The sequence below is a fragment of the Drosophila gunungcola genome (assembly GCF_025200985.1).
Source record: "Drosophila gunungcola strain Sukarami chromosome 3L unlocalized genomic scaffold, Dgunungcola_SK_2 000005F, whole genome shotgun sequence".
Classification (NCBI taxonomy): Eukaryota; Metazoa; Arthropoda; class Insecta; order Diptera; family Drosophilidae; genus Drosophila; species Drosophila gunungcola.
Window position 1 is genome coordinate 5,304,614 of NW_026453180.1, and position 263,415 is coordinate 5,568,028.

General features: G+C 43.0%; 44 protein-coding genes across 108 annotated transcripts; 19 read left to right on the forward strand and 25 right to left on the reverse strand.

The window, feature by feature from the left end:
- Window positions 1-3,419: 3,419 nt before the first annotated feature.
- LOC128259559 (3-phosphoinositide-dependent protein kinase 1) lies at window positions 3,420-21,715 on the forward strand. 4 transcript variants are annotated; one of them, XM_052992028.1, is made up of 6 exons: window positions 3,420-4,008; window positions 10,167-10,596; window positions 10,823-11,236; window positions 18,036-19,151; window positions 19,219-19,493; window positions 19,761-21,715. In XM_052992028.1, exons 1-6 carry the CDS (start codon window positions 3,943-3,945, stop codon window positions 20,073-20,075), a joined length of 2,616 nt encoding a protein of 871 aa, XP_052847988.1. In that variant the 5' UTR covers window positions 3,420-3,942; the 3' UTR covers window positions 20,076-21,715. The 4 variants fall into 4 exon arrangements, with proteins under 4 accessions (XP_052847988.1, XP_052847989.1, XP_052847990.1 ...); XM_052992029.1 differs by lacking the exon at window positions 3,420-4,008 and adding an exon at window positions 6,019-6,780; XM_052992030.1 differs by lacking the exon at window positions 3,420-4,008 and adding an exon at window positions 7,062-7,082.
- A 1,478-nt stretch (window positions 21,716-23,193) lies between these two features.
- Window positions 23,194-52,928, forward strand: LOC128259170 (DC-STAMP domain-containing protein 2). Of its 6 annotated transcripts, none has more exons than XM_052991381.1 (11): window positions 23,194-23,500; window positions 23,573-23,883; window positions 23,940-24,200; window positions 24,261-24,474; window positions 24,538-24,691; window positions 24,749-25,226; window positions 25,275-25,458; window positions 25,510-25,647; window positions 25,703-25,910; window positions 41,788-41,945; window positions 42,004-42,474. In XM_052991381.1, the coding sequence occupies exons 1-9, from the start codon at window positions 23,304-23,306 to the stop codon at window positions 25,806-25,808; spliced, it is 2,043 nt and encodes a 680-aa protein (XP_052847341.1). In that variant the 5' UTR covers window positions 23,194-23,303; the 3' UTR covers window positions 25,809-25,910; window positions 41,788-41,945; window positions 42,004-42,474. The 6 variants fall into 6 exon arrangements, with proteins under 6 accessions (XP_052847341.1, XP_052847340.1, XP_052847339.1 ...); XM_052991380.1 differs by having other exon boundaries at window positions 42,022-42,474; XM_052991379.1 differs by lacking the exons at window positions 41,788-41,945; window positions 42,004-42,474 and adding an exon at window positions 52,790-52,928.
- Window positions 28,284-31,526, reverse strand: LOC128259169 (dynein axonemal intermediate chain 4). Its single transcript, XM_052991376.1, has 6 exons — window positions 31,314-31,526; window positions 31,090-31,242; window positions 30,810-31,031; window positions 28,881-30,316; window positions 28,621-28,833; window positions 28,284-28,556 (listed from the first exon to the last, which is right to left on the reverse strand). The coding sequence occupies exons 1-6, from the start codon at window positions 31,368-31,370 to the stop codon at window positions 28,346-28,348; spliced, it is 2,292 nt and encodes a 763-aa protein (XP_052847336.1). The 5' UTR covers window positions 31,371-31,526; the 3' UTR covers window positions 28,284-28,345.
- LOC128259167 (breast cancer anti-estrogen resistance protein 1) lies at window positions 31,942-61,841 on the forward strand. 4 transcript variants are annotated; one of them, XM_052991372.1, is made up of 4 exons: window positions 31,942-32,371; window positions 52,790-52,933; window positions 55,207-55,500; window positions 59,307-61,841. In XM_052991372.1, the coding sequence occupies exons 1-4, from the start codon at window positions 32,150-32,152 to the stop codon at window positions 61,137-61,139; spliced, it is 2,493 nt and encodes an 830-aa protein (XP_052847332.1). In that variant the 5' UTR covers window positions 31,942-32,149; the 3' UTR covers window positions 61,140-61,841. The 4 variants fall into 4 exon arrangements, with proteins under 4 accessions (XP_052847332.1, XP_052847333.1, XP_052847334.1 ...); XM_052991373.1 differs by lacking the exon at window positions 31,942-32,371 and adding an exon at window positions 43,969-44,559; XM_052991374.1 differs by lacking the exon at window positions 31,942-32,371 and adding an exon at window positions 44,584-44,824.
- Window positions 61,842-61,911: 70 nt separating this feature from the next.
- Window positions 61,912-67,088, forward strand: LOC128259182 (uncharacterized). Its single transcript, XM_052991403.1, has 4 exons — window positions 61,912-62,753; window positions 62,815-64,173; window positions 64,233-64,399; window positions 66,954-67,088. The coding sequence occupies exons 1-2, from the start codon at window positions 62,050-62,052 to the stop codon at window positions 62,957-62,959; spliced, it is 849 nt and encodes a 282-aa protein (XP_052847363.1). The 5' UTR covers window positions 61,912-62,049; the 3' UTR covers window positions 62,960-64,173; window positions 64,233-64,399; window positions 66,954-67,088.
- On the reverse strand, window positions 64,606-66,150 carry LOC128259177 (formylglycine-generating enzyme). Its single transcript, XM_052991398.1, has one exon. The coding sequence runs from the start codon at window positions 66,083-66,085 to the stop codon at window positions 65,072-65,074; it is 1,014 nt and encodes a 337-aa protein (XP_052847358.1). The 5' UTR covers window positions 66,086-66,150; the 3' UTR covers window positions 64,606-65,071.
- LOC128259176 (arrestin domain-containing protein 4) lies at window positions 67,021-69,107 on the reverse strand. Of its 4 annotated transcripts, XM_052991397.1 has the most exons (4): window positions 68,868-68,979; window positions 67,866-68,362; window positions 67,626-67,808; window positions 67,021-67,565 (listed from the first exon to the last, which is right to left on the reverse strand). In XM_052991397.1, the coding sequence occupies exons 2-4, from the start codon at window positions 68,319-68,321 to the stop codon at window positions 67,176-67,178; spliced, it is 1,029 nt and encodes a 342-aa protein (XP_052847357.1). In that variant the 5' UTR covers window positions 68,322-68,362; window positions 68,868-68,979; the 3' UTR covers window positions 67,021-67,175. The 4 variants fall into 4 exon arrangements, with proteins under 4 accessions (XP_052847357.1, XP_052847354.1, XP_052847355.1 ...); XM_052991394.1 differs by having other exon boundaries at window positions 67,626-68,362; window positions 68,968-69,107; XM_052991395.1 differs by having other exon boundaries at window positions 67,626-68,362; window positions 68,978-69,101.
- Window positions 69,074-73,477, forward strand: LOC128259172 (ras association domain-containing protein 10). 5 transcript variants are annotated; one of them, XM_052991386.1, is made up of 6 exons: window positions 69,074-69,613; window positions 71,372-71,741; window positions 71,796-72,088; window positions 72,147-72,340; window positions 72,398-73,090; window positions 73,339-73,477. In XM_052991386.1, exons 2-5 carry the CDS (start codon window positions 71,373-71,375, stop codon window positions 73,078-73,080), a joined length of 1,539 nt encoding a protein of 512 aa, XP_052847346.1. In that variant the 5' UTR covers window positions 69,074-69,613; window position 71,372; the 3' UTR covers window positions 73,081-73,090; window positions 73,339-73,477. The 5 variants fall into 5 exon arrangements, with proteins under 5 accessions (XP_052847346.1, XP_052847345.1, XP_052847347.1 ...); XM_052991385.1 differs by lacking the exon at window positions 73,339-73,477 and having other exon boundaries at window positions 72,398-73,217; XM_052991387.1 differs by lacking the exons at window positions 69,074-69,613; window positions 73,339-73,477 and adding an exon at window positions 70,443-70,636 and having other exon boundaries at window positions 72,398-73,217.
- On the reverse strand, window positions 73,188-73,942 carry LOC128259183 (dual specificity protein phosphatase 19). The gene has a single exon (XM_052991405.1). It carries the CDS (start codon window positions 73,940-73,942, stop codon window positions 73,325-73,327), a length of 618 nt encoding a protein of 205 aa, XP_052847365.1. The 3' UTR covers window positions 73,188-73,324.
- A 9-nt stretch (window positions 73,943-73,951) lies between these two features.
- Window positions 73,952-75,130, reverse strand: LOC128259180 (tRNA pseudouridine synthase-like 1). The gene is made up of 4 exons (XM_052991401.1): window positions 75,003-75,130; window positions 74,813-74,941; window positions 74,442-74,756; window positions 73,952-74,384 (listed from the first exon to the last, which is right to left on the reverse strand). The coding sequence occupies exons 1-4, from the start codon at window positions 75,047-75,049 to the stop codon at window positions 73,952-73,954; spliced, it is 924 nt and encodes a 307-aa protein (XP_052847361.1). The 5' UTR covers window positions 75,050-75,130.
- On the forward strand, window positions 75,119-76,863 carry LOC128259178 (mitochondrial carrier homolog 2). Of its 2 annotated transcripts, XM_052991400.1 has the most exons (5): window positions 75,119-75,218; window positions 75,306-75,615; window positions 75,672-75,840; window positions 75,909-76,406; window positions 76,467-76,863. In XM_052991400.1, the coding sequence occupies exons 2-5, from the start codon at window positions 75,405-75,407 to the stop codon at window positions 76,537-76,539; spliced, it is 951 nt and encodes a 316-aa protein (XP_052847360.1). In that variant the 5' UTR covers window positions 75,119-75,218; window positions 75,306-75,404; the 3' UTR covers window positions 76,540-76,863. The 2 variants fall into 2 exon arrangements, with proteins under 2 accessions (XP_052847360.1, XP_052847359.1); XM_052991399.1 differs by lacking the exon at window positions 75,119-75,218 and having other exon boundaries at window positions 75,224-75,615.
- A 137-nt stretch (window positions 76,864-77,000) lies between these two features.
- Window positions 77,001-90,519, reverse strand: LOC128259165 (PHD finger protein rhinoceros). Its single transcript, XM_052991367.1, has 7 exons — window positions 89,330-90,519; window positions 88,722-89,272; window positions 88,458-88,652; window positions 88,172-88,388; window positions 87,932-88,121; window positions 87,255-87,871; window positions 77,001-87,193 (listed from the first exon to the last, which is right to left on the reverse strand). The coding sequence occupies exons 2-7, from the start codon at window positions 89,168-89,170 to the stop codon at window positions 79,055-79,057; spliced, it is 9,807 nt and encodes a 3,268-aa protein (XP_052847327.1). The 5' UTR covers window positions 89,171-89,272; window positions 89,330-90,519; the 3' UTR covers window positions 77,001-79,054.
- Window positions 89,570-99,690, reverse strand: LOC128259316 (uncharacterized). The gene is given in 7 exon segments (XM_052991623.1): window positions 89,570-89,655; window positions 90,991-91,144; window positions 91,199-91,419; window positions 91,422-91,519; window positions 98,883-98,952; window positions 99,328-99,379; window positions 99,676-99,690. Coding segments are annotated over 6 exon segments (525 nt in total). The 3' UTR covers window positions 89,570-89,655; window positions 90,991-91,075.
- On the forward strand, window positions 91,873-93,962 carry LOC128259175 (BTB/POZ domain-containing protein 10). Of its 2 annotated transcripts, none has more exons than XM_052991393.1 (4): window positions 91,873-92,826; window positions 92,954-93,148; window positions 93,246-93,563; window positions 93,621-93,962. In XM_052991393.1, exons 1-4 carry the CDS (start codon window positions 92,241-92,243, stop codon window positions 93,833-93,835), a joined length of 1,314 nt encoding a protein of 437 aa, XP_052847353.1. In that variant the 5' UTR covers window positions 91,873-92,240; the 3' UTR covers window positions 93,836-93,962. The 2 variants fall into 2 exon arrangements, with proteins under 2 accessions (XP_052847353.1, XP_052847352.1); XM_052991392.1 differs by having other exon boundaries at window positions 91,879-92,826; window positions 92,951-93,148.
- LOC128259171 (glycerol kinase) lies at window positions 93,895-97,673 on the reverse strand. Its single transcript, XM_052991384.1, has 3 exons — window positions 97,186-97,673; window positions 94,311-95,441; window positions 93,895-94,255 (listed from the first exon to the last, which is right to left on the reverse strand). Exons 1-3 carry the CDS (start codon window positions 97,453-97,455, stop codon window positions 94,040-94,042), a joined length of 1,617 nt encoding a protein of 538 aa, XP_052847344.1. The 5' UTR covers window positions 97,456-97,673; the 3' UTR covers window positions 93,895-94,039.
- LOC128259174 (nitrilase and fragile histidine triad fusion protein NitFhit) lies at window positions 95,502-97,153 on the forward strand. Its single transcript, XM_052991390.1, has one exon. It carries the CDS (start codon window positions 95,686-95,688, stop codon window positions 97,072-97,074), a length of 1,389 nt encoding a protein of 462 aa, XP_052847350.1. The 5' UTR covers window positions 95,502-95,685; the 3' UTR covers window positions 97,075-97,153.
- Window positions 97,824-98,952, forward strand: LOC128259181 (uncharacterized protein C3orf38 homolog). Its single transcript, XM_052991402.1, has 2 exons — window positions 97,824-97,985; window positions 98,054-98,952. The coding sequence occupies exons 1-2, from the start codon at window positions 97,859-97,861 to the stop codon at window positions 98,803-98,805; spliced, it is 879 nt and encodes a 292-aa protein (XP_052847362.1). The 5' UTR covers window positions 97,824-97,858; the 3' UTR covers window positions 98,806-98,952.
- Window positions 99,407-103,058, reverse strand: LOC128259166 (serine/threonine-protein kinase PRP4 homolog). 3 transcript variants are annotated; one of them, XM_052991370.1, is made up of 8 exons: window positions 102,896-103,058; window positions 102,421-102,819; window positions 101,414-102,365; window positions 101,087-101,350; window positions 100,780-101,012; window positions 100,617-100,725; window positions 100,017-100,553; window positions 99,407-99,954 (listed from the first exon to the last, which is right to left on the reverse strand). In XM_052991370.1, the coding sequence occupies exons 1-8, from the start codon at window positions 102,913-102,915 to the stop codon at window positions 99,751-99,753; spliced, it is 2,718 nt and encodes a 905-aa protein (XP_052847330.1). In that variant the 5' UTR covers window positions 102,916-103,058; the 3' UTR covers window positions 99,407-99,750. The 3 variants fall into 3 exon arrangements, with proteins under 3 accessions (XP_052847330.1, XP_052847329.1, XP_052847331.1); XM_052991369.1 differs by having other exon boundaries at window positions 101,414-102,380; XM_052991371.1 differs by having other exon boundaries at window positions 99,792-99,948; window positions 100,013-100,553; window positions 101,414-102,380.
- A 754-nt stretch (window positions 103,059-103,812) lies between these two features.
- Window positions 103,813-105,072, reverse strand: LOC128259526 (THO complex protein 7). Its single transcript, XM_052991944.1, has 3 exons — window positions 104,936-105,072; window positions 104,754-104,877; window positions 103,813-104,693 (listed from the first exon to the last, which is right to left on the reverse strand). The coding sequence occupies exons 1-3, from the start codon at window positions 104,943-104,945 to the stop codon at window positions 103,997-103,999; spliced, it is 831 nt and encodes a 276-aa protein (XP_052847904.1). The 5' UTR covers window positions 104,946-105,072; the 3' UTR covers window positions 103,813-103,996.
- On the forward strand, window positions 104,889-108,985 carry LOC128259518 (DIS3-like exonuclease 2). 2 transcript variants are annotated; one of them, XM_052991930.1, is made up of 5 exons: window positions 104,889-105,028; window positions 105,113-106,366; window positions 106,426-107,848; window positions 107,905-108,024; window positions 108,083-108,985. In XM_052991930.1, the coding sequence occupies exons 2-5, from the start codon at window positions 105,184-105,186 to the stop codon at window positions 108,678-108,680; spliced, it is 3,324 nt and encodes a 1,107-aa protein (XP_052847890.1). In that variant the 5' UTR covers window positions 104,889-105,028; window positions 105,113-105,183; the 3' UTR covers window positions 108,681-108,985. The 2 variants fall into 2 exon arrangements, with proteins under 2 accessions (XP_052847890.1, XP_052847889.1); XM_052991929.1 differs by lacking the exon at window positions 104,889-105,028 and having other exon boundaries at window positions 105,039-106,366.
- A 1,267-nt stretch (window positions 108,986-110,252) lies between these two features.
- Window positions 110,253-110,954, forward strand: LOC128259536 (uncharacterized). The gene is made up of 3 exons (XM_052991966.1): window positions 110,253-110,410; window positions 110,464-110,748; window positions 110,815-110,954. Exons 1-3 carry the CDS (start codon window positions 110,389-110,391, stop codon window positions 110,844-110,846), a joined length of 339 nt encoding a protein of 112 aa, XP_052847926.1. The 5' UTR covers window positions 110,253-110,388; the 3' UTR covers window positions 110,847-110,954.
- A 21-nt stretch (window positions 110,955-110,975) lies between these two features.
- LOC128259537 (uncharacterized) lies at window positions 110,976-111,570 on the forward strand. The gene is made up of 2 exons (XM_052991967.1): window positions 110,976-111,117; window positions 111,185-111,570. Exons 1-2 carry the CDS (start codon window positions 111,102-111,104, stop codon window positions 111,490-111,492), a joined length of 324 nt encoding a protein of 107 aa, XP_052847927.1. The 5' UTR covers window positions 110,976-111,101; the 3' UTR covers window positions 111,493-111,570.
- Window positions 111,510-116,066, reverse strand: LOC128259520 (transient receptor potential channel pyrexia). Of its 2 annotated transcripts, XM_052991931.1 has the most exons (8): window positions 115,380-116,066; window positions 114,891-115,137; window positions 114,563-114,830; window positions 114,191-114,480; window positions 113,864-114,132; window positions 113,424-113,499; window positions 112,628-113,359; window positions 111,510-112,557 (listed from the first exon to the last, which is right to left on the reverse strand). In XM_052991931.1, exons 1-8 carry the CDS (start codon window positions 115,404-115,406, stop codon window positions 111,572-111,574), a joined length of 2,895 nt encoding a protein of 964 aa, XP_052847891.1. In that variant the 5' UTR covers window positions 115,407-116,066; the 3' UTR covers window positions 111,510-111,571. The 2 variants fall into 2 exon arrangements, with proteins under 2 accessions (XP_052847891.1, XP_052847892.1); XM_052991932.1 differs by lacking the exons at window positions 113,864-114,132; window positions 114,191-114,480; window positions 114,563-114,830; window positions 114,891-115,137; window positions 115,380-116,066 and adding an exon at window positions 113,648-113,835.
- Window positions 116,067-117,588: 1,522 nt separating this feature from the next.
- LOC128259533 (uncharacterized) lies at window positions 117,589-124,376 on the forward strand. 5 transcript variants are annotated; one of them, XR_008268057.1, is made up of 3 exons: window positions 117,589-117,608; window positions 118,588-118,770; window positions 119,289-124,376. XR_008268057.1 is itself a non-coding variant. In XM_052991960.1 (3 exons), the coding sequence occupies exon 1, from the start codon at window positions 117,915-117,917 to the stop codon at window positions 118,389-118,391; it is 477 nt and encodes a 158-aa protein (XP_052847920.1). In that variant the 5' UTR covers window positions 117,852-117,914; the 3' UTR covers window positions 118,392-118,770; window positions 119,289-122,912; window positions 122,967-124,376. The 5 variants fall into 5 exon arrangements, 3 of the variants coding, with proteins under 3 accessions (XP_052847920.1, XP_052847919.1, XP_052847918.1); XR_008268056.1 differs by lacking the exon at window positions 117,589-117,608 and adding an exon at window positions 117,687-117,845; XM_052991960.1 differs by lacking the exon at window positions 117,589-117,608 and having other exon boundaries at window positions 117,852-118,770; window positions 119,289-122,912; window positions 122,967-124,376.
- Window positions 124,377-125,048: 672 nt separating this feature from the next.
- On the reverse strand, window positions 125,049-125,847 carry LOC128259529 (uncharacterized). The gene is made up of 2 exons (XM_052991950.1): window positions 125,704-125,847; window positions 125,049-125,640 (listed from the first exon to the last, which is right to left on the reverse strand). The coding sequence occupies exons 1-2, from the start codon at window positions 125,753-125,755 to the stop codon at window positions 125,114-125,116; spliced, it is 579 nt and encodes a 192-aa protein (XP_052847910.1). The 5' UTR covers window positions 125,756-125,847; the 3' UTR covers window positions 125,049-125,113.
- Window positions 125,848-125,873: 26 nt separating this feature from the next.
- Window positions 125,874-126,844, reverse strand: LOC128259535 (uncharacterized). 4 transcript variants are annotated; one of them, XM_052991964.1, is made up of 3 exons: window positions 126,199-126,844; window positions 126,081-126,140; window positions 125,874-126,011 (listed from the first exon to the last, which is right to left on the reverse strand). In XM_052991964.1, exons 1-2 carry the CDS (start codon window positions 126,539-126,541, stop codon window positions 126,082-126,084), a joined length of 402 nt encoding a protein of 133 aa, XP_052847924.1. In that variant the 5' UTR covers window positions 126,542-126,844; the 3' UTR covers window positions 125,874-126,011; window position 126,081. The 4 variants fall into 4 exon arrangements, with proteins under 4 accessions (XP_052847924.1, XP_052847922.1, XP_052847923.1 ...); XM_052991962.1 differs by having other exon boundaries at window positions 125,874-126,015; XM_052991963.1 differs by having other exon boundaries at window positions 126,073-126,140.
- Window positions 126,845-126,860: 16 nt separating this feature from the next.
- Window positions 126,861-127,730, reverse strand: LOC128259318 (uncharacterized). Its single transcript, XM_052991625.1, is given in 5 exon segments — window positions 126,861-127,089; window positions 127,092-127,115; window positions 127,187-127,441; window positions 127,500-127,639; window positions 127,702-127,730. Coding segments are annotated over 5 exon segments (555 nt in total). The 3' UTR covers window positions 126,861-126,982.
- Window positions 127,731-131,639: 3,909 nt separating this feature from the next.
- Window positions 131,640-149,725, reverse strand: LOC128259515 (phosphatidylinositol 4-kinase beta). 3 transcript variants are annotated; one of them, XM_052991919.1, is made up of 12 exons: window positions 148,911-149,725; window positions 140,556-141,887; window positions 137,518-137,629; window positions 136,863-137,130; window positions 136,612-136,800; window positions 133,974-136,511; window positions 133,788-133,906; window positions 133,594-133,731; window positions 133,257-133,531; window positions 133,114-133,202; window positions 132,890-133,054; window positions 131,640-132,828 (listed from the first exon to the last, which is right to left on the reverse strand). In XM_052991919.1, the coding sequence occupies exons 2-12, from the start codon at window positions 141,590-141,592 to the stop codon at window positions 132,641-132,643; spliced, it is 5,118 nt and encodes a 1,705-aa protein (XP_052847879.1). In that variant the 5' UTR covers window positions 141,593-141,887; window positions 148,911-149,725; the 3' UTR covers window positions 131,640-132,640. The 3 variants fall into 3 exon arrangements, with proteins under 3 accessions (XP_052847879.1, XP_052847881.1, XP_052847880.1); XM_052991921.1 differs by lacking the exons at window positions 140,556-141,887; window positions 148,911-149,725 and adding an exon at window positions 137,750-138,003; XM_052991920.1 differs by lacking the exons at window positions 140,556-141,887; window positions 148,911-149,725 and adding an exon at window positions 137,739-138,003.
- On the forward strand, window positions 144,882-148,903 carry LOC128259528 (uncharacterized). Of its 2 annotated transcripts, XM_052991949.1 has the most exons (3): window positions 144,882-146,795; window positions 146,850-146,995; window positions 147,139-148,903. In XM_052991949.1, exons 1-2 carry the CDS (start codon window positions 146,286-146,288, stop codon window positions 146,985-146,987), a joined length of 648 nt encoding a protein of 215 aa, XP_052847909.1. In that variant the 5' UTR covers window positions 144,882-146,285; the 3' UTR covers window positions 146,988-146,995; window positions 147,139-148,903. The 2 variants fall into 2 exon arrangements, with proteins under 2 accessions (XP_052847909.1, XP_052847908.1); XM_052991948.1 differs by having other exon boundaries at window positions 144,884-146,795; window positions 146,850-148,903.
- Window positions 149,726-152,055: 2,330 nt separating the features above from the next.
- LOC128259522 (ATP-dependent RNA helicase DDX54) lies at window positions 152,056-156,204 on the reverse strand. Of its 3 annotated transcripts, none has more exons than XM_052991935.1 (6): window positions 156,049-156,203; window positions 155,445-155,994; window positions 154,635-155,389; window positions 154,298-154,573; window positions 153,321-154,234; window positions 152,056-152,235 (listed from the first exon to the last, which is right to left on the reverse strand). In XM_052991935.1, the coding sequence occupies exons 1-5, from the start codon at window positions 156,049-156,051 to the stop codon at window positions 153,335-153,337; spliced, it is 2,484 nt and encodes an 827-aa protein (XP_052847895.1). In that variant the 5' UTR covers window positions 156,052-156,203; the 3' UTR covers window positions 152,056-152,235; window positions 153,321-153,334. The 3 variants fall into 3 exon arrangements, with proteins under 3 accessions (XP_052847895.1, XP_052847896.1, XP_052847897.1); XM_052991936.1 differs by having other exon boundaries at window positions 152,056-152,229; window positions 153,317-154,234; XM_052991937.1 differs by lacking the exon at window positions 152,056-152,235 and having other exon boundaries at window positions 154,092-154,234; window positions 154,300-154,573; window positions 156,049-156,204.
- A 279-nt stretch (window positions 156,205-156,483) lies between these two features.
- On the reverse strand, window positions 156,484-159,427 carry LOC128259523 (GA-binding protein subunit beta-1). 3 transcript variants are annotated; one of them, XM_052991938.1, is made up of 10 exons: window positions 159,360-159,427; window positions 159,139-159,291; window positions 158,721-159,074; window positions 158,442-158,654; window positions 158,280-158,300; window positions 158,009-158,126; window positions 157,623-157,951; window positions 157,469-157,563; window positions 157,343-157,412; window positions 156,484-157,223 (listed from the first exon to the last, which is right to left on the reverse strand). In XM_052991938.1, the coding sequence occupies exons 2-10, from the start codon at window positions 159,238-159,240 to the stop codon at window positions 156,759-156,761; spliced, it is 1,767 nt and encodes a 588-aa protein (XP_052847898.1). In that variant the 5' UTR covers window positions 159,241-159,291; window positions 159,360-159,427; the 3' UTR covers window positions 156,484-156,758. The 3 variants fall into 3 exon arrangements, with proteins under 3 accessions (XP_052847898.1, XP_052847899.1, XP_052847900.1); XM_052991939.1 differs by having other exon boundaries at window positions 159,346-159,365; XM_052991940.1 differs by lacking the exons at window positions 158,280-158,300; window positions 159,360-159,427 and having other exon boundaries at window positions 159,139-159,339.
- Window positions 159,428-160,762: 1,335 nt separating this feature from the next.
- On the reverse strand, window positions 160,763-182,704 carry LOC128259517 (uncharacterized). 7 transcript variants are annotated; one of them, XM_052991922.1, is made up of 11 exons: window positions 182,516-182,704; window positions 180,993-181,937; window positions 180,601-180,615; window positions 180,195-180,536; window positions 179,833-179,949; window positions 167,061-167,118; window positions 163,277-164,039; window positions 162,671-163,190; window positions 162,444-162,606; window positions 162,279-162,385; window positions 160,763-162,222 (listed from the first exon to the last, which is right to left on the reverse strand). In XM_052991922.1, exons 1-11 carry the CDS (start codon window positions 182,560-182,562, stop codon window positions 161,076-161,078), a joined length of 4,224 nt encoding a protein of 1,407 aa, XP_052847882.1. In that variant the 5' UTR covers window positions 182,563-182,704; the 3' UTR covers window positions 160,763-161,075. The 7 variants fall into 7 exon arrangements, with proteins under 7 accessions (XP_052847882.1, XP_052847883.1, XP_052847884.1 ...); XM_052991923.1 differs by lacking the exon at window positions 180,601-180,615; XM_052991924.1 differs by lacking the exon at window positions 182,516-182,704 and having other exon boundaries at window positions 180,195-180,884; window positions 180,993-181,060.
- Window positions 182,675-196,382, reverse strand: LOC128259513 (uncharacterized). 2 transcript variants are annotated; one of them, XM_052991914.1, is made up of 7 exons: window positions 195,642-196,382; window positions 194,686-194,852; window positions 191,989-194,626; window positions 191,306-191,928; window positions 190,067-190,461; window positions 183,328-185,186; window positions 182,675-183,036 (listed from the first exon to the last, which is right to left on the reverse strand). In XM_052991914.1, the coding sequence occupies exons 2-7, from the start codon at window positions 194,815-194,817 to the stop codon at window positions 182,675-182,677; spliced, it is 6,009 nt and encodes a 2,002-aa protein (XP_052847874.1). In that variant the 5' UTR covers window positions 194,818-194,852; window positions 195,642-196,382. The 2 variants fall into 2 exon arrangements, with proteins under 2 accessions (XP_052847874.1, XP_052847873.1); XM_052991913.1 differs by having other exon boundaries at window positions 191,306-191,931; window positions 195,642-196,381.
- A 1,302-nt stretch (window positions 196,383-197,684) lies between these two features.
- Window positions 197,685-200,080, reverse strand: LOC128259525 (mitochondrial import inner membrane translocase subunit TIM50-B). Its single transcript, XM_052991942.1, is given in 6 exon segments — window positions 197,685-198,826; window positions 198,829-199,178; window positions 199,180-199,214; window positions 199,216-199,343; window positions 199,346-199,567; window positions 199,570-200,080. Coding segments are annotated over 6 exon segments (1,209 nt in total). The 5' UTR covers window positions 199,979-200,080; the 3' UTR covers window positions 197,685-198,761.
- A 253-nt stretch (window positions 200,081-200,333) lies between these two features.
- On the reverse strand, window positions 200,334-204,199 carry LOC128259527 (uncharacterized). Of its 2 annotated transcripts, none has more exons than XM_052991945.1 (5): window positions 204,030-204,199; window positions 201,475-201,940; window positions 201,266-201,412; window positions 200,738-200,932; window positions 200,334-200,680 (listed from the first exon to the last, which is right to left on the reverse strand). In XM_052991945.1, exons 2-5 carry the CDS (start codon window positions 201,923-201,925, stop codon window positions 200,652-200,654), a joined length of 822 nt encoding a protein of 273 aa, XP_052847905.1. In that variant the 5' UTR covers window positions 201,926-201,940; window positions 204,030-204,199; the 3' UTR covers window positions 200,334-200,651. The 2 variants fall into 2 exon arrangements, with proteins under 2 accessions (XP_052847905.1, XP_052847906.1); XM_052991946.1 differs by lacking the exon at window positions 204,030-204,199 and adding an exon at window positions 203,851-203,874.
- Window positions 202,357-203,893, forward strand: LOC128259320 (peptidyl-prolyl cis-trans isomerase NIMA-interacting 1). The gene is made up of 3 exons (XM_052991627.1): window positions 202,357-202,400; window positions 202,488-203,173; window positions 203,853-203,893. The coding sequence occupies exons 1-3, from the start codon at window positions 202,357-202,359 to the stop codon at window positions 203,891-203,893; spliced, it is 771 nt and encodes a 256-aa protein (XP_052847587.1).
- A 2,669-nt stretch (window positions 204,200-206,868) lies between the features above and the next one.
- Window positions 206,869-208,241, reverse strand: LOC128259530 (pleiotrophin-A). Of its 3 annotated transcripts, none has more exons than XM_052991951.1 (5): window positions 208,107-208,241; window positions 207,607-207,849; window positions 207,382-207,519; window positions 207,107-207,286; window positions 206,869-206,974 (listed from the first exon to the last, which is right to left on the reverse strand). In XM_052991951.1, the coding sequence occupies exons 2-5, from the start codon at window positions 207,821-207,823 to the stop codon at window positions 206,952-206,954; spliced, it is 558 nt and encodes a 185-aa protein (XP_052847911.1). In that variant the 5' UTR covers window positions 207,824-207,849; window positions 208,107-208,241; the 3' UTR covers window positions 206,869-206,951. The 3 variants fall into 3 exon arrangements, with proteins under 3 accessions (XP_052847911.1, XP_052847913.1, XP_052847914.1); XM_052991953.1 differs by having other exon boundaries at window positions 207,607-207,842; window positions 208,103-208,221; XM_052991954.1 differs by having other exon boundaries at window positions 208,001-208,150.
- A 1,420-nt stretch (window positions 208,242-209,661) lies between these two features.
- On the forward strand, window positions 209,662-210,399 carry LOC128259538 (uncharacterized). Its single transcript, XM_052991968.1, has 2 exons — window positions 209,662-210,159; window positions 210,216-210,399. The coding sequence occupies exons 1-2, from the start codon at window positions 209,913-209,915 to the stop codon at window positions 210,260-210,262; spliced, it is 294 nt and encodes a 97-aa protein (XP_052847928.1). The 5' UTR covers window positions 209,662-209,912; the 3' UTR covers window positions 210,263-210,399.
- LOC128259531 (39S ribosomal protein L17, mitochondrial) lies at window positions 210,253-211,235 on the reverse strand. The gene is made up of 2 exons (XM_052991955.1): window positions 210,834-211,235; window positions 210,253-210,772 (listed from the first exon to the last, which is right to left on the reverse strand). The coding sequence occupies exons 1-2, from the start codon at window positions 211,029-211,031 to the stop codon at window positions 210,440-210,442; spliced, it is 531 nt and encodes a 176-aa protein (XP_052847915.1). The 5' UTR covers window positions 211,032-211,235; the 3' UTR covers window positions 210,253-210,439.
- A 155-nt stretch (window positions 211,236-211,390) lies between these two features.
- Window positions 211,391-216,814, forward strand: LOC128259521 (staphylococcal nuclease domain-containing protein 1). Its single transcript, XM_052991933.1, has 4 exons — window positions 211,391-211,658; window positions 212,913-213,753; window positions 214,071-215,506; window positions 215,907-216,814. The coding sequence occupies exons 1-4, from the start codon at window positions 211,566-211,568 to the stop codon at window positions 216,315-216,317; spliced, it is 2,781 nt and encodes a 926-aa protein (XP_052847893.1). The 5' UTR covers window positions 211,391-211,565; the 3' UTR covers window positions 216,318-216,814.
- On the reverse strand, window positions 216,725-217,770 carry LOC128259532 (augmin complex subunit wac). 2 transcript variants are annotated; one of them, XM_052991956.1, is made up of 4 exons: window positions 217,594-217,770; window positions 217,429-217,549; window positions 217,058-217,370; window positions 216,725-217,003 (listed from the first exon to the last, which is right to left on the reverse strand). In XM_052991956.1, the coding sequence occupies exons 2-4, from the start codon at window positions 217,430-217,432 to the stop codon at window positions 216,829-216,831; spliced, it is 492 nt and encodes a 163-aa protein (XP_052847916.1). In that variant the 5' UTR covers window positions 217,433-217,549; window positions 217,594-217,770; the 3' UTR covers window positions 216,725-216,828. The 2 variants fall into 2 exon arrangements, with proteins under 2 accessions (XP_052847916.1, XP_052847917.1); XM_052991957.1 differs by having other exon boundaries at window positions 217,731-217,751.
- A 91-nt stretch (window positions 217,771-217,861) lies between these two features.
- Window positions 217,862-225,323, forward strand: LOC128259514 (disco-interacting protein 2). 4 transcript variants are annotated; one of them, XM_052991915.1, is made up of 16 exons: window positions 217,862-218,237; window positions 218,563-218,634; window positions 218,697-219,092; window positions 219,142-219,521; window positions 219,637-219,727; window positions 219,919-220,471; window positions 220,527-220,867; window positions 220,925-222,247; window positions 222,558-222,718; window positions 222,782-222,863; window positions 222,912-223,016; window positions 223,072-223,441; window positions 223,502-224,162; window positions 224,218-224,666; window positions 224,724-224,872; window positions 224,932-225,323. In XM_052991915.1, the coding sequence occupies exons 1-16, from the start codon at window positions 218,165-218,167 to the stop codon at window positions 225,033-225,035; spliced, it is 5,310 nt and encodes a 1,769-aa protein (XP_052847875.1). In that variant the 5' UTR covers window positions 217,862-218,164; the 3' UTR covers window positions 225,036-225,323. The 4 variants fall into 4 exon arrangements, with proteins under 4 accessions (XP_052847875.1, XP_052847877.1, XP_052847876.1 ...); XM_052991917.1 differs by having other exon boundaries at window positions 222,609-222,718; XM_052991916.1 differs by having other exon boundaries at window positions 219,145-219,521.
- LOC128259524 (probable G-protein coupled receptor Mth-like 14) lies at window positions 225,164-228,258 on the reverse strand. The gene is given in 9 exon segments (XM_052991941.1): window positions 225,164-225,967; window positions 226,028-226,149; window positions 226,206-226,282; window positions 226,344-226,767; window positions 226,831-226,988; window positions 226,991-227,019; window positions 227,074-227,487; window positions 227,559-227,697; window positions 228,157-228,258. Coding segments are annotated over 8 exon segments (1,602 nt in total). The 5' UTR covers window positions 227,675-227,697; window positions 228,157-228,258; the 3' UTR covers window positions 225,164-225,705.
- A 440-nt stretch (window positions 228,259-228,698) lies between these two features.
- On the forward strand, window positions 228,699-245,207 carry LOC128259563 (nucleosome-remodeling factor subunit NURF301). Of its 13 annotated transcripts, none has more exons than XM_052992037.1 (14): window positions 228,699-228,832; window positions 229,377-229,766; window positions 230,909-234,832; window positions 234,916-235,299; window positions 235,360-235,692; window positions 235,754-237,181; window positions 237,245-237,375; window positions 239,971-240,163; window positions 240,209-240,574; window positions 240,630-241,152; window positions 242,818-242,928; window positions 242,987-243,350; window positions 244,208-244,292; window positions 244,349-245,206. In XM_052992037.1, the coding sequence occupies exons 2-14, from the start codon at window positions 229,478-229,480 to the stop codon at window positions 244,528-244,530; spliced, it is 8,313 nt and encodes a 2,770-aa protein (XP_052847997.1). In that variant the 5' UTR covers window positions 228,699-228,832; window positions 229,377-229,477; the 3' UTR covers window positions 244,531-245,206. The 13 variants fall into 13 exon arrangements, with proteins under 13 accessions (XP_052847997.1, XP_052848000.1, XP_052847995.1 ...); XM_052992040.1 differs by having other exon boundaries at window positions 228,787-228,923; window positions 244,208-244,273; window positions 244,349-245,207; XM_052992035.1 differs by having other exon boundaries at window positions 228,787-228,923.
- Window positions 245,208-263,415: the final 18,208 nt, after the last annotated feature.

A 263,415-nucleotide genomic window follows, 5' to 3' on the forward strand; every position in this document is an offset into this window, starting at 1 on the left:
ATTCAAAGGGGAATCGAACAGAACTTTGTTAATTTATCATGTCATGCGAATATGTTCGTGGGAACGTGGGAAGACCTAAACAAATATTATTGATATCCATGTTTGCTTTGAGCTAACCTTAAAAGCTAATTTGCAGCTTATAAAAATGTATAATATTATGTATAATATTAGAACTAAGATAATGAATGCAATAATGCTTCCTGTAGAATGACAAATAACGTACAAATATATTATTATTCTTTTTGAATTTTTAAGAAGCTGACATTTTTTATTGAATTTTAAAGATTTTTACAGAATAAGTAGTTTCAGATGAAAAGTTAAAATGATTTTGTTTATTTCATGACAAGTCATGACCTTTAGGATACCCCTTCCCCCTAAAAACCATTCAAATTCCATTAAAAAGCCCCAAAGCAACTATAAATATTCAGAGGTCAAATGATGCCTTCCAGCGAAACTTTAAGTTGAACTTAACAAGGCAATCTAAGCCAAAATTTAAATCGATTAGCCTTACTAAAAACTCTAAGCTTGCACTTGTCCTAGCATTTGTAAATTCTGTCCCATAACTGAACTGAAACATTTCCCCCACCAATTATGTTGATTAAAACGAAATATTTCTATGCCCAAACCAGCTATCACGAACCCGTAGCCCCTCACCACTATTTGTTAATAAATTAAACAAATTGAGGACGGATCGTCGGGTCCATTGATGTGTAACTCTGGGATATCGACGAGTCAGCGTCGTTTTATTAATGGGCAAACTTAGTGACAACTAAATGAGTGCTCCGAGGTGTTTCGAACCGGTTCGGGGCGGGGGTTTCGAGTTTCGAAGCAGGGGGAAACCCAGCAATTAAACGAGACCAGCCCGAAACAGGTGAACAAAGCGCTTGCGACCCACCGAAAACCCAAGACTTAAAACTTAGCCCCAAGATCGATCTCTCTATATAGGGGAAATCAAAACGAGGGGCTTGGGTATGTATTTCTACGCTAATGATTCGGATTGTGAGATCAACTCTGGAATGCCTCAAAACTAACACTAAAACCGAAACGGATACCCAAAACAAAAATCAAACACAAACCAAACTTGCGTGTTCGATTTCTGCTGGAGTTTTGAGAAATTATTTTTTTATGCTAAGTATTTTTGAGCAGCAACGCAAATAATGTGTATGCAAATGGAGATTTTAAAAATATTTTCGGGCCCCCTCCACTCGTTTTTTAGGCGACATTGTGTCTCGCCGAACTTTGCTTGCTGCCCATTAAAAATGCTAATTTCCGAAACATTTTTTAGCTAAAAGCAAGAACCGAAAAACAAATACAACTGCGGTGTGTTTGCTCATTAACAAATGAATTAGCCAGAAAATGTTAAAAGCAGAAGCAAAAACAAAATGATATTAAGCTATACGACAAATCACTGCAAAAAGTACGAAAAATCTAATTGAATTGAATTACTTATTATTATGATCAGTGAGTTAAGTTCTCTAATTGGAGTGTGCCAAAGTAATCAAGTAAGTAACTAAGAATTTCGGTAATACCTTCAAACAACATAAAACATAAGAAAAGAATTTTATCTAAGCCAATTAAGTGAAAAATATCCCAATTTAATGTCTATCGATACCTTCCCAGAGAACAGTAATAACAATTAAATAAAATAATTAATTGAGCTAAAAAAATTGAAAAAAATTAATATAAATAAATAAAAATATGAAAAGAATTCAACAAAAACCTCCACAAGCTTTTCCAACGAATTTGGTAGGTAAACACAATCTAAAAAACTTGTTTCTTCTGAAAGTAACGTAAATATACATTTACATTTAAAGGTACCATTGTAAAAAACTATTAATCTATGTATGTACATATGTATGTATGTATGTACTTTAAAGAAATAAACGCCCAAAATTCGTCAAAATAACCAAAACTAGGACAAAATATAAAATTTATTATGCGATAAACACCTGTAAGGTGCAAAATAACAACCGAAACTTAGCAATTGAAAAATTTTATCTCTAAAACTAAAAAAAACAATAACAGAAAACCAAACGTCAGAGGGAAAAAACTTGATGACGAAAGAGCGTCAACGGCGACGTCGACGTCGGCAGAACAGCGGCAGCGGCAGAGCAGCGACTGCAGTTTGCGCTTCCCCTTAATTGTGTTTTGTTTTCGCTGCATCTCGCTCTAACAGTCGTCTTGGGTTTCGTAGTAAAAACGTAAAAATGAGAACGGGAAAAGAAACAAGTGAATTTTCACTCTAGCATACACAACACACACAGCAAAAAAGGCGCGCGAACGATGGGAATTCGTGGAACGGGCGATCTCAATGAGTTGTGGAATGCATGTGGAAGGCATTTGCTTTTGTGTGGAACTTAAGAGCGCGGATCAACGGACGATCCAACCGTTTTTTAATTCCAGCAAAATTGGAGTGCCAGAAAGAGAGCCAAGATGCAACCACAAAACCGTTAAAGTTTTAACTGGAATTCTGGGGGCGTGGCACTGACTCACAATTGTTTTTATTTTGGAAAGATTTCGATAAAGACACCAAAAAATAAATAAAAGGAAAACAAAAACGAAAAAAAAGGCATCCGCTGCAGCAAAAAAGGAATTAAAAGAAGGAAAACAAGTGCGTCACTTGCTCATAAATAAATAAATAATTGATGGGCGGCGCATTCGAAATGTAAAGAGAAAACGCAAATCGTTTGCCAATTCGCGGCAATAACGGAACTGTGACTTGCAAATAGCAAATTCACTGAAGTGAATTCGAAGTAAATAACGGGTTTTCAAAGACAGAATTTTAAAATAATTCACGAAGTTACAAGGTGTATTTCATTTACATATGTACATATGTATTCTATATTTCAATTAAAATACTAAAAATATCGGAAAACAGCCAATAAAATGTATAAAATGTAACACCTATTGCTACATACATACATATATGTATGTATTTTCTTTACATTTGGAATTTACATTTTAGAATTCACTGTTTTGATAGAAATGCTTATATTTTTCCCTTTTTTTAGTCTTAAGTAACAATAATATTCAGGGTGTCAACCTAATATTTGAATCGGCTCAAGAAATATACATAGCCTTTTTTCACTTCCAGTTTTGACTAGTTTCGATTAGTACTTTTAAGATCCTAACTAAAGTTACATTTCGCGTATGGCAATTGATTAATCATTTAATCTGCTTAGCCTAACACTTTTTAAAACATAAATCATTAAAACTATATATAAAAAATACTTGCCAACACACTCATGTACTTGCATTGTCCTTCCTTATTTCATCTCTTTTTCATCCTCTAAAACTGCAACTCGCTCTCTTTTCCCAGAGCTCCCTCTCGTTTCAGTGCATGTTCCGTTGCTGGCGTTCCGCACTTTTAGCGCGCTGTCTGGCTGGCCCGTTCGTTCATTTTTTCATTTCATTCCATTTGAGTCGTCGAGACATCGTTCTCTTTGTCAGTTCATTCGATTTTCAGTCGTCGTCGAATTTGGTTTACTGTGCGCACGAACTGGAGTGACAATAGTACTTCGCGGCGATCCTATACAGGAGTGATATAAATTAACAGAAGGGATCATTTCCAAAATTTGATTCCGACCAGTTGTATTTTAAATCGGGAAAAAACAGAATAAGCCCAACAACAGGCCGAGTAGAAAGACAACTGGCTGAGTATTCCTTCAAGCGCGCCAAAAAGAAAAGCGAGTTCGTGTGCTTACGAGTTACATTTAAAACAATTTTACAATTGTCGCCGAGCGCGGAAAACAAGTGAAGAAGTAAATAATAAACTGAAGCGGGAGCAAAAACAAGACAGCTCAAATAAAATAATTAGTGTAAAAACCAGTGAAAAGAAACTGAAACTATGAGTGAGGAGAGCGGCTGACAAAAGCAATCTGTTTACCGTTGTCTTCAGCTCCTTCTTCCTCCCCGAAAACGGAGGAGACCGCGAAAAATACCATGAAATGTAAAAGCTGGTCCAACAAACTCAACGACTACGTTGTGCGCAAACTAAAGTCCATCAAGGTAAATATTCCATCAAGTAATTAAAAAAAACAATGAATAACAAGAGCCTAATTTTTGGGAAAAATATATAACAAATACACAGAACCGAACTTTTTGACTTAAAACGTGTTAAATAATACAATGTTTAAAATAAATAAAAATTGAGAAATATTAATATAAACAAAATACATTTTTGATCTAGTTTCAAGATAACTTTTAATCATAAAAAAAAATATTAAAAATATATTACGCATGAAAAAAAAAATAACGTGTTTAACTAGTTAAATTTTGTATGTAGACAAACTAAAATTTGTTAATTTTTTATGGATTTTCTCAACTTATTTCTGGGATAAAAAAAATGTATTTAACTTAAAAAAAAAACTGTCATCCAGAAAAAAAAGAATTAAAAAACTTGAATCTTCTACCCCATATAAAAGTCAGAATTTTAAACTTGTAACGTGTAAATTAAATAACTACTAAAATAATTTTTTTACAGCACCTAATTAAAATTCGCAAAACAAAGCAATTTAACATGTTCCATATATCAACTAAACGGAAAAAATGGGTTTTCTTATATTTTTTGTCAAACTAAAAGGAAGTGTTAATATCTGCTGCCCTGTCCGTCTACCATATCTGTAGCAAGTAAATATACATCATTTGTGAAGATCCCGTTGAATTATATTAGATTTTAAAAGTTTCCATTGGCTTGCAAAATCAAAGATCAAAGTCGAAAAGTCCCCACTAAAATAAGATAATACAATGGTTGCCTATAGAAAAACCACTTGTATTAAGTAATGCATGTATAAGTTATATGTCAATATTAATAGGTAGTGGATGAGTATAATTAATTGGCTGGTACCCTAATAAATCCTTGGCTACAAATAAAATATATATCAAACTTTTTAGACAAACGGGAGTTAAATAAATTAATTTAACAAATGCTGTTCATTGCCTTAAACTCCATTTGCCATTTAAAAAAAACGAATCGAAAAAAATACATAAAAAATGTTTTCATGCTGGTGGCAGAGGGTATTTTTCTTGCATTCAGCTGGTTTCTAGACAATAACTTATCTTCCTTTACACTTTTAATTTCTTTTTATTAGCAGCAGGGGTAACAAATTATTTATTTATTTAATTTTCTCTTACAATTGGCCAAATCTGATGATTTTATTCTGCTCTCCTCTCCACCTTTCTTCCGCTTTATCACAACATTTCTTTTTGACCACTTGCCGTTTTGCCGTTTCCTTTTTGCAAAAAAATCGAGAAGTAGAGGAAAGAAACCAAAACGCAGACACCTTTCACTTGCATGTCTGTTGCTTGATTTGTTGTTATAATTATTATTATTGTTGTTACACACTCATTCGCTGCTCACATACATATTTTATAATATTTATTTACATTTGAAGTTGCCGTCGCTCTCTTTGTTTACTACGTCTCCCCCTCTCTCATCTGCCTCTTCGCTTTGTACGCATTTTGTTTTGTTGCCTTTCATTTCCACTTCCTTGTTTTCCGCGTGTGTGTATTCCTTTTCCCCTCCCCCTTTGCGTTGTTTATTTTTACACCTCTCTCTTTCTCGCGAAAATTCCTCAAATTCTTTTTTGTCCACATTTTCCAGCGGGAAAAACGAGTTTTTCCAGCAGCGCCGCATTCTTGGCCCTCCCTCTCCCCATCTCTTTCGCTCTCTATCGCTGTCTCTGCTTCTTGCTTGTTTACAGTTAGGAATGCGGTCGCCCCTGCTCTCTTACACAGAAAGAGAGCGGGAGTTCGCGCTCTTTGCTTTTACAAATTTGGATGGGAACACGTTTTCGCCTTCTTTATTTTTATAAAAAGTCGCTGGCAAACAATTACAGTGCAACAATTACTCTCTCAAAAGTGGCGCGCAACTTGTTCGCCTTGTAAAAAATTGCGACCCCATTTAACTGGGCTAGAAAGAGAGAGCGCGATAGAGCACCGGGAGAGCGCAGTCGCTCTCTCGTGTGGCGCTCGGCTCCACTGCGTCCACGAGAGAGCGAGGAGCGTCGCAGACCGCGAGACTGCGGAATGGAAGTCACTTTCTTATTGGATTTCAAACCGGACGCTTCGTGCACGCGGCGCTCCACTCACGCACACGCACACACCCACACCGCGCTGGCATTGATATACATATATATATATGTGTGTGGTGCGATTAAATAATACTCCACAAAAGGCCAAACAAATTACATAAAATCGGAATCAAAATAAGTGTCCTCCGTGTTGTGTTCAAAATATATAACCAATTGTTTTCATTAGTCAAATTAAAATAGTAAAACGTATAAAAGCGTAAAAGTTCCTATAAAAAACAGCGTCTCCGTTTCTTGAAAATTTTCCTACTGCGTCGGAATTATTCTCTTGGTTGTTGTTGTTATTGTTGTTGTTTCTGGCGAATTCCTGTAGAATTCTTGTGTTTTTTGTTTCAACAAACATATACTAGTGAGATTATTCATTTCTGCAAATAAAAAACAAAAACGAGAGTGAAAAATAAAAACGAGCAAATAAATAAAATTTGAAACCCCACACTCATATACACAAAGCAACGCGCAGAGCCGAAAAAATACGCGCGCTTTATAGAGTGTGTGTGTACGCTGGTTCTTCTTCTTCCTGCGTGTGCCCATTGGAATTTGTACCCCAAATCGCAATTACAACAGACACAAACAGAGAGCGGCCGTATTTGCCATCCTGTTCTCTCTCACCCGCCTAGTATACGCAGCCAGGAGAGTGGAAGAGAGAAAGAGAGAGATGATTTTGTAATCGTCGATGCCCCAACGCTTAAACGTAAGTGTGTGTGTCAGCGAGAGTCAAGCATTTGCATTCTTGTTTTGCTCTTTTTTGTACTCTCCGCATTTTCATTCATAAGCGCATTTTTACTATAGCTGAGTTGTGTTTTAGTATATACCTGACAATAATTCTATGAAATAATACTAAAAATGCCGTAAATACACATTTGGATAGACACTTTGAATTAACAAACAGCAGGCCTTGCTTTAAAAAAAAGTCTACCAAAACCACAAACTCTAAATTTTCTGTTCGAAATTTTCATAACAAAGCCATACATTTTTAAAATGGACCTTATGCAGGTATTGTGCAGGTATTTAGCGATCTAATAAAACCTATCCCACTTGAAAAAACCGCCTAAATTACGAAAATACATGCCTCGTGGGTTTCTTTAAAAAAAGGAAACATTTTCGTCTGATTTGAGACAACAAAAGGCGTTGGCGAAAAATATAAAGTCAAGAAGGACGGGCATAAAAAAACTGAAAATTTTCCGCGAATTGTTTATTACTTTTTGTGTAAAAAAATCTGCTGATGCCAGCGAGGCAATAATGCCCCACCCACTTAGTAGCTAGGACTTGCCCTATCTGGTTTTATCAGGAACTTGGTTGTTAAGTGCTGTTGAACCTTAGTTGTGAAGATTATAGTTCCGAATAGGAACAATTTAAATTTGCTAAGGCGATCGAGAACTAAACCAATGCAAATTTTTAAATAAGTAAACAGAATCTTATTATTTAGTAGGTAACTAGATTTGTTCAATAGTTTTAAATAGATTTTAAGGGAATCGTTTGCGCTGCAACAAGCAAACAAGCCAAAACACTAATGATAGTTTTTTTTTGTGTCTAAACTGAGTGTGTGTGGCCTCTATCAGCAATTTTCCATTTTAATGTTGTGCCAAAATTAAAAACATTGTGTATATTTAGCGTGTACGGTTTTGGTTTTCCTTTCGCAATAAACTTTGGCCACATACCTTGAGATAGACACGAATCCCTCGGTGCTTCCCCCTCCCTTCTGGCTATTTCTAATCAAACGTCCCCTCTTGTGGTGCATGTTTGCTTTCAATTGGCTGCATTCTGTAGACGAAAATCTTATTTATAAATATAAATTGAACACAGGGACAGCGGCGTGCGAAAGGGGGATCGGTTCAGTTTGGCCTGAGGTGGCAGCAAAACATCCAACGGCGTTGGCCTGGCAATAAAATAGATTAATTTAAATGTCATTTTTGTCTAGACGCCGCAGACAACGCCGACAACGAGACGTCGGGCGGTTTTGCTCTAAGTTTAAAGATCGGTTACATATATCCCCATTCCATCCCCCACATGATGCATATATAGGATCGGACTCGGACCTGTGTCATATGGTTGTTGGTTCTTCGGTTTTTTCTGATTTTCTGGCCCCAGCACACGCCCACTCTGTCGAAACTTTCTAGACTCTTTAAAATTTTTCCACGGCGTCTTTATGGATCTTCTTGATATCGCCACTATTATAACCTTCCTCTCGATGCAAATAAGTTTTCGGCTCCGCGTTTAAGAAGAAATCTGGTTTAACTCATGTAATGGACAACAATACAATTCGGAATTTTGGGTATTTCCTGTTTTGTTTTGGCCTCTTAAGCTTTTTTTTATAGCTTTTTGTGCCATTCACCAATTGGTTGACCAGTTTTAGCCGCTGACGCAGATCGTCGGCTTAATTAGCCTCGCAGTCGCCAAAAAGTTTTTTAAAAAAGTAGGTTGGCAACATTTTTTTAAATAATTTTTTTTGTGCGTTGGAGCGGCAGAGTTCAAATACCGAACAATTTCTATGTTTATTTTGTTTACATTGACTCGTGGGTGTATCATGGAGGACTGTTGAGGTCATGTCTTAACATAGAGAGGGAGCGACCGTATCTTTCGAGGACCGATATTTCTCTGACTACCATTTGGGTTGCGACTTCAGAGTGCTGCGTGTCTAAAAAGTAAACCAACCGCATTCCAATCTGAGTGACGCACATCGGACCCCGACCATAACTATTTTCATTGAGAGTTTGTTGTTATGCCGTAGATAGTACACCTGTTTTAGGAACGGGCCCTTGGGGGCGTTTCCCAGACGATCATTGTGGATCGAAGCTTATTGTCTCTTATTTTGTTGCCTTGATTCCCAGGTCAGGTCTTAAATACCCGAATAACTAAATACCTAAAGTCTGGCCTGGTTGCATTCGTATCTTAATGTTTGGCTCTAAAATTAGTCACCAGCTTTCATTGACGCATTTGCTCACCTTGTTTTTATTGCTTTTTGATTTTTATTCAAATTTCATCAGTTTTGTTAGTTGGTTTTATGGTGTGTCTGTTGCATAATTAATAATCTGGGTTGAAGCATATTTCGTTTGTTATCTGAGCTAGGCGTTTGACGTTTGTAGTAGTAGTTGTAGTATAGTTGGACACTATATATTCATGTGCTAAGCACTTCACACTTTGGGCTGCGGTCTGTAGTAGCTGAGGGCTTCCCCCCGTGGCTTTAATTCCTTGAGAAATCACGCCACAGAAATTGGATTCGCTTAATGAAAAACTGGTCAACAAAGAAACACGTACGGACGAACGAGCGAGCGAACGAACGAAAACAAAGACAAAGTCCAACAGCATAAACTTCTAATAGAAATGTAAACAGGTGGCAATGAACTTTATTATATTTTTATGCTCCAAGTCCTTGAACCCGCCAAAATCACACAAAGTAAAGCGTAGAGCGAAGAGCAAAAACAACACGGCAATGAACTTGACGTCAATGGCGGACCATTGGGCAGACAGTTAATGTTGTTGCTGGTTGTCGGTCGGTTGTGCTTGCTTTTGCTGCTGCCTTTTGTGGACCTGTTCTTGAGTTCCGCTTTTAAGCCCCGTCTTACGCTTCTTCTTCTTCTGTTTGTTCGGAGGCTTTGCGGCTGCGCAGCAGAAACTTTATTTATTGCGTGTTCAATTCCTCTTTCAATATAAGCCTCTGATTATTAGTGAAAAGGAAGTGAGTTATGGGGGTTAAGATATGGTATTTGTTTTTATAAATATATCAATAGTGGGAACTCGTGGTCAATGTCAAAGACAAGAAACTATTTTTTTACAGGCGTCAGCCGTCATCGCTGACTAATTCAGCTATCTGGCAAGTGGATATAACAGATCAGCAACGCATTAACATTCAGAAATCAAATCTGGAATAAATTATTTATACTAAATTGCAAGCATGTGCGCATAATACTCTTAAACTGGAATTATTAAGGCACCAAATTAACAATTATAATGAACAAATTGGGCCATCATTATCTAATTTATGTGATTTGGCCAGAAATGATATTCAATTAAATCATCATATTCCAAAATCTTTTGACTACATTCTAATCATAAATATTCCCGTCTATGTCTTCGCAGATTAACGGCACACAGCAACAGCTCCAATCGCCAAGTAGCGGCGCCAGCGGAATTGCAGCGGCCGCAGTCGTCTCGGTAGCAGCCGCCTCGAGCAGCAGCAGCACAACAGATTGCAGCGACCACTGCAGCAGTAACAGCGTCGAGCAGCAGCAGCAGTTCAACATTGCTGCCACCACAGCAACATCGGCGACAGCGGCAACAATGCCGGCTATGGCCAAGGAGAAAGCCTCAGCACCTGTGTCCTTGGGAGAGCCGAATTTCGGGGATCTCAACCTGAAGGAACTGGCCGTGGTCGTCGGAGCCATGGCGACATCAGCGGCGGCAACGAGACTGCACCAGCAACAGCAACACACGTGCGGCTGTGGAGCGGCAGTCACTGAGAACAACAACAACAGTCGCTACGGCAGCAGCAACAAGTATCTGACAAATGGTATGTTATAAAAACGTATAGTTCTGCATTGCCATCATTTACGATCATTAGCTATGAATTTCGGGTTTCTGCTTTTACACCTTTGGAAAATGTATTATTTATGCACTGATTCTGTAGGACATTACCAACGTATCATGCCCGTGGGCAACATGTTGCTGCTGCGACACTAACGCCAATTCTCTCTCTCTCTCTCTCTCTCTCTCTCTCTCTGGTTTCCCTCTCGTAGGTCACACTTCGCCTTTGGCGGCAGCGGTTGCCAGCAACAGTTCGTCGGTGGCCATAACGCCGCAGTGCAGCAAGTTGTGCTGTCTGCAGCAGTATCAGAACGGCTTGTCCGACCTGAGGCAGCAGAACAGTTCTCTACAGTTGTTGGGCATGTTGCAGCAGCAGCAGCAGGCGCAACAGCAACAGCAGCTAAAACAGCAACAACAGCAACAACAACAACAGCAGCAACAACAGCAGCAACAACAGCAGCAACAGCAGCAGCAACAACAACAACAGCAACAACAACAACAGCAACAGCCGCAACAGGCGCCGAGAAGGTCGCCAAACGACTTCATTTTTGGTCGGTACATTGGCGAGGGAAGTTTCAGCATAGTATATCTGGCGGTGGATATTCACTCGCGCCGCGAGTATGCAAGTAAGTATTATGAAGTTTGGTAGTTAGAACTATACGTTAGTCTTTTGTCAGTATACTTTGTACATATATTTTATATCTTATAAGCAACCTGGCGATATGCCGCAAAACTTTAAAACTGAAGACCGCCCACAGCATTTGAACGGCATTCGTTTGGCCTCTGCTTGGCGCCAGCGCGAGAATGCGGTCGCCACGTAGACGCCGCGACAGTGTTGCTGCTCTGCCCGTCACCTGCTCGGCTTGCCAACAATCGCCGTCTACATACGATTATGTGCGAAACCGTCTTCTAACAGGGGTATTCCTGTGGGTGTGTCGAATACTGGTTGGACTGAATGTCAGCATACTTCAGCTTGGTGGTTCCTTCTAGTTTAGTTTATTTCTTTCTCTAGTTCAAGAGCTTCTTATAATCCAAAAACTACTGACATTCTCGTCGAGTGTCCTGCATAGCCACAGTCAAGCTTAACAACGGCTTGTGCTCGCTGGCAGGCGACAAGTTTGTCGACGATCATGTAATATGCCCGGGACGAAAACAACAAGAAATCTGGTGGGACGCTCACGTGACCCTTTTGTTATTGGTAATTTCATCAGTCTGCCAAAAAACCGGCACAGAAAACGCCAACGCAAACGGCGAGTACTGGGCGAGCACAGTTTGGCGTCGTTATCAGTCTGATAACGCAAATGTCGCGCCGTCTTTTGTTTTATTTCGCTTTTGTTTAGCTTGTTTATCGATTGAAGCCGAAAGCTGACGTTAGTTGGCGAATAGTCTCGGTGCTCTCACTTTTGATCAGCTGTTATGCCGTTTCCCGTTTTATATTGCAATTTCAATAAACGGCAAATAAGCCAGTCCGAAAGGCAGCTGTTAGCTGTTGTTGCTCACTAGATTTCTAGTCGCATTGTTTTTAGAGGTTATAAACATATATGTTTACATATATTTATACAAACGACACGACGCTTGTGTGTATTTATGCCGACTTATTTTTCTACCTTGTTGTTTATTTGTGCTAAGCCAATTTGCTTTAAGATTTTCAGTTGTTCCAGTGCTTTTCAGTGGGCGTGAGCGAAGGGGGGAGGTGGCAATGATTTTGCCACAGCAGCAGCAAATCAATATTCGAGCAAGAAGAGGGCGGCACGTGTCGCATAAATGCAAACGCCAGCAGAAACACGCACAGCCAAGCAAAGAGAGGGCGTGTGCAGGGAAATAATGGCGCGTGGCTATCAGACTGCATTTGCTTTCAGGGGCGGATCCAAGGGGATATTAAGAAGAGTTGTTGGGGAAAGTGATTAGGGAATAGTACAAATAAATTTATTCCTTGTGTTGATATTAAGTTTACTAAAGTTATTTATTTACTTATTTTAAGGCTGATGAAGAGCTATTCCATTTAGTTCCGCCCCTGCTTTAAGTATAGACTCCACTGTACGCGATAAGTTATTGTTGTTCTGCCCGCTTTAATTGCATTTAAAACGAAAGGCAATAATAACAAAGTCAAGTTGTTTAAAAATAGGAAGCGCACACACACAAGTTTTTCCCCCACGCGTGAAATTAATAAACAAATTTAGTTGCACTTTTGACATTGAATCCAATGTTGTTGCTGCACTAAATACAAGCAAATATTGACAAACAATTTACAATTGAGAGTCGAGGCTGCTAGTTGGAAGGTTAACGTTTGTTTTTTGTCTTACATATTTTATTTTATTTTCTTTTTTTTTTTTGTTGCCCGTTGAATGGGTTTCATAGCCAGCAACAATTGTCTGCCAGCCACATATGTATGTACGCACACACTGACAAACCCACCTCCCAAATTCACGATGAACCCAGCAGTTTTCGTTTTCATGCGTCCTGTCTTTCTCCCACTTACGCACTTTGTCCGCCTCTTTGTTGTTGTTTTTCATGTTCGATGACGACAGCGGCGTCTATTCGACGCCTTACGAAGCACAACATACGAAATTCGGTTTAGGCTTTTCACATTGCGCAGCTATTTCATCATCTATGGCAACAACAAATGCGTAACCATTTTTTGGGGGTATCTTTATTTTCAACTTACCTGGATTTCCGTAATAGAAGATTTTTCTTGGCGACACGTGCTCTTACAAATAATAATCATTTGCGCAGACGTCACCGTCTTAAGAAAGGGGAAAGATCAACAGCTGTTACTTTCCCGGAATTTCTTAAATATAGAGTCTCCTAAAGTGAGATGGACGGATATACAGTTATAGTTGGTAGTAAGACTAGACTTCTTAAAATGAAGTCATGTTGCAAAACTACATAAGAGGCGGGGATTGTTGAGTACTCGGAAAATGTTCAAAAATCTAATTAACTTTAATAACTATTCAACATTCTCTACAGAACAACTGCTATTCTAAAATTTAGCAATTGAAGTCATGTTGCAAAACTACATAATTTCAATTGCTAAATTTTAGAATAGCAGTTGTTCTGTAGAGAATGTTGAATAGGGATTAAAGTTAATTAAATTTTTGAACATTTTCCGAGTACTCAACAATCCCCGCCTCTTTTTTTTGGGCCTCTGAACCCGCAGTCTCGAACTCGTTTGGCCTTCTTATCGGGTCTGCCGCTCCGTTTCAGTTTCCGATCCAGTTCTCCATCCGTCCAGACTCTTTCTTGGGGGTTGCTGTCTGATATTTTCTTTGCATTCACCTTTGCCTAAGCCCCTTGGCCCTCAAGCTTCATGTCTTCTTGTGCGTCTATACACTTTTTCCGTCGTGTTATTTTTAATTACACATTTATTTTTGGACAGCAGCTGCTGCTGCGCAGTCGCAGCTGGCTGAGGCTGAGGGTATTCAACTGAAATAGCCGCTCCTTGGGAGAGGGGTTTTTTTCTCAGCTCCGTAATATGATATTGGGCCGGGGAATTGGGTCATTCAACCCATAATGACTTCTGCCGCCGGAATCCTTTTTCCCCAGGCTTATTCATAATTCAGTTGTGTTTTCACCTTGCTTTCCGTCTTTTCTTTTTTTTTATGGATGCAACAGCTGTTGTGGTGGGTAGGTGGTTTGGGTGGCTCTTGCACGTGCCAAGGGCATTTGGCCGTCTCTTGGGCCCCCTGACGCTTTATGACCGAAACTAAATAGCGCCAGGAAGTCGCGCTCAAAAAGCAGGAAAAATAAGATGTGCGAGTGAGTCCTCGCAATGTTTTTTGTTGCCTTCCTACTCCTCTATTTTTATTGCACACGCAAACACACGCATCGTAGTTGTCTCTGTTTAACAGTTGTATTCAAAATCCTTTGCGTGCAGTCAATATGTCGTCAAATCCACCCAACAATATATAGAGTTATACCGCAGCTCCAAAAGGGCAATAAACTTTTCTAGCCAAGCGAGAGGAGCAACAACCAACAATAATAAAAATAAAAAGGGGCACAAACACACATAAAAAGCCAACTCCAAAGCAGGATTACAGTCAAGGCAGCTAAATTATAACTAACAGGGAAGTTAAATTCATCCGATCAAAGTTGTTCAAGAATACTCCATTTGAATTGTTTTATTAAAATGAATAAAGTGATCAGTTTTAATTAGTGTTAGTTTTCGAATAATTCAAAATGCCGTACGATAAGCTTTTATGTGCCAGCGGCCACTGTATTCAGAAAACCCTTGCAGGCTCTTTTCTCCCGTTCTCACTCTCGTTTACTGCCTTTTGCTTTTGTTTACCTGGGTGGATTTTTTACTGAATGTCCCCCTGGTCACATTTCGGTCTACCTATTTTGCGTCTCTATTTTGGCTTTCATTTTTTTATGTTTGGTTCCCCACTTCTTTGTGTTTGAACCAAATTCAAATGAGATTTGGCGAAGCGTCCGCCAGTTACGTCATTGGTTTCCCTAATGGGGGCCAATTAATGATATTGAAACTGAAGTAGATCTGCGGTAACGTCGTCTATCAGAAATTTTGTGTCAGATTTATGTCGACAATCGAAGGAACAGAACAACAAAGTTACCGCCAGGCCAATTTGCAATTTTATGGTAAGCGGGGGCTACATTTTGTCGCGTCTGGTTCGCCAAATTTGGGCTGATCTCACCTGGTGGTCGTACAACTCGTTGTTTCTCCATGTTTCCACCCTCATCCGATCTCCGCTCTGTTACCTAGTCTTTGGGGAAAGTACTTCCCCTGCAAGATCTCGGTAGATACTCAAGCTCTCTTTCGGCTTTGGTTCAAACACCTCTTGTGTTCCATTTCCATTTGTTCACCACCCGACGGCCTTGCGACTTGCACATAGAAAAAAATTGAGACTAGTTTGAAGTAAAACACTCCTTAAATGTCTAGATCAAAGCGATTTTTGTCAGAAAACGAGTAAAAAATCATATCTCTAAGATCAATTGATCTTCTCTCGGAAAAATGTGGCTTTTCGAAAAACAATACGTTTTTTAGATTTATCCATACGTATAGTAAATTCCCAAGTGTAGGCTAAGAGACTCTTTCCTAAAAATTCTCTCTTAACTGCATCATGTTTTCTGTCTCATTTTGGTCGTTGTCCTCTAGCAGCAGAAGTAACAACAACATGCAATTACAATGAGGTTGTAGCTTCTTTATTTGGGTTTATTTTTAGAATCTGTAAGTTTGTCCTGCTTTAGCGCAGCACTGCTTTATCGACTTTGTCAAAATGACTGGCTGGTAGCTGGTGTTGTTTTTATGGCATTATCGCTCTGTCTCGCTTTTCCATTCTAAAACCCGTTGGATTGCATTCCTTGCAGCAACACAAGATTCATTTTCCAGCTCTCTTGTTTTTGTTTTCTGCACTTTGTGCTTTGATTAGTCTTTGATAAGCATTTCGCCGCCGCTCGATTTGTTTTTTTTTTTTTCTGTTATGCCAAAAAAGGACCGTACATTTTTTATTGTTACGAAATGACGAAAACAAGCCAAAGAAAGAGGACGACACGTCTTCTTAAATATCGCTATTTTAGCGGGAAAAAAAGCAGAGGTGACAACACTGAAAACAAAGCGAGCTTCGGGCAAATATTTATGCTTAGACGGCGAATTTGCGCCGTTTTTTTTTTATTTTAATTTTTTTTTAATACTTTTTCATGGCTCTGCAGCTGGTTGCTGGCTGTTTATTTATATGTGTTTACTTTCGGTGCTGTTGTTTTTGTTCTTGTAGCACATGCTGCAAGGCAGTGAAAAAAAGAGAAAAACGGCAGCAAGTTCAAGGCTATGCTTATCAGCGGGCCATTAAACCTAACCAAAATCGAAAAAAAAACACAAAATATCAGAGTGAATAAATAATGTGACTTTTTCAATTAAAGCGATGAAAAATACCAAAAGCGGCCAAATAGAGCTATTCATGCAATCGGATCGCATCTAGCGATGATCCCACTCATACACACACAGCAATTTGCGCAACAATTTTTTGAAGGTCAATCTTATTTTTACGCACTTTTTGGCTTTTCTATCGAATGGGAAATTTAAAACGCATAAAAAACATTTCGCTTTTTCTTTTTTGATTCCTTGAATTTTTTGTTGTTGCTGCCGCCGGGCTTTGTTAATCTCTTAATTGCTGTATTTTGCTTTTCCTCTTTGTGTTTATTTTGTTGCCACTCAACCGACGACTTATCGCCCTCGACGTTTTTTAGACTAGATTCCAATTTTATTTTTTATTTTATTTGATTTTTCTCTGTTCTGTTTCCCCACTTCTCCCATGAATAGTTGGCAGAACGTTTTGTTTTGATCTTAATAGAGGGACCCGCGCAAAAAAATGCAAAATTATCTTGAAATTTATTTTTGTCTATAGATTTGTGATAGTATGAAATGTGGGCAGATATGGTTGAGGCTAATTTATTATTTTTAGCCTTGTTGAAAAGATTTGTGATTTTCCGTTGATTGTCAATCAAAATGCGGGATTGGCGATTGGAAACCAAATTACGGCAAGCAGAAACAAAAGGGGAAACTACTGATAAGCGGTCATAACTCCTCACATAATCACCGTTAACCCCGCAAGTGAAGGAAAGGGATACAAGGAAGCCGGGCTCAAGTTTAAAACGCCGTTTCGCATGGTTCACCATGCTCCTCTTCCTCTCTCCGCGGGTTCCAGTTCAACAACCAGTTTAGAATTTATTTAGCTTTGTGCACTCTATCTCGCTCCAAGCTTTGATTTTCTGACCAGCGAAAAAGGGACGGAAGAAACAAGTTTTCTCTAAGCGCGCTCGCTTTCGTTTATGTCTCGCTGTTAATTTAGCAATTTGAGCTGAATTCTGAATTCCTCCTTCTTTTCGCTATCTTCCTTGCCCTTCCCGCTCTGCCTATTTCCCTTCTTTCTCCCGCTGCATTAATTTTAATAAATCACTCAAATAAAGGCGTGCGACAGGGATAGCACTAAGAGCTCTGTTTTTGACCAGACCACAAAATCGTCTCAAGCAAAGTACAATTGGCTCACCAAATTCGAATTGTGGGAGGAAGTCTCCTGGCCTTTGACAATTTGGTCGCCTGTGCCAAAAACTTTTTCCATGTGTGAGCTGTTTTATTATTCTCACGCGTACATTCTGTGTGCTTATACATATGTCGCATTTTTAATTAGAATTATTTAATGCTCACTTGCATTGGTGTTTGTCTTTGTGATTGTTGTTGTCAAGAGCAGTTCCCGCAAGTAAAAAGTGGTTTGGCATTCAAGTCGGGCTTATGGTTATCGATAGTTTGCTCCACTGAACCAAGTTTAGGTAGGTTTAATTTCAAATTAGAATAAATCGAATATCTTCTGAAAACCTACATGTCTTCTACTTGTCTATAAATTATTCTGCCATATATAATAAGCAGAAATCGCTCTCTTGTCTAACCCATCTACTCTTCTATTCTTCTCCTTCCAGTAAAAGTATGCGAAAAACGGCTTATCCTGCGTGAAGGGAAGCAGGACTACATCAAGCGGGAACGCGAGGTGATGCACCAGATGACCAACGTTCCCGGCTTCGTAAACCTGTCGTGCACTTTCCAGGACCAGCGCTCCCTCTACTTTGTGATGACGTACGCTCGCAATGGCGACCTGCTGCCGTACATCAACCGCGTGGGCAGCTTCGACGTGGCCTGCACGCGCCACTACGCAGCCGAACTGCTGCTGGCCTGCGAGCATATGCACCGCCGCAACGTGGTGCACCGTGACCTCAAGCCGGAGAACATCCTACTCGACGAGGACATGCACACTCTGATAGCCGACTTCGGTTCCGCGAAGGTAATGACGCCCCACGAACGGGAGCTGGCCACGGAGCACTGCTCAGAGCAGCGGCGCAGCCACTCGGACGACGACGACGAGGACAGCGATCGGCTGGACAACGAGGACGATGAGTACTATGACCGGGACTCGGAGGAACTGGACGATGGCGAGAGCTTCGAGGAGCATCAGCAGGAGGAGATGGATTCGCCGCGTCACCGCCAGAGGCGGTACAACCGTCGCCGTAAGAACAGCTTCGTGGGCACCGCCCAGTATGTATCACCGGAGGTTCTTCAGAACGGACCTATAACCCCGGCGGCTGACCTGTGGGCGTTGGGCTGTATCGTTTACCAGATGATCTCCGGCCTTCCGCCGTTCCGCGGCAGCAACGACTATGTCATCTTTAAGGAAATCCTTGACTGCGCCGTGGATTTCCCGCAGGGCTTTGACAAGGATGCGGAGGATCTGGTACGCAAGCTCCTTCAGATTGACCCGCGCGACCGTCTGGGTGCTCAGGACGAGTTCGGCTACTATGAGAGCATCCGGGCGCACCCCTTCTTTGCCGGCATCGACTGGCAGACGCTGCGCCAGCAGACCCCGCCCCCCATCTACCCGTACCTACCGGGCGTGAGCCAGGACGAGGACTTCCGTTCGAGTTACAGCGTGCCCGGGGACTTGGAGCCAGGCCTCGATGAGCGGCAAATATCGCGACTTCTCAGCGCGGAACTGGGCGTGGGCAGCAGTGTGGCCATGCCCGCCAAGCGATCGACCGCAAAGAGTAAGTGATCCCGTACCCTGTACTCCAAACTAAGTCATTGACTAACCAATTCCTCGTCTCTCTCCAGACTCCTTTGACCTGAGTGATGCCGAGAAGCTACAGCGCCTCGAGCAGCAGAAGACTGACAAGTGGCACGTGTTCGCCGACGGCGAGGTGATCCTTAAGAAGGGATTTGTGAACAAGCGCAAAGGTCTATTCGCCCGCAAGCGAATGCTTCTGCTGACCACCGGACCGCGGCTAATCTATATCGACCCCGTGCAGATGATCAAGAAGGGCGAGATTCCATGGAGCCCAGAGCTTCGTGCCGAGTACAAGAATTTCAAGATCTTCTTTGTTCACACGGTAAGTGTTTGCCAAGGGTTTTTGGATTAGGGAGGTACGGAATACCATAAGTTTGTTGAAACGATGACATCACAGCTAGTAGCTCTGTCTCTAGTCGCCAACCAAAGCAAGACAAAATCAAAAATCATTTGAGCGCCAGTTTATGGCCCCGGCACGTGTTGGCGATGAAAACAAATTAAATGCGGCATTGAAAACTGCACACGCAACGCAGATAATGATTATGGCGAAAAGCTTAACTAATTTCCCTTCTCTTTTGCTCCATTGCAGCCAAATCGCACCTACTACCTGGACGATCCCGAGGGCTACGCCATCCACTGGTCGGAGGCCATTGAGAATATGCGCAAGCTGTCCTACGGCGACTCCTCCTCCTCCACGTCCGCATCTGCAGCGTCATGCTCGAGCGGCAGCAGCAATAGCTTGGCTGTCACCTCTAATTCCTCCGCAGCCTCCTCCAGTAGTTCACCCACGGCGCGACGCAGTTCGCCCGTGAACTCTCCCCAGCCATCTACGGCGTCCGACACCAGGACATTGGGCAGCAGCAGTACAGGGACGTCCCCTAGAAAGAAGACGGCGTCCAAGTGAACGGAAACCAAGTTGTAGCAATGTGAAATTAAATTATAATTTAGTAGAAAATTCAGTGCAAAAAAGCGATGGTGGCGATGGAGAAGCGCGAGGGTATAGAAGTAAGCATGGCAGTAGGCATAGGTGATAAAGAGGAACTAATGATCGTGTCTCTAGTGCTAATTAGGACCCAATTTCTGTTTTTCGTTTTATATTGTGCTTAGGGTGGAGAATAGTACTTTAATATAAACTAATCTAAAGTTAAATACATCGGTAACGGCTAAGTAAATTCAAATTGAAACTTAAATTAAATATTTATATACAACACATGAATACACATATATTCGTATTTACCGAGTAGTTAGTCACAATTTAAATAAATTATCGAACTTAGGTAAGATCGAGATGCAGATCAGATCGATGGGGGTGAGAAGCCGTATTTAATTTTTGAATAACTAGAAAAATGTGTGAAAACTGTATATATGGAGAAGTGGGATTTGTATTTCTGTGTTATGGTGGCAAAACAAATATCGCGTAGATGTTATGTAAATTTTGTAAACAAATGTAACTATGTAATGAACTATATAAGCTATATCTGCGCACGGCAAAAGGAGCCTAAGGCCGGAGGTAAGGTGCCCGAGAACCATCAATGCAACATCTACGAGCATCGATGTTTTTCCAGCTCCACCGCCCAGCTTTCTAGTTAATGCTAATCTAAAGAACTACGCTAATTGTCATTACTTATCATTGTCATTATGCTTTTCGTTTACCTATTTGCCCTATGAAGAAATGTATAAGACTTGAGCTACTCTAATTGCAACCCTAATGAAAGAACGAATTTCAAATTTAATTTAATTTTTATTTAGTAAGAGCCGCCACTAGAAACTCATACCCCGGCTGGCTTTCCAATACGGCCGGTGGTTAACAGACCCAAGTTCGCAAGAAATCGCGGTCATTTGTCGATACCCGTTTCCAATTGAGTGTGTAAAACAAGTCTTATACAGTGTAATGTGTAATAGATTTAAGACAGACTGGAGAAAAGTTTCTAAAACTCGCGCGTATTAGTTAAATTTTGTAATCGTCTAAGTTGCGCCCACTACTACTACTAGACCACGCCCATCCCCTCCCATCCCTAGACTTAAGATATCGAGAATAAGAGACGAGCAGAGGTGTAGAGTAAGGACCGAAGTTGAAAGAAAGCAAAAAATACATTTTGTACATACATATCGCCTTTGGGCGTGGTAGCGATTAGCAGCCACGGCAGCCGATATAAATATAAACCTAATTTAATTTGTTTGTAACTCCTAAGTAAATTATTTTTGCTAACATTAAGTAAAATAAATCTAACGCTAAATGCAAACACACACACTTACATAAGTATACAATTAATTAAATTAACCGAAAATTACGATTTATTGCGAGATGTCATAGAAAGAAAAACCACTAATAGTGAGAAAATTGTAAAATAAATATTTAAAGAAATTATATAATATCTATTAATGAATACCAGACACAAAAACGGCAAGAAGCGAAACATGTTAAAACAAAAAAATTATAATATGCGTAAAATTATAATGCGTAAAAAAAATCAAATCGAGCAGAAAGAACGTATCATTAAAGAAAAAATTAAAAAATACAAAAACATTTCAAAAACCACAAAATTTAAAGAAATTTGTTTTCATTTCGGTTTGTTTGGTTACACGAATTGGCAATATCGAACCAATTAAATATTTGGTGAGCGAATCCCATTCCTATTCCCCCAACTTTTCAAACAAGCAAGAGAACTTACGAATAGGTTTCGACAAGTAAAAAACTAACCATAGAAAATACAAGAAGAAACACCAGATGTTCATTACCCCTTCTTTTGTGCTGCAGTACCTAAGAAAAAGAGGAGAGAGCTTCGTGGGCAAAGGCTAAAAACTCCAAATTTTTGTTTGAAATTTGAATTAATTACAAATTATGTGCGTTTCAAATCAAGGGGTATGTGAGGGTATTCCCAAAATTACAGTATTCTATTAGTACCAGAAATTAAATAAACAATTTTTCATTTCTCTTTAAGCTATTTTATCCAAAAAAGTAAGAAAAATAGCGAATGGATTTAACGAAGATCTATGAAATAGAAAAAGTGCCTAGTTATTCAATAGACGTTTAGATGATTATTAAAATCACAAACATAAATGTCATTAAATGTATTTATTTCTCTCGGGCCAATTGTAAACGATTTATTTTGAGTAATTGGTAAATTGTTTTAAGTGCACTTTTGACTGTTAAATACTTGTTATTGTTTTCGATCCTGAATTTTTAAATTTTCTAGTGCAGCATAATAATATATATTAAACACAGTTTATGTAATAAGCAGTATACAATTACCGACAGTAATATATATCGTGTACTACATAAATATTTACATAAATTTACATTAAACTCCAATTGTATATTGAATCAATATTATTGATAAAGTCGACAGTTGAGGCGGATCGACCGTTTTATCAATTCTAGGGGTGTTAGACTGAGTTATATAAGAGAAAGAGCCTTATCGAGAACTCTTAAACGTAAACGTAATTCAATTACCTTGCAAGTATCAGATACACTATCCAAAAGTAATATTTCTGATGGAGTGGTAATAGAATTGATTGTATGGGTCCTTAAAAAAGAATTGAATAGTGGATCTAGACTGCAACGTTGTATTTTTATTGGAAACACTTTACTTCATCCACAATAAAATCAATCCGAAGCTTGATAAACTAAAGATCCATTTGCTCAGTTCATGTGACGAAACTGCATTAAATACATCTAACAAAAAGGGCACTGTTTGTTAATTCAAAAAAGAAGGAGGAGGAGGAAGAGGAGTGTTGTTTAAAATAAAAGTATCGAAAAAGCGAAAGCGAAAAAAAGAAGGAATTTATCTAGTTTTGAATTTATTTTTGGCGGGATAGCTTAAGCGGTCTGCCATTCAAGAGGGCCAGAAAAATTGTAACGAACTCGAAAAGGGCGTCAAGTTTTCAAATTACCAAAATTTTTAAACATTACTCTTGAAAACCCGAGGAAACGGCAAGACTTAAATGTTGTATGGTGGGAAAAGTCTATTTTTTATTTGTACAATATTCGAGAACGAGTATAATCTTTATTGCTGTGACCAAGGGTGGTCACACTTATCGTCTATCGAATGCCCGATAGGCGGGGTCGAATACCGCTTCGCTTTTGATATCTATAAGCACGCAAATAAATAAAAATTAAATACTTATAAAAATGGAAGCAACAAGACCAAGTGCCTTGTGGACTTTCAAGCTGATGGCGCCGTATGTGCTTCTTGGCTACCTGACTGGCCTCGTGGTGACACTCGCATGGAACTTTTGGCAACTGGGACACTTCAGCATGGGCATTAACCTGACCTTCGCGATTCCTTTGGTGACGGTCCTGATGCTTCTCTACAGCCGACCAGTAAGGTGGGTAACTGTAACTCATGGGGATGAGAGCCCAGAGTTTGGCTAACCACGCTTTCCTAACTGCTTCCTCAGATGCATCCTGGCGATAGCCGTTCCCTCGCTGTGCAGCTCCCGGGGCAGGGCATTCCTCATAAGCCTCGCGCTCGTCCTGGCCGCCGTGGGCCCCACGGCCAACATCCTAGCCAACCTGAAGGTAATGCTTCGCAGTCTCGCCTGCGGTCAGGAGCTGTTGCGCCAGGCGCTCGGCCAGATGTTGGATGTGATCCTGGAGCCGGTGAATGCCATCCAGTTGGCCGTGGACCTGTTGCTCCAGGAAGTGCGCCGGGTGCTCAAGCAGGCCATGGTGGTGCTACTTCGCATCCAAGAGCATCTGATCGCTATAAGTGAGTAGTTGACCTCAAAAGCTGCGTCCACTACGTTTTCCTCGCACTCCTTACAGTTGACACCCTCAAGAACTGCGCCGCTTGGCTGAAATCTGTCGTTGATCTGTGCAACACGGAAATGGGCACTCCGTGGGAGCGCTGCAAATACACAGCGCACCACGCTATGGTCAGCTGCCAGGCCAAGATGGGCGTCTTTAAGGCGCTCTGCCATGCCACCAAACTATTCCTGGCCCTGTGCTATCCTGCAAAAATCCTCGATGTGTTTTGCAGCGGTTACTGGGACCACAGCTGGGCACTTCTGGACAAGATCTTAGAGCGTAAGTATTCCACGAAGAACAATCGATTTCGATGGTAAATTGTATTTTAATATCTCTCAGGCTACCGTGAATTTGTAATGCACATAGAGCAAATGTTTGATGCCAATATCACCTTCCAGCACGAGTTTTTTTTCGATACAAACTCCTCCAAGAGTTTGGCGGACGTGGGCGAGGAGATAATCCAAGACATCAACCAGCGACTCTCACCGTTTATCTTCCTGCAAAGCTTCGTGGACATTCTCTGCTGGGTCATGGTGGTTACCGTTATTTTTAAGTAGGCAAGAACTGCAACAGGTTACCAATTTAGTTTGGGTGATGTTTTGAATGTCTCCTTCAGAGCCGTCATTTTCTACCTGCGCTACATGTACAGCCGGCAATTTCAGAATGTGTTCCTGACTCAGACGCTACGTGATATCGACAGACGGCACGAAAAACACGGATTCCCTATTTTGCTGCCGCTGCAACGGCTTGAGAAGGCGAAATACATGAAGGTTAGGTTCAAATTTGGAGGCTTTATCACTTCCAATTGCTATGTTTTGTAATTGCAGCTCACCAGTCTACGTCTGACATTTTTCGAGCTCGTGACTATTGTTGAAAATGTCTGCTTTATGATAACCACCTGCCTGCAGCTGTTTGCTATCTGCTTTCTTGACTACGGGCTCTTCTGGTTGTTGGCCACAATGTCCTTTTACGGCCACAAAGAGGCCGGACTGGAGGTGCCCGCCTACATCGATCTGGAGATCAAGGGCGGGGGATTTGTGGCCGACATCATGCGGGGAATCGCGAATGCCTTTCGACCCCTCACCCAGAAAAGCGTCCTGGACACGAATCCTTGCCTACCGCTGCCCGTGAAGCCCGACTATGCGAAGTTTGTGCTGATATTGTTGCTCTGCCTGCTCGCCTGGCTGTTGGTGCTGGCCGAGCCGTATGTGTTGCGCACTCGCCATCTTATAATGGCCTACTTTTACCCGGAGAGAGCCAAGCAAAGAGCCATGTTCCTATACGACAAGATCTTAGATGATAGATGTAAGAAAAAACATTGCTTTTAGTATGGTTCTAATATATATTACACAGCAAGCATCTTTAAGTTTATCCGTCGCAAGAAGCGGAATGAGTTCAATCATAAGCGGAATGTGGAGCACCTTTTATGTTTCAACTGGCTAAGCAGGGGCTTTGCATGCCTCATCAGCTGGAGCTGCTGCTGCTCCTCCTATCAAAATATTGAGAGATGCACCATATGCGGCACATCCCTGACATCGTGAGTAGCTCAACCCGTTCTGCAGACTTTACTCGGACATGCCCTTTCCAGCTCGACTCGTAACCCCTGCAACACTCCAGGCTGCAAGGGCGTCTACTGCGATGAATGCTTCGAAAAGTCTTACAAAAAGTGCTGCTTGTGCAGCGGACCGATAGAATATGGCGATTTCTCTGACGTTTCTGAAGTGGAGTGAGTACATTTTAGGTGAAACCCCACTATGCTGATCCCTGTGTTTTCTGTGCAGCGACTCTTCGGACTACTCCGAAAAGGAGTCATTTGGAAAGAAGCGGTACAGGGAGATCTGCGGCGGACGGGGTCAGCCAAGGAAGAAGATCGATATAAAACCTTAGAGAGTTTCCGCTCTTTGTTACACTTCCAGCCTTAAAGAAGAAAAGCAACATAATGAAGAATACTTGTCATTTGATTGAATCAATGAAAATATATTGCTTAAGGTGAGTTTCGTGGCTGTGCTTGGCCAAATTATTGCAGTAAACATACATTAATTAGCACGTACACTGTTTTAAACAATGTAAGACGTATTTATGGTCAATTTTAAATGCAAACCCCGTCTGCTCGCCCTAAGGCAAACAAGTCCCTACTTGGGCATATGAATCGCAACGATTTCTATGATTCGCAGCCACAGTATTGTCGCAGTCATTATTGCTGATTTGATAGTTTGGCTTTGTCATGGCCTCAGTGGAGTGGCGGCTTCTATAGGCTCGTTTGTCTCCTTGTCAGCGCTGTGTCCGCTCGACAATAACACTTTGTTTTCAATTTGTGCAGCCCTCGTGCCCCTCGCGCAATACTCGCCCTTGCGAGTCCTGCTCTTGGGACTTCGATGCTTGGCGGGCATGTGGGCTGCAATTAAATGATCATTAAAAGCGACAGCAACGGCGCGCCGCAGATTTTTTCCAGCAATTAATGCTGTTGGCCGGACCAAGGATCGCTTCACTGATGATGACATCCAACAGTGCTTTAGTCTGCCCCTTCTCTGATTTCTGTTTTGTTTTCCTTTGGATCGGGTTTGTTTGGGCCCCGTTCTCCAGGAATGTGCTGTGTAATTTACGGGCACCGAATGCGGTGGTCTCTTTTTATTTATGATCCTCAAATTTTGACATTTATTATACCCTTGCAGAGGGTATTATAATTTCAGTCAGAAGTTTGCAACGCAGTGAAGGAGACATCTCCGACCCTATAAAGTATATATATTCTTGATCAGCATCACTAGGCGAGTCGATCTAGCCATGTCCGTCTGTCCGTCTGTCCGTCCGTTTCTACGCAAACTAGTCTCTCAGTTTTAAAGCTATCTGCATGAAACTTTCCCAAAAGTTGTCTTTCTATTGCAGGTAGTATATAAGTCGGAACGAGCCGTATCGGACGACTATAGCATATAGCTCCCATAGGAACAATCGAAAAAATAAATAAAAAAAATTATAACTTTGCTGATTTTTAATTTTTTTTTTAGTTCTTCGACATATAGTAATGGTTGAATATTTCAGAATTTCGATTTAAATTTCATCGAAATCGAACGACTATATCATATAGCTCCCATAGGAACAATCGCAAAACAAATACAAAAAAAATATAACTTTGCTGTTTTTAAATTATTCTCTTAGTTCTTCGACATATAGTAATGGTTAACTATTTCAGAATTTTTATTTATATTTTTTTTTTAGTTCTTCGACATATAGTAATGGATAAATATTTCAGAATTACTGTTTAAATTTCATCAAAATCGGACGACTATATCATATAGCTCCCATAGGAACAATAAAAATATATAAAATAACTATCTAATAATTGAGCTGCAAATCATCACAGCTTCAAGTTTTTAAACACATACGCAAGTAAATTATAATTTTAATTTTTTTAAAAATATTTAATTCTTGCAATAGCTGCAAGGGTATATGAACTTCGGCTTGCCGAAGTTTGCTTTCTTTCTTGTTTTATTTGTTTTTTGTTTAGTTGTCCGTTCAGACTTCGGCTCGGGCTGAAATTGTAACACGCCGTAGATCTTGGGGCATTTATGGTCTGTTCTTTGATGTTGTCCCCTCTTCTGCCCGCTTCTTTTGTTCAATTTTCTTTTTTTTATTGCTGTTTAATACATTTCCCCTTTCTCTCATCTGCGGCTTCCATTTGCATTGCTAATGTGTGCACAAGTGTTTATTTGTTATTTAACACCCGCTGACCTCCGATCGCCGCAAGCTAGGCCCTCCCTTTTAACCCCTATACACTCTGACCACCATCGTTGACACTCAAACCACACACACTCGAACGTAAACGAAAGAAGAATGGAGTTGATCTCGCCTAAGCTGAACAACTATTTGATATGATTGTTCTGTTCGTCCAGGTAAGGTCCGTAACATTGGATGGTATCGGGTTACCTTGTCATCTCGGGGGTAGTCTTTTCTGACATTCGATCGCTCCCGCGAAACTGATGAGCCGACATAACAATCCGTTATGTCTTGCTTCGGGATCGCTGAAGCTGGCACATTTCGTTGGTCTGTTTGTGAGTGGTCTGGCTTCTGTGTCGATGAACCCTCGTGTTTTGAAGCGAAGCTGGGGATATCATTTTTACAAGCTAAGGCCAGGGGTGCTCACATATGTAAGTTTTTGTAATCGCACACTATAAAGACTTATCGGTAAGCTTGCTGGTCAAACAGCGCTATGCCCTAAGAATGGTAGGTTTCTTCTTTGTGATGCTAATAAGATCAAAACAAGCCAACAAAAATTGCTTTAATTTTTTTCGTCGCTAATCCAAATTAAATTTGACTGCCTTTTCTTTGACTCTACACTGGCATTCGGGCATGTTTTGTTTAACTGTCTTGGTAAATGCACTGTCATTCTTTATTATGGTCTTTATTCACAACAAACCAAATCTTAAAGTCTAGAAAACAGCTTTCTTGTCAGGATAGCCGAAGAAGCCAATGCTTTTGAGCTCCATTAAAAGCTCGTAGTCGTTGCCAATGGCCTTGAATATGGCCTTCTCCAACTCATCATATTGGAAGTGGGGCGAAAAGGGCATGTCGTTGAGGGCGTGGAAGAGTGTGTTGCCGCGCTCGTTGCCAATAACCAGGGTGCGACCGCAGTGGGAGAATCTAGAAGCAACAAATTGATATCATAGATCCCGGAACATATTTTGGACCCAAGACTTTTACTCACCGGGCTACAGTGTTGAAAGAGGAGTCCATCTTGTGTTTGGACATGGGTCGTAGCAAGTTACGACGGAAGTCCCAGATGTTGGCGGTCTCCCGGTTGACTGAGACTATGATCGTGGAGTGGGTGGGACTCCACTTGGCCCAGTGCACCGGCGTCATCTCGTCCTGCAGCTCTAGTAATGGTCGTGTGATGCCATCGATCCAGATGCGCACGAACCTGGTTAATCTCGTTAATAAGGAACTTCTTGGGCCTCTAGCACTCACCAGTCGTTGCCGCAAGTGAGGAACAGTTTGGGGGACCAGGGCGAGAACTCCATCACCGTGACTCCCCCGTCATGGCAGCGCAGGACCTCCAGATACTGGTGCTGGTAGTTGATCGAGCACTTGTGGATGCATCCCTCGTCGGTGAGCACGTAGTAGATGTCCTTGTGCAGAGGGTGGGTGGTGAGGCTCAATCCTTGCGGGTGCCGGTTGGACTCGCAGGGGATCCGCGACGAGGGGTGCACGAAGATGCCCTCGGGATGACCTTCGACCCGCTCCAGAGTCATCTGGTTGAAGCCCAGCAGGAAGGGACTCTTGATGATACGGAAGCGAGTGACGGAGCCGTCCTGCGAGAGGCTTAGAAACGGGTCGATTTCCGCCTCCTCGCCGTCGTCTGTTACCTGCTTGATCCAGCGGATGGCCACCACCGGCGAGGATCCGGGCGAGGTGCTCCTCTGCGACACAGCGATGGGCACGTCCTGCAGACTGCTCACGTCCCGCACCTCAACGCTACCGTCGTACAGCCCGATGGCCAACAGGCTGGGCAGGAAGGGCGAGAAGCTTATTGCCGTCACCGGTCCATCGTAGTAATAGGCGCGTTCCGGCTCGCCCGGGTTCTTGATGCTCCACAGGAAAACGCTGCCCGATGTGGGCACATGCTGCGAGGAGAAGGAGTATAACCCGTAGGCCACGGCCAGGATGTCGCCGTTGCTGCGGCAGATGTCTATGTCGCTGACTGCCTTGCGCTCATTATTGCTGGGCTCTGGCACCAGACGGAAGAGCAGGTTCATAGAGTAGACATACTCGGCCTCTGCGTTCAACCGCTCAACTTGGTCGAAGTTCCGGAAGCGCCGCAATCCCGCCTCATTCGTGTTGCTCGAGAGCGTGCGGCCCATGTACATGATGGCGTTACGGAACTCAGGGTTCCGAAACAACCGCTCGATCTGGGACGTGGACTTGTCCTTCTCGGCCATGTCCTCTTCGTCCTCAAAGCTCTCTGCCTCCTCCGTCTGCGCTAGAGCCGAAGCCAGATCCTTAACCGATGCCATCGTGGCGAACTCCTTGCTGATGTTGTTCAGCGTGTCATACATTTCGAAGTTGGACACGTACGAACTGACTGTGGCCTTGGTTAACAGGATGGTATTTACCGCCCTCGTGGTGAACAGCAGTGTCTCCGTCTGGGCATCGTTGTCGGATCGACGCCTAATCTTGCCCTTGCCCACCGTGAGGTATTCGTAGTTGCGGTTGTCCCGTTCCGTTTCGTCGCCCTCTGGCGTTCCCTTGGCCACCGTGGACTGCGCCTGACTGTGCAGCTCGAAGAAGTCCGACTTGCGCAACGTGATCTTCACAAAGGACCTGGTGTACGGCTTGGGTTCGTACGCCTGTTCGTGGGTCTCAACGGTGCTGTACGGGTCCCAGTTAATGGTTTCGTACATGATCTTCGGGAAACATAAGGGGTCAAGGTAGTGTTAGGTTGCTCATAAATGATTGAGCCAAAAAAGAGTGGTCCACTTAAGAGTTTGAACTGAGCTTGCTTTGTTGTCATGAAAATGTACAAACCTCAATGTTTGTGTTTAATAATTTACTAAACTCCACATTTTCAGATCGCAAAATATTTGCTGAATACGTATTCTGAGACTAATTAAAAAAGAACCCAAATTGTCCTATAGAAAATTACGCCACCTGTTGCTTTTTTATGTTTTTATATAAATGTTTTTTATAACTCTTTGTTTAAGCTGTTCATAATCTCAAATAAAACCTCATTCTATATTATTGATAATCTTTGATAAGTAATAAGCAAACATTTAGTCAGCAATTGACCAGCAACTGACCAGTTGAACAAAAATTAATTGATCAACTTAACAATAGAAAAAAGTGAGCAACTGATTTTAAGCTAGTTTTGCACCACAAGGAAGATTAAATTTAACTTACCCCGCTCATCAGGTCATCTATTGACTGCTTGTTGCCACCTATTCCGGCCCGCACGCTGGACCGCGTACGGGACCTGGTTGTGCTCTTGGTCAGCATCGTCGTAAAGTTCGTCATTTGGTGCAGGACGTTAAGGTTGTACTTCATGAACTGCTCCACGTAGGTTTCGTTTGGTATCGGCTTGGGCGTCATGTCCACCTCCTCGTCATCGACTTTCTCCAGGACCTAAATTTCAGCAACTTTAGCAGACGACTTTTTAAATTGTATTAATTATTGGAATCACCTTGATCTGGGAGCGAAACTGCAGATCAGCTAGAGTCTCGACATTGTAATAGTGCATAGTATCCTTCTTCTTAGCCTTTTGCTCCTCGCCCAACGCCTGGGTGACCTGCACGGACTTTTTTTTTGCATCGCCATCCAAGGTGCTCGACTGGTGCTAATCATCGCATGAAAAGGATCTTGGATGTAAGAAGTTCTGTTTGTCCCTGTTCTCCAGCAATTACTTACTTTATAGATACTCCCATAATCTTGACTAATGGCTGTATTTCTCGCTGACACTGACATTGCTTACACTTTGGCGTTTCAATCCTCCAGATTTTGGTAAAATGTTTGTGATTCGTCTAGTTTGGGGGGACAAGTTTCTTTAATACATATGTTTGAAATGTCCTTCAATTTGTTCAAACAAACACAAGTTTCATGGCTGCCTCTATTAAACATTTTCGCAAAAAAGGTTATACCTCTTTCCTTTTAAAATATTTTAGTCCTATTTTTTTTATTATTAAGTAACTTATAATTAGCAGCTGCCTTCAATTTGGGGAAACATATTTCTGCGTCATTCACAGCAGCCATTCTAATCAATCCCAAAAGTAAATGGGAAGCCTTCATACTTTTTAATTAAAAATCTGGGCAGCTCTTCCGCTTTCTACAAGGAGCATTCTCCGGCTCTCTGTTTCCGTATCCGCTCTCTGCAGAGCTTCTCCTGCGCTTGCTCGTTAGATAAAGGCGAGATAAAGTTTGCACTTGGGCAGAAGCACCCGCACAGACCAAACCAAACCAAAGTAAACCACCCCCTGGACGCGAAGGACGACCGGCTCCCTTTTGAAGGTTGCAAGTGCGAATCAGTTACTGTTGAACTTGCCAGCCGTGCAAACTTGGCTCGAACTCGCGTATGTTTCCGTGGTTCCGTTCGGGATGTACTTGGATATTTAGAGCTTCAACTTCGCTTTCCTAAGTGTACGCCGCCGCTGGTTCAGATGCGTGTTTTTCTGGTCTGCTCCAGACATGAGATAAATTGCAACAGCAATTCAACTAAAACGTAACTGCAGCCACAATTAGAGCCATCAATGGAGTGCCAAAGTGAAATCCGAGTACCAGAAAACTCAATTAGGAATGTTGCAATAGCCCAGACACTGCCCAAACCGCAAACGCCTTCGGTCTTGGCCAAGTCAAAACAACCACAACAGCAGTCGCCGCAGTACGTCATAAATTCAGTGGCAATGCATGCCAAGGCGACCACGGCTAACTTCATCACGGGCGGCACACTGCACCGGGTGAAAAGTGCGCAGGTACGTGCAAAGGTATGTCCATTGGATATACCAACATATCCCAGCCAAGTCAGGCGAACTAAAGTGAAGTGAACGTGACGCTAATTGGAAGGTTAACCCAGCCGACAGAAATGGATATGGATATGCGAATGAATAACGTGTGCGCCTTCCTTGTTGACTGCCTACGAGGTGGGCTCGAAGGGTTGGGGAGGAGATGGGTGATTTCCAACTCGAAGTATCATGGATGTTGAAATTAGATGAATTTATGTTTCTGGGGTGTTTATGAGTTAAAATTAAGTTTATCCGGTTTTCAACAAGAAGTTGAACACTCGTTTTCCGATAGCATATCACTTGCCACTTTTTTACTTGCACTGACAATTTTATTTCTGGTTCGGCCGTTTCTATCAAGAAGTGAATATGACATACTTTTTATGTTTCATTTTATCTAAACAATTTATCATCAAAAGCTCTTTCGTTTGATATAAGTGCAATGTGAGATACACCTTTTCCCTTATTACCAACTTTGAGAACTACGAGAATAAGATGAGTGTTTTTCTTATGATGCGGGACTCGATTGATTTAGAATATTGTCATACAATTAAGAAAGATTATCTCAATCTAAACATCTATCCAACTATTATCAGCCCAATTTCTCGAACGGCCCTCTCCCGATGCGAAGTGGACATTGCGTGGTCCAATAAGAGTGCCAAAACAAAGTACGCAGCCGAGACACAGATGGGGATACATACAGATTGTGGATACGCAGGGTGCGTAACGTAAACGAACGCTGTTTTTACTGTTTTTACCGGCTAACCGAGCCAGGCCGGCTCTTTGGGCTCCAGGTGCAGGTCCATCTCAATGGAGGGTATCCATACCGAGACGAGGCCGCATGCGTGCAGAGAGAAGCGCGCTATGCGGCCATGTTATGTAAACACCGTCGGGCAGGAGGAAGCTGTAGCTGGAGCTGGAGCTGGGTGAACCTCTAGTCGTGACGAAACAAAAGTCAGGGATCTGGCTACGACTGCTGACTGCCTGATTCCCGTTGAGAGCGAGGGGCGTTCGGTGATGGTGGCTTCTGTGCGAGTCACGTCATTCATCAGATGCTCATTGGTGCGAAACAAATTTGCATGGGGTGGCAGTGGGAGTTCGAGTGGGGGTGCTACGGTGGGTGGTCCAGCGGTTCAAAGGATGGTGCCAAGATGTGGCCAACTATCTGAAGCTCCAGACATTATAATGTATTGGCTACTTGAGGAGGCGGCACTTGACTAGTTTCACAAACTGAATCTTTCCAATTGAATTCGCTGGGAGTCTTCATCTTGACTTTTCCTCACTTCACATTTCCCGCATCCCTTGTTTGCTTTCGATTTTGTTTTTTATCCCCCACAGTTTTGCGATTCGATTTTTCAATGGCAACGTAAAAAATTCTATCGTCCTTGCCCGCAATTGAGGCTCACCGGGGTGGTTGCGCCACCCACCCAACTAAGCCCCCTTGCCTCCCAAATCACCCACGTTCGCTTACTGAGAGTGGATGAGTTTCGCCCCAGAGCCGTTGCTTGTCAGCGCTTTTTGCTGAATTTATCTGAGAGCCAGATTGCGAGGAATCTCTTGCTTTTCCAGTGCCAGTCTGTTGTCCTTCTTGGCTATTTGTTTTGCTCTAAAGCATCTCGAGGGGTTAATCAACCTTTCCTGTCCTCCGAAGCTATAAAAGATGTGCGCAATTCAGGTTTGTTGTCCTGGGGTGGCACAGGCCAAAGAAGTTGTTAGAATTCTAAAGTTATATAGCTTTGACTTAAGAACTGATTAATTCTATTCTGCTTTCGTTTCTTGCGTTGTACTCTAATATTATAAATAAAAATTTAAAATATAATCGTTAATCAACTTCTAAAAAAAATATTTTCTTATAATATTTTACGCCCAGCTCAATTCCTTTTTAGCCTAAGATGTTTTCTCTTGTTTTTATCTATATTGGAGTGTCCAGAATTAAAATTTTTGTTGCTTCAACCATTTTTGAGGACTGTGTACCATATATTTTGTGAGTGGCGCTTTAGTGATTTATGAATTTATTCAAAGGCAATTGGCGAGCCAAAGTGCTTTCAACTGGCGGAGCGAAGCGGTCATTGAGCCTCGGAACCACTTCATCCGCGGCTGAAAATTGAAATGCACAGAGTCAGATTTTTAGCTTGCAGTTTGCAGTAGTTCACAGTTACTGGTGGCAGTCGATGGCGCCAACATATTTTGCTGTCGCATTCAAATTATGAGCTCTGACTGCGACTCTGACATTGGCTATGAAAATTTTGCATAAATCGTTGACTCTGCCAGCAGCGGTTAAAAACAGCAGAAAAAGACCAAATAAAAGGCCAGTACCCAGTGCCGACGGAGAATAAACAACGAATAAAGAAAGTGGGAAGCCGGGAAAAGCGTGTGGAGAAAAGTTAAGAATGTATGTGTACGTGCTGGAAATTCCTTAATTCGTTGTTACCCGAGGAACAGTAGAATTATTTTTGTGTTTACCTGTGGCGGCTTTCTTCTAGCTGGCCAAACAAATTTTCCTGTCACGTGACGGCAGCTGAAATATCTTCGAGATACAGCCGAAAATAACACACAGTTTCAATCGGGGGACATTCAAGAACTTGAGTTAACATGCCAACATGCAACAAACGGCGCACAACATTTGATTACATAATTGTTTGGCTCAAAATGCAGTTGATGGAAAATCCAGGAAAGAAGTGGGAATATCATGGGAACTTTAGGGGCGTCAGAGATCGTTTAACTCAGCTGCCATAAATATTTTTCCAGCTCCCAGTGGCCATGCTAATCAGCGCTGTCAACCGCTAAGAAACACACATATAAAGATACTTCTGCAACTTTTGGGATGCACATGGCAAAACTATGAGATTCTCGGCATCTCGGAAAAAATATGTCACGCATTCTCGTTGCCCGTTTTTCCACTCCTCTGAACTTAAATTAATTTATGCAGTTTGGGGCCAGATTTTCCTGTGCAGATTACAGCGTTGCGGCATTTAATAAATTGATCTTAAATTATGGAAAAGCAGAGCAGCTGAGATTTATAGGGGACTGGAGGCTGGAGGTGGAAGAATTGTGTATCACTGGCTAGGCCGCCGTAAATGCATATTTAGTTAATAGCGATCAGCCCATTGTGACTCACACTGAAAGGCATCATCGTTTTGTGATTATCATCGATCTATGAATACTTTCTGATCAGGGCATTTCACATCCGAAACTCTGCCTCCATTGCTGACCCATTAAACCAAATATGTCAGATGGCGTCGTTAACGTTCGCATTGAAGATCGTTTGGGGTATTCCGACGGAATACGTGGGGTCGCCCACGTTTTGGCCCCCTTTCCATTTCCATTTGGTCTCTCTTCAGGTTGGGTATCTGCATTTATTTCGGTCCACGCTTTGACCTTATAAATCAGAGAGGTAGGGGCCGCTGCAGATAGATGGTCGACACGGAGAACACACCAAATTTGTTGAATCCATAAACTTTTCAAAAATCCTAACATAAATTTTTGATTTACGCAAGCCTGGGGGAAAGATTTGTTGATTTATCTGACTAATTTCAACAGCCATCAAGTAATTTGGATGTTGAACAAATTGGAATTGGCAGCTATATAGTTCCGTATATAAAACATGGACCGCTGAGACTTTCCGAATGTTCGCGTGTATTGGGAAAGGAGAAACATTTTTATGGACCAATTATAAAGTGATGTGAGCTGTAAATTCGAGATAAAATTAACATGGTCTCAGATAGATTCGATGGGGTTGTACGGGCTTGTAACTCAATTTATATTTAATGGATTCTTACATATACCATTAAATCGAAAAGTATGTAGTTTTCTTTATTATAAATGAATGGATCGGTATTAGGGAGCTGTAGATATAGATGCAATCCGCTTTCTTGTTTTTTCCACCCGTTGAAAAACATTTCAAGTTGAAAAAAATTCAAGCTAAAGAATTATATATTTCAGAGGATTCTACATCTAAGCCGCTTTTATGGAAACCCCAAATTTACTCTGAAAAAAGTTGTTAAACCTTTTAAGTTGAGCAAACCCACTGTTAGCTTTTGCGCAAAAATTTCCTAGGCAAACAACAACTGAAAGATGTACGTCGTATCTCTTTGAAATTCTTAAGAATGATCTCTACAAATTTGCATAGCGATTTGCGTCTCTCCCTGTCCGGCTGATGATATATTTGCACAAGTGAATTTTTGCGAATGAGGGTTAGTGGATAGCGAGGGGTTTGTTCCATTTCTTGTGTAATCTTAGAATGTACTGACAACATTTATGGATTTACTAGTCTTGGAAATAGAAATAGAATGCTTCACTGTTGTTGTCAGGCAACAAATGCGTGAATTGGAGTGCAAGTATCCAGTGTTGATATAACCCAAAGCGAATCTAATCTTATCGAGGGAGCGCTTAGACGTATTTTCATACGTGTACTGCGTTTGCCTCCCTTGGATGTTTGCAAAATAAAATGTCAACATGCTGAGAACACGTGATAAGATAAGGCCTCCAAGGTATTCCGCCTACGGCCTTTGTTTTTGCCTGTTTTCAATGGAATTATTCGCACTAAATTGAGCAATCTGCTATATATAGATCGGTGGGTCTTTTCCAAATGCGAGTTATAAATAAACTTTTGTTTACCAAGTGTCTAGATAGTGCTGAAATTCGAAATGAATTTCCCCAAAAAAAACCCAATAGGAAATCCATCATAGTTGGAGCTCGCTAATGGATGATGATGGTAATAACATGTGATGATGGCCCGATGATTGATTTATTTACACGCCAATGATGCTGCCACTTTGTCGGCCATGCATGACATGAGTTCTGTTTCTGTTGCCGACACCTCAGCCATTTGCTTACGAAACCAAGCATTGGCAACCAGCGGCCTTAGTGGGTCTATTTGATCCGATTTCAACCTGACTGATAAAGCGGACAGTGTTGGGCTTTCACGCCGGCATACCTCGTTACTCACTCCAGAACTTCCGCCCTCCAGTTTGACGTCAATGCCTTGACATTGTACTTCCAATTTGATTCCCAAAACGAAGGGGCTACATTTCAAAACCCGATTCGTATATGTTAGGTAAGGTATTGGAGCAGTACGGGCATTACCAATGCAAATCATTGTCAAAGGTGGTTGATCGTCAGAATGGTTTGCAACACCACCTTATTTATTGTACTCAAACCGAGGGTATGCCAAAAATACAACATAAAGGTAAATTTAAGGATTTTGTTCAAAGTTTTAGGTAAAACAAAAGTAACTAAAATAACCAAATAAATTATATTAAGTTAACTCTTTTTGTTCGATTTTTGTTCAGCTTAATAAAAGCAGTTTAATTATAAATAAACTCTTGATAATAGTTATTTTTATGTTTCCCTTTTTCCTTAATTCCAACATTCAAAGACCTACTTCCTCAACTTGGCTGACTCATGGATCAAACATTCTGTCCGTTTATTGCTTTTATTTCCACTAATGACATGGAGAAATTTCCTGTCTTTTTGTTTAACAACAGCAATCAACGCCTCGTAGTCATGAAAATTAAGCAGAGTGCATCGAATGGAAACCTGAGAGGAAAATCTATTTAGCTCTCCTCTTCGGTTTGTTGTTCTTGAGCCTGGGCAATGAAGTATCTGTCTGCCTAAGCATTCCGAGAAACACTTCACTTGGTGCCAAGTATCCCGAATGGAATCCGCAGTAAACACTTTCACAGGCCTGGTCATAAAATCTGCGTTGTTTATTTCGCAAAGTGAATTGGAATTGGGTTAGCCTTTAGTGCAGCCTCAGCGGAAAGTACAAACGCGGAGGAAGTCAGCATAAGGTTGCAATATGTGTGCGCTTCATTCACTGGACTCTGGTCATCAATGGATGTTTATAAGTTTTATGGGTATGGTGTGTTCAAAGGCGACAAAGGCAGAGCCAGACGGCGCGTATTTGATTACAGGCCGAGGTCGGTTCTTGCGGTAATTGGATTGCCCGTTCTGGAAACATGCTCTGCAGGAGGTCCCAGTCCTGCACTCTGCGATCCAAGAACCTCTCAAAAACCAAATATTTCCCGGCTACTGTTACGCGATCTCAATCCGAAGACGACTTCATTATATCAGCACTATCGGGTGTCGTCGTTTAACAGTTGCCTCCCATCGAAAGTTGATTTTCGTGTTTCACCGTTCACCCACCAATCGGAATTCTTGGGAAAGTGTTGCAAGCTCTGCTGTAAACATGGTTTTTTGGGGCAAGCACTTCAAGTGACAACCACATAAGCAATAAACGCAATCCAGCAGCAGACATAAAGATACATCAAACCACTTCCCCTTTTCACATTCTCACTCTTGCTTTACATAATTTTTGGCGCGCAATTGCAATCGAAGCTGTCTTTCATCTCATGGGTGCCAGTACCAGATGTTGGGCAATTAATGTGGTTCCTTTCGTGTTTTCTTTGGGTAAAGGGGACCCATGCTAAGCTTACAGTGAATGAGAGTTCCATTTGCCTTTCGACCTTGGCTTGTTCTTGATCTTGCATATGGCGAAATAATTTCAGCAAGGTTTGTTATTTATTAAGAAAAGAAAAACGAATATTTTTGTGTGCCTTAATGTATTATCAAAATACTCTTTAAGATGTTTTATTCGACAATTTATACTACTTATGCAATAGTTTATCGATCTTGTTAATCCACGACAAACTTTATGGATAAGTGGGTTAGTTTTATAAGATTCGCATCAGGTTTTCTTATCAAAACTACTTTTGTCATCCAGCTGTTCTTGCAAAGCACTTTAAATGCCAGAGTTAACTGTTGAATTTAACCCTTTTTCTATAGGACTTTTCGGAAATAGATCTGGAGAACCTCCTCCACAGCGTCAGGAGGAGTCTCGAGAAGGCCATAACTTATGCTGCCCATATACGATATGAGTTCCATTTGTTTACTGCTTTGTATCTCAATTTTCAATGTGCTCGTAATAAATGGCTGCAAGATCTCGTTCTGCCTCCATGTGGGTGTAACTTGCAACCGGCAGCCGTCGGGATGCAGTATGCTGCTCATGAATTATGCAAACACTGGTAAATCGCAGGCCCAGGAAAACAACACACTCATCTCTGACAGTTTCCCTGGCCATTCCGCCCAGGCAAAACACACAAATTGTGATCGCTGGGTGGCACAGATCGCGTCAAGAATCCAGACTCCGATACGGACGGTTCCGGATCGCAGATTAAGACGCCGCAAGTCGCGGCAAATTGTCAAACGCGCCGCCAGCTGCCAGCGATTTACTTAGGCCTCTTGTCCTGAGATCCCCCGTCTGCTTGTCCAGTCCCAGCTCCTTCGTATCATATTTATTTTGCATGCCTGATTTTTAGGCATTCACACAATGTGTGAAATTGCCAAAAGTTTTCAAAGTTTTTTGAAGTTTGTCAGCAAAAAATATGAGGATGTGGTCTGTGTGGTCATACTCGTAAATTGTTTCTTGAAATTCCCAGTGCAATAACCTCTATTAGTCACCCCAAATTGAATATTTGCAAATGCTAGCTTTAAATCTTTTAATCTTATAAGCTTACAGAACTGAAAAGTAGCACACCCTATTGGCAGGGTGAAGTTGTTTTGTGCTTTTGGCTCTCTGGAAACAAATGGGCATTAACAATGTGGGATAATTAACCCACTAATGGAGTGTTGGCGCAGATTCGGAGGAGTGGCAGCGAAAAGTGTTTCAGATGAGGAAAGGGTCAAAGACCTTTGATAAAACCGAAATTTGTATTAGAGCACCAGAAGCCAAGAAAATATAGTTTTGGGTAGACTCAAAAACTATTTCGCGGCACTCAAAATTGCCTTTATCCTTAGGAATACATGCATGTCTGCAAACTCTGCTTTTGCCCCCCATCAGCTGTCACTGACCTGACCAACCCCAAAAACGGAGATCGTTGACGTAGTGCATCGGGGAGTTGTAAAATTTGAGTTTCATTAAGATGCACATCTTAATTGCGCCCGCAGCTGATCCTATCCGACGATGCAGCCAATGAAGACGATCCTGTTTTTCACTTTCCACAAACTGGGCACGTTCACTTGCCCATCTACCGATGGCTCTATTGTTTCACGAGGAGTGGCTGAGTGTCCCCTGATAATTGATGAATTTATGACCTAACTTGGAGTGCCACAAGTTGCCCAATAACTTTTACCGACTGCTCTTCTTATCGCGTGCCTCAGCTGCTGGTGCTTGTTTTTCTAATTGGATGTCGCAGAGGCTAATCTGACCCCCTGGCTAATGGGTGAGTTAAGGCGGCAAATTCCGGGAACCGCTTTCAATGCGTTTTTCGGATTGCTCCGACGAGCTCCATTTCTGCCCAAACTCTTTTGTTTCCGCTGCCGACACTTGCCTCCTCATTTCTGATTTCTTCTACGATTTCTGATTCCGCTGCCCCGGCTCTGGCTTCGATTTGGATCCAATCGCAGCTTCGAGTGAACCCGCAGCTTCTGCATTGTTTTCCGAAAGTGGCACGTTCTGGCCATTTATGGCGCACGCATGGCCAACGCCACCGAACTCGAGCTGATTGCCCAGCGGGTCTGCATTGTGACCAATTGTGGTTGGGGACCGGGCTCAGTTTCGGAATGGAGATGTTGTGCATGAAATTTTAACAGTGCTCTATGGCAACCTACCCCACATTTGTTTCTGGATTGGGTTTTCCCGGTCATGATATTTACTGGAGTGTTTGTCTTTTTTTAATCGGTAAAGATCCCTTCTCGGATGAAGATTCATCTGCATTCATTGCGAATTTACTAAAACAATTTGTTATGGCTATTTACTAATTTATTGCACCAACTTAAAATAAAAATCGTAAGACCTTTATTACATTTTGTAGTATAAAGGCGTTTTCTATTATATAGCTTCGAATATTGATTTGCCCACAAACTCCATAAGTAAAGGACGGCTCGTGAGCACTCCCAGCTGACTGAGTTGGCACATCTGGCAAGTTAATGTCCCGTATAGAGTGACAAATCTATTTATTTCTCCTTGGACATCCTAGAAACAGGCTTATAAACATCTGTAAGCCCAAGGGAGAGTTTCCCTTTCGGGTATCAGGGGGTGGCTCTATACAAATATGCAATAAAAAAACGTTGCTTTTGTCGTTGGTAATACAAATGGCTCAATTAGCAGTCCACAAATATTTTCCATAGACTTCCTAAATCGTTGATTGCAATATGTGGAAACAGATGAGGGGTGGGGGAATGTTGAGTCAGGTGCCATAATTCCCAAAAAAAATTCCCATTTTCCCGTCCATGGCAACCGCAAAAAAATACTGAACAGAAAAACAAAATCATTTAGATAAAAGAAATGACGCCTACAATTTCTACAATTTACGCAAGAGCGATAGCGGAATACATACAAATACGCGTGTTTATAAATTCGGTCTGATTTACATACATTATTTATTCAGCTTCTAAATTGCAAATGGAAACATTAAACGAGGTGTTATGAATGAATGGCAGCTTGGATATGGGCAGAACTGGAGGGCTAAGCTGTCATATGACACCGACATATTTCATTTGCATATTTACGATGGACCCCCGAAATTGTTACAAAGAATGCCAAAAGGTGGGTGAATGCTAAACAGAAAAGAGCTTTAAGGTGAGCAAAAAATTTAAATTAAAAGCTTTAAGTTTCGTTTCAGTTTTATCAAGGTTTTCCGATACAGACACAAGGATACAGATGAAGGTTCAAACCCTTTTGTCCTCAAACGAGCCAATTAGTGGGCGTACTTGTCTTGCATATTTTTCTAACCCTGAGCACACAAATGTCCAAAATTGCCGACTAATTCACTGGAATGCGGGTGGGTTCCTAACTCATCTTATTTCATCTCGGATATTTTGTGTAGTGAAAAAACCGGTTGGTTGAAAAATGAATGCCAAGCGTGCCAGCAACAATCCAGCCAAAATGGGATGTCGTTCTCCATAACTCACGCAGGATAACGATAATGAGTTTGGGCCAGGAAAATGCACATGCGATAGGGATGGTCAGAATTAGGGAAAGAGATGAGAGACAATACCATGGAAATTTCCATGTAAATTTGATTGACAAACTTTCTGGGATATGAAATCGGAGAAGCCCACGCTTTGAAGTGAAAGAATTGAGTGTTGTTCGAAACTTTTTACGACCCAACCATTTTAGATAAGAACACAAATCGATGGAAAGTCACTATTAAGTCGCCTCTAAAGTGCTGGAAGTCGAATCAAATCGAGCAAATTAAATTAAATCAATCCCCCCAACAACGAAAGTGACAATAAAACTCAACGAGTGTCGGAGTTTTTGTTTTTTTTTGTCAAGGGGTCGGTGCGGTTCTCCAATTTTCGTGTTGCCTTGGTCTGTCTCGACTCCATCTCCGCTCTGGACGTGGCTGAAGTGGGCGTGGCACTTGGCATGCAAATCATGTCAAATGTCACACTCAGCTCAGCTTAACTCGGTTCAGAATTGCAGCTGCACTGACATCGGGGTCTCCTCGTTGTGGTTATTTTTAAAGTTCGTATCTCCATCTGGAGTGGGTAACAACTTCCCTTTTCTGCGGAACGGGTTGCCTGACCTTCAGCATTGACTTGTTGAGGAGGTGTATGTTTGGGTTCCTGCCCTTTTTTCGGGCCCAGAAATGCTCACGCCTCCGAGGTGTACACAATGTGTTTGAACAGCTGTCGCATTGGATCGTCGAAGGTAGCTACTGTGTTCAAGTGCCTCATCGGGAGGGTAACTTGAGCTTGTCCAACATCTTCTGGCTAATTGAGCTTTCGGGGTAAACATTCTGCTTAATGGAGAACGTCTGCACTTGATATGCATCGAATATTATCGAATTGGGTTGGATTGACTGTCTCGTATAACGAAACGGTTGTCATAGGCAAATAGCAAGGTAAAAAGATATTATAGAGGCAGTCAACTTGAGTACAAGAGAACTTATATATGAACCAGATATATGGTTATTGGACCCATAGGGGATGAGTCTTTCTGCGTTCTCAAAATAAGCTTATTATAAACTAAATATCGACAGTCAATATAAGATAATGTACACTTTGGACAATACATAAAAAACAAATTGCAATAACTGGCCATGTGCAGAAGAAGAACCATTCTTTTAGCCATTTTATTGTTTTCATGTAGCAAACTTTAGTGTTCTGCGTAGGGGTTAGTTGCCATAAAATTGTATGCAAAAATCATTTAGCAGGAGCATTTTAAACCCTTTTGTAAAATTACATAAAGTCATTGCCTTAAATGATAAAGCAAAGAATAGTCAAACTACAAAGATATAAGAGCTGCAGAGAGCCGAAAAATATAGTTCGTATCAAAAAATCTGTTGTTTCTGCCAAGCGACATTTTCCGTTTCAGATAAACAGTGTTTATAGAGCTGCCGAGAAACATTGCTCATAACATTTACGACATTCAAAATGTATCTGCGAAGAGCACCGCAACTGGTTCGTATCAACAAATCTTATGTTTCTACCAAGCGAAATTTTCGGTTTCAGAAAGAGCACTCTTTACAGAGCTGCCGAGAAACCTACGATACTGCTCGTTTTGTTAGCTAACATTGCTCATAGCATTTACGACATTCAAAATGTAGCGTCGAAGAGCACCGCAACTCAGAGCTCGTCGTCGATTCAATCCATAGAGTTGCTTGCTGCGTTGCGGACCTCGTTCGAGAGCTAAACGCTTCGAGACACAAGAAACGAGAATCGATTCGTGACAACTGAAAAGGCAACCGATTTTGCTACGTTTGTGGTTTGGCAGCGTCTTTTGTGTTTCGGCTTCGGTTTTTTTCGGCTGCCCGCGGCTTAACTTGAAATTAAAGCTGATTCGGCGATTTCAGATACAAGATACATATGCAGATGCGAGTGCTAAGCTGCAGATAGACAACAGTGAAGTGAGATACAAGTGGCTAGATAGGTCGCGAACCCACGTCGAGATACTTTATTTATATTGTCCTGGATTAAATATATCTAAAAACATCTCGATTGTGGCCGTCATCATGTCGTGCTAGGGTGCGACTGATCCAGCTCAAATCAACTCAACCCAGATCCCAGATCGCAGATCAAAGATCAAATCGACAAAGATGCTGGACAAGGCAACGAGCTCCTCCGTGTCGGTGTCCACCTCCTGCTGCAGTTCGAATGCCACCAATGCGGACCTGGACTACGATGTGCCGGTCTCGCGCCGCATACTCATCAAATCGGTTAGTAGACCCTCGCGATAAGCCCAATCATAAACTGCCGCACTTCATGGGGCGCGGATTAAGCCATTCTGGCTCTGGCGAAGCTATCTTCGCGGCTCATCTGCCAGTGTTGTGACAGTCGGGCTGCCGGGAAACTGTAGCGGATTTCTCTACTTGTATCTTTGGCAGCTGTCAGGGGGAAAAGTTTCCGCGATTTTCGCCATTCGCATTCGTATTCGTTATCACCTCGCAGCGACACCGTTTGATGTGCCAGTTTACGGCCCAGGTGAGATATCGCAATGTCGTGATAAGTCAGTCGATGATGCCTGCCTTTGCATATAAACTCTAAATTGTTTGGTTGAAAACAACATGAGCTCACCGTGATAAACAATCTACAAGTGATTCCCTCCAAGTAAGGAGTAAGGAGCCCCTGATTAGATTGGAATCAAGTGTGATAAGATTGAGCCATTCGAACTTAACTAGAAAAATAATTAAAAGCGGGCGGATTAACTCAGGATGCAGATTAAGTAAAAATAAACTAACATTTATTGTAATATAGTAAGTAAGGCCATTTTTTTATACCCAAGTGACCAACTTAGTTTTCTGTGCATTTGCTGGACTGGTCACAAATATTTTATAATTAAAATATATATGAGATTAAATGTCCACTTTAGTTGGTATAGGCGTACTTAAAATATTCCGATGGATTAAAGTGGCAAGTTATTTCACTGGTTTCTTGCTCTTAGCCGCGACAACTGGGAGCGAATGCTAAGCAATAGATTTATACTGCCATATATTTTCATCAGAGACCCGGGAGTCACTCAATCAACATCAGCTGGCTGCCTTTTGAATTAAAAACCGTTGACGCCACACGCGGACATTAATTCTCATCAATTTCTTGTGGCACTCAAAAATGAAGTGTCGAAGCTGAAATATGTTCTGTCTAGACGGGGAACTGTGGGGCGCCCACTTAATCAGCAAGCAAGGAGCGATAGATATATGCAGGAAAGATGTCCCTTAGGGAGTCTGCGGTTATCCTCGGAGATAACCCCTGAGACAGACCTCCCCTGACACAATCTTAATTAATAATGAGGCCTGCGTTTGGGGCAGCTACTTTGGTTTTCAGTCTTTTATCTGGCTTTCTTTTAGTTACCCTGACCATTTAGGGTCTTCGGTTTCGGTGTGACGCTCAATTAAGACTGATTAGATTTGGTAGTGGAATTGTTTCGGCAATATCCGACCTCAACCCTGGACTTGTCCTTATCGTATTGCCTTTCCTTCGGTCGCACTCCCAATGCCCGATAAGGAGTCACCACCCAGGCACTCCAATTCAATTTCCCGCGCTACGTGCGCGGTCTTCGCCCATGAGGATTTGTCTTGACTTCCTTATTCTGCTAGAAATCAAGGCTCTGTTCGCAACTATTAATGACTGATTTCATTTGCCACGGACGCAGACCATTGGGGCTTTCCTGCCCCCTTAATTAGTCTCCCCTTAATTGCGGCCTTTCAGTCAAGCGCACGTCCTGGTTGCGAAGGAGTCTGGGGTCTGCAGGAACCACTATTAATTTCCATCAGTCAGCGACATGCTAATAAACCACCCCTTTACCCCCTCTGCTTTCCTATCATAGAGATGAGGACGTGGCACGCTTGCGACTCACTTGAAGCTAGGGATAATATTAGGATCCATGGAATTGCATTTTAAGGGACTTTGCCTATCTCTATTAGTTCCACCGTATGTTCACGCGCTCATCTCTTGCGCAGACATCTGAGGCAAGGCCAAAGAACGCAGGAAACCCATCTTCGAATGTTTTCCGCTGTTTGAGTTTTGAAATCTAAGCTGGGAGCAGAACCGGCTGGGCGTTGGGGCACTAGATGCTAGATGACTCCTCCAGACCTCAAGAGCCAGTCTAGCCGGGCGTCAATTACTTTTCGCATTTGTGCGCATTTGGAGCACATTTATTTTAATCTCACCTGAGCCTCTTTCGCTGCGTGTCTGTGATGGATGCAGCTGGTCCAGCGCCCCGCGGCAACCCTTCAATTACGTGATACTTTGTGTCAGCGAACAAGTATCCTCCGACTCCTGGAGCCCGAGATCTCGACTGTACAGTGCCCGTGATCATGTCAGAGACACGACTCTTGTAATTAGCCGATGTTGTTTATTTAATTTTCAGCTTAATAACGACAACAGCACCAGAATATTGAGTGCTATGAGGTGGAAAGGGGAGTGCATTTGCATTCTCACTTACGTCCCTCCGCCAGACTCACACTGCAGTCGTAAGCAAGCTAATTTATTTCATCGCTCAGGTTGTGCAAACATTCTCGAATTCAAATTTGTCCAACAGGTGGTTGTAAAGGCTGCATTTGTTGCTTTCTGGGCGGGCAGTTGTGAGTTGATGAATGTGGTAAGGTTAAGGTCCACAAGGGGCAAGTGGAGTTGACTGATTGGAAATGGTTCGAGGAATGTTACCAAATAAGTACCTCTCTCAATTTCGTATCACTCAAGACAATGCATTTTCCGCCATATCATATCGCCTCTAAAAACACACTCAGCGAAGAAGAAAAACTTTCGCTTTTGTTGTTTTATCTTTTTTGCGTTTAACACACGAGTTGAGTAGCGTTCAGTTCAGTTCGGTTAAGGCAGGCATTTACTCATTCATTATCTAACAGTCATGTGCTACCAAGCGAGCATTGGCCATTATTTCTGCCAAGCAAACATGTCGGCCCACTGGATTATAGGCCATCAGCATTATGGACTCGAAAGTGTCGATAATGGGCAAGCACTCGCAGAATAGTTGGCAGGTGGACCGGCTTCCTCCACAAAACGTGCCGGGTCCAAAGACAAGATAAGGGGTCTGTTGTAAGGGGACAGGTAAGCTGTCGCTCCCATGTAAGCCGTGTAAACATGAGGGGCGAGTGCAGGAGCTGGGATTTGCAGGCATCCCCTGCCATTTTGTTTACTTACAAGATTCACAGAAGACCACTGCACATTGTCTGTGCTTCTGCCTGTTACGTGCACAAGTTCAGATGACATTTATGAATTACAAATTTGACACGTCACGTTCTGGGTTCTCCAAAAGAGAAGGTTTGACTAATTGCCCTCGGGCTGGAGTCCTTCACAAGTCGAGGAACTCGCCCTGGCGACATTGAGCTTGGAATGATTTTCTGAGCAGTGTTTACAGGGCATAAACAATTGCAAATTGGCCTCAGCGGCGACTGATAATTTGCACTATATGGCCTAGTACTTCCCCTGGCCTTCCAAACACCGGAAATTACGAAGCAGGGGAAGAAGGGTCTTGGTCTCATCTCCAGATAAGGACTGCAAACTGGTTGTAACGGAGCAATAAAAGCTACATGCAACCCGTAAGTGGGCTAGGCCATCAGCGGTGCAGCGATTCGAGCACTGACGATCGCTCACATCAGCCACTTAATGGGCCCATTTACACCAAAACGGAGTTGGGCTACTGGAGTTGTCCGGTGGCCAAGAGTTCTGAAGTTCTAGAAGAGAAGTTAATAGTATACACAATTACTGTCAACCATTGTAACAGGATCTACTTATCTATGGGTTACAAAACTGTTGACTGGTTTTATTTCGAGTTGTTTTTCCCACTCAGCTTATCACTTACCACTATTTGGAAAACCTCATTTGATAACGAATCTCTTACCATCCTAGGCCTTGTCATCTCACTTTCGATCGATAGTTTTCGTGGGCCACATCCGCTGTAGAAGGCGTAAAAGGGGCCCAGACCGTAATCCATCATAAGTCGGCTACCGAAAGATAAAAGACCGAAAAGTCAACTCTTGAAGCCGAGGGGATCCTCTCCAGCAAACTGGTTAGAAGAAAAGAAGAGTTTAACAAAGGCCGCCAGCCATTGGAGGTAATTCCACGGGCATGAGTCACGTCCGGGGTATTCCTCCGACCTAATCTCAATGTCAGTCAATGGAGCTTAATGACTTCAACGTGGGGAGCGGGGGGTGTTCGTAAAATAAATCTTGTAAGATACTCGAGAAGCTACCCAAATTAAACCGAATGAATGAACGAGTGAATGGACTCGTTTGCCTTTTAAAACTGTGTTTTACAAATTGTAAGTGTTTTCTTATTTTTTGCATATTTTTTCGGGTCTTCTTTGTTTAATGGTTAGTTTTCAATATTTTAAATGGCTTGCATTGCCGCGGGTACATTTTCTTTGCCTGTTAATGCTTTGCCTTATGATAATTTGTATTATTTAATTTTTTGTGCATGTTTTGATTTTATCAAATGATTGATCTTTTTGTTTATTTGCTTTTAAAGTTTTTATAGCTGAGTTCTGGTCGTCGATGGTTTTGTTTGTGCTATTTTTCGAGTGTTTCATTATAAACACATTCTGAGCCAGTAAAACAAATGTATGAGAAACTACAACAGCAAAAAGCTACAGACACGCTTGAAAATTGATTTTTGTTTGTTTGCTCGGCTGATTCATTTGCCACAATTGAATTTTAAACTGCTTGGGTTTTCTCCCTTTCCTTGGGGAAGTAAATTTGCAACGTTTTTGCGTATTTCACTTGAAATTGCTGCGAAGGTCGACAATACTTTTGTGTAGACTTCGCTTTATTTGTTCTTTAATATTTAAAGTCAACCGTTCGCATCTCGTTTTCAGTTATTTTCCTTTGTTATTTGGTTTCTTTTTATTTTTTTTGGCTTTAATTTTTCGTTCAGAAGTTACTTAAGCTAATTGAATTGGCACATGTATGTTTGCTTTGACGCTTGCTTTGTGAGTCACTTTCATCGAATTGGCCATGTCTTGCAATTTAATTCCGTGGTTAATGTGGTTATTTTTTTTTTAGAATTACAAAACCCAAGTGTGTACTTTATTGTGCTTTCGTAAATCTTGTATTTGCTGAATTGAATTAGCCCTTACGTTATATTATATTTTTCTACCCGCCATTAAAGTCTGAGAGCGATTTGCCCGAGCTGTGGAGGCTATGCAAATTGAATGAAATACACTTGGAATGCGAACTGCAATTGACTTTTCAATCTATTGTAAATGGGCGGAGCTAGTGCCACCAATTGCTCTGTCATTAACTTGCTCCCGGCTCACTGGGTCCATCCTAGGCGAATCGCTGACCTGGAGTGACGTGTGGCTGGAGTCGACTCTCTGTCGTGCACTTGTCATTCCAAGTCACCGTCAATGGCACTCCGACATCGACCCAGTCTCCATTCGGAACGTGTTTCCCTGCCCAAGTTGGCTCGTCTCGAAGTTTTATTGTCACACCGCATTTTATACGGATTTTTTTTCTTTACTTTGCGTAATATTTTTTTTTTGTTTTTTGCACACAACTTGTTGACGAAATGTGTCGAAAAGGCCGCCGCGAGAGCAGTAAACATTTTGTTTATTTTCGCAAACGGAAACCAGTTCAACTCGACATACGGCGTTTTATTACAGTATAACCAAAATATTTTATATTCCTATATTTCTCAGGAAACCATATTCCAGTAAAAGTCCAATGTTCGTACTTCAATGCTTGGAAAGTGACGCATTGGGGGACTACAAAATAGGTCAGGTAAAAATGCAAATGTGGGGGTCCAAATATCGCACAGACAGCGGAATAAACCCCATGAAAAATTTGTCACGTCAAAAGATATATGTGTCTATATGTTTGCTTTTTAAAGATATAAAAATCCCCAACCTGGCAAAGCTTTCACCTTCAACAAATTCAGGGTTGTCCTTAGGACCCCCTCCCTTTCCCATTCTCATTCCAATTTCATCGCATTCTGTTAATTAAAATTGACAAAAATATTATCTGTCACGCGAGCCAGCGCTTGACTTTAGACTATTGCCACTTTATCAGCTTTTTGGGGGCTGGGTTATCAGTTGAATACCGAAAACAAGCTCGCTTTTCTATTGAAAATATTGCCAAGCCATTTCCATTGATTGGCGATTTTTTTCGTCTATATATGCTATAGTGTATATAGTACTGCACAGTCACATTGCCCGCTAGTGCGGTTAATCGTCTCTTCAGAATGTGGAATAAAAACAAATTGTCATCTCCTTTGTAAAGCGGGCTAAGTTTTGTAGATTTTTGAGTGCTCTTTCAGCTGTTTGTTGGCGGCTTCTTCGCTTTTTAATCTCAGCTGCCTGAGCCATAAAGAAATTTGCAGATGTCGGCTGGGTTTGAGTAATTGAGTGGTCTCGAACATGGAGCGGAGCTACTTCTGGAAGACATAAATAACGAAACTTAAGTTTGTTTTGCCAAAAATGTTTCTTACTCTCCGAGGCTGGGAATTAGGTCTGAGATGTTGCTTATGGCAATGGTCCGTCATATGCAAACATTAAAAACAATAAATGGTCGGGCAAGTCTTCCACTTCTGCGGCCCGAAATGAAGGCAGAAACGTTGCCCAGAGGCTTTGATTACTTTTATTAAAATCACTCGAACATGTAAACCTTTTTCGGTGATTTACGGCAGAGATTGAGTGGCGGTGATTCAGCTAGGAGGTGGGAACTCTTTTAGTTTCGTTGCCGGATTTCGGGCAGAGAATGCCCTAAACAAACCAATTAAAGTCGTTCGGGCAAACAGACAGACAACTGTAAAAACGACCCCTTTTTGTGGCCCACAAGTCATACAACAAGAATTGGTTTTTATTTGCTGGCAGGCGGAACTTCAATCTTCCAATTCTCAACTTTAAATATTTGCCTCTTCAATTAGCGCTGTGTCAAAAGGGGAGATGGCAGCGAAGAAAGCAGCGACTCTGGAGCTATGGAGCTATGGATCTGTAGAGCTGACAAGCCTCAACCCAGCAAACATTGGAGCTGGTTTTCGTTTTGTTTGGGCAACATATCGCGGTCCAGTGTCACTGCGACGGCACTGAACTTCAAGTGCGCTCATTTTCCTTTTGACATTTGAACGCTTCCATCGCGCTTTCGAAACTGAAAAGTAGAATAGCGGCCGTCGCCTGGTGAAACGGGTTTTGAAACTACCTAACTACGTGTACATGAGTAGTGCCCGTACATACAGACATATCAGACCTGAGCAGCGGGTTGAAAGTTCAGCAGCGATTGAACGCTCGATATTGTAATCGCTGGCTCCCTCGCCCTCTTTCACTGCTACACCTGAAACAGTTCAGATTGTTTAAGTGCACAAAAATAATCTTTAAACAAAAAATTGAATATTTGAGACCAAACTTAGGAAAATCTTGGTAAAAAATTAAATTTGATTACGAATGTCAAATATCCAATACCATTGGATGACAAAACATCAATAAGCTTCAAAACTTTTTCAATTAAAATCAAAAATATATTAAAATGAAAAATTCAATAGATTTTGAAAAAAACAGGAATATCTTTTTTGTGCATGGCTAGGGGAGCAGTCACGGCTTCTTTGTTATCGTTGCTTTTTTTTGCACAGTTTAACTCGTTAGTTTTTAATTTTTTGTACGCTGTGGTGGCGAAATTAAAAGCACCACGCTTAACCCGCAACGAACACAGATAGACACTCACACTTGGACAATTACACATTCATTGAGCGAAAAGTTTGCCTTAAAAGCTACGGTCGTGTTCAGCGAATTAGAAGCAAATGCCGAATGGAAGAAGTGCTATTTAGAGCACAAAAATCAAGAAATTCAATAAGATTGCAGAATGTTAGTCCTAATTTTTCTAAATAAGCTTAAGATTTCTCCTCAATAGCTCAAACTCCTCCATCTCATGTGCTTGGTTCTAAAAAACTAACCCCGACTGTTGATCTGCCTGCTCTCTAACAAAAAAAGAAACCCGAAATCGGATAAAAGAGAACTTACCCAAAATGACCTGAAATTCCAGCAAAACTAATGAAGCGAGCGCGGCATGAGCTAAAACAAAAGAAACAAATCGCATTGTTCCTAACTTCCTTTTTTCGAGTTCTCTGCACTTTTTGGCATTCTTTTTAAATGTGGAAGCTGTAAAAGACTTGCAAATTTGCTACCATAAGAAACATGAAGATCCAGCTGAAAACAGGGATCAGTAAAAGCGATTCTTATGAATGATGAAAGCAAGAGTCAAAGCTTGGTTTGCGGAAAGGAAAGGGTCAGTGGCTGCTGGTCAAGCCCCGAATCATCTTTGAAATTCCATTGAAATTGTTTGCCCTGCGGCTTCTTAGAAGCGCAAAAAGGGCAGACCTGAAATGAAAAAAACAATATAAAACCGCCTTATTTTGATAACACGCAGAACATAAAACAAAAGAATTCTGCTAGTATGAATACCCTTTTTTCAATTATTTCGTTTTTCTCTGATTTATTTGCAGAAACTGTACGCCAAGGCCATTTATGACAACTATGCAGACACGCCGGACGAGCTTGCCTTCAAGAAGGGCGACATCCTCACCGTCATTGAACAGGATACGGAGGGCATCCAGGGATGGTGGCTCTGCTCCCTGCGCAACCGACAGGTGAGTTGGGTCCTCTGATTGGCGGATCGACAAAAGAAAAGTAAAAACTCAAATCAAGGCACAACCCTGCACTGAGCGGCATAGTTGGATAAAGTATACAGAAAGTAATCTGGATATCACATTATAATGTTTTTGCGATGAAAAAAGTAATTAGTAGTTGGAAAGGAATTCAGGCTTTTTTTCAGATGCTTACCAATGATTGAAATTCTTATGAATATGATTTACCAACCTGATCGTAATATAAAAATCCTATTCCATTAAATTTTTTTCTAAGAGCAAAGTTTTATAAAGGATCTTAAAGAAAAAATCCTATTTTCGCCGTGTATACGGACCCATCTTACCTTATTGGGAAACGTCTTCCATTTGGTTGGTTTTTTGTTTCTCGTTCTTTTGCCTGCATTTCTTGTTTAGGTTCCTAGTTTCTCCCTCTGATTGCGTCTGGGGTCCGTCTGCATTCGTAATTAGGCAGTCGTAGCATTTGCCTACGTTTTCCCATTTCATTGCGTCGCGGAGGCTAGAAAAAACTAATTTACATTTTTAATTTAATTTTTCGAAATGCTTGTTTCGGCACGTGGCCCAATTGAAGGCGCTGCATGCGGGAAAAAATGAAATATGTTTTGGCACTTTAAGTGTGTGCAATTACAATCTTCTTCAAGATTATAGCCTTAATGCGAAAGGGGCATGAGCATTACCAGACGATTACAAAAGTGCATACAACATTATCTGGCCTTTTGGTCGGGGGTTGAGTTGAGCATGGTTAAAGAGGTCGAAGCTGTTTGCTCCATACAAACTGAAGTCGAAGTGAAACTTTGAATCAGCTGAGATACCACATTATAATCTCCGCTGATTCAAAATATCAAGTATTCAACGAATTTATGTTAGTCATGTATCCAGTGTGAAGATAATGATGAGATTTAGTACCTGGAAATAGATCGGATAATACAAACAATTGTAAAAATGAAGATTGGATTTACCGCTAAAAACGTGTTCGAAAATTTACCAGAAAGTGGTTGAATCTTGGGAAAACTCTATCATTACCTTATGCGCTCACAAACTTTCTAATCTAAATCTCATTTATCAATCGCACCTCTACAAGACTTTGGCCTCAATTTTGATTTTGCTAATTATCTTGGCGCGATCACTCGCCGCAGGCAGCCTTGAACTCTCCCCTCGGGGAGTGATTGACCTCCCCCCCCCCCATTCAGCACCCGCACTCCCCCCCAAGAAAGCCTAGCCTGAGATTAAACAACTTTTCAAAACTGAGCCAAATTTCAAATTTCTGCACGTCGTCTGGCAGCAATTTTTAATTAACAACTCAATTGACGCCGCAAAAACAAAATCAACCTCGATGGTGGGGCGGTCGCTGATGATGATGGTGTCAAAACATACATCAAAGTGGAAATCAAAAGTGCCAGGCGATATGGATACCACCTAAACGACATGGCGATACAAACGGTCTATGTCGGGCAATTGTCGCTAATTAAAAAGTAGCCCCAGCTTTTTAATGGAAACAATTAACCCAAATACGGTCAATTGAGTGCCGACAAGAGCAACAACGTGTGTCATAAATATTAACAGCAACATAAATAACGGTGACAAAAAAACGAAATCAACTTTCGGCATACATTTTAAGCTGAAACACATGTTGACAAGATTTTCTGTCGACTTTGATGTGGCATATATTTTTGAAGAATCGCACGAATCTTTGTCAAAACTTGCATTGAGAATGCCAGTCGGTCGAAAACGTCAAGAAATGTGTCTTTTAATTGCAAAAGTAACATAACATAATTTTTTTTGCACGCTTGTGAGATATATTTTTCATGTGTTTTCATTAATAATTCATATAACGCTGAGTTGATTAAAAGCCAATCAAAATCAATTGAGATCAATGAGCCGTTTAGTCATTTATATAGAAAAATGTATAGTAAAATTTAAATTAGTTATATGGCAAGAAACCATTTTGTTTGTGAGCTAATAATACAAAATTGTATAAAAATATCGAGTGATAACAAAAATATAAAAATGTTAGTGATCCTTTCTTATAAGATACCACATATCTTCAACGACGAATAATAAGGATTCATTAAACCATCCCCTTGTCCGGTATTTTTTACAATTAGTATCAGGTTCTATTTTGTTTTTATTTAGGGCTACTTTTTAAGAAAACAAAATTTAAACACACTTACTTATAAATTTCTTCTAGTCCACTAAATAATATTGCATTTAAAATCTACTTACCAACTAAATATCTCGTAACTCTATATACATTTCAGGGTCTTTGCCCGGGCAACCGGTTGCGCGTTTTGAACTCGTACGACTCGGGATGCTTCTCGCCATCGCCGGCCAGTTCCCCGATTCCGTCGCTGGCGGCCAGTACCGCCACACTGAACAGCTCCATCTGCTCGGCGGAGATCTACGAAAATGGTTCCATCGTCAGTGCTTTCTCGTCCTCCAACTCAAACTCCAACTCGAACTCGGGCGTTGTGACCAGTGGCCCGGGAGCGGGAACGGAGTCATCGTCGGCCTGCCGCGGCACGAGAAGATCTTGGCACGTCTCGCCAAACAAGGTAAGCTGCTCGCTCTCGTTCTTGTTCTCGTCCTCGTCCTCGTCCCGGATGACTTGTCAATTTCTTAATTTTCCGCTCCGACTGCCTCTGCAAGTAAGGTGGCGCAGTGAGCAGGGAGCAGGGATTCGGGAGGAAGTGCATTTTAATTGATTACGTTTCTTGGCCAATTTTACATCCTCTTGCGGCTACTGAATTATGATATTTGTCGGGAAAGTGAAAGAAAGTATTTTCTCGGCTCCTGCGGTTCGATTTGGTTCGTTCCGTCGCTGCATCATTACGCTCCATCATCAGGGGTCCATCGCTCATCCATGCGAAGCCTTTTCCACGTCAACTGCGTGTCGTAATTGTGCAATTAATAAGAGTTGCGAGAGCCGATCCTCGGTTCATGGGGATAGCCATAGTCATAGTCTCTTGGGTCTGCAGCTGTCCAACTGGTTTCCCCTTTGCATACGGCTCGTAATTTGCCAATTTGTCAGCTGGACATGCGTTTTATTTGCATTTCTTTCACTTTGATGCGATTTGATTTGCAAATTAAAGGAAACGAACAATTTGGCATCGGAAGAGCACGACTGCAAGATCAATAGAAAAAGATTGTAGAGATGGTCTAAGATTCAAAGAGGAAGTGATTGTTTATCAAACTAAGATTTAGGACTTAGGTTGGTCATCAAACAGTTCAAATAAGTTGACCGGCGTGGCCATTAGCATCTCGAGAGCCGCTGACCTTTGGCAAACCAATCAGACGCCCACATCCATGGATGATGGGACGTTGTCATGATGATGGTAGTGACTTTCGCTTTCCCAGGCAGCTCGTTCGCTGACTGACTGACTCGCAGGCAAATCAAATAAAATGAAACCCAAATTACAGAGTCGTAAACATTTCCTCGCATTATCGGCAGCTATCAATCTTAACTGGAGGCAAGTGAAACCATAAATTCAAATTTGGACTGAAGTAGAGCCAGCAATTTGACCGCCCCACTGCAAATTGTGTGGGGAGAGTTTGGAGAAACCTTTTGGCCATGAAAGCTCAACACTAAATGCTGTCTTTGTTCGGGTTCGATTTTATTGATTTGGAAAAAGGCTGCCACTTGAGTGTGTCAAAGCCATGTGGGGAATGCCTTCGAACATACACTTGACCCATCATCCGGCGGCATCGAGTGGAAGAGGTTCCCTATTTTCGGTGTGGAGCATCGTTGACCCAGTTTAGTGGGCTTCCTGGGAATGGTGTTGATGGCTAGCCAGGAATTCAAATACATTCTAACATCAGTATATGAGGGTAAACATGAGGATTTCGTATAGTGAGGAAATTTAACTTAAAGGTAATTTCGAACCATTACCTCAGCAGTGGCATTCCTCCAGCTAATTGAGAACGGAAATGTCTCGCGGCTGAAGTTGCCCAATCGTTGGGCACTGGTGGCCAGATACAAGTACGTCGGGCATCCCACATGGATATGGTTTATAGACGGCGAGGAAACTCGCCTCCACCGTTAGACGGCAGCCACAGCCAGATTGTGTGACAATTTCGAGTTCCTCGAGCCCACATACAGACAGCTTCGCAGCTCCATCCACTCCTTCCATCTCCGTCACGCACCAGCCATAAAGCCAAACCAAGCCAAGTCAGGTGGCCAAATGCAACTGGCCTGGCCAATGGCCAATAAAGATTTATGGCCAGATCCAAAACGAGCCAGAAAGAGACTTTGTGTTTGAGCCAAACATGTCATTTTTATTTTACTGCCCAAAAATGGTTATAAATGCAACCAACCAGGCACAATAACTCTTTTTTATTTCGGATTCTGCAGAGATTTGTGCGTGACTAAAGTCGGGAAGACTGTGGGATTCCTCCTTTTGCTCCGGCATGCGGATTCGCTGCGAAAGCGGTGAAAACATCTCCACCGGCTGGGCTCCACACAAGGTCATCGCATATAAGTCATATGCGACTTTTCTTTGCAATGGAGTTTTCCGTAGCAGATCCCTTCGGAGAATGATGCCGCGGCTGCCTAATTACCATTTTTCATACAAATGTTGATTTTTTGTTTCGGTTCGGACGTGAGAAAATGCTGAAATTTTGATCAGCCCACGAACCCAAACATGGTCCTTTCTTTCATTTACACTGATCGCATGATCAGCTCAGAACGTGTTGAAGGAACATTAAAATGCAAGAAACGAGTTGCAAAACTCGAAAGATTCTTATCTTGTGCTTGCTACTGTTTCGGGTTTGGAATTTAAACGAGAACATAAAACATGGCTTTTTACCGTGTAAGATTTTTACACTTTCAGAATCTGGAATTACTCATAGCTTGTGGAGGGAATTCCAACTGCCGGCCATCAAAAGGCAATTATAATTGGGCAAACTGAACGAGAGAAGGAAAGCAGAATGCCTGGCGGCCGGACTTTAATGGTCTGTCTTCCTTTGGCTGGCCCAACCCATGAAATGCTCCAAATAAGTCATAAAAATTCAAATCTCTGATATGCCTTGGAAAAGCTGTTCATTTGGGTCACTTAAACCAAAAAAACAAAGAGGAAATTTTCAGCGGGAAACGTTCCGCGAAATGGCCAGGAGAAGAGAGGTCGCCGGAAACCAAACCCATAAAGACAATGGATAGCCCCTGCTGGGCCTTGTTCCATTTAAGGATTCCACAACCGATTGCTGTTCTTGGAGTTGACTTACTTTCAGGTGGTCTAGTTGCTCTCGAGACTTTCTGAGGGCACTTCAAATGCGACTTGCCGACTCGGCTCAGCTGCCCCGATTCCCTGATTAGATAATGGCGGGTCCAGAATTCCTCCCCGCAGCTCTCGGGTCACATCCTCATCGTCATCGTCATCCTCATCTGCAGCTGCAGCTGTTTGCTTTTATTTTGGCATTTACGGAGCATTTTGTTGACTCGTGTTACGCGTCAATTGGCACTTCAGGGGGCTAAACAAAGGCCAACCACCGAACTGGGATATTGGGGTGAATTCCTTCTAACGCGAGAGTCCAATTCAGGTAGAAGTTCGTCGCCATGGAACGATCCTCTTCCACAGAAACTTTCTGGCGTAACGGCTTACCTAATTAGGAATCGATTCATTTTGAGGGGCGTGGCTCTGATGCGGTGCGTGCCTGGCCCTCAAAAATTTGATGAATTTGGCATATGCCATCGCAGTAATATTTTATTGGTCTATGCCAACATATGGCCTTAAATTGCATTATTTTAAATGTTGCATGCTAAGGGAAAGCAAAGAACGTTGGGTAATAGTAATTATCTGTTTTTTACTAATAACCATATCAATATGGTGCCAAAACCATTTGAAACTAACTTCAAAGACATTTTTTTAGATATCCTTCTATTTGTTGCTGTTAAGGGACTCACGGTCCTTTACCTTGACACTGAACCGCCTTGAACGGTCCCCGTATTTCCTAGACGACGATTGCGCAGGCGTGAAAAAACTTCCCAACTTCCCAATTTTCCCTACTTTTCCTCAACCGTTTTTAACGCTCATTGGGCTGCACTCGCAGTCTAGTTTTTCCCTCCCGACGGTGAAGTTTTTGCCAGCCGGAATTTTCCGTTTTACAACCCATTTTTGATACTACTGCATTGTTGCAAGATGTGATAAGAAGGAGAAAAGGTGGATAGGGACGACGAAGGTAAACAGCCACGCCCAGATCGATTCATTGGGCTAGGGTTCCTGAGGGTTTTTTTAAAAATTAGCGGGCCAGACGAAAAGGGCAAGGAAAATCGATAAGTGGGGTGGGAGTTGTAGTTGTGTTTGGATTACTGCACCACCCAAACATCGTGAAGTCCAATTTTAAGACTCCGCTTCTCCCGCCGCAGGTAATCACGCCGCAGAGACACGGTGATGTCTACATCTTCAACTGCTCGCCAGGATCAGCGACTGGACCTGGGGCGAACACGCCGCAACAGCAGATCTACAGCAACCAAAGCATCTACCAAAACCTAGCCATGATGTCCGGTTCCCAGCAGAACGGAAACGGAAACGGCAGTTCGGAGTTCGAGACCTACGACATCCCCAAACCCGCCACACCCGTGCCGCTGAACTACGAGAGCCCCAGAAGCGGTCCGCCAAGGACGCCCACCTCCAGTTCCAATCTGGGCGCCCGCTTCGAGTCGCTAAAGAGCGTGGCCGCCTCCATCGAGGAGGAGTCCTACGATGTGCCACGACCACTGATCTCCGGCGGCAGCCTGCTCCAGCAGCAGATGAACCAGATAATGACGCCGAGCAGCTCCGCCTCCTCGCTGCTGACCAGCGACAGCCTGTCTCTGAGCTTCTCCAGCTCGAACCGCTCCTCGCTGGCCAACATGCCCGACTACGACATCCCGCGCCGCAACCCGCTGCCTGTGCGCCGCCAGCAGAGTGGGCTTGCCTACGACTTCCCGCTGCCACCGCTGCAGGAACAGGAGCAGCGCACTCTGCCCACTCCCGCCTCTGGCCCAGCCAATCCCACTCCCAAAGAACTGCCACTCGAGCTGAGCTCTGCGCTGGAAACGTTGGCCAAGCTGCAGCTACAGACAACCGCCTCCATCAGCCGGCTATTAAGCTTCGTGGTGCCCAACTGGCGCACCCGCGCCCAGCTGGAGCCGGCCATCATGGAGCTGAAGCTGGCCGCCCTGCGCCTGCGAACAGCCCTGCACGACCTGGCCGAGTTCGGAGAAGGAGCCTTGGGCAACGCCACGCGGTCTGAGGACCGCAACCTGGCCCTCAAGCTGCGCCCCTTGGTTCGGGCTCTGCGGGATGCGAACAAGCTGATCCACGACTCCTCCGAATCCCTCGACGCCCAGGGCGACTGGTCCGTGGACCAACTGGCTCGGAGCGACGACAAGCACGGCTGCCGTCCGCCGGACGCACTGGACCAGCTGATGGCCTGTGCCCAGACGCTCACTGAGGACGTGCGCTGCACCACCAGCTTCATCCAAGGCAACGCCTCGCTGCTGTTCAAGCGCCAACTGAGATTGGAGGAGAACCAGAATGGAGGAGCTGTCGAGGGGAGTCGGGGCAGCGCCGAGTGGCTGGAGGACTATGACTACGTGGCCTTTGAGTCGAAGGATGCGGCTGCCAGGAAGAACCAGGCGCTGCGTGAGGCTATTCCCGTCGGTCTGAAGACGCAGTTCGACACGGTTATCCGCACGGCTGAGAGCACGGCCATGGGTGGCGCTTCCGCCGGATCGGTGCCCACCACGCCCACGGCTCCCACCACGCCCTGCAAGTCCCCGGAGATGACCGACAAGGACAAGAAACTGGTGCGCTACTACGCCCAGCAGATCTCCACCCACATGGGCAACCTGATGCAGGCCATCGACTCCTTTTTGGAGACGGTGGAGAAGAATCAGCCGCCCAAGTTCTTTATTGCCTATGGCAAGTTCGTGGTGGTAAGCGCCCACAACCTGGTGACCATTGGCGACAACGTCCACCGCAACATCTCGAAGGAGGCGCTGCGCGAGAAGATCCTGCGCTGCACCAACGCCCTCTCCGACGCCCTGAAGACCTGCGTCTCCAAGTCGAAAAAGGCGGCGGCGCACTTTCCCAGCGGCAGTGCCGTCCAGGAGATGGTCAACTCGGTGGTCCACATCAGCAGCCTGGCCCGGGAACTCAAGGCGGTCATGCTGCAGGCGGTCCACCTGTCGGCGGCGGCGGGAGTTGGCGCTTGAAGAGGTTTTCTTACCGATCTGGATCCGCCCGATCTGTCCCATGTCCAGTATTAGCTGAGAGGCGTGCAGCCAAGTCTTCCAGCTTCGTCCGCGCTTTGGCAGATGTACGACATACATATATCTGAAATTGGCATATCCCCAGCAGGCAGCGCTTATATTTTGCATTGTGATATTTTTGAGCAAAACATCTGAAAATGCACAGCAACACAGCAAAAATCATCAGATCGTCAGATCGCCAGATCGCCCGATCCCCGACGAAACCAGAGTCAGTCGCCTAGTCTAAGTTTCGATTCTGTAAATAACATGCTCATCCTATCGCCACACTATTGTAAACTAGCATATTTCCTTACTACCCGCCATGCGCACAAGCAATGTTGTATCAGTAAAGCATTTCAGCGTAGTTTTGTATACCATATAGGATTAGTTGTACCACTTAACCATATGCTTAGAGTTAGGCACGCATAAATAGTACTTGCATAGTCAGAATCTGAAAGATTTACACTCAACATTTAGCATTGCGTCGCGGCAACAATAGTCAGCATTATAAGAAAATACACACATACACATAAATCATAAACTACCAAGTAAACTGTATGCAACAATATGAACATTATAGCCACGAGACCAGACCGAGCGTAAACTATTCACGTGGAATAAAATTACAATAAACATAAACGTTTCGGCGTTTACATATTTAATTGATCAATTTAGTTTTTCTTTAACGAGCCCAAATAGGCATTTGTGTCGTGAAATAACTGAAGCCACTGATCGTGACACGTTTCAAAATACCGCCACCGCATCTATTGTTTGACGTGAATCGATAGTATCGATAGCGCATCAAGCTCTCCTTTAGAAACAAGTGCCGTTTCTAAACGCGCTCAAAGTTTCAACAATTTTTGGTTTTTTTGCAATGGATTTTGTATGTTGCCGCTGCGGGGCGGCTCCAAATAGTGTTCCTTATTGCGTTGGTGCTTCCGACTACGAGTTCCATTGCTTTTGTTGCTCCAAATCTCCGCCTAAACGCTGCATCAAGTGCAATATCCTAGGAGATTTGCACAATCTGACCGATCTCAACAAGAAGCACAAGAAATGCTTCAATGGTGCTCCGCACGTCTTCGTTTTCTCTCAGCCATGGCCGCCGTTTCCAACCAAAGCGGATTCGGATGAGGATGCGGTCGACCCAACGCCACCTGCATCGCTACACTCCGAGCTGGTGATCTCCAGCCCCAGGACTCTGTGCGAGCAGGAATCGGGAGAGCTACTTGAGCTGGTGGACGTTGCGCCAGAGACGATCGAAAGGAATGACAATGAGGACCAGGATAAGGAAGTCGACGGGAATGCCGATACCGATACAAAGCCTTTTATCGCTGAGCGCTGGGTGACTACTAAGGAGATCACCACTTGGCGGCAATGTCCCCGTTGCCAAAGACTACGCAAAACATCTGCCGGCTGGGTGAAGCACGCCCAGAAGTGCGCGCAAAACCCCAGATATGATAAGCCCAAATTCTTTATCTACGTACACACAAAGGGCTGGTGCAATGAATTGATTCAGGACTTCCTGTGGGAGAGGCACAGCAATCCGACCAACGGATCCTGTCACATCTGCCGAGCGTTGTACGTAGAAAATGGACCACGTTCACTTTTGCTTTAGTCTGATTGCACTCTTTTTTTTTAGCCGGCTTCAGGAAAAACCCTTGCCCTTTATGCCGCCTTCGCCTCCCAGGCCAAATGAGTTGGAGCTTGCTAGGGAAAGGCGCCGCACCTACAGAAGGAGTATGAAGAAGCGCCAGGAGCAGGAGCTCCTTTCGAAAAGGGTTTAAAGCTTTTATTTCAGTAAGTAAAAGTGCGCAGGAGCCTTGACCCGTACCTGTTGGATACAGGAACAGGGATTTGTTATGATTTTTATGAATTATTTTTAAACATAGCGCCTTAAATAAGCAGAAATACCTATGAATACTTAAGAACTGTCATATGCCACCCAAAATTTAAACCAGATGATGGATATAACATATTATTATTTAAATTATAACGAGGTTAAAAAATATTATATATGAAAAAATTGAAAAAAATAGTTTATTATTAATAACATTACATTAGGGTGCTTATCCCACTTAACGTTCTACGAAAATAAAAGACGTAACGTTTTATTTAAGTAAATAACAAGGAGTCTGGATAAACCATTTTATCTTGAAGCCAAAATGTAATTTTTGTATTTGATGAAAAAAAAAACTTAAACCCAACACTCGAACAAAATAATGGATGCAACTATTAATTTAAATTATTTAGAACGAAGCTGTAATAAAGTATGCAAACATTTTTCCATATTTGTTACTTTTCACTCAACGTTCAAAGAAATTAATGGACACAACTTTTTTTATTTTTTATAAATAACACAGAATATGTATAAAGTAGTTAAGCTCTTAGCCGAACACACTTATTGTTTATGTATTTTGAGTAAAACTATTATAAATAAAGTAAAGTAACGTAACAAAACACGAGTTGTAAACAGTTGAACAACTGAACTCAAGCTGCTTATCGTTACACATTTAATAACATCGTCAGTTATTTGGTATCGATAGCTATCGATACTCCAACCTGTCCTTACAACAAAGCGTGGATCGTTCATAACGGATTTATTCACTCTTCTCAGTCGTCAAGTTTAAAGCTAGTTTTGATTGCCACGGATAGGGCGTGGGTGCTTAACCAAACAGCTTTCCCTATTGCGTCACAGAAGTCGCTTACTGGTTCTACTGCTCTTGCTGCAACAAGCCGCCGCCGCAGCACGGAAAATTCTGGACCCCGGTGCGTCCTACCTTTTGATATCAAGTCACAGGACCCAGAATGTGATCTTCCTGGACATGAGGAGGTCCATACCGAGCAGGTGTATTGGGTGACCGCTCGAGAGATCCGGTTGTGGACGTTTTGCTTGCGTTGCAAGAAATCGCACATCACAAGTCTCGCCCAGGACCCCTCGCACAGAGACCCAAGCTCTGCATCTATACCACCACGAAGGGGCTGGTCAGGGCTCCGCATCGTACGTAGATAGCTAGAGATTCTCTGTATATTTCAAGACCATCGATGGTTCTCTTTTAGGCGGCGTGAGGGAAATTCCTTGCCCTTCCCGTACCGCCCCCCAGGGCCCATTGAGGCACAGCTTGCTAGATCGAGGCTGACGGCCTGTCAAAAGCGGAAGTAGAATATCCAGGAAGCGTATGAGCCAGCACAGTGCAGTAAGAGGATCGTACTTCGCAATGTGAAAGGTAATATTGTAACATCCTTTTGTTGTATAACTTTGGTCATGATATCCTATGTATGCGACTATTTCACATCTAGCGATGTGAAATATTACAAACTTTATTCTGGACCAAATTTGGGAAATATAGGAAATAGGGCTATTAGAAGTGTTTTTTTTGTATTTCTTTAATATTTGTCTACTTTATAATAAATAAAATTTATTGTATGTAAAACATTTGTAGTAACCTTACCGATTCGAAACATTACCAACTGCCTTATATTTATTGTGTACCAATTACAGCGCAAAAATATTAGAGCACCGATCGATTTTAGTATCTCGACTCCTTTGTTTTTATTAGGCAATAAGGCAGAAGTAATTTTTATTTGTGTTTGTGATATTAAATTTGTCTTCTATACAATGATAAAAATTAGGTATATGAGTGATTCTTTGTGAAACGTATCACATTTTCCTTCATGGTCTCAAAATTTCAAATTTTTATTATGTTGCTACCTCATCTTTGTAAGGTTTTTAAAATAAGCTTTGAGATTAGAATATTTAAAATATTCGTTGTTTCACAACGAAATACACCTTTAACATAAAAAAGAGTATATTATAACTTCCAATGTCCTTGTTGCTCAATACAATACATATGTACATCATACATAACGGGACCTCCATCGCTTTCTGCAATGAAAACTCAAGCGTTCTTGGCGCACCGAAAGCCCAGGTTGCCGGCCGAGCTGTCCTCGGTGTTCTGGGAGCGAGCCGCGCACCTGTACCGGTAACAGTAAGACTTGTGGCACAAGTACGAACCACCCTTCTTCACCCGATTCGGGTTCTGGCTGACGTCGTTCGCGTCCCACAGATCCGCCGTCCACTCCCAGACGTTGCCCACCATGTTGTGCAGGTCGTAGACGTTCTGCCGGAAGGCATCCACCGGACAGGTGTACTCGTAGCCGTCGTCGGCCAGGTTGCCGTCGGGGAAGTCGCCCTGCCAGATGTTCAGCCAGTGCTCGTCCCTGGGCATCAGTTTGTTGCCCCACGGGAACAGTTTGCGCTCCTTGCCGCCGCGACAGGACGCCTCCCACTCTGCCTCGCTTGGCAATCGCTTACCAGCCCAGGAACAGTACTCCACGGCGTCGCGCCAGGAGACGTGCACCACGGGGTGTCGTCCCAGGTTGTCCAGATTACTGTCCGCCCCATTAGGATGGCGCCAGCTCACCCCGGCCACCTTGTACCACCAAACGGCACTCGCGACGCGGTAGTCCTCCAAATCCTTCTGCTCCAAGGAACTCAGCAGGGTCTTGAACAGGAAACTGTCACCAAAGCGCTCCGCTTCCGTGGTGTAGTTGGTGGACAGCACAAACTCCGCAAAGGCGTCGTTAGACACTTCGTACTTGTCCAGAAAGAAGTCGTGCAGCTTCACCTGTCGCTCCGGAGCCTCCCGATCGGCCGAAAAGTGCGGCTCGTCGGTGCCCACAGAGACGGTGCCTCCGGGAATGAGGGACATGTCCTTGATTTCCGCTTCCGCCTCCAGCTCGCCATAGTAATCCCGATAGTGGCTGTTGGCGCCCCGCTTCCGTTGCAGGCACACTTTGTCCGGCAGTGGAGGCTTATCGGCTGTCGTCTTCCGGTCCAGATTCTGGCACCCACAGTCGCCGGAGGCGGAATTGCACAATATTACCCAGATAAACAATGCAATTATTTTCATTTCGCTAGTGTGCCCGATTCCTCCGTCAGCGTAAATGTCTTCTTTCTTTGCTTACGTGTTTATGAAGGGTATTCCACTAATTCCAAAGATGGTTGACCTGTTGACTTTGTTTACGTTTTGACGAACCACAGCTGTTCAGATCAGTTGATATCAGAAGGTGGAACGTGGATGTGCTCTGTTGAAACCGGAGTTTCACATGTGTTAAAAATTCTTACAGTTTCCAACGGTGTGGAAAGAAGGCATAAAAAAAGCAATGTCAATAAATTTTAGATTAAAGGCATCTTATGTACCAAATGTACCAAACAAAGGTACCTATTTGATATCGTTTTCCGATTTTCATATACGTTTAGAAAAAACAAAGTTATATTTTTTCTAATTATTATTACCTGCAATTAAGAAAAGCCTTAAAGCTGAGAGACTAGCTTCTAAAAGACAGACATGGCTAGATTACCACTTTCTCAAAGCGTGACCATATTGGAAATTGATCTTTGTGTTGTTTTAGCCAAAGTACTTACAGTTTTTGGACGAAGCCAGTACTTTTGGATTCAAAATTAGTTTAAAGTTTTACAAAACTGTAAACTTATTAATTGGTTTTATATTTTCCTATAAATTTTGTTTTAATTGTTTGGCAATCTACCAAATAATCATCCAAGACAATAAGTCAAAAGATAGAAAGGGATTAAGCAACTTATAAAATTTGTAATCATTAACCATCGATTGGAAATTTTATTACGAGTTAACGACACACACGACATTCAATTTGGACGACAAATTAAGACTTTTGCATGGAAAATATGTGTCAAGTTTTTCAAAATTATTAGTTTTCCAATGCATTTATGTTGTTAATATATTTTTTTAAAATTTTTAGCAAACTGTCATTTATCGTCAAAGCTGAAATTTATAGACCATATTTCATCATTGTGAAACTACCAGAAAAGATTATGGACATTGTTTAATCTTCAAGTTATTTTCAGAAACAAGTAAGTCACACAGTTGCACAAGGTAAACACGTACGTACGAGTTAAATAATATTAAATTAGTGTATGGCTGAAATCGTTGTTAACAAAACTATGACCCCAGAGACCAGAGGCTATGCCTCGCTGGGCTTCTCGTGCAGCCAGGGGCGGAAAATTGGCAGCGTGGACGGATAGTGGGTGTGGGTGTCCGGCTTGAGCACCGACTCCGGCCAGGTGTTGGCGTTCGCCGCATCCCCGGAGTGCCGGAACGGGTACGTGGCCAGCACAATTGGCAGCTGCAGCTTGATCTCCTTCTCCATGGACTTGGGCTCAATGACGAAGAACACGTCGTATGAGATTTTGATAAGGTGGCAGCCGTGCAGGTTGGTCGGCGGCAGGGGCGGCACATAGAGCTCGTTATGCCACTCGTCCTTGCCCCCCGGACGGACCTTGCCGCGCACCAGGACGGCCAGCTCCCGCTTCTCCGTCTGAACAACCTTGCCACGCGCCAAATACTCGATGGTCTGGAAAAAATAGGATCAAGATCTGATTTGGATCGATGGCCGAAGGTCAGGGGAACCCACCTCAGTCAGCGACGCCTTGGTCCGCTTGATGGACACATTGCTGTAGTTGGAGATGAAGGCGGTTACCAGAATATTCTCGCCGGGCACATAGCCACCGCGGTCCAGGGACACCCTGCATTTGATTTGGCCTCCACCCACGCATACGACGCCCAGCTTGTGCTCCACTTCGCAGGTGAAAGGTTGCTGGAAGATCCAAAAGGTAAAGATTCTCACCGGGGAGAGCTTCGAACAATTACTCACTGCCAAAATGGGCTTTTCCAGGTTCAGGTCGATGGGGTTCATCACGATGAAGACCTGGTGGTTCTTGTGGATAATGCCGTTGTTCTCGCGCAGTGCAGCCTTGCAGTAGAACTGGATCCAGCCGTAGCGTCCCAGGAATGTGGAGGGTAGGCCCAGCGGCAAGCCGAGCTTGAAGGGAAAGCTGTGTATTCCCGGCGAGAGTATGGCCGGACCGCCCTGGTCCACGTCCCCCAGGAGCCGCATGCGGAAGTCGATGTAGTTCTCCTTGTCGTACGTCCGCTCCTGCCGCCGCCCGTTGCGCACCACGCCCTCGCCGACCACATGGAAGTGGAGTCCCAGAGCCGGAGTCTCGTCCTGCAGCTCGATGAGCACCCTGCCGGAGAGGAACTGTCCCGGGAAGTACAGCAGGGAGGTGTTGTCGAAGATGATCAGGAATTTAAGCAGCTTGCGCGGCATCTTGGCTCCGTTTGGCGGCAGCGTTCATCGGCTCCGTGTTTCTGGGAAAGAGCCAACGAAAGTTGTCATTTTCGAGTTTGCAATTATTTGGCACCGTCGCGCATGCGTCAATTCGGTTCGGTTTGGCTCGGTAATGACAACCTATCCGTCATACTTGGCTACGTCCGACTGCCCTCACATACAACCGCCAATGGTTTGCATATTTATGTGGGTAGCATCTAGGCGGGCAAAGGAAGCAAAACCAGTTTGGCATGGCCCCAGAGATGGCTGCGTGCACGGAACATCTGCAGCAAGGCAGCGCGTGGAGCATCTCGCCGTGTCACGCCCCCAACTCTGGAGGCCAATAGTCAAGTATGTACATCTTGGCCAAACCCGTAAGTTGCAACCGCCATAATAGGCTAGCCAGTTCGGTGCATTTGGTTGACAATGTTGCGGATTGGGTATTGTGGAACCGAAACCGAAATCGAAGAGGAAATTGACGTAATTTTCTCGTGGAAAGCGGACGCCAACCAGTTCAATGCCATTGTGTGGACCACATCCACGTACGTATTCCCAGTGTATATATTTGGGTTAGTTCAACTACAGTTCAATTGTTTTCTCTAGATCATTGTGGGCGCACTTGAAAAAGTGATCGCTGGTCGAATACCTGTACGCACACAAAGGTGTTTTTTGGCCAGATTGAAACACCAATTGGCTCTAAGCGCGAGTAAACTTGGCTCGATCTCAACCGGGCTCGCTGACGTTTGTTAAGCAACTGAACTGATCGTCGTCATCGTCATGCATCGGTTTGCGTCCAAGAAGAGAAGGCAGCTGAACAACTTGTTTTGAGCGCGTTTCGGAGAGCGACCCACTGGAGAGAGATCCAGCTGGTGCCGAGGCTAGATGTCGTAATACCCAATCAGTAGCCTCGCCGCTTTTGTTTTTATCGTGCTTTGTATTCACGTACTGCATGGCTAAGTTTGCCTTTCATGCGGCCTCACAGGATAAACTTAATGCTGATGATTCAACCGGACCGGGCTAACCGACAACAAAAGACCAAACCCAAAACAATGGAAACCTGATACGGGGAACCCTTAGAACATATCGCCCTTCTCAATGTTGCCACACATGGACTGCCGAATCACCCACCAACTTGGCTAAGCAAATCAAATTGAATGGATTACAAGAGCAGTTCGCTAATCAAATTTTAAAATGTTCGCAGAGTCGCCACTCCAAAGCCAAGTCACACCTAGATATGCCCGACTTATAGATCCGTAAGATAGGCAACCTGGCACCCAGCCTGTACTCCACAGGTATGTATTCGCAGACCCCGAAACGTGTGCAGACATAAATGCATTAAGTGGCACACATTTATGCATTATGCATGCAATTCATACCGGTTTAGTGTTGTCTTAAGGTATAAAAATCAAAGAACCTCAACTGTAACTCATGAAAATGAAAGGCCAAAAGCCAAGCAAACTATCAAAAGAAAACAGAAACCGCACTGACTGCGAAAACAGAATCGGTGAATGGCATGGCAGCCAGAGCCAGGCTATACCTATATACCCTGAAACGCCAGGCGTAATCCCCAGTTGGTAGTTTAATCTGTTGGAAACATACTGATCTTAGCTTCAAACGATTTTAATTGGTATAAACATACTATCTTAGCGCGGAAAATCTTATCAGAAAATATGTAGGAAGAATAGATCTCAACGGTTAAAATTTGTATATACCATACAGTATATACACATTATCTTTGCTTTAACAATTGAACCGGTAGAAAAAGAGCGGGCAACTAATCAGAAGATATTTATAAAGAGTAGGTCCCAATGATTTATATTGGTATAAACAAAACCATTTGTGCCAAAGACCATGCTGATTATCTGACTAAACAAATAATTCCTCTGGTTGATTTGCCAAGTTTCTTTTTGGTTTCTCCCAACTACATTAGTGACACTTAGTGGTAATGGCTGATGTTTTCCATTTCTATTTTTTCTCGGCTTAATTGCTGAGAATTGTTGACTTATAATGACCCAAGCGTTCACCACAAAGACAGATGGAAACGAGGCTTAAAAGATTTCCCGTTTGCGGTCTGGGCCGTACAGAGTATCTGAAAATTAGTTTACTCCGAGTGGAGACGTCTATACTTGTTTGGTCCGAAATGATAATCGACCAGTTGGGCTCAGAGTTTCGGGTAGCCAACAATTAAGTGTGCTGGAGTCGGAGTCGAAGTCAGTGTGGTTTCGTAGCTGCTCCGTGCACAACCGGACCGATCTCCAAATCTCGGCTTCGTTTATCGCTTTGTTAAAGGCCCGGCTTTGTAGTAATTATAGTAAGTAAGTAAGCCTCCCTCCGTCTTTCATAATAGTAGCGAAAGCTAGGCCTGGCGGCAAAGAATATCTCGGCGTAGCATCAACTGCTGAGGGGAGTGGCCGGTCCCAGCCATAAACTTACCCACGGTACCGTAAGGCTCGAAGAGAAAAACAACATGTTTTTCTTCAGAGTATCGTTGGTTGAGAGCTGGTGCTTCTTGTCCACTGTTTTCGGCTCTCTTGGCTTCTTTCGCTTCCATTTGCCCTCTCTTAGCCGAATGGAGTTTCTTTAAAGCCCGACTTGGCCGCGCAGAGCATCAGTTTTAGCGATGAGGCCGAGCGCGCTGGTAAGACAATTGAAAGACAGCGGAAAGTTGACACTGTCTTTAGTCGGGCAGGTGTAACGCGAGAAAGTTGAATCTGTAACAGGCCTCGTAACACAGTCCCCATGAGTCATCCTCGGTGTTTGCGAGTGGCTTGTTCTAGTTTGTCCGCGATCATATCGATGCCGTGAACACATGTCATGTTGCCTCAGATTTGCATAATTGGCTAATTGCCGATCTTGACACGTTGTTAACGGACAGGCGCACCAGATTCTGGAGAAGAACTGTTAGCCGTTTGTCTACTCCGCTTACAAACGCTTAAGCTGCATAAATTACACCGAATGTTTTGTTTGTCTTATACAATACCTGGATTTGCATACCCCTGTATTCGAGTGGACGGCGTTAGCTAACCCCTTTTCGTGTGCTCTTTCCACAGAATGCTAGCAGACACAATGACCAGTGAGCCAGCGCTTAGTTGCTATGAGCCCCAGAGCTTGCAAACGCCAGGAGACGACGTGGACTCGCTCTCCTCGCTGTCGGATAACCTGTCGATTTGGATCGACGGCGAGGAGCACTGGATATCCGGCGTGGACGCCAGCACCACCTGCGCAGATCTTATCTGCGCGTTAATCAGCTATCAAACAGTCCAGACAGACAAACAGATGTTTCGGCAGGAAGGGCTCGCACTGCGCACGCAGCAGGAGTTCGCCATTGTACAGAAACAGCAGCACTACGAGGAGTATTTGGACGGCAATGCCAGGCTCTTTGATGTTATCACCAGCCGTCACGCTTTGCCCAGGGAGGAAGTAATTGAACCGCCTACCCCAAGCTAAACTTTTCTCACCCTTTTTATTTGATAGTGCCAGCTCCAGCTTCGCCATTTGGCCTCTTCGGCTCGCAAGCACACCCCAACAACGGACGCGGACAGTGGAATGGGCAGTCCAGTGGACAGTTCGCGGAGCATGCGCTTTCGGCGGAGGGGAAAGCACAAGGTACTGCCCTCCGCCAAAACCACTGACAACAGCCACACCAAGCAGCCAAAGAGAAGCCGGAAACTGCAGCAGAGGAACTACCACATGACTCCGAACGAGAGTCTGCTGAACATTATCCTGGCCCAGGACGAGACCATACTCCAGCAGATGTCAATGTTGCAGTAAGTTATGCGGCAGTCTTTCTGTCAATTCCTGACTCTCATCAACAACTTTCAACAGCGAGAAAGATCGCCAGATTCTAAAAATCGAGGTGGAAAAGCACCGAGTGCGGGAACGAGAGCTGGGTAAAAACTATCTGCTCGAGACGTACCTGAAGGACTTGGATGAGCCCCAGGAAAACAGTCCAGACCCAGAAGAATTTGAAGATGGGATAGTGAGGTTACACGAGGATGGTAATGATGGAATTAGGACAGGTAAAACTAAATCAAAGCTGATGAAAACAGCCTTTCTCAACCAAATCAAACTCGCAGATAAGGACTGCAAAACGTCAAACGACGGTGACACCGTCAAGGACGAAACCCGACTGTATTGGATGGAGAAGATCCACACGGTAAACAAACAACTGCAGCGAGAGGAGGAGCTGCTGCTCAGCCTGCACGTTAAGGTGCGCAGACACCAGGTGAAGCGGGCGTACCAGACAAAGAGCGAGGTGCTACTGCAAATTGATAGACTCGACACTGAGTTGGCGGCTCAGGTGGAGGATATTCACCGAGTGGAACGGAAACTTTTCACGGCCAATGAGCAGCTAAAAGCCAAGTTGGGAGTACTTGAGTGTTTGGGTCGCGAATTCGAGACAACGGTAACTGGGAGCGGCAGAGGAGCGGCTACTGCCGTTGACTGCGAAGAAACTGCAGGAGGGGATCCGTGCCAACCTCCCAAGCACCAAGCAGATGAACTCTGTGACTCTGGGCCGCCAATACTTGGGCGTTTTAGAGACCAACACAACCGCCGCGTGACGCAACAAGGATTGACGGAAAGTAACTTGAAGGCTCGGCAAATGTCCAACAAGGGATTATCGAAGCAAATGTTCATAGTGAGCGGCTCAGCAAATCCTGCTACCGCAACCAGTGTACCTAAAGATGAATTCGGTCTCAAAAAGGCATTCGCGGTCGTTTCGGAAATGGACCTCCAACACTTAGGCACCCTGGTTTAAATTGAGCGAGGTGAGATTCTAGAACGGAGGACCTGCGGTTTATTTCATTCAAGTATCTCGTTTATCGTATTTAGAACATCCGTACCAAATTTGTGTCAACTAACCAAATATAAATTTGATTCATTGTTTAAGTTTAACACTCGTCTGTTTCGTGGTTAGAAGTGTGTATTGTACAACAAATAAGGCTTAGTAAGCTAACAAAAAAGTTGGACTCCAAACTACAATGCTTATTGCTTAACTCCACTTATGTTTTACCAGACCGCTTCAACTGCTGCATGAAACCCGCATTGGGCTGAATGCACGGCCTCCAGGACTTGACCAGATTGTACGCATCCTCGTAGCACATGTCCCGCCGCTGCATCAAATAGCCGATAACCACGGAGGCGGATCTCGAGACACCCGCGTTGCAGTGGACGAGAACGCAGCCCTGCGACCTGCGCGCCTCATCGATGAACTCAAGAGACACGGGTAGGACGTAGTGCATCAGGTCGGTTTCTGGCAGGTCCAGGCAAGGTAGGTACTTACATTGGACTCGAGTAGGCCACTCCACAAGGGGCGTCGGTATGCCGACGCTTAGAATGTGCGTTAGCTTGTACTTTAGTATGTTTTCGGGAGTCACTGCATCCTGAGAGCCCAGGTACAGGAACTCGCTCAGTATGCAGGCGGGTACAGTATCGGGCTTGGTGTCCACGACAAATCCGTACTGGCGCGCCTCCAGCTGCTGTGGACTCGAGGCTGTGCCGTCTTCGCTGCCGGAAGATCTCCTCCGCTCTATGTAGCGGGCACCGGTGGAAGTGGTAACGACAGTGGCGGTGGGTCGCAGGTTGGCCAGCCGCTTTTGCAGCTCGTACAGCAGTATCATGTCGCGGCCCTAGTTGTCCGCTCCTCGGTAGTGAACACGGCACAAGTAGAGCCCGCAGGCCGGCGCCAGGAGCACCCGGTGATTCCACGAGTTCTTTGAGGGAATGGTGAGCATCTGGTAGATGCACCTCTCGTCAATGCGGTCGCTGCCCAAGGCAATCAAAGCGCCCACAATGCGCCGCACTTGCTTGTACAGAAACGACTTGGCCTTGATCTCGATGTCCCAATAGTCGTAGGTTTCCGTGGCCAGAGTGGCGTTCGCGGCCAGGGCAAGAGGCTTACCCGGATGTATATTGATCTCTTCGATTTTGCGCACCGTGAACATGGGGTGATCTCGACTAGGTCCTTTCTGGCGGCTGACGCTCATGAAAGTGCGGAAGTCGTGGATGCCGATGAACATTCGCGCCGCAGCTCGAACTCGATCAATGTCAAAAATGGGGGATCTGTGGAGAATTAACTGGTCATCTACTTAGTCTGAACTGCCTGCGATGGTTCCTTACTGCAGGAAATAACACCGATCGATTTCCTCCACGGGCATAAACGCCTCGAACGCCTTGTTCCGGAGATTGTCGTCCCCCGAGGACGGATTCTTGGTCACGGCAAAGCGGTACAGGTAGGTGCGGCCTATGGCGTGGTAGCGGCAGTGGAAGGATTCTGACACTACCTGGCTGCTGAGCACTCGGATGGGAAGCCGCTGTTTGTCGAGCGTGCGGTTAAGCACCCCCGTCAGCGTGGTGGTGTCGTAAGGCAGTCCATTGGGGCGCTCTAGGTCCACATGCACGGTCGAGTGAAGTGCATGAACACCAGCGTCTGTTCTGAAAGGGAGTGGAGACTGCAGGCCGACTAGGCAGCTTTCTATTGAATCACCTACCGACTGGATAGCACGGTCTGTATCTCGTTCGTGGGATGAAAAGTCCGCAAGGCCAACTCAAGGCACCCTTGAATTGAGTTCGTGTCCAGGTGAGACTGCTCCGATTTATTGACCGTCTTCTGGATACCACTGTGGAGTGAGTAGAGCTTTGTTTATCCAATGCCTGGCGCTATTTTTCACCCATACTTACCGAAAAGTCGTGCCGATGTACGAAATGTTCAACAAATACCTGTGCATGTTATGCGGCACGCCTCCACAGAGCTAGAACTGACCAAAGACAGCTGATTGGGGTGGCGATATATCGATACATAGTTTTTACGGATTTGAACTAGAAAATATCGATATCTCGGCTGCGAGGCATTCAACAAGAACAGCGCGCGGCCACACTGCTGTCAGAAAGAATTTTGTAATAAATAATTTTAAAAATCGCCCAATAGCTCCGAAAACAAGTGCAAGGCGGCAGCCGGTCTAATACGTCTTTCGTCTTCCACAGCGGTCCATCCAAATTCCAAGCTGCAGAGTTCGCCCGTCGGCATCAGCAGTCACCAGTCAGCAGCACCAGCAACACCCACCCACCCACCACGTAACTAGAATGGCCGGATTTCCCGAGTACGCCCGCGGCGAGGAGACGGAGGTCAACGGCTGGATCCGCTTCGGCATGCGGCTGGGCGTCAGTGCTGCCCTACACCCGTTTGAGTACTCGAAGACGCTCATCCAGCTGGGCTACGAGCCGATCGCCGCAATGCCCGGCAAATCGCTTCTGGGCAAGCCGATCATGAAGCTGCCGAACATCTTCCAGTACGGTGGGTACAAAGTTCCGGTCGGCGGGCAGGGCTGATAAGTTTTCTCGCACCTGCAGCTGGACATATTAGGCGGGTCGACGGCTTCTACGGCTGCTACCGCGGACTGGCCCCTAAGCTGGTGGGCTCCCTGGTAGCCATGCTGGTGAGCGAGCGGGTGGCCGACAAACTGGGACTGGAGCAGCCGGAGGAGATCAAGGACGACTCGCAGCTGAGCGAGGAGGAAATGCAAGTCTTTTTATTAGATTCCACTTGCCCCTTGACAGCCGTGCGACTGCTGCTCTGATTTCTTGCAGGTACGTCCAGTTCAAGTCGAGTCTAAAGCGTGACATCGTGCTGACGGTGAGCGGGATCGTGGCATCGCACCCCTTTCACGTGATCTCGCTGCGTATGATGGCGCAGTTCGTGGGCCGCGAGACGTTGTACACCTCCATCGTGGGTTCAGTCGGCGAGATCTGGAAGACTGAAGGCATTGCCGGCTTCTTTGCCGGCCTGGTGCCAAAGCTGCTTTGCGATGTGGCCTGCCTCGTGCTGTCCAGCTCCACCGTTTACATCCTCAACAAATACGTAATCAAGGACAAGTTGGGTAGACAGTACAACGCCGGCTTTACACAGTTTGCCGTATCGAGCCTTCTCTATCCACTGCAAGTGGTCTCCACTTGCTCGGCGGTTAGTGGCTCCCGCCTAATGGCAGCCCAGCCACCGATTATGCCGGCCTACAAGAACTGGGTGGACTGCTGGAACGATTTGCAGATTCGCGGCGAGCTCAAGCGCGGTAGCTCCCTTTTTTGGAGGTTAGGGTTCGCTCGAACTCGAGAATTCATTAAGTAACCACGTCTCACACGTCTTTCCAGGTCCCAAGCCATCAGCTCTCCGGTTATAGCCACCTCCTTTGCGCCCCTGCCCAAGCTGGCGCGTTACCAGTAGGCGCCGAGCCTAGACGACCACTTCACATGGCTAGGCTGTGCTTGCCCTGCATTTCAATGGAGCCGCGCCGACGACGACGACCAACTCCAACCCAATACAACTGCATTTGTTTTCTGTCTCCACAAACACAGCCACAATTTCGTTAATACAAGTTTACTTCCACGCGTTAAAGTGTCTGAACTCCCATCCCATTTCAGTATCTTTCTGCATCCCATTAGCACTGAATTCTCCTGCAAAGAAAAAATAGGGCGAAGGCATCCTGCGCAGTCTTGTTACTGTTTACTGCAAAATTTGATAAACTTAATAAAATATTTTTTCTTTCAAGAGTAATTGTAAGTTTCGCATTGGCCAAAAAACTTAAGGCATCGCATAATATCTGAAGTAACCTGCAAAAATATCTTTAAAATATTCGTTTATTCGTTAAAACAGGAAAAAAGAGTTGCTTTTTCAGACTACTGAACCCCTAAGCTAACCCTACCACTTTTCTGAGAGTTTTTCGTGTTTATTTAAATTATATCCGTTGCATACTTTTGGGCAGCTCCATCGGCTTCGAAATTTTGTGTTGCCTGCATTTGGGAGGCAGCTGCTTTCTGCATTTGCGCAGGCGTAGCCTACTGAAATTTCTGTTCGCCTGGTGTACCAAATCGAGAAATATCGCAATTCAACCGACGGAATGGGTCACAGCTCGACTTAAAACATATCGAAATTTATCAAAAAGCCAGACTTAAGCGCTTCATAACTAAAAATTCTCTGATTTTTGACACCAGGCGAACAGACATTTTAGTAGGTTGCTACTGGCTTTTAACTATGTTCTTGAATGAAGCGCTCCCATTGGTCCACCAATAGGAAGCAAGCTTTCTGGAAGACAGCCGTTATTTTGCAGTTAAACCCAAATTAGAGATGGGCAAACTGCTTGTTTCTTTGTTCGTGTCACGAATTTGGCACGAAAACCTCTTTTATTTGCTTGTGAGGAAATAAATGGTCCTGCAGCTCTTAAAAATTATGTTTTAAATAAGGCTTTTTTGCTTTTATTAAATTTTTGCTAAAAACTAGAATTAAAATTAATAATCATAATCATTAATTAATAATTAGAGTTAACGTAATGGTATTAATTAAAAACATTTTCGCGCACAATTATTTACAATTACAGAAAAATCTTTAACTTTTAAATTTTTGCTGTTTCTTTACACATTTATTTTAGTTATTCTCTAAGTTGCCTTTTCGCGGGTTTTTATTTTGGAATAAATGTTTGTTGCGTGTGTTCCTTTAATGCGTTTTGATAATTTTTTCATCCTCCTTAGTGGAGATTCGCCCGATGCAAAAAAAGTTAAAGGAAAAGTAATTTGTTGAACTATTGGCGACGAAAGAGCATCGGAAAATCTAAATGGACCGTGGCTCCTTTTATCGTTCCGCAATCGGAATCTGGAATGCAATCCCACCGAGCAACTGGCTCCGGGATTGAGGGTCTGGTGCTCGAGGTCCGTGGGCTTAGACTGTTTAAGATAGTTTTTTTGGGGCGTGTTTGTGTTCGTGACTTGGCTCGAGGCTGCAGGCACCTTTGCTTATAGAAAACCAGTGTACGTTTGCCTATGTTACTATTGCTTTAACACTTTATAAAACGCAAAACAAAAAAAAAAACCTACGTCATCTGCAGTTTTTCGATACGTTGCACTCTTATACGCTAAAATACAAACATTTCCCTTTCGAAAATGGTAGGGTAATATGTTGTTAATTTCTTGTTCATCTCTCTAGGTATAGGTTTTGGGAAGAGGGAGCTTTATATATGCACTTAGATTGCGGTCAGGGACAACCGACTTTGATTTTCGCTAAGAACTACAATTAATGACTATAGCTACAATTGTTGAAATTGTTGTTACTTTTTGCACGCATTTAACAGTTTTTGCTAATATTTTACGATAATTATTACGATTCTATTAAATAATTACTAATAAATAGGGTTTAGAATATATGCTTGGTTTTATCAATCATTTTTAGTGAGTTGGAGGCGTGGAAGGATTTATGGGTGAATGTGAATGGAGGCATTCATAAACCTAAACCGAGAGCATTTTTGGATTTTCGTTAGGCTAGACGACTATCTGTGTCTGCGTTCTTTTATCTTTTATAACTTTAATACAGTATTTTACAAAACCTTAAATGTACATTCTGCTTCACTAAAAATTTACAGTTTATATTTTCTGTTTCTCGCATAATGTGCTATATGCATATTAATCAAATATATATATTATATGTATAGGGATAATATCTTGTTTACGCTGATGCGATTCCAACAAACCAGTTAGAGACAGATAAAAGAATGGGAAAGGATTTTATAAACTAACTGTACAATTTAAAGTTCGATTGGGGGGGGGCTCATGTTTACAATAAAAGCTAACACTCAGAAATGGGCTAGGGCAAGGAATCAAATCACAAAGGAAGGGGGAAATCGACAAATTAAAATGAAGGAAGGGGCGGGAAAGGATACCCGTACATGCGGCACTCTCGCGCTCTACGATTATCATCTAACCTCACAGTCTTTTTTCAATGGAAGTAAACTGCCCCCTCCGCTGGCGGGTCCTCCTCCACTGCCGTTGTTGTTGTTGTTCGAGTTGCTATTGCAAGAGTTGCTGGAAGCCGATCCTGTGCCACTTGCCGAGGGCAGTGAGTTGTTGCTGTTCTCGTAGTTTCCGACGTTGACACACAGAGGGGTGGTAGCGCCTACAAGGGACGCAGGCACGCCCATGGCGCCCACGCCGCTCTCGGGGAGAGATGTGGAGTCGTGAACGTCGGCACTCTTGCTGGAGTCTATGACCAGGCAAGGCGGCGAGGGGGTGCCCGTGTCCTTGCCAAGCAGAGCGGGCGATGCGTTGGCATTCTGGGAGTGCGGGGTGAAGCTGTTGAGCAACAAGCTCTGCGGAGAAGCCTCTCCTCGGGGCGTCATCAGCGGCAGCTCCGTTACCGGGGAGGTGTTCTCCGGTATTGGCTCGTCCTTCTTGTCCGCCTTCGTACCTATTATGTAGCCGCCGCCTGAAGAGTTTCTTGCTATTTTGAAGCGCAGGGGTGCCGGTGCAAGTGTCTCCACTGCCGGTGGTTGTTCCACGCATCCGCTCATCGTGGTGGTCTCCGTTTTTCGTTTTCCAAAACGGAGGATCAGCTTTGGCTTGTCTCCTGGCGATGCGCTGGCCGTGTTCTCAATCAACGTAGTGGTCATGGTCGTTGTACTGCTGCTCTGGATTAGCTGCTGCTGCTTCTGGCGCTTCTTCTCCTTCTTGTCCTTCTTGGGCTTGGAAGACTTAGGTCGCTTGCTGGGAGGCTGAGGCATTATGAGGGACTCTTCTTCCTTGACAAGGCCCTCCCGCTTATTGTTGTCCTCTCCCTTGTCAAAGTCCTGCATAACCTTTTTGCGGTAGATCATCGAGTCCCTCTTGATCTCCTCCAGCGTGGGTGTGCTGTAGTTGCTTGTTAAACGTTTCTTAGGAGGGCAAGCCCTTCGGGTCATCTCATAGCTGTAGCTCTGGCCCTCGCCCGCATTTAAAACACCCGAAGGAGTCTCATTCGCTGCCAATCCCCTGATTTTAATCTTCAGCTTGGGTGCTTGGTGGTCGTCCTCGCTGCTTTCAAGGGTTTTGCTCCGTCCTCGCCGCTTACCTGCACTGCTGGCAGCTCCCGTCTTGCCATTGTTGTCGTTGTTACTGCCAGAGCTGCAAGCGCTGCGCCGTCTCCCGTCGCCGGATGATGTTCCCGCACCCGTTCCAGAAGCGCTGGAGAACAGCTGCTCCTCCACCAGGGACAAGTTCGAATCGAGAGCTCGCAGCTCCCTACTGCTAGAGTTCTTCTTGAACCGTTTCGACCCATTGCCGGCCGACAATTCATCTTCCTCCTCCGCCGACTTTCGCAGCAGGTTATCCAGCGGCAAGTTGTCGGAAGCGGCGGGCAGACCGCACGAGCTGTCGTCGTTGTGGTTATCCTTCTGAACCACATAGAGACTGAGCAGTTCCTTCTTTCGCATGCGGCGCGAGTTCCCGCTTACGGCAGATGACGCACTCACAACCGTTGAGGTAGACACCGTGGTTTGCACTACATTAGAGGCCTGCACTAGGGTACTGGACAAAGTCAGACTGTTGCTGTTCGTCATGACGTTATAGTGATCCGGGTAGGCCAGCGGGCTCTTAATCTTGAGTTTCAGCTGACTTCGGGCATCGGAGATCGAGGTCTTGGTGTGCAGTATTGTGCTGTCCGAGTCGATTGAGACCTCCTCAGACGTGGCCTCCAAAGAAGCCTCTACCAGCGTGCCTTCCACCAGGTGAGTTGCAGCGCCAGCGGCAATCGCACTGGGTGCCATTTGGTTTGCTTCAGTGGAGTGCAGTAGGAGGTTTGCTGCAGGTGGCGGGTTGGGCGCAGCTAGGACTGCAACTGGTGCCGTCGGCGCTGAGGGTTGTTTGCTGGGAGAGGATCCAGTACCAGTAGCTCGAAGAGCCGACTGAAACTGGCGTTCGTCCTCTTCATTGAATTCGCTGAGAGTTTGATCTGCGGTTCCCGAGTCGAAGGCACCGAGCAGATTATTTTGGTAAGCCTCTTGGGAGGCTGTACTGTGGGGCGCTTCGAATCCAAGATTATAGGTTCTCATGTCCACAGGTCCCGGCAATACTGGGTGCAGAAGGGGATTGGTGGTTGCTGCGGTAGTTGGCGTAGTAGATGGCTTGTTCTGCCCCCGTGGCGTTCGCAGCTCAAAGCTTCTACGCCGGTCCCTCAGCGATTGCAGATTCTCCACACCTGGTCCTGCCATGTCGTCGAACTCGTTGTTGAACTCAAAGGGCGTTCCGACCAAATTGTTAACTATATGGGTGTTGCTGCCATAGTCTGTCATTGGCGGCGGCAGGACCATTGCCATTCCACTCGCAGCTCCGGCACCGCGTCCTCTGCCCCTTCCACGTCCTCTTCCTCTGCCCTGTGCCCCAGAGCCGCCGCTTCCTCGCGGAGCTCTTTGGCGTGGCTTGCCCTGCAACGTGTGTGTCTGCAGGTCGTATTTGGTTGGCGGCAAAGCCACTATGGGAACTGGTGCAGGAGGAGTTGGGGGTTGCCGGGGAGATTTACCTGGCGATTTTCCTTGCGGCAGTTGAGGTGATTTGTGCGACTGCTTTTTGGATGAACTGGCACTACTGACGCCGCTCCTTTTGCTCGGCGACTCCTTGGCTGTAACTGGAACCGGGGGCGTCGGTGGCATCATCGAGGCCACGCCTGCTTCAGCACAGCTGCTTAGCAGCTGACTCGGATAAGTCGGCATCTTTCCATCCACCGGTGATGTCAGGGCGAATTGATGATTCGTGGCTGAGGTGGTCTGAACGCGAACTGGTGGAATCGCATCCTGCTGTACAGGAAGCATGCCCAGGCCGGCTGTGGAATAAGGTGTCCCGGAGTATTGCGTGCCCTGAGGCGGCGGAGCTAGTGTCGCTGGCTGTACAGAACCGACACCTACACTAACTCCAACGCCGCCAACTGTGCCGTTGCCATACAAGCTAGGTGACGCTTCCGTCGGCGTTGTCTGTGGGTGCATCATGGCCGCAAGCTGTGGATAGATCCCTCCATTGTACTGACTATTTGGAGTCCTCTGCTGTTGCTGCTGGTGCGTTGGCGTTGTCTGTTGATGCTGCGACGCAGTTGTGTTGTTAAACATTGGCATGGGATCAATACCGTTCATTGAAGCATGGTTAAAGGGCGCCGCAGCATTTGCAGCGCTGCTAGGTCCTCCATTTCCACTTGCATAGTTGTTAAAGTAGTTTTTACAGCTTTCATGCTGGGCGAGTGTACGTGCCGCCGATGCTGCTGCCGCCGCTGCGGCGGCAAGTGGCGGAGGAGGATCATTGGATTCCGACACTGAACTGGGCGAGCTACTCCTTCTCTCCGCAATAAGGTCGTTTTCGTTCCACTGAATCCTTCCGAACGGTGACTGCATGCGAGTGTTATCGTCGTAGTCGCTGATCTTGTTGTTGCCTGCCGCGCCGGATTGCGCGGGAACGGCAGCTGCTCCGCGAAAGCTTCCGAGAGTGTTCTTCACCGCCGCCGCTGCTAGGTCCACAAAGTCGGGAGTGGCTCCAGGTGCTCCAGCACCAGCTCCGCCATTGCTGGGTAGCGGACAAGCTCCTTTTTGGTGGGGTGACTTTTCGAGGAAGAGGCTCAACGTTGGCGTTTGCTGAGAGTTCGAAAAGTTTACTTGGAAGCCACTGCCGGGTCCAAGATTGCTCATTGTTGCATTTGTGGGTGTGGCATTTGGAGTGCTGGTAAGGCTGTTTGCATAGCTTTCACTATTTGCTGTCATGGGTGAATCCTTAATGGTCAATGAGGCCACAGAGTTTGGACCAGATGAGTTGCCATAAATACAAGTTTGTGGTTGCTGTTGTTGTTGCTGTTGCTGCTGTTCTTTCTGGGCGTGAATAATATCCTCAGGGTCCGCTGCATTATGGAAGGGAAATACCGAGGGAATGGCTGGAGTTGGAGGCAATAGATCGACCGCCTCCTTAGAACAACAGTCATCTTGTGGCTTGCGCTTGGTTTTGCGTAGCTTTTCTAATAGATTTCTGGTTGCTTGAATACTATCCTCTTCACTGATTTGCTTTCCCCTCTCCATGCTGGATCCCAGTAGGGTCATCTGCCCTGGATTGGGTGGATTTAGCACGCTCGCTAAGCTCGACGCGAAGTTGTTTGCGAATTTACTGTCCTCCATCTCGAGAATGGTGTCAACAATGGGCTCCGTCAAAACTGGCGGCAATTGCTCGACAGGAAGTTGATCGGTTAGTGGCTGATGCGAAGGGAGCAGCTGCTGCTGTATAGTAGTTGGAACTGCCTCTGACGTAGGGGACTGCATAACAAGCGGAGCTGGCAACGATTGCTCCTGCAGCAGTATCTGCTGCTGGTCTGGGCCAGAGTTTGCAGAGTTCGAGTCGAGTTCAATAATTTCCGGCGGATCAGGGGGAATCACCGTGACTGCTGGAGAGGATGTGGACGCCGAGTATTTACTTGCATTCGCAAGCAGCTCATTCTTACGCTCCTCCTCCAGTTCCCTGGCCATTTCCATCTCGTTAAGGAGGTGTTGAGTGTGATGCGTGTGCTCCTCGTCTGGCTCGTGGCTGCGTCTTCTCCTTCTCCGCCTGGACCGCCAGCGCATGCGCCGTCGTTCGCTGAGATCACTTCCGGCGTCGGACAACTCGTCATTGGAGGTAGGAGTAGGAGTGGGCGAAGCAGGGAGCGGTGCAGCCGGTGGTCGCTCATCATCGATAATGTCCGCTAGTTTACTGGCACTAGCAGACAGTTGCGTACGCGTTGGAGCGGTGGTCAGCTCTTCATCAATATCCATTGGCAGTTCACCAGCTTCTGCCGCAGTCTCAGGCTCCTGTTCTCGAGCTTCCAAGTTGGTCTGGTGAACAGGCGCCTCTTCGGGTTCCCGTTGACCTTTCTCTGTGGGTATGGCGGAAGTGGGTTGCGTCGGCGACATTGATGGTGGAGTCGCTGGTGCAGAAGGGTTCATCTGCTGCTGTTTTTTGTTCAGTAGTTTGTCCAGCGAACTAGTTGCCTTGCCACTGGCTGCTTTCCTTTGGTTAATTTCGTGCTCCAGATTGGCTACCTTCTTGGGCGAGTCATCCGCTCGGGATTTGCGCCGGGAGGTTGTCTTTTCTGGAGAAGATTTGACTGTGGGCGAAGGAGGCCGCGATTTGGAGCCACGGGTCGCCCGTTTGGTGGCCTGTTCTAAGTGGACTTGCTTTGCGCTTTCTTCCAAAGACCCCTGACCACGAAGCAACTGTGCCTTGGGAATACTTAAGACATCCTCCTGAGCGGTTGCTACTGGCTTCTGCAATGCTCTCTTTGGCGATTTTGTGGCAGAATTCTGACGAGACCGAGTAGCTGGAGGTTGCGTTGTTGGTGCAACCGTAACGGCTGAGGCTGCAGGCTTGTCCACAGACTTGCGAGGTGAACGCTTTGGCACAATGGAGGACAACTCAGGGACTGACGCAGGGGCCTGAGCAGGCTCTCTGTTTAACGTCTTCCCCGAATCGCTGGCCTGGGACTCGCTGTCGGAGTCGCTGGCGCCACTGCTCGAACTGCTTCCAGAGCTGCTGGAAGAGCTAGAGCTGTCGCTGTCGCCGGAACTGGAACTAGAAAGATTGGGTGCTGCAACGCGACGCTTGACGGGAGTGGTCGTCTTTATAGGGGTCACTGCCGCATCTTCTTTCGATCTTCTTCTACTACTCAAGGCTTCCTTTGGTGTACTTGGTGCCTCCTTAAGTGAGGTCCGTCGGGTCGGTTTTACTGGCGTGGTGATAATTGACGTAGATGCTCCCGTACCAGGTCCCGTCGCTGTCGTCACTGGTTCCTTCTCCGCAGTGTCGTTGCCAGTTAGGAAAGGTTCCGAAGCGGGTTTGCAACTCTTCAACTGTTCTGCTGCCTTCTTAGCCGCTTGCCTTTGGGGAACCAAGGATACGGCAAAGTTTGACTTGGTTGAGGCAGGGGCAGCAGGGGCAGGTGGGGGTTTGGTTGGAGACTGCGTGGGAGCCGGAGTTTTTTCTTTTTCCGACGTGGGCAGAAGTGGACGGGGGTCCTTCGCCACCTTTGGTGGTCTTCCACGTTTCCCACGTTCCACGGGTGCGTTTTCGGATGCCTTTCCACCCGCTTTTTGTGGTTGTTCTTTTTGTCGGACTTTTTCGAGACTGGATTTATCCGTTTCTGGCGCTGCTCGGGAGCCCGAGTCCTTGAGCTTGTTCTTGGCACTCGTTGAGTTCATTGAGTTAGTTTCCGGCTCTCGGACTTTGTCAGAGGCTTCTGGCTGCAGCGTTGTGGCGAGATTCGTGGACCGCATGTTCTCGGACGCCTTCTTGGCTGCCTGACGCTGTGGCACCACCAGAAGGTCCGCCGGATATGGCAACTTGACATTCGAATTCGTTTTAGACTTTGTGCTGTTGCTGTTAATGGTACTGGTACTATTACCTCCTTCCTTCGCGTTATTTCCTTCCCTGGTCGACTTAGCCTTGCTAGCCGATGGCGCAGCTTGAGTAGTGGGGGCCGTTGTGGCGGCTGTTCCAGGCACAAACTCTTTCATAGCCGCCTTCGTCCGAATCGTTTGCTGGTTCTGTGAATCACTTACGTTGCTTTCCACAGTTGCCTGCTCCTCTGGGTCTTTTTCCTGGGTCGAAGAACTGCTTTCCGAGTCGGAATATATGTGCTGAGCCATCTTTCGACTCGTGGTCGAGTTGCCAGTCGGTACCAATCCAGACGTCGTTGTGGTGTCACGCTGGCGTTCGCGCCTCAGAGGCAGCAATTCTTCACTTTCGTCGCTCGACAGGCTCTCCTCGGCATCTCTGTCCATTTGGGCAAGGCCTCGTGTTGTCGTGGACAGTTTCCTTCTCGCTGATGCACCAGCACCTGCGTTTGTGATTGGTTTTGACTTAGTTGGCTGGTTCTTGTTAGGTACCGGTTTGCTGTGGACTGTTCCACGTCTCGTCCCGCGCTCCGGGTCTTGCTCACTTTTACGACGCTCGACTTCGTCTTCGGTGGAGCTGCTCCCGGACCTGGAATCCGGAGACGCCGCAGACGCACCCGTAGCTGCCTCACTTTGGCGACGCTGGCGCTGTTTCTGCCGCTGTTCAACGGTGCGGGCGTAGCTCTGCTTCTTAAGGTGGCTTCTTCCTGAAGAAGACTTTCGGTTGGAGACTCCGCTGGCTGCGCTGGAGCTTCCGCTCTCACTACCCGATTCACTTCCAGATGAACTATCGGAACTACTGCTACCATTCGCCGAGCTGGAATTACCCGATGATGAACTGCCGCTTGACGAATGGGAGGACGCGCTACTCCGGATATTTGGGTGCGATTGATTTCTGTTGTGGGCCGACGTCGCCGCCGCCGCGCTGCTCTTTGAGGCACGCCTCCCTGTAGGAGGCTTCCCGGGCGGAGACCCCCGTATCTTCGCGAAGGTCGGTCCCACTTTACTCGATGACGTTGCTGGCTTTTCAGGCGAAGACGTGCGGGAGCTAAGGGCGCCGTTGCTGAGCTTTTTGTTGGGCGACGCTTTTGCCGGCTGCTTGCGCTTGTTTGGAGACTGAGAGGCACGGCCACGTCCCTGTTTACCACTCTGTATCTTACCCATCAGCTGTTCAAGGATGTACTTCAAATCCTGGTACTGTGCCGGCACAGTTTGTCCTACAGCCGAGCTGTAGAAGCGGTCATACAACGTGGGTCCATCATTGGCGTAGATGACTGCGTCCAGATCCATTACAGGCCGTTGCTTTTCGTCCTGTTTCGGCTGCTGTTTCTCAAGGCGCATCTCGTCGAGCACTCCAAGCTGCTTGTAGAAGACCTGCTCGCGTAGCTTAAAGAGAGAGCGCGAAAGCTTCTCCCTTCGACTGACCATATAGCAAAGATTACGAACTCGCTCCAAGTCCTGTCGCAAGTGAACCACCAGCTTATGGTTTTCCATGTCCTGCTGCTCCTGTTTCCGAGCTATCATCTCCACATCTTCGGACTTGGGCGGGATTAGCTCGCGGTTGTGTCGAGACTTTCGCTTAAGCTTCCAATAGTTGTATATGGCAACAATAGCATCGTCGTCGACATCAAAGAGATGGCAACTAATGTCATTAACGTTCACGTGCATATCGAACTCAGCCTCCACCTCCTGAAAGTAAAACGGAAATGTTAGCACCGAAGGCATGCAAGCTCAACTTAAAAACACAAACCTGAAGACGCTGAGCCCTTGCTTGGTTACGCTCCTCGGAGGTCAGCTCAGTTTTTCGGTGATTTTTCCGCCGGCGCCAATCCTCTCCAGTTGTCCCGTACGCGTTACTGACATCGTCTGCTGCCCCACCTGCCCCGCACCCGTACCTGTTCGCTTTGTGCATGGCACTTGCAACTGAGGCACTGCCTCCGCCATGGTTACCAGCACTCTCCTTCTTACCCTTGCTCATGCTGTGTTTCTGACAATAAGAGCGCAGCTTTACGCCGTCCTCAGCATTTCCCTCTTCAATGATTGCACGCATTTCCAAGCCGTGCTGGAACGCGCAGGTCACATGGTAGGCGGTTTTGCATGGCTTCACTGAGCACTGGATGCAGCTGCCAACGCGCTTGCGGCAGAGGACACAGATCAGGGACCAGCGTGACTGAGGAATGCTTGAGATTTTCGTAATGGGTTCCATGCGGTCCACACACCCAATGCTGACCTCCGGTATCCACAGGGCACAGGAGACGTGTGCCCAATGCTTGCCCGACTTGTTGGACTTCATGGCGCCACCCTTGTTAGGACAGAGCACGCAGTCCGGCTTGATTCCCATCGAGCAAGTGCGACATAGCCATTGGCCTGAAAGTGGAGTCCAAATAAGCAAACCCTAAAATTATCTTCACTCCAGACGCCGCTTACCTGATGGAATCGCTGTAATGCCGTAACAAGCCTGATGTACGCAGATATTGCAATTATCACAGAATACCATTTCGTTGGCCTCCTCTGAGTCGGGCGACCGGCAAACATCGCAGATGACATTCTCATCGAATTCGATACCCAAGCCTTCCTCCTGTTTAAGTATGACTTGAATCTGTTCCCAGCAACGAACCTAAAACAACGGTCAGTACATTGGTCCAAAAAGAGTCTCAGCAAACTCACCTCCAGTTCCTCAATAACGCGCTCGAACTGCGTCGCATTGATGGGAAAAGCACCGCACTGGGCACGATCTCCGTTGTAAAGGCGCAGCCAGGCCTCGTCAATGGGATCTATGTCATAGGCACAAGTGTTCTCCGCCAAGGCAACAACATTCGTCAGGTAATGTAGATCCGGCGAGTAGTGCTCGTCTTTGGTTATGCGCAGATAGCGATTTTTCGGACTGTAATAGAGAGGCGGAAGACAGAGTTCAGGGTCAGTTAGAATGGGAATTAAGTAGGTGTGAACTCACAGCTTAAAGTCGTGTGCTGGGGACACAACAGGATCGGGCAGAACGTAAACACATGGCTCCGGAAGGGAGTCCGGGTTAACGGGCACTTGCACGCCCTTTTCCCATTCCTGCTTCCATTGGTCCGTTACTATTAAATACTCGTAGTTGGCCAGCGGCTCAGAGTCTGGCAATTTCATTGCGCTAATGAGATCCTTGCTGCAATTGGGTGGCAAATTGAATACTGTTGAATCTGGTTGGTGGTTGGTCCACTAGTTCTCTCCTTACCGGTAAAGTTCAGCTGGGGCTTCCGTTGAGCTGCGATTGTAGATGCTCGACATCTTAATGTCCGCCACAGAGCGCGCCTGCCAGGAACTGCTCGAACTCGCCCCTTGCGACTTGCACTTGCTTGCCGACTTGGCCAGCTTCGTTGACTTGGATTTGCTAGTGCTGCCGGCGCCTGCCGCAACTCTTCCTTCACCACCTCCCGCCTCAAGCTCCGGCTCCCCCTGTTGTTCATGCTTGCTGTTGCTCAGAGGTAAAACTGGAACCCGCTCTGACCCCGCAACTGCAGCCCCCGCTCCAGATTCCACTCCAGTCGTAGTCGCCCCATTGGGCGGCCTGCCTTTGCGCCGCTTGGTGGGTGGCGGTTCAACATCCTTGCGCTGCTGCTGCAGCGGCGGCGGATGGTGCGACTGGTGGTGGTGCTGATTACCGCGCTTACCTCTTTGTGACATTTTTCATTGGTGTTGGTTGGATTTTTGTGTGTTTTTGTTTCGATTGGTACCTTGTCCCTGGTGTCTTGTGCTTGTTAGAGAACGGGTTCTTTGCTGCAAGACCTGAAAGGACATCAGTAAGCGTCAGTGTCCCTACAGAGGGAAAACGATGCTACTCACTACATGCTTAAGGCCAAAGTTGGCGACACCACACCGGCTGCGGCTGCTGCTGCGCTCTCCTGGCTGTGGTGCGGTCGTGGTTCTTGGTGGTCCACCCTTGTTGACCCGTGGACATGGACGCCGCTGCTGCCCCAGCACGGATATCCAATAGCGACGCCACTTTGCAGTTCTGTGCTCTGCACTTCTCTCGGGGCGAGTTAGTCCACTGCCACCTTCCGCTTGCTTCCTTTTGTTATTGTTCGTTGTTTTGCACACACTTTTGTTTTTGCAGGCTTTTGGTTGGCGCTTGGTTCACTGTTTTGGCTTTTCGACGAGCATCTACCGGTCTGGTGGGCAGAGATAGATGTTAGTTGGTCACTTACTGGCAGCAGGAGCATTTCAAATTAGTTTCCACATTTTTTGTTCATTCCGAAAATACACAAAATATATAGAAAAACGCTCGGGCTGCCAGCCAATCGCTGACTGCTGCAACACCCCACTGGCGCCGTCTCGCTTGCACGCAGCACGCTCGGTTAAGGGCGCGCTTACCCCGCGCGTGAGTGCGAGCGGGAGAGCAAGCAGGTGGCGCGTGTTACATCCGCGAGCTTCTACTCGCCCGCCAGCCATCCCCCCTCGCCAGTCCTCCAATGCTCAGGAGCAATCATAGTTTTTTTTGCACTTTTTTCCACTTTTATTGTAACAAATAATTTGTTATTGCGAACCGCACACCTAGGTGTGTAATCTGTGCGCTTTTCCCACTGCCTAACCCACTACGCCCACCTGGGGCGCCACTTTCGCACGACAAACTCTTGGGGGTGTTGGGATTTTGTTATATATTTTACATTTGGGTTTTTTGCCGCCGCAGACACACGCCAGGCACTTGTTACTGGCCGAAGACCACACGCACTCGTCGGATTTCGCGCAGCGTCCGATTCAAACTCACGTTTTGCTCAGTCACTTTTGCATTCGCAGTAATTACAACTCTCTTGATTATTTATTTTATTTTTGAGCAAAAATTATTTTTCTCAGATCGCCATGATGAACGGTTGCAAATTTAAGCTATCGAATGCCAGTAGTCGGTGGTGGCAATCGATACATATAGCTTGGGCATATACTATCGAATGCAAGTAATCAGTGGTTTGGACCGATTTTATCGATAGTTGAGTATAATTTTTGATAAAATTTGAATTTTAAGAAGACATTTGAATATTTAAGCACCGTTTCAACTAATTTCGAAAGCAACTTGAACGATTCAAAATTTGCACTTGAAATTTATTGTTGTTTATTAAAACTTCTTTCGGATTCAAGAAATCCATTTTTTTTGTTCTTATTAAACTTGTGGCACAAATGGCGGTTGCGGGATTTTCTTATTAAATTCTATAACATCTCTATAATCTTGTCCCAAATATTTGAGTTGATCCGAGTGATAGTTTTGGAGATAAAGCTTTAATTGTCATTGCTTTTTTTTCTCGAAACTGTGTTTTTAATGTCGGTTGTCAAGATGTCTCGCGAACTAGTCATCTGGTCTTAATAAATTTTTTAACAGGTCTTCAAAATATAAGGTCTTGAACGACCGATTTTTTTTTTTAATTACAATTTAAATAGATAATAAAAAATAACCATTTTTTGTAAAAATGTCTGTCCGAAATACAGTTTTAACTCTTTTTTCCTTCGTCCAATACCTAGTTTATGGATTTCTAATGATCATGCAAAAAGTTCTGCTTTCTGCGCAGAGACCTTTTATCCAAGGGATTGCGCGCATAAGAATTATGGCGGTCCCCCTTTATTCCTTGCTATTTCTGCTTCTAGATCCTGCTCACTGATGTGTTTTAAGAGCTGTGGATTAAATGGAGGTCATTAGAAAGCCTTTATAAGGGTGAATAAACCTACAGCCTGGGCCACACCCGCCAGAAGAAGCCCCTGTCGGTAGACATCGCCATTTGAGGGCACCTTATCGTAGTTCCAGTAGGTAAACTCTTCGCAAACTCCCGTGAGACGCAGCTGTCTGTCGGACGATTCGTTGATGGTCTTCTCTGTTTCCTGGATAACTAGTCCACGATATCCTTCTGGCACTTTGAGCTTATCCCCCGTCAAAGGATATCCGCGCAAATTCGGTTAAGGTAGTCGCAAATTCGGTTAAGGTAGTCCTCCACATTTGGCTCGCCATCGCCGTCTATTTTGGCTGGCAGACAGTGCAGATTCATGGACTTGCTTTTTAAATCCAGAGTAATCGACATTGTTAATATTAGATATAGCAATAAAACAAAAGGAAAGTAAAAACGCCGCCAAAATGTGTTTTTTAGTGATGGACAACGTTTAAAACAATTCTGGTGGTTCGAGACACAGCTAAAATTCAATCAATTCCGCACACTGGCAGAAAACATCGATAGTGGCTTTAATCAAGACGTATCGATAACGTTTTTTTGTTCAAGAAACATTTATTAATATGTTTTGAGTATAAGTATTGTTTTTAATTTTTATAATAAAAGTTGATTAAAAGGTTTTTAAGGAATGAAAAAGTTTATGACGTTTGCGATTTGCAATATATTTTTAATTCTTAAGTTATTAAATCAAGTGAATTATTGTTGAAGGAAAAATAAATTTGGTAGTATCATATAAAACATCGATTTTTATTTCTCACCTAGACATTCTGCCACCACTAATAAATATGGCGTTCAAAGTTGTAGTTACATTTTTAAGGAATTCATCGTAAAACAATAGTGCTTGCGGCCACGACAGTTAAATTCGCGCATATGAGTGCGAGTAAATACTGGAGCAGCGACTAAATAAAATTAATTAAACGCCTAGTGGTAATTCATTTAATGCTATTTGTGAAATAAAAGAGAGAGAGAGGGAGAGGCAAATCGCTCTCACCTACAGCGTGTAAACCCGATACAGATACATGTAGAGCGTCCCAGCAAACGGAGCAAAAATGTCAACCACTCCCAACTCCAACAGCAGTAGTAGCAACAGCAAACAGACCCTGCCCCAGAAACAGGACACCTACAGCAGCGACAGCAGCGAGGAGGGCCAGGAAACGGCCGAGGAGAGGAGGAGGCGCATCCTGAAGGAGCGCAGCCGGCTGAACCGGCCCCAACACAATATGTCCGGAGCCGTCCCCAAGCACGACGGCAAGTCCCCGGGTGGAGCTTCTCCCAGCAGCCAGGCAACAGGCTCGGGGGTGGGCGTGGGAGGCCGTCTGCAGGCGCCGCCCGAGAGGATCTCTATGCTAGTGGACGGCGTGCGCTTCACTGTGGAGCAGTCGCTGCTCACAGCGCATCCCACCACGATGCTGGGAACCATGTTCGGCTCCGGATTCCAGTTCGCGCATGCCAACGATCGCGGGGAGTACGACGTGGCCGACGGCATATCTCACCTGGTGTTTCGGGCCATCCTGGAGTACTACAAGACCGGCGTGATACGCTGCCCGCCCACTGTTTCTGTGCCGGAACTGAAGGAAGCCTGTGATTACCTGTTGATCCCCTTCGACGCCACCACGGTGCGCTGCCAGAACCTAAGTGAGTATACCGCGGGCTGCTCCTGCCTGGGCGAACCTGAGTTGTGCTCCTGCTTTCCTGCTCTCTGCTTCTCTCTCGTTTCTTTGCTTGTAACATGCCTATGCCTTCTGTGTTCGACATAAAGGAGGCCTTCTTCATGAGCTCAGCAACGAAGGAGCCCGCCAGCAGTTTGAGCTCTTCCTGGAAGACCTAATTCTGCCCCTTATGGTGGCCTCGGCGCAGCGCGGAGATCGAGAATGTCACGTGGTGGTGCTCCTTGAAGATGACATGGTTGAATGGGACGAGGAGTTTCCGCCCCAAATGGGCGAGGAGTATTGCCAGAGTGAGTGGGGCCCAAAAATATTGCCGCGTTGATAATCAGTTCAAAACTTTGCGTTGCCGACATCAAAGAAATAACATCCATTTTCTTTCTAACGCAGCCGTTCACAGCACTGCCATGCACCGATTCTTCAAATACATCGAGAACCGGGATGTGGCCAAGCAGGTGATGAAGGACCGCGGTTTAAAGAAAATCCGCTGTGGCATAGAGGGGTACCCCACCCACAAGGAGAAAATCCGAAGACGTCCCGGCGGACGGGCCGAGGTGATCTACAGCTATGTGCAGCGTCCGTTCATCCACATGTCCTGGGAGAAGGAGGAGGCCAAGAGTCGCCATGTGGATTTCCAGTGTGTGAAATCCAAGTCAGTAACGAATCTCGCCGAAGCGAATGCCGATCCACCACTGGAATTGGACGCAAGTGCGTAAGGCTCGACGTGGAGAGTAACAGCTCCCTAAAGGCCTCATTCCTTTCCAGGTGGAAACCCGATTCCGCCCATCGCAGTGGTCAATCCGCATCCCAACAACGGAGAGCTAGCCGTCGGCATGGTCGCCGTCCCCGCAGTGGTGGGCGTGGCGGGTCCGGCTGCCGTGGTCGCCGTTGACGAGGCCGCTGGAGGCGTGTTGATGGTCAACGAGTTGGACCAGGCCGCGGTCGCAGGTGCCGCAGGCACTGTCGAGGAGAATATGTGAGCAACGGACCGCACGAAAAGGCGGAACACTGCCAGAGCAGCAACGCGCACAGAAAATCCTTTCTAAGTTTTTCATAAACATTTTTATATACACAATAAATCAAAACTTTGAACGCAAAATAACCAAATTTGGGCCACTGGCACATAAGTAAAACGATCACCCACAAACTAAGTAAAAAAAAACATTACCATGAATGAACTGCACCTACGCTCCATCGAAGGCCTCGCGTTCCCCATGCGGTAGAGTTGAGGTTTCCCAGTTTAGAGAGCGCTCGATGGCCATTTTCCACTTCTGATAGCGGAGGTTGCGGTCGGTAACACTGATCGAGGGCTTGAAAGCTTCCCGGGGCCCAGACTTCGAGAGCGATGCCTCCAATTGGTAGCGACTCTCCACAGCTTTGTAGGCTGCCATGGCAGCTCCCTGAAACAGTAGCGTTTAGAATAGCTGCGCTCACTCCCCACATAAAACTACTAACCAGCGCTGTTGTCTCTGCGATCTTCGCCCTTAGCACTTGAATTCCGACAAGGTCGGACTGCAGTTGCAGGAACAGATTGTTTACAGTCATGCCCCCGTCCACCATCAGCTTGGCCAGCGGAATCTTACAATCCTTATGCATCGAATCAAGAATGTCCCGGACCTGGAAACAAACCGCCTCCAGTGTAGCACGCACTATATGCTCACTCGTTGTCTCCTCACTCAGACCGCAAATAGCGCCGCGTGCGTCCTGGTTCCAGTAGGGAGCGTATAGTCCATTAAAGGCTGGGACGAAGTACACGTCCAGTGAGTTATCCACTGCCCTGGCCATGGTCTCGATCTGGCCTGAGTTTTGAATGATGTTAATGTTGTCGCGCAGCCAGTTGAAGGCTGCGCCGGCAATGGACACGCTGCCTTCGAGGGCGTAACAGGGGGCTGCTTTGCGGCCCAGTTGGTAGCCCACCGTGGTCAGCAGTCCGTGCTGGGAGTGCACAATTGAGGGCCCTGTGTTGTAGAGGAGGAAACATCCAGTGCCGTAAGTGGCCTTGGCTTGCCCCTTGGCCAGACACTGCTGTCCCACCAGAGCCGCCTGCTGGTCGCCCAAATCCGAGCTAATGCTGATGCCCTTCAGCACACCCTGCGCAATGTGGCCGTACAGCTCCGCGCTCGAGCAGATTTCTGGAAGAATACTCTTGGGCAGACCAAAGAACTTGAGCAGATTGGGATCCCACTGGAGGGTTTCGATGTTCATGAGCATGGTCCGGGAGGCGTTGGTCACGTCCGTCTTATGGACGCCACCGTCTTTTCCGCCTGTCAAGTTGTACATTAGCCAGGTGTCAATGGTTCCGAACATCGCTGAACCCTTCGAGAAGGCCTGGCTAACCACCGGAACATTGTCCTTCAGCCAGCGTAGCTTTACGCCCGAAAAGTAAGGTGAAAGTGGGAGTCCGCACAATGGTCTCAGATAGTTGATGTTCCTGGCGTTGTTAGGAATCTTTTCCAACAGATCCTCCACCGTTTTGGTGGTCCGGTTGTCCAGCCATATGATGGCGTTGAACAGCGGCTGGCCGGTGTTCCTATCCCAGACTACGGTGGACTCGCGTTGGTTTGTTATACCAATAGTGATAATGTCCTGAAACGACCCAGAATTAAAGCGGTAATTTTTAAACATTCAAACCGAATTGAAACCGTTACAATCAATTATATATCTTCCCTCCAGCTGTGTACACACTGTTGCCATTACCAGGGAATCGGCGACAAGCAAGGGGAGGGGAGCCGTAAAGGGAGGAAAGGCCGTAAACAACCAAGTGAAAATAATTGATAACAACCTGCGACGTAACTAGAACGCAATTTTCCACCGTTAGCGGCCTGTTTCAATGTCAATTCTAGTCAGAATCATACGACGCAGCATTGTCACCACCCAGCAGCAAAAACTGCGCAGGATGTCCGGCCAAGAACGGAAGGGTCAAGGTGCGACCATTGCCGTGGGCCAAATGCGATCCACCAGCGACAAAGCGGCAAATCTCTGCCAGGTGAAGGAGCTGGTGTCGAGGGCCAAGTTGAAGAACGCCTGCATGCTCTTCCTGCCCGAGTGCTGTGACTTTGTGGGTGAGAACCGCGCCCAAACTCTCGAGTTGTCAGAGAAACTAGATGGCGAGCTGATGAAGCAGTACCGTGATCTTGCCAGGAGCAACGGGATCTGGCTGTCCCTGGGCGGCGTGCACGAGCTGAACGACCAGGGAAAGATCTACAATGCGCATGTTCTGGTCAACGAGCAGGGGGAGCTGGCCGCGGTCTACAGGAAGATCCACCTGTTCGATGCCACAACCAAGGAGATAAGCCTGCGGGAGTCAAACACCGTGACGCCGGGCGAGCGCCTGGAGCGACCAGTGAGTACGCCCACAGGCCAGGTTGGGCTCCAGATCTGCTACGATCTTCGGTTTGCAGAGCCAGCGGTGCTGCTAAGGAAACTGGGTGCCCAGTTGCTCACGTACCCGGCCGCCTTCACCTACGCCACGGGCAAGGCGCACTGGGAGATCCTGCTGCGGGCGAGGGCGATTGAAACGCAGTGCTTCGTAGTAGCTGCCGCCCAGCAGGGTTGGCACAACCAGAAGCGGCAGAGTTGGGGCCACAGCATGATAGTCAGTCCCTGGGGAAAGGTGCTGGCCGATTGCGGCGGCGAACAGGAGCTGGTGATCGGCACAGCAGATGTAGATGTCTCAACACTGAAGGCCCTGTACCAGAGCATGCCCAGCTTTGAGCACCGGCGACACGATCTCTACAGCCTAACGGCCTACAACGTTCGCAGCAACGAGCCTGCTCACGACCGGGCTTTTGCCAACAACATAGTGGACAAACGCACTATTTTCTACGAGTCCGAGCACTGCTTTGCCTTTACCAACCTACGCTGCGTGGTTAAAGGTCATGTTCTGGTCTCAACCAAGCGAGTAACTCCGCGGCTCTGCGGCCTCGACTGCGCCGAGATGGCGGATATGTTTGCGACGGTCTGCATGGTGCAGCGGCTGCTGGAGAGGATTTACCAGACCACTTCCGCCACTGTAACGGTGCAGGACGGAGCCCAGGCTGGGCAAACCGTGCCCCACGTTCACTTCCACGTTATGCCACGCCGCATTGGAGACTTTGGCCACAATGATCAGATATACGTGAAACTGGACGAACGCGCCGAAGAAAAACCACCCCGCACAATCCAGGAGAGGATCGAGGAGGCGCAAGTGTACCGAAAGTTCCTGCTGGACAGTAGCTAACTTCTAGTTTCGACCCTTCCATCTGCAATTTGATTATTACTACAATAAAGGCCCGTCGATCGCCCAAGACTGAAACAGATCAGATAGTGCCTTATTCGAAATAGGACGCACCTCGACTTTGCCGCCCACGGCCTCTAGCTTCTTGCAGGCTCCGGCGATGCACTCGTTGACTGTTTTCATTATGGCCATGGGATCCTGCTCGCACCATCCTTCTTTCTGGAAAATTGATTCCACCTCGATTTGGTGAAAGCACACAATTTCGTCGGTTCCGGCGCGGAAAATGATGAATCGGGCGGAGGTTGTGCCCTCGTCAATGGCTCCCACAAAGGGACCAATTGGTGGGGGAAGAGGCGAGGTCGTCTCGGAGGTGGGCGAATCCATTCTTACTTGGTTCAGAGTTCACAGTCAATAAATGCCGTAGGCGTACGCTTTCTCGTAGGTTTACTCGACACTAAAATTAGCTATAACAGTCTTGCCGACATATTTGACGGAAATTATGCGATAAGAGATAAGGTGTGCGAGCCTCTCTGGCTAATCTTTGCGAAAGTTGTATGTGCGAGAGTAGCAAACTCGTTCCGGAGTAAATATTTACTGCGAATGGGAGCGAAAACATATGAGCAAAGAACGGTTTATGCACACTTAATACTGCGAACATAATCTGCCATTCACAGTGAAATAGTTTTTTTTACTAGTTCGGTGGGCAACACTATTCGGTGTGACCTCAATCCGAAAGGTATCAGCTGATCGAAATATAATAACAAAATATAATAACTGGCTGGTAGCCATGCCGATTTCGGAGACTCAGAGGACAGGGCTTCGAGATCTACTTGTGAATGAGAAGAACTCGTCGGTCCTACTGCAGTTGGCCAATAGCACCACGAAAAATGTGTGGACAACCGAGGATCCAGAGGGTGAAATTAAACTACACGGACTTTATTAAATTACAGTGTGTTATGTTTGCACTTCTCATCTCTTGCAGAAGCCCTTAGGCTGCTCACTGCACACATTCCGGACATTTACATCCTGCTCTCCAAGCGCGCTATAACAAGAGAACTCCTGTTCAGGTACTTGCACACTCGACAGCCGGACGTAGCCACAGATTTCACTAAGGCGGACCTCGTAGCAAAGGTGATTCAGTACTGGGAACAGGAACAGGATCAGGAGTCAAGCAGATTACCTTCTAAAGGCCAAGCTGCCGTCTCAGTTGTCTCGACTTCCAAGCAAAACGAAGAGGATTTCCCCATTCACTCCATTGCCCGAAAGTTCGGAGAATGGTTTTTCGACCGCCTTAACTCAGACAGCCTGAGCCTGGTGGACCTGTGGACCGATGCTGCCCTGCACCTCACCATCGCGGCCAGCGATGGGTTAAATGAGATAGAGTGCACGACGGCTGCCGAAGTGCTGTCGGCACTAACAAGCACCAAACAGCAATTTGGCTTCCACTTCAATCCAAACTTGACCCACGCCGGGATTCAGGGACGGATGGATGCGTACGGGCAGGTTGTGGTCCTCTGCTGTGGCACTCTGCACACGTCCATAAGCTGTGTTGGAATCTTTGAGTGCGCCTTCGGACTGCTGCGAGATCCCTACGCGGAAAACAACTGGAAGCCCAAGAAAGTCAAGTGCTTGCTCAAAAGCCAGCAACAGCCCGCGGAGCTGCACATACTGTGCTCGAGCGAGACTCTGCAGGCAGCACTTGAGCTGCCGGTACCGATCGACGGCTTGGATTAATGGACTTGCACTTGTATTGAACCAGCATAAGTACACGCGTATATTTACACTTGGATATTAAAAAGAAATAAACTCACCTGCATGGCGTTCCATTCTGAATAGAGTGATGATGTCGTGGAATATTCCACTTAGTGTGGACAACACAAACTGCAAGTTTAAAGAAAATTATGGTATTATTAACATGTGGTTAGCGTAAGATGAGCTGAAACTGGACGGTTAGACGGCCAGGTTAAAGCCAATATGCCTGATGCTTTCTTCGACCAGCCGAAGCTTCCCGTCCCTTGCAGTGGCATTATTTGATCTTGAACCATTTCGTTTACGATTAAACCAATTTCAAAAGATAAGATAAATGATATTAACCATGTATTAAGAATGGAAATAATATTTATGTGCCGACTACCTTAATAAAAATCATTAATTTTAAAAAGTGGTCTTTATAAGTGGCATTTTTGGCATTCGGAGGGACGTTCAGATTGAAACTTGAGGGGCATCCTCTGCAAGGTCGTGAGTGTAAATTATTACCAGTTGAATCAGCCGCAAGGCCAAGGAACAATCTTCCGTTTACAGCGGCACACTGAAATTGTAGTATAAATTAATACGATTCACATAAACGGTTTTTATATTGTGTGTCGTAAATCGGTCACATGCATTTTATACAGTAGTAGCTCTAAAATACTTATATACACGCATGGTACACACGAATAAGAAGTTGCGGAACATTTGCTAACTGAATATTTTTTATAATTCGGTTCTCAAAACACGCCGTAGAACTAAAAACCACAGATTGTGTTAGCATTGAATAGATGTATAGATCCTGTGATTTCTGGGTGAGCATGTTTGTCTGATAACGAACGAGAACTAGTAACTAACTCGCGAGTTGGGCATATTGGTAGTCTTACGAGCTATGCAAAATAGAATTACGTTTAATCAAAGTCGTCGTTCGCTTTACATCTTCTCCTGTATGAAAGGGTGAACTAGTGCCTGGTTAAGGGAAATCCGCTTGGCCGGATCTAAGGCAAACATATTTTCCAGCAGATCCTTGAGCTGGGTGACCTTGCGATGCTGATCTTCTGGCAGGTTTTGGTCAGCAATTAGTTCCTGGTGCAAGCTACGCGACGGTTTAACGACCGGCATTACAACTATCTTTTCCTGCAGAAGAAACTTGTTGTAGCTCAGGCATTTGCTTCCCTCTTCATCCCAAAGACACTTACCCTTTCAGTGAGCTTATCAATCTCGTGGTATAGGAAGTTGCAGCTCTGATCAAAGTGCTGTTCCTTAAACTGACCTTTTCTGACAATTCGGTTTGGTATCTTGCCCTTCACATCCATGAAAAACTTGAGCATTTGGTTGTTGCTCTTCCCGCTGAACAGAATTTTTCCAGTGTACAGCTCATAGATTGTGCAGCCGGCGGACCAGGTGTCGATTCCATAGTCGTAGGGTATTCCCAAAATAATCTCCGGAGAGCGGTAAAACCGCGACACCAAGTACGGAGTTATTTCGTTATCGCTAATGGCCGAGGCAGAACCAAAATCGCATAATTTTAGTATCAGATTATTTTCGTTGACCAAAATATTGTCCGGTTTAATGTCCGCATGCAAAATGCCCGTCTTTTTCAGCAATTTGAGAGCCAAAAATAGTTGCTGCGTGTAGCTACGCACTGCTTTAATGTGAAGGCCCACATTCTTGCCGTACTTCTTGAGTACCTCACGTAAATTCATTGCCAAAGGCTCGAACACCATGCATAAATGCTGCAGTAGAAAAATATATATTGTAATAAAGCCCAGTGCCAACTGATAATAAACATTAATTACCTGTTTGTGGAAAAAGTGGCGGTACAAACGAAGGCAGTGAAATCGATCCTCCGGATCGGCGTCGTTAAGCTTCTTAAGAATTTCCAGTTCCCGTAAGCCAGTTTTGTGCCTAATAAAAGCAAAAGTTCGTAAATATTCAGATTGGGATATGAATTCCGCTTACATTATTTCGTTGTTTCGTATAATCTTGATAGCTACATTAGCCTGTCCTCGAGCTTGGTCTCGGCCACGCACGACATTACTGAAGACGCCCTGGCCCGTGTAGCCATTAACCAGGTAGCGGTTGTCCAACACCTCACCGATCCGAACTCGGTAGTAGCCCTCTGCGTCGTCCCAGTTGTCGGTAAGGGCGGGATTTTCGTGTTGGTGCTTGCTTTGAACGATTGTGTTGGGTGACTAGGGGATTTCAACTCGGATAAATAACTGTGATGAAGGATATGGTCTCTGAAATTTACAATCCTGCGACTCACATCGAAATTTGAATCCACATCCTGATCGGCAAACATATCCCAATCGTTTCGTTTTTCCTTTACGGAGCTGTTCTTCTGGCTATTTGAGTTGTCCTGCTGCTGGTGCTCCTTCGGCATTTCCGCGCTGGGCAGATCCGACCCAGCTAGTGTGGGCGTCGGAGTCCTTGGAGGCCTGTCGCGTTGGGATGAGCCGGGCGAAGTGCTCCGAGACTCGTACGAGTTGGAGTTTTGGGGCGTTGGTGATTCCTGCCCCGTGCCCAGTTTCTGTTGGCAGTTACAAAAGACCCCATTTAAGATAAGATCACGTCATAAAAACTTGTTACCCACCTTGAGGAGCTCCTCGCGTTTTTTCCGGCGCAGCTCAATGATGCGTTCTTCGTCATCATCGTCCTCGTCAATATCAATGTCCAGGTTGACCTCTTCGTCACTACTCTCTTTGTCGTACTTCTTTTGCCCCTCGCTTAGTGAACCCTTGTAACGATCTCGGTCTCCGTTGTCTGCACCACCGCGTGCTCCACCACGGTCAAATCCACCACGATCCCGGTCCTTTTGCCGCTCCCGCTCGCGGCGCCTGTCCGATTCAAACTTACTACGGCTGTGCGACCGTTGGTTACGATTTTGCCGAACTTCTCGCTCCCGGGCACGACCCGGTCGCAAATCGTTGGGCACCGGCCTCTCTGCTCCACGCCGATCCCGGTCTCGGCTATGGTCGCGTCTCTCCCTCTGCTTATCGCGGTTAATCTCCTGCCGTAGGTCCTCCATGTTGCGGTTGCGGCTGCGCGGCCGGGCCGGCATTTGCTGCTCTGCTGCCCGACGACGTGTGGGCGAGCGGTCTCGTTCTCTTGAGCGCCGTTCCCGTCGTCCGTGGACCGGGTCATCGCGGGCTCGGTTTCTCGGGGCTGCTGGGAGCGGGGATGTGTGGCGTCGTCGCTTCTCGGGAGTGCGCTGGCCTCCGCTAGAATCATCCAACAATATAACATCGGATTCATTTGAGTTATGCGTGCTAGACTGTTTAATATTAGCATGTTTACTGGTTGCAGTAGCCAGCGGTGCTGCAGACTGTGGGGCTGAGGTGACCACCTTGGCCACTGGTTTGGCCTGCACAATCTGCGGCTGCCGGTGTGGGTGCGACTGTGCCTGAGGTTGGGCCTCTGCCTCTGGGTCCGACATATAGGCGCCCAGGCGAGCCTGCAGCAGAGCCTTCTGACGCATCAAGTCCTCCAAGTTTAGCTCGTCCTCTATAATAGATGCAATGATAGGGCTGGCCACTTCGGCGGGGCTGAAATCAAGAAAGCTATAGGCGAAGGTTACATGACTCCCGCCACAATACTCACATATCGCTTTCGCTGCCCGAACTGGCCACCTCCAAGACGGGCAGCACCTTGTTCTGAATGGTCTTGGTAATCTCCTCCACGAGGCTGCTTGGGTCCGTGGGCAGCAGTGGTTTGCCGATGCGGAAGTCGGCCCCGTTGCGGCTGGCCTTCTGCATGATCTCGGTGAACTTGCTGCTCAGTCCGGAGCTCTTTGGCAGCTTGGCCTTGGCATTTTCCGGCGCGTCCGAGTCGTTCGAGGACTCGCTTCGGCGGTGGGGGCGCTTCTTCGCTTTCTTATGTTTTTTATGGATATGCCTGTCCTTCTCGTCGTTGCCGGAAAAAGACTTTTTCTGTTTCTTGTGCTTCTTGGCCTTCTTGTGCTTGGCTCGACGATCCTCCGACTCGCTGTTGATGCTGGAGCTGGAGTCGGGGGGAGAGTGGGATCCCTAGTCAATACACACACATGTGCTCTACGCACTTAATAGAGTTGATTTACCTTTTGTCGTCAGTCATCATTGCGTTGTGGTAAACAGCAAAGAATCCGCACAGATCACCGAGCGTTCTTTGGTTTTTCTTCAACTAATATTTGATGTTGAAATTTTTCAATTTCCAATTTTTGCTTCCTCTTCACTGTAGCTTTTTTTAGTATGACCGCACATGGAAAGCAACCGAATACTACCCGCAAACACAAGTGTCAAAGCCCGTCAATTGACATAAATACTAAACATTATAATTAAGTTAAATGCAAATTAACTACGAACGGAAAGAATTCAAATATTATATATCTCATCATGTCAATAACTAATTTCGGTTTTATTTTCGAATAATAAAAAATATCATTATCAACAAGAATGGAAGCAAGCCTGTGCAAGCAGAAGTTTAAATACCCTTGCAGATATGACGAATATGTAATATTATTTAAATCGACTATATCGACTTTTATGCGTATAGGACTGTTTATAATTTTTTTTTCCAAATGCTTTTATAGCAGCCATATGAAAAAGTCAACCGATTTTTATAAAATTAAAACCGAGTTTTTAAAATATATATAAACTATTATTTTAATTCCTAATGTTCCTAAGGCAGCTATACGATATAGTCGTCCGATCCTGCCCGTTTAGAAATGAAAAGAAAACTTGTTCCATCAAATTTGCTTCAAAAGAAATGGTATACAAATTAATTTTAGGATTACCAATATACCATAAGGAGATGGACATTTTATGAAGATTGTAAATGAATAAGATATTAATACATTAATTGAACAGGTTATTAAATAAGCTATTCATTATCTAGAAAATATCAATTCAACAGGAATATGATTAAAAAAACTGCAAAAATTGAAACATAAATAATTAATTTCGATTCAATTATTTAAATTAAAATAATCCCTAAATTAATTAATTATTACAAATATTTAAATTAAGTTAATTTTATTTAAGTTTATATGTTTATCAAAACTTTTGGTAAACGACAAATTCCTGATCAGGCATTGATGGATTTATTAACAAAAACAAATCGTATACTTTTTTTTTAATCTCCATAAATTATAGCATTTTATTATAGTTTGATATGCGCTTCGTTCGATTGCGCTTTCTACCTAACTGGCCACAACCACATCCACGTCGTGCTCGTCCTTGTCGATGCTCAGCTCAAGCACAGTATCCTCCTCGACGGACATGGCCTTGGAGTCCTCCGTGGATACAGAGTAAAACTTGGGCTCGCCGCGGACTCCGTCGAATTTGGTGGGGCTGCTGTTGTTGAGGTCGTCGTCTTCGTCGCTGACCTCCATGATGCCGTTGTCGTTCAGATCCGGCTCCGAGCGGGCCTCGCTGTCGCTAGAAGAAGAGCTTGACGATGAGGAGGACGAGGAGGAACTGTTGTCTTGGTCCAGCTGCTGCTCCAGCTCGTGAATAGTGTACATGAGCAGAGTGAAGTCGTTGCGGCGCTTCTGGAACTTCCGCTCCATCTTGAGTTTCTTTTGCACCAGGTCATCAATCTCCTTCCTAATGATCTCGATTTGCTTCTGGGTGCCATTGCGGTCCGGCTGTTCCTGTATGAGCGAGGCAAGCAGGTCGTACTCCATTTTGTTTTTACGGATCTGCTTGGCGGTGATCAGCTCCTTTTTGCTGGCCTCGATCTCCTCCTTCGCGAGGACGATGCTCTGCTCGTGCTGCTCTACCAGTTTGCTGTAGTTGTCCCGCTCGGCGCCGATCATTTGCAGAGTCTGGACGTTCTTCATCGCAGTGAGCTTGCACTGGGCGAACTGGGCCATCAAACGGTCGTATATGATGGGGCTGTGAGGGGGCACAGAAGACATGTACGCACGACACTTTCCCAATATATCACCCACTTACTTGGTGTCCGGCGAATCGTTCTTGGCGTTGGCCCACTTCAGGAACTGCTTCAGCAGCACGTTCAGGCGGCGATCTTCTCCGGTACCGTCGCCGTCGATCAGTAGGCGGTGCTTTATGATTTCCTCTGGGAGAGCAGTTTAAATCTCGGTGTGTAAATTCAAAAAAAAACAAAAATATCTTACCGTCGTTCATCTCGAATCTGAATTAAAAAAAGGCAGTGTGGCCGAACTCGCCGCTGTTCTGACTGCCTACGCAGTACGGTCCCTTCGAAGTGGGTGGGTGCTGCATCCCTGGTCACGTCACTTTAATTTCGAGAAAGTTTTAATTGATGTTGTCTGGCACTTTTCTTATCCCCACAGCGAGTCCAGTGCTTCGACAACAACCCCCAAGTATCAGCCACTTTCAACTGCCAAGTGCACTCCTTTTCAGAATGTCTGAATCGTCAAGCGTCGAGGTGGATGCGGACAGAGAGGGGGACCGTGGCTCCTCATATCCTTCCACCCACGACTGCAGCAAAATCGAGGCCCTTCGTCAGCGCTCCCAGCGCCTGACTGCCCGTCTTCAGCAGACGCAGCGGGAGATGGAAACGTCCAGCGCATCCGTCAAGGAGTCGCTTGCCGCCACCCGAACCGTGAAAGTCGTCAATCCGTCAACGCAGAGGCGCGTGGATGCGCCCTTTAACAGGCAGATTAACTCCAATGCTGTGGCAGGAGCCGTGCCGGTGGCGATAGCCATGTCTTACCACTTAGCACTGCCTTCCTACCCGGTGGCGGGCATGCAGATGGCCTCTCAGCAACCACCACAGCAGCAGATTCTACCCAGTTCCAGCCAACAGCCAATGGCGAAGAAGTCAAAGCGGGCGCTAAGAAAAGAGGTAGACGCCCTCCAGGAGATGATTAAACTGATGTCGCACGTCTCCCCGGAAGTGAATGCATATGCCGCCCAGCTGATACGACAGAACGAGGTCCTGTCCCAGCTGGAGTGGGGAGCTCAGCCCCAGCAGGTAGCTCTGCGACAACTTCCTCAGCGCATCGACGGTGGGAGCGAGGTGGTTCGGCGACAACTGCCTCAGCAGCGGGTGGAAGGCCGCCAGCGCCGTGAGTCTGATGCCTCGAGCAGCAATAGCAATCCTGCCCAGCAACCGACAAAACAAGGACGGCGACAGCGTAACCGTAAAAAGAGCGAGGGCTCCGGCAAAAACACTACTCAATCGCTAAAATCCGAGCTGGACGCCATGCGGACGTACATTAACAAGATCGTCCAGCATCACGTGGGAACTGACCACCAGCTGCCGCCAGATCTAATCTTTAAGGGCAACTTCTCCGACCTGGAAGCGCATGCTCAGCGACTGACTGTGGCCGGCTACGGACGCATTGTGGAGGAGGAGATCCGGGTGAACCGCAAAAACAATAGGCAGGCTTTTATCACGATGACCACGGATCGCGAAGCCCTGGAACGGGATGGCATCGTGCTGCTGCCTGTGGCCCGGCGTTATGCTTTCGAAGGCGACAAAGTTCGGGCTTTCGTTCTGAATGCAGGTGCTCAGTGCAATTCAAAACCTGCCGAGCCCTCCCCTGGCGGAATAACTGGCGGAAAGCCGTCTTTGTCACTCGGTAAGTCAGTTTAAACATTAATATTAAAGAGTGTCCGCTAAAGCCGACTTCCTCTGCAGCGGATGATGAGGAGCTCTCGGGCGAATCGGAGTCTCAGGATTCAGAAGCGGAAGCCGACAATGTAGTCGTCATCTCGTCGGACAACTGTCCGAAAGCTTTCGTTATAGCTATCACCAAACAAACTGAGCTCCGCCAAATCGTAGGAACTATATCGTTCACAAACCCTACAAAGCTTTGCGATGACCAGCTCTTTTACAAGTTCCGACCGTACGACTTGCGTGTACCCATGGTCTACGTGCCCATGGAGGGCTGTACCGCTCACATCGGAGGCAAGCAGCAAGCAGGGGAAGTGTCTGGCCTGCTATATCTGGCCCACATACTGGAGACCGATTGCAATGGCCATTGCATCGCGGAGCTAATCCAACCGGTGGGACGCGTGGGTAATTTGGAAGACGAGCTAAAAGCGATTCTCTTCCATAATGGCCTCCGAGATATAAAGCCATTTGAGCAGCGATTCGACGACATGTATTCCCAGCCTCCACCCCCGATAAGCAAGACCGATCTGCGTCAACGAAGGGACTTAAGAAAGATGTGCATTTTTACCATAGACCCAATGACTGCCCGCGATCTGGATGACGCCGTTTCCATTGAGAAGCTAAGTGATAACAAGTATGAGGTTGGCGTCCATATATCCGATGTATCGCACTATCTGATGGAGAACAACGAGTTAGATAATATCGTGAAGGAGCGTTCTACGTCCATTTATTTAGCCAACGAGGTAATTCACATGCTACCCCAGTCTCTGTGCATGCGTTGTTCGCTGCTGCCTGGAGAGGACAAGTTTGCCTTCTCAGTCTTCTGGAAAATGGACAGTGACGGAGTCATGCTGGAAGAAAAGCCCGAGTTTTCTCGAACGGTCATTAACTCCTGCTCGCAATTTGCCTACGAACACGCCCAAAAGATAATCGATAATCCCAACGAGCTGTTTAATGAGAACGACTTTCCGACTATCCTAAACGGATTTAATGCCAATGACATCAAAGAGAGAGTCCTGTGGCTTCACGGGATGGCGAGCTCCATGCGTAAATCACGCTTTGACAACGGCGCTCTGACCATTAACAACGCCAAGCTTCGCTTTGTTCTGGACCCAATTAGCGGAGAGCCTGTGTCATTCGAAGTGGAGCAACAGCGCGAGGCAAACCGCTTGATTGAGGAGTTCATGCTCTTGGCAAACCAGGCAGTGGCTCGTTTTATACACGACTCCTTTCCTGAGAACGCTGTGCTCCGTAACCACCCGCCACCATTGACGAAGTCCCTCAAGGCGTTACGGGAAAAACTCCTGGCCTTGGGATTCGAACTGGACTACAGCTCGTCAAAGGCGCTTCAGGAAAGCATGGTGCGACTTTGCAACGAGGCCCCCAACCCTGTCGCAATGAATGCTTGCCTCAGCCAGCTGCTAATGAAGCCTATGGCAAGGGCAACGTAAGTTTGTCTTTCTGCAGAGAATGTCCTCTTTTTACAGTGTTTTCCACCGACAGATATTTTTGCAGCGAGGGTAAAACGGAACCGGCAGACCTGTGGCACTACGCATTGTCCATTCCTATTTACACCCACTTTACTAGCCCGATCCGCCGCTATCCTGACATAATGGTGCACCGGTAACTGACATATAACTTTGTATTTTGCCTTCAGCATTGACAGCTTCCCCTATTTCAGCCTGCTGGCTGCCGCACTTAAATACTGTCCACCGCCTGGACGCACACCAGACGATCTCCACGCCCTGACAAAGCTAGCCAATGAGCGCAAATACAATGCTAAAATGGCCGGAGACGACTCCGGACACTTATATTTCAAACGCTATGTGCGCAATAAGCAAGGCATCTACATGCAGGCCGTGGTCATAGAGATATTCCAGCACATGATGAATGTTGTTACTCTGGAATCTGGCCACGTCATATGCATCAACTTCAAGATGCAAAAGGTCCTTGTCGATACGCACAGCGCACCCAACTACGTTATGATTGCCGAGCGTAACATAAAGCAGTCACCTCGCAAGCTACAGCTGCTTTCTTTGGTGCCTATTTGCCTGCTCATTTGGGACAATAAGCTAACTGGTTTTCTAACGATGGACGACCAACGCGTACAGGCGCCCAAGGATCAGCCCACCGGATCTGGATCGTCACGAAAAAACAAGCCAAAGCCGCAGCAAAATATTCAGCAGCAGCGGCAACAGCAACATCAGCAACATCTCCAGCATCAGCCACATATCCAGCAACAGCAGCGAATTTTTGCAATCAGGAAAAACAGCTTATAACTAAGCAAAGATATTCCGCTACAGCTTTGGCTCAAAGATCCCTTTCCTTATCACGCCGTAGATTGCACTTGTTTTGTTTGAAAAATCGGAAACTTCCTAAAATTACTCATTTGAACAAAAACTCTGATTATGAGGAAGATACAAGCTTTTCCTGGTAAAAATTGACTCTGTGATGCTTACTTTTTCGATATCCATTTGCATATCCCAATGAGCTCTGTTTAAATGTATGTGGTATGTACATTAGGTTGCAAAGACATAGTTACAATTTCAAAATTCACAAACAATAAAACAAAGTAGTAACTGCATCCGTTTTATATTCTTTTTGAAACTCATTATTCTTTTTAATTCTTGGATTTATTTAAACAGTCGGGAGATCCGTATAAACATCACGAGAGTGCTTTTTGGAAGCCTCAGACCAATAGTGACTTAATTTGCATCGCAACATTGACCTAGGTCCAACACATCAAATTCCATAACATTTCTCGCAGAAATCTGATTTAAACAAGAAAGAAAGCAAACTTCGGCAAGCCGAAGTTCATATACCCTTGCAGCTATTGGAAGAATTGCTATATGTCGAAGAACTAAACAAAAAATTAAAAAACAGAAAAGTTATAATTTTTTTTCATTTGTTTTTCCGATTGTTCCTATGGGAGCTATATGCTAAAGTCGTCCGATTCTGAAGAAATTTAAATCGTAATTCTGAAATATTTAACCATTACTAAAAATCGAAGAACTAAACAAAAAGTTAAAAAACAGCAAAGTTATAATTTTTTTTCATTTATTTTTCCGATTGTTCCTTTAAGAGCTATATGCTATAGTCGTCCGATTTTTATGAAAATTAAACCATAAATCGGAAATATTTAACCATTACTAAATGCCAAAGAACTAAACAAAAAATTAAAAAACAGCTAAGTTATACTTTTTTTTTCATATATATATACTTTATAGGGTCGGAAACGTCTCCTTCACTGCGTTGCAAACTTCTGACTGAATTATAATACTCTCTGCAAGGGTATAAAAAGGAATACCTCTAAAGGTTTGTGGCTTAACTTTCTAAGAATTTGTCTTCAAATTTTGGTCATATAGGTTTATCTTTTAATTTTTTAAGAAGCTGCAACCTCTATAGGCTTAATTTTCTAAGAATCTGTGTAATAATGTTGTTTAGAGTCATCCATCGCAACGGAATATTATTTGCGGTGCGTCAACCCTGGATCCACCAGCTAGAGAAGCTTTAATTTTGATTGGGACGGTCAATATAATCTGATTGTTGTTAAATGCCTTTACTTATTTTCTGTTAATAACTTCAGAGTTGCTTTGATTTTAATAATTTATAATCTTTGTGTTGTATAAATATCTCTGAATCACAGACAATCTTGAATAAAATCAAAAGCTAACATTAGCAGTAATGTATGTAGCACATACCTACAATAGTAAAATCTTAGGATACCTAAAACAACAAAGCACAGTCAGCCTACTCCGAGTGCAACTCAGTTCAAGCTCTGTTTATTATTGACCAGCAAATCCGAATACTGGTTTTAAGTCAATTGAATTAACAAACAGTTCCTTTGTGCACACCCACACGCCCAGACGTCGTTAAAAGTCATATGCGGGTAGGGGGAGCTGCCCTATAAATAGGTGCAGCGGGTTTTCGGGAGCTTCAGAAGTGACTTGCTTTCCAAGCGTAACGGAAGTATCGCGCTTTTCTGAAATGGATCGTATTGGAATATTTGGTAGGTTGCCCTGGTGTGGAAATCAGCGACGGACGCTTAAGATCCTTTTCCAGGTTTCGCCCTTCTTTTGATCGGGATAACGACAGTCCACTGCTATCCCCAATTCGACAACTTAAAACAATTGGGAACGCAAAGGCAAAACCCCTGGCTACGTCCTCAGCAACCAGATAGAGGCGGTAGCTCCACGACCACTTCCCGACCAACAACTCAGTCCCCGCAATACTTCGCTTGCTTCCAGTCCTGTCCGGCGACCAGCGAGTACAATCCCATCTGTGGCAGTGATAACGTAAACTACTATAACGAAAACCGATTCAACTGCGCCTTGACCTGTGGCTTGAGTAAGTGGAAATGCATTTTATGACTGCAGATGAGTCGATGCGAAACTATCTCCTCTTCCCCTGCAGGAATCCAGCAGGTGCACACGGGCATTTGTTAGAGCTAAATTATGGTCAAACATTTGGCGGCTTGTTATATTACACAATCAGTCTGATCGATGACATCAGCGTATAAACACAAATACATAAAAAGCTAGCGATCTGTTTTACGACTTTTGTTTGACCCCAAGACAATCTGAATCTCGAGCTCCCAGTCAGTCGCAATCGGATCGTTTGTCTGTTTGCCTGCTGTTCTGTAGAAATTATATATAAATTACCATTCTAAAAGAGGCAGTTTTGAATATTATTTTGGAAGAATGGTGTACATATGCAGTGAGTCTTTGAAAAACACAGTTTTATTTTGCGTCTAGCAAATGAAATTAAACATATGAACCTCTAGCTATTGTGGCTTTGCTCTGCCCTGTCTTGTTGTTGGGCGCTCCGTTGGAAAACCCGAATCCCAAGTCCCAGGTCGAGTACATAAGCAGCGACAAGAGAGTGGGATCTGCCAAGGAATACCCTAACATTGTGCCTATCACGCGCCCGCCGGTCGTGACGCAAACCGCTCCTCCTCCTCCGCCAAATTCCAAGAATTTCGCATATAATCCGATGACGCAGACCTGGACACTGGTTGCGCCGGGCGATCCGGTGCCCAACGAAGAGACTCTCGTTTGGAACCAGAGTAACGACAAATGGCTTACTGGCTAAGCAGCAATTAGCGTGGCTATTCCTTAATCGTAATGTATTTTAATGTGTTAATAGGAATAAAACTAACACGGGACTCGATTTAGCGATGGTGACGGTTATGACTGGAAACCACCGACTGGCCCGACTGACTCTGCTGCCGCAGCCGGCACAGTTCATCAGCACTGTAGTTCAGCTTTCTAGTGGCGTTCTCCGAGAAGCGCTCGAATTTGGCCACCAGTTCACCCAGCTGCGTCTTGATCGCCTGCACCTCGGCTTGCACTGCGAATAGGCCATTCGCCTGGTTCTTCATCTTGACCGTTCCCTCCTGCTCTTGACGCAACTGCTGCGGCACATTCGTGGCTGATCGAGGACGCAGCAGCTCGTGCATGTGGAAAATGTTCTGCGGAGTCTTCTTGGGACTTGCCATGACTGGTTCCGGCTGAGGGGAGTCCCTCTGGAACGTGTTCTGCTGACGCTGCAGGCTGCGGCTAAATATGTTGTAGTTGTCTTCGAACTGGCGACGCCGAAGGCTCTGGTTCCGGTCGCGCCGTTCTGCCACCAGTTTGTATACGTTAAGTTTAATGTCCTCGGGCAGCTGATTGTCGCGGGGGTCATTAGGCCGTATGGTGAATTGAAGTTTGTCCCGGGAGGTGCGCAGAAGAGCACTTCGCTTGCAGAGCTGGATCAAGTTGGTCGGTGCGCTTCGCAACAGGCGCGAGAAGAAGAGACTTTCTAGGCGCGACACCAGCTCCGCCTGGCGCACCAAACGATCCAGAGTAGCACTCACTTGCAGACCTTGGATGTCGCTGACGGCCAATCCCACCATCAAGTTTGTCAGGATCACTGTGACGAGCAGCACGAAGGACAGAAATATTATGTGAGCGGTGACCGGAAACTTCACGGCATAGTCCCCATAGAATATGTCCTCAAACTCCAGCTCGCCGGACATCATGGTAATGGACTTTAGAAAGGACCATGTGATGTTCTCGAAAGCAGGATAATCATTGAAGAGCACTGCAAAGCTTAGACCAAAGGCTACTAGCAGGCAAATGTAGGCCAGCAGAAACTTTGCAAAGTTAAAGGCCACTAAGCAGAAAAGTAAAAATGTTTGAGTCGACCTATTCCTCCACACTTATGTATAAAAGAGTTTACATACCTTTGGTGAACATCTGAACGTATACGCCAAACATGGGGAATCGCCCCACCAACATCATTAACTCTAACCAGACCAGCAAAATCACCACAGCTGCCACGTGATGCTGCCACACCGGCACCCCTAGCAAATCGCCAGTTCGCAAGATCTCTGGAGACACACACAACAACACTCCGAAGACGATGGTCCATTGCAGCCAGTTCTCCCAGTACTTGGCGTAGCCGTGCAGACCGTGGGCCATCTGGAACACCTCCTTGCCGAGCAGGATTAGGTTTAGAATGATCACCAGGTATCCAACGGTGGACACGTAGCCTGGAGCCACGCACACTTCCCCATCCTTGCAGCAGCGCACGTAGACGGAGCACGTGTAAAGCGTGAAGAGAAGTACAAAGAAAGTGTGATAGGCCAGGCTCATGAGGAAGAACTTGCGGATGCGGCGCCACTTGAGGAAGAGAAACGTCTCGCAAAGCGGGTGCATTAGGATGCGCTTCTGCCCGACCTCAATCAGGGACAAGAGCAGCTCGGTTTCGCCCCGCTCCATGGACGAACTGGGCACCAGGAGCCTGAAGTCAAGCTTAATCTGGCAGTCTACGTCGCCGATTTCATGGTCATTCGCCTTTATCGAACGGTCCAATTTTTGCATGAGTTTGGGGATGATCTCGGGCGTGCGCCGCACTATAAATGATAGTGCCGAGACGTGTCCGTCGGTCCTTGCGGTTATATCAGCCCCGTGCTCTGTGTACAAAAATAGCTCTCGATTAACCAGGAATCGTTTTTAGGTATTTTCCAAGTTACTTACCTATGAAAGTGTATACACAGCTGCTAAATTCATTCAGTGCTGCAATGTGGAGCGGTGTATACCCATAGTTATCTGCCTGTAAGTGATAGTCATGAATAAGTTTCAGGGTACTTAAAGGGTTACTTTCTGTAACCGATAAACCATTGAGTTAACTTTTAGCAATAAACATAGAATCCGGTTTTGTTTTCACTGAAGTGTGAAAAAGTTCGAGAAAACACAGTTACCAAAGCTGGAGGAGGGAGGGCCAATTGATGACGAATTGAATTCATTTCGGAATGACTTTGTATTCTTAACTAGATAAACGGAGTCAAGTATTATAAACAACGTGTAAAGTAAATTTTTTAGACATGTTATTTTTAGTTGTACCGGTAACAACGTGGGCCATTTTCTAATGGTCACTTCCCACACAAAACATTCAAAAGCAAAAACTGTCACCTTACCTTGTTGACATCTGCCCCCGCCTTCAGCAGGGCGTTGCAGCAGTCTAGGCACCGCGATTGCTTGACTATGGCCGCGTGGAGAGCTGTTCTCCCGTCCCTGTAGACGGCATTCACATTGGCCCCGTACGAGATGAGGACTTCCACGGTGCCGATCGACTGCGAAAGGCAAGCCAAGTGCAGGGGCGTCTGGTGGCTGGCATTTCGGCAGTCCACGTCGGCCCGGTGCTCTAGGAGCAGTCGAGCACACTCCACGTAGTCGTTTTCCGCAGCTGCAATTCAAGGCTAACCTTAAGCATTTGTCGAAAGACGCCGTCAGCATCCGCTCACCCAAGTGCAGAGCCGTAACCTTTCCCTCGCCGAACTGAGATCGTACGTCGGCATTGTGATTGAGTAGCAGCTGGACGCACTTGGCGAATCCCGCAGCGCTGGCCGTGTGCAGCGGCGTCTCCGTGTAGACCTGGGGAGTGTTCGGATCGGCACCATATTTCAGAAGGATCTCAACGCAGTCCACTGCGTTGACGTCGATGGCGTAGTGCAGGGCGGAACGCTTCTCGATGCCGATGTTGATGTTCGCTTTGCGCCGCAGCAGTAGTAAAATGCACTCGACGCTTTTGGAGCTGAGAGGAAAACGCATATGTAATTAAAATCATGTGAGATCCATGTGTTGCCACCAGATGTGGAGCAAATTTTTACACTTACCTTGCGGAACAGTGTAGAGCCGTTACTTCTTTCTTGGAGTCCCAGCGATTCGGATCAGCGCCGCGGTCAAGCAGGACTTTGGCAATGGAAGCGTTGGCGCGGCTGCAGGCAAAATGAAGGGGCGTTCGGCCACGGGTGTCGGCCACGTTCGGATCCACGCTGTAGCTGTAGTGTTTCAGCAAGTATTGAATGTTCTCTAAACTCCCGAACGCAGAGCAGCAGATTAAGGCCAGATTGCAGTCCCAGTCTCCTGAGTCGGCCATTAGATCTACGGGGCCACGAGAGTTAGTCTAAAATTTAAAGGGCCCCTGACGAAACTCGTACTCACCCAGGAAACGGCCAGACCTGACCATTTCCAGGACGTGCTTGCCCCCCGGCGCCGCGGCCAGAGTTTCCTCAATTTCCTCGAGCTCCCAGAGGATCTGATTCTGCTGCTGACGAGCGAAGATCTCGTGCGCCTCATCGCTGAAAACCCCTGCGCTGTTGGCTTCGCTGGAGATGCTGCTACGCTTGTCCAAGAGCAGATCCTCATCCGCCGCCTGGTCGCTCTCCGAATTCCACTTAAGATCGTTTTCCTAGCAATCGAACAAAATAATTAGAAAGCGACTGACATTGAAACTAAAACTATAAATATGAGAACATTCAGACTAATATATTTTAAAACGCTATGGTAACATAAACTAGTTTTCTTTTTGATTTTAATTTTTAACGTGGAAAGTGAAAGAACAAAATTCAATGCAGTTCACTTAAAATTATAAATAATAAAATCAAAACATTCACATGTAAGGCGCATGTAGGGCCAGGTCGTTCCACTTACAATAATCGAAAAGCGCACGTTCTCCATCTTCGCGCCGCCACTTCTGTCTACGGTTATTTGTTTACACTGCCGTGGCCCAAACAATAATAAACTTTGGTTGGGTCAAAATCGAGAGACTCTTCAGCTGGGTCCGGCTGCCGATCCGATCCAATTCCAATTCGCCCCCTTGAGGGGGTCAATTACTTGGCCGCGGATATCGCCTATAACTCATGGCACGCAAATAATTATCCCCCGGCCAATCTGTGCGGACACTCTGAATCTGTTCAGCCCCTAATTAGTGCGATATTGCGGGCACTTGTACACTTGCGCGATTTGTTTATTTGTCCAATATCTGGATATCTGGTGGTTTCTTCGCACTGCTATTCAGTGCTAATTTCTCTCGTTCGCCCCCGCCGTTCTCGTTCAATGATCACGCCCCTGTGTACTGTTATTGCGCCCGCAACCGACGGCAGCAAAGTTCCACGGCGAACTGAATTGATCACTTTGGCTCTCGGCCTCCAGTGCCAGATCCCCGCACATGTCCATTGCTTTCTGTCGGGCGGTATGAGTGGCCAGTAAATGTGTACGAGTACGGAACATAAAGCGCGAGCACTCCAGTTGCTTAGCTTTTGCTTTCAAATCGCCCGCCAAAAAGACACACGAGGACAGCCCAGGCCTTCTGAATTTAGTATTTACCAGAGTTGCCTGGTCTTGAGCTAGATTCTGATTAAAAATAGGCTAAAAACTTATAATAAATCCAAATGGGAAAAAAATACTTTTTTGTATACTTTGCTTCTGCTTGGGTGCAGGAGCTCCCGATCCCCAAACGGAGTCTGAGGGATGAGATGCAGGAATTGCAAAATTGGCATTGTTTAATTAGTGGTTGTATGTACAGGTGTCCTCTGGGTATGCTGCAGGTTTATGAATTTTTCGTGGAGTCGCTAATTTTTATATTTGTTGGATTTATATTTGTGTACCAGGAAGATGAGTTTTGAAATATATTTAATTAGTTATTAAGGTTGTTGGCTTTAATAAATTAGTTTAGGTCGGTACGACCGACGTTCGGGACTGTTATTAAGGGTGAGATCGTTTGTGTTTATCAAGAATGTCAGAGAGGCTGTTAAAGGCAATGAAAAATAGGATGACTTAAAACCGGATTCCATTGGCGCATTAAAACGCATATAGCCTAATGCGCATTTATTTACACAGGGAATCCCATAAGGCTAAATGCCGCATTTAAAATAAATGCGATAATTAAATGCAATACAAAATCATTCGCCCCAAACATTTTTAGTAAAAATACCGGAAAATACCGTTGTTTAAGTTTATTGTGTTCGTGGCACCACTATCTATTTTGTTTGAAAATGACTGGAAACAAGAGCGCACGCTGTCGGAGTAGCGTTAGCTAAATGCTAATGCGCCAATGGAATCAGGCACATTTAAAAAGCCCACTATGCAGCAATGGAATCAGGCTTTTAAAAGGGGATCCTTGTGGAATGCCGTGGTGTAAGGTGTAGATCTTTGTGGTGTTTTCACTGTTTCGTAATCCGATTTTCCTATTAGTCATGAAATTGGTAACGTATTTGATCATTATTGAGCCGCAGCCCCACCCAGACATCTGGACATCTGTGTTTCACTTTTGTCAAAAATTCCAACCGTTTCCAATGAATTGAATTCGTGGAAAGAGGCATAATGCCATCGTCAAAACAACATAACAAAGTCAACAGGTCAATTGTTTTGATGAGCTACAGCGGCTAAAGTCAGCTGAAATCGGAAGGTGGAAGGTTGATGTGCTCTATGGAAACCGAAGTTTCACTTGTTTTAAAAATCCCAATGGTTTTTCAGGTAGAAAGAGGGTTGCACCGCAGAAACATCGGCTAACTATCGCATAAATTAGTCTGCCAAAGTCCGTCAAGTCTTAGAGGCGGACTAACTGGGAAGTTTTTGGAACGGCAAAACTTTATGGAACATCCCTTCAACGGATGGTGGAAGGTGGATGGATCTCTGTGGAAATACGCTATAAGAGGTACATGTCTGTTTGCAGACGCTATTAGGGAATACGAAAACTAGTTCTCTTTTTTTTTTTATTCAGCGATTCAGCCCTGAATAAAACACCCCAACTAAGTCGCAGTCGGTATTTTTTTTTGTTGGTATTTTTTAGTGTATTTGTCAGCTTGGCAAATGTGGCCGACTGGGAAAAAAAATATCAAAATTTTAATTTACAAATTACCGCCTTTCCATTGAAAACTGGTAAAATATAAAGCATGATATAAGCTAAGCACCCATAGGGGCGCTTTTATTTGGACCTGTTTCGTTTCGCAGCACCAGCTGCTGGCCAAAAATACGTGCCAAAGTTTGTACTGCCTGCGGTCGGGCAGTGCTATAAAAGGCCGCACACTTGACGTGCTCGCCACAGTTGGAAAGAGAGCGTTGGGTAAAGAGAACTAATACTTCCGTTGAAAAATTTGAAGGCAGTCGCAGTTTAAGGTGTGTGTGTGTGTGTATACCAAGTTTCCAAATTTTCCTCGTTTCGTCGCAAACAAAGAATTTGTCAATATGGTGGCGTACTACGACGAGTGCGACGCCACCGAGAACCCCAAAACCCTCACCGACTGGGTGCGTAATTTCCGCGTGAAACGCCAGAAAATGCGACGCAAGTTGCGTGGTGCTGGCAATGATCTGCGCGTGAACGCCATTTTGTCGACAGCCCTGCTTCATGCGGAGCACGAGCTGCGCAGAAAGCAGCAGGAGCGGTTCAGCCGCTGGCTGGAGATGCAAACGCGATTTGTGCCCCACGGCAGGACGCACTGCGGCAGTGACGCGGTGGCCACCTCGAACGCCAAGGCTGCTGCGGAGGCGGAGGCAGAAAGCAATTTGTGGAGCAGCGAGCTCAGTGGCCTCGACAATTTTATGCGCAGCCTGAGCAGCAACAACAACAAGGGCGCCAGCAACAACAATGGCAGCAACAGTTGCACAGGAATTGGCAGCAACAACAACAGCCAGCTCAGCTGCGCCATTGCAGTGGCCAGTTAGAAAGAGATGACTATATTATGCTGTGTTTGTTCGTGTGTATACGTGACTGACACATACGCACATGCACAAAATGGTGGCACAAAGAGCGAAAACTGTTTGATTTTCAGCTGTCGTAACATTTCCCTTTACGTCGCCCTAGCTTTATTTAATCATTGTTAAACTAGTTTTATTACGACAACCCATTTCTCATTTGCAGTCGCAAACGTGTGCAAGGCTGTTATAGATTGTAATGAAAGAAGATTGGAAGAGTGTGAAGAGGCTAAGGAGCTGAACAAACGGCCTTCGAATCGAGAGTGGTGTGAGTCATGGGCGCTGCCACCAGAAATAATATCCATGCAAAAAGCCCACAGGAAAAGCCTTTGGTCCCGGAGCACACTCGGTTTGTAAATCAGTATACTATTTATACCTAGTTAAGTTTCGTAGTTTAAACTTGTAACGAAATTGGTGGTCGCAGACATATATTTCTACAACGTCACGGCTAGAGAGAGACAAAGAAACTCTATACAAACAAGTCTGCGAAAGTGTATGTGTGCATGAACGCTTGTGCTATTTTTGTGTACACCAAGTTGAGCTACTTTTGTTGTCCGATGTGTCGAGAAATTCGATTTCGAGCATTCGTCATCGCAATTCCGCGAGGTTTACATTGAATTTCTATCGTTTAAAAGAAACGGGGGCAATACTGTAAAGTAAAATGAAAATCTTAATTATACATGTACTTAAAGTAAGCATACAGAACTGATATTTGATAAAACCTAAAATAAAATTATTGTAAATGATTATGTTGAAATCAATACTGCCTTTACTTATTATTCACTCTGATTCGTCGCTAAGCAATCCCTATCCCCACTACTCCCCCGTTTGTCATAACTCGCACCTATAATCGATTTTGTTTTGCAGTTTCCTGCTCCTCGCACGTTAATGGCAACGATGAGGAGGAACGGAACACTAAACAAGCAACTACGTCGTAGTGGGCAACTGCAAGAAATCAAATTCCGGTGATCCGGACAACAGCAACCATGCGACTTTGAATATGACTGGTAGCGAAGAAACCTGATCGTCGCAGCGACGATGGTGTTGCGTTATTGAGTAACTGAGTGAGTCTTCACGTCTGTCCGAGTCTACCGCCTGGCAGTGAGTTCCGCAAACCAGCACAGATCGTCGGAGCAAGGAGCAGCAGCAGCAAACACCACCGAGTCTCCGTCTCCTCATGCCCATGTGATTCAGTCGCAGCGGACAGATTAATGGGGACAAGGCGGAATGCGGCAGCAGCTCCAGCTCACATCAGCTTACCTGCGTTTGAAGCTCTCGTGGCCATCGACAACTATCGACCAACTACCACCACTTATTCAGCATAGAACGCTTCGCAGCTGTTGAGCACCACCCACCCATCCACACAGACACACGGTATTTGGTATATCAGCTGCGAACAAAATATTGCTTTTTGAACAGATTTACAGCGAAAATAACAGTGGAGCGAATCAGCCGTCGAAATACATTCTACGTCGTTTGCGGTTTGGATTTTTAGGAGCTCATGTCTCACCCTCGCATAAAAGCCTTTTGGGATTACTCTCGTGATTAACGGATTTCAAATTGACTGGGGTATATGATCTTCCAACGGCCTTCGCTCGGCGCTTATTATTGGACTTCTTCTCTTTTACCTTTTATGATTTTGGCAGGCAATGATTGGACCCTAGGTGTTTACCCTTCCTTTTCCCCTAATCTTTGGGCTAGATTAAGCCAATTTAATCTTTGTAGCGGCACCTCACAGTTGATCGGTTCCTGTGGGTGCCAGTGCGTGATGCCCACCCCACCGTACTCGCACTCTCCAAGTGCTCGGAGTCCTGAGAGCACCAGTCGCAGATCATCGACGAAACTTAATCTGAAGCATGCGTAAAAGAGTTAGTAGACTAGGCACAAGCGTCACTTTTCGTTTATTTTTCTAGCGATGCAGCGCAGTTGAACGGTGCCTGCGTGCATCAGCATGAAAATATGGAAGCATGTGCGGCGAAGAATCCCCTCTGTTTAACACTGCGTTCTTAAATTCGAAGGCCAGGAACATCGATGGGTTGAAAGCCAAACCGTAAATCGTTTTTCATACTAAGTTCGATCAAAATGCTCCCGTTATATTATTTCTAGCGCATTGCTCTATGCAGCTGGGCATACGGAATGCTCCTACGATAGCTACCATTAATGTCGGATTTTCCTCTGTAGATATGCCGAGAAGTAAAAGCTTTAAAAATTTAAGAAGCAGACGCCAGGAACAGCCAATATACCGTAAAATCTGAAGAAATTGCAATCGAAATCCTTTTCTTTCGTATTTTGTAGTAATGCTCTTCATGGACAGTTAAGCTGCAGGGAAATTGCAAGCCAACTTAGTTGGGCGGTCCGCCAATCACATGTAAATAATATTTTGTATGTCCAACGAAATATTTCTGTCTTGTAGCGATATGGCTTCAGTAGAATGTGCCTGCCCATATGTCATCCGTAGCTTATATCAAGTTATTGACGTCGAAAGCAACAGCAATTCGTCCCGTCGACCACTTCAAACAGAGTTATTCTCAGAGCAACTTCAAGACCGACAAAATAAGCATTTTCCATGAAGTTTCTCCTTATCGTACCGCAGTGAAGAAGCGATTAATTAACGTGTTCATTACAGTGTAAAATCCAAGACGTAAGGGAAAAACATGCATACAGCAAAAAACTGACGCGATGAGCATCCAAACTAACGTAACAACTATGATATGTGCAATCGAAATCCTTTTCTTTCGTATTTTGTAGAAATACACATAGGCGAACAGTAGAGCTGCAAGGGATATGCACGCCAGCCTTTACCGGATCACGTAAATTATTTTTAGTTTGTCGAAAAAAATATTTCTGTCTTGTAGCGATGTGGCTGCAGTTGAATGTGCCTGCCCATATCTCAACCATAGCATATGAGCCGAGACCGACAGCGAACCGTCGATTCCCAGGCCTTCTAATGGCGGCGTTTCAGCCACACGTTTGGATCGTCACAAAGCTCATTTTCTACTGAAGTTTCTCTATTCTTCCTTAATGAACTAGAGGCTCATTTATGAATTCATTGCAGTTCTTATACCAAGACATGAGTTTCTACCGCCCGTACCAATTTATCACACTGTCTACTTACCTGTGCACACTCGCCTGTTTTAAAACCTACCGAGAACATGTAGCAAAATTTCTTGAGGCAATGGGAATCAAATGCCAACTTGAAAGCAATAACACCAACACTCAGTCGTCGCAGTCCAACATCCATTCAACACGTCGAGTTCGATTTGAAACGCAGGTCAGGTCTGAACCCAACTAGAACCCGCTTGCACCTGTTTTTCAGCTTAATTTCGGGCCACGATGGTGGAGTCTTTTTTTTTTTTTTTTTTTTTTTTTTAGAAGGAACGACGTTTGGCTTTGGGCATCGTGTCTATTGGCCGGGACCCATATGTGTCTTCCCAGAGTGAGAACTTTTAGCAGTCATAAATTTATTTTACACTTCTTGCAGCGGTGCCACACAGTTGAGTGTGCCTGTGGGCATCGACTTAACTGCATTCGAAAGGCCTTGGAGTTGAGGAGCTAGCGACGGACCGGTCGGTTGATCAAGACGTGCACCGCTCCTAGCTGGCCGAGTCTACTGCTGTGCTGCTGCAAATCGTTAAGGGAATCCAAACGATGCATCAAGTCCATCCAGTTAGGCTTCTCTTAGCAAGTAGAGCGCAACGCCTCTACAACGACAACCAATTTAGGCTCACCTGCTACTGCAAAGGATCACAAAGCGTCGAGTCAACATCGAGTATTACCACAGAAAGCATGCAACCAGAAACTGCGTCCCGCTGCTTGTGCCGATTGTGAACCTAATGTTTTTACATTACAGCCGAGATTTCTGCCGAAGAGGTCTGCTGGTATCTATCTAACCACTAGGCAGTGCCAAGGACAGAGCCTCAAGATGACTGGACCATCCGTTGTTCAGACCGCGCCAGGCCCAGTCCAAATTGGGTGCCGCACCGGGCCGCAAGATCCACACACGGGCGTTGCTACAGAGCCAAAGTCGGAGCTAGAGTCTGGCGCCGTGATGTGCTGAGCTGAGCCTGAACCTAAGCACGTACTGCATTGCACCGCACAGACATGTGCGTTCGGTCCACGCTAAAGGGAAACAAATGCGTTTGGACCGAGAGCCGCTACACCGCACCATCACCAGTATTCGCTGAGAAGTGAGCTGATGTGTTGTCGTTGTTACAGGGCTGCTGCTGCAACTGCGCCACTGGCATCCTCGCCTAGCGTCGCTAATTATCACTTGTCACTTTCAGCGATCGGCAGTGTTCATCATTCAGCGTTCATCGTAGAATGACATCCGGACAGATCAGAAGCTAGCGACATGGGAACCAACTGCGAGTAGTATTCAAGCATCCGAATCTAAAGATGTGCAGCAGTAGCAGTTGAAGACTATCGGTCAGTCCAGACAGCTAACCGAAATCGACGCAGACTTGAAAATCGTGGTGCAGGACAGACGAGCACGTCGATCACCTTCAGTGGGTTGTTGTTTTACTTGCACTTTCCTTCCGTAGGTAGCCCAGAAATCGAGAAAGCCCATATCCATCGCAAAGGGAAACAATTGCGATTAGTGTTCGAAGACCGAGCTGGGCGGCCAATGGGTCGCGCCACGCTCCGCCAGTTGAGCCCATAACTCCTGGCCCGCCGATCATCGTACCGCAAAGGGAATCGATTGCGAGTGGTACTACAGCAGTCGAGCTCCCCGTTGAGCTCCTGGTCCTAGTCAAGCACCCAGCTGAGCTTCTGGTAGAGTTCTTCGCCTCAGCATTAATATCGTAAAGGGAATCCAATGCGATGTACAGCGACAGCGGCAGGCAGGGTCATCCAAGACACAAAGGTATACAAGCAGAGTTCTAGTCGTGCATTTACGCTTTCCAGGAACGCCCACGACCCTCTCAAAAACTACCGAGCACGTGTCTGAATCACTACCCGGCCAATGTCGAAACTGGCTGCAATGCCAAGCGCACCACCAACCATACTCGTCATGTTGGTCTCAAAGGGAATCCAAGAGACACGCGGTACAGCCAGCTGAAACACACTTTTATTTTGCTTCTGTTCCTTAAACATATTGCAGCTTGATGAATACGTAAGGCTTCAGGCTTGTCCTGTAAACTTGTTTGTAGAAAATTACATTTTTTTTTTCAAAATGAATTGTTAAACTCCATTGTAAGCTATTCAAATTCATTACTTTAAACCTTTGCCCAGAGAGCCAATGCAGACGTCCGACTTTGATGAAGAGTGCAGCAGGCTGGACGGTTCAGACCAGAAGTAGCAGCAGCAGCAATAAGTTTATAAGCAGGACCAAAATTAGCGCGAAATGCATGGCAGTGAGCAATAAGCAGTAAGGAATGGGAGCAACGTCCAGCGCGTTTTGAACTACAGGGGCCCTTTCATGACCCGATCCAAGGCAGGGAGAGCAGCATACAGAGGCCAAGGCAGCCTTGACATTCATAACTTTCGACTTTGCACCTACTACCTTCGACCCGTTTTTAATCTCCGTTAATCTCCAAATTCTCAAACACGACACCACGTAGGAGTACACACGCTTTTATCACTTTTGATATGGGAAGTCTTGAATTCCCTTTTGGATCACCCATCATGAACTGCAAGTGGAGCAACACGTAGGCTGGAGGTATCATTTCTTCGCTAAACACAAATTCATCGACCCGCAACCGTTTTTTCCGATATTCTACCACTGGCTTGGAAAAGCTAGCTATTGACTCTGCTGTTTTCGGCACTGATGGCGGCTTCAGACTTTATTTCAACATTTACCCCTCCTCCCCCACCGAATCTGCAGTTGGACTGCATTTCCGTTTCGCTTCGCTACACCACTGGGCAGTTACTTTTTCTCTGTGAGGACCCTTCGTGAGGATATTAGATTTGTTGAAGATTTTTTCTTAAAATTGGACTGCGGCGCGGGATTAAGACTTCTAGAAAAGCTGACAGCGGCGTGGGAGTTAATAAGGACTAAGGACGGCGGCGGGGGATTTTTAAAACGACGAAGGTTATGGATACATAGTTTTGACTGCGGCGGGGGATTTCAAGTTCAGCAGCGTGGGATTATTAGGGCGTTTAGGCGAGGGCGCTAGGGATATTTCTAAAACGACTGTTGGAATTCATGAATATTAATGACTGCGGCGTTGGAGGCAGGCGGCGTGGAGTGCGAAGTTGGACTGCGGCGTGGGATAAGCAAAATCAATTCGGCGGCGTGGGGTCCAGTGTTTGTTGACGGCGGCGTGGGATTTTGCTAAGTTTTGACTGCGTCGTGGGAGAACCTGACTGCGGCGCTGGGCTCGAGGACTGCGGCGTGGGAGCTTCGACGGCGGCGAGGGATCCTCTTCGGTTCAAGATCTTCGGTCTAATTCCAGAGATATAATCACGGAGTCTGTCATGGCGTCGTACCAGTCCATTTATTGATAGTTCAAAGCTGATATACTTATTTTATGCCGTGATCATCGTCCCAATATCCGCACCCCTGACTCAGCCCATCTCTGGACAATTCATCATTTGTACACATATATTAACACTTCTGGAATACCGGAAAGCAACCCCAATATTAACGACGATGTTGGACGTGCTCCGAATCGAATGCACAATAAATTGTAGTTTGAAAAAATGAAAATGTAAATTGATTTTACTGGGTTCCTTGAAGAGGAATATCATGTTTAAACAGAAAGGTTTCCATAAGGACTGGAGTAAGAATTTCCATGGACTGTGCGGCCGCCTTGAGGTACACTATTGGATGTTTGATTATATGCTGGATAAAAAGTTCCATTGCTCCTTCCGGAGAGAAGTGCTGGGGTGTCGATCTGACCTTGGCGAACGTTTGGTTGGAACCAGCCCGATGGAAAAGCTTCTGGCTGCGAATTATTACTGGCTATCCAGCCGTTTGAAGCACTACCTGATGTCGCGCCGTAAAAGCCGTGATTGGTGGGGAACCAAGTTCGATTCTGGGGGGATGATGAAAATCCTGGAGTTTTGAAAGCAGATTGGTTATTCGTTGGCACAATCCAATTAGGCGCTACCATGGTACGGGTATATGTTTTGATTTCGGGACCAAAGGCCAAGTTATTGTATGCTCCATTATGGGTGCGGGCAGGCGTAAAAATTGTAGCGTTGGCACGACGTTGAACTGGACCGGAAACTCGTGCTACTACCAAAACCCGGAATTGCAGATGTCCAAAAAGCATAGCTGAATGGAGGCCGAATGGTTTGTTAGTAAAGTTTCAATTAAAAACTTATATATATTTTCTACCCAAGATTATGACCAAGTGAAACGACGAAAACATCTTCGCGTACATTCTCATCAAAATTCACACCGGAACTGTGTTTGGAAACCCACTTAGACATTGTGCACAAGTGCCAACAATGCCCAGGTTATCAAGATTGTTTTTCAGAAGTATATATTATTGTATATGTATGTTTGTGTTAGTAATAATATTAATATAACGTCTATTTACAGTTCGTCATCTCTCTTTGCTCTTATCAATTTCCATGAACTGGGAACACCAAATTAAAATGCTGGTTTGACGAAATCATCTCTGGCAAGTATATATGTTATGTCTATCTATATACATAAATAAAGATTACTTTAGAAGCAGTATCCGATGTTGGCTGAACCTACATATGTACCTCAGCCGCGAGTCATCGCAAAAAGACCCTCGCAACTGCCTCGTCGAACTATTTGTATGTCTAAAAAGTGGTAGGTTAGACGTGGATCCGGAAGTAGATGACGAACTATTAAACTCACCAGCACCACAAAAACGAGCGCAGTTAAATTTCTGCTCGTTTAGATAGAGCTGCATATTACTCCCGCAAATGGGATTATACTGCGAAGTAGTGGGGCAGCTACCAAAGCAGTTCAGAAATTCCTGTGTCGGAGGCGGAACTGGTACGAATGGAGTGATTGCTCCGGGTATTTTAACATTGTTGACCAGTACCAAGTTAGAGGTTGTGAAGGAGAACGGCCCTGGTGTCGTTGTCTCAGCGCTAGCCAATGGTTTTCCTAATTTTTGAAAAATTAGAGGGTCCTGGGTTGCCCCCAACTGACTTAAGCAAGACAAAATCAAAACTGATTGCCAGTTGCTGCACATCGTTAATCGAATCCGCAAGCTTTTAACTTAAATCGCTGCCTGAGTGAAACTGAAGCGAAATACACCTGTACATTAAAAAACGTCAGCATGATAGAGGCAGAGGCGTGCTAAGAATTTTGTCAAGGGGTAAATTTGTTAATTAGTTTAATTTAGTTAATTTGGTGCTTCAAATACTGAAAGTTAAGCATATTTACTTGTTTTATTAAATCTTAAATGTATTTCTTATTCGTTAAAATGCTTGCGCCACTGAATACAGGTTTTTGAAGGCGTCTATCTCTGGAAAATCCAGTTCTATAAAATAACAGCAATCAGTTTTTAGTTTATTATTTTCAGTTTAAATCTATAATAAGCTATTGTGGAACCACCAGAAATCCCTGATTTGACTCATCAAACATCTAGTTTGGTAAGTTCCGACAAGCAAGTGTAAAATACATGCATATCTTAGCCAATAATAATATTGTTGTAGGGAACTGTTGTTACCCGAGGCCCCGGCATTGAATATGTAGGTGAGACATATTGCATAGAACGCTCCAATTTTTGGTAGTTTTAGAGATTCCTACAAAGCCGATGCTAGCTGAAATTTGTTTTCATTTTGTATTGTGTTTAAATATATACACTAACTTGCAATCCGGTTCTTTTACTTACAGTTTGAAGTGCGAGGAACACTTATTGGTTCGGGGACATTATTAATTGCAACAGCACCTTGCGAAAGCGAGTCTTGTGGGCTTTTCGGATTCATGGATCGCTCGAAATCTGGACTCAATGTTCTTTGTAGGCATTTGCCCATATGTAGGCTTCGCCGAGACCGACCACAGCGACAGACAGCAACTAAGTTTTTGTACATCTCTGGAGACACGAAACTTGATTCGCCCTGCTTGTTGTGCAGGATTGGGCATAACTCTATGGAAACTTCTGGTTAGAACTTTAAATTGAAAATTTAAGTTTAAATAAAGTTTACCTTGGAGTTTTAGCCGGTCCGTTAGTTGAGAATCAATCTCATTTTGGTGGTAAAATTTGTTAATTTGTTTGTCTGAAACTTGGGTCCACACTTTTGAAAAACTACGGCGCGACTTGTGCTCCATGCGCACTTGTTCCTTTCTGAAATAAATTTGCGCAAAGGTTAATATTCAGAAAATTAATTTTACGTAAGGAAATCTAACAGTTTTCCAATTACTTTAGCCGGTTCCATGACACCTTTTAAATTTCTTGTGAAAATATCTGTATTATAAAACTTTAACTTTACTATTAATATTTTACCATGGCAACATGACCTTAGTTACACAGAAATACACGATTTTTAGTTACTTTAAACAAACGAAAACATCTCGTAACGAGGTAAGTTTACAAGCGGAATGGTAGGCCAAACTAGAGGTTTTTCCAAAAAGTGGTAGCAGAAAACCATTGATGCCGGGCAAAATTTCCAGCTGATATCTGCTACGGATTATGTTCGCCTAGTATTTTTATTAGGTAATTTTTTTACAAAGCCATTTTTGTTTTTGGCTCTGGGTCACTATACTGCAAAACCGATTTTTGAAAATTTTAATTTCACCAAATCGCCCAGAAAATCTACTCAAAACAACAGGCCAAAATTTGAGCGCAGATTCTTAGAAAATTAAGAACCGGTCTGTCCGTCCGTCGGTCCGTTTTTAAACATACTAGTCTCTGAGTTAAAGTAATAAAACCAAATCAAATATTTTGTTTAATAGTCTATATATTTCTATATATCAACAAACTACCCTTAATCTAAAAATTGTTATGTATTGTACAATTGTATTGTATTCTTACAATTAAAAATACAAAACAATAATACAAAATATAAATTCCATTTTCTTAAGCATACTCATATAATATATCAAACAAAAACACCTCCTGACGAGGTATAATTAACGTGATGATCGTACCTTCAAATCCAAAAACTTCTGATATCACATGCTGTGACGACTATTTTTTATTTCACCAAAAAAAAAATGTTTTTATACCCTTGCAGAGGGTATTATAATTTCAGTCAGAAGTTTGCAACGCAGTGAAGGAGACGTTTCCGACCCTATAAAGTATATATATTCTTGATCAGCATCACTAGGAGAGTCGATCTAGCCATGTCCGTCTGTCCGTCCGTTTATATGCAAACTAGTCTCTCAGTTTTAAAGCTATCTGCATGAAACTTTCCCAAAAGTTGTCTTTCTATTGCAGGTAGTATATAAGTCGGAACGAGCCGGATCGGACGACTATAGCATATAGCTCCCATAGGAACAATCGGAAAAATAAATGAAAAAAAATTATAACTTTGCTGTTTTTTAATTTTTTGTTTAGTTCTTCGACATATAGTAATGGTAAAATATTTCCGATTTACGTTTTAAATTTCATCAAAATCGGACGACTATAGCATATAGCTCCCATAGGAACAATCGGAAAAATAAATGAAAAAAAATTATAACTTTGCTGTTTTTTAATTTTTTGTTTAGTTCTTCGAGATATAGTAATGGTTTAATATTTCAGAATTACGGTTTCAATTTCATCAAAATCGGACGACTATAGCATATAGCTCCCATAGGAACAATCGGAAAAATAAATGAAAAAAATTATAACTTTTCGGTTTTTTAATTTTTTGTTTAGTTCTTCGACATATAGCAATGTTTAATTATTTCAGAATTATGGTATAAATTTTATCAAAATCGGACGTCTATAGCATATAGCTCCCATAGAAATAATAAAAATATATAAAATAACTATCTAATAATTGAGCTGCAAATAATCATAGTTTCAATGTTTTTTTTTAGCACATACTCAAGTAAATCATAATTTAAATGTTTTCAAAAGTATTTAATTAATGCAATAGCTGCAAGGGTATATGAACTTCGGCTTGCCGAAGTTTGCTTTCCTTCTTGTTTTTTATTAAATTTGTTTTGTAAGAGAAGAGAGTATAAATAAAAGCCACAAAACTTAAAAGTAGTTTCAAAGCTAACAAAGCCGGTATGGTGCCATTATTATCTTGGAGTGCCGAATTGCGGATTTAAATTATAGTGTATATTATCAATAATAATTCTTTTGAAAACTCTTTTGGTGAGGAAGCAATAGTTTAAATTTTCGTCGAAAGCACAATATTTTCAACTTTCGTTGACAGTTCCATGGTTTTAACTAACGAAATCAGTGATCTTCCAATGTCAAGCATAAGCAACGTCTTCCATGATGAACACAATGAACTGGAAAATATAACTACATATGTACATATTTCATGGACTGCAAGTGACCAACTTGAGGAAGGGGGAGGTAGTTGAGAAATTGAGCGACTGGAATTAATTAAAAACAATATCTTTCGAGGATTCAGACAATCGCATATTTTCAGCCTGCCACTGGGAACCATACAATGCAAATATAGTTTTTCTAAAATTGGTCGTAATAAGCTAGAACACGAAAGTGTTTGCCGTCGAGCTCCAAAAAACTGAATACGTGAATTGCTACGAGAAATCCGGCCGGCATACATATGTACATGCAGCCACTTGTTTCAAAAAAACATTTGGAGTGTAAAGAGATCATTTATTGAATGAACTAAAGGCGTTGCAGTAACAGTGTCTGACGTTTAGGTGATTAATTTAATCAACGTTTCTTAAGAGATGGTAGCATGTCTTCTCATTCTCGGCATGCCGCATGCAAATTCAAAGGACTTAATTTTAATTTTATCGCGCCTATCGTGCCAATTTCGTGACACGCACAAATAAACAAAGTGATTTCCCATCTCTGTGTTGTGCTGGGCTCAAATCCAACGGTTGTTTTCCAGTTCTTATGGCGGGAATTTTGAATAAAACAACTGTTTTTGATGCAGTCCAAAATTACTACCTGCTACTTGCTACGGATTATGTTGGCCTGGTGTCTGATATCCAGATATCTTTCAATTTGACGTTCTCACTCGTTGCGGCGATGATTTTGTCAGGGAAATAGAAAGACTTGCGAATTCAACCACCAGGCGAACAGAAACCCCCAGCAGGTGTCCGCCGACCAATTTTTCCGTTTCTGCTAGGGATGGGCTCGTGCAAATTTATTTTACTGTTCCAACAACAAACGTAATTGGCTTTCCTGTTTTGTCGTGAGTGCCGTGTTCGACTCGTGACACACACAAAGAAACAATGTGGTTTCCCATCTCTATGTTGTGCTGGGCTTAGATCCAACGGTTGTTTTCCAGTAAGCTGGCGTCTTATTGGTCAATGAGTGAGGGGCATCATTCTTACGGAGGCCATTTTGAATAAAACAACTGTTTTTGATGCAGTCCAAAATTACTACCTGCTACGGGATATGTTGGCCTGGTGTCTGAAATCCAGATATCTTTCAATTTCAATGCTAAAGAGTTTTGCGGCGATGCGTTTTGTCAACGAATTTGTGAGATTTTCGACTTAAACCACCAGGCAAACAGATACCTCCAGCATGTGTCCAACGAGAAATTTGTTCGGTTTGCGAGGGATGAGCGCGTGCAAATTTATTTCAGTCCTCCAACAACAAATACAAGTGGCTTTCGTGATTTTTCGTGCTTGACGTGCCAAATTCGTGACACGAACAACAAAACAGTCAGTTTACCCATTTCTATTATGCGCCAACTTGAAAAGCAATGCTTGTTACGGATTACGTTTGCCTGGTGTCTGAATCCAGAAATCTATTTAAACAGCCGAGCATGGCATTCACAAAATGAACACTTTGCTTTAGCCAAAAGACTAGGGTAACGTTGTCTTAACCTGGATTGCCATACCTCGTAGAACTCGTAATAGGATTTCCTGTCGATTAGCATTCAAAGCTAAGACTATTTTTCAGCTAAAAATAGCAAAACATAATCGGTTTTCAGAGTAAAAATTTTCGGAAAAAAACTAGTAGGGTTAATTAGCTTAGGTTCTCAACTCGTTCTTTTTAGTTTTTAAAGTGTTTTTGCAGGATATATTGGGTAATATATAACCCACAAGCCAAAGTCTGACTGTATTGAACTGCTGAGAACCTAAAGAGGAGGACCTCATCCTTATTTTCTTATTCCACCCTAAAATGAAACAAAAATGTGAGTGTGATCGAAAGTATAGTCTATGAGTCCGAAACGGAATTTGTTTTGGTTATGGGTCGTAGATTGGCCGTAATATTCTGAATCTATTTAGTTTTCTTATATTTTGCGTATACCCATATGCTTATTTATTTTAGTCGCATTATTTAATAAATTGTATAAATATTCATTTACATTTTTTAATAAACGTAGCTAATGTTTGCGTGCATCTTAACTTTTTTAATAGTGCTGCTCACTTTATTTTACAAACTTGAAATTGTTCACTTTCAGTGCCTAGCTATTTGTTTTATTACTTTTTCGTATGCTTTGATTTTCGTTATTTGCCGCAATAGCTTAGTATATTAAGTTCGCAAATCATTAGGATTTAATTATTGTTTAAATGGCAACTAACATACAAAGTTGACCGCGGTATAAAGTTTTTATTTATTTCTGTATGTACTCGTGGCATATTCTTATTAAAATTATATAGATTAATTAAATGGATTTTCTTACATATTATATTGCTGTATTAAAACTGTAAGCTGCAGCAAAGTGGCATTAGTGTTTAACTTTACACTTATCACTAAGAATTGGAATTAGATGATTTAACATGCATACCTTTGAATTGCAAAAAGGCCAAAGTATAAAATTTAGATTAGGATGAACAGAAAAGCGTAGAAATCAAACAAGATCTCGTATTGTAAGCCTGGTTATTGAAAATTTGTTTAAATGTATGTACAAGTACTAAATAATTAACTTCAAAATGGAATAGCCACACTAGCGTTCTCATTCAGACAAACTCATACTACATTCAAAACATTTACTCTTTTCCTTAAAAGCTAGACAACATACACATTATGCTAATTCAACAATGCAAACGCATACAACGAATGATTTAAGCTACGATAACAAATTTAGGTTTGGTACAATTTCATTCTTTTTGTTTTTTTTTGTCGCTGATACTAACATATTATATAATATACAATAGTTCCTTTACAAAAAAGTCAGTCCATAGTTTTGGTTACCAGCTTGGCATTTTCTATCTGCTAATTGTTATAACGCACTTAGATCCTCATAAAAAACCGTTCTCACAATATGCCATTCGTGTAGTACTGATAACCATCGTACAGTTTGGTTGACAGACTTTTTAACGAGTCCTGTACAAGCTGCTCAACTTTTCGTTCCATTTCTTGCTCGGTTAAATTCATATGAAAGCGTTTGCGGAGATTCTGTACAGTTCCGGAGCATCCATTTTTAAAGCACGGCAAATGTGCATCTGCGATAAAAGAATACATGTAATCGGGAACACTTTTTCGCCATTTTGTTTCGGAACTTACTGCTGCGCATGATTTCCACAAAGTTAATAATTCGATCCATATGCTTTCGGGCGGTCATCATCCCCACCAGCAAGAGCCTATTAAATTCACGCCAATGCTCCGAGCTGGTGCCTCCCATGACTTCCACAAATTCCGGAGTAAGCTTAAATGGAGATTGTTCAAATCCTGTAACAGCCAAATTACTATTAAGTTATGCGCTTTCCGGAGTTCAAAGGGATACATACCCAAGTTTTTGGGAGATATACTCAGAATGAATCCGAAGTCAATGTGTATAATGTGCCCATCCGAATGGAAGAGTATATTGCCATTATGCCTTAAAAAAACGTCAGTAAACAAAGTGTTAACGATATAGAAATTTAATTCGTACCTGTCCTTGACTTGCAGCAAATACGAAATTAGACAGTAGGCTGCACAGCTTTGAACGAAATTCTTTTGCGCTCGGCGGAAACTCTCTGAGTTGGGTGCACCGTACTCGTCGATAAAATAATCTCTCAATGATTTGTTGGAGTTCTTTTTGATCTGGTGCAGGGAGACAGTGTTGAGGATGGGCTCAATAAGACCACTGTCATTTGAAAGGCAGACGATTTTGTACGGGCGCACCCACAGATCTACTTCTTCCTCTTGCCAGATAATTTTAAACATCTGGAAAATTTTACTTGAATTTAGAGTAATGCATCTATTTTGCTTTATTGAAAAATTCATACCTGTAACAGTTGGGTAGCCATAAGTTCCTGTCGTAAATCATCGCCGCACTTAACAATGGCAGAAAGCAGCCGCCAGTTCGATAGATGGCCATACGGCGAAGATTCGCGAATAAGCTTTTCCTTTTCGTGCCATGGTTCCTTAAAGATTCGAAATTTATATGAAAGAGTTCAATACTAAAATTTAAAGTACAAACCTTTAGGGCCGCTGCCGACGGATCTTCTGGGTCGTTGCTGAATGATTTTGTGTTCTCGCAGCTTAAGTTGCTGCAGTGACGCAAGCGCACGTCTCCAATGTTGAAGACGATTGGTGGGCCTGTCAAAAATAGAGTACACCGTAAGGTTATAATGGATCACAGCATTATTTTTAAATGCCCACTTACTTTGGTCCCGTGAATCGCAAGAGTCCAGCGACATCTGTGAAATGGTGTCTCGCTCGCTCACTTTTCGCATGTTAAGGTACTGCGCCGTAATCTCATCGTCCTCCTTCGACCACACGTCATCTTCTTGGAGCTGAAGACCGCCCAGGGAAATCACGTTGCCGTAGCATGTGTGTGGACCAGAGCCAGAGTCGCCACAACTGCCATCCACATCTGGGCCCTTCTTTCGCCGGCAGCTCGAGCCCTGCTGACTACTGCTGCAGCTGGAAGTACGGCTACAGCTCAGGTGTTGGTGCGAATTTAGGCAGGACCCTTCCAGGTGCTCTTCACTCTTTGTATGCCGCAGCGAGGGCATCATCTTGGGTATCAAGGGAGATGTGTAGATGTCAGGAATTTCGACCACTTCCACATAGATGATGTAAGGGGTCTTGTCCTTTGAGTTGAGTACAGCGGTCTTTTCCTCCGTAATTCGAACGACGTGGTGCGGAATGTCCGAGTAGAGCGGCAGCCAAACTCGGGCGGGCAGGTTCTTGTTGATTAAGTTGAGGAACATCCGCAGCGCCGAGGTCTTCTCCGCTTTAGAAGGCAATGAAGTGAGTTTTTTACCCACGTTCATCAGTGCCTTCATGAACTCCTTTTGGGGCGCGGTCTTTGGAGCTCCACAGCTGCAAAGCGTCCTCTGTCCGAGCAGTCCGTTCACTTGTCCTCGCACCGTCTCGAAGCAAGTGCATCCGTTGTCGAAGGCGTGTCCCGAGGATAAGTCACCGAGACATAGTTTGGCGGGAGTTGTGGGAAGCGTTTGCGTAGTGTAGGGCGGTTGCTGATACATACGGTGAGATATGCTTAATGTGTGAGGTGAGCGGGAGTCGGCTAGCAGCACTGTGGCATCGGATTGTGAGCGGTGGTGTGTCTTCTTGGCAAAGGCCACTATCGACCTCGGCTCCCCGACGCCTGCCGTGCCAGCAGACTTGGCTTCGTTCTGAGCCTGCTTCTGCTCCTTTTTTGAGAATATTTCCTTCATGAGCGCCAGCTTAGATTTCCGGGAGCTGTTGTGTGAGTTTCCTAGGGAGTCCACCTGGTAGTTGTAGGCCTCCAGTAGCCACAGACATTTGAGCGAGAAGTCCACGGACTTGCGACAGCGAATGGTCAGATACGGATCCAGAACCTCGGCTAGTTCATCCATCTGGATGTACATGACAATCAGTTGTGGTATGTATAGATCGACCTCCTGGTCGGGAAAGCTGAAGATCTTATTGCCGATAAAGCTAAGCACTCCCGGTTCTTTCGAGTAAAAGAGGTAATGCACAGCGAAATGTATGTTAAAGACTGGCGACTCGAAGAAACGCAACAGGCCACTTTGACCTTTTTCCGGCTTTTGCAGCAAATCCGACACCGGTGCTCGTTCACTGATGAAGTACTTAACGACACCGGGAACAGGGAGTTTTAGTTTGTGTAGCGAGTTAAATGATGAAGACTTTTCCAGTGCTCTTTCGCCGGCTTCACTATCTGCACCGGGAAGGCGCAGGTTGAGCGTACGCTCCTTCACCCTTGAATCGACAGTTGTGTCGTACAGTTGTTGAATATTATGGTCTGCTGCTGGAGCTTGACCTTCCGTGGGCGAGACGATAGGAGTGTTGGCAGCTGAGTTCGCTGCAGCCGCTGCCGCAGCAGCCGCGGCCTTTTTGCTGGAATTCGACGTAAGCAGACTGAAAAATTCCTTCTTTTTGGAAATGTCAGTAGGTGACTTGACCTGGTCCTGTGGCGATGTACTACCACCGCTTGGCGAACTTACTAAAGGCACCGCATTAGAGTTATCAGGCTGCTCCTTCTGCTTGGCAGCGTTCTTTTTCTCGTGGTTTTCAATAATGCTTTGGGCTGTGCGGAAGATAGCGTTCTTGGTGGCCCCGAAGAAGTTCTTGAACAGAACCTGGTCGTTCTTGGTGCTCTCCGTTGGTGTGGGCGTGGCAGTTGGCGTGTTGGTTGCCAATGGCGTTGCTGGCGTCGTTGCCGCAGCACTTGGGGTGGGCAGGGATGGTGGCGATGATGCCTCGGCTGGATTCGGTAAATCCGCATCCTCTAGGTGATCGTGGAAAGACTTTTTGTCGTACACCACTGGTTCAATTTCATTGGGAGCTGCGCCAAGTTCAACATTGATGGCTGCCTGGGACATGTTCATAACGCGGTACCTTGTTCGGGCATCGACGTCAGCATCCACAGTTTGGCCATCGTTGTGCGGAGCCTGGGCCAGTAGATTGCCCTGCTCCAGGGCTCGCTGCTGCTGCCGCTTCTGTTTGCGAGAAGGACGCAGGGTGCGGCAATCCAGTTCGTTTGTAGCGGCGTGTGGGGGATAGAAGCAGAGATGGTCTGGTTGCATTATAATATACTCCTCGTCGATGGACGTCGCCTCCATGAGGTCAACGCACTCCTCTGCATCGGCATCCGCAACGCCGTCCGCATCCATCTCACCCGAATCGAGCGATTCATGTGAATGGCATATGCGATTCAGGGATATTTGGTCCGACTCTGAGCCACAGATGATGCCTGCATGGAGGATTAGTGTATGAATGAGGGGTTTCTCACATAATTCTACAGGAAAGCAAAAGGCTCGACTGATCGACTTGAACAGCTTGCTCGCACTTACCGGAGTCATCCGACCCCAGACTAGTGAGATCTTCCCGCTTTTTGCTGCTGCCGGCGCTGCTGCAGCTGTTGTTGCTGCTGCCACCGGCGTTCCCGGTGCTGCTGACAATAGTCTCGATCATTTCCTGTCCATTGGTCGCAACCAACTCGCTGGACTTGCGCCGTACCCGCAGTGTTGGACAGGACTCCCCTGCATTGTAAAACGTAACCATAAGTAAGAGAGAATCGTCAGACAAACTATGAGCATCTTACCGACGGCACTGGACCTACAAGCTGCTGTCAAACAAATCGACTGCTGAAGCTTCGGCACTGTATGCTGCGTGTTTCCCCTGGCGCCCAAAGTCGGGGGCGGGGTTGCCGTCGAAGCGGCCACGGACATCAAGGCCGGCGTGGGGGGCGGGGACAGAGCTGCCGTTACACTCGCCGCGGTCGTGGCAATCTTTGAGCACATATTCGCACTGAGAATGGACGGGGAGCAGAATGTGTTCTCGTTTTCGGCATTTGGTGAAGACACTTCAACCTGAACGGGCGAAAAGTGATTTTTGAAGATCAGGTTATGGGTAGCTTTTGTCGGAGCTAAGGATAATGGCTTCAGTATTTTCTTATAGTTTAGAGCAGGTAGAAGCGATAACCGAAAAGTACATACTGATTTAGGGCTAGAGTAAGTGCAAAAATGAATAACAAAGCCACGCAGCGATAAAAACAAAAATAAACATCGCGTCACACACAGCCACACGGCTAGATAGAGACTTAGAAACTTTCCAGGTTTTACTGCTTTCGTTACGGGTGTGGGTATTGAATTTGCGTATGTGCATCCCCGGCCAACAAGGTTGCGGCAGTGCAGGTGAGGGCTTGGGGACTGGGGAAGTGACAATTGGCTTAATTAGGCATTGGTAAAACTACTCACCTCCGGAATGCGTTGCAGGGCACTGTCGAGGCTGCGATTGCGGTGGTGCTGCGTGTGATTGATGCGAGTATTGGTCACCTGTGATACTGGGGGCAGCAGTATGCCCATGGATCTGTAAGAAGAACAAAAGGAGGAACTCAGATTAGAATGTCAAAAATCAATGCATCTGTTGCGGTTCAAACACTACGTTTGGAAATGCTAAAGCACTCGGGTACACATACTTTAAACTCACTCCTTGGCTACGTCGCAGTTATCATATCGCTCTGAGCGCTTTGGCTGGACGATAAAATATATTCAGACAGCGCTTCCCTTCAGATTAAATTATCAACATTCACATGAAAGGAAAATACATACAGAGAACAATGCGAGTGAAACATAAAGACGCCTAAACTCAGCGAAATATATATAGTTAGAGGCGGCAGAGGGCCAGAAACAGTAGTTACGAGGCGAAAAGCTATGCAAGTGCTTGGCCCACAATGTCTGACTAATCGAGCAGCTTTTGGGGCCTTTGTTGACAGCTGGTCGCTGGCTGAGCTCGCGGGTTTGAGCCAAAGCTCGCGGCGAGTTCGAGTCGTCGAGACGATGACGTCGTCGAAAGCTCTGGCGCACATTGGCACAAGAAAAACAAAAATCCAATTTTACTTGTCGGTACAAACATTTTTGAGTGATTCTTTATTCATTTTCAATAAATATGCAAGCGTGAAAATTATGTAACATTTAATAAAATCAGATTTTTTTTTTGTAAATTCTTTGCTAGTGCTCTGCTCGCGCCATCTCATTTCGCATGCGGGTCGGATATCGTCGCTCCCTGGCGATGGACACATCAATGACGGATTGCCTGGCTGTGCCTGTGATTGTAAATGTCTCCGGCGACGAGATACAAACAAGGCTTGTGCACTCGACTGGTGGGCAAAGCACATTCCAGACACACCAAGCCACATTAGTTGTCGTTGTGTCAATTATTTACGCATTTGCATTAATTTGCCAAGCTTTCGCTTTCCCTCCGCCTGCGCGGGGGCTTGGCTCCGATTTGGGTGTTGATGAGCCCTGCCTGTTTATTATGCTCATTGACATGTCCGCACATACGCTTTGGGATTTACGTAAATACCCTGCGAAAAAAAGCGGTTGAAGGCCACTCGCTGGGAGCTTAGTTGTTTGCCCAAACTAGAAATGCAGTCTGGACAGTGTTCACGAAACTATTCTCAATTCCAAAAGGTCGACGACTCCTACAAGCTTCCCGCTCCTGTAGATAATCAGATCGTGTGTGCGAGTACCTCGTTAAGTTTGTTGACCAAGCCCGGTATGTTTGCGCACCAGCTTTTTGCTTATTCATCACTGCTCGTTTTCATTAAGTGTTATCAATAGCACAGTTTTTTAGCTCTGTTTCTGCTTCGGCCAAGCGTTTATATTTGCCATGCAAATGTAATTGCATCTGGATCTTTGGCCATCCATTCAAAAGAAAACACTGTCTAAGACTTCCGCAAAAATTTAACAGGAGGCCCAGTCAACGCACGGACCGGTGGTATCATTTAGACATTTGGCATTTCCGACTAATACTTTCCTACGTTTTTATTTGGTTCCTTTGAACCGCGTGGGTAGCTTTGGACGGCGGACAAAAATTTATCATTGCAAAAAATAAGTAATTGCAGGAGGACCTGAAGGAAGTGAAAAGCTAATGAAATTAAAATTTGGCGGGCAAAAGCTGCAACCGCACAATCGGCGGCACGAGAGCGAAGAGCGTCGAATGTTGCCCCAGGCAGCAGAAAGGGGTAAGGCCTACGCCAAGATGACATGGGGTGGGCAAGCTTAACATCCGTACTGGAACGTTTTGCCGGCGCACGCACTTCACAAAGACTGGGTGTGGCACGTCATCAGTGTACATACACACAGCCCGGCGGCAGATAAAAGCAATAGCTTTTCAACAATGGTAAACCGGGATTCAGTAAGCCAAACTTTTCCCGATGGAAACAGATGGCTTTGGGTGATGGTGTTGCCAGAGCAACATTTTTTGGCAATCTCAAGGCTTGTGTCTCGTGATGACCAATTATCCTACTGCGCCGCATTATGCTCAACAGCAGAATTATTTACTGCAAAACATGACAATAAAGTGAGTGTTGCACTTATTTCAGTTGCATACCATTCGATAAGGTTCTGATGAATGTCCACAAAAAATTATCTTGCCTCTCACACAGATCTAAAGAACATTTCCATTGAATTAGCTTTATGAAGAGAGGGAGAGAATTTATAGACTAGGCACAGACTGATTGAGCCTTTGGCGACCACTGTGATATTTTCGAATCAGCTCCCGTCTCTAGTTGATTCTGGGTTTGCCTGGTCGACAAGAACTCCGCAAGCAAGCAAATCTGCACCATTGCAACTGCAGTGTTACATATTCAATTTTTTGCCATTGAATTGTGTGTGTGGGCATGTGTTACTTACATATGAATGTATACCGTGCATAGCTATTGACTTGTTTATTTACCATGGAAAACGCAAAAAGAGCCCGGCACACATTGCTGATTTATTTTTACAAAATCTCCTTCTATGCGCCCCCAGTCAAGCGCGTTCAGCAGGCTCTAACGAAATTCCACAAGTAAAATTCTTAGCCAGTGTATTTTTCCAAGATTATTTACATTCTCTTGTGTTATTTCAGATTGTGTGCCGCATTCGGATCATTCGATCTGGTGTTATTATGCAAAAGTTCTTTTCAGGAACCGCTGTTCAATGTACTGGATCAGAACAGGAAATGGATCACAAACCGGACAGTGTTGCCCAACATGTTTAACATTTTGACGCCCTTGTGGGGGCTTCAATTGCCTGGAGTGGCGATCCTTTGTCCTTTTGTGGGACCAGCAGGAGTCGGACTATTTGCCAGGCACCGTTTTAAGTTTGCGTGTCCGCACACGACGTTGGTTTTCGACTTAGCATTGCAGCCCCAAACTACTTAGTAATTCGATACACAGACCCAAAATAAAGTGGAGTCGAAACCCCTTTTTCTCGCCCCTTGAGCATCATAAGAGGAAACAAACTGGACTTACCTGAAATCCAAACTCAAGTTTCTTTGGTGTGTCGAAATACGTTTTGGGGTATTTGCAACAGTTCCCGGGTTGGCAGCTAACATTCCTTCGCCCGACTGCGTCACACTAAGATTTGACCTTCCGTGCACCGAGGGCATGGAGCAATGGTTGAAGACGCGGCTCAGGCTGAGCCGGGGCTTGGAGTAGCGTGAGTGTTTGGGCGTACTGGCCGCGGAGCAAGCTCCCGGCTGCACCGTGGCCGATGGCATTTGCCCGCCAATGGGCAGGGTAACTGGCCTCGCGGCTATTAGAAAAGCGGGTATGGTATTTCCGTTTCCGTTGCCCAGGTCTGAGCCCAGCGAAGACAAAGTGGTTGTGGAGGTCGAGTGCGGCTCACAGGTAATGGCCAGCGACGACTGGCTGTGCTGACTCAAGCTGGGACTGGGATGTCTGACTGAGGCAGATGCCGATGCTGAGGCAGATGTGCTTTCCGCCACAGTGGGACTGTGCACCACCGTGCTGTTGCTGTGTTCGCTGGAGCTACTGGTGCTGGTGCAGGCGGCATTCGAATGCTCGGAGAGGTCATCGTCGTCCGTTGTCGTAGCTGGCAGAGGGCTATTCCAGGTGTCAGTCGTTTCCAGGTTTGCATTGTCACCAAATGTTGTGGCAGAACCCACGGCTCCAACGGTCTTTCCGTTCATGTTTAAGTCGGACAGGGTTTCCGCACTGGTCAGCCGTACCGTAGCGGGCAGACAGACGTGGTCCACCATGTCGACTCCGGCTGCCGCTGTCGGCGCAGAACCGGACTTGCCGTCTGACCTGTCCTCCGCGACAACCACGGCGGGGGAAAGCAGCTTGTTGGCGGTTTCGATCTCGCGTATGTGCCGCAGGTACTGGTAGCCACTGTTCTGGGCCACCGGCTTTTTTTTGGCCACGCTGCCGCCGACGCTGGATATGCTGAGGAGACCTCCGCCATGGTTCTGTTTGGTCTCTCCGGAAACAGTGCCGTTGGCAGCGCTGCTCTTTTTACCCTTAAATGCTGATATGACGGAGTTCATTTTGCTTTCGGTGCGGGGAGCGCTGTAGGAAGGGTATTAACTTTTGGCTTCTTTCGGTTATTGAGACGACTTAATTGGCTAGATACGCAGTTCTTTGTAGCACAACCTTGGAATATTTTTCGTGTTCCATTGCTCGGCTATGGACTCTCATGTGAAGTGTTTAGTTTAGAGTCATTTGTCCGATTCCCAGCTATAGTCAGAGAGGCCCGCCTTCGCTCACTGGCTCGAAGCGTGTTGCCCTCACCGGGGCTTTTGTTATTGTCGTAGCTGCAGGCGATGTTTGCCTGTGCACGCTCTGAAAAGATAAACAGAAATTGGTGTCAATTAGTAATTTTCGATCAATCGAAGATTCCTTGTATTGCGTATTCCTTGTCCGCGCATAGGCAAAAACACTGCAATTTACTATAACTAAATAACTAAATTGATGTAGTTCGACTTATGTATCTATGCGTAGGCTGTTGAAAGCAAAGAATTCACGAACGATTTTGTTTGCCTTTCACAATAAAATTCCCCGTTCCCTCCGGAGCGGTGTAATAGTTGTGCACTGCCTTGACCCATTCAGTCAGTGTGACACTAATAAACCTTGAGACATTCTCTTTTTATTAAAGTGACAAATGGAACGTTAAAACAGTTCAGTACAGTACAGACCGCTGCCATCCTCCTACTTCTCTTATCATTGTAGGTCCCATCGCTCAGGATCCATCCTCGTCAAACTTTTCTCATCCCGCCATCGTTCTCCGCGGAGGTTCAGCTTTCATTAAGACATTAAAATTTCATGATTTTGTGACCTGACCCCAATCTGCAATAGGCTAACCAACCAACAATTCGGACTGGCTTTGACTGTGATTCTTATGGGAAGAAATATACTTTTATTATCTGTGACACATAGACTAAGGTGATAGGGCGGTTTCAGGAATCATTATCTGATTGACCATTTTCGGTAGCCAAAGATGCTCAACACATTGAAATAAGAACAAAATTTATTAATTAAGAAAGCAAAAATTAACTGTAGCGTTCGACTGGCCGTTTTGTTCGCAATCTTTGAAAACAGTTTTGGTTAAATTTCTCTTGGGAGTAGGCCCCTGCTCTAATTTTTGTGCCTCTTTTTCCAATCGTGCGTCATTCCTTAAAACAACAAAGACTCCTATTTGGATGGATCTTCTAGTTCAACGATAGCCATTCGGGGCAAGGCGGACCAGCAGGCACAATAATGCTTGGGTGGTGTAATAATCAAAGTTGTATAACTTTGGCGTCAGAAACATAGCAAAGAAGCCAGAGACAAGAATGCGAACGACACTAAAAATATATCAATGGATTTTATGAGCAAGAATTTTAAGTTTTACCAATATGAGTCGCATCCAATGACTGTTTAAGTCTGCGCTGACTTTTAAGGAGGGAAGAATGTTTGGAGACCGTGTAAGGGGACTCCACTTGACACTGGGCGAAAGAGTTTTATAATGCTAACAGCCTTGAAAATACGAAAATATCGGCTCAGGGGTTAAAATTCGAAAGTGCTTTTGCTAGTTTTTTTTTAGCGATCTTTTCTTCGCCACAGGTTGTTGGATGTGAAGTGGAATCCGACCAAAATACCATTTCAACTGGAAACTAGTTTTACACTTGCTTTATTTTTTAGGTGCCTCTGCAAAATCCTTCAATTTTTTTGGTCTGTGTCCGCCTTCGTCGGTCGGCCACGTTCCGCTGAGCTGTCATAAAGAGGCATCCATGCTAACTGAGCATTCCAGTTGACACCTTTGGGTTCACGCTCGTCTGAGAGCGTTGGGACTTTAACGAGCAGTTTTATCTCGAGCGTAAGTCAGTCACAAAAGAAAACAGTATCGGAATGTGCTTTTTTGAAGCTGAAAGCTGTAGAAACAGTTTTATTACAAGTTAATAATCAATTAACTTGGAGAAACAATAAAAGAGCTTAAATGTACGTAAAGTTTTATAGATTTTAGAGGTTTTATATTTATGAGACATTAAAATATCCTTTTGACATTAATTTGGCTCGACATTAACATCATCAAAGCTAGAGCCACAGGTCCCAATTTTGGCCCAAGTCATAGTTTCTGTTAATAGATTAAAGTCCCATTCCAAAATTATGTTTCTCCATTGGCCACGCCTATGTGTGTCAACCGTGGTCGGCAATCAATCAGAGCTCGCATATCTACACAAGAATGGGGCAAACGAGTTTTTCTGCCACCAAACCTCCACAATTCAGCGGCAACGACAACATTTGAAGCAATAGTTCGAGTTTCAATTCTACATAGGATTCCCTTTGATGACCAAAGAAAATGCAGTGCAGTGACTGGACAATTAAGTCGACGGATTGGTAAGCACGCCGTAAAACCATAATAGGTATTAGACTAGAACATTATTTTGGGCCACTTCACAAGCAAAAGTACATAAAATTCCTGTGGGAAAACAAGCCAATGGAGCCGAGAGACAGTTCGACCCATTTCTCTGAACAGTAATGCATCAGGTGGCAGCGTCATCAGTGGCTTGAGCCACAAGATGAAAGCTCTCAAAGAAGATAACTGTTTCCTAGCCGTGCCGTTCAACTACACACGGTTATCAACAAAAATATGCAGTACTGTGCTCGGTTTCCCCAGCTGTTTCCCAGCGATTCCGGCAACGACTCCGATTTTGGCTGCAGCACATCAAAGCCCAGCAGCTGTGGCTTGCGCAAGCACCTCGAATCAGCTCCTCGGCACGCAGCTGTGCTGGCTCCAGCGTTTTGTCAGCTTTGCAATCTCCACCTTGTTTGGTTGACAAACGCAAAGAGCACGGGGCTTCATATCTGAGGGCTGTCAACGAACTTAGGGGCAACGAAAGACCTTTCAGTGCTAACCGTTGTGCGCTTAACTATCTGCAAAGTGTAAAATTTCAATTGCTGCACTTGCTTCATAGTCTCAGATCGTTTAATTGGTTGTTCGCATTCTCAGCATTATTCAGCTGAGAAGAAGAATTTATAGCGGGTATTTTTGCAATATCATGCTTCACGTTTTGTCTCCGTTCTCTGCACAGAATTCTGTAATTGGCACAGCGCAAAATCCTCCACGAAGCCTTTTATTAATTGGAGCTCGATGGACTAGGTGCAGCATTCCAAATCCCTCCCTGTTTTTGGCGAAAGAAAGCCTTGAAGTTGTTCCGCCAGTTTGGCCTTAGTATGCAAGTTGGACAAGTTTCAAGTTCATAGAAAATCTGGTTTGAATTTGTGCATTTATTTTAATAGAGAGCTTCCTCTTTCCCTTCTTATTCCAGAGATCCACTTCTCTGAAACTGCAGTAGTCGTCACTGGGAACCCAACCGCAGCAGAGGTAGCTTCAGCCGTTACGGATCTTACGCTCGGTCGCAACAGCGAATCTAGAGTTTCACATTCCGTTTCTGTGCGGTTAATAAACCGCAAATTGTTTCGAGATACATCGCAGTAAGACGCAGATATATACGCAGTAAGAGGCAGATACTTTTGCTGCTGCTCAAAACGACTCCCTCTGAGCGATATTAGCGACGTGCCAGCTTTTTTTTAGCGCTGCTATCAAGGTCATCTCAATCGGACTAGCAAGACAGTACACTCACAAGTTGAATAACTTTTTAAAAATAAAATACGATCAATGGCGCTGTAGAACAAAAATCGAAATCAAATCGGACCGGTCAAGTCAAGAAATCACGGTGAGCTTGAGGAAATGCTTTTACTCCCTCGACAATGACAAAAATAAATGGATTTGGCTGGACCTTATTAGCCAGATCAACGGCCCTCGAAAAAGATCGCTGAAGATCGAACTCGAACGCTCGAAAAAACTGAAGCGAAGCGGCAGTTCCGTGCTACCGACAGATTTAAGCCCCAACTTGTATCGTTTATAATTCAGCTTACTAATCTCCGACAGCAGCAATATCAGCTGCAGCGAGGGTTCAGGGACAACACGAATCCATTATGAGCGGCATTGTCACACAACATTAATTTTCCGTTGCATTAAACAGCAGGCAGAGAATCGGAAGAAGTGCAAGAGGGAAAGCCTAATGGCAGTTTCTCATCTTCGAATGGGGGAAAGTTTGGTTACACAACGACTGGGTGGGTTAGGGGGCGGATTAAAGCAGGGCTCACATCGCCCGTTGCATCGTTTCACTCGATTCCACATCAATCCCTTGCGTAGATATTTCTCTTTTAAATTTCACTAGTTGAAAATTGAAAGTAATTAATGATGATATAACCCCTTTAAGCTTTTACGATCAACGAAAGTTCTGCATCCAGCGAAAGTGATTTCCCATAATAATATAATTAAAATAATCTCCAACCCAGCGATTCGCTTGCTCGTTGACTGGGAGAGGTGCGTAAGCACCAAAAACCTGCGCTTAATTGCGTCAGTGAAAAAAACTTTAACTTCCAAATTGGAAACAGAAGTGCTCACGATGGAGAGTTCTAAGCCTAAAATTTATCACATCTGACTACACTTCCACAATTGTACGGGTTTGAACATCTAAATATCAACTTATATGAGGCGAATGCGTGCACACACACTGCACGGACTTTGATCGGACGGATGCACAAAGTACCTTATCAGAGGTTCTCAAAAGCAGATCCCATTCAGTCGGTGGTGGCGAGGGCGAGACACAGAAACAGCGGAGATGGGAGCAGTTGCGCCTCGGACTTTAAAAATAAAAGTCTTGATGAATTTGTGGGCGTCGTGAGTAGATAATGTGTCTATGTATGGGCGCAGCCATTTGTGTTTCAATGTGGGCTACCGATGAGACGGTTAATTTAGTTCGGTCGACTTCTGTTTGTGGGTCCCCTCTTATTTTAACGAGGCACTGCATCAGGAAATATGAATTCGCTTTGTCAAATCCAAGCAACCTTGAGTTTTCCACTCAACTCCCTCGACCAACCAGCGTTCCCCACATCGATCATGACAGCGCAACTGGGCTTTCTAGTTTTAATATTACTGTGCGACTGGGTCAAGAAGCCGATCCTTCAGTTAATCCAAAAGTTGCTGGTCCACGCACTATGGTGCGCTCCGGGCCGAAAGTGATCCGGGCCGCCGAAGTTGTAGACCATCCCGCTCTGATCGCTCCTCTTCCCTACCTCAACTTCCTCCGCTACTTGAAGCGAAAAGTCTTTCGCAGCTACGATCTGCCCAGCTTACTCCAGGTGGGCGTAGTCCAATGGAACGCGATGAGCGATGCCAAGAAGAAGTTGTTCGAGCCAGAAGTAAGGGCATTCAACCAAACCATTCATTAGGCTTATCTTTCTCTCGTCCCGCAGCGCATCTTAGCCCGTGTGGCTCGCAGGCAAAGGAGGCAAAGGCGTCGCCGATTGCTGCGCCGTGGTCAGCATGGTCAGAAAGGACGAGCTATAGTGCGACGGCCCATCTATGACCAACGTCCTTCGCAGCGACGTTGAAAACGCAAGTAGTTATGAGTGGGGCTATTGCGCCTTGCTTCTGAGCACCTGGAAGTTGTTTCGTTCGTTCACCTGAAACTTTCAGAATCTACGACTGGCCAAACAACTTTTTCTTATTTTTCAGCACACATTTTTCTCTTTCCTTTTCCAGTGGTTGACTGACCCAGTGCCGGCGACTGGCTATACAAGTAATTAGCTGGGGAGGTCTACCAAGAATCCTACTTAAGATCTGGCGGCCCATGTCAAACAGCATGTTGCAGCAGATGCACATTAATATTGTCTTTCGACTTTAAAACTCACAGTCGCGTGGACTGCTGTGAATGAGGATATGCAAACAAAAACAATTACTTTCACTTTTTACACTGCCTTTGGAGTGTTTCGCGTTTCTCTTGGGGAAGAGGAGCAAACCGAAGACAAAGTCAAGGAAGTACTTCCGGTTGACCCGAACCTCGTTCGAATGCAAAACCTTTTGATTTTGCATTAATTACGTCACCTTCGAACCAAAACAATGATCAGCTAGCTGCTAAGCTGAGATTTTGCAAGTGTGGCGAACTTCCTTTGTCTGCACCAAAGCAGAATGTTAAAAATGTTAATATAAAAACTGCACCAGTGATAAGCTGAGATAAGTATCTGATGCCACGAGAATGTACCGACAGCGCTGCAGATAGTAAAAAGACTGCCTTATCGGAGACTGTTTTTCCACAGCAAGTCATTTTCTGTTTGTTAATAAATTATTTATCAATTTTAATTTCCGCTCACTACATAAGCAAAAGAGCTACGTAACCAAGTAGAGAAACAAAAATAGCGTCATTAAATGCCTTGCTTCAGCCTCAACTAGTTTTCAGCTTGGCTTTGCGCTGACGAACCTGAAGCTGCACAGTGTTTGTCTCGATTTGTGATCGGAAACCTATCCAAACTGGTTGCCTTCTGCTCTGAAACGATTTCCCGTTTTGGATGCTTGTTGTGGTCGTGGATAACTACCTCAACAATTTGGCAAGCGTCTGCCGTCGCAACCTGCAGTGGGCATGCGGCAGGTAGACTGATAGCGGCGGTTGCAGAGCTTATGTCACAGTTATCGACACTTGAAAGAGTAATTACAATTGCCTGTCCGGCTGACTGCTTTTCTCGGTCCTCTTGGACTGGTTACCGGTTACAACAGGCGCTCCGTAAAACCGCTCCCATGGAAAGCCTTTCAGTCTGGGCAAGAAGTCATCTTTGGTGCCTGGAGAAATCCTTCGCAATGCCGAGTCAAAACGAAAACGAACGCACATCGGAGAGCCCCGAATCGAAGTTAAGCGCGGTTTACGGGAGCGGTACAGGAGCAGAACAACGGGCTCCACTGTCTGGCACACTCTTTGTTTACGTTTGTTCCGGAGCTTGTTTACACTTTGGCATTCGCACTGGGTCTCTGCGTGGGCACTTACTGGCATTTGTTTTGCCCGCTATTCTGCGGAGGGTTCAACGACACAAGTATATTCGAGGCTCCAGCTGCCTTGGATTGAATCCAGTTTAGTTTCGCAATCTAGCTGCTCTAGGAGCTAATCGATGGGATTTGTGTAAACATCACCAGCTCAAAAGAGCGCTGCAGAGTCAATGAACTGGTAAAAAAGGCCAGAGATGAAAAGACTTTCGTCTTAAAATGTAAAATGCGCGGAAGTGCGTCTAGAGATATACCCCAAGAACAAAATTAAACCGTGGGCAGTCGGACGCCCCGTCTAAATGTCAGACATCCATGTCTGGCACGACTTTATTGGCAATGCGTCCGCATTTTTCTGTGCGCACCAAGTCGGATTGGAAGCGTGCTCAAGGCGGGCGAAAGCAAACCCGTGTCTGGGAGCACAGTAAACTAGCCACAAAGGAAAGATTTGAATGGTGATAAATGCTTTATCACGCGCGTTTGTAGTTCTGAGGATAAATACTCACAATATATTTTCTCAGTCGGCGAGGCGGAAGACCGATGTAATCCACTGGGTACTGGGTATCGAAGTCTCGATGACAATTAGCGAAGATAAGTAGGGTCTGCCACTTTCACTGCTCTGCGCGTTGGAAATCACAAAACAGCGGCCGACACTGTGGCAAGTGGAAATGCTACCTATTATTGCTCACTTGCTGAGTCTACACACTCTCGGTTTGCTTTGCATTTTTGTTTGGTGGTGCGGGATGCGGCGCACGGCGTACAGGGTCCCAGTTATGCCCAGCAATAAACAATTGAATTTTGTAGTTGCACAAGCACCAACACAACTATAGCCACCACTACTCACAGACGCGACTTGCAAAATCTCGTTTGGTTCTCCGCTTGTGTGCGTGCGCGTATGTGGTTGCGAGCAAATCTGGCTTAGTGTGCGTGCGAAAATTCCCTCGCCGAGAAATCACAATTCGACGACACTTGTTTCAATATTTTAGTAGCATACTGCTTGATTCCTCTCCGATCTCGGGTGCCTCTTAAATATAAATATGCTGTACATCGACTTTAACTGGCGCACGGGCTCTCCGCTCGCTTTTATTTGACCGAGGGGCGAGACACAGACACGACGTCAGACTCACAAACACATGAAGGAAAAGGAACAAAAAGACGCGGACGCGCCCTTGCAGTGTGTATACACATACAATCTACAGGAACACAGGGCCTGCTTCACTGGAGGTGATTACGGACTTGTTGTGCACCCTCGCGACACTGGCAAGAACGCGAAAATGGAAAATTCGGGTTTTCCTCTCCTGCTTTCTTTGTATTCCACTACACAAACAAATTACGCGAAGTTCAGGCGTCCGCACGTCCAACGCAATCGTATTTTTTTTTCGAATGCTATAGTGTGGCCAACGCAGCCGGGCTTTTTTCGAATGGAATTAATGTGACCAAAATTGGGCCTCTTTCTTTTAAATTTAATGTCATATGGAGCACCCGTTTACCCAACTGTTAAATATTGAGTGCATTAAGGCATATGTTAAGAAGTTTAACAGAAAGTGTGCAAGAAATGGAGGGAAGTGCTCAAGAACTTGAGTGAAATGAGCAAGAACTTGAGTGGAGTGCAAAAACTGGGAGTGAAAAGTTTACAGTTAAAAGTAGCAAGAAAACATCGGCTTCTTCGATGTTTCCGTCCTAACGCGTTCGGCATCGAGAGACTCTGTGTTCACACTGTCCAACGTTTTTTTCAGTTTGTTATTTTTAAATAACTAGTATTCATTTAGTTAATTATATTTGTTGCCGGTATTATAAATAAATACTTTTTGATCTGAATCAAAATATTATCAAAATTGTAATTGCTTTTTGATTTTAATAAATTCATATTGTTGTTAGTGATCAAGACAACCCCCTTTTCAGTCCCTTATTTAAAATTTGTTAAGTTTAGTACTAATTTATTGGTTAAGTAGCTAGTAATAACTAGTGAGGTAGAATATATATAAATATACAAAAATTTGAAAAATTAATAAATAAATGGTGTGTAAATAAAATGTCATTAATATATTATTGGGGGACTGGGTGGCGAAGTGTTTTACAAGCCTGCCTGCCGAATATCTACATTTCCAATTTCAATTGTAAGCAACTTCAGACAGAGGACGTCATAAATTGAATAATGCGTTTTTAAGTGACGCTAAGACGCATTCTTCAGTAAATTGTGCAATTGTCTGAGCGGTCCGAATTAGACAGCACAAACATACACGACAGCAGACCCAGTTCTTCAGCAGCACACAAGCCCCAAGATTGAAATCTCGAGGCGTCGATTAGACCCCGGGCTCTGCGTGAGTTCAACGATCTCTAAATTGGTCGCTGCTAGTTACGAGTTTGTAAATTGTGATGCATGCCGATGCAATTGGACCACTCTCCTCCAGTGTCCGCCGCATTTATTTGATTGACTTGTATTTCATGTAGACGCAGAGTTCTGAGCGTGCTCCTCAACCCCAAGCGGAAACTAGCATTTAACGTCCTTACCATTGCGATCTCCATCTATCTCTGGTTATTTGTATGACCAGTATTTTTCTTGTAGAAATTTACCGTACTGTTTAATAAATTGTATTACTATTTTCAATGTGTGATTTGTGGATGCTGCTTTCATATTTCTCACAAATTTAAAAACATAAACACAAGAATGAATGACAGCAAGGTGGGGGGAAAATTCCAAAGCTAGCTTAAACACAATCAGTATCATTTTTAATTATTTATTTCTTGGAAATTTCCTTTGCGACTAAGACATACGTACATTCACATTAATCGCTCGATATTAAAGCGGATCAAAACTCAATGTGCCGTGTAAAAATTTCAATGGAGCACTCAGATGAACAGAGATGATCGGAAAGTATTTCACACATTCCAATCGATTTCGCGGCGAACAAATGATTTTAATTGTAAACATGTGCACCAATGAATTTATAAACCCGCATCTATGACAGGTCAAGATTGGATGTCGGATGCTGGCACCAGCATCTCGTTTCAAGTGGCTGCAAAGCGGTAAAGAAATTCCTCTTTGAGTCAGCGAATCGCATTTGAAACGATTCAAAAAACGTCTGCCGAGTCTCTCACGCAGAGTTGATTTTCCAATTCCGACTTGGGTACAGTTCAGTAACTGCGTTGTTATAGCGCACTCCAGGAAGCAGATTTTGCGGTCGACCCGGGATATGGTGCCTAAAAAAAAGTTGGAAACATCTCGGGACACATGTGTGGGAACGGAGCCTGAGTCTATTTTGGACACCCTTCAAACTGCGAAAATGAAGAGGCAGAAGTAGTTAAGCGTATGGGAGTTCCTTCCCACGCACATGTGACATGCACCACATTCGGTTCGCTCAGCAACTAAAAAGACAGCGGCAGAATGCACTGCAGATCATCGCCAGAATCAAAACTTGTACAGGGGGAATCCCACGGTCATAGATGGAGACCATATGCGCTGACAAAGTATTTTTGGAACACTCAATCTTATCGTGAGGAGGGAGGCTTCCCAGCTCCGTTCCAATTTAACTTTGTCCAATTTGGCATTAAAACTTGTTTATGACATACCTTCTCCACTTATGGTGTCTTTCCCAAACTCGACGGTACTTTAATATCGCCACCCCAAGCCTTATTTAAAAGACGTCGCACTTCACACATATCGTCGTGTATTTTTATAAAAACACTTTTCAAATCCAAAGACCAGTGGGGGACTGTCGAACGCCACGGGTGCGATGCAGCAGCTACTGCTGAACAAACATATTGAGTGTCTCATTCGGGGAGGTGATTAGTCTGCAATCTCGCATCATGGGGCGGAACAGCCAACTACCTCTGTAGATGAGAAAGAAAAAAATTAGTTTCGACAGCATAAACAAAATATACAAACGTGGATTTTGTGTACGGCAAACCCTAAGTCGGCATAAGTCACTGCCTGAGTGATTATAAGCAGGAGTATTTCAGTAGATCTGTATGACATTAAATTCTAATAACATCCAATTACGTGCCTATTTGCGGCCAACAGCAATAGTGCGTTGCCGCCACGATGGTGCTGAGCCACACACAACAGTTTGAAGATCTTTTATAACTTTGAAATAGATGGATTAACAAAGGCAGTTGGTGTGCGCACGCAACTGAACGAGGGTCGGTTCCTGGGGTGCAGTGTTTGGTAAGAGCACGCACAGGATGTGCGTGTCATCGGACGTGGGCGCGCCCGAAGCAGAGCACGGCCGTACCTTCGTCGAAAAGCCTGCACGTGGTAAACACACCCCGTGAAACATACCGCGGCACGCACATGGTCAGACTTACTGTGTCAAGTCGAATTTGGGTCATGTTCTAAAAAATGATTTGGCAGATGGCAATGGGGGATGATTAAGGCTATTCAATTTCACTTGAGTTTACCCTGGGTACTCGACCTTAAACATTTTTTCTGACGTTCTGATAAATTGTCAAGGGAGGACACGAGATTGCTTTAGGGCTTTAAAACACTCATATCCTGCGTTTAAAGAACCAAAATCGACAAACCCACCAAGACTATGACTTAGTCTTTCAAATCGGCAATCAACCGATCGAAACTAAAAGGAAGGGGAAAAAACAGGCTAATGCCTTCAAATGACAGACAAGGGATCGGATCGGCATTCGGACTAAAAAATCACTCCAGTCTAAAACTATCTGTACAATTTGTTTACACAGTTTATAGCCACTCTCTACCTCTAGCTCTACCTACTCCGATAAACATGACTTTTTTGGCTTGGCACGTAACAGTCTTGCCCTTGAGTGCCATGGTATTAGTAAAGTTCGTCGTGCCTAGCAGTTTCTGCGTTGTTTCCTTACTTTTCGCCCATTTTATTTAACCGCTTACCTATTTATGGCACTACCTATTAGAATCGACTAGGATTCTACCTATTAGAATCACTTACCTTTGTTGAAACTCCTACTTTCTTTTCCTGGAACCATTAGTTGATTGGGCTTTCGGACGCTGCCCTTTTCGCATGCTACGCTTGCGGTTCTCATTCTTTCGCTCCGCATTGTCCTCGTTGCGCTTCTTAATGAACTCCAGTCGCATGCGTGACTTGACAATCTGTTCGGGGCGTCGCATCTCCTTGTCGTTGCCGCTGAGACGCTTTTTCAGTTCAAGCTTCACGTTGTGCCGAGCATGTCGGCTGACTGGATATCGCTGGGCATGGCTCAGAGGCTTAGCGTTTTCGACATCGTTTTCTGCGTTTTCACGCTGCAGCTGGTCCTCGATCTTCGACTTCTCCTTCCATTCGGTGTAGCGACCCGTTTTAAAGGAAGCTGGAATCCATGCACCGGACTCGGTTCGAATTTTGTTGGCACGAGGATCCTGAACTGAGACCATTTTTTTCTTAATGCGGTCCCACTTCTTGAGTCCAGGCTTATGCCTAACCTCCTGGGATGAGTTGCAGTCCGACACAGAAAACTCAGCATTCTGGGCCTGGCGCTCAAACGTGTTGATGGCCAGGCCATCCTCCGTGTGCTTGTCTGCCGACTGGTAAGGAACATAGTGCTCGTCGTCCTTGCTGTTTATCTTGCGCTTCTTTTTCTTTGGCTTGTCCTTGTACAAAGCGTCCATGTTTTGGAATCTTTTGGGTGCAACGACTTTGTTAAATGTACTGCTGATGGCTTCCTCGTCGGCGGTTAGCATTCTGGCTGAACTTGTTCTTTGCGTCTCGGCCTCTTTTCTCGCCTCGTCGATGTCCTCGTCTGCGCGCTGTTGCCTAAACTTTTGAATCACATCCGCGTGCTGGGAACGTTTTTCTTTCATTACGACAAATTGCTTAGACTTTTGCGTGGTGTTAAGTTCAAAAACGGTCTGAAATGTCCAAAAAAGATTACAAAAATTTCTCGTTGTCTAAAATGTATCTGGTCAACTTACACCACCTGATCGATAACTGCGCATTTTAACCAGTATTTCGTGCTTCTCCTCCTGCAACTTGCGTTCTGCGGCAGCCACCTTTGACTGCGACTCGGCTGACTGGCCATTAACTTCAGCAGCCTGGGCGAGAACGGGCGCAGCTGTGAAGAAATCCTCCAAAGGCTTTAGCGCGTAGAACTTGATTTTCTTTACGCGCGCATTGGCATCTGTTGAAGCCACTGGTCTGGAACTCAAGTATTTCTTGTAAGCGTTTTCGCTGGTGCGCAGTACTCCGGCCTGCAATAATTAAATTGTAGACAGCAACAAAAGTAGACAGGAAATTAAAGATTATACTTACAATGTGGTGGCTCTTCTTGATATCGGTCACTGTTAGGTGCTCTTCTTCCAGCAAATCTTGCGGAATGGTTCCCATTGCCGAACTGTCGTTGATATTAAAGGGCCTGTTCAAGAACAAGTGAAGATCCAATAGATGGGCCGTGTCGTCGGTGGAAAAAATCGAGTATGCAGTACCTGTGCGACCAGCTCGAGCACAACGTCCAACCCGGTGCACAAACAATTTTGGTTTACCTGGAAAGTGTAGGTTCACCACAAAGTCTAAGCTGGGTATGTCGATTCCGCGTGCCGCCACGTCCGTTACAATTAGCACAGAAACCTTCTTGTTTACAAACTTGGCTGTGTTAATTTTGCGAGCTGCGGGGTCTAAACTAGAGTAGACCGAGGTATTAGAAATTCCAGCCTCAGTGAGGATGTAAGAAATAAGCTCCACATGATGCTGCGTTCCGGCAAACACCACGGTCTGCGATACCATTGGGATAACGTATTTCAAGAGAACGACGAGAGCTGTGTAGCGGTCGTCCGGCCGGCAATAGAGAAACTTTAGAGCCAGTGCATCTGGGAGCTTGGACTCAACGTCCAACCGAATAAGAACAGGGTCGTTAAGTCCTGCGCGCGCGAAGTCTACCAACAGCTTGGGCAGCGTGGCCGAAAACATGACCATCTGCCGGGAGGCCGGCAATCTGTGCAGCGTTTCGTTTAACTGCTCACCAAAGCCCATCTCGAACAGTCGATCAGCTTCATCAAACACGACATATTCTGTAAAATCGACAGCATTAGTCCTTGCGTTAATGTCCTTGAATGGTCATATTACCTATCGAATTCAGCTTCAAGTCCATTTCTACGCACAAATGTAGGAAACGACCAGGCGTGGCTACAATGACGTCGGGGCATGTGTGTATAGCCGAGAACTGCGAGTCCATGGAGTCACCACCTAACACCAAAATCGTCTTAAGCTCCATAAAGCGTCCCAGCTCCTTAACGAACTTGTACGTCTGTACCGCCAGCTCACGCGTGGGCGACAAGATCAGGGCACGGGCGCCTTTAGTGGGCTCCCGCCGCTGCAGCTTTTCAAATAGCGGAATCAAGAAGCAAGCCGTCTTGCCAGAGCCAGTCTTGGCCATGGCTACCACATCGCGCCCCTCCAGGATCAAGGGAATAGTCTTCCGCTGAATGGGAGTCGGTACCTTGTAACCGCGCTTGGTGATCCCTTTTATCAAATCGAACCCCAGACCCATTGACTGGAAGCCTCCGCTCTTTTTGGACTTGGGCTTACTTTTGTGGATGTCGTCGCCTTGTCCGACGGTGCCGGCATCATTGTCCACCGACGGGAACCCTGGTATTTCATCGGCTTGCTTTTTGCGCTGCCAATTTGTATAAATGTTATTAATTATTCAATATAAATGTAAATTTCTTACCATTTTTATAAATGTTGTTTTGACGGAACACGTGTGCAGTGCAACCTCGGCATCAAACAAAAAAAAATCTCAAAAAAAAATACTAAAACAACTGTGCCCTGCTAAATTGAGATTAATGGATATTCCGCGCCACTTATATCCAATACTGCTTTCTTTTTAAATAAAAAAAAATTCCCAATGATAAACTTAAAATATGAAACATTTGTTTAATACGGGTATAATATAAAACTATCTTAAAATATCATCCTAAAGAGCGATTAACGAATATAATGTGTTTATGATAGTACACAACAATAGTAATAAAACTATCGATTGTTGCTGGCAGAGTTGCCAGATCTCAAATTCAAATTGCTGAATACAGCTTAAATTTTTGCGCCCAAAAAAATACAGCTGATAAATGCTGAGTTAGCACAACAATGCAAGGGCAATTAACTATTACATTTTTAAAAAAGTTTTATTAAAATGATGCAAAATCGTTTCTTAATGATCGACTAAAAATGCACTTTAAGGTAGATAATTAGCTGACCACGTCCGTAGCCAACATTTTAACTTTTTTGCAGTTATTTTTAACATTTAAGTTAATACGGTTCTGATATAAAATGGTATGAAATCGTACGCTTAATGGGCGATTAACAATGCGCTTAACGGTATATGAAACTCTTCTTAACGCTTACCTTAAGGTATTTACAATAAACCTATCTTAGCTCTAGCTAAACGTCGTCCACAAAATCCAGATCCGCCTCCGACTCTCGCACCAGCACCATCTGCTCCAGGCGGTCGATGCGCCTTAGCATCTCCTCCTTTTCCCGCTGAAAGCAGTCTGCGCGCCGGCGCAGTTCTTCGTTTTGCCGTCGCAGCTCATGTAGCTGACGACAAATTTCTGAAGATGTCAGCAGTGGCATCACGCTAGGAGTCTTTGCCGAGGGAAGCTTTGTCGCACTCACAAAAGGTTTGTTGGGGACCACCCCGTTGTTCGTTGGACTCAGTCCAGATCCTGCCGTCAGTGAGGGCCGGAGCTGTATCGTCTGCACGGTCCCCACCTGTCCCCTGAGAGAACTGGCAGATGCGGGATGGTTTGCAGGCAGTGTAGGTGGAACCACGGCTTCGTTGAGGCCCGGTGAGTCATCTAATATGGTGGTGGGCTCCAGGGGTCTCTGCAGGGATGGTAGCTTTAACTAAAAGGAAAGAAAACGCCAACTGTTTTTGAGTTTCTTGCGTTTCTGGGCGGCCTAAGCTAGGAGGTCATTAAGGTGAACTAATCTTAGAAGTAGATGAGTAGGCAGCCACCACAAACCTGTCGAGCCTGCAACTGCCGCATGTTGACTAGTTTGGTGCCATCGGGAAGTTGACGAACCATTCCAGAGCTGTCAGAAGGTGCAAGATTTGTAAAAAATGAATTAAAATTATAGAATCAACATACCTGGCCAATGATGCAGGTATCTTCTGCAGGGACTTTGGCTGACTATCCGATCCGCAGAGCTTTTTGAAATCAGTCAACGAGATTATGCGTATATTCTGCTCAAAAAAAGATTGTCTTATGGAAAAGTGCTAAAGATAGAAAAAAAAAATAATACCTTGTTCTTGGTAACCCCTGCCGGCGACGTAAGTTCTTTTTGCTTAATTACATTCATGCGAATCTTCTGAGGGGGCGAGTTGCTGACATTCGGGCGGAGAGCGACGACCGGGTTCCTAGCACTGCCGTTTACGGACTGCTTGGCGCCAAGGCCTGCTTTCGTTTCGTGCAGCAACATACGTCCACCTTCGGAAAGAACTAGTTGGCGGCCATTCTGCAGCGCCGTGTTCAGCATTTCTTTCGAAGCCTCGTCATCGTTTTCCTGCATCATGTCTGCAATTCCGTGAGTCTTCAGCATGTTTAGAGCAGAGTTTCCCAGAACGTTCGTATCTGGAGGTAACATAATAGGATTTCAATCTTTTGAAGACTTCGAATTATTAAACTCACGCCCTCGCAGGTTTTCCAAAACATCCATTCGTTCTTCCACCGACATTTCCCGGTCGTCAAGGCTTTTTGTGTTTTCCGCTTCGTCCATTATTGAGTTAACAGCCTCACTGGTTTCTTTCTGCGAATTGATTGAGAAGTAAAGTATAAGCATCCTTTCATACAATTGTCCACTGGTGGGTGAGTTCTACAGTCCAAAGTAGGGTATGTTAGATGCCTATTGGGACTTTGGGATTTTTGTAGCAACCAAATATGGAATGTCTGAGGTACATACTCTGTTCTTATGCGTTTTTCGCTGGAGTTCGGTAAGCGCAGCCAAAGGCAGCAAGAAATCGTACATTAATTAGAATATGAGTAGACATGACATAAGCATAAGCAAAACATAAGATTAACTAACAGTTATCCGACTACTGCGGAATCCTACTTGCGCACTTACCTCGGTTTCCTCGTTGAACTTCTTACTGGCCTGTGCCTGCCGTGCTGCCTCTAACTCCGCCAGCACATCTGCCTGTTCCGTGTACACAGCCAGTCCGATCGGCGTCTTGCCGAACTTGGAGACCAAGGCGACATCTGCTTGACACTTGAGCAGCAGTCGTACAATGCCCTTGTGCCTCTTCTCAACGGCCCAGTGGAGTGGAGTCATGCGTAGCTGAAAGACGAATATATAGACGATTTTTGAGCACCCATTAACTGTGCCGTTTGGATATGTTCTTACCATGTCGCGGGAGTTAACGCTGCACTTAAGCGCCAGCAGCAAACTGACCACCCGCTCGTGCCCGTAGTAGCAGGCCAGGTGGAGCGGCGTCCGGTCGACCTTGGTCTTGGCGTCCATGTTAATGCCTCCCTGCAGGAGGATCTCGCAGATCTCTAGCTGGTTGTTCATGGCAGCGAAGTGCAGCGCCGACATACCAAGCCAGTCGGACGCGAAGGGCGCTCCATGGGCCAACGCCGTCTTGACGCCAGCCACATCGCTGTCCCTCGCGCACTGAAGCAGCTGTTTGCCCAGGTCCACGCATGTGGCGGGTCCTAGCAGGTTGCCCTTCTTGTGCTGGGCTTCTCCTTCGGTGCGCTAAAAGAGAGTCACCCGCACTGGATTAACTCAAGCTCAGGAGCAGCGCTGCTTTAAAACTCACAATCTCGTAGTGCATCAGGTTGGAGTGCTCCATGGGATACACAATATTTCCGTCCGCGCGCAGAGTGGCCACAACTTTGCTGGTGCCGCTGTGACTGTGCATCTTAGCATGCGAACACTTTCAGCACCAAATGGAGGACTTTAGTTGGCATAACTGCAATTAGTTAAGTAAGCATTAGCCAGGATTCGCAATAAATTTAATGTTTACGTTTTAAGAAATACCATTGGGGTGTGACCGTTCGCTGCTTTATGTTCAAATATCGCATGGCATACTTGAAACACACACAAAAAATACGAAGAAGTGCATTAGCCATTTGGTTTGAAACTTAGCTACGAAACGCATCTGGTATTTATTTCGCCCGTTAATCAGTTTAAAACGTCCGAATAGTTATCTATAAAGTTATTGTTATTTAATTGAAAGGGTCAAGGAAATTAAATGTACATTTTTTATTTGAATAAATATATATTTATTTGGCATATGGAGCATATTTGTGATTGCTAAGTGTATACGCTTGTGTTTTCTCTTTCCGGTTAGGCTACGAACGGTTGATCGTTTTCGATTTGCTTAAAACGTGTATGCCTAATATTATTTGCTCAGTCGCACAACGCTTGCCATTTTTGTAAAATTGATTTTAGCGAAACGTTTTTGTTTATGCATGTTTGTTTAAATAAAATATAACTAATTGGCGCGATCGTGGAGTGCGCAAAAGAATGTAAATAATTCCATAACATATTCTGTTATCCCAAGACTCACAGTAAGATAAATCAACTAATTCGATCTATATTATTATTGACGCACTTTGCATTTTCTTTGTTCATAACTTAATTTTTACCCTCTGATTGCATTCAGATATATTTTATTTCAGGGCATGTGTCGTAAAATAGTGCAGCGTATACTTTTTCAGAGAAAATCTTAATATTTTGCAAAAACCAATAAGTTTTTGTTTGCAAAGTCTATTAAATAGTAAATTGCTTTATGAATTTATATCTCTTAATTTACTTATACTGCCATTAAAATGATCAACTAATTCTCGCCAACTGTGTGGGCAGTTATATAAATACTAATGGGATACATTCGAGTTCGTCTTTAGAAAAAATTAAATTCGATAAATTGTTGTTAATTTTGCTTGTTGTGTGTATGAAACTGTTAACATTTGCTATTATTTAAGATTTCAAATTGACAATCAACCAATTTTCTATATGTACAAAATATTGTTCCTTATCATAATGCCAACGATTGTACATATCCAATAATATTTGATCCTTTATCGTTACTTTACTACTTTTATTAATATGTTTCGTTCAGTTGTAGGTAAGTTTTGCATCTTTAACTTTGAATATATGTCATTTTAGATTGGCCTAACAAAACAGTAACAAATGTCGTTAACGTTCCTTAACGTATCTCAATATTAATTCTGTGGGTAGTTTTCTATTCAGCTTGAGGGGATTTGGAGGTCTCGAAGCGAATTGGTGTACACAAACAGAATTCTTGAAATAATTCGCTGATGTTTATTATCACGTAACCTAGAATTACAAGTATGGACAGGTAATAGGGTTTTTAGACTAGCAGTCGGCGACATTCTTACATAAAACTGCATTGAAATTACAGAAATGTGCAATTATTCTTGTTTTTTTTTTAATACAATTCTTAATTCCTCATTACTATTTGCTCGTCCACAAACCTGTGACAGACATTGGGGATTTAAACGACAAACGGTTTAAACAAAAACAAACATAATTTTCAATTAAATAAAAAGTAACACTAACATAAACTCAATCAGAATGTAACACGCATTCAATTACCTGTTACTATGATAAAAGGGAATTTAATATTATTGTAACAAATATTTTATACTATATGTACGAGTACATCAGCTTGTATCTTGTATGTTGTATGCTGTGGGTTTTTGCAATTCTTATCTAAACTGGGTCGAGAGTTTACGCGGACGAACTGTCCATCGGCACTAGCGCAGCCGCGGCTTCGGCCAGTTCCATTGCAGCTACCCGGGCTTCCGTCAGCGTCGCGTCCGCGTCAAATCCCGGCTTGTGCGTCGGCGACTGACTCGGTGTGCAGTTGGCGCTCTTTGGCTTACGGAACCAGTTGCCGAAATGGCGCCTTCCCAGCGAACCTGTAGATGTGGTGGGCAATATTTGAGTGTTTGCTGTGTCTGCGCTGGATATGCCATCCCTGGACTGCGATTTTTTGGGCAACGTCTCACAAAGGCGAGAAGCGGATTTGGCTGGTGACTCCGGCACCGAGCCCTCACCACTAGCAGAAGTGGCTCCCGTAGCGGCTAATTCCAAGTCTTGTGCCTCGTAGTCCGATTGGTCGGAGCAGTCGCCCGGCCGTTCCTCGTAATTGTACTCGAAGCCAGTCATTTCCGATACATATAAAGCTTTGCCTCCAAACTGACGTTCCAGGGCGAGGGTGTTTAGGAAGCGGTGCTTTCGGTTCGCCGACCGGAAACTGAAGTCGTACCATTTGTCGCGCGACTCGCAGTAGATGCGTAGTGAGTTCTTGATGGTGTGCCCAAACATCTTTCCGTCCCTCACGTTCACAACGCGACAGCGGTCCAAAAAAATGCGTCCTTTGTAGATGAAATGACTACGCTTGATAATATCACGTTTGCAGTAGACCAGCTGGTTATCGAATAGAAACATAGTGTAGCTGCTGTTCCACAGATTTTGTTTCTGGCGGGTCGCATCGACCTGCAGGAAGAAACGAGCACTGTGCAAGTGCAGCGGCGGCCCTTTAAAGTTCTGAAAGCTGGCCTGGTGCCTTGCAATCGTCTCGCTGTGCCGTTTTCCCTCATTAACCGCCTCTGTGATGCCACGCATGGCCTCCAGCGCCAAATTGACAGTATCTTGGGAGTCGGGTATGTCCAGTTCACTGACGTCAAGTTGCTCATAGTCGGCGGCGGCACTTGGCTTTCCACCATCTATTTCGTCCGCAACCTTGACCGCGTTTTCCAATGCCGACTTAATAATCTCGTTGAGATGGAGGGGATAGCGGCATATGCGTTGCACCGGTGCCAGCAGGTGGGCGGAGAGCGGAAGTTCTGCCAGGTTTTCTGACTCGCGGCAGCTGTAAGTATTTGTAATCAGTACACGGTTCTAGGTCAAGCTTTTAAAATAACCCACTTTTCTAAGATAGTGCGGGCGTCCTTTACGCGATCGTAAGTCTCAAGTTCTATTAGGGCTCGGGGATAAGCGTTGCAGTAGCTGGAGTAGCATAGAAATCCTTTGTGCTTAAGAAACGATTTAAATTTTAAATTTTAATGTTAATTAAAATCAATTTCTCATTACCATTTTAAGAAAAACTTTTGCAATCTGGTTTTGTTCGATTCCACGTCGCAGAGCCTCGAGAAACTTTCTCTGGAACTTATAAATAGCCGTAATGTTGGAAAAGATGAGGCGAATGCTGTTTGGCGAGAATATATCGATGCGCTTGCTCATGGCAGGGAGATACCTAAATCAAATCAGAATGCAGAATTTTAAAACTGCTGTCGTTTGCCAACGACTTGTTCTCTTACCCATCGCAAATGGATGCCAGCAGTTTGACATAATTGATCTCCGTGTCAAGTAGTTCACGCACAGCACTTCGGCGCAGGATTGTGTTGTGGTTTAGCTGGGCACTCAGCGGGTTTGGTGGCGATTCGATGACAATAAGGGTGACGTTGCTTTGGTCCGTAGTCACGGTTACGTCTCCGTCTTCGGCAAACGTCGCAACTGGAACAGGAATGGACCCTTCATCCTCACGAGCTATGCCCTCCTCAGCCTTAGCAGCGGCAGCCCTGTGCGCGTTAAAGAAGATGTCCGTTTCAGGACAGTGAATAATGCGCACAAACTCCTTAGGGAACCAGCCCAGCTCAGGATCCAGAATTTCCTCCACGAGATTGGTGTCCTCCTTCTTAATGCGGCCAAACCACCAAGGTCCAACCTCCTTGCGCAATATTTCAATGAGCATTCCCCGCTCCAGGCCAAGCTCTTGTGGTCCGCCAGCCGTAAAGTTGTAGAGCACTTCGGCGTAGATGGTTGGGTAGTAGCTGATAGCTGGGACCAAAGGGACAAAACATTAGTAAACGCTGTCAGATTGGCCAATTAAATTTAATTGAGAGTGCTCTCAGCCTTAAACTTACCTTCTTCGTTCGACGCGACACTATCACTGTCGCTGTCGTCTTGATCCGGGTGCACCATGCCGTAGGACTCCAGGCCATTAGGTTGGCTTAGCGATCTTGTGGGCAGAGACTCGGGCGCTTCACGTTCCCCTTTTCCAGAATCCCCCATGTTTAGATGTCTGGCGTTTTTGGCCCTTACAGCAAAGGGTCCGAGAATGCTGCTCACCTTTGCCGAATTGGTACGACGAATTGAACGCACTTTTAAGTCGGCTGCACTTGGCGAAGCAGCCGCTCCCCCCAGGCTATTGGTCGCTAGCGCACGAGAGTATTGCTCATCCTGCTCCAGCTCAATCTGGATTCCCGAATCGCCGGAGTTGCACTTGTCACGTCGGTTGTACTTTGCCTTTCGCCGCTCCTTAGACGTGCGCCAAATTAGAGGTCCAAATCGGTATTTGCCTGAGGTTGCATCACCACCCTCTGCGCCAGGCTCGCTGACTGTCGTCGTCGGTGCTGGAGCTGTGATGGACACTGACGGTGTTGTAGGCGACGTCTTTGGCGGATTGCTGACTGTTGGCGACGGCGGTAGCGAAATAATGTGCATTTGGTTCTTATTAAAGTTGTTCAAAGTGCGCTTGAATTTCTGCAAAACGCCCAGGCCGCCGCCGCCATTTCCGCCGCTACTGCCCGCTACTGCCACATCCGTGTTCTCTACTGGCTTTTGTTGCGGCAGCTCTATGAAGGGCTCTGATAACGTGGGACTGGATACAGCCTTCATCTGCTGAGACTGCAAACACGGGAAAGAAGAAAAGCAAGTTGCATTACTGAGCTGTTTGTATTACATATCTCGATGTTGATTGGCAAACGCCCCCGGCCATAATACTATACTAAGGCTTACGTAGTGCTTTGACTTCAGCGCTACGCGGCTCGATACTCAAAACCACAAATATCTTATCATTTCGCAGCTTTGTTTTTGTCCGCTTGTTGGCTGGGGTCCGGATTATGACAACGATGGCACAACTACAGTCGCAGTGTCTGTGTCTGCACGTTCTTTGTATAGCATTTTTCACAGGAATTTAAATGGAATCAAAACGCGATTGTATCTGGATAGGGCGATTTCACGACCATGTCTGTGGCTGTGTCAAGTTATGCTTTATTACGCTCTAACCGAATTTGGAAGGTGGCTTAGGGGCAAGCGTTTACATAACGGAAGGTGGCGGGACCAATTGTCCAAAAATCTCACTGACATACACGGACACACACACATGAATGTGCAATTTTTAGGGGCCGCTGCATAACTGTTGTATGGATGTTTCCAATTTTATCGAGTTTTACTTTCCGTTTGACAATCAAATTGATATGAACAGCAAATGTGTGTACTCAGTCAGTATCAGAGGTCGGGATCGGACGAGAGCGGTGCATGGCCGAATAGTTAATAGTGTGAGAGTGGTGGACTGATAAGTCACTGTATCACCCCACCAATCGATTATAATATAATGCATGCATCGCAAGGCCGACCTGGAAAAGGTAAGGTTTCCATCTGTAGCGACGCTCGCCGGGCATGATATCGTCGGCCGGCACGGTGAAGTCCACCGTTACCCTGGCGGATTGCTGCGACCCACTTCCAGGGGCACCCGTGTCGAAATCCCAGAACTTAATCAGACCATAGGTGTCCATGAGCGTGGGTATTATCAGCTTCTTCATAGCGCTTTTTATTTGGTTATGCGGCCTGATCAGGGTCGGCCAACTGCGGGCCTTCCGCAGGCAGCACTAGCGGGTGTTACCGCGTGAAGCAATAACTAATAACTGATTGACCGCAACTGCCGGCAGCGAGACTAGGCAGTGCGAAGTTCGCACTGCGAAGTGCCAGTACTGACGAGTGCTAGTGTCGTCGTCGTCTGGTCGTGAGTGCCGGCCGGCCTATTGTAATTGGGGATATCGCATTTAGGGACATAAAGGCGTTGAGATCGACTATATCTACGAGCTTCATTGTTAGGGGGCCTGAATTGAAGTGGTCTGATTGGATTAGCGCAGAGCACGAGCCGCTGCCACTTGGCGCATCTGAGTCCGTCTTTGTTGCATGTGGCCGTGCTGCATGAACCTATTGTCTGCGAACTGACCACCGCCCAATGTCTTGGACAATGTCAATCTGCAACTTGAATATTTTGTGTTGCCTGATTAGATTTTGCCACGAGATCAATATACGAAACTGAAGGCATAGAACAGTGGTATAGAATGGTAAACTTAATTAACTAGGCTCGTAAGCAATTAAAATGATGAAATATGATGGTAGGATTAGGCCATCAGCAAGGACTCATTTAAATTGCGCCGCCCGATTTTTTGATTAATTGTGTTGTTTCTTTTCAAGGTTACTTCAACTCCGATCTGCCTTGCGATTTATCTGGTAGATTATCCAAAAGAGTGTCTCCCTTCCGCGAAAAGGGATGTTTAGATATGTAGCGCAATGTACATAAGGCAAGGAAACGGCTCGGATAAGCCCATAATGGGGATACACGACGACAAGCCCCGTCCTGAAGTGATTTAAAAAAACATTTCGAAAAAATTTGCATACAGAAATAATTAGTGACAGGATATAAAGGTAACTAAAACATTTCGGCAAAAACAAAAGCAGCCGGAAACATGTGATTCTCTACATCAACCATTTAATGTCCACTGTATTTAATGAGTTCTTGTTCTTTTGCTTCCATTATCGCTTTGAAGGAGCCACAAAATAAACTTAGAGAGTCTGTCACAGCGCCTGGAAATGCCCACGCCTTGCAGAGATCACATTTCGGGTCATCCACGGCTTTTGACGGGCTTCAGTAGCGCCCAGTCAACCGTGACACCCAACTGATTTTAGATGCGGTTGCGTTTAAGGCTTCAAAAGAGCAGAGTGGGCATTAGGGGAAGTAGTAAGAAAGTACCTTTTTTTTGAACGATGGTATGTCTGCGGTGTCGTCATTGATAAGTTGTAATGGGATCTCCGTCATTTGAAAATGTCTTATATAAAATCATAGAAATCAGTATATTGAAGTCTGCAACCTTGCTAATGGTATTCTGCATGAGGGCGCCTTTAGAGTGCCTCTCAAATGCACTTCAGAGAAAGTTTTGTCTTCCCTTAGGGACTGCTTTTGCTGTTTCGTTTTCGAGCTTTATTAAACCCGTAATAAATTTCAGTTTAATTATCTGAGCTTCGGCTATGAAACTTTTAAGGGTTCAAGTTTTACGCCCGCCGCCATTGACTGAGTTTCAGCCAATGTAGATCTATAAAAACTACGTACGTTTTATGGGAAGAGCTTTACAGCTCTGGCCATTCTTTATTACAAAGGGCGAGGAAAACTGACTTTTAGTTAAGGCACTTGCACTCCTAAAAACATTTGGAGTGCATCATATGTCTTCCAGTCCCGGCGAGGGTGCTCTTAGCCTTCATCACAAAAGCATGTTCATAACCTCAGTCTTTTTTTGGTTCTTGTTCAAAAGAAATAATTTGTACAAAAAGCGCAGCTGCCGCAACCGCTCGACCGAAATAAATACATTTAAATTCTTAGCTTATGGTATCGAACAGGAAAAGTGACAGCTGGCTTTGATATGCGTTACTTTCAATGTCAAGTCCTTCTGTCTGTAGCTCTTGTGCATATAAGCATAGATACACGCAATGGGTTAGAAAAAACACGCACCCGTAACGTCAATATTTGTCCTATTCCCCCTGCATGACTCATGATGTTTCGTTATTTTCCGGTAACCAACCAATATTAGAAAGTTCTTATGAATTTTGTTTCTATCGAAAACAACACATGTAATTACTTACCAATCCGACAGCAGGGACACTGTTTATCCTTTTTCCATGGTTTCCATTTTTTTGGTTTCTGAAAATATACAAATTACAACTCTGTTCAGTGAAAGTTCTTTTACTGTTCAAAATAAAACGGTAGCCGTGCCCACGCGGATCCCGCGGTGAATTGTGTAAAATTTAACGCCGTCAATTGCAGTCGATCAGGTAGGGCGACCTCGCGAAGGGTCCATTAAGCTTAATATTCGCTCATTGGCCGCCGCAAAAGGGTTCGTTCACATAGCAATTTAAGATTTCATAGAATACTGGTGCCTCAATGGCCTAAGGTTACGCCACTCGTAACAGGAACTAGAGTTGCTTGCGTCCGAAAATGTGGCGGCAAAGGTGTTCGCTGATTAGCGCAGGTAAATTTTGCAACTCGAAAAGCAAGTGGCTTTGAATCCAAAGCAAACCGATTCAATTTTCATATACTTATTGTAAGCAAACACCACAAATTCTGGGAATTTCATACACAAAAAAAAAAAAACAGGCCAAGAAACGACCTTCGAAGGCCAGGAAAGGCCCGGTGGTAGGTTATAAAGAATCAACAGGACATGCTCGCACAAGGAGAAGGCGAAGGTAAAAGGATGGATGTAAAAAGCGCATAGTTTGGGACTGCGGCGTCTTAAGACTTCCTTTACCATTACTTTGCACAGTTTCCCTTCCCTTTGGCTGCTTCTCTTTTGCTGTTCCTTCGAATGAATTGCAAAGCAGCAGTAGGCCAGGGAAACCCTTGGGTATTTTTAGTTTGCATTAAAAAAAACGGATTAATTCTGGGATGCGTGAAAATATACTGTCTTTGAAGTGCACGACCTGGCAGAGTTGTAGCTCCAAGATCAGATAAGCCCAAAGAGCTCTCCCTTGGAACGAAGATAGCTCACGACGATATTTGATGTGCAGTTTAAGGTTAATGTTGGAGCTCGATAGCATAATTAAAGTCCGGCTCATTGTAGAACCGGTCGGTCATCTGCAGAGTCTAGTTTTGTACCCACGTATTCTGTCAAAATTAGCTCACCGTTGCAGAGGCTTGACCCATCGACCCTCTATGCCAACTGAGCTCCTTCTGGGCGTACTGCGTTGGTATAGCTGTGCTGAATTTACACTGTATCTTTTAATCGGCTTTTTAATGTTCATGTTCAGGCTGTTGTTTAATTTTTTCACTTTGCTGCACCTTTCAGTTGCCTCACCGGGCGATTCGAACTGCGGAACACTAAACTTAGTTAGGCTTGATCGCACGTGATATGTAACCATAATCAGACTGTTTCACTTTTTAATATAAGCGAGCTCAAATAGCTGAAATGCATACTATATTATGCCGATGTAGTGTCAAAAAACTTTCGCTGAGCGTCTGTTCGCTTCGTAGTGCAGGGGCAGACTGATCTTAGCTGAGGGCTCTTCGCTATCCAGCTGCTCACTGGGATCAACCTCACTCAATAGCCGAGCAGTTAGCTGCTGTTACAAAGTAAAATAAGGGAAGGACTATGAGTGAGTTTGGACTGCATACAACAGTGATACAGATCCAGTGTGAATGGTTAAGCTGTGCTACTTGAGAACGTCAATTTCAGCGACAGCTGCTTCTTACAAGCCCATCCCTAAACGGCCAGCATCATTTTTGAGATACATGCTCGATTTCAGCTGCTGCTGTTCTCTCAGATTTTGATAAAAACAAAAAAAAAGTCTCAGATGTGGCAGGTAGGCTATGAAGGATAATAGTGAGTCAGTGAAGGGAGCAAGGAAACAGCTGCCGCGGCTGTCATGAAACCAGTTTTTGAGTCCTGCCAGGTCTTCTTTTGTGCTCTGTCGCTCTTATCTAGTGGCGTGTGTCTAACAATACCATAAAATGTTTTACAAACGGGATCTATCAGCTGTCATTGAAAATAATCGTAATTTAGAGGCTTTTTGCACAGTTTTCCTGACAAACCACTCAGAAAACTTTAAAATCATTGAATTTCACCAATGCTAACTACTAATTTAAAACCTTGTTGAATGACAAAAACTATGCTAAAATCGAGATTTTCCACAACAACAGTTTAAGCGTGGAAGCCTCTGCGAGCTGAAATGCAACCGGAAATACGGGAGGCGCCACTTAAAAGAAAATACGTTTCACAGCACAATGTGGAAAATGAAACAGGAAGTTCAGGCTCTGAGTGTTTTAGGGTCGGGTCTCCTGGTTTATTTTGTTAAGAAGCAGGTGCTCAAATTTATAAAATAAAATGTTAAAACCTGCGAAAATCGGGAAAGTCAATTATAATTTGTTTCCAAAGCAAAACTGCGTATGGAAAAAATTCCCTTATTTTAAATGTATCCCAAGGTGGACGATCTGATTTGCGCGGCCATTAATAAAATGCCAGGAATCTGGGAGCTTGAAATGCAAGGTGCAGATGCAACAACTGAAACTTAAATTCAAACCGGTTTCTGCAACTCGAACAAGCGAATGTTGCGATAATACAGGTCGGTTTGTAACGCGCCGAGTTTCGGTCATTTACTGACACTTCATGGGCAGGAGAGACGCTATAAGAACAAGCTGTTCGGTAAAAGGCCAGCCTCACCACTTACACTTTTTTGAGAACCGCTTAAGAAGCGTGTCAAAACAGTCTGATCTACTGGCTCAATTTACGACCACGTCAAATTGTACGTGTATAGCATAAAATTGATATTGAACAAACTAGAGTAATTGAAACTTAATGAGCTTATTTATCAAACGGACAAGGCAGGCGCTTGTAAAAACTTAAAAGCATTCCTTAATAATGTTTGTATTTAATGAAATGACAATCATGAGGAGAAAGGTCTACAAAATACATTAAAACATTGGATAAATGCTCAGCTAACAGTACTGTAAACATGCCACCCAACAGTTGCATGACAAGCGACATCAAACAGGAGGAGTGGCACAGTCCTCTCCAGAAAACGCTGACTGGTGCGACTGTCAGCTGCGCAGGGAAAAAACTAAAACCTTCATAAAAAGAAGGGCATTGCATTCTTACCATGCAACCAGTGTCCCCACACTGAATAGATATCAAATAACTCAGTACAAACTGTTTTGCTGAGTCTAGAACTTCAGTAATAGAACGGTCGCCAATGAAATTACTCCTGCATGATTTTATGAAGAACGCATTAAATGCGTAAATTAATTGATAGGTATTAATGGATGTTAAAACAAATGCCACTTTTTCCATATGAAAGCGGCCTTATCCACATTTGTAGAAAGAGCGAGTTTTTAAACGCACGAATGAAATGAATAACGTATGCCAATAGAAAGGGAATCTGCGTGTGCATATTAATAACACAAGACTTTCAGTAGGAGGAAACTTGGTTGCAGCTTCAATTGAAGTCGGGCTTTCATCAAGAGAGGAACGGAAAAGGGTGCGGCCCTAGCGTTGAAATAATTTATAAATGAAAAGGAGTCATATCTGTAACCTTGCTGCAAGTGTCTCACGCTCGGAGAAAAAATCGGATCTGAGTTTAGCTCCCCGTCGCAATTTCTACCCTAGTATATCGTCACTAAAATTACAATTTTAGGGGAACAATAAGTCTACAGGAGCAACAGAAGCAAGAACGAACAGCTCCCAATCCCCTTGACTACAATTTTCAAGAGCACCCAAAACTCGAAGCAGCCGACGATGATGATGACTTTAAAGTGGAATTTTGTTACGAGTTTTGGATAAATGTATAGCAAAAAAACGAATCGAAAAACAGAAAAAGAGAGAGGTAGATTTGGTAAAGAAAGGGTCTCGAAGAAGTACTCAAAAACTAAAGAGGCGCATGCACGCGTGTGCTAGAGAACCGAGGTGCGCATGCAATTCCCGACTCCGACATGCACTGTTTGTCAAGAAGTATAGACTATTTGACCCAGAACTCGGGAATTTCTGTGTCGCTCTTTTCATCTTTCGCACGATAGGTTTATAAGCGTTGAATTTTTAAGGCTAGTACAATTTTGCAGAATACACAAATAGGTTTTTTTTAAGCAATCATAAAAATGAAAAAACAAGAGTTTGGGACGCTGTACCAGTTATTTTGATCAAACCAAATATGCATGTGTTCAGCTCCTTATAACTAATTTTCGCTATAGCAGTTCCGTTTTTCCTATCATTTTTTTTTTTTTTTTTTTAATTTAATTATACCCTTGCAGAGGGTATTATAATTTCAGTCAGAAGTTTGCAACGCAGTGAAGGAGACGTTTCCGACCCTATAAAGTATATATATTCTTGATCAGCATCACTAGTAGAGTCGATCTAGCCATGTCCGTCTGTCCGTCCGTTTATATGCAAACTAGTCTCTCAGTTTTAAAGCTATCTGCATGAAACTTTCCCAAAAGTTGTCTTTCTATTGCAGGTAGTATATAAGTCGGAACGAGCCGGATCGGACGACTATAGCATATAGCTCCCATAGGAACAATCGGAAAAATAAATGAAAAAAAATTATAACTTTTCTGTTTTTTATTTTTTTGTTTAGTTCTTCGACATTTAGTAATGGTTAAATATTTCCGATTTACGGATTAAATTTCATCAAAGTCGGACGACTATATCATATAGCTCTCATAGGAACAATCGGAAAAATAAATGAAAAAAATTATAACTTTTCTGTTTTTTAATTTTTTGTTTAGTTCTTCGACATATAGCAATGGTTAAATATTTCAGAATTATGGTTTAAATTTTATCAAAATCGGACGTCTATATCATATAGCTCCCTTAGAAATAATAAAAATATATAAAATAACTATCAAATAATTGAGCTGCAAATCATCATAGCTTCAATGTTTTTAAACATATACGAAAGTAAATCATAATTTTAATGTTTTCAAAAATGTTTAATTCTTGCAATAGCTGCAAGGGTATATGAACTTCGGCTTGCCGAAGTTTGCTTTCTTTCTTGTTTTTATTTACAATCTGTCTAATGACAATAAGTAAATTGTATCACTAATATTTACATAACAGGAATAGCAGATTTCCAGTGAAACCTGCTATTAATTTAATTTCTCGTTTACTTAAATTTACCTATCAGGGAGATCAAGAAAGAAGACTCAAAACTTCTGAATGTTAATCTATTGTCTACTAGACCTAGGGCTAAATTATTTACATGATTGTGAAGTCTGTCTGTATATTTCTTACTATATTTTTTTATTTCCTCTTTTACAGTTGGAATATTTAGATCTTTATGAATATTTGCATTGGTTACATAATATGGAGCGTTAACAATTTGTCGCAAGGTTTTTGATTGGTAGCGCTGAAGTATTTCAATATTTGAATTGCTAGCTGTTCCCCAGAGTTGGATAGCGTAGGTCCAAACAGGCTTCAAAATGGCTTTGTAGAGAAGAATTTTGTTTTCCAAAGTGGCTGCTGATTTTCTACCTAGTAACCAGGACATTTTCAGTGTTTTCAGTTTGAGTTGTTGTCTTTTCGCTTTTATGTGGTGTTTCCATGTTAGTCTGCGGTCGAGGTGCATGCCAAGATACTTCACACAGGAGTCTTGTGGAATTTCTGAGCCGTTAAGTGTGACATTTGGACAGTTTCCTGGTCTTAGTGCAAAAGTTATTTGGACTGACTTCAGGGAGTTGATTTTAATTTTCCAGCGAAGGAACCAGGCCTCAATCAGACTGAGCTCACATTGCAAGAGATGAGAAGCTTCGTCTCTAGATGAGCTTGTTGCCAGAATGGCTGTATCGTCAGCATATGTTGCAATGGTGCAGTTGTTTGTTACTGGCATATCTGCCGTGTATAGTGTATAAAGGACTGGTCCCAATACACTCCCTTGAGGAACGCCTGCATTTATGCGAAGTAGTGTTGACGTATCATTTCTCTGCTGCACGTAGCCATTTCTTTATCTTGTAGAGTAATCCATTGTGCCAAACACGATCAAAAGCTTGCTGAACGTCAAGAAATGTTGCAGTACAATATTTTTTATTCTCAAGTGCAGATACAATTTCATTGATAACCCTATGACATTGCTCAGTGGTCCCGTGGTTTTTTCTGAATTGTATTTTTGGCTACGACGTACAATGTTACCATTTCCTCCCTTGAAGGTTGGCTGTTGCCGTGACTTATGTACATACAAATGTGAATGATTTTGAAGTATTTTATCGCATTACAATAAATCTTTTGATGTGCATTTTGATAAAAAAAAGCGCCAGTAATTACAGCTCATTCTGCGTTGTACGAAAAAATAGACATATATGTCGAGGGACCCAACCACGCTGGACTTTTTTCGTATACGCAACAAATAGTTATACCCGTTAATCGTAGAGTAAAAGGATCAATAGCCGAGTCGATCCAGCCATGTCCGTCTAATTCTGTTGTTTAAATAAAATAAGACAAACAGTTAAAAAATGAATGTGTTTATTTATGACAAATTTTCCTTTTTCCCATGTCGAGCAAATGCAAAAGAATGCTCAGCCAGTTTCACTTTCAAAGAGATTATTGGATGGCAATGAGGACTGATAAGGCATACATAGATAGTGTTCAATTTACCGGAGATTATTTGTTGTATTAAATATAAAACAAAACAAGGCATGAGAGTTTAAAAGCTTACTCAACTTAGCTATCCCCCTAGCGGTTAAATTCCACGCCGTTAAATGAGCTTAGCTTTTTACGCAACGTTGTATAAAGCTGTAATTATTTGGCTCTGGTTTAAGATTCAAAGTAATTAGTTTAAGGGAGTAAGATTAGGTAAACTGACAGATCATTATCTAGCCTTTGCTTGTACCTATAGGAATGGCCAACCTTTGTTGAAGAACGCAAGCGAAACAAGGTACAAATTCGTATATGTATATTAACCACAAGATGAGCGCCCGAAATAAGAGTTTCTGATAATAATAAATGTTTCATAAATAGCACGCAATTAAGAACAATAAGTGATGGCAGATGCACATTGACTGCGGATGGGACCGACGCAGCAGATAGGCAACTTGTTTGTTTATCGATGGCAGACAGCTCAGACGGCTAGAAATAGAAACATATCTGGTTTTGAATAAGGCAGAATGCCCCCTATTTTGTATGGATACCAATTTTGACTGATGACTTCGCTGATGTTTCCGTTAAAAGAAAAATGTTTTGTAACTGCATCGTGAACAACAATACAGGTTCTTTTCTGTCTATTAGCCACTTTTTATATGTCGTTAATCTTGACGAGCTGAGGTTATTGATGTTTCCATCCATTGGAATGCGTGATGTGGCAACGATTTAGACATAGCTTAACGTAGCTCTGAACGGAAATACCAAAGAAAACTTCAAAAGCGAAAGTATTATCTCTGTACATATGTACAGTTTTCGATTCAATCCATAGGCGAATTAAAGTTTTAGTACGAATATTCAGCTTAAATATGAACATATAAGTTTTTCTTATAGACGTAGAGTACTCGCTACTGCTATATTTATATTTTTCTTGGCCTCAACGCCGAAAGCTGCACTTTTACAGACAAAATCAGAAATTTTAGCATCACAGCAAGAATTTCTTTCCAACTGGGAAATCACAAAGCGAACCAGGCCCGCGATCACAAATAGAGAGACTTGGTCGTCAGCACCCGAAGTTAAGTCATCTAATAATTTTCTATTTTGGCCGTGGGCTATAGCTAAAACGTTTTGACAATATTTTTAGTTTTGTGCTTTTAGTTTCCGAAGACAAAAGGTGCCGCCCGACCAAATTCCATTTAGGCAAAGAAAACAACTAATTACCGCCCAACACCATGGTTAAGGCTGTTGATCAGTTTCCCACAGTCTGATGAGACGTCGAACCCTAGTATACCCTAACAAAAGTACTACATTATACAAAACCAGAGTCCTGCGAATTTCTTGTAACAATTCTAAAGGTAGGGGAATTTAAGGAAAAGCAGGAATCTAGCGATGTGTCTGATTAATGATTGACGCGAATGTAACTAATTAACTAAGGGAGTGTTCCTAGTTACGGTCCGTTCCTCAAGCCCTTATTAATTTTAATTAAAATCCCATTAATCGAGTTTCATTTCCGACAATGCTCCAAAAGTTGAAAAACACATTGTAAAAGCATTTTTGGCCTGAAAACGTCAAGGAGCTAGGTAAAACCATTTACCAAGAGCCATTGCATTCTCTATTCGTGTAGCAGCTGACTTCTAACCAACAACCAGATACGCCATCAACTGTCAGAGATGTTCTTCTCCCGTGACAAGTTCCGCAACTGCCACCGAGAAGAGCTGTGCTGTTCGGCCCGTCAAAACTACGAGTTGGGCATTGCAGTGGCAGTGCATTTTAAAACTTAATGTCTTATTAGCCCAAGAAGAAGTTCGCTCCATAACTTTGCTCTTTTGATATGCGGGCTGCCACTGCCAGTAAAAAGGAAAATTAAAAAAATCTAGCGCACTCAGATCCAAAGCAACGCATGGTCAGCAGATGTGGCGGCTGCCTTAGCGCTATAGCTATCCCCAGGCCTCTATTTCTCCGGGAGTTTTATATGTAACATAATTAAACATTATTTTATTGACATACTTTCGTGCCCAAAATTCTCTGCAAACCGACGGAAGCTGTCAATATATTTTACGAGCGTTGAACATTTCACTTAATTTTGAAACTTGGCTGTGCACCGTGAAAATGAGTGTTAATATTTATGTATGTGCTAATATAAGCCAAAAGCTTGGGTGTGGCAATGCTATTTCTCCTTTTCAAACTGAAATTTACTCGAGCATGTATGGAAAAAGAGTTGGCCAGCGATTAAATTTACGACGCAAATGACCAAGTACGCAACAATAATCACAGATGAATCGCCATTTAATGACACCCGACATGCTAAGCAATGGAATTCGGACTAATTTCTGCGCTACAAAACAAACGTAACAAGTACTTGCTTACAGTATACGGAAACTGGGTACTTCTTGGAAAATTGTGGATGGTCATTCCCCGATCAGATACCAAGTCCATTCCCAACAAAAAAAGTAAACTGCGACAAGCTGATGATTAAAAGTGAGCCGCCTGTCCAACAAAACACTATAACTTTATATAACTTTAAATTATAATACCATCTGCAAGGGTATAAAAATATATGCATGCTAGCAAACATACAAATATCGGTATTTATATACATATTTATAGAATATTTAAAATGATTTTATCAAATAAATCTTGCTGCAACATTTCGTTTTAAAATGTTATTCAGCTCAGCGTTTTCTTAAAAAAATTAAGTTATACTTTAAACATAAGTTCGACTGGTACCAAAACGACAACTTATTTTACCAAAACGAAGGATTTCGCCTATGTTGTACCAGTCGTCCGTCCATAAAAGGAACACCAGCAAGCAAAATCTGATTGGAATGTCGTTTACGCTAACGGAATAATGTTTTGTTCAGTTTGTGACGTAACGAGCGAGTCACATATTGGGCGGAGTCCCGTTTTGCTGTTCTGTAGTAGGAGTCAAGTCATAATGTGAACAAATATGAGCCACCCATATGTTTACGCTTTTATAATCTTTTGATTAAACAAACCACAAAAGTCAAAGCAAAGCTTGATGCCGTGCTACATTGAGGAGTCAGTTTTTGCAAACATAACTAAAAACAGCCGCCTGGCTAAGATTGTTAAAGTACATACCTATGTACCCAAAATTGTCGGGCGAGTTGCTGTTCTGCTGCACACAACCAAAATAAAATATTTCAGCAGGGCGGTTATTAAGTAAACACTGGAATGCACGTGAGGGAAATATCAACAGGTCGAGCAGAGATTATACACGGCTGATTAGCTCGATAAGCACCGCGAAGGTGACGGGGGAAAATAGAGGGAAAAGTCATCAGAAACATCAAGCAGGAGTTGAAAAAATAATTGGTCAATGAGCCGCGAAATTGGAAGAGTAGTGGAAAGCGAAATGCCAATGACAAGGCAATACATAATTGACGATTTCAACGCACACACATTATATATATTATTATAGTTGTAAATATATTTAGTTCCTTGGAAATTGAGACAGAAATGTTTTTTAAAGTTCTTGTCCTCCAAATTTATTTGATTTCTTGTCCAAAAATTTCAAATCATCATTGATTTTTTTCTCAACTTTATGCCTTTTTATACTCTTGCAGAGGGCATTATAATTTCAGTCAGAAGTTTGTAACGCAGTGAAGGAGACGTTTCCGACCCTATAAAGTATATATATTCTTGATCAGCATCACAATCGACCTAGCCATTTCCGTCTGTCCGTCCGTTCCTACGCAAACTAGTCTCTCAGTTTTAAAGCTATCTGCATGAAACTTTCCCAAAAGTTGTTTTTCTATTGCAGATAGTATATGTCGGATCGGACGACTATAGCATATAGCTCCCATAGGAACAATCGGAAAAATAAATGAAAAAAATTATAACCTTGCTGTTTTTAAATTTTTTTGTTTAGTTCTTCATTTAGTAATGGTTGAACATTTCAGAATTACGGTTTAAATTTCATCAAAATCGGACGACTATAACATAAAGCTTAAATCATTATAGCTTCAATGTTTTTAAACCTATACTCAAGTCAATCATAATTTTAATGTTTTCAAAAATATTTAATTTTTGCATTAGCTGCAAGGGTATATGAACTTTGGCTTGCCGAAGCTTGCTTCCTTTCTTGTTTTTTATAAGATATAAAAATACGTATGAAATAATATCTGTATATCTCCATTTGACTTGACAACTACAAAGTATTTGAAGGACTGAAATTTTTTTATTTTCGATAATGTGGAATATGTCAATTTGTTTAGATGGTAGAACCAACTTACTCGTCACTGTTGCTGTCTGACGAATTAGCAGCAGCGTCCTCTTCCTGGACGACGCCAACTGCCACTGAACTTGCTCCATTGCATGTCTGCGGAGTGGCCGACCTGGCCGATGGCGGCGAGTGCGCCACGGGCAGATACCAGGTGGTATGGGAGCCGCGACTGGCGTACACACCCTCACTGAGAGGCGGGGACTCCCTCAATTGAACCTTCACGATTACGGGCTCTTCGGTAACACCCTCGAACTCGGTGGCCGAAGCACGCCCACTATCTGGGCCAGCCATTTGGGTCCCCGTCCCTTCCGTCATCCTGCTGTCCTCGGCGCCTGCTAGTCCGACAAGGAAACCCTCGCATTCGGCTGCTTCGGCTGCCGCGTCGCAGTCCTGCTGCACTGCAGTCTGGGGCAAACTTATTGTCCTTGTAGACATTTTCGCTCATGTGCTCTTGCCGTTTTGCGTAATAAACTTTGCTCGCTTTGGCTGGGTGTTATTGATTTTCACTTTTGCTTCTTATTTAGATGCGCTATTTGCGTTGTTCTGTTCCCTATGCGCTGGCACACATTTTGGCTTCTGCCCAAGCGTTCCTGAGAACAAATGACTACATATACACACAGATACACACTTGCGGGTGCCCACGTTCTGAGTATGGGATTTGTGGATTGGGGAATGGCGTTTGCCGACCGGCAAGACGCCCGTTTTTCACAATTGCACGGCTTTCAGTAGCTTAAATTTACACTGTACCGCGGCAAACTTATCTTGTTTGCATAGCTTGAGATGTGGACACAAAGACAACGCCAAACAGCTGCGTTTTACTAACGGGGTGGAAAGACGCACGCACCTTCGCTGTAACTTATAGATGCATTTTTTCGAACTTTCCCAGCGTTTATGCTTCGCCTGTACTGATGTTGTTTTTTTAATTGTTATACGCAGAGTGACCCTGCGCGTGCGTCAAATAAATACCGTGTTCTCGTAAATAAAATACCAAAATGGGGCAAAAAAACTTGGCGTTAGTAAGGATCCACACCCGGATCGTGTCGTGGATCGCGTCTGCAAAGCGCGGTCTTTTTAAAAATTTGTTGCTGGGCAACTTTTTTTTTATCAAGATATAACATTAATACATGAAAACTTAAATATATTTGTAAGTGAATTGGAAACAATTAGTTAAGAATTACATTTTAATTTAATCTGGGTTACGCAATAATATAGATTAACGCGCATGCTTGGGAATTAAAGTATGCTACAAACTTGGCAGCAGTGCCTTTCCCTAAATATTAAAATTACTAGTCTTAAGAAAAACACTATAGACAATTGTATTTGAATTAATTAATAGACTGATTAGATTAAGCTGCCACTTGGGTAGCAGTGTGCTAATCGAATAATAAAAATATACATATAAAAAAAAAAAAAAAAAAAAATTCCCCTAAATATGCAACATTACTATTTTTGGGTAATGGGCTTTGTTTTGATTTTTTTATTTAGGCAGTTTTTTAAAGAGACTAATTTGCTGACTTTTCCTAACAAAAGTAATTTTTCTCTCAATACTCGCCGGTTTTATTTAGCTATTGCTGATTGCAGGCGGCACGAACGCATGCTTCCACACAGTCAGCATCATTGCTTATTTATGGACCAAGTGAAAGGACGATAATGCGCAAGAAGGGTGGGAGACGGCGTTGAAATTGTGCCTATAGCATGGTCGAGCAGCAGGTCGCTGAACTCAGCGACATGGGAAGCTGTGGCGCCACCGGCTGTTTATTTTTTTCAGAACAAATAGGAAGCCCAGAAATTGGATGGTCCTTTTGCCTGGGCTGCTGTTCGAATGGGGAAGACAAGTTTGGCCGCCAGAATCACGATTGCAAATTAAATAGCCACCTAGCTGTCATCTGATCCTCTGAGGACCGCCCGTATGAGCTGTTTACGTCAGACGGATAATTGAACATTGGCCTTTTTAAGTTTAATGAACAGTGACAGTAATAGCCCTTAGCAGACAATATTCTATTGCAAACGTCCATAAGCGCTAATTGAAAAATCCAAAAATTAATTTCACAAAATAATGTCTCACCCCGCAAGTTGATGTATCCGAGGCATCTGACTTGGTAGAGACCGACTGCGTCGCCTCCTGTGGCACTTGTCGCTTACGACCTTCTCTTGGTCTTGGTCCTGCCCATCCTGGCTGTATCTGAGAACGGAAAAATATCATATTGATGACTATTATCCATTATTGACAATATCCAACTCATTCCGCTGTCGCTATTCATTTTCAATGTTATATGTCATGTCTGATGGTACTTAGACCCCCTGTACTGAGCCTGCCGCTGCCAAGAGCATGTCACTCGGTAATGGTTTGGCCAGTTGAAGCCATTAGCAAGAGTAGGAGGGTTTGGTTCCAATCTGTCACTTCAGAAGTTGCAAGGCGAAACTCACCTGGGCGCAATATCCTTCTCCTCTGCCGCCACTTCCTCTTCACCTTCCTTTGTCGCCAAGCGATTGCAAATGGTGGCAATTCCGCTACACAAGAAGGTCCACGACAGATTAGATTTGTCTACACCTGACTGCTTTGTGCTCAGGGCAGCGGGGTCTTTGTTAACAGTCACTGAAGTGACGTAAGGCTGCCAATGCTCCAGATTGATAGAAGATGCGGTGCCCTCGGACTGGTCCCTCATAATTGCTTCAAAAGTCTTTTTCCCCTGGCAGGCTGTGCAGCGAGGCCAATAGTCGCAGGTATCCAGAGTTTTGCTGCAGCTTTTGGTGGTCGCCGTGGTTGTCCTATAGGACAACACGAGACACATAAGTCCAGGCACAAGAAACTTCGTTGGTTTTGGTAGTTTACCCAAACATGGGAGCTCTGATGTAGTAAATGGTGGGACTGCTTACTTTTTCTTTCTTGTAATACCTTTACTCATTTGCTAGCCCGTGTATTTTTGTCTCGGTGTCGCCAACCGTGAAAAATTAATTTTAAAAAATAAGGCTGCTACCACCGCACAGTTTATAAAATCGGTTAGTACGTGGATTAGTAAGTATGGATAAGCAGTTTCTTAAACACACATACGCGAGGGTGCTTTCTCTGGTCGAGTTAGTAATTTAGCCGTTATAAAATTTGGTTCAAATGGTGGCCTTCGGTTTCGGCCAGCGTGCAGTTTAGTTCGAGGAAAAGGTTAATAAGTAGTTTCGCTGTTACTTTGGTTGTTGCTAAATGACTTAGCTGTAAAGACGTTTTAGTACCTGCTGCTACGCGGTTGGGTGGCCTGCTGCCTGTATATATAGTCACCACCCACTCCGACTGCAACCTCTAGGGTAAGGTCGTCCCGTGACCCTGGACTTTGGCGGAGCGAGTGCTGCGGCTTCAGCACGGTTGTCGGGTGTTCGTAGATTCGCGTTTCGTTACTCATAAAGTTGAGTTCGCTGTTGCCTCCAGAGTTGATGGTTTCCCTGTTCCGAAGCATTAGCGGCAGCTCGTAGTCACTACTGTCTCCCCGACGAAAGTTCATGATCGGAGATTTTCGTAGCATTTCGTATGTGAGCTCATGGTCGCACAGACGTGTCCCGTAACTCTGAGGACTACCTGATTGTCTCGATGGCTGGTGGAGATTGGTTGACGACGATCCCGATGACTGGGGCGATCGCGACGATTCCATGCCAGACGCGTTAACGGGTGAACTGGACTTCCGCAGGCGGGATGAAGACGAAGAGGCCATCGACACGTGTCCGGAATCGGTGGTAAGCTGTAGAAACCTCAACCCGCTCCCATTGCTGCCGTTGTTGTTGTTAGGCACTGCTTCGCGAAAATCGTCGTCAAAAGAGCGGGACTCAGCCCGCAGATTCTGGTTGCTTCCGCTATCTCCTCCGCTGCCACTTTTATGAGCCGTTCGGCCTGTACCCTTTGCGCCTCCAGTGCGATTGTAGTTGTTGTAGTCAAAGTCAAAGGAGCGCGCCTTGTCCGCCTCGTTTTGTCGCACTCTCACCGGCGGCGCAGGCGGGTTGACATGCATATGCATCTTAGCTGCGGCTGCAGAGGCGCGAATAATGGGTGGAAACACTCCACCGCCTGAGGCACGGGGTTGCTGATATGAGGATCCTGACGCCTGTTGCTGCTGGGCGGTCACAGCACTCACGTTGACGGTTGATTTGTGAGTTCGATTTGGAGAGCGCTCGGTGAGTTGTAATGATCTATAAGAAAACCGATTCTTAAAAAACATTTGCGGATTTGTATCAATTTTTAAGAACCAAAGACTCGTTTTCTCATCCCATGTAAAGCTTAAAGTAGGTTTTAAACTGCAAAGTTTCATACGTTTTTGAATTAAAAACTTACTTTTAACTTAAATCTTCAACGAAAACGGTTTAAAAATTTTCATGTCTTAAACAGCATCTTACAGTAATATTAAAACAACAAAATTAATGATAGCTAAAATATTTGTTGATGGGTAAATATTTTTGTAAAACTTTTAACTTAATTCAGATTGTGTTTATATCTGCAAGCTCTTTAACAATTTTTGTAGAATAAATATGAATTTTACTCATATAATGCACTTTAAAATTTATTAAACCGTTTCTGAAAAATTAATTTATGTTTTTAAAAATTAAAAAAAAAAAAACTCATGTAAATCATATAGGTTTTTTTGTAAAGGGAAATACTAATATTTTTGGACAATTTAATTATAAATAACATGAAAATTACAAAAAAGTAGTCTTACTGTTTTTTAAACAAATACATTTTTCTTAATTGGTTGTTAAATAGATTTACCAACCTCGATCGACGGATGCGGTGCTCCTGTTCCGTCTGCTTTGCGGCCATTGCGCGTCGTTGACTGCTGGAAACACTTCCAGGATGGGCGGTCGAGGCTGTTACAGTCGAGTTTGTGCTAGCATTAAGGTGCTCATGGGAATCGCCGCCGCTGTAACTGGAGCTAGAGGAGCTGCGCGATATATTGGGTGCCGTTTTTTTCCTCGTGCCGTTGGCGGGCCTCCAACGTGTTGTTTTTGAAGCTAGAGTTCTGACGGGTGCCACTTAACGAGAGCTGCGACCCCTTTTTGCATCGCTCCTCTGGAGTCATGGACCTGGATTCGGGAGTCAACGATCCTTGCTTCCGCAGGCTGCTGGATGAGCTATGGGATTCGTTGCGATCTGGTGTAAGAGACCGCTGGCGCTGGACCTTGAACGGCGAGATGCTGACGCTACTCGTTCCGACTTTGGGGAACTTGTGACTGCCGGCAGTGAGAAACTCGCTTAGGCCGCCATCCTCGTTGTCCAGCTCATCGTTGGAAAGATCTGTTAAATAAGTTGTAATTTAGCTGAGGCGCACTTACGTCTTTTGGCCTCAAACAACTTGATTTTTGATAAAAAAAAATGTGTCACATATATTTAACATTCACGCTAATGTTAATTCGCCTAAAAACCGGCGATGAGTACAAATGCATTAACCCCACAAGAAACCTTTTTTTGGAATTGACATGGTGCAGGTGACCTTTCTTATGCGATATTTTTCCACATCTAATTATTATCCTAAACTTGATAGGGCGGAAGTTTCTTATTGGTATTTAAAATAGGCTTTTCACTGACCTGATCTTGCACCACTGTCACAGGAATTGAGGCGCTGGCTCTTGGACGTGTCAAAGCTGCGGAAACGCGAGACTCCTATATTGGGTGTGTTGGGATGTGCTGCCAGAGGTCCCGCGCTGCCCACGCGGTTGAACTGGGACTTGCGGGAACGTCCTAGAGCGTGGCTCTTAGAGCGCTCAGCAGTCCTTTCGTGACGGGAACGCGGGGAGTACTTGGCCTGACTGCCGGGGGCTACGTTGTAAACAGGAGGCGCCTCCTTGACAGCGGTATTCAAGTAGGCCGTTGTCGCTTGCGGATGCAGATATTTGGGTGAATTGTCGCGGCTTTGAAGAGAACCACTGCTGCCGCCGCCGCTCTCCCGCTTCGTTAGATAATTGGGTGAGTTGCCGGTCAGTGTGCTGAAGTTTGGCGACCATTCCCGTTGGCCTGATATCACAGCCAGGTTGAGTGGACGTTCTGATAAATTTCCATCAAAACTGCGGGAAAACGTGTCTACATAGCTGTTGGTGGGCGTGGGACGGCGAGTGTCGTACTCGAAACTGCGAGAGAATACCATGCCCTTGCTGGAACCAGGATTTGGGTGCTGAGTGTCCAACTGGGTCTGCGACTGGAGCGGCACAGGAAGCGGCAGCGGGCCCTGCTGGCGAACTGGCTTGCGGCGGTCCGGATGGCGCCCACTCCGGCTGTTGTCCTGGAAAGCGGGTGGAGGCGAGAGAATCGGAGTTATTGGGGAGTCCAGATCTTTGGCGCTTTTTACTGGTAAGAAACCTGGCCGCTCGTTGAGGATGTTCGCTAGTTGGGGATCTATAATCCGATAGCCCGGACGGAGCGCAGGGTCCCGTGATGAAAAGCCGCTTAGTCGAGCTTCGTTTTTTTTAATTAACTCTTCCACTTTGGAGCCGACAAACCTTGACTCGGTTATGCCATTGTTGGCCTGCTGTTGCTGATGCTGCTGAATAAAAGACTGCCGTGCCAGGTCTAAGCGACGCCCATGGTCTGGAGGAATCGACCGCGCCGCACTGCGCCCTCGTCCACTTTCCGGGAAAAGAGTTCCTCCATTCTGTTGGCCATAGCTGAGCCGGCGATAACTACTGCTGTCATCCTTGTGATTCCCACGCTTCGTGTTGACCTGCACCCAGCCGGACTTGTTTAGGAATATCTCTTCTTTGGTGGTGGAGGGCGATAAGGACTTCCGCCCAGAGCCGGTGACCCCATGGTAGTGTTCCCCGAAAAGGTACGTGGGCATCCCGTTAGAGCCGGCAGGGTTTTCATTGACGGCACTGCTGCCCATTTGGTAGTGCATTTTGCGCGCCTCCAGCTTCTCGTTGAAACAACGGTTGGATGCCTCTAGACTCTCTCGTCGCCTTGCAACGTACTGCTGGAAGGCAGAGAGGTGTTTCTGCTGATGCTGCAAATGTGACTGTTTCTGCTGGTTAGCAGCTGTGTTGCTTTTCGGCGGGCTTATCTCTGGCTTTTCTTGATTTGGAGTAACTGGTCGCTGTTGTGGCTTGACTGGCTGTTGGATTGCCGCTGCAGACGTTTCATCGACAGCATTGGCATTTTCGATGGTTTCATGACGTTGCTGCTGCTGTCGCTGGTGCACATGCTTCGATGGACTGGTACGGGAGCGAGTGCGACGACGTTTAGGGAGAGCGGGCAGCGGAAGAGTGCTGACGTCTAGTTTCTCGTGAGTCGAGGAGGAGAGCTCATCGTTCTGGGACTCACGGGTAATGGAATCGCGTGTCAGGTGGCTATCGTCCGATTGTGCTTCGCTGGAGTCGAGACAGGCGTAGTCCTGGCGTGTCACTGTTATTAAATGCGTGACTGTCGCACTTGCAGGTACATCGGGTGTCTGACCACTGTAATAGATGTTTGTGTAGAGGTTTTAAAATGTTAATCCGAAATATTCCGCAGTGATGAGCAAATAAGTGATGAAAGTGTATTGACTAGGAAGCACTTATCGACGACCACTTTTACTGGTGGCTGGGAGGGCGCCGCAGGCACCAAAGCCCTTATTTTGGTGGTCTAGATCTATTGAAAAGCGGCCAAAAATTGTAAACGATTGACCCTGGTCTAAATAGTTGGTGGGAGCAAATTTTGTTAAACCAGACGCAAATAACAAGACAAACGCACAAAAACACGCTTAATAGCACATTTAACTGTCATGCGAGGTTCATGGTGGGTGTCATTCATAAAATAAACTAAACAGCATGACTTCAAATTAGGGTAACAATGTTATGTTATATATGTACATATATTAAAAAGTGTCAATGGCGGTTTAATGATTAGCACATCAACCGATAGGCTTCATTACTATTCTGCTATATATATATATATATATATATATATATATATATATATATATATATATATAAGGGCTTTGGTGCCTGCGGATATATATATATATATATATATATATATATATATATATATATATATATATATATATCTGCATAAAGTGGTCCTGCCGGTTCGAGACAGCTTTGGGCGGGCATTTCCGAAAAAGTCCTTATCATGCGACTCTAGCCAATAAGTGTGTCTCTGAAGCTTTGGTCGGCATTTCACTTCCTCTGACTCGCATGTATCTTTGATGTTGTTGTATAACTTTTAAGTGGCTTAGATGCCTCATAGGCCGGAATACACTTAAGTAAAGATGAGAAAACATAAGGGGCTCAGAACGCAAATCTAAAGAAATATGTTAAGCTCTAACGTTCCAATTTCGACATATAAATATAATCACTTAAAAACTTGTCTTTCCAAAACGGACAAAAGCCAACAACAAACATCAACTTCGATTCGTTGCCTCGGTTTTTCAAATTTTGTTGAGTGTAGGCGTTATAACGCCTAGTCCAAATTTGGAAGCGTTGGTATTTGTTAAATTTGCACCAAGCCGGATTAAAAGAGTCGCTAGATCATTGAGTTCTTCTGGTCAGTCTTGCAATTAAATCGTTGGTGCCATCCAAGGTCCAAATATAATTATAATTATTTTCATTTAATGTATAATGTATAAGCAACACACAAGTCTACATGGAACCCTAGATTATAGAGGCCTTGTTTTAATTTCGAGAACTGGATAAATCCACATGACCGTCCCTTATAAGGTAATGTTCTGAAGACTTTTTGTTGTTCTTGGGCACTGCTTAAATTCAGCCCACGTACATTTTTATACCCTTGCAGAGGGTATTATAATTTCAGTGAGAAGTTCGCAACGTAGTGAAGGAGACGTTTCCGACCCTATAAAGTATATATATTCTTTATCAGCATCACTAGGAGAGTCCGTTTCTACGCAAACTTGTCTCTCAGTTTTAAAACTATCTGCATGAAACTTTCCCAAAAGTTGTCTTTCTATTGCAGGTAGTATATTCAAATTTCATCAAAATCGGACGACTGTAACATAAAGTTCGCATGGCAACAATAAAATTAAAAAAAAAATTCCAAAAATTTAACTTTGTTATTTTGTAATTTTTTTTAGAAATTCTTTTTGACTAATTAATAATTTGACAGTTCAGAATTACGCTTTTAATTTTATTAAAATCGGAAAACGATATCATGTAGCTGCCATAGGAACTATCAAATAATTGAGCTGCAAATCATCATAGCTTCAATGTTTTTAAACACATACGCAAGTCAATCATAATTTTAATGATTTTAAGAATATTAAATATTACCAATAGCTGCAAGAGTATATGAACTTCGGCTTGCCGAAGTTTGCTTCCTTTCTTGTTTTTTTAGTTCTTCGACATATTGTATATTTTCTTAAATTTAAGTAAACGCACAACAAAGCTTTAATTTTTGTTCATTTGTTCCATGGCACCAGTCAGCAATACAGGTCCATTTTTACTTATATACTGCCACAAAAAGACGCTTTTTGAAAATGTATAACATCCGCTGAAAGTTCATAAAAATGTGTTGCTAGTATTTTAAAAAGCATTTTATCACTTTGTATTAAACCAAATTCGTCTAGTTTCACGTAACACCACGTCCAGCAGGACACTCACTCTTACAAAATGCTTGCAATATAATACTAATTACATCTTCGCACACATATTTGCTTGGGAAGAGTTTTAATTTCTGCTAGCTTTTGATCGCTCTTTTCTCCGTACTTGCAAACGTAATTAAGCTATTCAAGATTCATAGAGGCATATCTAAGAGCGTGAGTTTAATTTCCAATTAGTTTAATGACCATGCTTTCATTATATCGTGATTTAAACTGATCAGTCTTTTAATAATAACATATGGTAATTGTTTAACCTGTGTCCCAAATGTAATTTCTCGCAGCACACATTTTTGTGGTTCTACAACTGATTTGTATTTTTAAGTTCTCTAGTTTTTTACCAAGCGTCATTAGTCGTTTGATCAGCAGCGTTTTTAAACTTCACCGGATTCTAGCTCAAAACTAAGCTCGCAAGCGATTTAGAAACAAATGAACATAAATACTCTATAGCAACTCGCCTATTAATGCTTAGCAAAAATAAACAAAATTGTCACCGAAATTTAAAAACGATCTGTAGGGAAGTCTACAGGAGACTCACTCAGCTATTTAAAACAAGTTATTCCTTTTTTTTTACAAACAGCATCAAAGAGGACGAAAGTTTCCATTTAAAAATGTTTGCACATTTCTTTAGCAAACCTCGCTGTCTATCAAATGGCACTGATTGCCGGTTTGGATATAGTAAATAAAACACAAAACAGTACGCTCGCTTCTGAGGTATGCATCATAAAACCGGTTTCCAACCAAGTTATGCCGAACTTGTCTTCAGCAGAGCAGAGCAGGACGAGGGCGAGGACGAGGACGATGACGGGTACTAGTAAATCGATTGCATTATCTTGCATACCTGTTAGTCAACTTGCACTTTCCACTGTGTTCAGACCAATTAGCCATTTTACTAGCCAAGAAGCTGCTTGTTTGGTGCCGCAAGACGTGGTGGTATAACTGCAGCGGCATTGACTATAAGCCAATGACCAAATGAAGTTGCAACCATAGGAAACGAGTTTCGCATTTTGTATACCATATTTGTAAGCACCGTGTTTATGATGATTAGCCTTATAATTATCGAATGGTAGACTGCATGCAATTTGCAGTAGTTAAATTGCAAAATGCCAACAAACTTTTTTATTTTCAGCACGAAGGCTATGAAGGTCGTCTCCGATTTCAGAAAATACTTGCCCAAAGTGTAACAGCGCGAGCCGGCGGTTTCTGATTTGCGGGTCGCCATGGTTTGCTTTTCTCACCTGTCTGGGCTCTTGCAATGAATTGCAAGTTGAACTTGTTTTTCATTAGCTGCGCTTTAAATTTACCCATTTTATTGAAACTTTAACTATACACCTAGGATGACTCGGAATAAAACAAGTACCTAAAAGTTAAAAAAAAACATCTAAGAAATTTGTTGTATACTTAATGAAAAACTGTATCTTATACTGTAAAACCATGATGAGATGGAATTATTATTATCTTGTTTCGAAACTTCAAAAAATTCATAAAAGTGCGGTTGTGTGTATCGCACTCACATATTGGTGTGCTCACATAAATTTATTGGTAAATGATTGAATACCAACACAATACCAACACAACAAAGGACAAAATTGATTTATGTACTGGTCTCGTATTGAGAGTTTTCCGTGAATGCTGCCGAGGGCCAGGAGGCGAAGCATTTTGCAAAAAAAATATTGATTGCCGAATTTTTTATTGAAATATGGGACATGGTAGCACTCTAACCACAGGGGGGCAAATTTAACCAATCTAACAAATGTAATGCAGGTTGGCAGGTCGTGTATTAATTTATCAGGCTCGATACACTTTTAATATAAATGAATACATAAAACTGGCCTTGGCAATCTTTATTTTTACTAAAACGACGTTCTTAGACTGATAATAAAAAATTTCTCTATCCTTCGAACATTTACAAACAGGTGCAGGGGTTTTCGTCCGCTCACTGTCCTTTGGCAATCAAATTACTTCAATTTTACCAGCTGGTTTCAGTCTACAGCTCTACTGCTTTAAGTCACGCTCGATTAATCACATAACCTCTTGAGAGTAAACAGAATATATCCATACGGAGGTATATATTTAATGAGCATTTTGCGAGGCCCTTTTTATGAATTGGTACTCTCAGCCTTTTTAAATACTTGCGACACTTGGTGGTTTGGTTGACACACCGAAAAAATTTCACAAATGTCGGGATGGAGGTTTCTAATAACGCCTTTATTGCACGTTCCTACGAACTTAATCTGCTCACTGGTCAATCAAAGGGTCGCGTTCGCGAAATGCTAATACGAGGTCGCACTACCTTAAACTGCAATTTTACCATTTTACCTCTGTCTTCAGCAGCTTTAAAAATAAAGTTTCTAGAGGGAGGCTAACACAAGGTAATACCAAATATGGCGCAAACCAGCACTCTCAGGAGCTGCTGCGCATACGATTGCCCTCTCCCGGTTTGCAAATAGCTTCAGTAGCCTAAATAAAGCACTTTGAAATCGAAACACGGGTTAAATGTTGTAAATTGTTTGGGTTCACTAATTATTTCACTTTTTCGCCGAAGGCACTTGTTGTCTGGTAGCATGAGGCCCATGACATGCACTTGACGAGAGTTCCGGTAATCTTGATAGCACCCACGAACAACAAGTGCTTGCCGTGCTTCATGTTTTCACATGAATTTCCACCTTCGCCACGATAAAGTTTAAGTTGCTGGCACTTTAAGCTAATAATTATAGGCTGCGGCACAGGGACCAAGTCGCGTACCTGTGCTCTACCGCTGTCGTTGCGCTGTCCGTGTTGCCCGTCTTGCAATTAAACTCCAACTCGACTGCGCTGTTGCTGGCGCTAGTGTTGCCAGCGTTGTTGGTTGTTGAGATTCCGGGAGCAACATTTGTTGGTGGTGCGACGGTGCGTTGCTCCTTCAAACATGTTCGACCAACATGTTGGTCGGGGGCGATTGTTGGAGTCTTTTTGTGTTTTGTTTTGCTTGGCTTTTCGCCGTTTGCTCTCGCTGCCGTGTCCATGGACGCCTGCTCATGTCTCTCGCAATCGACATCTTTGTCAGAATGCGCCACATCGCTGTCATTTGCGGCCTTGCGATTCTCATTAGCAATGATGTCCTCCAGGGCCTGTTTGGATGTCGTCATGTGAGACGGACTCTGGAAAGATATCGTTTAATTAAAATCTTATTCATCTTCATGTTCACTTGATGCATTTTCATCTTGAATTATAAATACTCTACGCGTCCAGTCGTTTTTTGTTACGTGTGTACCATATGTCCGGCAATAAGGAAGGAGTTTAATTCAATCAAAACCTAGTATTTAGTATATCATTATTTTATACTATTTTGTTGTATAAAGCAATTTTTTATTTTTTTTATATCATATACATATGCACGTATGGTTTGTATTTCAAAGCAAAGACCGTAAATAATATTTATTAATTTGATTGAAAAATACAAAAAGTAACTCAAAAAGGGAAAAATATTTTTTAGCGATATTTTTTTGACGAAAAATTTCGCTCAGACCCGGATAACTTATTTGTGCAGCATTCTTGAAAAAGATTATTTATGTTATAAAGCGAATCACAACAAACCCCAATTTCCCATTTCAATTTGTATTTTTTTTTTTAATAAACAAAAAAAAAGACGTACATGTTTTTTTATTTAGTTTGGGTTGGTTCACTTAATAGCTAACAAATCAGTCTTTTTCAAGAATGCTGCGCATTTTTGTTGCAGAAAAAAATGTTTAAAACAATTATTATAACTAGTAATTAATTATAATAAAAAAATAATTAATTTTTGATTTTTGTCCTCAATTTAAGTTTTAAAATTGTGTCACTATAATCCTATTTTTCAAAACACCTATAACTGGAAACAGAATTTTTAAATTATCATCTTCATGGATTTACAAAAAAACAAAGTCTTTGTCCAATCAATGGATCTCTAATAAGTGTGGTAAATACCTTAAACCATTCAATTCCAAATAAAAGCCTCTCGCTCACCTTTTTTGAAAAGTCATTCGCTTCTAAGGGCAAGAAGCCACCGCCAGAGTCCTCGCTGTGTGCGTCGTAAAATACATCGTTATCATCAGTCTCCGCCGCACTTGCATCTGGTACACTTGTTGTGGGTTCCAGGTTTCTATCGGACGGAACGCTTGAGACTGTTTTCTTTGACTGCTTTGACCTATCGGCTGCCGCCAGATCGTTTGTTTCGCTTTCCAAGCTTCGCGACTTGGTATCGTCTTGAAGACCCTCCATATTGGCCTTAAGCTCCTGAAGGTCGGAATATGTAGCAGGAGAAGGCGGAGGGGGCGCCGGAATGTCTTTTCGGCGTGTACTGGGACCAGGTAGATTTTGATGTGCCTTCGGTCCGCTTATGCGATGGTGCCGTTTCGCCAGGGGTAAGGGCAACTGTCCATTAAGGGTTACATTTTTTTTCTCTGCATCAGGAGTCTGCAAAGATTTAGCCTTCGGAGCTAGCTTCAGGCTTTGTAAGCCGTTGTCCGCTATGGTCCGGTGGTTGTTCCTTTTGGGAATAGTTCCCGTAGAAGACGCTACGAGTCGGTCTAGAGAAGGATACTCCCTCCGGCTAGTCGGTTGATTTTTACGCTTACACGGCATTGGGTCTTCTGAAAAATTTTATTTTTTATGTGTACAAATAGTTATGTCTTGAAGGTTTCACTTACTTGGCACGGAATTATCTGGTAATGGGGTCTGCCCCTGTATACTCGTTCTTGGTGCAGGCGTGGGCTTCACTCCTGCAGTCGGTCGCCCCCTTCTCACCGGAAGCGTAGTGACTACGGGATCTTGTCTGAGTTCCTGGGAAACGGCCCGTTTGGGACTTGCTTTGGAATTGCTGCTCGTGTTGCTACTGGCTTTTGGACCCCGTCTCGTAGGTTCCAAGCTATTGTTTCTTTGCATTTCAGACTGATAAATGCTTCGTTTCACGTCGTTAACATGTTTAAAAAAATCCTGGGCGTATTTGTTCTGTTTTAGATCCAAGGGAGCTGCGTATTGCTGCTGATCCAGTGATAGTGGCCCGGTTTCTTGGCGCTCTACGGTATCGTCCTGAGCACTAGATGGTAGTATTCCTGCCGCAGTCTTGCGCGGTATGCCACTGCTTCCACCACGCACAATAGACCCGTACACATCATCAAAGTCCGAACTGAAGTAATTGGACGAACAATCGCAATTTCGACATTCGTACCGACAGTTGTCGGAATAGCTGCACTTATCGGAAGCTGCTATGGGCACTCCAGCCCCGGAACCTATTCCGATGACCCCATCCAGGCTACAGCGCCTACAATCGTATCCGAACCTGCTTTCTGTGCTACCAAAGTACCGCCTTTGGCCAGAATTTGAGTGCACCGAAAAGAGACTCGAATCTCTGACCCGTCCGCCATGTCGCCGATGAGGATGCCGAGCGTAACGCTGGGAGTTATCGCTGCTGCGAAGGGAGAACTCGCTGAGAATAGAGGCCTTTGAGTCGCTCTTGTATATCTGAGGGTCGTAGGGGTCAACCAATATCTGAGACCCTCCAATCGGTCTGTTGGCAGCATACATCAGCGGATGCAGCGGCTGCGTTCCACTGACTGCATAGTAAAGGTCTCCAGTAGCCGGTGCCGCAAACACGTTTGCCTCGAGCCGCGCCATGGTATTGTATTTGTGGTAGGGCAGCGAGTCGCTAGAGGAAGAAGACCTCGTGTTAAGCCGCTGCAAAGAAGCCGCGCCTGCTACCGACCCTCCTCCATTCTGGTATCCCACGATGAAGTGCTGCTGTTGTGGTCGGCGCGGTGGAGTCGCACAACCAGTAGAGGCACCGGCAACCTGGGCGAAGAGCATACTGCCTCCCACAGCATACTGACTTGGCAGCGGATTGCTAGCAATCGGCTGCTGGTACGGCCTTTGGTGGGGGTGCGGAAGATAGTATCCACCATAAATTTGTTGCTGCAGCTGCTGTCGCTCGCTGGGCGTGGTGGTAGCTGATGTGGACGTAGTCGCTGACGACTGCTGGAACTGAAGAATTGGATTGTAGTCGCCTGTTATGGCCACAGGGGTCGTCTCGATTTTGTACACGCCTGGATTATTGGGGTTGTATGACTGAAACTCCAAAATATGTGCGGCCGGCACGTTGACCCCAGCATCAACAGTAGACGATGTAAGGGTTTCTATAGTGCCCTCTTGTTGGTGTCTCTGGCTGACGTTCTGTTCCTGCTGATGCTGAACCTCTTTTAACTTGCCACCTCCAACTTGTTCCACGGGAGCCAAGCAGTACTCACAGTTGTCTTTGCTGCACTGCTCCATGCAGATTTCGCAGTCTCCAAATGCGTTTTCGTCGCTGGTTGCGCTCATTTCATTTGGCTGAGCCCCACTTTTTTGTAAGTGCTGGTTGTGAAAATCTTTGTCAGACATTGCCGAGGCAACGGACAATGCTATGCCTGATGCAGCACCAGTGACCGACGGGCTCGGAGTTTCCTTGAAGAAAATTTCTTCGTAGATGTTTTCCTCGCTGCGTGAATGTCGGTTTTCTGCCTTGAGACCAGCAGGGGCTCGGGGTTTGTCCTCTAACTTTTTTGAACTCTTTAAGCCTTCCTTGAGCAGATAGTAATTAAAGCTTTTTATTCCAATTTCGCCGCGCAGGAAGCGTTTGCCAATGGCAACCCTTGCCCCGTCGGCGGCTGAGTCTGTAGGTACTGTGACGGCAGAGTCTTGAGCCGAACTGCGTGCAGAGTACCCTTCATCTAGTTCGCTGACTTCCGTTGGGGTAACTTTTGTGGCGACGTAGTGCTTTCGACTACGTTCCTTGCGGAGTCGAATATCAAAATCGTGACCATGCTTACCCGCAATTTCCGTTTCCCGTTGCGGATGACCTGGAGGTAACTGGCGACTATTGTCAAGGCTGAGGTTCCGCTTTTGCTTTGAGTTGCGCTTCTGTGTTCCCTTTTTATCGACTCTTTCTAAGGCAGTGGCGGCCAGACTGCGCTCCAGACTGCGCACCCGGCGAGTCATACTGCCTTTGATTGGCACCAGCGACTCATTGTCTGTGCTGCTCGAATCACATTCGTAATTTAAGGCTGCACTGGCCTTGGCTTCGCTCTGCTTTTCGGTCACATATTGATGGATCTCCTTGTTAAATTGGTTCTTTGGCGGCCGGTTGCTGGATGAAAGCTGGTTTCCACTGTCAGACCGCGCCTTGTGCTCTGATAAAGGCTTCCCGGAAATGCTATTGCGGCGCATGGGATTCGCCAAGTGGCTTATATCCTCGGTGTAAGCCGGATCATCGTAAATTCTCTCGCGCACTGAAGTAACTGAACGGTCTTTCGTCTGAAAACAATTTAAGATAGGGGTTGTATTGATTTTACAAAAAATTTTAGCATATTTACCTTCACTTTGTTCTTTTTTCGACTGCGGTGCGGTATCGTAACATCTGTTAATTTTAATAGCTTTGGTCTCAACGCCCTTTTTGACACCTTCCCTCGCTCATAGGTCAAGTCAGAATAGGTCTCAGTGGTCATTCTCTATAGACTTCGGACAAACCTACCAAAACCTGCTGTGATTGAGTTAGGTTAAAGTTCATAATTTATTAAAATCTCAGTTCACCGATAATGGGATAGGGGCATCAAGAAGTTTAGAAGAAAAGGAAGACTTTTTTTGGAAAGTTCATAATTTATTAAAATCTCAGTTCCCCGATAATGGGATATGGGCATCAAGAAGCTCAGGGAAAAAGGATGACTTTTTTCGAATAAAAAATATCTTGAGGCTTATGACTCAGCTATTTATTTATTTTCTTTATTTAAACTGTGAAGGTGGGCATGTATTTTATACACATAGACTTTTAGCCATTTCAAAAAATAAATGTTTTAATTTATTCATCTGTGCTGGTATTGGCATGCTACTTCATTTGGTTGTGGGTTTTCCCCAAGAGAATGAAAACCTACTCATTTTAGGGTGTGGCTGTGAAGGATGCGGAGAAAATGCATTATATTCAAACCTTCCTCTCGGCTAATTTGACTTAGGTTGATGAGGCAAGCATATGCATACATGAAGAAGTAAGCAAATAGAAAACGAATAAGTGCGGGTTGAGTTGGGCCTGCATTGTTATTAGTTATTAACTGCACATCCAGGAGCAACAGAACACTGATTAAAAATTAAGTTGCAACAACTATTAAAATATAGTCATATTTATTAAAATATAGTCATTATGAGAATTTGCTACACATTGAAAACCTTTTGGGCAATAATTTAATTTCATTGTTTTAATTTCATTGTTCTTATGGTATATTTGCAATATTTTGTCGCTTATACACAAACGAAACCATTTATTCTTGTATACACACACTTTCATGCGTTTTGTAGTATTTTCCAAGTGCCCTATTGTGTGCAATGACACTAAATTCGTACAACTGAGAGACGCGATATTTAAACGTTCCGTCCGTTACGTCAAAACCAAACTGAAGTGTCTGCGCTCCCGATTCGAGCAGCTTGTGCTCGTGAGCGAGAAAATTGCTCTTGCCCACGGCTCATAAGGATGCTGTGCATTTCTTCGAAGGATGCAGAGTCCAAGTGAAAGAGCACCAAACAGCGTGCCAAACAAAACTGACGCCTGCGCTCTAAATAGCCTGATTTTGACGTTTCCACGCGTATTCGCAGTATACCTATATCTCGACCAACAGAATTGCAAAGCGGGCACTTGGTGTACATATGTATGTCTGACATGAGAACCAAAAGGCCTTACTTGTTGAGGCTACGCGCGATGGAAATGTTGTATCCTTATGGAAATGAGCAAATTATGGAAAAGGACAAATAAATCCCAAAATTCATACACTATTAATATTAATGCCTAGCCATTACCGCTGCTCACATATCGGTATGATTGGCTAAGGTTTTCAAATCAGTACGTTCCGCTGTCCGCTAACGACACTGCGCATGACTCACCTAGAGGTGTAAAGTGCGTAGTTGTTGATTGTGGAAACAATTCTACCTCGAGTATGTGTTCCTTTAACGACTTAACCGTTTATTTTAGCACGTGTTCACGCACACCGTCTAAGGAAACCAACATGTTGCTGAGCTTGCGTGGTCATGCTACTCCTGTTTGCATAATCCTGCATATTGCTGTTCATAGCATATTAGCAAAGCATTTGTGACGACAGTCCCGGAACGTATGTATCTTCCATACTCTGATTACCGATATCGTTCAACCCTTATATATAAATATGTATATATACATTTGCAGCTATTTTTAAATTAAATATTCTTGAAAACATAAAATGATCTACTTTCGTATATGAGGGTACTTATATCTGCAAGGGTATACAAAGGGGGCGTATACTAGGACTAAAATACATCAATCTACAAGCACTGCAGCGAACATGTTCGAAGTTCATTACCGGTTTATATAGGACAGACCTCTATCAGTAGCCAGTTCATTAACGGCAGTTTATGTTTATAAAAGTACGCGAGTGTTTAAAACAAAAAACACAATATTTATACCCTTGCAGAGGGTATTTTAATTTCAGCCAGAAGTTTGCAACGCAGTGAAGGAGACATCTCCGACTCTATAAAGTATATATATTCTTGATCAGCATCACTAGGCGAGTCGATCTAGCCATGTCCGTCCGTTTCTACGCAAACTAGTCTCTCAGTTTTAAAGCTATCTGCATGAAACTTTCCCAAAAGTTGTCTTTCTATTGCAGGTAGTATATAAGTCGGAACGAGCCGGATCGGACGACTATAGCATATAGCTCCCATAGGAACAATCGAAAAAAAAAATAAAAAAAATTATAACTGTTTTTTTTTTAATTTTTTTTTTACAAAAAAAATTATAACTTTGCTGTTTTTTTAATTTTTCTATTAGTTCTTGGACATATAGTAATGGTTAAGTATTTCAGAATTACGTTTTAAATTTCATCAAAATCGGACGTCTATATCATATAGCTCCCATAGGAACAATCGAAAAAAAAATAAAAAAAATTATAACTGCTGTTTTTTAATTTTTTTTTTATTTCTTCGACATATAGTAATGGTTAAATATTTCAGAATTACGGTTTAAATTTCATCAAAATCGGACAACTATATCATATAGCTCCCATAGAAATAATAAAAAACTTTTTGCTTCCTTTCTTGTTTTTATTTGTCTTTTAATTTCAGCTGCAGGGACCTTTTAACTTATTTTTCTATTTTTTAAAATCTTTCGAGATGTCCTGTGTGTTACTTAACAAAAAAAAAACCCCAACATTAAAAATGTAAATAATTAATTTAATTCTTTTTAAAAGATAAAAAAAATTTTTTTTTCTTTAAGTCAACATGGGAGAAGGAAAACATGCTTAAGTTGAAAAAAAGGGCTGGGTGAACAAAACGTAGTCCTCCACTTTGTAGAAATGTTTTAGGCAAATATGCAAGCCATAAAATTGGGTAGTCTAAAGGCCCTGGTAGGACCATATCATTCTTTTTATAAGAAGTATTTCGTTTCACGTTGATCTCGGCCGTGAAGGAGTATCGATTGCCATTAAAAGCCAGGTATTGCTTTTTTTCGCTATTCGAAGCCAATGACAGATTTTTTCCTGGTTTCCCTTAAACAGTTCATCAACAGTTTATTTACCATATACTTTATTAGTTTCTCGGTGACCTCAGCCTCTGTGTAGAACATTTTTGGAAGCCAGTTTTTCTTAGGCGGTTTGTTTTGCATTTCCCTGACAATATAGATAGCCCCGAAAAGCCAGTCGCTCTTTTATATAATCTTCACGGAAGGTGAAGCTGGCTCCTTCGTAGATCACCAGGAACCACTGGTTCAAAGGAGACAAAGCACCGATAAACAGCTGGAACTTCTCACCTCAGGGCCTTGCATTTGTTGGTGTGCTCCAGTCCATTGTCTACCGTAAATAGACAACAAAATAGCTACTGGCATACCCACGGGGTCAAGCGTCTTGGGAGAGATCACAGTTCATCGAGTTACTGGAAAGGAGCTAGCGAATGGCTCGCAGCTGGACAAGCGCGACCTGCTTGCCATTATTAGATTTATCAGATTGAACCGCGTGCTTTATTTTTATAGAAATTGTCATAATTTTAACTTATTAACTGGCTCTGTTCATATAATTAAAAAATAAATCTAATAAAACATCAAACTTATAATTTCGAAAACTTTAAGAAGTTTTTGTGAAAAATGTTTAAATAAACCTTAAAATTAAAAGATGGATTAACGTATAAAGGGTGTAAACATGGCCAACATTGATAACGGGACCAATATAGCGGTGAACTAGAAAAACTATGTATGAGAATCCTAGCAATTACAATAACAAGTGGATTGAAAAAGTTGTGGAGAAAATTGAGCGACAATCAAGTGCAAAATTAGTTGTACTCAATTAGCTTCTTTGAAAATTATATTTGAATTATCTGGGTAAATTACAAATAGTCAAAAGACACATCAAAACCACAACGTTTTAATGCTTAATAAAGCCCCGGCTTAGTTCTTAAGTACCGGCTTAGACTTGCTATTATTTTCCAGTTCATCAGCCTGCATTTGCTCACAAGTTTTCGCTGGTTTTCCCGGAACTGAGATATGGGGTCACTAAACTTATTATAGTACTGCAGCACTTCCCGGACATCGTCTATCTCACTGGTGCCCAGGACACTTAGAAACGACACAAGATAAAAAAGAGCCGTGTCATTGTCGTTTCCCGACCATCGCGGAATCGAGAAACAATTTGAAGGATGCAACTTGGTGGAGTTTCTGTCCCAATCCACGACCACCACACGCTTTAAGTCTCGGTTCAGGTTGTCAAGATTCTTCACTTGATGGCCTTCAACAAAGTGTGTTGAGTCACGAACCAGACGATATATAATAAAAGCGTTTGGGTCAAGGGCGTCGAGCAGTGGAAACGATTTCAAAATACTTAGCACACTCTTTAAGAAATACATATGTCAACGCCGGGTCGTTTCTTAAAGCGCCAGCCGGTTTCGTAGGTCCAATCAGGATGTATCAACACGTCCTTAATCTCAAGCACCAGGGTATAAGGCGGCTGCACGTAAGGAGCCTGAAGAGGTTCGGAAGTAGCTTCTGACTTGACGGATCCTGTATAAATCGTTGAAAGTGGTTCACCGAATTCAAGGTCCGAGCTAGGTATTGCTGCATTAGTGACAGTTGACTAAACTCGTCTATAACCTCGTTGCCTTGTTCATCCAGTGCTGGCTTGCCAAAATAGTATATGGCCCAGGAAGAGAACAGCAATTCTCCTATACCAAAGAGTGCAAAACCTAGTTTCATACGGCCCGCTCCATTTCCTTCATTTCCTCCTCTTCCTCTCGTTTGCGACGCTTCCGACTCTCCTCGTCGTTGAGCTCAGCAAAGGTTTGGGAAAAGAGCTTCGATAGGATTTGCGTAGACGTCTTTTCATAAGTCGAGTAGCGCCGTAGCGCAACGAATACCAAAGACGCTTTTGTGTTGCAGCAATGTAGACAAGATTGGAATCCAAAACACAAACTGCAGCCTGGCTTTTTCCACGCCCCGTAAATTTCACCAGGATTTGCCGGTTCGTCGGCCACCTCCTTAAGTGTGCCGACCGCTGTGCGCCATAAGCCAAAGGTCAACGCCCTTGATGTATTAATAAGCTTGCGACCAAACGACGGGCATCTATCAAACAGCTGTACGATAGCTATTGAAGACATGGGCAGCTTGTACATTTATACGACGCCCAAATTGTCGATCAATTTTTCGGTATTCAGTTTAATTATAAGCCACTATAAAATTTGACATATTTGTATTGAACAGCCGAGGAAGAGTACAAATTTTTCTTCTGTCTGAACTTTTTTAATGAAAATTTGTGGCAAATATCCAATTGGAAAAATAAATCCAGAGCCAACTTAATTTATCTAACATGTAGTAGAAGCTCCCCTATTTTTAGCGGCAATTTAGGCTCATCCACAAAATATTAAGGACAGCATTACATTTATTATGGATTATACAATATACGCATATATATACATTCAATTTTCTGCCAACATTTTTATATGATTGTAGAGAGTATACTGTTCTTGGTTCTTGCTTATATTCTTGTTTATTTAAATCATTTAATCGCACCACGCGATGTACTTTAAACAAGAGATTGGTGATAACATTTTGTGAAAAATTTGGTTTTTGGACTTACTGAGGATATAAGATTACCTCATCTTTATAGAAATTGTTAAGACCATTAAAAAATGAAAAAAATAAAAAGAACCCACCTAAAGGCTTTGAACTAATCCATATTTTGAATGTTTTTACAAAACTTTACAAACTAATATCTAAAAAAAAACCGCTTACAAAAAGCTGTAAATCTTTTTAGCAGTGTATAAAATGATTAATTTTAAACGATTATTAATCGTGAGACAAAATGCGTCGGTCACCTGTAAAACATAGAACTGTAGTTAAATGAATCACACTTTTTTTCTGTGTGTCCTTACCCTTGCGTTCTTTTGTGCCACGATTCTGTCCGTGTTGTTTTCCTGCACCCGAATTTGCCTTGCACTTTTTGCTGACAGTACGCACAGGATCGCAGTTCTGGTCACTACCACCGACTGCCTCTGCTTGTAACTTATCCTCTCTGGTCATGTGTCCATCGTTGCATTGCGACCAAGTACCCTTCTCATAACGACAGCCTACCCAACGCGAAACGGAAAAAATAAAATTTGTAAAAGATTTTCTAAAACTGTGTCGCCATGACAAGAAGTCGCTACGGTGAATGGACATTTTCACCATTGTTAAGAACAGGAAATGCAGTGTTTCTCGAAAAAAAAGGCATTGCGCGGCAATGGAGAAAAAACAAATAGCAACAGGACCTAGCACAATTATAGTAATTGGAGGACATGTGCTGCGGCAAAACGGGCAATTCGATTGAGGGCACATATTTTATATTACTTTATACGAGAATTCCGCCTAACTTTTGGGGATGCTATATAATGCTGTGTAAAATAAATATTACCGCCACCCACCTTTCTTGCACTTCTTTTGTATTGTCCGAGTTGGCAAGCAATTTTGCTCTCCTTTTTTTAGAGATAAAACTCGCGTGCGTACGTTGGTTTTGTCATCGCAGTTTGACCAAGCGCTCTTAGCGTAACGACAGGTCGAAGACCCCGACCCTGTTAAAAATCAAAAATATAATAAATTTCAATTTTAAAATTATAAGCCAAGCAAATCGTACCGTTATCTGACGTCTTTGCCTTGGGTCCTGTTCTTTTGCCGCCGTGGTGTTGGCTTTGTGCATGCTGCTGCTTGGTTCCCTGTCGCTGCTGCTTATTAGTGTTTTTGTGGCCTTGTTTGTGCTTCGGTTGCGAGTTTTGTGTTGCTGCACTGCCATTTTCGGCAACTACTAGTTTCCTAGAACCCGATTTGTGCACCTGCTGGAAGTGCTCCTGCGACTTATTTATTTTACGATTTTTCCTAATGCGGTGAGAGTCGCCATTTGTTGTGGATGTGACTATCGCATCATCAAGAGCGCGAGCCTGACGATAATAAACTAAATTACCCGAACTCTTCTCCATAACCAGGCGGATGCCATCAGAAGTGCCATCGCCCTCAATAGACGACGGAATCTGTGCCAAAACTACCAAAACTAATTGCAGAACCGCGGTCGAAGTTATCATGAGATTCATAGTTTTTTAGGAAATCTAAAATTAATCAGAAAATAATGATGATATTGTATAATGCATTTTTGTGTAAATAAATAAAAAATAAATGAAGAGGCGGTTACGGAACACAATATAAACTTTTAAAGACGGACATGGCTGAAGTTGAACGACAGCACATGTTAAATATATTCTACTTATTTGGAAACTATTTTACGTTTCAAAATAGGTGGGGAGATTAAAGTTTGCGCAATTTTAATGTGAGTGACACGCACTAGCAAGTAAATCATTAACTACCCACCCCTTAAGAAAAGAAAATCGAAGTGCTGGCAGTTCTGCAAACCGTTAGATAGCTTTTCTTTATCGAAAACATAATCTAGAATTCATTGAAATTTTTTTCTTGAGTTAGGAAATTGAACATTATATACATATATCCAAACTTTATATTTTGTGTAAACATGAACTCTGAAAATGTTGAGCTATACAATTGTACTTCAGAAAGGTTAGAGTTATATAAAATAGATGATTTCGAAAATAAGAACATAGATTTTTCTGAAAAACCCTCGGGCTCTAAAAATTTTAAATGCAGCGACCTTGCTGAAAAATACCTGTATGGTGGCTTTATTGTCGACAGTGACTTGTCGATCGGATCTGGCGGAGTAACTAAAGCCACAGAGAATAACAAGTTGCCTGTTGGTTGGGAAGAACGGTTGGCTCCCAAAACTAAGGAATGCTACTTCTATGATACAAATACCCGAAAAGTATACTTTACATTGCCGCCAAAACAGTACATAGGAGGTCAAGACGACGGCTGGAATGGCATTGCTGGAAATGAATATGAGTGCAACTATCGATGCACGCTGCGATGTAGACACATATTAGTAAAACACAGTAAATCAGATAGACGTAGTTCATTCCGTGAACGGATTGTAAAGAGAACTAAGGAGGAAGCCCTAGACTTCATTTCGCAGGCCCGGGATCAAATAACAGCCGGAGAAATCGAGTTTGCTGAATTGGCTAGAGAAATCTCCGATTGCTGCTCTGCTCGACTCGGCGGTGACGTGGGCTCCTTTAAGCTTACTCAACTGTATTTCGGCTTCGAGAAAAAAGTTTTGCGCTTAAAAATCAACGAGCTCTCGAGTATTTTTGAGACAAGAGCAGGATATCACATTTTGTTGCGGACGCCGGCCAACTACAGCGACATAGATTCCCCAAAGTCAAGGAGAAAACACAGGCGCTTCAAAAAGATAAGCTATGCTATCGAAAAAGAATATTGTTATACCCGCATGAAGAAACACAAGCTTTTTCACAGCTTTCTGCACAAATCACAATCAGAAATATGCTTGCTCGAACAAAGACAAAGAATCCGAGATTCGGCCAGAGAGACCAGTAGTAGTGTGCTTTCCAAATATCCATATTTGCCCCCAGAGGATCGCAAGATGCCATTGTATAATCAGCAGCAGATTAGATTTAAAAATATAATAGTCCACGAAAAGTTTGATGTGGACATGTATCTTGGAGATGAGCTTAAAATAATAGAAACTGATGACCTTGGAAACACAGCAATCAAACATCAAATGGTGACAAAAAGTATATTAATCAATAAATAAGTTTAAAAAAAAGTTATAAAATTGCAAAGATGAAACAAAAAAAACATTCAATAGTGTTTTCAGCGACAAAAAGTATTGCACAAATTGTTGTCTTTATTGAAAGACATAAAATTAAGTTCCTAACTCCAACGCATGTGTAAACCAAATTTAATTAAAATTTTCAAAGAAAACTAATGTTTCTTAGTAGCTCAATAAGCGGGGCATCTGGCGAACATGTGGACTTTAAAATATATATATATATAATATATATTTAAAATATTATATCTTTACCCCAATGTTATGTTTTAACCAGCATAACATTTTTAGAAATAAATTTCGGACCGGCTTTGTACTTCTATTTACAGGTCTTCCCGAAGGAATAGCACCCACATCCCCATTCCTTTAAAATTGGTAGCTTGGTGACTCTTATAAGGCTTTTTCACTCAACGCGAATTCTCTCTGGATGATAACAGGAGGGAGGTGTCTTTGCACTAATGTTTTGCGCGCAAACGCAATAGCAGGAATCAGAAATCGAAACTCACTCAAATCTCAGAGAGAAAATATCCGGGCATTTGCAAAATGGATTCAAGTTTCAGGCGGTAGTTCCACAAAATTTAAACGGAAGAAATGTCTTGAGGAAATGTACTTCACTGTAAGACTAGCGGCTTGCGATCGGCACGCTCGCATTCAGAGTTGTGGCTAAACTGAGTAGGCGAAACGACACAATTCGACGAACTCGAGAGGCTCGAAAACTACTCAAAAACCCAGAGAGTATTTTGAGAGCAGCGGCGACGGCACTGAGACATGTCTTCTTATACCATCAACAAATTTATATACACAGCGATGAAAAACTCTAGGTATTATTCCCATCTGGTACCCAATCTGCCGACTAAATAATATATTTAAAATTGAACACAATTTGGAAAAATTAAACTTAAGAAACACCTATTTTTTTCTGCTTTTGACCTTTATCTATACATTATTATATACATTATTTATATTACTATAGTGGCCGTTGATGAAAACATTCAATCATATTAAACTTGTATGCCCAGTACCCGTACTCTCAGAATAAAATGGCAGGGCATATGAAACGCTAATGACAGGTATCTTATTGCCCGAACTTTCAAATAGTTTTCCGTCCCAAGTTTAAATTGATAGGTACCTCTTTCGACTTATGCATGTGAACAAAGATTCGGATTCGATTCTAAGACTAATTAATCAAAGCCCATGCAACAAAAATAAAACAAGTGCATTTGTCGCGGCTGTTCTCTCAGAGATAAGATAAGCAGTCCTTTATCTCTGTGCATGGATGCATTGTGGCTAAATGTAAACAATGACCACGCATTGTGTAACAGATTGGAGTTTTTCGAGCCGTTTTACAATTATGTATATCAAAATACAAGTAGATACAGTTTTCAGCCAGTTTGAGTTCATATCTCTTTTTCCCAGTTCCATTTTGTTTCCAAGTGCTCAACCAAACTTGTTTTGAGTGCTTCTCTGAGAGCCTGATTTACATTGGTTAAAAAACAAAGAGAGGACACAGACAAGTAAAATAAACAGCAAGAAATAAATGCGCTTAAGCTAAAGTAGTTTCAAACGGAGAATATAAAATAAGGAAGATATCAAATACCGGGTACTCACTAAAGCCACTCAAACGAAAGAAATACCTCACATTCAAAATCTTCATTACAGTTCAATCTAAACGCAAATTTAATTTTTATTTTCTTTAACAATTCAGTCTAACCATATGGACAAATAATAATTCTGAGAGCTTTCCGAAATTTCCCCCTTTAAAAAGACCTGCTTTGAACTTCTACACGAAAATGTGAAGAATATAATTGATCACTTAAAAATTGATAACCGCCTTTTGCTTAATCTAAAGGCGGATTCCCTTTTTTTGTCTCACGAAATTTAATGTGCGCATGGTCGTTATCTCAGAAAAAAAAAATTCTCTTTTATGTGTTTAAAGCTAAGCACAACAAACTACTTAAAAGATAAACGCAAAAACAATAAAATAGATTCACCATCGCAGAATATCGTTTTTTGCCGATTCCCCTTTATAACGTTCGTCATTTTACATTCCTTGTAAGAATTTGTATTGGCCCATCAAATTGTTGTATCAAAATTATGGTACGCTTTATTCCGTAATATATGTATTTATTAAAGTTCAGTTACTTTTTTCTTATGTTGTATACGTACGTAAACAAATTTCACTTTATTTTGAGGGAGTTGTTTCCTTCTCTTCCTTATGGAATTAAAACACTCAGATAAATTCTGCCCCTAACGATGATGTTTTTACGAATAGCATGCTGTATGTAAGTGAGCTGTTCTTCTTGATTTTGTAGTTATGAATTCACGTGTATGGTTGTAAAACTGCTTACAGACAAATACATTAAGTCGTAGTTAACGTTCTAAGTTTATATATGTGTTTATTTAAAAGGTAAACCACATCTTCGAAATGGTGCAATTTTTGATCAGAATATGTATGAATGTAAGTATCTATGTATGTATGTATTTATTTTGACTATCATAATAATTTTGGGAATGGTATTTCCAAACTTTGAAATGTACCCAAACAAAGTGAGTTGTAAACTACTTTAAAATGCCAATCGCCTACGTTGTAACTAAGACGAATCCGTGATCTTGACCCGTCATGTCTTTTTCTTTGTCTTTCAGTTTCCTTTTTTCTATAGTAAATTTTTATTTTTACAATATTTACACTAAGTGTTTTATTCATTTATTATTATCTGCGAATGACAAACTTTTTACCGTCTCTATGAATTCAATATTGTTTTTGTCGGAATATAGAGATCAGACACAGAAGCTAATACTTGCCAATTTTTTACATCAATAATCAGATTAATTGTTTGGTTTTCATTTTAGATTTACGGTTAATATTATTCAAATTCAAAAATTTAAGAACAACTCTGCTAAATTGATGGAAGTGGTGTTGACATTTTCTTTTTCTATTATTTTAGGTGGTGTAAACAGTCACACAATTTAATAGGCTGCATTTCATAATTAATCTTTATTTTGAAAACGCAATTGCCTTTCCAGTTTGGATCATTTTAGAGAATAACGCATGTTGGCTTGGATGTAAATATGATTTAATTTTTGGATAAAACTAAATATTTTGGTATTTATGTAGGTGTGGTATTGTATGAATATATTTTTATTTTGCATTGCATAAATATGTTAAATTCCGCAAAGTTGCTATTACGTCTTACAGTAGAACGTACTGTCGTTTATATTAAGTTTATCGTTTGCTTGAAAACCGAACTACAACATTAATCAATATGTGCATTTATTTAAAATGCTTTTCGGGTATACATAGCTGACAGTTAATGTCATTACGATTTTTTTGTTATAAATTTATTAAAAAATAAGTTTATTATAAATTTTTAGCATCGGAGTGATGCAAACCAACACTGGGCATTTAAAATTATCGAGTATAAAATCACTTAAGCGCGTCCTTTGCGAGTAGCTGCATGTAAATTAAAGACAGAGAAAATGATGTTTTGAATTGAAAATTATAATTTTCAAGATGGTCTTTCAAAAGTTTGTTTACGTTTTGTAACTAAGCATTCAATCGATAATCCTAAACTAGAGAACTGACCTTTATCTTTGTTCTTACGCTGTTCTTTGGCACTCTTGTCCTTGGACTTTCCGGGCTTGCAGTTCTTCTTAATGACACGCGTTGCTTCGCAGGACGGATCACTGCTTGCTTTTAATTTATCAGCTCTAGTCATTTGTCCAGTTGCGCAATCCGACCAGGATCCCTTTTCATACCGGCATGCTGTTGACATGGGAAGAAAGCGATAGATCTCGATGTAGGAACTTTGCCCAAGAACATTCATAACTTAAAAAATAATAACTGCTTTTATGTGTTACCTTTTTTACATTTCTTCTGAATGGTTCGCGTTTGGTCGCACGCTGGATCGCCCTTCTTTAATGTCAAGGTTCTGGAACGTGTATTGGTTTTTGTATCGCACTCAGTCCAAGGATTCTTGCCATATCGGCACGACAAGCCTAGACATATTAATACCAAACTAAATTAATTCCTGGACCAGGCGCGTAACCACATTCTCTTATAGTGCCTAAAAGCTTTCGACTCACCGTCGCTCTTGGTGCCCCGTTCATTCCTTATTAACACTTCGTGATCGTCCTCCTCCCATACTTCTCCTTGTATAGCTGTTGTGGGCTGGGTCTGCTCCGCCACAGGAAGTGCGAGAGGTGTTTCTTGGCCCTCTGTGGTGCCTAACACTGTGCTGCACAACACCCCCGACCATGTCACAAACGATGCCAGTAGAAGCGCTTTATAATTATTTCTCATATTGTGACTTCTCCTGCTTCTGCCCACTGCGAAAAAGAAAAACTATACCTTATGGTAGATACATTTAAGGGTATATCCGTTTAAAAAAAGCTAATAGCTAAAGTAAATAGAGTTAATTTGTATCTTTGAAAGAAAAGAAACTAAAAAAAATAAAATTTTCACCAAAAAAACTTTTACATCAATTCAGCTCTATTGCACAGAACAGTATCTTAACGTTTAAATTTATGACCAGTTTTTTGGGCTCTTTCACACTTGCACACAACCGATAAAATTGAGGACCGACCGTTAGTTATACACACAAAAGAACTCCAGACTCAGACTCAGCTTAGAATGGCTTTAAACGACAGATTGTATCAACTGCTCTCGTTGCGCTACTCTTCTAAACTGAATGGAAAGATATAAGGACAGCAGCATAAAAGGCCATGGCATGTATAATATCCTGCAGGATTTTATGCTCATAAGAAAGCCCTTTCTCTCGTTTTTTCGGTCGTGTGTACTGAGAGAGTGCGCACCGACGCCTGGACTTTTATCAATGAGCTGCGCATGTTCTACACTTAAATATTTTAAATTTTATTTTTATCCTGAATGCTGGTTGCTTAACAGGCTCCCGTGAGTTACAATCTAGGCTAAAATAAATGGGCGTCAAGTATGGTCGGAGGAATTGAAGCAAATGTGTTTCCAAGCGTACATTGCAGGAAACTAGAGAGGCCTGCTATGTCAATTAGTCCGTAACAGTCTGGTTAAAATACGCCTATCTGGTCTATATTATTCTACCGGGGTTAATCAATGGTCACTGGAAGGTGGTATATGCTCAAAGTCCGCCTTTCCTTGCCTTATTTACTATATTAAAAGTTTGCAAGCCCAGTAGTTCGCTGTAAGCAAATATGTTTTAACACCTCTCTTTAAATTAAAGGGTAAAGTTTGTACAATACGAAATAATTATTATTATTGTTATATATATGCGCCAAAGCGAAAACGTGTTTGCCGCGAAATAAGGACAAAGTGTACTTCGCTTACCCGCGTCAGATGTGCATAATTGCCATTGCAACGCCTCGTAACCAACAACTTGGGGTCAGTATGTAGGCGCTATTGAGTCCAACAGCTGTCATAAAATTTAATAATGCAAATGTAATTAAGTCATCTGACCCTGCTCACGTGGTCAGACTGTCGTTGTGTTCTGCAACCGCACCTCAACAATGAAGTTGATGATGTACCCTAACACTCTTTTACCAAGGCCCTATGTAGTTAAAATAAATCCTGATGGATAACAAAAGTATGAAGAATTATTTGAATGTTTTAGTTAAGCTTATTTGTCGATTTTTACATTAGAGCCGAAGAATTCTATAAGAAATGCTAATAGAATTATAGCACCGGACGAGCGGTTTGTAAACTTCAAAGCCTTAAATTCTACACATGACATAAACTTAATATTGTCTCTTAAAGAACTATATAATAAAATTGTTTTCCAACGATCATGATATTACTGCTTCGCTCTGAAAAAAGTTGTATTCTTTCGTATATAGAAATTTCTATTAGAGGCAGTTTTTATTACGTCGTGTTCGATTTTATGCCCAGTTCAAACTAACTCATCCTACAACCATTAAAGTGGATACTCGAATATGCACTTTAAAACCATCTAAAAGTCGACATTTCTGGACCGGCCGAATTAAATGTGAAAGAAACTACGAACAAAGCCGGTGTTCCAGTCAGTTGAGCAACCCCACTCATACCGTATTTCGGGAGTACACGAACAAAAGCTTCCGGTGAAAAGTAGAGGTGAAGTTATCATTGATTCTTTGGCCAGTGTGCCGAACTCGTTTCCATGGCAACTTTTGGGGTTCAGGAACATGAGCGAATTATTATGCATCAGCGCGTAGGTCCCTCCAGTGCTTATCAGTTGTTGGATAGCTCTTTGTGTCGGCAGCAACTTCGGACTCCTACAATCTGTGACCAAATTGAAAATACATAGCAACGTATATAAAACAAAATTCAAACCTATAATTAATAATTCTTTCCAAACTTCGGTCGAGAAGAAAACTATGAGCACCTCATCAATTACAATAACTTCGAGGAGACTATCACAATAATTATGCCTATAACGCACAGTTTAGCAAATACATCCGAGAGAAAGATTTATTTGGCTTGCTTCCTGCTCTCCAACGTTGTTATGCTCCTTGCACGGCCTTTGGCTCTGCCAGTAATCAACGACGTCTCGGCCTGTAAGGCTATTGCAACTTGTGATCCGTTTCTGCCCTTCTGTGCAACCTCATCAAATGAGCACCAATTTTTCTACAGCCACTGTGAAATGTTGCGGGAAACCTGCCTTACCGGGAAGAGTAAGTAGTCCTTTACAAGATGTAGTTCTTGAAACGCTAATTTTGTTAAATTCCAGCTTGGAAAATGGATTACTTCAGCCATTGCAACGTCAGTAAGCTTTAGCACGTTAGGGCTTGTAGTGACTATGGACCGTAGGCTGATTATAGAACAAGCGATTTCAAACAATTTTTGTGTATATACAAACATTTATAATAAAACGGCTTTTAAGTCTTAACTGTGTTCTAAGCGAAATCTCCCTGCCGGCCTTAATTAGTAGCATCTAGGGAGTCAAGGGACTAACTAGTTAACTAAGTCGGACAGTTTTTGACGTCTGAACTCTTTCCTCGCCTCGTCAAGAAGCACATTCTGCAGCAGATTCCGGTTCTGAGAGTGATCCGCCAAAAGCGAGGGGTAGGGATTGCCGCGAAGCTCCAGCACAGACTGCCTGTAGTAAATCCCGGGATAGTCCCGAGGGGCTTTGTACATGCGAGTGTAGGAAACAGTATAATTTTCATAGCGCGGAACCAGCACCTTGAAGAGCTTGTGCACCAGTTGCTTCTCCAGGAGCCAGTAATCAGCCAGTTCCATTGTAGCATTGTGTCGGTCCCCATGGCGTATGGCATTGGAAATGAGCTGCAGGAGAATACATTTATAGACGGAGTGCCTTGCAAATCAAAGATCGGTGGTTGCTTACCAGCTCGGCGTAGCCACGGGCTTCATCAGCTCGATTGTAGAACAGCTCAATGCGCTCATGCTTTACCAACGCCGTTACGGTCTTACGCAGCTTAAGCAGCCGCCCCTCCGGTCCGTCCGCGTTCTTCAGGTTGCGTTTTTTGGGTCTGACCGCGATGCGCAGCTGAGACATGAGCTTTGTTACATCGGCCTGATTCATTTTAGCTGCTTTATAGCAATTTAACAAACACAAGAAATTAAATCACGTAACGCAATGCACCGGCGGACAGCTGACGATATCGATATTTGATGCCGATGCTTGGGGGAAGCTGACTCGATAGCTATCGATAGCGCGGGCAGTTTTTCCACCTCTACAGCACGGTCCCTTTAATCGGCAATGTTTAATCGTCGTTTTCTTTACATTTCTGTTAGGAAAACGGGCAGCGCTGCGGCAAAAAGGAAGCAGTGTAGAGATGGAAGTGAATCGATGTTGCCCCGCCAAACATCGATATAATCGATATTGGCATCGATGTTGAGCCACATCCAATCGATATCGGCATCGATGTTTCTCCACCCCCAGCACTGTCACTGTGTGAAAATTTTTAGATTTTGTGCGGTGCGGTTCGTTTTCTTGCTCCAATAAGTTCATTAGGCTGGAAGCGGTGTTTAGCCCAAAGCGCAATCAAAGCAATATCCGACATCGAAGCCTAGTGCCACGGCCCTCTGCTAGTAACTCCCCGCATCCGAAAAGAAAATGGCAACAGCAGCAAGTAGCGCGACAGCTGCCGGAGCAGCGAAAGACGCCCCGCCAGCGCCTGCGAAGTCGTTGTCCGGCGTTGTGAAGCAGGTAAGTTGGTCATGGTTGGTTTTGAGCTTCTGCGTTTTGGGGTCACTCAGTTACGCCCCCTGGCCACTGGAAAGCCTGCAAATCCTGTACTATATTTCATCAGCGTGGCAATAGCGGCGGCCAAAGCGGCCGAGTCCAACTCTGACTGGTGCGAGGGAGACGCGTATAGACTCGGTGCGTGTGTGTGACACGTTGCACACGCTCGTCCGATCCGAAGAAATGAAAGTTATCGTAGGTGCCAAGCTGGCAGATTTTCTCCGGCTGCTGGCCGTGTTGTTGTGGTATTGCTACGTCACCAGGACAGTTTGTTCGCAGTCCGACGTTTAAGAAGCAGCTCCCTTTGGACCCGCCCCACAATTCAAACGAGATTTAGTGCGCCCAACGGGTTCGTTTCTAACCTCCTAAGCGAATACGGAGGCGTTCAGAACACTGTCTGGGAGTCATTTTCCAATATTTCTGAATGTAACTGGCCTGGGCGAGCATATTTCATCGCCTACTCTAAACTCTTAGCTGCCGACGATGCTCAGTCGCCACTTTCAGTCAGCTCCGTGGACTTTTGTCCGCACCAGAGGTGATAACAATTATCAGTTTCCAGTGGCTAAAAAGTTTCGCGGCAGAATTTAGCTTGGTGACGTTGGCACACAGCAAGCAAAGGCTCGACATCCTTTTCGTTTGGGCTTCTCTGTCAAAAACCTGTTGATCTTACAGGTAATAGCCGTCGCCCCGGTACCTGCCATTTACATATTGCCCATTTGTGTATAGGTTATTCATGAATAACTATTTACTCATATGTACATCCAGTACAGACATCTCAGATCTGAGAAAATGCCCAAACTACGGACGTTCCCAAGATGCTTGCATTTGCATTTCTTCTGTCGTAAACCGGTTTGGAAAAGGCCTGTTTGCAGTAAGGGCAAATCACCGAATTCATTGGCCTGCATGAACAAATCCGAGGACCGGTACTTGATTTTCGATAGGGCCTATGCGGCAGATTTCTCGCGCAGGCGCAATCTGCTGCATGTTTCTTTTAATTTAATTAAATAAACAAACGCGATACCATAGTTTTTTGTTGCTAGAATATTTTTTTTACTTTCCAAATGTTCCCCAATTCGTCGTGATTTTAACAAATATTGGGTACATCGATAGTTCTATTGGCTGCGAAACGATAGGGGCCATCGTTATACGTCCACCTCTAGCCTACTAGCCACACGTGCATTTAATTTAACCTCACTCGCAAACCCCCACCTTTTCCAGGTTCTCTCCGGCGACACTGTGGTTATCCGCGCGACCAAAGGTGCCCCGCCCCCGGAGAAACAAATCACCTTCTCGCATGTCCTGGCCCCGAAGTTGGCTCGTCGTCCCGGCGCCGGCGGCGACGAGACCAAGGACGAACCCTGGGCCTGGGAGTCGCGGGAGTTCCTGCGCAAGAAGCTGATTGGTGTTGAAGTGACCTTCACGTTCGACAAGCCCGCCAACTCGAACCGGGAGTACGGCTTTGTGTGGATCGGCAAGGACAAGGAAACTGGTGAGAATGTGGTCGAGTCCATTGTGCGTGAGGGCCTGGTATCGGTCCGCCGCGAGGGACGTCCCACGGCTGAACAGCAGACCCTCATCGAGTTGGAGGACCAGGCACGTGCCGCGGGCCGCGGCAAATGGTCGACCAACGCGAGTGTCGCCGACAAGGTGCGCAACATTAAGTGGGCCCACGAGAACCCCGCCCACCTGGTCGACATCTACGGCGGAAAGCCCGTTAAGGCTATCATCGAGCACGTGCGCGATGGCTCCACCGTCCGCGCATTCTTGCTGCCCGACTTTCACTACATCACGCTGATGATTTCTGGCATCCGGTGTCCAGGGGTCAAGTTGGACGCTGATGGCAAGCCTGACCTGAGCGTTAAGGTCCCGTTTGCCGACGAAGCTCGCTACTACGTGGAGACCCGCCTCTTGCAGCGGGATGTGGAAATCCGCCTGGAATCGGTCAACAACTCCAACTTTATTGGCACGATTTTGTACCCGAAAGGCAACATTGCCGAGTCATTGCTGCGCGAGGGACTTGCCAAGTGTGTCGACTGGTCCATGGCTGTTATGAAATCTGGTGAGCTTAACTATTTGCTATATTTACTGGAAAGAAAACCAAAGTGATAATGCTTTGGTTTGCCAAGTTCGCAGCTCGATTGCACAGCTCAGCACCGAATTGGTTAACAACCTATGGTTGTGCTGTTAACTGTTTGCAATTGGTTGCCAGAAAAAAGACGGACTCCAAGAATTTTGTGACTTATTGTTGTCACTGCGTTCATTTCACCCCGTCAACATCGACTTTTTCAGCTTGATTTCGCATTAAAATTATATTTATATTCCGTCACTTATTTATATTCCTTCACTAAACTATTACACTGTCGGTGTACTTTTCAGGCGCTGATAAGCTGCGTGCTGCGGAGCGTGTTGCAAAGGAAAAACGCCTGCGCCAATGGCAAGACTATCAGGCAAAAACACCCACTTTTAATTCGAAAGAGAAGGACTTCTCCGGAACAGTGGTGGAGGTTTTTAATGGCGATGCTATCAATGTACGCCTATCCAACGGTCAAGTAAAGAAGGTCTTCTTTTCGTCCATCAGGCCGCCGCGTGACCAACGGGCGGTGGTTGGAACCGACGGCGAAGAAATCGTAAAAGCCCCCCCCCGCGGAAAGAACTATAGACCACTCTATGAAATTCCGCACATGTTTGACGCTCGCGAGTTTCTGCGCAAAAAGCTGATAAACAAGAAAGTGCAGTGCAACCTGGACTACATCTCGCCCCCACGTGAAAACTTCCCTGAGAAGTACTGCTACACGGTCTCGATTGGTGGTCAAAACGTTGCAGAGGCTATGGTGGCCAAGGGCTTGGCTACATGTGTGCGCTATCGCCAAGACGACGATCAGAGATCTTCCGCCTATGATCAATTGATTGCTGCCGAGCAGCAAGCTATCAAGGGATTGAAGGGACTGCACGCAAAGAAGGATAATGCAACACTGCGGGTAAACGACCTGACTGTTGACCATTCCCGAATTAAAGTCCAGTACTTGCCGTCGTGGCAGCGAGCTCTGCGTAGTGAGGCCATTGTTGAGTTTGTTGCAAGCGGATCGCGCCTCCGACTCTTTGTGCCAAAGGACAGCTGCCTTGTCACATTCCTCCTAGCAGGCATTTCGTGTCCGCGCTCTTCCCGCCCGGCGCTAAATGGCGTTCCCGCCCAAGAGGGAGAACCGTTTGGCGACGAGGCTCTTACCTTTACTCGGGAGCGTGTCTTGCAACGAGATGTTTCCGTGCATATCGATACCACCGACAAGGCTGGTTCTTCAGTGATCGGTTGGCTTTGGACGGACAGCGGTGCAAACTTGTCAGTTTCCCTAGTTGAAGAGGGCCTTGCGGAAGTGCACTTTAGTGCGGAAAAATCTGAATACTACCGCCTGCTGAAGAGTGCTGAAGATCGCGCCAAGGCCGCCAAGAAGAACATCTGGGCCAACTATGTGGAACAAGTGCCTGAGGAAAAAACAGTTGTTGAGGAGGAGAAGGAGGACAAGGTGGTAGTGGAGCGTAAAGTCAACTACGAAAACGTAATTGTCACTGAGATTACCGAAACTCTGACATTTTTCGCGCAGTCCGTGGAAAACGGATCCAAACTTGAGTCACTAATGAGCAAGCTTCATGCAGATTTTCAGTCTAATCCACCCATAGCTGGATCGTACACCCCTAAGCGCGGCGACCTAGTGGCCGCTCAATTTACTCTTGATAATCAATGGTACCGCGCCAAGGTGGAACGAGTCCAGGGCAGTAACGCTACCGTCCTGTACATAGATTATGGCAACAAGGAGGTAAGAACAATTCCATGTGTAGACTATACTTAGCAAGTTCCTTAGATCCGTTTCCGGCTTGAAGAGAAACGCATGAGTCATAAACTTGCCAAATTAAAAATGCTTCTCCGTGTGACTATAAACGTTGTGTGAGGGCGTTATCTAAACCCTACAGCTGTGCTAAATGTGATCTCCATGCCGAGTCGTGTTTTATTCTCTGCAAAGGTGCGGAGGTTCTTCCATATTTTTTGGCTCAACCACTCGTCCAAAGCAGCAGGATAATACACGTTCGAGGCGAGAGCGCAGAGCGGCTGGGGGCGCCCAAACCATGCTTCAAATGTCTTCGACTTGCGACACTCGCAAAAATAACACAAATTAAGAGATATATTGTGAAATATTGTAACCCTTATCCCTTTTTCAGACTCTGCCCACAAACCGTTTGGCCGCCTTGCCCCCAGCCTTCAGCAGCGAAAAACCGTACGCCACGGAGTACGCGCTGGCCTTAGTCGCCCTGCCAACTGACAACGAAGACAAGGAAGAAGCCTTGCGTGCCTTTTCCGAAGACGTATTGAACCACAAGGTCCAACTTAATGTGGAGCTAAAGGTCGCTGGTTCGCCGAACTTGGCCACGCTGCACGATCCAACCACTAAAGCCGATTTCGGAAAGCAGTTGGTCGCCGAGGGCCTTGTGCTAGCCGAGAAACGTCGTGAGCGCAAGCTCAAAGACCTTGTGGACCAGTACAGAGCCGCACAGGAGGCAGCTCTAGCCGCACACCTGGCCATCTGGAAGTACGGCGACATAACACAGGACGACGCGCCCGAATTCCGCTAAAAGACGGCAGAATACGTGCAGTAGGCCTGTAGCGTGGAGCGCGTTGCTAGCCGAAATGTTTGTCTGCCAGATACCCGCCCTTTATATACATAACAACAAGCAACAACTTAAAGAATATGAAATTACTAATTCTATCTATACACACCAATATATATGATACATATACCACATTGGAAATACATACATACATATGAACAATGGCATGGAAGAACACAGTACACTTTTTGTATGCTTTAAGCAGCTGGCAAATTACCACAAATTATTTGGTCTTCTAGTTTTTCCAGTCACGATCTTTTAAATAAATATTTGACACAACCTAGCAACAATTGGAAAAATTTGTAAACGCTTGTCCTCCATAAAGTATAATACCAGAAGAGAGAAGCATGTAAACCTTGTAAACCTCAACATTGTCTTTTAAATTTGCAGATTTTATGTTATTGTAAAATGTTTTTTGCATTACTGAGTAAATACAATTAAATAATTTTTTAAAAAACCAACTCAAAGGAATTTACTAACGCCGCTCAAGCGAATCCACCTTCTCGATAACGCTTTCTATGTTGAAGTCCTTTGGAATCTTGAGAGTTTTTTGTCGGTCCAACAAGGCCTGTTTGCTGGCAAGCTGTTGACTGTTTCGTTGCAAGACGACGGTGTCCGGGATCAGTCGGTCCTTAGCAGCAGCTTTAAAACTGTAATGGAAGATTTAGTCGGAAGTATGACTAAACGGGACCGCTCCCCCTTACCGATCCAACACGGCCACGTCCCCAGCCGCTTTCTCGATGGACGACTTGATGCGTTGCAGCTCTAAACGTTGCTGTGCCTTGGTCCGTTTGGTTTCCAGACAGTCCTTTTTTGTGGAGTAGTAAAAGTCGCGCAGAAGGTTAATATTAATATCGTGGATATGGGTAAGGGCATAGTATTGGGCGCATTTTTCAAGAAGTATTAGGTCGTCGTCGGAGAAATCGCCGAGCTCGATGCTCGCCAGTTTCAATAGATTTTCGAAGTGCTGGCCAAGGCCCTTCAATGATTTGATTTCCTCTTGTAATTTCACGTTCTCTGCCATAGATAATCACAGTCAGTTTCTGAAGGCCTAGTTTAGTTTAAATAAACTCACGCATTCTTAATGGAGATGGCAAACTATCGATGGCAGCACAGGCAATTCTTCCTCGTCGCTTAAAATCACTTTTGCAAAAGTTGACAAAGTTGAATAGAAACTAAATACTATTCGTAACCAACTGCAAAATGTTATATTAATCAAAAAAACTGCATTATTGCCTACTGTTTAGAAAACGATTATCACAAAATGCAACGTTTCAGGGCTGCGATATGAATGAAAACAAGTTAGGTTCAGCTATAATGGAAAATCAGGCACAAATACAAAAATAATAAACAGAATCTCCTATTTAGGACATTAACTTGTGAAAACTTTTAAAAATTTATGCAATCAGATTGCTGGTATTATTAAGACAGTGTGGCCGAATATCGAAACAAAGAAAATACCATTTTCCCAGTAGTACGGTCAAATTATTTATCAATTTTTCGCTAGCCATAAAATCGATTTGTACTGCTGCTTTTCTTTGTTTACTTTCCTTGAGCAAATTCGTAATAAATATTCGTAAAACATCAGTCAATATCGGCACGATGTATTTGGTCTGCGGGAGCTGCAGGATCTATTGATTTGGCCCGAAAAATGTTAAATAAAATGAATACGAATCGATCGATTTTCGTCTTCGAAGTGGGAAAGTAGCGAGCGGTGTCTCAGTTTTGGTGTGTGTGCAGCGGCCAGCAAAAGTTAAACGCCTAAAAGGAAAGAGTTAAAAAAACAGGAAGCTACTTAGAATTCTTCGGCCATGGAGCACCCTTCCTCGTTGCCTGGTTATGTCCGCGAAAAGCTCGCTGAACTGGACTTGGAACTCTCTGAAGGTATACTAATTTTCGCATGTTCGCAATACTTATGAAATCCAAATAATGCTGTTAAACGATAATGAGTTTGTGGAAACATGGCCCTCAAATGTTCAGGCACAGCTAATTCAACAACTTTATAAAGTGCTGTTCATGGATTTCGCAGACACACGCACACATAGACAGGCATCAATTAAAGAAAAGTGTGTGTATGCCGAGTGTTCGTACGTTCAGCACTGGTTAATGATTGTGTCGCTATTCTTCACTAATAAGAGCAGACCCAGACCCAGCTGACTGATTTGGTCTAACGCAGCTGCTGAGAACCCTTTCCCATTTGCATTTTCAGGTGACATTACTCAGAAGGGCTACGAAAAAAAAAGGGCAAAGTTGTTGCAGCCATTCCTGAAAAAGCATGAAGGTATGTGGACTCAGAAATAGTTTGTCATGTTGCTGATTTCACTTCCTCTTCTCTGCCCCAAGTCGACAAGGTGAAGAGTACACCGCCACCGCCATACTACAATGTCAAAGATGCCAACAACAGCAGCAGCCACGGTAACGTCAGTAGTGACGGCGTCATAGTGTCCAGCGAAGGCTACAGCTATGTCACCGAAGTGCCCTCATTGTCCTCCTCGCAGCAAAGACATTCCAAAAAGATCGAATTCCAAGTTGGAAAGTCGTCGGCGCTGCAAGGTGGACATGTTGGGGCTCCCGGCTACGAAAATATGCGACCACAGGGTGGAGCAGTCGGCGATCCCGGATATCAGAATACTCGCGAGCCTAGTGGCTTTCAGAGTCAGCAGTCTACAAATAGTAGTCAGCATCGTCAACGACGCACACAGCGCAAAGTAACGCACAATGAGAAACGCTATCATTCTGGTGAGTAGTGCGAATTGGCAGAGATAATTTACTCGTCTTTAAATCCCAGAAGTACGACAAGAGGCTGTGCAGCAGGCCCTAGCAGCTCTTAAAGGTCGACCAAAGCCCAGCCTTCCGATGCCGTCGAAGCGCACATCTGTCCTGAACCGAAGCCCTGGATGCAATGATGAGCTGGACTCATCGACAGATGACGAATCCATTCCCGAGGAGAACATTTCCCCCGACAAGGAGTACAACTACCCGCGGGATCATATAAGCAACAGCATTCTGCCACCCGAACCAATAATAAAACCTCCAATTCGTGAATCATCGATAGGCTCACAGCCGCATTCGAGACTGGACGTAAAACAGAACCAAATGCCAAATCCGAAGTATACTTCATCGAATAGCGCTCCAGATAGGCGACCACCACAAAATTTGCCTCCCCTTGTGAGTAATATAACATTGTATTGATTGTATTACTGATTTGATGGTGTGTTCTGCCCCAGATCAGAGGAAGTAGTATGGGTTTCAGAATTGTATTTAATCGATCGTTTTTATACAGCCAACATCAGACACTTCAAGCACGGACTCGCCGCCCATTGCATACAAGAGAGAGAATGACCTTTCTGACAAAGCGTTCAAGCAAAAGCAGTGTAAGTAATTGAATTTCCTACCTAATTAAACACGTTGCTGGATTCAGCACAAGTGGAGTGGTTTACAAATGTTTGTGCAAACGTATGTACTTTCGTACCTTAAATGTGCACACCCAGGAAATAGATGGAACTTTCGCTCAATCTGGTCATTTTAAGTACATACATGTCGTCTTTTTTTGCTTTTTCATTAGTCAACGCTCCTGACATCACACAATTTAATAATGCTCATCGTGCTGCGGACAGAGTTACACGATATGTTAACGTATCTCAGAATGAATTAAACGAGGCAGATGCCAATGGCAAGTGGAAAGTGTCTGCCAAAATACAGCAACTGCTAAACACTCTTAAAAGACCAAAGCGCCGACCATTGCCAGAGTTCTATGAAGACAATGACATTGAGCTAGAGATTGCTGCCAACACAAAGGATCCCAATGCACCGAAACCGGAGGGCAGCACCATGACTCCCGTGCAGGGTGAGCAACTGTCGATACCAGCAGGACTTCCACGGACGCTGGAGTGCGCACTCCAACGATATGGCACTAATTCTTTTAAAAGTCCCATGGCTACGGTCCTTGATCCCAATGGAAAAATAACAACTACCTTAACGTATGGGAAACTACTGTCGCGCGCACAAAAGGTTGCGTATGCTTTGTCCACAAAAATATTTAGCAAGGGTCCTGAACAAGTAACCCTTAAGGCCGGTGATCGTGTTGCCTTGGTTTATCCCAATAACGACCCATTAAGGTTAGTAAAAACACTTATTTTTATTTAAAACAAATCTAAATCAAAGAATTTACAGTTTTATTACAGCCTGGTATGGTTGTATGTTTCGGGGCTTAGTGCCTCTTCCAATAGAGTTGCCGCTTTCAAGCTCGGATACACCTCCGCAGCAAGTGGGATTTTTGTTAAGTTCTTGTGGCATAACTGTGGCACTAACCTCAGAGGCCTGCTTAAAAGGTCTTCCAAAATCAACCACTACGGGGGAAATAGCTAAGTTAAAGGGATGGCCACGTTTGCAGTGGTTTGTAACTGAGCATTTGCCCAAACCGCCAAAGGAATTTAATGTGGGCAACTTACGGGTCGATGATTCCGCCGCAGCTTACATAGAATACACGACTGATAAGGAAGGCAGTGTTATGGGTGAGTGCACCCATCGACAACTACCAAAAACATGTAACAACTATGCATTTTTTTCAGGTGTCACCGTAACCCGCGCTGCAATGATCAATCATTGCCGTGCTCTGACTATGGCCTGCCATTACACCGAGGGCGAAACAATTGTTTGTGTCTTGGATTTCAAGCGTGAAGTTGGATTATGGCATTCAGTTTTAACTTCAGTTCTAAATGGTATGCATGTCATTTTCATACCCTATGCTCTGATGAAGCTGCGACCATCCAGCTGGATGCAATTAATAACAAAACACCGGGCTTCTTGCTGCTTGGTGAAGAGTCGTGATCTACACTGGGGCCTATTAGCTACTAAAGATCATAAAGATATCTCGCTCTCTTCCCTTCGTATGTTGCTAGTAGCCGATGGCGCCAACCCCTGGTCACTTTCTTCGTGTGACCAGTTTTTGAGCGTTTTTCAAGCAAAAGGTTTACGCTCAGATGCGATTTGCCCGTGTGCTAGCAGTTCCGAAGTATTTACTGTTTCCCTTCGCCGTCCTGGACGAGGATCCTGTGGATTTAGTCCATCAGCTACAGGACGTGGTGTACTTTCCATGGCAGCACTTTCACACGGAGTGGTGAGGGTGGATAGCGAGGACTCATTAACTTCACTGACTTTGCAGGACTGTGGACAAGTCATGCCAGCAGCACAAATGGTAGTCGTAAGATCGGAAGGAGTCCCAGTGCTATGCAAAACCGATCAAGTTGGAGAAATTTGCGTTACTAGTGGTTCCACGAGCGCTAGCTACTTCGGTCTCGATGGAATGACAAATTCTACTTTTAAAGTTCAACCTCTATTGGAAGAATTCGAACAACTAAAAGATGGAAATGGCACGGTAAATGTAATTTCCAAACAAATTGGCGAAGAGTTTTACGTAAGATCGGGTCTTCTGGGCTTTCTTGGTCCTGGGGGCCTGGTATTCGTCTGCGGATCCCGCGATGGTCTTATGACGGTAACTGGTCGAAAACACAATGCAGATGACATAATTGCCACAGTATTAGCAGTGGAACCAATGCGTTTTATTTACCGGGGACGCATAGCTGTATTTAGCATTAAAGTACTTCGCGACGAACGGGTGTGTGTTATTGCCGAACAGCGGCCCGACTGCTCTGAGGAAGAAAGTTTCCAATGGATGTCACGCGTTTTGCAGGCGGTAGACTCTATTCACCAGGTTGGCATTTATTGCCTGGCGTTGGTTCCACCAAATCATTTGCCCAAGACTCCTCTTGGGGGTATACATTTATGTGAGGCAAGAAGAAGATTTTTGGAGGGATCCCTTCACCCAGCGAATGTGTTGATGTGCCCACATACATGCGTCACCAATCTGCCAAAGCCACGAGAATTACATCAAGGTAAGTTCCAGGTTTAATCAAATTGCATACGTTTAAGTAATTGGCTTTTTGGTCTTTCTGCTTTATTTACCTTATTAAAATACAAATATTGCTTTCCTCTATTTTTAACTACCAACAACACATCAACAATGCTGCGATTACTACTATGACCACTACAACACTCAATTGCAAAAATAACAACACTGTTTATATCGACAAAAAAACAAATTTTAACACAACTAATAAAATCGCCTTTATTAATCTTTTATTAAATGAACCCTTGTACAAAAACAACAAATCATTATACTACTAACCATTCCCCAACAAAAAGGTGTGCAAACTGTCGCAAAATTAAGCTCATCATCTGGATGTGGTATTACAGACACGGGTGTAGGACCAGCCTCCGTGATGGTTGGAAATTTAGTACAGGGTAATCGCCTGGCTGAAGCCCATGGACGGGACGTTGGATTGGCCGAAGATTGTGAGCGAAAGGTTGGTCAATATACTCCAATTTATAAAGTGTTGTAAATTTTGAAATGTTCGAACCATCAACAGCCCCAACTTATAACAGGTGTTTTGCGTTGGCGAGCTAACACCTCTCCAGATCACATAATATTTACGTTGCTGAATTCTAAGGGTAAGTTCTTATTTTTATACATAAACGTATTCTAGATTGTTCTTTTAGGTGCCATTGCCAAAACTCTGACGTGCTCCGAGCTACATAAACGCGCGGAGAAAATAGCTGCATTATTACAAGAGCGAGGAAGAATTGAGGCAGGCGATCATGTTGGTATGAATTTGTAGATAGATACTTTAATAGAAAAGAATAACCACATTTTTTGTAGCGCTTATTTTTCCTCCGGGACTTGATTTGTTGTGCGCGTTTTATGGATGCCTATATTTGGGTGCAATACCAATTACCATACGGCCTCCACATCCACAAAATTTAAATACAACCTTACCGACTGTCCGTATGATTGTTGACGTTTCAAAAAGTGGCATTGTACTCTCTATACAGCCCATTATTAAGTTACTAAAATCACGAGAGGCGGCTACCTCTATTGACCCAAAGACATGGCCACCCATATTGGACATTGATGACAACCCAAAACGCAAATATGCTGGAATAGCCACGGTCACCTTTGACTCTAGCGCCTATTTGGATTTCAGCGTGTCAACTTGCGGACGCCTTAGCGGAGTTAACATTACGCATCGGTACTTAAATTAAAATCACAATGAAATATTATTTTATTTTAATTTTTGTTAAATCAACAGATCTCTCTCTAGTCTGTGCGCCAGTTTAAAATTGGCCTGTGAGCTATATCCTTCTCGTCATGTTGCATTGTGCTTGGATCCCTATTGTGGCCTTGGCTTTGTAATGTGGACTCTTATTGGTGTATATAGTGGCCACCATTCAATACTTATCGCACCCTACGAAGTGGAAGCAAATCCCAGTTTGTGGCTGTCAACTCTTTCTCAACATCGTGTTCGCGACACCTTCTGTTCATATGGCGTAATAGAATTATGCACTAAAGCCCTCAGCAATTCCATACCTTCCCTCAAACAACGAAACATTGACTTGCGTTGTGTACGGACCTGTGTGGTAGTTGCTGAAGAGCGCCCAAGAGTGCAGCTGACCCAGCAGTTCTGCAAGCTGTTTCAAGCGCTTGGCCTCAATACTCGCTGTGTCTCCACTTCCTTTGGATGTCGTGTAAATCCAGCGATTTGTGTCCAAGGAGCTAGTTCTGCAGAGAGCGCTCAGGTGTACGTTGATATGAGAGCACTGCGAAATAATCGAGTGGCTTTAGTGGAGCGCGGAGCTCCAAATTCGCTGTGTGTAATTGAATCGGGGAAACTCCTACCAGGAGTTAAAGTGATCATAGCAAATCCCGATACCAAAGGTCACTGTGGCGATTCGCATTTGGGTGAAATTTGGGTAATCTTTTGTTAATTTTATATTAACCATAACTAAGGTTTTACCTTTTTTTTAGGTTCAAGCTCCTCATAATGCAAATGGATACTTTACCATTTACGGCGATGAAACTGACTACAATGATCACTTCAACGCCAAATTGGTGACTGGGGCCACATCTGAGTTATATGCACGTACTGGATATTTAGGATTCTTACGGCGAACCGAATGTTCTCAGGCAGCCTCATTACTAGATGAGACGACACCAAGTGTGGCTAGTCGCGACAGTGATACAGAATCGTTAAATTCCATAAGTCAATTGCAATTAAATTTTTCAAGTGCTTCGTTGGGTGGAAACACTGAGCATAGCCTAATTAGTGGCGCAGGCAATTCCAATGACCAAGAACTACATGATGCAGTATATGTAGTAGGAGCTGTTGATGAAGTGATTTCTTTACGTGGAATGAACTATCACCCAATTGATATCGAAAATTCAGTAATGCGCTGTCACAAAAAAATAGCTGAGTGGTAAGTAGTTTAAAAGGCACAATTGTTATTATTTTTCAACGCATGTTTTTTACGTAGCGCCGTTTTCACCTGGACTAATTTATTAGTCGTGGTTGTTGAACTAGACGGCAATGAATCAGAAGCTTTGGATTTGGTTCCCTTGGTCACAAACACAGTATTAGAAGATCATCAGCTTATAGTTGGTGTTGTTGTGGTTGTTGATCCAGGTTTGTAAACGAACAATTTTAATGTATCAAATTAATTTGTATTTAAAAATTTTTTTTAGGTGTGGTGCCTATCAACAGTCGGGGCGAAAAGCAACGAATGCATTTACGGGATGGCTTTCTGGCCGACCAATTAGATCCCATATACGTAGCATATAACATGTAAATACACATTAATTCTTATGATGAAATCGCCACTACGCATTAAGGAAACGTAAGAAACCGCTTTCATCTATCTATTTTATTTAAAAAGAATCGCAATCCACTAACAAAACATAAGTTGGCTCATTTTGGTTCGAACCGCCCACATAGTTACACATTTCCTTTTAGATTATTAGCATAGATGGTAAAACATTCTTACAATAAATGGACTATTTAACTTTATACGACCATAAAGTGACAACAAACATTTAATATTCATGTATAAGTCTAAATAAACCGCAATTTACATACATTTTTGATATCTTTTTGCTTAAAAAAAATGTATAATATTCTGAGTTATTTGTAAAGGATGCTGCCAAAAGTCTTCTTTCTATCGCAGGTAGTATGCACGTCGGAATGGGCTAAAAGCTAGTTGTATTTCCAATATATATATTTTATTTTATAAAAATCGAATAACTATATAGCTTTTATAGCTGTAAGGGCATATAAAGTACGGCTTGCAAGTACTGTTGAACCTAACAACTACAGGGAATAATATTACATTTATAAATATGTTACTTTTATTTTTTATATCCTAACTTTCTTGTGCTCTTCCTAATCATTTTGTTGGGTGATAAATTTTCAACTGAGAAAAATATTAATTGTAATAAGTATTTTATATATTAATTTAATCTCTATGTGGGACTGTTATTATTACTAAGAGCTTGGAGTTCGGTGCCTTCGATTTCGTGGGAACCACGATCATACCACCACCGTAAAATTATTGTGCGACGTCTCCTTACAACAAGAAATATAAGCAACACCCAAACGCCTTGAAGCCCATTCGCCATGTCGCAAAGTAGTAAATAATTAGAATTCGATCCTGAGTAAAATGTGACTATTTCGAGTAGCCAGCTTATAACCATAATTATTCCAAGTAAGCTGACGCATTTGGCGCTGAAAAAAGTAAATAGCTAATCATTATCAACGTGTGAAGGAAATAAAATTTACACTCACTCCTTTTTTACATCTTCGTATTTCTGTTGATCAAACAATAAATTTTGATGAACTTGACCCATCTTTTCAGCTTTTTCGTATCCATTTATACGTTGAAATCCAAAGAATGATATGATGTTAATCTGAAGATGTACGGCGAGTGAAATACATGAGATGTAGTTTGGCTGAATTAGCTTACCAAAAAACTAAGAAAAAGGACCGTGGAAACTGGTGGTATAAAGTAACGTTGCGAGTCTCTTATTGATTCCGTGAGACCTTTAAATAAAAAATAACATTTAGTTAATAAATTAAATTATTAAGGTAAAGGTAACCTTGCCTTGGAGAAAGTAAGACGGCATTCCTGGTAATCCCTTTTGAACTGTTAGCGCAACTATTGTAGCCGGTCCAGAAAAAGCTAATCCAGTGTAACATGCAAAATTAAACGTTGCCCAGGACTTTGAAAGCTGAATGCAGCAGGGCAACTTGTACCACACATTTAAGAGAACATTAAAGCATACGCAAAAGTACCAGAAAAAGTAGCTTAAAATAAAAAATTGTATAACGTATCCAATAAATCCTTGGTTTGGAATTCCATATATGTGTACGACGGAGTGCACAAAGTATCCAGAAGCCAAACACATTGACATCAAACTTAGGGAGAGACCGTGCAAGTTACGCAGTGAGCGAAGTGTCATGTGTAAGTAGCTAACTAGTAGAAGACAAGGCATAGATATAAGCATTAAAATGGCAACAAAAACAACCTGGAATGAGTTTTCATAAATTAGTTTTTTGTTATAAGGGTGGTCTGGGTAATCAATACTTACTTTTGCGAAAGCAATTTGTTCTTCAACTTGTGTGACACACGTGAACGCAAACAAATGTCCTGACTTATCAACATCCAAGCAATAGTTTTCTTCAACTGTGTAAGACTCATTGCCAAACTTGTCAATAATTAACAAGGAACCGTCTTGCAAAACAAAAATACGTCCTCCTGATCGTCATATTGAAGGGAGCTAAACTTGAAGAATTTTTACTTTGCTAATACACTACATTCAGTTGTTAAATACCTGTTACAAGGATTGCCGATGTCAATGTCTAGGGAAGTCGGTATTTCCAAATCTTCAATGCAGTTATCAAACAGAACTGCACTTATAATAGTTGGTCTAAAATTTATAATGCCGTTGTCACACATAGAATCACTTTGATTTTCGCGATATATATCTAAATTTTCGCCATGTGGACAGCATTTTCGCAAACGTGAAGATTCTTTTGCTATAGGTTGTTTTCTGAATTTTTCACGCTGAGAACAATCTGACGGGGCTGATGGTTTTTCTTTAGGACTTTGAAGCGGTGCAAGGGATGAATGCTTACTACCGATTATAGTTTCAGTTGAATAGCTTTCGTCCGCAACAGGTGATACTGATATTATTGCGTCCCATACGACGGTAGAAGTTACTTCTAATGTGTCTTTATGAATAATACTGATAGAATATTTAAGAATATGAAAAAAACATATCAAGTAGTTTTATTTTAAAGTAAGATAATTTCTTACCTTGAATTTTGTAAATCCTTAAAATGGTTGTGCATATCGGTTGTCTGTGCCAATGCTTCGGAGTACGCTTTTAAACTGATCAAAGCTAGGATGATTTTCCAATAACCTAAATTCATTTTGATTACCCTTTTATATCAATCTGGAATGATATACATGAAAATTATAAACTTTTTAGTTTGGAAATAGTAACTTTGCGGTTTTAAGTCCGAGGACACGATAAGTATGTAAACAAAAGCTTTTTACGTTCATTTATTGTTAAAAAAAAAAGAAATATGAATTTATCTTATCTTTAAGAAACCAAAAGAATTAGTGTTATTCCTCCCTATTTTTATGTTATCTTTATAAAACACATGACGTCAGAATGCCATGCAAGTTAGCTGGAACCACATTCTTTAGAAATGATTAAAACTCATCGAATTATATTAGAAAACCCATATTTAAAGATACACTTATGACATTAATATTACGAAAAATATTTTTGATGACCTAATAAATATATTTTGTAGTTGAGTAGAATCTAATTTATTTCAGTATCAAAATACAAAGATAATTTTTTCATGGCCAAATAAGCCTGTCATGTAAATTAGAGTTTACGCACATGTGGAATAATACAACTTTTCTGGTAACTGTTTGGAATGCAACCACTGAGGTTGAAGTATAAAGTAATACTAGCGAATAAAAAGTCGGTATTCCGCCGAAGAATCGGGTTGTGCAGGTGATAAGATAACAATGTGTACAGGGCTACAAAATCAAGAGTTTACAGGTAAGTTTTTAAACTATGTTTTAAATACTCTGTTTTATACTTTGTCCAATTTTAAATAAACTTTTTTTTAAAATTCATCAAACTGTGGTCTGAGTACCGAATTGACCTTAAATTCATAAGCCACTGAAATAAAAAAGAAAACAAGATGTTGTTGTTTAAAAAAAAGGTAAAGTTTATTGTGTTTTTATATTTAAATTTTTAAAAGCTTTTTCAGTCAAAGCGTGGCAATGGAATTTATTTTTTTGTTGAGAAAAAACGCTACATTTGCTTGTTTTAAAACAATATTTTAAAGGTTTATCCCAAAATCTGGCGCTAAAATTCAAAAGGCATCCGATGTTGCGGGTCGGCGTAAATATCGAAAGCAACCCTGTCAATATCGTTCGTGCAACCGTAAGCAATCCGGTACCAAAACCGAACGCAAGGTGTCGCTCGCAGCACCGAGAAATAGAAGGGTCGCTGTGATTGGCCGACTGTACACCGTCTCCAGTTGTGTTCTGAACTGAAATGTTAGGTAAAAGTGGCTCTCGCAGTTTGATGAAGACAGTTTAAAATACTTAAAAATATTGTGTTAAACCCTCTGAAATCGTTCACCAACATGCTGGGTAATTTGTGCATCGACAAAAAGCGTTGATTCTGAGAGAAGTGGCATTTTTGCAGTCGCGAATATTTTTTCTGTTCTTTAAATGGCGGACAATGTGCGTTGGCTTCATTTACTCGCACACACACACACGCGCGAACTCTCGGTGCTGTCCAGTGCGTTTGCCATCGAATATTAGAAGCTCGGAATGTTTTGAATATACGTGCATGCGTACACCTACTATATTTAAACGGAACTACATATTTATGCTAAGCGAAACAAGCTGTTTTGGCGGGTTTTCGTGTGCCAAGCTTGCCCGATTCGAACAAAGTGAAGTGCATGCAATTAGCTGCTGGGAGGCTGATCGATTTTTTCCGCATAGGTCGTCGAGTAAATGTGTGTTTGAATGTGTCTTTAAATGAAAACCGAATTGGTCTGCGGTGGCAACTTGTGCTAAATGCTCCAACTCTCGTTTCAGATTTACTGTGCGGTTCCGATCTAAACCAAATCTGAGCACCCACAGACTCACCCAAGCCCAGAGGCCAGATAAAGCAACAGAGACAAGGAAAAACAGAAGAAATGAGCGGACGCGGCAGCCGTAAACGTGGTCGGCCGCCAAAGACGCCCAACGAGCGGGCCACAGGGCGCTTTAACTACCAGCTGCTCAAGAAGCCCAAGTATCTCAGCGAGGGCAAGTCGCAGCCCAGCACGCCATCTGCCTCCAGGGGTATCTCTCCCCAGAGCGACGAGGGCAGCAGGAGCAGTCACAACAACCACAACCGCGGAAATCGCGGGAGCGCCGCCAAGAGGGGACGCGGTCGCAAGTCTACCGTGCAGCCCAACACCAGCAGCTTTGCTGGAAGGAAAGGTGGGTATCGTTAGGCTACAGACTTGGACTACCCCACCACTAGGGGTTTGTCAGGGGCTTCTAGAGCTGTATATATCAACATCCAGGCTCAAAGTGTCCAGGCCATTCGACACTTCCTACGCTATTTATTAGCTTCCTTAAAAAAGCCGAATCACGTTGGTTTCACAAGAAATGGTTTGGATCAAACGGCTTTGCCCTACAGCTAATAAATCAAATGTATATCTTTTAATTATAATATTGAAATATTTGTTGTTTTGTAGAAAAATATCGGCTGTTAATCAAATATATCATCACGACTAGTTGTAATAATATAATTGGATATAAGATACATTTTAACAGTTTGTTGATTTTTGTTTTTTTTTAATTGGTCGGTTTGTGTAGTGGTCAGTAACATCGACGGCCAAAATGTATTCGAACAGTTTTAGAACTGTGCATGCTTTAAGGGGTTACATGGCACATGGGTTTCCTAGTACAAAAAACGGCTTATTTGTAATAATGTTTTCATATAAAATATTTTAAAAATAAGATATTGTGAAATTTAAAAAAGTCAAAACTTTGCTCTGACTCCGACGTTTCCCGCAGACCCTTGGAAGAAAGGATTCTCCGCGTTGACAGCAGAACTTTTTGCAGGATTATCAGAAGTCAAATTAAGAGAAGACATACACACCAACCTGCCGAAGTTACAGTAACTCTATCGGTTTAAAAAAATGTAAAGAATCTACCAAAACCCGTTAATTAATTAGCGTTACAGATCTACCACATACCAATCTATGGTACACAAACTATTTAAAGCCTGAATTGATATTGATCAATTTATTTTGTTTGTTTAAGGATCACTAACTAGGGGCAAGTAACTGTCAATAGTATAGTTAAACTCTTTTAATTTGTTAATATCGATAAAATTAAGATATTTTGATGGTATATTAGTTTTGAATGTGCAAATGGCAAGTATTGGTGACTTCAGAATTTACTGGCACACGCCGACCACATTGTAACGTTAACTTCCGCCCGATTCATAACAAAAGGACCTAAGCCCCACCAAAGTAGCTTTACAAAATGACAGGTTATATATTAGTAATTCGTTAGAATAATAAAAGTTAAAAATATTTTTTTTTAATATATCTACTTGTCTTATATTATAGGGTACGAGTCAGAATATCACTACGGATCTGATTTTGGAGAGTCTGAAGAAGACAAATCAGACATTGAGGATGACATGCTACTTACACCCAGTGACGACGAGAGCCTGGAAGCGGCCAATGAGAGCGAATCTGAATTCTCCGTATGTAGCTTCAACCAAAATGGAGTTAGTCGTCCTCTTCGTCCGCCTAGCCCAGAACCTGTATGGCTGCAGGAAGGTCGGCAATATGCAGCGCTTGAACTGCCCGATTCGTCGGAGGATCTATCTATAGCCAATGTCCACGTATTGCGTGCACTGAGTATTTATGAAGTACTACGACGTTTTCGCCACTTGGTCCGCCTCTCGCCATTCCGATTTGAAGACTTTTGCGCAGCCTTAGCTTGTGAGGAGCAAAGTGCGTTATTGGCAGACGTACATGTTATGCTGCTAAAGGCGATCTTACGCGAAGAGGACGCTCAGGGTACACATTTTGGCCCCCTAGATCAAAAGGATACTGTTAATATAAGTCTTTACCTGATTGATGCTTTAACGTGGCCGGAAGTTTTACGCAGCTATGTTGAAAGTGACAAGACATTTGATCGCAACGTGTTCCATATTTTAAGCCGAACTGAATACCCGTATACGGGCATAGAAAGCCGTCTTGAAGTGCTCCAGTTCTTGACAGATCAATATTTAACGGCCAATTCCATACGCGATGTAATGCTCCAGGAAGGGCCCATTCATTATGACGACCATTGCCGCGTGTGCCACCGACTTGGTGATTTATTATGCTGCGAAACGTGCCCTGCCGTTTATCATTTGGAATGTGTGGACCCTCCAATGAATGACGTACCTACTGAGGATTGGCAGTGCGGGCTTTGTCGATCACATAAGGTAAGTGGCGTAATGGACTGCGTCCTGCCCCAGGAAAAACAGGGCGTGCTTATCCGGCATGATAGCCTGGGTGTTGATCGTCATGGGCGCAAATATTGGTTTATTGCACGGCGTATTTTTATAGAGGATCAGGAGGATTGCACTTGCTGGTATTATAGTACGATAAGTAAGCTAAAATTGCTAGTAAACCGATTGGATTCCGAAGAATTGGAAACTCGGCTGCATAGCAACTTAACAGAACGACAAGGCGAAATCGAACGCCAAATGAAACTTACTGAGACTTTAACTAACGAGCACAAACATACTAAGCGAAGTTTAATTGAAATAGAACAAGAGGCTACAAATGAATTATTTGAAAAAAAGGAAATGGTTGAGGATGCTGAAGATGGTAATGCCAAAACCGAAACCCATTCGATGGAGGGATTAAAAAAACAGGAAGAAAGCAAAATGGTAACTCGTCAGAAATCGAATCAGTTGAGTACTGGTACGCTTCATTTTAAACTTGGTATGGAGCAAGGATTCAAAAATTATGTTAACCAGTATTCAACAAACCCAATCGCCCTTAACAAGCCGCAACGGAACGAGGAGCGGGATAAGCGGCGTCATTTGTCCCACAAGTTTTCGTTAACGACTGCTTCCGATTTTAAATGGATTGGGATTACCATGGGAACTACCGAAAATATGATAACAACGCTTAGACAGACGTTGATTAACTTCGAAGCCAATATTGCAGCTCCATTTTTAAACACAAACTGGGTGGTTAACAAAAAAGTTTGGAATTCTGCTGTAATGAATGCCCGCCGCGCTTCGGATTTTGCAGCCGTATTGCTACTGTTTCAATCGTCCCTAAAGAGTGTTGTTTTTGCTAATGTCTGGCACGAACAACTTGGTCATACAACTTTGCATCGCATAACAAGTGCCGAACGAGAAGAGCGAAAAAAACTGGAAAAGCGCGAGAAACGCGAGCGGGATGATGAGGAAGAACGTAATCGCCTAGCATTCAACTACATAAAGTATACCCTGGGTCTTAAGCATCAAGTCTGGAAGCAAAAAGGAGAGGAATATCGTGTTCACGGCCAGTGGGGCTGGCTTTGGCTCTCAAGCAGTCGACGCTGTGGTGTTCGTGCCCGCCGACCTCAACCTCTTCTACACAACAAAGTGTATGTCCACTACACAATGGGAGGTGAAAATGATGTTAATGAAATTATATTAGTCGACCCACGCACTCAGCGATTTATGCAACAATGTCAGTCAAGCAATATTGATGGCCAGGTTTGTCACTATTTACCGGAGCAATATACAAATGTAAAAGTAATCGAAGATGTTGAAAAAAAAATGATGGGCCACATCGATGTAAGTAAAGCACTTAATGCTCCAGGGCGTAGTTTTTATCCGAAAGTGGCTCGCAAATGTCGGTTAGATGATCTATTGGATCGTCGTATTAAACTGGCCGAGGTCGAAGAGCAGATTGCCTGTAGCGATGCCTCTGATATTAAACCGCTTGTAATTTCGTCTCCACACGTTGCAGCCAACAACAAACAGACGTGTCTAGAGAAGCGATTACTCCGCCTTACTGAAGTCCCATCAAAGGGGGGTACTGCAAACGTAAATTTGGAACTCGTTAATTCGCTGGCTAAACAAATTCAAACAGTGCGCTTGCAATTTAGCCAACTAAATCGTTTTGCTAAGATATTTCGTTGCTACACAAAGGAGTGTAATACAAATTCAAACGCCGTATCCCAAATAACTCAAAACACTTGCTACTCGCCGTTGTGTCTTCAAAAAGCGCGAGCCAAAAAAGAACTTTTGTTGTTGTTACGCAAGGCGCATACTGCAGGAAACGGCTCAAAAGAGACGGTTGCCGCTATATTGGGGGCAGTAAAAAAACCATCTATTCTCGAGCAAAAGCTCACTGAGGGTAAGAGAGATTCCAATCAAGTAGTGACGGATGAATCAGATGAAGGGAAACCAGGGGAATCCGAAGCGCCATTGGATTTACTTCAGGATTGGGAACACGGTCGCTCGAACGCTGTTCCTTTTACAGAATTATTATTAAGCGAATGCTTGCTGCTTGAACAAGAATTCGGAACCAACGCAAGAATCAAAGAAGAAGATGGTCCAAACGCCGGAAGCAATACAAATACAGACTCTAACACTCAAGACTCTGATAAATTGGATTATATCGAGAGTATGGATGTTTGCAGTAATGTTGAAATTGAGAGTACTGAAGACTCTATTGTAGGTGGCATAAACTCATCATGTTCAGGAGCTAACGCAGAAGATATTGATGTGACAAGCGGATGGCGGCGAAAACGTAATCAAAAATCTAAAAAAACCTATATTGGTACAAAAGATGTTTTAGATCAGACGTTAGACAAGGACATACCACTTAACAAACAGAACCGCAGATTTCCAATCACTGCACGATCAGTAAAACGCGAATGCATAAAAAAATATGACCGGGAATATTTTGATAATGGAAAGGAGCGCGTCTATTCCTCTAATTCACCTCGGGGTCGTGTATACCTCCTTAGTGCCCCTTCCAAGTTATACGAGCAAGCTGTAAAAACAGAGGACAAAATGACAATTTCAAAAAAGCCATCATATTCACGGTACCCTCTTATCTCAAATTTCTTTACTCATAAAAAGAAACGAAGCCTATTGGTGCTGCCGCGTTTCGAGCTGCTTAAGCTGGCCCGTCTGGGAGGAAAATCATCAACCAATGGTTTTCATCACGCTGCAAAAAATAACACAATTTGGCAATATCAGTGCTCGCGTCCCCTATTCCGAACGTGCTGGTCCTATCGCACGTCTAATGCCACTTCGTTATCCAGTCTAGCTCTTCAACTTCGAATATTGTGGTCGTGTCTTCGCTGGGACGATATGATAGCGAAGCCTCCTTCCACTGATGGGAAGCATCAGGTTACAACGGAAACTGAAATTGTAACTTTAGAGTTGTTAAAACTTCGACATGCAGGACGCTATGGCGAAAAAACTAGCTATTTGCGGCGAAAAGTTGTCATTCCACTTGAAATGCCTAAGACTATAAGAGGTAAGTTTAAAAATGTGTGTGCATGAACATACAATTCTTCAAAATATTTATTTTTTGCTTTCTATAATATATTAACTTTACAGAAGTAACATCCATACGATCCGGGCTGCGAAAACGAAAGCGCGCTGAATCCCCCCAGCCAACTGAGCCACAAATTACCGAGGAATGGGTCGAGGAAGATAAACTAGAACTATGGGAAATTAAATTTATTGGAGAGAAACAGGAAAAGGCACGCTTATCAGCGGTAACGCGATCTGTAGCATCCCGACAACTGGAGGCAAGTGGTACTATTGCTCCAAGCACTTCAGCTAATGGAATTCCAGGCGGAGCTGGTCGCGTTCAATTGACACCTAAATCGAGTGAAGACGTAAAGGAAAAAATGGAACAACAATTGAAATTGCAACGCGCTGTTCACCAGCAGAGAAAATTGGGCGGCACTAGCGAAGTCACTCGTTCTGTTACCCCAGGTAAGTTATTCTAAATTAGCGATGTGTGTTGAATCTAAACGTTTCTTTTAAATGATTTAGTTAAGGGCCAAGTTATTGGTAGTAGGCGTGTCATTGTCAAAAACCCTGATGGAACAACACGAATCATTCAGCAAGCAGTTACACAAGTTTCACGAACAGCAACAACTACACCAAACACGCCAGCGACAGCGACTGCATCCTCCACTGTAAACAACATGTCTAGCACGCAATCTACTTCATCTACTCCTACACCTCATAAGGTGCAAATCATAAGGGGGCCAGATGGCAAGGTCAGCGTACGCGGATTAAACCCTGGTCAGCAGCTTGTTCAGATGCCGGACGGAAAATTGCATGTGCTGACAACCACAACTACATCAAATGTAGCAGCGCAAGGTATGTCTTATCTTAATAACAGCATATTATTAATTTTAGTAAAATGCATTAATATTTATAGGAACCAAAATAAAGGTTCCCATCAGGCCGGCTTCTACACCGTCATCACCAGCAGTAACGTCAGCACCGACTACTGCAAATCAAGTAACACCAGTAATAAAACAAATTGCAGTTAAGCATGTCACGAAGAATTCCGGGACTCAATCTGTAGCATCTTCACAGCGTGTTGCTTTACCGCTGGCACAAATTAAGAATAAATTGTTGCTGGCCCAACAGCAGCAGCAAGCGGCAGTGGCATCTGCATCAACATCTTCGTCGCCGTCCGTTCAAAAGGTAGTTTCAAAAGTGGTGAACACGAGTTCCTCTGGACATAACCTCCAACAAGTATTCGTTCAGTCCGGTTCAAAATTGGTGGTAGGCCAAAACGCACAGGGGCAAAAAGTTATTATATCCACCTCACCTGCACAACAACAAGGCTCATCACCAGCTCAACAGCAACAACTTGTGCAATCTCAAGTTCTTTCACAACAAATTCAACAATCACCTCAGCAGCAAATCTCAATGACCCAGGTCGGAAGTCAGCCAACGCAAAAAGTAATCCAGCAAATTGTTAACACCAGCAACGTCCAACAGCAGATTGTAGTTGGCGGCCAACGGATCATTTTGAGCCCCGGTCAAACTATAGTCACTCAGAGAAACGTGCCGCAGAGTCAAGCGTTGCAGATGGTTCAGCAGCAAATTCAAACCCAGCAGCAGCAGCAGCAACAACAGCATGTTGTTCAACCCCAGCAGCAATTTGTTGTCCAATCGAACCAGATTGTTCAATCTTCCCCAAGTACACAAACGAAGTTGGTTAAACAACTTGTGGTTCAACAACAATCACAGCCTTCAATTGATGAAAAAGCACAAATCACCACAGTAGATGTTAATGAATCTGGTACGCAACAAGTGCTTGTTCCAAACTCCACTTTAGCCCAGCAATTGGCGCAAGGCAAGTTACAGGTGGCCACCGTAAACGGTCAACAAGTTATCGTTAAACCATTGGGAAATAATCAGGCGCAAATCGTAGCACATATAAAACACCAAGGCGATGGGAACGCTCACATAGTAACAAATAATTCAGTCACTGCAATGGCGCAAGCAAGTCCACAAAGCTCACCAGTCAAACAGCAAGCCCTCCAATCACAAAGTCCTCAGGCAGTCGTTGTCCAGCAGCAGCAAGTCCCTCAGCAGTCAACCACTAACTACGATAACTCAATCGCACAACAGCCCGTTGTTGCCCAGGGACAAGCTCAGCAGCAACCCTTAAGTGTTGAAGAAAGTCTTCTTCAAAATCAGCCTCCTGGAACAGTTATTAAATGTGTTACGGCTCAAGTATTACAAACGGAGCATGGGCCTCGTATAGTATTGCAGGGCCTGGTAGGCAACGACTTCACGGCACAGCAATTGCAACTAGTGCAAACTCAGGTGAAGCAGCAATTAATGAAGGGTGAGTAGTTAGGATTTATTTATAAAAAAAAACTACTGTAACGGGTTCTTATATTTATTACAGCTCAAGAATCAAATGGCAAACTCGGTGTTCTAGGCCCAACAAAAATATATTTAGCGGTTCAGCCGGAAACTTCAGTTCAATCACAACCACCTCCTCTTACCCCAGTTCACCAATCGGCTACGCATCAGCAAGTGAGTAGTTTTTAATTGTAATTTTAATGCGAAAGAAGCAGTTAGAAATAGATCAGGACTATTAGGAGTAGATTTGCTGATTCTCGACCAAAATGCCAACTTGTTTCTTGTTACATTCTATGTTTAAGTTAAGATAATTTTTTATTAAACCTGAGAGGCATGTTGCTGCTTTACTTGCACTTTTTATACGTTTCGTTTGATACCTTTAATTTGTTTGTTGGTTTATAATGAACATGTTTTTAATATTTGCGTTAACACATTTGTATACATTCCTAAGCAATAAACTAAAAAATTGTATTCCCGAGTACAGCAACAAAGACATTAATAATATATGAACCAAGGCTTTTTTTGCAACATAATTATTCAACAATCAAATCTAATCGAAGGGATCGTGATGTTTACAAATACATTACCCCAATTAGTTAGTACAAATAAAACATATTTATTTTGTCCATTTAATTTCAATAATAAACCAATGTATTTATCTTAAAATGTGAATATATTATTAAATATAAGTAACTATTGGATAATGAATAGCAAGCACATTAATTTACTAAAGATAATTCAGATTTTATGTTTTAAGCGAAGGCAAAATTATTAAAACAACTCTGTTTCAATTAAATTTTCTTGCCTGGGACATTTGGTTTCTATTATTACATAAAATAATTGTAAAATGTAAAGCGCTTTTTGCAATAAAACCTTTAACTAATTATGACCAGCTCTGTTTCTTTTCATTCATATAAACATGCTTTTCCATATGGCGTTGTTTAATAATATCTAAAAAGTTTTTAAACTTTGTAAAACATTTTTATACCATATAAATGCAATTGAAATTCTTTAAATGCTTTACTTTCATTTCAAAAACCAAAACCTAATATTTTATTTTGTTTATAATCGATTAATAATTTATTTTAAAGGTTAGCTTTTTACTGAAAAAGTGACGTTTATTGCGATTTCAATCTGTTTATTATGTGGCTCAACGCCATTAAACGCCTTATTGCTATGTATTAAAATATACCTGTAAAATTTCAAAAGTTACGTTTAGAAGTGTTTTAACCTTGTTGGTCACCAATTTAGAGTTTCGAGTTTGACCTCTAACCAACGGATAATTCTTTGGAATGCTGATACTGTTACCAACTTTGATAGGAACGACCTAAAATGTTTAAGCATAGTCTCAGACAGTTCTGCTTTAAAATAGGGAAAACCAAATTTTAAGAAAATTAAAAGTTAAATAAAGCGTTTACCCTTATCCCCTTAAATAATTACACCCAGAGAGCATGAATCGTTATTTAAAGCAAGAAAAACAAGCCAAATAAAGTCTTAGAAAGAATATTTGACAATAAATATTTAAATATTTACAAATAGTCTTTAAAAACTACTACTACATTTTTAATAAACTACTAAATAAATTGAGTAAAATATTGTACGTAAATTTCTACGTGACAAAATAGTTAAGTGGTCTGAATTCTTGCTTTAGTTGTTTCAGCTCATTAACATAAACACACAATATAAATTCAACGATCTTTCAAATTTTAAGTCGTGTGTCTTGTGTTTTAAAGATATTTATGCCATCTAACTATAATTCGAATTTCCTTAGTTCCATAACTATAAAATCAAAAAAAGGAGTTTAAACTTTTGTGAATTTTTGTTTCTGAATTAGTTGGATGATTATGTTCAAATTGGCCTTTGTGTTGACAAAAAGCGCATGCTTCATATATATGTATGAAGATAACTCTTCAAACATAACTTATAAATCAGTGCAAGAAAATAAATTACAGAGCTAATAGGCTATAAATATTTACCAGAAATCAGTTGAATCAGTTGCAAATGATTGCATTAAAATTAAATTGGTCATAATTTTAATGGCCAAATTCAATTTTCGTCTTAAATCAAATATGAATTAAAATACGAATTGCTGAAGAGATTAACCCCACACAGAGTTTTAGTTGGCTGACATATTTGAAGTTATACAAATCAAAGGCAAGTGTCGCTCTCTTAAATGGCAAATTAAATGAAGTTTTCTCCATATAAACGCATGTGCTAACGTCGGGATTGAGGTAGTTTTTCTAATATCCTTCAAAATAAACACAAAGGCTTTACCATTTTTATAATCATCTCATCTAAATCGAAATGAAGTTTACACTTGTCTAAAATTAATTTTCGACACTCCGTATACACACCTCACGTATCCTTCCACCATTTACATAGCATAATGGTCTCTTGCCACAGTTTTGCATTATAATTTAAAATCCAATTTAAATACTATTTTATCTTTGTAATAAAAAATACGTCAAATACCTTAAAATAAAATTCATGCTCTCACTGCTTAAAAATGTTTAACCATGCCTTAATGTCGCGTGTCAACAACTACAACTCCTAACTACGTGTTAATCTCTTCGACAACTACGACCACTTCTCAACTATAATAACACATAAAAAAGGTTGCCTGGAGTAAATACTACAACTGATTCCTGATTAAAGTCAGGTAGGTGTGTCTGTAAACAAATTTTTCTAACACTTTTTTTTCGCACACGTTCATATATGCGCAAAAAACAATTGATTCTGAATACAACTCACCATCTTGGAAACAATTAGGTTGGTGGCGGCGTATCAATTCCTTTTGTGGCGAACTCGAATTATATGTTGAATGAAATGAAAGAAGAAGTCTTTGATGATGAATTCATCGTCGTCTGCAGTCCTCCAAACCAAATTGAACCCACGTCCCAAAATGAAGTAACCCAAGGTAGAATTTCAATAAGTGATTTACCGTGCCACACCAACATTAGTTGTAAGCCAATTCTGCAAGCAAAAAAATTAAAAACGTATAATCTAGTTCTAGTTGAAGATCAAGACAATAGTGAACAGCATCGCCTAACATATGAAAGTGAAGACCTTAAACGATGTTCATTGCAGACCAACAACGTCGACAACGACTCGACTGCGCTAGCAACCTACGAAGCCAACCCAACTATTAGAATTAATTCCATAAGCAATGGAAATGAGCAGGAGCATAGAAAATGTGCAGAAACAGAAAAATCTAATATTTCAATTAACCAGCCCTTTGTCGGTAAATCTCTCCTATTAGAGGGCTTAGAGAATAAAGAACCAGCAAGTCACTCCGAGATCGAGGCAACAGAAACAGACTTAGAAAATAACCAATGCGAGAGCTTTGTTGTTACCAGCGGCTATATTCAAGAGTGTAAGTATTATTAAAAAATTTTTTTTTAAGTTAAAAAAATTGTTTTGCTTTTTAGCTATTTCAAATGCTCTTAGACAAGGAAATCTGAGCCCAGAACTTGAAGAAAAACTTGTTAATATGCAAAAGCAACGAGAAAATGCGAATTCAAACTGTATAGATGATTGGGAATTTGGCTCAAAAGAAAGTGCAAGCGAAGAAGCACTTACTCCAAACCGCGGCAGCTTTGTAACAATAAATAAGAACAGCGATGACGCTGAATGGAAAATTCGAACTTCGTTAAAACGTCCAAATGCAATAATAAGTAATAATTTTAATCGCATTTTAAAAAAAAATCACAGGCAGAATGAAGAGGTGACAGAACTCGGGGAACCAAAACAATTACAGTTGGAACGACATAAAGAACTGCTTAAAAAAAGTATTTTACGTAAACGGTCTTTACTGGAACGTAATTTACAAAATGAAATACACGAAGATGTTCAAACCAAAGTCCAGCGACATGTGCGCCCCTTAAGTGTAGCTTCACAAGAAGAACAAAGCGAAAATGAAAGAAGTGGCGATCCTAACATGGACTTTAAACGGTAATTATTTTATTGGTCTATTTCCTGTTTTGAGGTGTAAATAGATACTTCTACCTAGGTACAATTGCAAACGCCTTACACTTCTCACCTAGGTAAAAATTTTAATTTATCTTGAGAATATACTGTCTTTTGTATTTAGGTACTTAAATATTTGTATTTGTTTTTGTGTTCAAATTAGCTTGATGTCACTAAATTCAGTATTGTATTATTTTTACATATATGGTCATAAATTATCAATTAATATTTTACTGTAACTATAATATATGAGTAAATTTTACCGCATATGAAATATATAAATCCAGAGCGAATACAAAGTATCATTATTCAAATGCAACTTTGAGAAGAACCTATTGACCTCGAAATGATTAGTTGTTAAAATAATTTAATTAAAAAATTTTTACCTTGCTTTTTAAGCTTACTTGAAGAATTGTGTATCTTTTACCCTATCTAACATTTTTTTACGCAAATTTCTTGTACCATACCTAGTTCCAAAAAACTAGTACTTTAACCAACACTGTATATTTTTGCATTTGGTATTTACAAAATATACATTTACCAATTTCCCGAACCAATTGCACGCTTCTATGATAATTGCGTGCTCCCAAGTAAAAGGCCTATACTAATTCCACGGTGTATCTAAAAATACGAAAATTTAATGAATTATGAAGCCCATACGACTGGAACTACCAAATTTTGTGTGCACAATTTTTTTAAAACTCCGCCGCAATATAAAGTACGTATTTTCAGCACGACGAAAGTACATCTTAAAAACATTTCTTCAATGAAACCAATTTTAATTAATTTTGGAATCTACAGTTCTGTTTGATTTTATTTCGGCTGTAGTAGTATTCATTAAATTATTTAGTTTGATTTCTTATAGCATTAACAAAACCATTTTTTTGTGTTAAATTGTACTATTTTTTTTAAATTTCAAAAACGGTTATGGCAATCTTTAACAAGTTTTTAAAAAAGAATATTTGAAATTTAATTTTAAATTCATTAAATTTTGTTGAGCTTAAGAACATAGATTTTTAAGGTCCATTTTAAAAACGACCAAGGAATGTTCTGCTTGTTTTTTCATTGAAAGGTAATAAAGTTTTAATGCAAGTCAACTTGATTTTATAATACAAGACGTAGTAAAGGTTTTATGGCTGTTTTAAAATCGAAGAAAAGATAGTAAAATGGGTATCCAAAAATTGTGATTTCAGTTCTATAAAAAATTCAAACAAATATCAGTATGATAACTATTAAAAGCAAAATTTAAACACACATAGATTGTAGATTCCAAGAGAAATTCAAGTTGAAATTAAGAAATTAAAGGATTATTAGAGGCATTTTAAGAGCGGAGAAATTGTTTAAAACCAGACATTTAAACTTTGACGGCATGTTTGAAAGACGTGGTCATTGTCCAGGCACATGATTTTTATATTGCGTTGGTGCATTAGGTAAGTTTTTCAGCGTAATTCAGTTATATGGGTTACATAATTTAACATGTCGCCAAACATCAAATTTCCGTATTAGCTATACCGCGCAACGCTTACGTAATTGAATTTAGGCTTGTAAGGGACTTTCCCACAGAAGCTTGGGAAAGTACAAATGATTCGTGGATTTTATTGACTATGTACCCGTGTTATTTTACTGCATATACAAATTTAAAAACCACAGGACAGAGGCAAGTGCGCAGAACAGCAGGCATGGGGTCGGCAGGCCTAAGAAATTTACCAGGAAAAAGGAAAAGTTGTATTGCATTTGTCGTACTCCATATGATGACACAAAGTAAGTTGACAAAAATTTGTTTTTTTTAAGTCTGCCTTGATTAACACTGTTTAATTAGGTTTTACGTTGGCTGTGACCTATGCAGCAATTGGTTTCATGGTGATTGTGTCAGTATTACCGAAGAAGCTTCAAAAAAACTCTCGGAATTTATTTGCATTGATTGCAAGAAGGCGAGAGAGACTCAGCAGCTTTATTGCAGCTGTCGTCAACCATACGACGAGTCACAATTTTATATATGTTGCGATAAATGTCAGGATTGGTTTCATGGACGTTGCGTTGGAATACTGCAAAGCGAAGCGGAGTTTATTGATGAGTACGTGTGCCCTGAATGCCAGCGAAAAACAGATGCAAACTCTGATAACATAAAAAAACTTTCCCCCAATCAAATGGAAGAGCTAAAGAACCTAATTAAACAAATACAGGTAATAATTTTGAAGATCCTTTACTGATTCGACTATGAAATTATTAAATACAACTTTGTGGTCGGTTTCAATGCACTTGAAAAAATTTGTAGAAGTGGTAACGGTTTGGGTACGAGATCTAAAATGGTGATCACCATTTTTGTTTTTTTTAAAGGATTCTCAATTAAACCAAAATGCAGTTCACATTACCGCTAAGTGGCGTATAACGTAATTAAACAAATACAGTTAATAATTTTGAAGTTTTTCCACTGATTCGACTATGAAATTGTCAAACACAACTTTGTGGTCGGTTTCAATGCACTTGAAAAAATGGTCGAAGTGGTAACGGTTTGGGTACGAGATCTAAAATAGTGATTATCATTTTTGTTATTTTTAGAAGGATTTTCATTAAAACAAAATGCAGCTTACATTAACGCTAAGCAGCATATAACCATTAAAATGTTGTTCTTTTTTATACCTTTGCAGTTTGATTTAGCCATGTCCGGCAAACCATTATTTTAAAAGCTATTAGCAAAAACGTTATTTTTTGGGATATTAGTAGTGCCATTGCAGGCCCACTGATGGTGCCACCCAAAACCCGATTTTAATCTGGAGTAACTGGTGTTCAGTAGTCGGGACACTCGACTAAAATGTGTGTGCCACTAAAATAGGGCACAAAATACTTTAGTTAATATACCCCACATTCTGTTTATAAATTTAAAACATTTTTACTGACACTGTCTGGTATTGGGGTCAGTAGCAAAAAGCGCGCTTTATTATTAGGTTTTAGGGATCATTTACTACCCGCACTTCTTAACTACGCTTGGCCCACTCTGCCCTAGATTTTTTAACAAATATAATATTTATGTTTTTTATAGTTACACAAAAGTGCTTGGCCATTTATGGAACCGGTTGATCCGAAGGAAGCACCTGACTATTACAAAGTAATTAAAGAGCCCATGGGTAAGCTAAGCATAATAAATAAAATTACAAATTTAAAATAATGCCATACTTAACAGATCTCAAACGAATGGAAACCAAAATCGAATCAAACGCATACACTAAACTAGCCGAGTTTATAGGCGATATGACAAAAATCTTTGACAACTGCCGTTACTATAACCCGAAGGAATCATCTTTTTATAAGTGTGCTGAGGCGCTAGAGTCATACTTTGTTCAAAAAATTAAAAATTTTCGCTAAAATGATTTTGGTCAAAGTAGATATGAAATCATTAAAAAGCCTAAGAAGTGAAAAAAATATTGTAGTTTGTATATGATTCATATAATAACTTAAATAACGATTTCACAAACGTAGTTTTATTTTGATATCCAATGTAACAGTTACATTCATTATTAATTCAGATGTACGTACGTGTATATTTTACAATAAGATCAATGTACATATTAACCATATAAACTTAAACGACTATTATATGAGTTGTAAAATGAAAAATATTTTAATAAATATTTTGTCCTTTACCAGATAACTTTAAAGTGAAAAGTAGGCTAATTACCATAAGACTTTTGTATAAAAAAATTAAAATGTAAATAAACTCTTTTTTGCATTTGTTTTGAATAAATTTAAATTATATATCGTAATTTGATCTGACAGCTTTATAAATTAAAAGTAAAAAGCAAGCAAACTTCGGCAAGCCGAAGCCTATATACCTTTGCAGCTATAAAATTAATGTAATACAATTCAATCGAGAACTCTAATGGATCGGCACTTACAAAAATAATATAAATGTTTTCTTTAAAAGGGAAATGTTCTTTAAAAATAAAAAAAATATATATTTTAAAATATGGAAATTTTTTCTATAGTTTAGATATTTAAATGTTTGTACCCTGACCCTAAAATAACTTACTAAGCCTTAAAACTAGAAACATTTCCTAAGAATTAAAAATTTTTACTAAAAAAATAGAAAGGTTTAAATTGTGTTCTCTGATTTATGTTATTGCTTGCTTGGTCGCAACGAAAGATTCAATCTCGTGAACTTGGGGTTAAAGCGTATAACCAGAAATCTAAGTTTCGTAAATAAAAAACGCACTGCCGAGATAAACATATTTTTAAAATTTGGTTTGCACATTTATGTTTTTTGGCATAGAACTCAGTTTGGATAAACAAAACGTTAGTTTATATAAAAATTAATTAAATAATTTTTGCATCATATGAAATATAATAATCATCTAAGAAAATTGGTGTCTAATATTTTGACTGTCTTTTGTTTTGCCAAGCATTTACACGCATCCATGGCGCAGTACAAAGTCGTCCAGTTTTCGCGCGATAGGTTCCGTTCTCACCGAGGAACACAGAAATGTAATTACTTTTTACCTTTCCAGGGGGTATTTTAATTCCAGTCAGAATTTTGCAACGCAGTGAAGGAGACATTTTAACCCTGTTATGTATATATGTATACTGTTGATCAGCATCACTAGAAAATCTGATTTAGCATTGTCCGTCATCTAAGAAAATTGGTGTCTAATATTTTGACTGTCTTTTGTTTTGCCAAGCATTTACACGCATCCATGGCGCAGTACAAAGTCGTCCAGTTTTCGCGCGATAGGTTCCGTTCTCACAGAGGAACACAGAAATGTAATTACTTTTTACCTTTCCAGGGGGTATTTTAATTCCAGTCAGAATTTTGCAACGCAGTGAAGGAGACGTTTTAACCCTGTTATGTATATATACTGTTGATCAGCATCACTAGAAAATCTGATTTAGCATTGTCCGTCTGTCCGTTTGTTTTTACGCAAACTATTCTCTCAGTTTTAAAGCTAACTTCATTAAACATTCACAAAGTTGTCTTTTTGTTGCAGGTAATATATAAAGGACCTGCCACCTCAGAATACTAATAATTTACTGCAAAAAAAGGTTTGGTTACCTCCTTACAAAAACAATTTTCAACAAAAATCGTTTTGCCACCGGCTTACCTCTTAAAAATAATTTATTTTTAAGCACTATTTTTCCGTTGATTTGTGAACATATGTGCGCCTTTTTCTTCACACAATTAATCACCTCCGGAAGCGAAAATCGGCTCTCCCAATCTTCTTGTTGTTTTGATAATGCATTGCCATATTGTTGCAATATCGCTGACATTTAAATTCTCTTTTCTTTATTAAAGACCATTATAATTAAAAAATCGTTTACTAAAATAGTAAATTAACTTTCAGAAAACATTATGTATCTCTTTTCCGCACAAAAGAGTTTTGTCTAAAAAATACGGAATATTACCCACAGAAAAATTGCTTACTTCAACGGCTACCTCATAATAATATTAATTTTCAATAAAATTCGTTTAAGCAACGCCAACTTTTAAAAACCTCTTTTTACCATAATTTGTATTTTTTCTTTAGCAAACTATCAGCAAAAAAGCACAGTACTTCAACGGCTACCTCATAATAATATTAATTTTCAACGCCGCAGTCGGGATACTATCAATTTCAGATAATTTTGAGCTGGGGTGCTTAAACTGCCTTATGGCAGTGCATTTACCAACACAAAAAAAGATCTTGAACACGCGTAACGAAGTCAGTGTAGAGCCGAGGAAAGCCAAAAACAAATCATGATTTTCAGCAGGGGTGCATTAAACGACCCTATGGCAGTGCATTAACCAGCACACAAAAAGATCATGACCACATGTAACAAAGTCAGTGTCGAGCTAGAGCCAAGGAAAAGACAAAAACAAATTTCATTTGACTCAGTCATAAAAAGTGACGAATTAAACCGCAATGATATAATGAAAAATTGTAAGTGTAAAGTAAATTGTTCCCAGCAAACTTAAGCTTTGTCACGGCCCTCACATATCCATAAGCATGTGCATTTACAAAAACAATTGTGCTCCATTTGCATAGGCGTGAGCACACTTGGTTTTGAGCGTTGATGAGTTTAAAAAGGCAAAGCAAGCATTGGCGACGGCGCCGGCGCCGCTGTTCTTGTACTCTAGTTGTTGGCATTTGCATCTTTTTTTGATTCGTCTGCTCTCCGCTGCATTGGCCGATATGACTAATTTATGCAGCCAGCTTTGTACGTTCGGTTTTTCTAAACTACGCCAGAGGTACATAGTTGAACAATTAATTTTTTTTTTATTTATAACAAAAGACGGCTAGAGCAAATAAAACTTATAAAAAAATTACTGTAACGACAGCATTCGAAGCTACAACGAAATTTATTGTGCGGTCGGTTTTTCGGAAATGATAAAATGATATAATGAAAAATTGTAAGTGTAAAGCAAATTGTGCCCAGCAGGTTTAAACATTGTGACGGCCCTCACGTCTCCATAGGCATGTGCATTTACAAAAACAATTGTGCTCCATGTGCATAGGAGTGAGCACACCTGATTTTAAGATGTGATGAGTTTTAATAGTCAAAGCAATCACTGGCGACGGCGTCGGCGCCGCTGTTCTTGTACTCTAATTGTTGGCATTTGCGTCTTTTTTTGGTTCGTATGCTCTCCGCCGCTTTGGCGGATCTCACTATTTTAAGCAGCCAGCTTTGTACGGTCGGTTTTTTTTTAAATACGCGCTGCGTAGTTTAACAATTATTTTTTTTGTGTGTACATTGTGAAATACTTAAATAAAAACATTTCAACAAAGAATTTAAATATTTATAAAATAAATCGGCTAGCGCAAATAAAACAAAATGCCTAAAGTGCAGCAACGACAACATCAGAAACAACAGCTCTTATCAACAATATCTTTTGCGCGGTCAGTTTTAAGGAAATACGCGCGGCGTAGTTGAACAATTTCTTTTTATTTGTAAATAGTAAAACAGTAAAAAAATCAAAAAATATAGTTAAACATTAAATGAAACACAATAAAAATATAAAAAAATAACAATAAATGTCGGCTGGCGCTAATAAAACAAAATGCAAGCAAAGACCTACATACATTAGAAACAAAAGTTTTCATCAACAAAATTTATTTGTGAGTAACTGTAACTTTTCTTTTCTTGTATTCTTGGAATCTTCAGTTTTTGGAAATATGCGAAGCGTAGTTAAGCATTTCTTTTATTTGTGATTTGTGAAATAATCAAAAGACAAGTCAAACAAAAATCGGCTAGCCGCAGCAAGCGTTGGCGACGGCGCCTCATTTTTTTTTTGTCTGCATTTGCATTGCTGTTTGGTGGTTAGTCTGTTTCCGCCGCCTTGGTCGATCATACTGTTCCAGTTTAGTCAGCTTTGTGCGGTCGGTTTTTTCTTAAATACGCGCGGCGTAGTTGAACAATTATTTTTTTTGTGTACATTGTGAAATAGTTAAATTAAAACACCTCAACAAAGAATTTAAATATTTATAAAATAAATCGGCTAGCGCAAATAAAACAAAATAGAAAAAGTGCAGCAACGACAACACCAGAAACAACATCTCTTATTATTAATATGTATTGTGCGGTAAGTTTGACGGAAATACGCGCGGCGTAGTAAACCATTTTTATTATTTGTTAATAGTTAATATAATAGGTAATCAAATAAAAATATAGTCAAACAAAATGAAACACAATAAAAAATAAAAAAATAACAATGAATGCCGGTTGGCGCTAATAAAACAAAATGCAAGCAAAGACCTACATTAGAAACAAAAGTTTTCATCAACAAAATTTATTTGTGAGTAACTGTAACTTTTCTTTTCTTGTATTCTTGGAATCTTCAGTTTTTGGAAATATGCGAAGCGTAGTTAAGCATTTCTTTTATTTGTGATTTGTGAAATAATCAAAAGACAAGTCAAACAAAAATCGGCTAGCCGCAGCAAGCGTTGGCGACGGCGCCTCATTTTTTTTTGTCTGCATTTGCATTGCTGTTTGGTGGTTAGTCTGTTTCCGCCGCCTTGGTCGATCATACTGTTCCAGTTTAGTCAGCTTTGTGCGGTCGGTTTTTTCTTAAATACGCGCGGCGTAGTTGAACAATTATTTTTTTTTGTGTACATTGTGAAATAGTTAAATTAAAACACCTCAACAAAGAATTTAAATATTTATAAAATAAATCGGCTAGCGCAAATAAAACAAAATAGAAAAAGTGCAGCAACGACAACACCAGAAACAACATCTCTTATTATTAATATGTATTGTGCGGTAAGTTTGACGGAAATACGCGCGGCGTAGTAAACCATTTTTATTATTTGTTAATAGTTAATATAATAGGTAATCAAATAAAAATATAGTCAAACAAAATGAAACACAATAAAAAATAAAAAAATAACAATGAATGCCGGTTGGCGCTAATAAAACAAAATGCAAGCAAAGACCTACATTAGAAACAAAAGTTTTCATCAACAAAATTTATTTGTGAGTAACTGTAACTTTTCTTTTCTTGTATTCTTGGAATCTTCAGTTTTTGGAAATATGCGAAGCGTAGTTAAGCATTTCTTTTATTTGTGATTTGTGAAATAATCAAAAGACAAGTCAAACAAAAATCGGCTAGCCGCAGCAAGCGTTGGCGACGGCGCCTCATTTTTTTTTGTCTGCATTTGCATTGCTGTTTGGTGGTTAGTCTGTTTCCGCCGCCTTGGTCGATCATACTGTTCCAGTTTAGTCAGCTTTGTGCGGTCGGTTTTTTCTTAAATACGCGCGGCGTAGTTGAACAATTATTTTTTTTTGTGTACATTGTGAAATAGTTAAATTAAAACACCTCAACAAAGAATTTAAATATTCATAAAATAAATCGGCTAGCGCAAATAAAACAAAATAGAAAAAGTGCAGCAACGACAACACCAGAAACAACATCTCTTATTATTAATATGTATTGTGCGGTAAGTTTGACGGAAATACGCGCGGCGTAGTAAACCATTTTTATTATTTGTTAATAGTTAATATAATAGTTAATCAAATAAAAATATAGTCAAACATAAAATGAAACACAATAAAAAATAAAAAAATAACAATGAATGCCGGTTGGCGCTAATAAAACAAAATGCAAGCAAAGACCTACATTAGAAACAAAAGTTTTCATCAACAAAATTTATTTGTGAGTAACTGTAACTTTTCTTTTCTTGTATTCTTGAAATCTTCAGTTTTTGGAAATATGCGAAGCGTAGTTGAGCATTTTTTTTTTATTTGTGAATTGTGAAATAGACAAGGACAAGTCAAACAAAAATTGGCTAGCCGCAGCAAGCGTTGGCGACGGCGCCTCATTTTTTTTTTGTCGGCATTTGCATTGCCGTTTGCTGGTTAGTCTGCTCTCCGCCGTCTTGGTCGATCATACTGTTCCAGTTTAGTCAGCTTTGTGCGGTCGGTTTTTCTTTAATACACGCGGCGTAGTTGAACAATAATTTTTTTGTGTACATTGTGAAATATTTAAATAAAACATCTCAACAAAGAAATTAATTATTTATAAAATAAATCGTCTAGCGCAAGTAAAACAAAATAGAAAAAGTGCAGCAACGACATCAGAAACAACAGCTCTTATCAACAATATGTATTGCGCGGTCAGTTTTGAGGAAATACGCGCGGCGTAGTTGAACAATTTCTTTTTATTTGTAAATAGTATAACAGTAAAAAAAAAATCAAAAAATATAGTTAAACATCAAATAAAACACAATAAAAATATAAAAAAAAATAACAATGAATGTCGGCTGGCCCTAATAAAACAAAATGCAAGCACAGACCTACATTAGAAACAAAAGTTTTCATCAACAAAATTTATTTGTGAGTAACTGTAACTTTTCCTTTCTTGTATTCTTGGAATCTTCAGTTTTTGGAAATATGCGAAGCGTAGTTGAGCATTTTTTTTTTATTTGTGAATTGTGAAATAGACAAGGACAAGTCAAACAAAAATTGGCTAGCCGCAGCAAGCGTTGGCGACGGCGCCTCATTTTTTATTGTCTGCGGTTTGCATTGCTGTTTGGTGTTTAGTCTGTTTCCGCCGCCTTGGTCGATCATACTGTTCCAGTTTAATCAGCTTTGTGCGGTCGGTTTTTTCTTAAATACGCACGGCGTAGTTGAACATTTATTTTTTTTGGTGTACATTGTAAAATAGTTAAATAAAAACAACATTAATAAATAATTTAAATATTTATAAAATAAATTGGATAGCGCAAGTAAAACAAAATAAAAAAAGTGCAGCAACGACAACATCAGAAACAACCGTTCTTATCAACAATATGTATTGTGCGGTCAGGTTTTAGGAAATACGCGCGGTGTAGTTGAACAATTTTTTTTTTGTAAACAGTTAAACAGTAAAAAAAAATCAAATAAAAATATAGTCAAACACCAAATGAAACACAATAAAAAAATTTTTTAAAAAATAACAATAAATGTCGGCTAGCGCTAATAAAACAAAATGCATTCAAAAACCTACATTAGAAACAAAGGTTCTAATCGACAACATTTTTTTGTGAGTTTACGTGTTGCCTAGTCCCCTTCGGTGCTTGATCATTTATTTTATATCATATTACACTATTGTGAAAAACCCAAATCATAAAAGGGGTAAGTGATAAAATTACTACGTATGTGTGTTCTGGTTATGGAATAAATTAGCATTTTGTTATTTTTCTGCATGAATTGGAAACCGGTAACAAATACTCAACAAAAAAAATGTGTCACAAGTGCAGAATGAAATAAATTATTATAAAAAAATAACAAAAACTATCATGAGTAATTTTTACACACTAGCCGATTACAATGCGTGTTACACATCATTTTTCGCTGTTTGTTCAGTTTTGATTGCTTTTAAAGGCTCCACCCCCTTGTAGCAGTCCACCATTTTAAACACATCTGTGAGAGCAATCAATTGCGCTTAGTATGTATGCAAGAAAGAGACAATTTTATGCGACAGTGCTGGTAATACACGTTTTCCTAAGACAATGACATTCACATAAGTCTTTTTCTCGAATGCATAGCGGTTGGAACAAATTACACAATCTAAAAAAAAACATTTGAGCAAAACTAAGCGATATATAATTAAAATACAAAAAAAAATAATACTACACAATTTAATTTAATAAATTATTACAGTAAATCTATTTAATTTAAAGATTAAAAACGTTCCTAAACAAAAAATATATATTTCTTTGCTCTGATATATTAATATAATTATGATAATTAATGAGTTTAATACACTACTTTCCGACGCGTGTTTAGTTTTGATTTGCTTTTTCTCTGCCATTTTGAAACATTACTGGTATATTAATTGGCGCCGCTTGTTAAATTTGCGCAAGAAAAATAATAATACACTAATATGCTTGCCATTGTAAATGGCGTAGGAAGCCATTACATATACCAAAATAAAAAATCTGTATTCAAAAAAAAACAGAGGGCGCTCTATACACATCTATTAAAAAGCGCTCTGTATATAAAAAGTAAAGATGACGCTGTGCAAAGAAATAGTAAATAGGCGGTTTGCTTGTCATGCATTATTTTCGCTGTGAATGACGTTTGGCTCTTTCCTCTCTCTCTCTTTTAGGTACCCGCCCCACTAGAAGTACGCCATTTTAAAATAATTATTCAAGAGAAATCAGCTCCGCTTGGTAAGTGTGCAAGAAAGAGACAAATATACTAACATGTTTTTCAATTTAAATGGCGTATGAAGCCATTACACAAACCATAATAAATGGGCTGTATACAAAAAAGAAAAGAGGGCGCTCTATACACAACTACTAAAGAGTGCGCTGTGTAGATAAAAAGTAAAGATGACGCTGTGTAGAGAAATAGTAAAGGGGGCGCCATACACATACTTACCAAAAGAAGGCGCTGTAAACAGAAATACTAAACAGGACGCTGCACATTAAACTATTAAACAGGGCGCTGTATATTAAACTTCTTAAGGGGGCGCTGTACACTGAACTATTAAAGGGGGCGCTGCGCATTAAAATACTAAAGAGGGCGCTGTACACTAAACTACTAAAGGCTTGCCATTGTAAATGGCGTAGGAAGCCATTACATATACCAAAATAAAAAATCTGTATTCAAAAAAAAACAGAGGGCGCTCTATACACATCTATTAAAAAGCGCTCTGTATATAAAAAGTAAAGATGACGCTGTGCAAAGAAATAGTAAATAGGCGGTTTGCTTGTCATGCATTATTTTCGCTGTGAATGACGTTTGGCTCTTTCCTCTCTCTCTCTTTTAGGTACCCGCCCCACTAGAAGTACGCCATTTTAAAATAATTATTCAAGAGAAATCAGCTCCGCTTGGTAAGTGTGCAAGAAAGAGACAAATATACTAACATGTTTTTCAATTTAAATGGCGTATGAAGCCATTACACAAACCATAATAAATGGGCTGTATACAAAAAAGAAAAGAGGGCGCTCTATACACAACTACTAAAGAGTGCGCTGTGTAGATAAAAAGTAAAGATGACGCTGTGTAGAGAAATAGTAAAGGGGGCGCCATACACATACTTACCAAAAGAAGGCGCTGTAAACAGAAATACTAAACAGGACGCTGCACATTAAACTATTAAACAGGGCGCTGTATATTAAACTTCTTAAGGGGGCGCTGTACACTGAACTATTAAAGGGGGCGCTGCGCATTAAAATACTAAAGAGGGCGCTGTACACTAAACTACTAAAGGCTTGCCATTGTAAATGGCGTAGGAAGCCATTACATATACCAAAATAAAAAATCTGTATTCAAAAAAAAAGAGAGGGCGCTCTATACACATCTATTAAAAAGCGCTCTGTATATAAAAAGTAAAGATGACGCTGTGCAAAGAAATAGTAAATAGGCGGTTTGCTTGTCATGCATTATTTTCGCTGTGAATGACGTTTGGCTCTTTCCTCTCTCTCTCTTTTAGGTACCCGCCCCACTAGAAGTACGCCATTTTAAAATAATTATTCAAGAGAAATCAGCTCCGCTTGGTAAGTGTGCAAGAAAGAGACAAATATACTAACATGTTTTTCAATTTAAATGGCGTATGAAGCCATTACACAAACCATAATAAATGGGCTGTATACAAAAAAGAAAAGAGGGCGCTCTATACACAACTACTAAAGAGTGCGCTGTGTAGATAAAAAGTAAAGATGACGCTGTGTAGAGAAATAGTAAAGGGGGCGCCATACACATACTTACCAAAAGAAGGCGCTGTAAACAGAAATACTAAACAGGACGCTGCACATTAAACTATTAAACAGGGCGCTGTATATTAAACTTCTTAAGGGGGCGCTGTACACTGAACTATTAAAGGGGGCGCTGCGCATTAAAATACTAAAGAGGGCGCTGTACACTAAACTACTAAAGGCTTGCCATTGTAAATGGCGTAGGAAGCCATTACATATACCAAAATAAAAAATCTGTATTCAAAAAAAAACAGAGGGCGCTCTATACACATCTATTAAAAAGCGCTCTGTATATAAAAAGTAAAGATGACGCTGTGCAAAGAAATAGTAAATAGGCGGTTTGCTTGTCATGCATTATTTTCGCTGTGAATGACGTTTGGCTCTTTCCTCTCTCTCTCTTTTAGGTACCCGCCCCACTAGAAGTACGCCATTTTAAAATAATTATTCAAGAGAAATCAGCTCCGCTTGGTAAGTGTGCAAGAAAGAGACAAATATACTAACATGTTTTTCAATTTAAATGGCGTATGAAGCCATTACACAAACCATAATAAATGGGCTGTATACAAAAAAGAAAAGAGGGCGCTCTATACACAACTACTAAAGAGTGCGCTGTGTAGATAAAAAGTAAAGATGACGCTGTGTAGAGAAATAGTAAAGGGGGCGCCATACACATACTTACCAAAAGAAGGCGCTGTAAACAGAAATACTAAACAGGACGCTGCACATTAAACTATTAAACAGGGCGCTGTATATTAAACTTCTTAAGGGGGCGCTGTACACTGAACTATTAAAGGGGGCGCTGCGCATTAAAATACTAAAGAGGGCGCTGTACACTAAACTACTAAAGGCTTGCCATTGTAAATGGCGTAGGAAGCCATTACATATACCAAAATAAAAAATCTGTATTCAAAAAAAAACAGAGGGCGCTCTATACACATCTATTAAAAAGCGCTCTGTATATAAAAAGTAAAGATGACGCTGTGCAAAGAAATAGTAAATAGGCGGTTTGCTTGTCATGCATTATTTTCGCTGTGAATGACGTTTGGCTCTTTCCTCTCTCTCTCTTTTAGGTACCCGCCCCACTAGAAGTACGCCATTTTAAAATAATTATTCAAGAGAAATCAGCTCCGCTTGGTAAGTGTGCAAGAAAGAGACAAATATACTAACATGTTTTTCAATTTAAATGGCGTATGAAGCCATTACACAAACCATAATAAATGGGCTGTATACAAAAAAGAAAAGAGGGCGCTCTATACACAACTACTAAAGAGTGCGCTGTGTAGATAAAAAGTAAAGATGACGCTGTGTAGAGAAATAGTAAAGGGGGCGCCATACACATACTTACCAAAAGAAGGCGCTGTAAACAGAAATACTAAACAGGACGCTGCACATTAAACTATTAAACAGGGCGCTGTATATTAAACTTCTTAAGGGGGCGCTGTACACTGAACTATTAAAGGGGGCGCTGCGCATTAAAATACTAAAGAGGGCGCTGTACACTAAACTACTAAAGGCTTGCCATTGTAAATGGCGTAGGAAGCCATTACATATACCAAAATAAAAAATCTGTATTCAAAAAAAAAGAGAGGGCGCTCTATACACATCTATTAAAAAGCGCTCTGTATATAAAAAGTAAAGATGACGCTGTGCAAAGAAATAGTAAATAGGCGGTTTGCTTGTCATGCATTATTTTCGCTGTGAATGACGTTTGGCTCTTTCCTCTCTCTCTCTTTTAGGTACCCGCCCCACTAGAAGTACGCCATTTTAAAATAATTATTCAAGAGAAATCAGCTCCGCTTGGTAAGTGTGCAAGAAAGAGACAAATATACTAACATGTTTTTCAATTTAAATGGCGTATGAAGCCATTACACAAACCATAATAAATGGGCTGTATACAAAAAAGAAAAGAGGGCGCTCTATACACAACTACTAAAGAGTGCGCTGTGTAGATAAAAAGTAAAGATGACGCTGTGTAGAGAAATAGTAAAGGGGGCGCCATACACATACTTACCAAAAGAAGGCGCTGTAAACAGAAATACTAAACAGGACGCTGCACATTAAACTATTAAACAGGGCGCTGTATATTAAACTTCTTAAGGGGGCGCTGTACACTGAACTATTAAAGGGGGCGCTGCGCATTAAAATACTAAAGAGGGCGCTGTACACTAAACTACTAAAGGCTTGCCATTGTAAATGGCGTAGGAAGCCATTACATATACCAAAATAAAAAATCTGTATTCAAAAAAAAAGAGAGGGCGCTCTATACACATCTATTAAAAAGCGCTCTGTATATAAAAAGTAAAGATGACGCTGTGCAAAGAAATAGTAAATAGGCGGTTTGCTTGTCATGCATTATTTTCGCTGTGAATGACGTTTGGCTCTTTCCTCTCTCTCTCTTTTAGGTACCCGCCCCACTAGAAGTACGCCATTTTAAAATAATTATTCAAGAGAAATCAGCTCCGCTTGGTAAGTGTGCAAGAAAGAGACAAATATACTAACATGTTTTTCAATTTAAATGGCGTATGAAGCCATTACACAAACCATAATAAATGGGCTGTATACAAAAAAGAAAAGAGGGCGCTCTATACACAACTACTAAAGAGTGCGCTGTGTAGATAAAAAGTAAAGATGACGCTGTGTAGAGAAATAGTAAAGGGGGCGCCATACACATACTTACCAAAAGAAGGCGCTGTAAACAGAAATACTAAACAGGACGCTGCACATTAAACTATTAAACAGGGCGCTGTATATTAAACTTCTTAAGGGGGCGCTGTACACTGAACTATTAAAGGGGGCGCTGCGCATTAAAATACTAAAGAGGGCGCTGTACACTAAACTACTAAAGGCTTGCCATTGTAAATGGCGTAGGAAGCCATTACATATACCAAAATAAAAAATCTGTATTCAAAAAAAAAGAGAGGGCGCTCTATACACATCTATTAAAAAGCGCTCTGTATATAAAAAGTAAAGATGACGCTGTGCAAAGAAATAGTAAATAGGCGGTTTGCTTGTCATGCATTATTTTCGCTGTGAATGACGTTTGGCTCTTTCCTCTCTCTCTCTTTTAGGTACCCGCCCCACTAGAAGTACGCCATTTTAAAATAATTATTCAAGAGAAATCAGCTCCGCTTGGTAAGTGTGCAAGAAAGAGACAAATATACTAACATGTTTTTCAATTTAAATGGCGTATGAAGCCATTACACAAACCATAATAAATGGGCTGTATACAAAAAAGAAAAGAGGGCGCTCTATACACAACTACTAAAGAGTGCGCTGTGTAGATAAAAAGTAAAGATGACGCTGTGTAGAGAAATAGTAAAGGGGGCGCCATACACATACTTACCAAAAGAAGGCGCTGTAAACAGAAATACTAAACAGGACGCTGCACATTAAACTATTAAACAGGGCGCTGTATATTAAACTTCTTAAGGGGGCGCTGTACACTGAACTATTAAAGGGGGCGCTGCGCATTAAAATACTAAAGAGGGCGCTGTACACTAAACTACTAAAGGCTTGCCATTGTAAATGGGTAGGAAGCCATTACATATACCAAAATAAAAAATCTGTATTCAAAAAAAAAGAGAGGGCGCTCTATACACATCTATTAAAAAGCGCTCTGTATATAAAAAGTAAAGATGACGCTGTGCAAAGAAATAGTAAATAGGCGGTTTGCTTGTCATGCATTATTTTCGCTGTGAATGACGTTTGGCTCTTTCCTCTCTCTCTCTTTTAGGTACCCGCCCCACTAGAAGTACGCCATTTTAAAATAATTATTCAAGAGAAATCAGCTCCGCTTGGTAAGTGTGCAAGAAAGAGACAAATATACTAACATGTTTTTCAATTTAAATGGCGTATGAAGCCATTACACAAACCATAATAAATGGGCTGTATACAAAAAAGAAAAGAGGGCGCTCTATACACAACTACTAAAGAGTGCGCTGTGTAGATAAAAAGTAAAGATGACGCTGTGTAGAGAAATAGTAAAGGGGGCGCCATACACATACTTACCAAAAGAAGGCGCTGTAAACAGAAATACTAAACAGGACGCTGCACATTAAACTATTAAACAGGGCGCTGTATATTAAACTTCTTAAGGGGGCGCTGTACACTGAACTATTAAAGGGGGCGCTGCGCATTAAAATACTAAAGAGGGCGCTGTACACTAAACTACTAAAGGCTTGCCATTGTAAATGGCGTAGGAAGCCATTACATATACCAAAATAAAAAATCTGTATTCAAAAAAAAAGAGAGGGCGCTCTATACACATCTATTAAAAAGCGCTCTGTATATAAAAAGTAAAGATGACGCTGTGCAAAGAAATAGTAAATAGGCGGTTTGCTTGTCATGCATTATTTTCGCTGTGAATGACGTTTGGCTCTTTCCTCTCTCTCTCTTTTAGGTACCCGCCCCACTAGAAGTACGCCATTTTAAAATAATTATTCAAGAGAAATCAGCTCCGCTTGGTAAGTGTGCAAGAAAGAGACAAATATACTAACATGTTTTTCAATTTAAATGGCGTATGAAGCCATTACACAAACCATAATAAATGGGCTGTATACAAAAAAGAAAAGAGGGCGCTCTATACACAACTACTAAAGAGTGCGCTGTGTAGATAAAAAGTAAAGATGACGCTGTGTAGAGAAATAGTAAAGGGGGCGCCATACACATACTTACCAAAAGAAGGCGCTGTAAACAGAAATACTAAACAGGACGCTGCACATTAAACTATTAAACAGGGCGCTGTATATTAAACTTCTTAAGGGGGCGCTGTACACTGAACTATTAAAGGGGGCGCTGCGCATTAAAATACTAAAGAGGGCGCTGTACACTAAACTACTAAAGGCTTGCCATTGTAAATGGCGTAGGAAGCCATTACATATACCAAAATAAAAATCTGTATTCAAAAAAAAAAGAGAGGGCGCTCTATACACATCTATTAAAAAGCGCTCTGTATATAAAAAGTAAAGATGACGCTGTGCAAAGAAATAGTAAATAGGCGGTTTGCTTGTCATGCATTATTTTCGCTGTGAATGACGTTTGGCTCTTTCCTCTCTCTCTCTTTTAGGTACCCGCCCCACTAGAAGTACGCCATTTTAAAATAATTATTCAAGAGAAATCAGCTCCGCTTGGTAAGTGTGCAAGAAAGAGACAATATACTAACATGTTTTTCAATTTAAATGGCGTATGAAGCCATTACACAAACCATAATAAATGGGCTGTATACAAAAAAGAAAAGAGGGCGCTCTATACACAACTACTAAAGAGTGCGCTGTGTAGATAAAAAGTAAAGATGACGCTGTGTAGAGAAATAGTAAAGGGGGCGCCATACACATACTTACCAAAAGAAGGCGCTGTAAACAGAAATACTAAACAGGACGCTGCACATTAAACTATTAAACAGGGCGCTGTATATTAAACTTCTTAAGGGGGCGCTGTACACTGAACTATTAAAGGGGGCGCTGCGCATTAAAATACTAAAGAGGGCGCTGTACACTAAACTACTAAAGGCTTGCCATTGTAAATGGCGTAGGAAGCCATTACATATACCAAAATAAAAAATCTGTATTCAAAAAAAAAGAGAGGGCGCTCTATACACATCTATTAAAAAGCGCTCTGTATATAAAAAGTAAAGATGACGCTGTGCAAAGAAATAGTAAATAGGCGGTTTGCTTGTCATGCATTATTTTCGCTGTGAATGACGTTTGGCTCTTTCCTCTCTCTCTCTTTTAGGTACCCGCCCCACTAGAAGTACGCCATTTTAAAATAATTATTCAAGAGAAATCAGCTCCGCTTGGTAAGTGTGCAAGAAAGAGACAAATATACTAACATGTTTTTCAATTTAAATGGCGTATGAAGCCATTACACAAACCATAATAAATGGGCTGTATACAAAAAAGAAAAGAGGGCGCTCTATACACAACTACTAAAGAGTGCGCTGTGTAGATAAAAGTAAAGATGACGCTGTGTAGAGAAATAGTAAAGGGGGCGCCATACACATACTTACCAAAAGAAGGCGCTGTAAACAGAAATACTAAACAGGACGCTGCACATTAAACTATTAAACAGGGCGCTGTATATTAAACTTCTTAAGGGGGCGCTGTACACTGAACTATTAAAGGGGGCGCTGCGCATTAAATACTAAAGAGGGCGCTGTACACTAAACTACTAAAGGCTTGCCATTGTAAATGGCGTAGGAAGCCATTACATATACCAAAATAAAAAATCTGTATTCAAAAAAAAAAGAGAGGGCGCTCTATACACATCTATTAAAAGCGCTCTGTATATAAAAAGTAAAGATGACGCTGTGCAAAGAAATAGTAAATAGGCGTTTGCTTGTCATGCATTATTTTCGCTGTGAATGACGTTTGGCTCTTTCCTCTCTCTCTCTTTTAGGTACCCGCCCCACTAGAAGTACGGCCATTTTAAAATAATTATTCAGAGAAATCACTCCGCTTGGTAAGTGTGCAAGAAAGAGACAATATACTAACATGTTTTTCAATTTAAATGGCGTATGAAGCCATTACACAAACCATAATAAATGGGCTGTATACAAAAAAGAAAAGAGGGCGCTCTATACACAACTACTAAAGAGTGCGCTGTGTAGATAAAAAGTAAAGATGACGCTGTGTAGAGAAATAGTAAAGGGGGCGCCATACACATACTTACCAAAAGAAGGCGCTGTAAACAGAAATACTAAACAGGACGCTGCACATTAAACTATTAAACAGGGCGCTGTATATTAAACTTCTTAAGGGGGCGCTGTACACTGAACTATTAAAGGGGGCGCTGCGCATTAAAATACTAAAGAGGGGCGCTGTACACTAAACTACTAAAGGCTTGCCATTGTAAATGGCGTAGGAAGCCATTACATATACCAAAATAAAAAATCTGTATTCAAAAAAAAAGAGAGGGCGCTCTATACACATCTATTAAAAAGCGCTCTGTATATAAAAAGTAAAGATGACGCTGTGCAAAGAAATAGTAAATAGGGCGGTTTGCTTGTCATGCATTATTTTCGCTGTGAATGACGTTTGGCCTCTTTCCTCTCTCTCTCTTTTAGGTACCCGCCCCACTAGAAGTACGCCATTTTAAAATAATTATCAAGAGAAATCAGCTCCGCTTGGTAAGTGTGCAAGAAAGAGACAAATATACTAACATGTTTTTCAATTTAAATGGCGTATGAAGCCATTACACAAACCATAATAAATGGGCTGTATACAAAAAAGAAAAGAGGGCGCTCTATACACAACTACTAAAGAGTGCGCTGTGTAGATAAAAAGTAAAGATGACGCTGTGTAGAGAAATAGTAAAGGGGGCGCCATACACATACTTACCAAAAGAAGGCGCTGTAAACAGAAATACTAAACAGGCGCTGCACATTAACTATTAAACAGGGCGCTGTATATTAAACTTACTAAGGTGGCGCTGTACACTGAACTATTAAAGGGGGGCGCTGCGCATTAAATACTAAAGAGGGCGCTGTACACTAAACTACTAAAGGCTTGCCATTGTAAGGCGTAGAAGCCATTACATATACCAAAATAAAAATCTGTATTCAAAAAAAAAGAGAGGCGCTCTATACACATCTATTAAAAGCGCTCTGTATATAAAAAGAATGACGCTGTGCAAAGAAATAGTAAATAGGCGGTTTGCTTGTCATGCATTATTTTCGCTGTGAATGACGTTGGCTCTTTCCTCTCTCTCTCTTTTAGGTACCCGCCCCACTAGAAGTACGCCATTTTAAAATAATTATTCAAGAGAAATCACTCCGCTTGGTAAGTGTGCAAGAAAGAGACAAATATACTAACATGTTTTTCAATTTAAATGGCGTATGAAGCCATTACACAAACCATAATAAATGGGCTGTATACAAAAAAGAAAAGAGGGCGCTCTATACACAACTACTAAGAGTGCGCTGTGTAGATAAAAAGTAAAGATGACGCTGTGTAGAGAAAGTAAAGGGCGCCATACACATACTTACCAAAAGAAGGCGCTGTAAACAGAAATACTAAACAGGACGCTGCACATTAAACTATTAAACAGGGCGCTGTATATTAAACTTCTTAAGGGGCGCTGTACACTGAACTATTAAAGGGGCGCTGCGCATTAAATACTAAAGAGGGCGCTGTACACTAAACTACTAAAGGCTTGCCATTGTAAATGGCGTAGGAAGCCATTACATATACCAAAATAAAAAATCTGTATTCAAAAAAAAAGAGGGCGCTCTATACACATCTATTAAAAAGCGCTCTGTATATAAAAGTAAAGATGACGCTGTGCAAAGAAATAGTAAATAGCGTTTGCTTGTCATGCATTATTTTCGCTGTGAATGACGTTTGGCTCTTTCCTCTCTCTCTCTTTTAGGTACCCGCCCCACTAGAAGTACGCCATTTAAAATAATTATTCAAGAGAAATCAGCTCCGCTTGGTAAGTGTGCAAGAAAGAGACAAATATACTAACATGTTTTTCAATTTAAATGGCGTATGAAGCCATTACACAAACCATAATAAATGGGCGTATACAAAAAAAAAGAGGGCGCTCTATACACAACTACTAAGAGTGCGCTGTGTAGATAAAAGTAAAGATGACGCTGGTAGAGAATAGTAAAGGGGCGCCATACACATACTTACCAAAAGAAGGCGCTGTAAACAGAAATACTAAACAGGACGCTGCACATTAACTATTAAACAGGGCGCTGTATATTAAACTTCTTAAGGGGGCGCTGTACACTGAACTATTAAAGGGGGCGCTGCGCATTAAAATACTAAAGAGGCGCTGTACACTAAACTACTAAAGGCTTGCCATTGTAAATGGCGTAGGAAGCCATTACATATACCAAAATAAAAATCTGTATTCAAAAAAAAAGAGGGCGCGCTATATACACATATTAAAAAAGCGCTCTGTAATAAAAAGTAAAGATGACGCTGTGCAAAGAAATAGTAAATAGGCGGTTTGCTTGTCATGCATTATTTTCGCTGTGAATGACGTTGGCTCTTTCCTCTCTCTCTCTTTTAGGTACCCGCCCCACTAGAAGTACGCCATTTTAAATAATTATTCAGAGAAATCAGCTCCGCTTGGTAAGTGTGCAAGAAAGAGACAA

Coding starts and splice junctions, on each gene's coding strand:
- LOC128259518 (XM_052991929.1), top strand. CDS start 105,082: ATGTTGTCTGGCACTTTTCTTATCCCCACAGCGAGTCCAGTGCTTCGA. Junction 106,367..106,425: donor AAAGCCGTCTTTGTCACTCG/GTAAGTCAGTTT, acceptor CTTCCTCTGCAG/CGGATGATGAGGAGCTCTCG. Junction 107,849..107,904: donor AAGCCTATGGCAAGGGCAAC/GTAAGTTTGTCT, acceptor TTCCACCGACAG/ATATTTTTGCAGCGAGGGTA.
- LOC128259513 (XM_052991913.1), bottom strand. CDS start 194,817: ATGACCACTGAGACCTATTCTGACTTGACCTATGAGCGAGGGAAGGTG. Junction 185,187..190,066: donor ACGACAGCGGTAGAGCACAG/GTACGCGACTTG, acceptor CATCTATTACAG/TGGTCAGACACCCGATGTAC. Junction 183,037..183,327: donor TGACAGTGGTGCAAGATCAG/GTCAGTGAAAAG, acceptor CTTATTTAACAG/ATCTTTCCAACGATGAGCTG.
- LOC128259171 (XM_052991384.1), bottom strand. CDS start 97,455: ATGGATTCGCCCACCTCCGAGACGACCTCGCCTCTTCCCCCACCAATT. Junction 95,442..97,185: donor CCGTGGGCGGCAAAGTCGAG/GTGCGTCCTATT, acceptor GGGTCGTTTCAG/GACATTATCACTATTGGTAT. Junction 94,256..94,310: donor TCGCAGAGACAACAGCGCTG/GTTAGTAGTTTT, acceptor CTACTGTTTCAG/GGAGCTGCCATGGCAGCCTA.
- LOC128259536 (XM_052991966.1), top strand. CDS start 110,389: ATGGATCGTATTGGAATATTTG. Junction 110,411..110,463: donor GGATCGTATTGGAATATTTG/GTAGGTTGCCCT, acceptor ATCCTTTTCCAG/GTTTCGCCCTTCTTTTGATC. Junction 110,749..110,814: donor CGCCTTGACCTGTGGCTTGA/GTAAGTGGAAAT, acceptor CTTCCCCTGCAG/GAATCCAGCAGGTGCACACG.
- LOC128259527 (XM_052991945.1), bottom strand. CDS start 201,925: ATGAATCTCATGATAACTTCGACCGCGGTTCTGCAATTAGTTTTGGTA. Junction 200,933..201,265: donor ACAAAAGAAGTGCAAGAAAG/GTGGGTGGCGGT, acceptor CGCGTTGGGTAG/GCTGTCGTTATGAGAAGGGT. Junction 200,681..200,737: donor TGGCACAAAAGAACGCAAGG/GTAAGGACACAC, acceptor TATGTTTTACAG/GTGACCGACGCATTTTGTCT.
- LOC128259169 (XM_052991376.1), bottom strand. CDS start 31,370: ATGTCAGTGTCAGCGAGAAATACAGCCATTAGTCAAGATTATGGGAGT. Junction 31,243..31,313: donor ATTATGGGAGTATCTATAAA/GTAAGTAATTGC, acceptor TGCGATGATTAG/CACCAGTCGAGCACCTTGGA. Junction 28,557..28,620: donor TCTTTCAACACTGTAGCCCG/GTGAGTAAAAGT, acceptor TGTTGCTTCTAG/ATTCTCCCACTGCGGTCGCA.
- LOC128259538 (XM_052991968.1), top strand. CDS start 209,913: ATGCCTATAACGCACAGTTTAGCAAATACATCCGAGAGAAAGATTTAT. Junction 210,160..210,215: donor AACCTGCCTTACCGGGAAGA/GTAAGTAGTCCT, acceptor GTTAAATTCCAG/CTTGGAAAATGGATTACTTC.
- LOC128259175 (XM_052991392.1), top strand. CDS start 92,241: ATGTCAACCACTCCCAACTCCAACAGCAGTAGTAGCAACAGCAAACAG. Junction 92,827..92,950: donor GGTGCGCTGCCAGAACCTAA/GTGAGTATACCG, acceptor TTCGACATAAAG/GAGGCCTTCTTCATGAGCTC. Junction 93,149..93,245: donor GGGCGAGGAGTATTGCCAGA/GTGAGTGGGGCC, acceptor TTTCTAACGCAG/CCGTTCACAGCACTGCCATG.
- LOC128259182 (XM_052991403.1), top strand. CDS start 62,050: ATGGATTTTGTATGTTGCCGCTGCGGGGCGGCTCCAAATAGTGTTCCT. Junction 62,754..62,814: donor TGTCACATCTGCCGAGCGTT/GTACGTAGAAAA, acceptor CTTTTTTTTTAG/CCGGCTTCAGGAAAAACCCT.
- LOC128259531 (XM_052991955.1), bottom strand. CDS start 211,031: ATGAATCAGGCCGATGTAACAAAGCTCATGTCTCAGCTGCGCATCGCG. Junction 210,773..210,833: donor CCCGTGGCTACGCCGAGCTG/GTAAGCAACCAC, acceptor ATTCTCCTGCAG/CTCATTTCCAATGCCATACG.
- LOC128259167 (XM_052991372.1), top strand. CDS start 32,150: ATGGAGTGCCAAAGTGAAATCCGAGTACCAGAAAACTCAATTAGGAAT. Junction 52,934..55,206: donor GCTCCCTGCGCAACCGACAG/GTGAGTTGGGTC, acceptor TATACATTTCAG/GGTCTTTGCCCGGGCAACCG. Junction 55,501..59,306: donor GGCACGTCTCGCCAAACAAG/GTAAGCTGCTCG, acceptor CTCCCGCCGCAG/GTAATCACGCCGCAGAGACA.
- LOC128259176 (XM_052991394.1), bottom strand. CDS start 68,321: ATGCCGCGCAAGCTGCTTAAATTCCTGATCATCTTCGACAACACCTCC. Junction 67,566..67,625: donor CCAAGGCGTCGCTGACTGAG/GTGGGTTCCCCT, acceptor TATTTTTTCCAG/ACCATCGAGTATTTGGCGCG.
- LOC128259180 (XM_052991401.1), bottom strand. CDS start 75,049: ATGCACAGGTATTTGTTGAACATTTCGTACATCGGCACGACTTTTCG. Junction 74,942..75,002: donor TACATCGGCACGACTTTTCG/GTAAGTATGGGT, acceptor CTCACTCCACAG/TGGTATCCAGAAGACGGTCA. Junction 74,385..74,441: donor GATCGGTGTTATTTCCTGCA/GTAAGGAACCAT, acceptor AATTCTCCACAG/ATCCCCCATTTTTGACATTG.
- LOC128259517 (XM_052991922.1), bottom strand. CDS start 182,562: ATGGCCGCAAAGCAGACGGAACAGGAGCACCGCATCCGTCGATCGAG. Junction 167,119..179,832: donor CGGATACATCAACTTGCGGG/GTGAGACATTAT, acceptor GTATATTTTCAG/AAACCAAAAAAATGGAAACC. Junction 162,223..162,278: donor GCCCGCACTATCTTAGAAAA/GTGGGTTATTTT, acceptor AAATACTTACAG/CTGCCGCGAGTCAGAAAACC.
- LOC128259520 (XM_052991931.1), bottom strand. CDS start 115,406: ATGGAGAACGTGCGCTTTTCGATTATT. Junction 114,481..114,562: donor GCTCTACACTGTTCCGCAAG/GTAAGTGTAAAA, acceptor TTTTCCTCTCAG/CTCCAAAAGCGTCGAGTGCA. Junction 113,500..113,863: donor CGGGGGCAGATGTCAACAAG/GTAAGGTGACAG, acceptor TATCACTTACAG/GCAGATAACTATGGGTATAC.
- LOC128259320 (XM_052991627.1), top strand. CDS start 202,357: ATGAACTCTGAAAATGTTGAGCTATACAATTGTACTTCAGAAAG. Junction 202,401..202,487: donor TACAATTGTACTTCAGAAAG/GTTAGAGTTATA, acceptor TTTTAAATGCAG/CGACCTTGCTGAAAAATACC. Junction 203,174..203,852: donor TGCTATCGAAAAAGAATATT/GTTATACCCGCA, acceptor TTCTATTTACAG/GTCTTCCCGAAGGAATAGCA.
- LOC128259523 (XM_052991938.1), bottom strand. CDS start 159,240: ATGCACAGTCACAGCGGCACCAGCAAAGTTGTGGCCACTCTGCGCGCG. Junction 158,301..158,441: donor AGTTCAACGAGGAAACCGAG/GTAAGTGCGCAA, acceptor ACCGAACTCCAG/CGAAAAACGCATAAGAACAG. Junction 157,224..157,342: donor GGCAGTTGCAGGCTCGACAG/GTTTGTGGTGGC, acceptor CTTTCCTTTTAG/TTAAAGCTACCATCCCTGCA.
- LOC128259526 (XM_052991944.1), bottom strand. Junction 104,694..104,753: donor AACGATTCGCCGGACACCAA/GTAAGTGGGTGA, acceptor GCCCCCTCACAG/CCCCATCATATACGACCGTT.
- LOC128259174 (XM_052991390.1), top strand. CDS start 95,686: ATGTCAATTCTAGTCAGAATCATACGACGCAGCATTGTCACCACCCAG.
- LOC128259178 (XM_052991400.1), top strand. CDS start 75,405: ATGGCCGGATTTCCCGAGTACGCCCGCGGCGAGGAGACGGAGGTCAAC. Junction 75,616..75,671: donor GCCGAACATCTTCCAGTACG/GTGGGTACAAAG, acceptor TCGCACCTGCAG/CTGGACATATTAGGCGGGTC. Junction 75,841..75,908: donor CAGCTGAGCGAGGAGGAAAT/GCAAGTCTTTTT, acceptor GATTTCTTGCAG/GTACGTCCAGTTCAAGTCGA.
- LOC128259177 (XM_052991398.1), bottom strand. CDS start 66,085: ATGAAAATAATTGCATTGTTTATCTGGGTAATATTGTGCAATTCCGCC.
- LOC128259172 (XM_052991386.1), top strand. CDS start 71,373: ATGCTAGCAGACACAATGACCAGTGAGCCAGCGCTTAGTTGCTATGAG. Junction 72,089..72,146: donor CAGCAGATGTCAATGTTGCA/GTAAGTTATGCG, acceptor AACTTTCAACAG/CGAGAAAGATCGCCAGATTC. Junction 72,341..72,397: donor TAATGATGGAATTAGGACAG/GTAAAACTAAAT, acceptor TCAAACTCGCAG/ATAAGGACTGCAAAACGTCA.
- LOC128259559 (XM_052992028.1), top strand. CDS start 3,943: ATGAAATGTAAAAGCTGGTCCAACAAACTCAACGACTACGTTGTGCGC. Junction 10,597..10,822: donor CAACAAGTATCTGACAAATG/GTATGTTATAAA, acceptor TCCCTCTCGTAG/GTCACACTTCGCCTTTGGCG. Junction 19,152..19,218: donor CAAGCGATCGACCGCAAAGA/GTAAGTGATCCC, acceptor GTCTCTCTCCAG/ACTCCTTTGACCTGAGTGAT.
- LOC128259535 (XM_052991964.1), bottom strand. CDS start 126,541: ATGTGCAGCAACTGGCAATCAGTTTTGATTTTGTCTTGCTTAAGTCAG. Junction 126,141..126,198: donor CGCTCGTTTTTGTGGTGCTG/GTGAGTTTAATA, acceptor ACCACTTTTTAG/ACATACAAATAGTTCGACGA.
- LOC128259533 (XM_052991958.1), top strand. CDS start 117,915: ATGGTGGCGTACTACGACGAGTGCGACGCCACCGAGAACCCCAAAACC.
- LOC128259165 (XM_052991367.1), bottom strand. CDS start 89,170: ATGTCACAAAGAGGTAAGCGCGGTAATCAGCACCACCACCAGTCGCAC. Junction 88,389..88,457: donor CCAGCACACGACTTTAAGCT/GTGAGTTCACAC, acceptor TCTCTATTACAG/TCCGAAAAATCGCTATCTGC. Junction 87,872..87,931: donor CATTACAGCGATTCCATCAG/GTAAGCGGCGTC, acceptor CTCCACTTTCAG/GCCAATGGCTATGTCGCACT.
- LOC128259522 (XM_052991935.1), bottom strand. Junction 155,390..155,444: donor CTTGAAGCTGAATTCGATAG/GTAATATGACCA, acceptor TCGATTTTACAG/AATATGTCGTGTTTGATGAA. Junction 154,235..154,297: donor GCAGTTATCGATCAGGTGGT/GTAAGTTGACCA, acceptor TGGACATTTCAG/ACCGTTTTTGAACTTAACAC.
- LOC128259563 (XM_052992037.1), top strand. CDS start 229,478: ATGAGCGGACGCGGCAGCCGTAAACGTGGTCGGCCGCCAAAGACGCCC. Junction 237,182..237,244: donor GAAGCAGCAATTAATGAAGG/GTGAGTAGTTAG, acceptor TATTTATTACAG/CTCAAGAATCAAATGGCAAA. Junction 242,929..242,986: donor ACTCCATATGATGACACAAA/GTAAGTTGACAA, acceptor CTGTTTAATTAG/GTTTTACGTTGGCTGTGACC.
- LOC128259529 (XM_052991950.1), bottom strand. CDS start 125,755: ATGAGAATGTACGCGAAGATGTTTTCGTCGTTTCACTTGGTCATAATC. Junction 125,641..125,703: donor TCACTTGGTCATAATCTTGG/GTAGAAAATATA, acceptor GCCTCCATTCAG/CTATGCTTTTTGGACATCTG.
- LOC128259514 (XM_052991915.1), top strand. CDS start 218,165: ATGGAGCACCCTTCCTCGTTGCCTGGTTATGTCCGCGAAAAGCTCGCT. Junction 220,868..220,924: donor TAAGGAAGGCAGTGTTATGG/GTGAGTGCACCC, acceptor CATTTTTTTCAG/GTGTCACCGTAACCCGCGCT. Junction 224,873..224,931: donor TGTTGTGGTTGTTGATCCAG/GTTTGTAAACGA, acceptor AATTTTTTTTAG/GTGTGGTGCCTATCAACAGT.
- LOC128259170 (XM_052991379.1), top strand. CDS start 23,304: ATGGAAGCAACAAGACCAAGTGCCTTGTGGACTTTCAAGCTGATGGCG. Junction 23,884..23,939: donor AGAGCATCTGATCGCTATAA/GTGAGTAGTTGA, acceptor CACTCCTTACAG/TTGACACCCTCAAGAACTGC. Junction 24,692..24,748: donor AGAAGGCGAAATACATGAAG/GTTAGGTTCAAA, acceptor TTGTAATTGCAG/CTCACCAGTCTACGTCTGAC.
- LOC128259183 (XM_052991405.1), bottom strand. CDS start 73,942: ATGATACTGCTGTACGAGCTGCAAAAGCGGCTGGCCAACCTGCGACCC.
- LOC128259530 (XM_052991951.1), bottom strand. CDS start 207,823: ATGAGAAATAATTATAAAGCGCTTCTACTGGCATCGTTTGTGACATGG. Junction 207,520..207,606: donor ACGGGGCACCAAGAGCGACG/GTGAGTCGAAAG, acceptor TAATATGTCTAG/GCTTGTCGTGCCGATATGGC. Junction 206,975..207,106: donor GCGTAAGAACAAAGATAAAG/GTCAGTTCTCTA, acceptor ATTTACATGCAG/CTACTCGCAAAGGACGCGCT.
- LOC128259532 (XM_052991956.1), bottom strand. Junction 217,004..217,057: donor GACGTGGCCGTGTTGGATCG/GTAAGGGGGAGC, acceptor CTTCCATTACAG/TTTTAAAGCTGCTGCTAAGG.
- LOC128259181 (XM_052991402.1), top strand. CDS start 97,859: ATGCCGATTTCGGAGACTCAGAGGACAGGGCTTCGAGATCTACTTGTG. Junction 97,986..98,053: donor GACAACCGAGGATCCAGAGG/GTGAAATTAAAC, acceptor CATCTCTTGCAG/AAGCCCTTAGGCTGCTCACT.
- LOC128259528 (XM_052991949.1), top strand. CDS start 146,286: ATGTGTCTATGTATGGGCGCAGCCATTTGTGTTTCAATGTGGGCTACC. Junction 146,796..146,849: donor AGAAGTTGTTCGAGCCAGAA/GTAAGGGCATTC, acceptor CTCGTCCCGCAG/CGCATCTTAGCCCGTGTGGC.
- LOC128259515 (XM_052991919.1), bottom strand. CDS start 141,592: ATGAACTCCGTCATATCAGCATTTAAGGGTAAAAAGAGCAGCGCTGCC. Junction 137,131..137,517: donor CCCTGCAACGCATTCCGGAG/GTGAGTAGTTTT, acceptor TCGCCCGTTCAG/GTTGAAGTGTCTTCACCAAA. Junction 133,203..133,256: donor TTGCTGCAAGTCAAGGACAG/GTACGAATTAAA, acceptor CGTTTTTTTAAG/GCATAATGGCAATATACTCT.
- LOC128259166 (XM_052991369.1), bottom strand. CDS start 102,915: ATGATGACTGACGACAAAAG. Junction 102,820..102,895: donor ATGATGACTGACGACAAAAG/GTAAATCAACTC, acceptor CCCCGACTCCAG/CTCCAGCATCAACAGCGAGT. Junction 101,013..101,086: donor ATGTGGATTCAAATTTCGAT/GTGAGTCGCAGG, acceptor GAAATCCCCTAG/TCACCCAACACAATCGTTCA.
- LOC128259521 (XM_052991933.1), top strand. CDS start 211,566: ATGGCAACAGCAGCAAGTAGCGCGACAGCTGCCGGAGCAGCGAAAGAC. Junction 211,659..212,912: donor TGTCCGGCGTTGTGAAGCAG/GTAAGTTGGTCA, acceptor CACCTTTTCCAG/GTTCTCTCCGGCGACACTGT. Junction 213,754..214,070: donor CATGGCTGTTATGAAATCTG/GTGAGCTTAACT, acceptor TGTACTTTTCAG/GCGCTGATAAGCTGCGTGCT.